Source organism: Pristis pectinata, chromosome 3 (assembly GCF_009764475.1).
Source record: "Pristis pectinata isolate sPriPec2 chromosome 3, sPriPec2.1.pri, whole genome shotgun sequence".
In the NCBI taxonomy this organism is placed as follows: Eukaryota; Metazoa; Chordata; class Chondrichthyes; order Rhinopristiformes; family Pristidae; genus Pristis; species Pristis pectinata.
In genome coordinates, this window is record NC_067407.1 from 15634904 (window position 1) to 15923261 (window position 288358).

The 288358-nt window shown below is 41.9% G+C and overlaps 3 protein-coding genes and 1 pseudogene across 3 annotated transcripts; 2 read left to right on the forward strand and 2 right to left on the reverse strand.

The window, feature by feature from the left end:
- The first annotated feature begins 882 nt into the window (after window positions 1–882).
- On the forward strand, window positions 883–70389 carry LOC127568413 (very-long-chain enoyl-CoA reductase-like). Its single transcript, XM_052012111.1, has 13 exons — window positions 883–1000; window positions 38525–38575; window positions 39096–39147; window positions 41741–41785; window positions 50079–50182; window positions 58573–58688; window positions 59632–59737; window positions 61825–61897; window positions 61995–62038; window positions 65462–65519; window positions 69268–69356; window positions 70103–70148; window positions 70262–70389. Exons 1-13 carry the CDS (start codon window positions 977–979, stop codon window positions 70387–70389), a joined length of 936 nt encoding a protein of 311 aa, XP_051868071.1. The 5' UTR covers window positions 883–976.
- A 3236-nt stretch (window positions 70390–73625) lies between these two features.
- Window positions 73626–201773, reverse strand: abca4b (ATP-binding cassette, sub-family A (ABC1), member 4b). The gene is made up of 50 exons (XM_052011178.1): window positions 201708–201773; window positions 199512–199605; window positions 198878–199019; window positions 197220–197359; window positions 195149–195276; window positions 184699–184896; window positions 183969–184058; window positions 181448–181688; window positions 179256–179395; window positions 175484–175600; window positions 174469–174666; window positions 171452–171657; window positions 167803–167979; window positions 166558–166780; window positions 164993–165214; window positions 161051–161255; window positions 158793–158879; window positions 157253–157606; window positions 156972–157167; window positions 153131–153262; window positions 150892–151031; window positions 149679–149816; window positions 137068–137261; window positions 136560–136647; window positions 133933–134138; window positions 127404–127443; window positions 126596–126676; window positions 115309–115598; window positions 111361–111485; window positions 110018–110116; window positions 109636–109825; window positions 105414–105508; window positions 105197–105229; window positions 101891–101996; window positions 100459–100533; window positions 99970–100139; window positions 99301–99478; window positions 96323–96438; window positions 96057–96204; window positions 95315–95438; window positions 90991–91120; window positions 89023–89140; window positions 88876–88938; window positions 88672–88778; window positions 88335–88476; window positions 85090–85224; window positions 83023–83126; window positions 82843–82935; window positions 82087–82336; window positions 73626–75283 (listed from the first exon to the last, which is right to left on the reverse strand). The coding sequence occupies exons 1-50, from the start codon at window positions 201771–201773 to the stop codon at window positions 75125–75127; spliced, it is 7293 nt and encodes a 2430-aa protein (XP_051867138.1). The 3' UTR covers window positions 73626–75124.
- Window positions 121174–121570, forward strand: LOC127567947 (40S ribosomal protein S24-like; annotated as a pseudogene).
- Window positions 201774–224776: 23003 nt separating the features above from the next.
- On the reverse strand, window positions 224777–282830 carry LOC127568561 (rho GTPase-activating protein 29-like). The gene is made up of 23 exons (XM_052012454.1): window positions 282653–282830; window positions 279393–279741; window positions 259652–259792; window positions 254238–254331; window positions 252526–252598; window positions 251364–251424; window positions 245833–245970; window positions 244377–244441; window positions 243626–243736; window positions 242914–242994; window positions 242607–242795; window positions 241951–242088; window positions 241132–241322; window positions 240241–240413; window positions 239085–239210; window positions 236946–237044; window positions 236028–236191; window positions 234085–234273; window positions 233013–233150; window positions 232693–232922; window positions 230807–231110; window positions 227297–227405; window positions 224777–227057 (listed from the first exon to the last, which is right to left on the reverse strand). Exons 2-23 carry the CDS (start codon window positions 279652–279654, stop codon window positions 226168–226170), a joined length of 3966 nt encoding a protein of 1321 aa, XP_051868414.1. The 5' UTR covers window positions 279655–279741; window positions 282653–282830; the 3' UTR covers window positions 224777–226167.
- Window positions 282831–288358: the final 5528 nt, after the last annotated feature.

Below are 288358 nucleotides of genomic sequence, written 5' to 3' on the forward strand. Positions count from 1 at the left end.
AGAATGCTTCGGGGGTGTTCTCATTATATTAAAGACAGCAACTAATATAGATTCACATGCACAACAACTCAGACCTCTGAATCCCTAGAATTCAATGAATTTCTCAGCTCACTGCTTGGTCTCCCAGAAAACTTGCTGGACATGTGTCCAAGTTCTTATAATGGTCCCTAAAATTAAAATAGACCTCTAATATCCAACCCAATAGTAAAGCCTTCTGGTTTTAACCAGCCACATAGGATATGGAAGGCTTTACATCAGATCCCAGTGGGACATGGCGGATGGGGCCATTTGATGCACCAGAAGTGTCGTAGGAGTTGTTCACAAGTAGTGTATTAGGAGTTCTCCAGAACTGTGGCGGCCCTCATCAAACCATGAACCACACTCTGTCCTCCGGACAAGGTTGATGGTGACATTGGAGTACACTTCTTCTCCTCAAGGGCATTCAACTGGTTAATTTTGCTGATGCTGGATTTACAGTTTTTGCTTCCTCAGCGGTATGGAAGGCAGGGAAAGAGGGAAGTAGTGCAGTGTCTAAACATCAGAGCTCAACTTCAAGGGACGACAGGGATTAAAACTGAAAATAAATTGACCTCTTGGAGTCAGATCCCCTCCCCCTTCTATTACACAGCTGGTTTTGCAACCAACCGAAGTAAATAAGAAGCAGTTCCAATTTTCCCTTGTGTAGAGCAACGGGAATTGAAGACCGCTAAATTCTCCTGGAGTCATTGAGCCGTGGATGTGAGTGATGCTCCCATTCCTGGCCTTAAGTCACATTTCGTCCTTGGCTCCACCCTGTATAGAGTTTCCCAGGGCCCAGAAGGGAGATGGTCCGTGCGCGGTCCACTGCCAGACTCATTCTGGCTCCGGCTTCTGCTCCGTTAACTCAATCGAGCTGTCAGCGAGCGCAAGGCATCGGAGTCACTTCTCAGATCACACAGGGGGGGCCGACGCCTAACGCCCGGCAACTCCTGCAATCATGAGCCGGGTGAGCTTCTTCGAGGTAAGAAGGAATCAATGTAAAATGTCAAAATAGTGGTGCTTTTCTGCATGGTATTAATGAAAGAGATCCGCATAGGGAGTGCAGGGCTAATTTTCCATGTAAGGGACTATGGCTAAAAGTAGTGTACGGTTTACTGCTACGCCGTTTATCTTGGTGTTCTAAGTAAGATGCACATTGTAATTGTTTGCAACTATATCGTACTAATTATTGTTTGGAAATGAAAACAGTTTGTAGCACGGCTCTGTATTTCTGCATAGTGGGTGTCATGATGTCTTGTGTTCATTCAGACAGGAGTGTTCGCCTTCTAGTCGTGTATTAGCGATTTTTGCATTGATATTAGGTGTATCAAAGCATGGACCAGTTTATTAAAAATATCCATTCTTTCACAGCAGCAAATCCTAAATAGCACGAGAAAATATCTTGAATTATATGGGAGGATGGAAACTTGATGATATGGGACAATCACAATCAGTGCATGAGTAGAATCCATTGATTTGATTAATGCAAAAGAGTCACTGCCTCTTTCAGTCAGTCAAAGGATTTTGACTACATTGGAGTTTGGGGAAATGAGGCAGGGACTAGTTTGTAAATGACAGAAAAACTTATGGGCATTTGGAGAAGCATAGTGCCAGATGATTGGAGGGTGGCAAATGTTGTTCCTTTGTTTAAGAAAGGGAGTATGGATAACCCTGGGAATTCTAGGCCAGTGAGTCTTACTTCAGTGGTGGGCAAATTACTGGAGAAGATTCTTAGAGACAGGATTTATGGGCATTGGGAGAAGCATAGGTTGATTAGGGACAGTCAGCATGGCTTTGTGAGGGGCAGGTCATGCCTCATGAGCCCGACTGAATCCTTTGAGGATGTGACAAAGCACATTGGTGAAGGTAGAGCAGTGGATGTGGTGTACATAGATTTAAGTAAGGTGTTTGATAAGGTTCCTCATGGAAGGCTCATTCAGAAAGTCAGGACGCATGGGATCCAGGGAAACTTGGCTGTGTGGATTCAGAATTGGCTTGCCCATAGAAGGCAGAGGGTGGTGGTAGATGGAATGTATTCTGCCTGGAGGTCGGTGACCAGTGGAGTTCTGCAGGGATCTATTCTGGGACCCTACTCTTTGTGATTTTTATAAATGACTTGGATGAGGATGTGAAGGGTGGGTTAGTAAGTTTGCTGATGATGTGAAGGTTGGTGGTGTTGTGGATAGTGTGGAAGGTTGCTATAGGTTACAACAGGACATTGATAGGATGCAGAGCTGGGCTGAGAAGTGTCAGATGGAGTTCAACCCGGAAAAGTATGAAGTGATACACCTTGGAAGATCAAATTTGAAGCCAGAATACAAGGTTAATGGCAGGACTCTTAGCAGTGTGGAGGAACAGAGCGATCTTGGGGTCAATGTCCATAGATCCCTCAAGGTTGCCGCACAGGTTGATAGGGTTTTCAGAAGGCATATGGTGTGTTGGCATTCATTAATTGAGTTCAAGAGCCACGAGGTAATGTTGCAGCTTAATAAAAGTCTGGTTAGACCACACTTGGAGTATGGTGTTCAGTTCTGGTCGCCTCATTATAGAAAGGATGTGGAAGCTTTAGAGAGGGTGCAGAGGAGATTTACCAGGATGCTGCCTGGATTGGAGAGCACATCTTATGAGGATAGGTTGAGTGATCTAGGGCTTTTCTCTTTGGAGAGAAGGAGGATGAGAGGTGACTTGATAGAGGTGTACAAGATGATGAAGCATAGAGCGAGTGGACAGTCAGAGAATTTTTCCCAGAGCGAAAATGGCTAACATGAGGGGGCATAATTTTAAGATGATTGGAGGCAGGTATAAGGGGTATGTCAGAGGCAAATTTTTTACGTAAGGAATGATGGGTGCATGGAACGCACTGTCGGCAGAGGTGGTGGGGGCAGATACATTAGGGACATTTAAGAAACTCTTAGATAGCCACATGAATGATAGAAGAATGGAGGGCTATGTGGGAGGGAAGGGTTAGATAGAGTAAGATAATCTTAGAGCAGGATAAAATGTCGGTACAACATCATGAGCCGAAGGGCCTGTACTGTGCTGTAGTGTTCTATGTTCTAACTTCAGGATTGAAATTGACTTTAACTCTAGTTTCCATGTCTCAGGCACAATACAGTGTGTTCTATTAATTCCAGCCACTAACACTCTCTATGATCCTATTTCCTTTGATACAGAAACACAGAACCATGCAGTACACAAAAAACATTAGGCCTTTATTCTTTGCTAGTTTGATAAAAGACCCAATACCCTGCCATCTCCATCAATTTTATCCCCTGTAAGTGCTCATTCAATTCCCTTCAGATAGTTGGTGTTAAAGTCCATTCCCTTCACTCTCTCAGGCAGCACATTTCCTATCATGGATGAGGATTACAATATAAGGTGCCATATAACACATTATGTTATTGCCATTGCTCAATTTTATCCCCACATCCGCTCAGCTGAAATCTCATGCATCAACCATTCCAGAATACTCTGGGCTGGTTTTTCTCCTACTACTCACTGTAAACCAGATGTCATTCAAAACTTTTCTGCCCATAACCTAATGTCTTGTCTCATGAATCCAGTACTGAATTAGTAAGTAACCCCTTGATTATAAAAAATTCAGTCTCATCTTTACAACCTTTCATCCAGCCCTTTGACCCTCCGAGAGATCTATACGTCTCCATTTTTTGAGCACATGCACATTTAGATCATCAACCAGAACCAAACAACTGAAATTGATGGAAATCTGAAATAGAAGCAGAAAATGCCAGAAATACTCAGCAGGGAGCAGTGGCACAGATAGGAGAGTTGCTGCCTCACAGTTCCAGAGACCCGGGTTCAATCCTGACTTCCAGTGCTGTCTGTGTGGAGTTTATATGTTCTGTCTGTGGCCAGGTGGGCTTCTTCCAGTGCTCCAGTTTCCTCTCACACACCAAAGCTGTGCAGGTTGGGAAGTTAATTGGACACTGTAAATTGCCCCTAGTGTGTAGATGAGTGATAGAATCTTGGGGGAGTTGATGAGAATGTGGGGATGATAAAATGGGTTAGGGTAGGATTAGTATAAGTGGGTGCTTGGTGGTCTGCGCAGACTTGGTGGGCTGGAGGGCCTGTTCTCTGCTGTATCTCGCTGTGACTTGATGATTCTAGTGTATGTGGAGAGAGAAAAAGAATTAACTTTTCAGGTTATTGACCATTTAAAAATCATTGACCTGAGGCATCAACTCTTCTTCTTTTTCCACATATGCTGCCTGACCTGCTGAGTATCCCCAGCATTTCGTGTTTTGTTTAATCAACCAACGATTGGCAGCCATTTCTTCAGCTGTCAAGGATCTGAAGCTGTGGGATTCTCTGAAACATATCTGGCTTTCTAACTCATTCCTCTTTTAAGATGTTTCTTAAAACCTATGATTTTCTGTGCATCTGGCCTAATGGGTGAGATTTGGCACCAGTTATTTGTTTGACCAGACTCCTGTGCAGCACCTTGGCAATTATTTTCTATATCAGAGATATTATTTGAATTGAAGATAAACAAAGGATTGCTGATGCTGGAATCTGGATGAAAAACACAATGATGCTGGAGGAACTCAGCAGGCCAGGCAGCATCTGTGGAGAAAAGCAGGTGGTCAACGTTTCGGGTCAGGACCCTTCTTCCGGATGAAGAGTCCTGAGGAAGGGTCCTGACCTGTAACATTGACCGCCTGCATTTCTCCACAGATGCTGCCTGGCCTGCTGAGTTCCTCCAGCATCATCGTGTTTTTATATGAATTGAAGTTCTTGTTATTAGGTAAAAAATATTTTCATCTCATCACTGGCTCTTTTGTGAATTATCTTGACTTGGGGCACTCTAGTTACTGACCATTCTGCCAGTGGAAACAGCATTGTATGATTAATTATAGTCCTTAACTCTCCCTGCAGATCTTGTACCACATTACAGATGAGGATTAACATAAGTTCTGCATTTATCCAGTTACACCTGTGTAACTGTGTTGATGCCTATGTGAAGTCTTGTATGGATGGCAGTCACAAGTAGTTTAATAAATTATAATAGATAATTGAAATATCTTATGAATATTTACTTACAGAAAGAAAGGTACAAATAATCAGCTCCAGGATCAGATGTGAACAGCACAACTGATCATTATGGTCAGAATGTTTATGTCCTCTGTAACTTCTTCTGATCATCGTTTCATCTTGTGTGTTGCCACCTGGAAATACCGTTCACTTCAGGTCTAAATCCTATCATTTCTAGATAATGCAGTTTTATTTTTGTTTTGTATAATTGTGTACTCAATTAATTATTTTAAGTGTCCACATCCATTGAACCACAAAAGAAACAAATACTGGAAATCAGAAAGTGGTGATTATAAAGAACAATGCCAGAAATCCCAGAACAGTGTGAATGCTGGATCTTTGAACATATTCAAAGCTGAGATAGATAGAGATTTTATCAGTAAGGGAATCAAGGGTTGATGGGAGAGAGCAGGAAAGTGGACGAGGAATTTTGGATCAGCCCATGATCTTATTAAGTGGCAGAACAGGCTGGAGAGGCTGAGAGAGCTTTTTCCTGCTTGTGTCTTAATATACAAAAGATCTATGAGCGACCCTGTAAGTTTCTGTAAATAGTCAAGTTAGGTCAAGGTTTAGGCTGTGGATGGTTTGTTAACTTTGAAAATGTGCCTGTGTCTCCTCCCTAGTCGACATTTGTCATGCAAGCAAATCCAAGGTATGTTCCCACCATTTTCTGTTCTTAATTAAGTGCTCAATAGGATTTGGAAATGTCTGCTGTAAAGAATAACAGCTTTGATGATATGCCTATCTTGTACAAGCATGGATAAGCATCTCTCTGGTGTTAGCAGCATCACAAATCAATTTCTGAACATTCCTGCTGATTTGTGTTTGCATTAGTATGTTAGCACCATTTTAACATAAATCAATGAAAGATCAGCACAAAAATTACCAGTATGCTGAGTAATGGATGCTGAGAAATGTGTAGTAAGGAGGGAATCTTTTGAAGATTTGGGGAATATATAATTTGACGGTAAAGCTCACAAGATTCAGATATCTGGTCAGAGAGATATTACTGCTTTGAAGACATACCCCATGTGCTTGTCATTATTATACATGCAATTTGGAATGGGAACTTTATTTTATTATGGGCAGTTCACCCTAAAGCTTGGAAGAAGGATGACGAAAAGAATGTTCTGCTTTATTTTGCAGAGATCAGAGAATATGTGGGGCAAGTATTGATGGGACTAATTGATTCAAAAAGAAACAGATTAATAAAGTATTTTGTGGGACTTATTGAGGTTTCAGACCAGTCAAATGGACCCCACTGAAATCTGTATATTACTGCTTTTTATTTAGTTGGAGTTGGTTTCTGTGTTGGTCTCTGATGACCAGTATGTGATGTGTGAAAGAGTGGTGAACTTGATCCGATCATGAGAAGTTCCATCAAGTAAGAATCTATGATTGAATCAGAGACAGGAAGAGACATTCAAATGCCATTCAAATGCCACTGATTCTGGGTAAATATAACTTTTGAAGGCTATGGTCATGATCAGGAAAAGATCTTCTAGTCTATCAAGCCTGTTCCATCACAATGTAATTCGATCTTCATGTGCCATTAACTCCCCTGTTGCACAGTCATGAAGTCTTCTGGAAAAGGGAATATGATAGAAAATGAACTCTAGGCTAACTTATTTAAAGATTCTGTTGAAGTCCTTGCTAACATTGCTCCTTCACCCCCAGTACCCCTCTTCCATCCCTTACATTATCCAGAATCCAGAAGACCATCCAGTCAACCACCCAACTATAACTAATCTACAACTCATGTGGACTCATTCAGTTCCATTACAAAAGCCTGCAGCAGATTCATTACCATCATATGTACTGACACTCAGAAGTCATTAACTGTGAAAATACTTTGTGACATCTCGCCTGTCCATGTACTTATTATTTGTATTGATATCTTTATAGTCCTTATTTTACCCTATCTAAAAATTTCCTCTTGGACAAAATATAATACTTTAAACAACTATTTCCCCTCCACCTCTGTGCTAATTCAGACAAAATATACCCAATTTTCTAATCCTGGTTATTATTAACTATTAAAAAAGATACCAACCAAATGGTCCTCTTCTGAATCCAGCCTTTTCAATATCCCTGCCAAAGGAGGGAACCAAAACTGGACAACAATCTGGATTTGGCCAAGCCACAGCCTTGTACAAAGTATGATTGCATTGCTAGTTTTCTATTTTTTTGTTATAGCTATCCATTTTAACTCTCTCCAGTTTTGCAGCAACCCTATGACAGTAGCCCTGGAACTTGAATGTTTTATGAAATATAATCCCCATGACACTACAGGAAGTCCATTGTTGGTTTGGGACAGAATTTATCCAAGGCCTTTTTATCTGCAGTTAGAGCAGTGACTGGGATCAATTTCTGGCTCAAGTGCCATCTGATATATAGACCTTTTAAATACTTCAGTTAAAGCACTGGTGAACTCTCATAACTTTTGTCAAGTTTAGTATACTGATACTAATATAATGCTAATGTTCAGTCTGCTGCAATTTATAATTGTTAGCCATTAGTGAATTGATGCTAAAACATTTTATAGGAACAGATTGAGATCACCTTTATATTCTTATTAACATGTCTGTTAATGCGCTGCATTAGTACATTTACATGAATCTATCATTCAAATCAGTCTCTCCTTTCTGAAATAAAAACAGACATCCCAACACCTGCAATTATTTGATTTTCCTTTCTTCTCCTTCCTCCTATTTCCATCAATTCTTCTCCCACCTTCCCATCCTGAGGAGTTTCAAAGCTCCAAAGATGTCACCTACCATTTTGCATCAGGTCTAAGTTTCAATTATTCTTTGCATGAGTGCAGACATTGAGAATCAACCTCCCACTGGGCGTCTCAGCAAATCTGGGTCCTGTCCTAGACCAATGTGCAAATTGCCCTTTCCCAGCAGGGGTCACAGGGCTGTGACCAGGATGAGGAACTCTGGAGAAAAGAGTCCTCTACGTAGAGTAGGGTGATGAGGATAATTGTGGTCCAACCATCACCACTGTGGTTAAACTCAGGTAACACAACGCAAAACACAGTGTAAGTTTCTGATCTTCCTATTCTGAATAACTGAACTGCAATTGAGTCATTGGGGACGTTTAACATTTGATGTTTTTGCTTTATATTGCACTGCCCTTGGTTCAGCAGGTAAGTGCTTCTGCATCATCAAGCGTAGACTTTTGTGCTAGTTGGTGCTGATATAAAGTTCAAGGTGCCCCATCTGGCCCCTGCATCCTGAAGTTGTCCATTTTGGCAAAAAGTACATAAATATATTTATAAATGAAGCATATTTATACGTAAATGGTGAGAAGCTGCAGAGCTCTGAGGTGAAGAGAGATCTGGGTGTTCTGATGCATTATTCATAAAAATCTACTCTGCAGGCACAGCAAATAATTAGGAGAGCTAACAGAATGAGTTAAATTGTGTTTCAGTTAAGGGAGCATTGGCAAGACCACATATAGAGTACCATGTAAGTTAAGGAATGATATTGATGTATAGGAAGCATTTGGGACTTGACTAATACCTGGAATGTGTGGGTTGTCTCCTGAGGAAATGTTGGACCAGGTAGGCTTGTATCCTCTGGAGTTTAGAAGAGTGAGCGGGGACTTGATTGAAACATATAAGATCCTGAGGGGTCTTGACAGGGTGAATGTAGAGAGAATGTTCCCACTTGTGGGAGAATCTAGAACTAAGGGGAACACTGTATAAAAGTAATGGTTAAAAAAAATGACAGGAAGAGCATGAATCTAGATTTTAATATAGATTTATTGCAGCAGAATTAATTCAACAAATACAGTACAGAAACCTGGAGAACTCAAGAGGTTCTTCTTGTGAGTGCTTCAGAGTGTCAAGAAGCCTATTCCCACAGCTAGGATGTTATTTCCTGGAACTGCTTGGAACAGAAACTAGACAAGCTGAAAGAATCTACTGACGCAGCTTTCACTGCATTGAGTGGCAGCTTATTCTATAAGTCAATAACCAGACATGATCTATAATAAGCAGAAGTATCAGTTCAGCAGTAACTCCTATCTCAGTCGGCTCAGTTGCCTTGGATCTGGTGTACCAAGATCACTTTTGCTTATAATCAAATTGATTTTAATGCTCTAACGTTTGTACAAAGCTCATTGATCACTAACTGCTTTATTGAGAAAGTTATTCTGAGTTACGGCAAACTTTTAAAAAGTTGAAATCCATTGATATTTTTAGATATTTTTTCTTGGTTAGAAAAGCCAATTGAAATGTTGACACTTCTTTTACGTGGTTCCCTCTCCCCTGCATGTTGCAATGAATTAAAGTTACTCTTGAGTAAACAGGAATGAAATTTACAGGATTGCTGTATCATCACCTTCTTACATTAGATTCCGAATCAGAATCAGAATGTTTATTATCACTGACGTATGTTGTGAGATTTGTTGTGGTAGCAGTACAGTGTAAGACATAAAGACATAAAATTTACTATAATTTACAAAAATAAATAAATAGTGCAAAAGAGGAATAATGAGGTAGTGTTCATGGGTTCATGGACCATTTAGAAATCTGATGGCGGAGGAGAAGAGCTGGTGTGCCTTCCTCATGATTGCATTAATGTGTTAGGAATGCTGGAATGGAATAGGCTGTTCATTCTTCAAGCCTATTCCTCCAGTTGGGTTGAGAAGCTGATTGGCCTCTCAAATCCATTCAGCAACCTTTACATTTATTCATTCATTTAGAATGTGTGGGCATTTTTGGAAGGCCAGAGTTTATTGTCTATTCTCAACTGCCTTTGAGAAGGTGGGGCTAGGTGAGCCACTTTGATGGGACTTAAAAAGGCCAATTTGCTGTTAGCTTTCATCTGCATTTGGCTGGGGTGGTGGGGAGGGGAGAGCAGGGAAGGGGAACTTTCATTGCCTCTATACAGGGATTGGGTAAGACCCCAATGGAGTAAAGCATTCAGTTCTGGGCAACACATTTCAGGAAGGATATATTGGCCTTGGAATGGTGTGACTCAGCTTCCTCAGCATGAAATTCGGACTAGAAAGTTAGTCAATGAAGATAATTTACAACAATGAGGACTGTATGCTCTTGATAATAGATTAAGAGGCGATCTACTTGGTGTTTTATTTTAATTAATTTTACGGGGTAGGAGCATTGCTGGTAAGGCCAGTATTTATTGACCCTAATTCTACCGTGGGCTATGTTTCCCTCAACTTGCACTGATGTTGTTATGTTATTTTAGTTTATTATGTCATGTAAGTTATGTATAATTTATGTTAATTTAAGTTTATGTAATTTATGTTTGTTACATTTGTAATATACTGTGCTGCTGCTGCAAAAAGCTAACTTTCCTGGCAGTTATACCCCAGGTATGTGTGCCCATGACAATAAACTTGAACTAGTCCTTGAGGATGTGATGGTGTGCCACCATCTTGAACATGACAGTCCTCTTCATGAGGCAGTCCCACAGTGATGATGAGTAGAGAGTTCTGGATTTAGACCCAGCAACAATGAAGGATGGGGGATGTATTTTCTATTCATAATAGTGTGCGACTAGGAGAGAGACCTGTAGATAGGGGTGTTCCGATGCCCTTGCTGCCACTGGTAGAGGGTTGTGGGTTTGTGAGGTGCTTTCAGAATAGCCTAGGTGAAATTCATTTTGTAAATGGTCACACTGTAACCACCATACACTGGTGGTGGAGGGAATGAATGCTTGGTTGAGAGGGGAGCCAATCAGATGGGCTGAATGTCCTGAATGTTAAGAGTTGCCGAGGTTGTATTCTTCCAGGCAAGTGCAGAGTATCCCATCAGACTCCTGCTCCCGACTAGTACCCTGTTGAAGGCATTAAAGTGTCATGACAATGATTCTCCCTCTGACCTGCTCTTGTAGTTATGGTATTTTTGTGGCTGGTCCAGTTGAGTTTCTGGTCTTTGGTGACCGAAGGGATGTTGATGGAGGGGGACTCAACAAATGGTAATGCCACTGAATGTCAAGGGTAGGTGTTTAGATTGTTGGAGATGGTCATTGCCTGACACTTCTGAGGCCTGAATGTTACTTTCCACTTGCCAGCCCCCGACTGAATATTGCCTAAGTCTTGTTGTATGCAGGCATGGGCTGCTTCATTTGCTCAGGAACTGAACATTGCAAAATCATCAGTGAACCTCTTCACTTCTGATCTCATGAAGGAAGGAAGGTCATGGATGAAACAACTGAAGATGGTTGAACCCAAGACACTATCCTGAGGAAGTCTTGCAGTGATGTCCTAGAACTGGGATGATTGACTTCCAACAACCACATGCATCTTACTTTGTGTGAGGTATGGCTCCAACCACTGGAATGTTTTCCTTTTAATGCCCATTGACTTCAGTTTTACCAGGGTGCCTTGATCCCACATTTGGTCATTGCCTTTAGTGTTAAGGGCAGTCCCTGTCACTTCACCTCTGGACTTCAGCTCAGTGCTGCATGCTTGAATGAGGTCTGTAATGAGGTCTGAAGGTGAGTGGTTCTGGTAAAATCCAAACTGGGCATCAATGAGGTTGTTATTGTTAAGTAAGTGCTGCTTGATAGTAATGTCGATGACAGCTTCCATCACTTTGCAGATGATTAAATGTTAACTTATTGAGCACTAATCAGAGAGATTGGATTTGTTCTGCTATTTGTGAATGCACCATACCTGGGCAATCTTCCATATTGTTGGGGAAATGCCAGTGTTATAACTGTACTGATAAAAATGTGTAATAGATTCTATATAGTAAACAGAGAGAAACTGGTGAGAGAGTTTAGAATGAGCGGGCATAACCTTCAACTCAGAGTGAGATTGTATAGGGCCGATGACAGAAAGCACCTTTCCTTTCACACGAAGAGTAGTAGAAGTCTGGAACTCTTTTCCCTAAAAAGCAGGGAACCTGTTGAAAATGTAAGCACTGAAATTGATGTATTTCAGTTAGCCAAGTGTAAGGGCTGTAGAACCAAGTCTAGTTAATGGGTTTAAGAAATAGATCAACTATGATCTAACTGAGTGGTGGAACTGTCTTTAGGTGCAGAGTGGTCTACTACCATACTTCCCTGATACCCTCACTGAATTAGAATCACAGTCTTAAATGCTTCAGTTGTCCCTGTATCTACTGTAAGCACCGAGTTCTGTTCTTTATTTACTGCCCCCACTTAACTCTCCATGGTGATGAATTTACTGTTCAGTTACAGTGAAACTTTCCACATTGTAGGTATTAACATAATTATAGCATTTTATACCTAATGCCATACCAAAAACTGATCGTGATGTTTGACAGACCATATTATGAATGTCCAACTTTACATAATGTTATGTTAAATATAATCAACAAGTTACTCATGTCCAGTAACCAAAATACTTCAGAGCAGAAAACTGTCCCCTATTGCCAACCCTAAGTGGTGGTATAATATTGGTTATGTTGCTTCTACATCACCCACCCACCCACACCACCCCACAATACTTTAACTCAAATATTACTTTGTGTGTTGCAATTGAAAATGATGGCAAAAGGGAGCTATACCAGAACAAAAACACGCAAAAAAGGGATGATATTAAACTACTTCATAGAAAATATATCGTTATCAAACACAAATTCTGCAAAATACAGAGATCTTCGGTGTGAGTACTGTATGAAGTACCATTTGCAATGGAGTAAGAAGAGGCTCTATGCCTTAGCTGAGTTATGATGGACTTCAGTCATGACCATGTTTCCATTGCTTGAACATGCTTCTATTGCAGTAGCTGGTTCAACAAACTACCTCATGCACAACTGACCCCAGCTGACGTGGTACAATTAACATCCGCATAGTTTGTAGATATTTTTAGTTGGTCATACTACTAATTAAGTTGGAGGCTCAGTTGTTAACAGTAAACATAGCTGTACACAAAGTCTAGCAGAAGTGCCAAAGGGTTCTGGAAAACTGAGCTGGTCCCAGAATTGCTACCTCAATAAAGCAGCATGTTGTTGGAAAATAGCCCTGAATAAAGGTTCCCATCAGGGCCACAGCTTCAAGGCAACATAATAATCTTGAGAGCTAGGGGGAGCTGGCACAGATCCACAGGTATTGTCTGATCCGCTGGACATTTCCTGCATTCCCCTTTATTTCATAGTTCCAGCGGCTGCAATGTTTTTTATCTCACAGTTGCAGCATGTTTTGTTTTCTGCCTCCCCCGTCCTCATTTATCTCCCTCTGTTATCATCTCCTTCAGACCAGCTGCGAGTAGCAAACCTTCACCACTCTCTCTCAGCCAGCACCACCACCACTGGTGTCATTCAGTCAGTCTCGGCGTCCACCATGTCACAGACATTCCTTCTGTTCTCTTTGCTCTTGCCCCATCTCTGCAACTTAAAACATAATGGTTTTCCAACATTTCCCAGTTCTGATGAAAAGTTATCGATCTGAAATGTTGACTTTATTTCTCTCTCCACTAATATTACCTGACCTGCTGTGTGTTTCCAGCATTTTCTGTCTTTTGTAATAAGCTAGATACATTTTTATCATTTTCCTTCAATTCATTTGTGGGATATGGTCGTCATTGGCAGGGACGGCATTTACTGCCCTGTTGAAGGTGAACTGCACTAGTGCTTGTATCAATGATTCTCCCATTGTTAGTTGAGGAATTTCAGGATGTTGATGGGACAGCGGTATATTTCCAAGTCAGGATTATAGATTTCACAATCACATATTGAGCGATTCAGCTACTTTTTACTGACACCCACTGAATTTATGAATGGCCCGTGAAAAAAGATAAGTCTTGACAAGCTGCAGCCAGTATCATTCATTATGTTATGGTGAAAAAAGGGACAAACATAAATGATTTCAGTGAGGTTTTATGCACAATGTCTCTATCCTAAAGGGTATGTGGGCGCACGCATGTGTGCATGTGTTATTGTTTATGAAAGCACATGTACAAGTGTGTGTGTGTGTGTGTGTGTGTGTGTGTGTGTGTGTGTGTGTGTGTGTGTGTGTGTGTGTGTGTCTGGGGTGGGGGAAATGGAAAACCTTGCTAGGGAATTTAATATTCTTTTATTTTGCTTTCTCTTTACCATATGTATTAACTAATTGCCTTGTGAGTTAGCACCTTCGCAAACACACTATTTCTGCCACTTGGATCGGTGGCTTAACTTTTACACCCACTTTTTCCCTCACGTCCCTGATATCTTTGGTCAACAGAATATGCAAATCTCACTTTTCAAACTAACAATGGGTCTACCATCAAATACAATTTTCAGCAAAGAGCTCCAAACCACTGTAACCCTTTGTATGAAATTTCTAAACTTTATTCTGGGAAGTTCTAGCTCCAATTTTTAGACCATGTTCCCTGGGTTCTAGAATCCTGAATCTGTGGCAGTAGTTTCTCTGCCATATCCATTCCACACTTCCTGAAGAAGTTTTACTAAATTGATCCTAAATCTTCCAAACTCCGGGGTGTATTACAGTTTCTGTAAGCTCTCCTTGTAATTAATCCTTGGTGTCCAGGTATCATTCAAATAAATCAATATTCCATTCCTTCCAAGGAAGTACATCATTCCTAAAGTTTGGTGTCTGGAAGTTAACATGGTGATCAGGCGTGGTCTTTGTATAGCTGCAACACGACTTCCAATTCTTCATAATCCAGCTCTGCAGATACAAAGACGAGCTTTGTTGATTTTTTTTAACCTTGTCATTTTAATAATCTAAGTAGTTGGGCTCCTAAGTCCCCAGTGCTTCTATCATTTCAACAATTAGAGAGTATGCTCTTTTATATTTTTCATATCCCAAGCAGATAACCTCACCCTCAATTACGTGAAAATCCATTTGTGAGAGTGTTGTATATATTCACTTAATTTATTAGCACTGCGCCAGAAATTCTGTCGGAAAATGAATGATTTTGCGCACTATGCAGTAGAATTTTTTCAAGAGCCTGACTCTGTTCACTTGATGCACACTTCCAGATTTTTGTTCCAGATCCTTTATGAAATGACATTTGCTAATATGGACACTGTTGGGAATGCCCAGTGACATTGTCAATCATTTAGATATGACCTATACAAATTTATTCTGTATAGACAAGGCCCACATTACAGTGTGGGCCTTGTGTAAAGAAGTAGCCCTGTTTATACATTAACATTGCTACCAACAATCAAGATCCATGGCAAAAACCTGGAAAAAGTGGTTCACTTTCTATATCCTGAGAATCACCTCTAGGCAATTTCTATTGTTAGAGGATTTGAGTGTGATAGTAAATGTGTCCTACTGCAATTATATAGGGATTTGATGAGGCCATACTTGGAGTATTGTGCACAATTTTGTCTTCCTTATTCTTTACAATATTTTTATTAAATCCATGAAAAAAATACAGAGTACATGCATCAAAAAAGAAAGTAAAAATACTACTGAGTACATTGTAATAAGTCGTACTTAGGATACTCTAAATCAATAATCACATATAGTAGTTAGTTAATAAGGAAAGAAAAAATTGAAATATTTTATTACAAGAAAAAATCTACCCCCACTACCAAAACCCGAAGCTGTTAGATAGAAGAAACAGCAAGGAAAAACCTTAAAAAACGTAAGTGTCAGCCAATATCTGCATTTTAGTCCCCAAATCAGAGATTTTGAAAATAATTCAAAAAGGGTCCCCACAGGGTTTGAAAGTCTAGGTTAGATTCAAAAACTGAACAGCGAATCTTCTCTAGATTCAAGTATGACATAACATCCCGTAACCATTGAGCATGAGTAGGCGGAGTAACTTCCTTCCACTTAAGCAACATAGCTCTCCTGGCTATAAGAGAAATAAAAGCCAGAATATGTAAATCAGAAGCCTTCAAAGTTATATCTTTTTCTCCAACGATCCCAAATAGTGCAGTCAAAGGATTAAGTTTAAAGTTTATTTTAAAAAGTACAGAAAAAGTATGAAAGACCTCTGTCCAATTTTTTTTAAGACTCTGACATGTCCAAAACAGTCTTCCTTATTTAAAAAGGATATATTTGTTATAGTCAGGGTGCAGCAAATTCATCAGACTGGTTCCTGGAATGGTGGATCCGTCATGCAAGGAGAGATTTTAAACTCTATTCTTTACAGTTTAAAAGAATGAGAGGTAACCTCACTGAAACACAAAACAAGGGGCTCGAGAGTGTAAATATGGGAAGGATACTTCCTCTGGTTGAGGAGACTAGAACTATCATTCCCGGTCTCAAAGTAAGGAGTACAGTACCTAGAAATGAAATGAGGAGAAATGCCTTCAGGGGGTGGTGAATCTTTGGAATTTTTTTGCACCAGAGGGCTGTGGAGGCTCAGTCACATTGCATTCAAAGATCAATAGATTTCCAGTTGTTAGAGGATTTGAAGGACATAGGGGAGTGTGGGAAAGTGGCATTGAGATAGATCAGTCATGATCTTGAATGGTGAAGTGAGCTCGAAGGACCAAATGGCCAACTCTTGTTCCTCCTATATTTTTAAAATTATCTGCTCTTTTTAAGATGGCCCTTAAAATATATCTCTTGGACAAAGTTTTTGTTCATCTCTCTTAGTAGTTCTTTCTTTAAGACATTTCACAATGCTAACAGCACGACAGAAATACAAATTGTCTTCAGGATCCCACTTTTGCTGTGTTTTAAGGCCTGTGTTGGCTGATCATTGCTGCAAACTCAGAAACTCTGGGAATCTGGTAATTTTGTCAAATTTGCTCTTGGCTCTTCCTGATTGATACTTGTTCTATAAAGCTTCTTAATTTGCTTCCTCCCCTCACTTGCAGACAAATTAAATATTCTGAAATGTGATTCAGAACCAGAAATTAAGGCATCACTTTTAAAACCTTCAGCTCCATCTGATTCGCTTTTTAGTCGAAACCTTAAATCAGTCTAATCACTGAGGTGGAGAATTAAAGATTCAGTAGCACTATTCAAAGAAGAGCAGGGCAGCACTCTTTGGGGTCTTGTCTAATACCAAGCCCTCAACCATCATCATAAAACAGAAAATGAAGTTCAAAAATACTGCAGATGCTGGAAATCTAAAGTAAATACAGAAAATTCTTGAAATACTTAGCAGGTCTGTCCATATCTGTGGGAAGAGAAACAGTTAACTTTTCAGGTCAAAGATCCTTTGTCAGAACTCAGGTTTCCAAATTCTATCCATAGGCCTTATTTTTATGGAAATTCATAGAGTTCTACAGCACAGAAACAGACCCTTTGGTTCAACTTGTCCTTGCTTAAACCTGTGCCCTCTAGTTTTAGACTCCCCAGCCCTGGGAAAAAGACTGTGACCTTATCTATGCACCTCACGATTTTATAAATCTCTGTAAGGTCACCCCTCAGCCTCCTTTGTTCCAGGGAAAAGAATCCCAGCCTATACAGTCTCTCCTTCTAACTAATCCAGGGTGGCACAGTAGTATAGATCTAGGGCAGCACGGTAGTGTAGCGGTTAGTGTAATGCTATTACAATGCCAGCGACCCGGGTTCAGTTCCACCGCTGTCTGTAAGGAGTTTGTATGTTCTCCCAGTGACTGTGTGGGTTTCCTCAGGATGATCCGGTTTCCTCCCACATTCCAAAGATGTACAGGTTAGGAGCTGTGGGCGTGCCATGTTGGCGCGCGGAAGAGTGGCGACACTTGCGGGCTGCCCCCAGCACATTATCAGTAACGCAAAAAGACGCATTTCACTGTGTGTTTCGACGTACAGGTGACTAATAAATAAATATCCATATCTTAACTCGAGCCCTCCGGTCCCGACAACATTCCTGTCGATCTTTTCTGCACCGTTTCTCATCACGTTCTTCCTGTAGTGTAGCGACCGGAATTGCAAATGATACTCCAGCTGCAGTCTTACCAATGAGTTGTGCAACTGTAACGTGACGTCCCAACTCCTATACTCAGTGGCTCGGCCGATGAAGGCAAGCGTACCACATCTCCTTCACCACTCTGTCCACCTGTGTCGCCTCTTGTAAGTAACACTCCCTGCCCTTCACTGCGTATATCCTTCCCTGGTTTAACTTCCCAAAATGCATGACTTCGCATTTGTCTGAGCTAAGATTCACCTGCCTCCTTTTTCCACCTTCCCAGTTGATCTAATTCCTGTTGTAACCTTAGACAACATTCTTCGCTGTCTACTGTATCACCAATTTTCAAACTTACTAATCATGTCATCTTCACTCGTTTCCAAATCATTAATATATATATATGTGACAAATAATGATGGACTCAGCACCAATCCCTGAGGTACACCACTGGTTATAGGTCTCCAATCTGAATAGCAACCCTCCACCACCACCCTCTGCCTCCTACCACCAAGCCAATTTTGTATCCAGTTTGCCAGCTCGTCCATAATTCATTCATTCATGTGATAAGGACATTGTCAGAAAGGTCAGCTTTTATTTCCTATCCCAAATTATTCTTTAATTCTGTGGCTTGTTGGGACATTTCAGAACACAGTAAAGAATCAACCAGATTGCTGTGGTCTGGAGTCACGTATAAACTACTTAGCACAGCTGGGCTGATCAAAGACAATTACGTCAAGCCGATGGTTTCGTGGTCAGCATTATGAGCATAAATAATTGTAGTTCCAGAATTAATTAGATGAATTTAAATGTCCAGCTGCTGTGGTGGGATTTGAATTCACATCCCATGATCATCGGCCCAGGCCTCCGATTATAAGTCTTGTATTTTAACCCACGTGCTTGTACCAGAGATTTTGGTGCACATTTTGACCGCTGCTTTCCTCTATTTTATTACATTCCAAAAAATATTTATCTGGCTGTATAATCCTTTGAGATTAAGGATGAGAAAAGCACCATATAAATGCAAATTTATTCCTTATTGATCAACACTTGTACATATGGCTTCTTCAGCAAGAACTGGCAACTCTAAGGGATTTGTTAATTCAGCTTTGATTGCAGATGCTAGCCAATGCCTGTATATCTGAGAAGCTTCTATTCTTATTTTTGCATTCCCAGGATTTATGGTTTTCTCTGCCATCCCAAAAATCAGGCAACTTGGCTTGACTCTTCCTCTGTGCTCAATAACATTTCATCACTGTTTACTTGATTCTGGTTCCTACCTTGTACAAATACAAATGGACACTCATCGGAGAAAATCTCTATTTATAGCTGCCTTCTCCTTATAAACACGTTCATAATTTTTCTGTGATATGCACATAGTGGGAATCTTTTCCTATCATCGCTGTTGCACTTAGTCCAATGATATTCATAGCCTGCCAAGAAAAGAAGTTGTATATGTTACAAGACTTAAGATGATCAAAGTTTCAGAAGATTATATAAACATAAGAGCCAAGCTTGCACTTTGTGCAAATCATTTGAACCCGGAGGTTATGTTACATTCAATAGCATGCCCCTGCTTAACTGCTATTTGATATAATAATTAACAGCGAGATTATTTCTGTCCATAGAAATATTTCCAGTCCTCTGTTGGCTATGGAGGTTGGCATTAGCTGCAAAAATATGTATGATTTTTGTTCCAAAGGCTTTTGAATAGGAAAAAAGATTAAAACAAAATCTTTGATTAAAACCAAGGTATTGGGCTATTTCAGGAAGAAAGGTATGCATCACTATGAAACAGTTCTGTTTAAGATTTAGCCAGGTATATTTCTATTTAATACATAAGGTCTTTGAAACAAGCTTCAATGTTTATTCTGTTATGATAAGTAAGTTTCCTTGATCCACAGATGTGCAGGGAAGGATGAAACATGCTGTTCAAATGCAACATTAATATTTAATTTATTCAAACATGCAATTGATTGACAGCTCTACCAGAATTGAACAAACAGTTATTTCAAATCTGTTTGGTTGAGGTGACTGAGGAATTTAACAGGCTTGTGCTGGGACCTCCCCACTGTCACAGTGGATGTCACAGCGTTCTTTGTCCGTATTCACACACTGGAATATTTTTTTCTTCAGAGTATAAAGTTAAATGGAAAGGAATTTATGGAATGATTTATAGTGGTAGTGATTTTTTTTGCCCTCTGAATTTACACCCACACCAAAACATCCCTTGTTGTTTCATTATATAAGTTTGTGGCAATGGACCATCTGAAAGTTTCTGTTCAATTATTGCAGAACAGTATATCAGTGCTGCTGAAAACATTCACTGTGGCAAAAATCAATCAATGGCATGAATCAAACACGATTCAGCTCACTACCCCTTCCCAGGACTCTCTCTTCGCCTGTACTAATTGGGTATGAATGCAAGGCCTCTGTTTTTACCCAATTTTTATCAATCCTCCATTGCCTGGTTAGAGCTGCAGAGACTCTACAACAACAAGAATAATATACACATGTGGCATGATGTCAAATGAGTGTGTGACAGGTCTTGGTGTGTTTTACTACATTATGGCAGCTATAAAAGCATACATTGTTGTTGTTTTCCATGCCTTAAGCAATAGAGTTCTATCCATAACCTCTGACCCTTGTCCTCCTCCCCTGCATAAAACTTACTGCTTTGGCTAAGCTTTTGGCTATCTTCCTCACTTTGCATTTATATGGCATGTTAACAATGTGTTATATAAATGCAACCTATCATTATAGCCAAAGTTGATCTAGGCCTTTGGAAATCAGGCTTTTAATTGGTTGGGAGTGCTGCAGTCTAAAACTTGTCTCCAGCTAACAAAAACCCTTTTATAAAACATTTAACAAGTATCCTAAATGGATTGTAGGAACAGTCAAGCTGGGAATAGGGATTGGTGAAAATTCTTAAGTTTAAAAAAATGTAGTTGAAGATTTTTGTTTAGTAAAATATTTTTTAGACTTTCTACCTTAAAAGAAAGTCTTACATTTATCTAGGTCCTTTTACAAATTCCTGCAGTCCTCAACCACTTTACAGGTGGTGAAGCATTTTGAAGGATTGTCACTGTTGTAGGAAACATTGGAACCAACTTGGAAGCAGTAAGGTCCCACCAACAGCAATGGGATAATAACCTGATAATCTGTTCCTAGGCATCTTGGTTGAGGATTTAATCTTGGTCAGGACATTAGGGAGATTTACCCTGTTTGACGAAACGTGTTGTTCTCAGTTGAAACACGGGAGCTGTACTATTCAGCATGTTTCAGTGACAAGCTCACAGCACCAATAAGAACAGTACTTTGGCTTCAATAAAGGGGAAGTAATTGACTCCTCCTGATGAGTAAGAGCAGTCATTGGGGAGGAATTGAAGAAGCAATAAAACTATCCTGCCGCTAGGGATTAAAAGTGCAGCAATAAACCTCTCGTAAGCACTTTCATCTCTGGGGGGGGGGGGGGGGAGGGAAAGTCATTGAAGCTCGTATTTCTTCCAAGTCAACGTGTAAGTTCAACATTGCACTCCAGCCAAAGTGTTCAATGATCCTGTGTCATTTATTTAGATTCTCTGCAAAAGATGCAGCTATTATACAAATGCTTAATAGACTTGCAGCAAATTCCTCTTACTGTTATTTCAGCAAGGGAATTATCTGTTCATTTTGAACTCCCTACTGAAGTAGCAAAGGGGAAAGTTTGACACGACCTGGTGATTGTACAGTAATAATGATGGCAGTCACTTCTACTTCTGTATCTTTCCAGCCAGCTTCCTCTGTACATCAACAGGACCGCCAGGCTCCTCTGTCCCCTTATAACGTACTCACATTGATCCATGATGTCCTTATCGTTTGCCTTCCTCAGAGAATAATAAACCAAACCTCTTTATTCAATCAAAATAGATGAGAGAGGTAATTTCTACAAAGTGCATTAGATCTTAAACTTCTCTCAATTGATCAAGGAATAAACATCAGCCTTAGTAATGCTGAACATCCATTTGCTATCACTTTAATTCTCTATCCCATTCCCTCTCTGAACTCTATGACTTTGTCTGCCGACAAAGCTTGACTTAAGGAACAGTACTCGACTAGACACACCACAGCCTTGAGAACTCAACATTAAATTCAACAATTCCAACATTTGTGGTCTTTCTCACCACCCTCTTCAGGAATCTCAGATTTCACTCATCTCCTTTTAAACCTCCGTGCAACATATTTTTAACGTCCTCTTTCAGTGGATACCATCTCTGGAGGAGGTATTAATGGGAGCAGAGAAATGAAATCTGCATCGGAAATGATTACTTGAATTTGTTGAAATTCATTGTTAAGCCCAGAAGGCCGATAAATACCCCCTCCCTCTCGCTCCCACACATTTACATACACCATCTCACTTACTTTCACACTCAACTTTAATATCACACACTCTCACAAACTTACCTACACCCACTTATTTACCCCATGCACACATAAACACAAATGCACTTGCATTTTCAAAAAATATACCTTATTTGCAAAAAAAGCATATACAAGAAATACAATGCAATCAGCACACATCTTTCATTACATTCATTGTGTCATCAGACCAATACATATTCTTACAGTGCAGCAACACCACTCATGTTTTCTCGTTAAACAATACATCCATGAAGTGTTTGAGAGGTTATTACACAGGAGCCAGCCACTCAGTGTCCAGTGGCAGCAGGACCTTAGACCGTGGTCTTTCCCCACAAAGCCTTTGTGGTGCTGCACCAAGCTTCAGCGCATCCCTCATGACGGACTCCTGGAATGTGCCAGTCAGCAACATTTGCTTGCAGGTAGCTTGTTACACTGGAAGAACAACAAGTTTCGGACAGACCAAAGTGCATCTTTCACCGAGTTGATGATTTTCCAGCAGCAATTAATGTTTGTCTTGGTATGCATCCTTGGGAACAGCCCATAGATCAAAGAGTCCCCTGTTTCGCAGTTGCTCAGGACATACCTCGACAAGAACCATTGCATCCTTTTTTCAGGCCTTCTTGGCAAGTGCACAGTCCACAAGGAAGTGGACGATTGCCTCATCGGCACTGCATCCATCTTGAGGGTAATGCACATTGGGAGTCAGATTCTAACTGTGCAGGAAGGATCTGATGGGGAAAGCCCCTCTCAGTGTCAGCCAAGCACACAAACACACACACACATTGACACATACTTTCACTCGTGCAATCTCACAATTACGCTCTCTCACATTTAATCCCTTACACATGTACACTTTGAGTGAAGGCCACTGGGCAATGATGAACCACAAATTAATTTTTTAGGACAGTGCTTCTATTGGATCATCTGTGCCTCTGTGACCTGTACAGCACCTGATTTTCACTTGCATTGGTATTGGTATCGGTTTATCACTGTCACTTGAAAAACTTGTCTTGCATACCGTTCGTACAGATCAATTCATGACACAGTGCACTGCAGTAGTACAGGTAGTAAAAACAATAACAGAATACAGAGTAAAGTGTCAAGCTACAGCAAAGTGCATTGCAGGTAGACAATAAGGTGCAAGATCATAACAAGGTAGATTGTGAGGTCGAGAGTCCATCTCATCATATAAGGGAACTGTTCAATAGTCTTATCACAGTAAGAGAGAAGCTGTCCTTGAGCCTGGTGGTATGTGCCCTCAGGCTCCTGTATCTTCACATTGATGACAGCTACTCCCATATTACCAAATCCAAGAGGAATCTTCACTCTCTTATCTCTAACTTGAAATCAACTGTAGCACACAAAATGCTGGAGGAACTTGGCAGGTCAGGCAGCACCTATGGACAGAAATGAACAGTCAATGTTTTGGGTCGAGACCCTCCATCAGGACTGGAAATAAAGAGGCAGAAGCCAGAATAAAAGGGTGGGGGGAGGGGGAGGAGCCCAAGCTAAGGGGTGATAGGTGTGTCCAGGTGAGGGGGAAAGGTAGGTAGGTGGGGGAGGGGAGTGAAGTGGGAACGATGTGAGAACCTGGGATGTAATAGGTGGAAGAGGCAAAGGGCTGAAGAAGATAGAAGCTGATAGGAGAGGACAGTAGACCATGGAATAAAAGGAAGGAGGTGGGGAACCAGAGGGAGGAAGAGCCAGTGGGTGATGGGCAGGTTGTGAGGGCTGGGGAGGGGAAAGAGAAGGGGTAAAAGGGACAGAAGATAAGGGAAGACAAAGGTGGGGGGGGGGGGGAACAGATGGGAGGGGTTACCAAAAGTTAGAGAAATCGATGTTGATGCCGTCAGGTTGGAGACTACCAAGACGGAATATGAGGAGTTGTCCCTCTAATCTGCATCTCGCCTCAGTTTGGCAGTAGAGGAGGCCGTGGATGGACATGTCAGTATGGGAATGGGAGGTAGAATTAAAATGGCTGACCACCAGGAGATCCGGGCTGTTATGGCAGACTAGCTCCTAGATGTTACTGCTTTTGGACAGAGCACTGAATCAATGTTTAATGTTCTACCTCACCAACAATGACCATAATTCAGGAGTGAATCACTGGCTGTGTTACAACACCCTAAGGCCATGGAATAAAATGCAAGTCCTTTTTGTTTCCCTAAACTGGGAATTTCATCCACTCACTGGTCTGATATTGAAACATTGCAGGGGTGGGTGGGGACATACAAACATGCAAATTAGGAGCAGGAGTTGGCCATTCAACATCTCCAGTTAATAAGGGCGCAGCTAATCTGATTGTAAATTCAACTTCACATTTTTGTTTTCCCACTATAACCTGAACCCCTTGCTTGTCAAGTACCTGTTAACTTTGCCTTAAAAATATTCAAAGAGACCTGCTTCCACCAACTTTCGAGGAAGAGTTTCAAAGACTCACGGGCCTTGGTGATGTAAAAAAAATTGCCTCATCTCTGTCTAAAATGAGCAACCCCTTATTTTTAAACATTGACCGCAAGATTGAGATTTTCCGACAGGGATGGGGACTTTAAAACTAGAGGACATAGATTTAAGGTGGGGAGGGTGTTAAAGATTTAAAGGATAAGATAAGATATCTTTATTAGTCACATGCACATCGAAACACACAGTGAGATGCATCTTTTGCATAGTGTTCTGGGGGCAGCCCACAAGTGTCGCCATGCTTCCGGCGCCAACATAGCATGCCCACAGCTCCTAACCAGTACGTGTTTCTTTGGAATGTGGGAGGAAACCGGAGCACCCGGAGGAAACCCACGCAGACACGGGGAGAACTCCTTACAGACAGCGGTGGAAATTGAACCCGGGTCGCTGGCGCTGTAATAGTGTTACGCTAACCACTACACTACTGTGTCTGAGAGGCAAGTTTTTCCATACAGAGAATGCTGGGTATGTGGAACAAACAGTCAGAGGAGGTGGTAGAGTTGGGTACAATCACAGCATTTACAAAGTATCTTGACAGATACATGGATAGGAAAGGAATAGAAGGATAGAGGCCGAATGCAGGAAAATGGGATCAACATAGATAGGCATCTTGGTTGGCATGGACAAGCTGGGCCGATTGGGCCTGTTTCTGTGCGGATTACTCTATTTCTATTTCTAAGAAAAAACTTCCTCTGCACATCCACCGTGTCAAGAACCTCCGACAGGAAGGATGGATCGTTGTGGGCGTGGGGGAGGAGGTGGGCTACGGTGCATGAAAGGCGCTACTTCAACACCGTCATAGGACCCCTTGACGTTTTCCCTTTCTTGCCTCTGTAGTGGCACTCTGAAGGACGTATTTAATATTTCTGAAGAGCTGCCAGTGGAGTGAGAGCAATCTTGTGGAACTAAAATGCCGACAGACAGTGACACGGGGAGCAGGGAGGCTGCGTGCCTCTTCTGAAATTGAGACAATAAAAATTGCTGAGGCAGGCAGATCGGTCAGATTAAAAATGTGAGGCACAAGCACTGAGGGGCAGTGATCAATTATAATGCAGCAACGGTTTTGTGTCCGGTTACTAGACTTAATTAGACATTATTTATTTTTCGAGTTTGTCTCTTTCTCGAGCAGTGTTGAGACGTACAACTATAGAGGGAGCTCCACCTGTTCTCAGCTGGGCTATGGGAGGGGGTGGGGCGTTGCCCTAGGGGCAAGTAAATAGTCTCACCATGGGGCAGCAGATCAAGTGTGTTTAATTGACTGCTTGAAAGGTGCCTGACAGGTTTTACACCAGAGCAGCTGACCCCATCAATGTTGACATCCATGGTCTTGTACAGGCTGGAGGTGGGAGGGAGGGAACCTGAGTAAAGACACAACAATCTCTCTCTCTCCCTCTGGCACATACACTTTCACACTTTACGCAGACACACACAGGGATATACACTTTCACGCAGAGACACACACACACACACACACACAGTCAGAGTTTTACAGCATGGAAACAAGTCCTTTGGCCTAACTTGTCCAAAAATGTCTTTCTGAGCGAGTCCTATTTGCCTGCATTTGGCCCATATACCTCCAAAACTTTTCTATCCATGTACGGTCTAAATGTCTTTTAAACACTGTAATTGTACCCGCCTCTACAGCTCCCTCTAGCAGCTAGATTCCATATACCCACTGCCCTCTGTGTAAAAAAGATCCCCCTCAGTTCCCTTTTAAATCTTTCCCCTCTCACTTTAAATCTATGTCCTCCTGTTTTAGACTCACGTACCACCAGACTTAAGGACAGCTTCTACCCCACTGTGATAAGACTATTGAATGGTTCCCTTATTCGATGAGATGGACTTTGACCTCATGATCTACCTTGTTGTGACCTTGCACTGCACTTTCTCTATCACTGTGACACTTTACTCTGTACTGTTATTGTTTTTACTTGTACTACATCAATGCACTCTGTACTAACTCAATGTAATTGCCCTGTGTAATGAATTGACCATTACGATCGGTATGCAAGACAAGTTTTTCACTGTACCTCGGTACAAGTGACAATAATAAACCAATATCAACACCCTGGGAAAAGGATTGTGACCATCCACCTTATCTATGCCCCTCATGACTTTATATACCTCTATGATGTCACCCCTCAGCCTCCTACGATTCCGAGAAGAAAGTCTCAGCTTATCCAGCCTCTCCTTATAACTCAGGTCCTCCAGTCCCGGTAACATCCTCGTGGATCTTTTCTGCACCCTTTCCACTCTTCTGTACCCTTCCTATTTGTGAATGAAATAAAATTTGGGCTGATTGAGTGGGGTAGAGAGTTAAACCGCAGAGAGAAAGTCAAACTAAAAAGGAAGGCGCTCTGAGCTTTGAACAAGTATGTATCCGTAAGAGTTAGAGAATGATGCCACATCTCCCAATCTTCCAGAAACAGACTGACTGTCACTGAGAGGTGTCAGGAACAGCCAGCCTCAATCCAATGTAAAATCTCTGGACACTTACACTCAGGTTAATGTTCTTTCTATTCACATGCAAGTGATCATTCAGTAATGTGGTGATGGTCCATCATAAATATCTTTGGACAGTCAGTCCATTGAGCTTGTGCCCAAAGAAGCAATGAGGCAGCAGGACTTGCATCTTGAGTGGCTTCATGTCAAGACTATTTTATTAATAACTGACAGAGGTCATGGGAATACCCCTTTGGTCCATCCGTCTATTTATACTCAGCAAAGAAATGAAATACGTGGGGGCTCTGAGACTAGTGATGATTGATCTCACTCTTTGGAACACACGTGTTGAAGGGGAACCCTCTATTTGCCATGACTCCGGCTCACCAGCTGCCAGCCAGCTGAAATGGTTCTAAGGGCAGCTCCACACAGAGGTGGTTTTCTGTTTGCAAGTCAGCGAATGTCCAGCAAGTGAAAAGCAGCATCTCCACAATAAATAACTCGGTGTGGAAAGGTCACTGCTGTTGGTGCCTGTCTGAGCCAATTACCTGTGGCTGGTAGGTCAGCACACCTGCAGTAGCAGGAGGTGCAGGTGTGTTGGAGGACAAGAACCCCACGTGTACTGATGAATCAGCATCAGAGAGAGAATTGAGAGAATCAGGGGTCATTTATCAGGAGTGCAAGGATCAGGAGGTGGGGTAGAACTGGATGCAGATTGGGTGGAGGGGGGGTGGAAGGGTAGCTCGGGGGGGGAATGCTTCCAGAAGTAAGAGGATGACAAGAGAGCTGGCAGTAATGGCAGTAGCCCATTTGAAAGGAAAGGAATGAATGGCAAGTGGGAGGCTTTGAAGAGGGTGATATCAAGAGTCCAGGAGCAGCATGTTCTTGTTAGGGTGAAGGGTAAACCTGGCAAGTTCAGGGAACCTTGGCTGATGAGAGATATTGAGGCTCTGGTCAAGAAAAAGAAGGAAGCATATATTGGGTTTAGGAGGTTGGGGACAAGTGAATCCCTTGATAACTATAAAAAGATTAAGAATACTCTTAAAAGGGAAATCAGGAGGGCAAAGAGAGGGTATGAGATGGATCTGGCAGGTAAGGTTAAGGAAAAGGAGGTTCTATAGCTATATTAAGAGTGAAAGGGTGGCCTGGGAGAGAATAGGTCCCCTTAGAGAACAGCAGGGCCGCCTATGTCTTGAGCCACAGGAGACGGGTGGGATATTTAACAAATTACAGAAAGTTACAGTTACATTGGAAAGACATCGGGGCAGAAGAACCAGTCACAGAAACTGGGAAACAGTTTCCCTCCCGACCTCCTGCTCCACTGTCTTTCTCATTCCTGATAGTCGCTTTAGATGTTGGCTGGGATTTTCCCAGTGGTACTGGTAATGGGCTTGTCTGTGGAATGTTATAGATAGCAGCCCATTTCCTAAACCGGTAGATGAGACCACGTGCTTAGACCAACTTTGGTCTTAATTTGCAGGGGTGGGATGGCTTTCTGCCCCAGACTGGATTGTGTCAATATCTGGGACAGGTGTTTGCATCAGTACAGCATGGCATCCTCAAGGGGCACTGCTGACCCTGTACGGTGTTCACTGGGTAGATCATAACACCTTCATCTTCTTCTCAGGCAGTCCCCTCGAGTCAAGAGTTATTTGCTTCCTCTCCAGTTCAGTGGATTCTGAGGTGGCAGATGAGGCTGTTGTGGACTTTGCAGACTCTGCCACATATGTGGGACAGGAGGTGCCAGTGGGGTAGTTTGAGAGGAGGTGCATTACATCCACCATTTACGGTGGGCTTCTGTGTGCTCCCCATGCATGGCCTTGAGGTTCTTGAATGCTCCTCCTTTGAGTGGTTATGGGCCAGGGTTTCCCATGCATTAGGAAGTTACCAGGGTACTGTCATATCACGAATATTGCAGGTTTAACCCTTTTGTACTGACTGTGCTGGCCACTTCTCTATCGGGGTGCTGTTTTCCACCACTGGATGTTACACCAATATATTGTAAACTGAAGTTTCCAAAACTTGTGCCACATAATTGAGTCTGTGCCCAAGATGCTGTTTTGGTACACAAATGCACCAATGGTGCACATACAATAGGTGCTCCTTATCCAAATTTCATATCAATTGGCAGTCAGTAATGTGCCGCACTTAGACAGGAGCAAAATTCAAGCAAAAGTCACTGTCATCGTGGATATGACATTGATTAAGAAAAAGAAAGTAGGCAGGGTTATTTTTCAGACTGGATGGATGAGTGTATATACTGATGTTCCTTAGGGGTCAGATTTAGGACCACTGCTCTTTTGGATGTATGCTAATGAGGTGGACTTGGGTATAGAGGTCTACATTTCAAAGATTGTAAATGACAAAATGCTTTGAAGTAGTGAGGAGTACACTGGCATTGACAAACAGGCGAACATGCACACCAAATTTGGTGCAGAGTGTTAGGAAGTGATGTATCTTGGCAGGAACAATGAAGAGAGGCATTGTACACTGGACTGTAGAATGGAGATAAAGGAACATTGGAGCTCACATACTTAAGTCTCCAAAGGTGACAGGATAGGTTGAGAAAGATATTAACAAAGTGCTCAGGATTCTTATCTTTATTAATAGAGGCACAGAGTTCAAATGTAAGGAAGTTAAGCCAAAGCTTTAGGCTTGGTTAGACCCTAACCGCAATATAATGTCCAATTCTTGGTGGCACACTTTGGAAGGATCTCAAAGCCTTGGAGAGGTGTATGTCAGGTTTCCTAGAATGATACCAAGGTTATTAGATCCCGTTAGTTGAAGGGATTATAGAAGCTTGGATTATTCTCTGAAAGCAAAATACTGCACATGCTGGAAATCTGAAATGAATAACTAAAATGCTGGAAATACCCAACTCAGGCAGCATGTGTGCAGAGAGATTTTCAAGGCTGATGACCCTCTGCAAGTTTTACCATTAATATTCCTTGCTCTAATGAAAGGTAATTGATCTGCAAGGTTTCTGATGCTGTTGGACTTGCTAAGTACTTCCAGCATCTTCAGTTTTTTTTGTTATCTGTAGGATCAAGGGAGACGCTAAGAACTGAGATGTTTTGATAAAGTCGACAGGGAGAAATGAATTGAATTGACAGGAAGGTCCGTGGTCAGGGGATATAGGTTTAAGATAACAATGGGCAAAACTGGGGGAGATGACGAACCTTTTATAATGCAGCAAATTGTCATGCTTTGGCTGTTCTGCTTGAAAGGTTGGAGACAGATCCAGTCGTAACTTTCATTGTGACATATGGTTAAAAAGGAAAATAATTACAGCGATGTGAAAAAGGAAAAGACTAATTAGAAACTTCTGCAGGGAGCTGACACTGGAAAAGTACACCTCATTGGGTGCAATCTGATTCTATGATTCCATGCACTTACTCTGCCTTGTTTTTGCTCTTTCTTCCCTCGCTGGAGGCTGGGGCTACGTTTGAATGGACAGGCTTATATCCCGGCTCAGGAGGTGCTCAGTGTTAACCACAATAAGCACATCCTACACCAGAGCTTCGAAAATGGCTGATGTTCATTTTATTGCATCATGTGCTTGAGATATTGCCAAATGTCATCAAGTCATGGAATCAGAGTCGTACTGCACAGAAACAGGCCCTTTGGCCCACCAAGCCCATGCCAACCTTTTTGTCCACCTACACTAGTCCCTTTTGCCTGCATTAAGACCCTATCCTTCTATGCCTTGAGTGTCCTCCTAAATGCTTCTTAACCGTGGTGACTGTATCTGATACCTCCTCCAGCAGTGCATTCCAGATATCAGTCATTCTCTATGTAAAAAAACTTCCTCCTCAAATCTCCTTTAAAGCTCCTCCCTCTCCCCTTAAACCTATGACCTCTTGTTTTTGATGCCCCTACCATCGGAAAAAGATTCTGACTAATGAGCCAATCTGTGTCTCTCTTAATTTTATGTACCTCACCCCTCAGTCTCCTTCGCTCCTGGGAAAACGAGCTCAGTGTATCCAAACTTTCCCCATCACTAAAATTCTCCAATCCAGGCAGCATCCTGATGAACCTCTGCGCTTGCTCCACTGAAACCCAAGATGGTTTACTTGGTACAGGGGAATATTGTATATATCCAAATGTTGCTTTATTTCTCTCTTTCTCTCCACAAAGTCAAAGTCACATTTATTGTCATGTGCACAAGTACATGTATGCACAGGTGCAATGAAAAACATAGCTGTAGCAGTATCACAGGCACATAGCATTAGAGACACAACATTCACAAGAAAAACATAAATTACAGATAAAGTATACAAGAAAGAACAAAATTAGAACAAAAAAAAGTCCATTGTAGAGCAAAGCGTTCAAAGTGGTCATAGTGTTGCTGTACTGAGGTAGTGATTAGGCTTGTGCAGGTTGGTTCAAGAACTGAAGGGAAGTAACTGTTCTTGAACCTGGTGGTGTGGGACTTCAGGCGTCTGTACCTCCTGCCCGATGTAGCTGCGAGAAGATGGCATGGCCCGGATGGTGGGGATCTTTGATGACAGACGTTGCCTTCTTGAGGCGGCGCCACATGTAGATATTTTCAATGGTGGGGAGGGATGCGCACGTGATACAATGGGCTGAGTCTCTGCAGCTTCTTACATTCCTGCGCAGACCATGTTACAGCCAGTCTATATATGTTCAACAGTACATCTGTAGGAGTTTGGAGAGTGTTCAGTGACATGCTGAACCTCCTTAACCTTCTAAGAAAGATGCTGGGCACCTTTCTTGTGATTGTATCTATGTGCTAGGCCCAGTACAGGTCAACTGATATGTTGATTCCCAAGAATGGAAAGCTGCTGTCCCTTTCCACTGCCGATCCACCAATTTGGACTGTGCATCTTCCCCCTCCTTCCCCTTCCTGAAGTCAGCAATCAGTACACACACTGTCTGTTCTGTTTTCCAATGGTTTCTACTTTTATTTCAGACTTCCAACATGTGCAGTAATTTACTTTTGTTGCTGTGTTTCAGCCTCAAAACCATATGACTCTTCATTCAGTATTTTACACTGAGAGCAGAGGTCTTTTCACCTACTTTTCCAAAGCCGCATAGCATTTCACCAGAAGTCATGGGATCATAGCACAGAAAGGAGGCCTTTCAGCCCACCTCGTCCATGCCGACTGTGAATGCTGGAAATGCCCAGCGGATCAGGCAGCAGCTGTGCTGGGAGAAGCAGAGTTAATGTTGCAGGTGGATGACCTTGCAATGGAACTGGCCAGTCCTTACAGCAGCTGTTGAATGTTTACAAATGCCAGAGACTAGGATTCAGGTTCAGCCTGGAGGCACAGATTAATTGGCTGTCAAAGCATTCCTGTGGGGTTTACAGCCGGACAGCCTGGCACTGATCAGGACTGAGCCGGCTTTCTTGAAGAATTTTGCGCTGGGGATCTGCTGAAGGGAAGAGTGGGTTTAGTGCGTTGCTTGGTGACGATCATGGATAGCAAATCACTCCAGGGAAATTCCAGATCTTTGTTCTGGACCAGTAAAGCTTAAGGTCAGAATGGAATTGTGAAAGTCCAGCAAGGAGTGACGTTTGCAGAGATTAATTGTGTTCATTTCTGGTTGATTGTGTTCAGTTCTGGTCACCTCATTATAGGAAGGATGTGGAACATTTAGAGAGGGTGCAGAGGAGGTTTACCAGGATGCTGCCTGTATTAGAGAGTATGTCTTACGAGGATAGGTTGAGTGAGCTAGGGCTTTTCTCCTTGGAGAGAAGGAGGATGAGAGATGACTTGATAGAGGTGTACAAGATGATAAGAGGCATAGATCGAGTGGACAGTCAGAGAATTTTTCCGAGGGCAAAAATGGCTAACACGAGGGGGCATAATTTTAAGATGATTGGAGGAAGGTATAAGGGGGGTGTCAGGGGTAAGTTTTTTTACACAGAGAGTGGTGGGTGCATGGAACGTACTGCCGGCAGAGGTTGTGGGGGCAGATACATTAGGGACGTTGAAGAGACTCTTAGATAGGCACATGAATGATAGAAAAATGGAGGGCTATGTGGGAGGGAAGGGTTAGATAGATCTTAGAGCAGGATAAAATGTCGGCACAACATTGTGGGCCGTAGGTCCTGTACTGTGCTGTAGTGTTCTATGTTCTAAATTCAGACAAAAATAAAGGAAGAGGCCATGGGGAGTGGGTGCAACCCAGGCTTGAGCTGTGAAAAGTATTGGAGGTGATGGGGGGAGGATGTGGAACTGAGGATCCGGGCAGTTGTGGAGTGAATTCACTTTGAAGGAGAAGGGTTCAGAGTGCATGTGGGGCATGTGGTGGATTACATCAAAATATGAAAGCAATGACCAGGCGAATATTCAATATCACAAAGCATCAATCATGACTGTCTCTGGAAGAAAAATATTAGCTGGAATCCATTTGTAACAAGTCAGCACTGGAAGCAGGTGCAGAGGAAAGACATACAGCCATGAAAGCTAATCTTGACCAAAGCATAATGCAAACGGGAAACGAATAGAAAATAATGAGAATGGGAACGCTGGAAGAGAATAATGTTCATGACAAGAGGAGCAAAACTGACGTAGTTCACAGCGCTATTCTGTGTCGCCACAGAGAAGTAAAGATCAACAGGAAATACTGGAGATGCACAGCAGGGAAGTCAGCAACTGGAAAGAGAAATGTTGGGTTAACACTTGTCTGTGTAAACTTTGTAAGAACTAGAGACTGGAAGGTAAGCTAACATTTGAAAGCTGGTTAACACCAAGCCTCTTCAGATGAATGTGCTTATTGAGAAGCATCCTGTTGCTCTTGTATCCTACTATATATGTGATTGTATTATTTAAGTTTCTAATATAGGCTCTCTTAATTCCTGCATCACTCACTGCAGTTAAAATTAAATCAGAATTAAATAGTACAGAAGCTGGGATATTTTTGCATGTCAAACCTTGATATCTGTTACATGCACATGTTCTTTCTGAACTAGTGGTTTAAGGAATGTTTGACAACAGGTCTGTAAAATGCCTTGGCTCATGTTACTATGTTCTAGGCACTACGTTGTTGCAAGCTGACGGCGTTGTCTGAAGATGATTGGTACTATCAACAGCCCTGGTAGATGTGAGGTCCATTGGGATTTTGTTGCAAATTCCTTGTACACAAGGAAAAAGATGAATTATTAATGACCTTGAGTTAAGCTATCTGCGTCAATACTGCGGAACTAACCTGGGGTGTATGCAGAATGGGAGCCAGGTCAGAAATGTATGTTGAGTTTGCTGGTGAGACAAACAATTTTAGCAGCCTGTATTTTATCCATTGCATAAAAATAACTACAAATGCAAAGCATATGTGTGTATTGGTAAAGGTGACAGTGAAATTACTGGATTGTCTTTAAAACAAATCCATTTCACTAAAGTCATCCAGGGAAGGAATTCTGCCCCCTTTACCTGGTTTAGTCTATGTATAATTCAAGACCCAACAACTAACTCACCTCTGAAATTGTCCAGTAAGCCACTCAGTTCATGAATGAGTAAATGCATGTGAATAAATAATCACTGTGCCATTGAAGCACAGGCACAACTTAAGACAAAGCAACAATAACATTGGGACTCACTGGCATCGTTGCTCACTTGTGTGGGAAACAGGTGTGCATTTTGATGAGAAGAGGGCAAACACATACCAGTCTGCATTGGCAGTGGGGAGGGTCAGCAGCTTTAAATTCCTGGGCGTTAACATATTCGATGACCTATCCTGGGCTCAGCGCATCGGTGCAATCATAATGAAGGCACACCAGCATCTTTACTTTCCTAGAAGGTTAAGGAGGTTCAGCATGTCACCAAACCCCCTTCTGTTCTACATGATGTGCTGCCTCAAGAAGGCAACATCTATCATCAAAGATCCCACCATCCAGGCCATGCCATCTTCTCGCAGCTACTATTGGGTAGGAGGTAGAGAAGCCTAAAGTCCCACACCGCCACGTTCAAGAACAGCTACTTCCCTTCAACCATTCAGTTCTTGAACCAACCGGCACAACCCTAATCACTACCTCAGTATAGCAACACTATGACCAATTTAACCACTTTGCACTATAATGGACTTTTTGTTTGTTCTAATTGTTTCTTTCTTGTAAACATTTTTGTATAATTTATGTTTAATTTATGTTTTTCTTGTGAATGTTGTGTATCTAATGCAATGTGCCTGTGATACTGCTGCAAGTAAGTTTTTCATTGCACCTGTGCATACATGCACTTGTATATGCGACAATAAACTCAACTTTGATTTTGACTACCTGGAAAATCGGCTGCAGGTTCCTCCTGGAATATCACCTGGATTTCTTTCAATTGCTGTTCCACCTCATTCCATTGCAACAAAACTCCAGGCCTTTAAGTAACTCAGAAACATCATAGCACAGGACAGCTCAATGACATAATCAATGTTAAAAACCAAAGGCAGCAATCACGACAAACAATGCAATTTGCTTTAACACTGCACTTAAAATTAGCAGTGCTATCAAAAAGCACTTAAGGAATTGCAATGTAATAGATCTCCCACAACTGTAAATCACTCTGCACGTCAGGTCAATTTTTAAGGGTGACTATTTATCCGTATTTCCAGAGGACAATCCTGAAATAGGAGACTTTGTAGAATATGAAATCTAAGCCAGAAAAGATTAGTTTTACAGACTTGTAATGAGTTGAAATACTGATCCACAAACCCTCTATGGAATGTCGAATGGATCAACTGAAATTTGATGCCCAAGCTGAAGATTCTTTCAGTGATATTGTTTAGCAGCTTGACTATTCCAACATACTTGTGGCTAGCCCCCCCCCCGTTCTACTCTCTGTAAACTTAAGGTCTTCCTAAGCTCTGCGACCTTTATCCTAGTTCACACTCAATTTCACTGCTGCACTATTGGTAGCTGTGCCATTAGCTGCCAAGGCACTAAACTCTGAAATTCTTTGTCAAATCAACTTTGGGACAATTTGGTTTGGATTTGAACTGAGGAAAAATCTGCTTCTCTTTTAGAATCATTTGGATTGATTACTTCACATCCTGATGTCTATATGAGATCCAACTCAGACACAACTTCATGGTTGAGTGGTTCACATCCAGACCTACCTCTGGCAGCAATCGTTTGCTCTGAGTTCAGCCTCAGGACTCAGTGCTGAGTCCAAAGGTGGAGGGACTTCCAGATGTATCTGACTTGTAATAGAATTGGATTCATTCTTGGCTTCTGTGTTGCAAAGCATAGACATGGAAGCCAGGATCGAGCTGACCAATACGCCACACTAGTTGGCAGCTCTCTACAGGGCAGGCATGGTAGTGTAGCAGTTAGCGTAATGCTTTACAGTGCCAACGACCTGGGTTCAATTCTGGCCACTGTTTGTAAGGAGTTTGTACGTTCTCCCTGGGTCTGCATGGGTTTCCGCTGGGTACTCCGGTTTCCTCCCACATTCCAAAGACATAAAGGTTAGGAAGTTGTGGGCATGCTATGTTGGCGCCGGAAGTGTGGCGACACTTGCAGGCTGCCCCCAGAACACTCTACGCAAAAGATTCATTTCACTGTGTGTTTCAATGTACATGTGACTAATAAAGATATCTTATCTTAAAAGCTGGCTAGTCAGCAGTGTGACCTGCTGCATCGTATTTGAAGTGGTTACATACTGCTATATTTTTGTCCACCTAAAACCGTAATTTTATTCTATCTCTGCTTCCATGGACTAAGAATTCACTATCATGCATGTGGCAGGTGATAATGTAAGCTTGACATAGTTATGTTTCTGTAATAGAATTGGATTCATGACTGAGCAGTGCGGTACGTTATACTAAAACTTATGATTGTGTGGTTATCTCAGACCATCTTTATGGGATTATTGACATTGTGTTGCATCATTCTATAGGCATCTTTATGCCTGTGCAGGAAATATATTTGGATCAGAAGAATGATCTTGTTTCAGAATAACAGTAGTTATCTCACATCAAAAGAGTTGCAGAATTTCAGTTTCCGTGAGTCTTGCCATTCTTGCTGTCAAGATGTTGGTGTTTGATATCAGGCCCTCCAGGTACTTGGTAGTGCTGTGAGTTATCACCTTCCTCAACTATTACCCAAGGTCCAAACTACCACTGCCCTCCTCCCGCCCCCCCCCCCCCCCCATGTTTGTAGAGACTGTAGTTTTCTCACTAATAGCTCCTTGCAAAAATATTTGTTGTCTTTATCAGGAAACGAGAAGATTCAGTGTAAGTCTTCATCTGGCTAGATCCTATGGTCTGGAATTCTGAGTCTGCCTACCTCTCACTATCACTCTCTCTTTCTCTCCCTTTCTTTAAGACGCTCTTTAAAATCTCCCTCTTGATTAATCTTTTCTTACTTATGTAATATCACCTTATTTGGCTTGGTGCCCAGTTTTGTTTGATTAAGCTCCTATGTGGGCTGTTTTACTGTGTTAGAGTTGCTATAAAAATTGTTATTGTGAGTATTAAATAGAGCTGTAGTCATAAAGTCACCCAATGTAGCACTGCAGTAAAGTCTGGGACACTAAGAGCGTATTGTACAGGGATCAGTATATTAGCAGGAGGTCAGTGTTTGATGTGTACACTACCCTCCAATCCACATTTCACATGCACATTCTGTAAAAGTCACCGCAAAACTCTTTACAATATGGATCTCAAATTCACCTAAAATGAGCATCCAATATTTTCATTTATAAATATCTGAAAACAAATATTTTCTTTTAAAATATCAAACTCTGGTTTCATTTTATTATCTGTTAACTTATCCTTAGACCCAAGGTCTCTAGATTTTTACTGTCCAGTTCGGTTATCAAACTTACGTAAAGCATTAGTTTGTTTATATAATGTGCAGAGAATTGTGTTGATATATATATGATATTCAGTCCCACAATGCTGGATATTTTGGAATGTGTGGTACACTATGTTTCAGTTGCTCCACATTCAGTTTTTGAAGTGAAAGAGCTTTACAGATGAATTTTCTTTTCTGATATTATAGTTTCCTGTGACTGTAACATAGCATTGGTTTGAAGGATGAATATTCAGGCAGTGAAACAGCTGGATGAGAAGAAAATGGATCTGCTTTACTACAACTGTGGCTGATGGAGTAAACTATCTGGATTATCAAATTACAAGGACATTTCCATCAGTTGGGTTCTTCTGTCATGCTGCTGTCATGATCCCTCTTTACAATTATTGTCATATGGAAATGTCAAGGACATGCGTAGTTGCCACTTTCTTCACATCCAGACTGTTGGTGCCTCTGTGCAACATTTAGGATCACCCGTGCGCCCACTGCAAAACAATGGCGTCACTGCAGACCATCGACTTAACAGCTGTATTCACTGCATCTAGTTTTAAAAAGAAAACGGTCACTACTAATGTCACACAGCAAGCAAGAGATTCCTCAACCTCAACTAAAAAAGTAAAATCGTTTGTTTTCTTTGAGGTGGAAATCCTTGATGCCAAGAACAAAGAGCAACTCTGCTTCCTGGACAAGGTGAGAGCCTAAATGCTTAAAATCATGCCCTAGGTATAACTGTAGCCTAAAGAACTCCTACACTATTAAGGCTTATTTTAAAAAAAATGCAGCTTTGCAACTTAAAGCATCTAACTCGCGCGGTCTTTAATAGCTGGCAGCATTTATTGAGGATCCAGCTAAACCTCTCACCTATTGCAAGATTCCTAATTGATTTGAAGGCTAGTTTTGAAGTGGCTTGGCTAATACGTGCAAGATGAATAAAGAATCATGTGCTTTTGTGAATAGTTGCTCTTGTAAAGGACTTGACTTTGTTGCAGGGCGGTGGAATTGACTTTCAGTGCTGTGATGCCACCTGGGATTAGAATGTCATATTCACAAATATTTATGTCCTTAGTGGCGAAGAGTGCATTCCTGGGTCATGTGCAGCTCAACTAGGTGCTTTCTCATAAAAGTACAATTGCAAAAGCCAGCATTCTTTCCTTCTCAGAGTCTCTGGTAAGCAGTATTACTGAACGTATTTCATTTGCCTCTCAATCAGGTCGAACCAAATGCGACAGTTGGAGAAATAAAATCTATGTTCCATAAATCATGTAAGTCAAACCTTTGTCAATAATTTTAGTGAACTTTAGTTTGAGTATACGTGTTGTTTTTGAAATTAATTTGACTCTTGCTTGCTTTTAGTTTATCTGTTGGTTTTCTTTCTTCTGTCAAGACTCATGTTTTTTTGCTACATCAGTCTTTTTAGAGCAGAAAGGTTTATTCGCTATATTAAAGCTAAACAATGGGACCCCTGGTTTGGTATGGGAACTTGTAAATCATTTCATGCAAATCCATTTTACACGGATGACAATTCCCAGATCTGTGTTATTTATTTCTCCACCAGCTGCCCTGAAGGATAAATTTAATAATAATTATAATGAGGATGTACACAGTGAAATCTTATACTCAGAAAAAGCATCAAGAAATGCAGGTAAACACAGAATGAGCAATGGGAGACATTTAAAGATGAGGTGGTTTAGGTACAGACTCATTCCTGAGAGGGCATCCAGAGTTAAAGCTCCATGGATGACTGGAGATTTGAAGATTAAGATGAACGAGAAAAAGGGGGTTAGGATGAATGTCAGGCTCACATTAAAGTGGAGAGCCAAGCATAAACATAGAATAGAATTGAAAGGGAAATATGACTTTCAAAGACTGAATGAGAATAGATTAGCCGGTAACTTGAAAGGGAGCACAGAAGTTTTCTATAGTTTTATATATTGTATAAGGGTAGTCAAATGAAGTGAAGACTAATTTGAGGGCCTAAAGGTGTCAGTTACCTTAAAATCTCCCAGGCACAGGCATTGGGAGATCTGCTCTTTTTGATAGGAATATTAATATTGGGAATGCAAGTCATGATTTCAAAGTTGCCCAAGTCAATGCATTTCCCTACCTCTCTCTCCTTTAAGGGAGTGGAGTTTGCATGTTCTCCCTGTGACTGTGTGGGTTCCTCCCTGGTGCCCCTGTTTCCTCTCACATCTGGAAGATGAATGGCTGCTGAAAATTGCCCTGGGTGTGGGTGGGTGGCAGGAGAAGCAGGCATTAATGGACATGTGAGAGAGAATAGGTTACAGGGAAGGAGGACTGATGGAAGTGCTCTGAGAGCCGGAATGGACTTAATGGGCCAAATGGTCTCTGATGTTGTGAGGAAATATAAAGATATGAAGACACTCTTTCAAACCTGCTTTTTTATTGTAGCTTTTGTTGATCTACCCTAATGTGTCTTCATGTGTCAAATTTTGTTTGAGGGCACAAAACTCGAAAATGGTGGTGAAATGGATGAGATTTTGTGCAGAGAAGTATAGAGCAATCTTTTTGGAAGGAAGAATAAGGAATGGGAAGAGGCAATGTATATTAAACGGTGCAATTTTAATGAGGGTACCTGAACAGAGAGAACTACTGGTACAGATAGACTGAATTTTGCAGTGGCAGAGGAGAGTCTGTACTGGGCGAAGGAGAGGGAAGGTTCAGCGACCTGGGTCCCCACACCCAATAGTTAATAAGAATGTTGAGGAAACCGATATATGCACAAATGTGTTCAATAGTTATGTACAGTTAATTGCCCCTCCAAAACTGGTCATATTTAAAGTTCTATGCATGCCCCTGGTGGCAGGTCACGTTGAGAAGTCTTTTAAAAGGATACAGGATCTTTGCTGCTATTAATAGTACACAAGCAAGGAAGTTATGCCAAGCATTTCTAAATGACTGGTTGACTGAAGCACTGTGTTGAATTCATACGACCACACTTGATGAAGGTTGTCAAATCCTTGGAGAGGGTACAGACAATACTTAGTATAATGGAAACAGGAGTGTGAGCCTTCAGTTGTTTGGAGAAACTTCAGAGTTAGAGTTGGTCCCTGATGACTAGATGACAGTAAAGGAATTTTTAACAGAGGACTTCAAAATTGATTGTGTGTGCAGGGAGAAAATGTCCCTAATGTTAGGTGTGCAAAAGCCATGGGCTACAGATCTAATTTAATTGGCAAGTGATTAGAGGGGGTTGAGTATAATATTTGTTATGAATGAAGTTGCATTTTCTGAAACTAGCTCCAGGAATATCTTTGGAAAGGGAATTTGTTAAGTATTTCCAAAGAGTGGTGAAAAAACCAAGAGGTGACACTAATTGGAAAACTCCTAGAAAGAGCCAGCACAGGCATGATGACATGAATTGCCTTATTTGGCACTGCCTCATTCTGATAAGACTGGGAGAGCAATATTATCATATTGGTGATACCAGGTCCTATTTCCTCGGATGGGCACATTGAAGGAATGACATCATTTGTCCTGTTTCCCGTCATTACCTCTTCAATTATGTCTAGAACAAAATGGGTAGCCAGTAATACTGGGCATCACAAAAAGACCCTTCCTCAATCTTTCAGGGCATGCTAATTCTAGTCTTCAGCTAGACCACCTCCACACAGAGAGCTCTTCACAACATTTACATGGATTATACTAACCATGGAAAATAAGGCAGATGAGCAGAAGTGAGTTTGGGTCAGCAGAATTCATTTGCATCATAGGAATAATGTTCTAGTGGGAAATTTAGTCTCCTCATTCCAGAACCTATCCATTAAAAGCTCTTTACTGCTATGTGACACTTTGCAATAACAGATGAATTCTATTTTTGCATCTCCTTTTTTTTAGACCCCAAGTGGTATCCAGCAAGACAATCCATCAGGTTAGATCCCAGTAAGTACCATGCAGCTATCAATGATCCTTTTTGGCTTTATTCCATCTGAAATCACCCAATTTGAACAATGTGAGATTAGACATGGTTAATTTACCAGCAAAAGACACCATTAAATCCCAGAAATAATTGGAGATTTGGTGTATACTGAGTACTACTAAACTTCTATGAAATGCAATTTTAATTGCAAAGGCAAGCTAAAATTGAATTAGGAAACCATAAAATAGTCTGGCATCTGTTTTTTACAATTTACCTACTTGTTTAAGGGTGTTTCAGAAGTATTATGCAGAGTTTTTTTGAAAGTTTCCACTTATTTCACACAAATGTGAAACCTCCATGCTGTATTGCTCTGTGATTCTGTGATTCTGCAAAGGTTTGCATTTATATAATGCCTTTCATGTTCCCGGGATGCCCCCTTGTGCTGCACAGCTAAACAATGATGCTTGTTTTGATGTGTGGATGCTGCTGTAATGCAGGAAACAGTGAGTGCACAGCAAGCTCCCATGCAAAGGGATAATGACTGGGAATTCAGGAGGAGAAATATTAATATCTGTGTTGGTTTAAACTTGGAATTTTCCAATGGGAATTTACATCATGTGAGTGACATAGGAACTGGACTGACTGACTGTATACACAGGTTGAGGAAATCCTTTACATCAGCATTTACAAAAGTACTTGTCTAGTCCAGTCTGTCAGTACCTTGAGATAGTTTCGGGAAACATTTAATATCAAATTTCAAAAGGGAAATGAGGATATGCTGAAGAGAAAAAACATTTATAGGGCAATGGAAAATGAAAGGAGAGTGGAACTACATGCATACCTCTTTAAAAAAAGCCAGCACAATCTCCATGGGCTGAATAGCCTTCTTCTGTGCTGTATAATTCTACTTGTTCCGTCGCTGGTGATTCTAATTGTAGGAGATGTGGGCGCAGTGATATTCTCCAACCTTTTTAGCTTATTTTTGTCTCTTTTATGTGAGCTGGTGCAGATACAAGCAAAACTTGAACATTAAAGCAAGTGCTGGAAACACTCATTTTCAGATTTCCAGTGCCCATAGTTTTCTGATTGTCCAACATGAAGATGATGCAACTTCACTGTCCCTTGCACTTGATTTACTTCACAGGGCTAGGACAAGAATTTGGTTTCCTTTTACAGATTCATGGAGGATGAAGGGATTGAATGTGGTGCCTTACTGACTTACAGATAACACGCACTGTTTATCTACCTTAATAGTTCTGGAATTTCAGAAATGCTCACTGCTGAAAGAATCTGCTTGTGATGGCATGTTCAGCGTCCAGTGGATGTGACAGGGAGATTCTGATTACGGGGCGAAAATTAATACTGATTGAGTGACAGTTCAATCCACCTTCCACTGTGCAGGGTCAAATCTTACTGGCTCTCCACTATGCTTTGGAGCACCTAGACAATGGCAAGGCATACGTCAGGCTGCTGTTTATCGATTACAGCTCAGCGTTCAACACCATCATCCCCTCAGTACTAATCAACAAGCTTCAAAACCTGAGCCTCTGTACCTCCCTCTGCAACTGGATCCTCGACTTCCTTATCGGGAGACCATAGTCAGTGCGGATCAGTAATAACATCTCCTCCTCCCTGACAATCAACAGAGGTGCACCTCAAGGATGTGTGCTTAACCCACTGCTCTACTCTCTCTACACTCACGACTGTGCAGCTAAGCATAGCTCAAGTGCCATCTATAAATTTGCCAATGACACTACTGTTGTTGGCAGAATCTCAGACAGTGACAATGAAGCATACAGGAGTGAGATAGATCGGCTGGTTGAGTGGTGTTGCAAAAACAACCTCACACTCAACATCAGCAAGACCAAGGAACTGATTGTGGACTTCAGGAAGGGGAAGTCGGGAGAACACACACCAGTCCCCATTGAGGATCAGCGGTGGAAAGGGTGAGCAGCTTCAAGTTCCTGGATGTCAACATCTCAGAGGGTCTATCCTGGGCCCAACATATTGAAACAATCATGAAGAAGGCACGCCAATGGCTCTACTTCGTTAGGAGTTTGAAGAGATTCAGTATGTCACTAAAGACTCTTATGATTTTCTATAGATGTATGGTGGAGAGCATTCTAACCGGTTGCATCACAACCTGATAGGATCGCAAGAGGCTGCAGAGGGTTATAGACTCAGCCAGCTCCATCACGGGCACAGCCCTCTCCACCATGGAAGACATCTTCAAGAGGAGGTGCTTTAAGAAGGTGGCATCCATCAGAATAAGAATCAGGTTTATTATCACTGACATATGTTGTGAAATTTGTTGTTTTGTGGCAGCAGTACAGTGCTAGACATAAAGACATAAAAATTACTAGTCCCCATGATGGATCATTAAGAACCGTCACACCTGGAATATGCCCTCTACTCGTTACTACCACTGGGGAGGAGGTACAAGAGCCTGAAGACCCACACTCAATGATTTAGGAACAGCTTCTTCCCGTTTGCCATCAGATTTCTGAACGGTCCATGAACCCATGAACACTACTTCATTATTCCTTTTTTATTTGCACTAATTATTTATTTTTATAATTTATAGATTTTTATGTCTTTGCACTGTACTGTTGCCACAAAACAAGAAATGTTTCATTACATGTCAGTGATAATAAACCTGATCTGATTCTGAATCACATCCTGCTCAGATGCTGTGCCAGTATAACAGCAGCCCACTAGCCCGTCAACCCAGCCAAATCCTTGATAGAAGTAGATCAATCTTTCGCAATCCCAGCTCATCCCGAAACTTTTTTCTGTAGTTTTTAGGATCTGGACATTGCTACAAGGGCAGCATTTATTGCCCATCCCTAATTGTCTTTGGGAAGGTGGTGGTGAGCTGCCTCCTTGAACTGCTGTCGTCCTTCTGGTGAAGGGTGGGAAGTTCCAGGTTTCAGACCCAGTGACGATAAAGGAACAGCTGATGCAGTACACTTGTGCTATGGTTGTGATGTTTGTTTTTATTCTTCTGTGGGATGTGGCCGTCATTGTCAAGGCCAGCATCTATTGGCTGTCATTAACCACCCTGGAGAAGGAGGTGATGAACCGTTTGCATGTTGAAGTGGTGTTAGGTAAGGAGTTGGATTTGACCCAGTGGCAGTGAAAGGACTTTGATATTTGTCCAAGTCAGGATAACGTTGACCTGGATGGGAGTTTACAGCTGGTGGTCTCATATATGCCTGTTTCCCTCTTCCTGGGTGGTAGAGTTTGCAGGTGAGGAAGGCTGTCAAAGAAGCCTGGTGAATTATGTTCCGCTCCTTGTAATCCCACTGCAACCACAGTGCGCTTGTGACAGAGAGAATGAAAACTCAGGGTGTCAAAGGAGGTGCCAGTCAAGCAGCTGCTTTACCCTGCTTGATATTGAGCTTGTTGACTGTTAGAGCCATAGAGCTGTACAGCATGGAAGCCGGCCATTCGACACACCACATCCATGCCAACCTTTTTGTCTATCTACACTAATCCCATTTGCCCAGACTTGGTCCATATCCTTCTGTGCCGTCAGAGCTAACTCATGTAGAAAGGAGTGTTTTGTCACACCAACATGTGACTGGTGGTGAATCACCCGACAAAGGTTGCCCAGTCACTAGGAGCGAGAGTGAGCCAGTGTAGGTCAGTACTCCATACCAGTAAGAAAGTGGCCAATGCAATGAGTACACATGGGTTAAAGTAGTAATGTTAGTAATACAACATTAATCACTCTAGGGGTGAACGCAACTTAAATTAAGTTACTTTCACCCTAAGAGTCATTGATCTGTTTTTGTAGCCACTGTGTCTGTTTGGCTGGCCCAGTTAAGGTTCTGTCACCGTTGAAGCCCTGGATGCTGGTGGAGGAGTCAGAGATGAGAGTGCTGTTGGAAGCCAATGGGATGATGTGAGACTCTGTTGGAGATGGTCCACGTCCAGCACTTGGGTGGCACAGGTGCTGCTTGCTGCATATCAGCCCAGGACTGAACGTCATCCAGATCTTGTGTGTACATGTGATTCTCCATTATCTGAGGAGTTGTAAATAAAGCCGACAGTTACATAAACATCAACAAACATCCCTACATCTGTGCTTGTGCTGGATGGCAGGGCACAGCTGAAGGCTGTGTCCCTGAAGAACTCTACAGTGATGCCTTGGAGTTGGGATGCAGCGTGCCGGAGCCTGAGGACACATTCCACAAGGCTCAAGGACAGTTTCTATCCCACTGTGATAAGACTATTGAATGGTTCCCTTATATGATAAGATGGACTCTTGACCTCACAATCTAACTTATTTGGCCTTGCACCTTATTGTCTACCTGCAATGTACTTCCCTGTAGCTGTGACATTTTACTCTGTACTCTGTTATTGTTTTTACCTTGTACTAATTCAATGCACTGTGTAATGAATTGGTCTGTAGGAACAGTATGCAAGAAAAGTTTTTCATTGTACCTCGGTACAAGTGACAATAATAAACCAATACCAATACCAATGATTGACTTTCAAAAACTACAACCATCTTCCTTCATAGAACCATAGAACACTACAGCACAGAAAACAGGCCATTCGGCCCTTCTAGTCTGTGCCAAAATGGTATTCCGCTCGTCCCATTTACCTGCACCCAGTCCATAACCCTCCAGACCTCTCCCGTCCATGTATCTATTCAATTTATACTTAAAACACAAGAGTGAGCCCACATTTACTACATCAGATGGCAGCCCGTTCCATACTCCCACCACTCTGAATGAAGAAGTTCCCCCTTATGTTCCCCCTAAACTTTTCCCCTTTCACCCTAAAGCCACGTCCTCTCGTACTTATCTCTCCTAATCTAGGTGGAAAGAGCCTACTCACATTAACTCTGTCTATACCCCTCATAATTTTGTAAACCTCTATCAAATCTCAATATCAATTATTGAGCTACAAAATCAAATATCAATATTATGTATAACTCCAGTAAGTGGAGAGATTGCCTCTTGATGCCCATTGAATTCAGTTTTACCAGGTCTCCTTGATGCCACATCCAGTCAAAGGCAGCCGTAGTGTCGAGGGCAGACGCTCTCACCTCACCTCTGGAATTCAGCTCGTTGCCTTGTGTTTGTACCAAGTCAGTAATTTTCTCTGGAGACTCATGGCTCTGGTGGAACTCAAACTAAGAACCTCTGAGCAGGTGCCACTTGTTAGCAGTTGGATGAAGATTGTAGATTGGGGTTGGGATGACTGACTTCCAACACCCATCTTTCTGGTGAATTACCCTGCTCTTGCAAATTAACCATACCTGGACAATTTCTGGGTCTACATTACTACAGCCAGAATATTGTTCGGTTCCGAAGCCTTTGCTGTATCCGGTGATCTCATCTACTTCTTGAAATGGATTGAACATGTGGAGAACTGGCCTTTGTGGTGGTGGTATCTCAGGAGGGAGCCTTCTCTTTGCATTCAGAGGTTGCTTCCACTTTCACCGAGGAATAAACTTCCTCCTCCCATAAGCTATTTCATTTCCCACTGCCATTTACCACTGGATGTGGCACAAGTGCTGAGCTCAGAGGATTAGGAAGATGGTCGCAGGAGGAAGATTCGACAGAGAGCAGTCTGACACTGACTGTGGATATATATCGGGCTAGGAGACTGACATGGGAGCCTGGGAGAACAGATGCAGCACCAGCCCCATCCTGTAGGGGGAGAGGCTATGTGATGAGCATCTGCCTAAGAGGCAGTCCTGTCCCAACGTGCATGGGGCAAGATCAAGAGGCTGTGCCTTGAACACTGACCACTGATCAAATCCCACCATGCACCCGGGACATTTAATGACATAAAACTGGAATGAGTGATAGTGACCATGGATTATTGTTAAAACCCATCTATTCCTATTGGTATTGGTATTGGTTTATTATTGTCACTTGTACCGAGATACAGTGAAAAACTTGCCTTGCATACTGATCGTACAGGTCAATTCATTACACAGTGCAGTTATATTGAGTTAGTACAGAGTGCATTGAGGTAGTACAGGTAAAAACAATAACAGTACAGAGTAAAGTGTCACAGCTACAGAGAAAGTGCAGTGCAATAAGGTGCAAGGTCACAACAAGGTAGATCGTGAGGTCAGAGTCCATCTCATTGTTGTCACGAACCAGCAACAAAAGAAACACACTGAGCATGATTTAGTGTTAAAAACTATTTTATTAATCACTACTTATGATAATATGTAAAATAAAAGTAAAAATGTTAGTATGTTAGAATTCAAAAATGTTAAACCTCGAACGTTAACCCCAAAACTAAACTCTTTGTGTGTGTGTGGGTGGCAAAGTCCAAAACTCCCAGTTCTGGAATGGTTCTTAAAGTTCAGTTCCGCAAGCCATAAGGTGAAACATGAGCAAGGGCTTCTTCAACAACCACTGTTGTCTGAAGATAAGACGTAGACGTAGAGAAATATAGAGAGAGTAAATACGAAATCCAAATGTTCCATGATGGAACCCAAACGACACTTCAGTGTTTACTCGGTAGTGACTTCCTCACCCCGAAAAGCATCCGAATCATGGTCGTCCACACACAAATACCTGTTTCCTTCTACAGGTCAGCAACAAAGTGAACTCCACCGGATTACTTCCAACTTCCATACATGGATTTCAGTGGCAAACACAGTTATTGTTTCTCATCCATCAATAGAGAAAACAAGCAGGCTGGTGTCTCTCTCCCTTCTCTCTCTCTCTCCTTCTTCTTCTGGCTTCTTCAACAACGTCATTACGTCCTTTATCTTCTATTGACATAAGCACGCCCCACACACACATACACACACACACTCTATCTTAAAGGGACTCGTAACATCGTATAAGGGAACCGTTCAATAGTCTTATCACAGTGGGGTAGAAGATGTCCTTAAGCCTGGTGGTATGTGCCCTCAGGCTCCTGTATCTTCTACCTGATGGAAGAGAAGAGAAGAGAGAATGGCCTGGGTGGGTGAGGTCTTTGATTATGCTGGCTGCTTCACCAAGACAGTGAGAGGTAAAGACAAGAGTCCAAGGAGGGGAGGCTGGTGTCTGTGATGTGCTGGGCTGTATCCACAACTCTCTGCAGTTTCTTGCAGTCCTGGGCAGAGCAGTTGCTGTACCAAGCCTTGATGCATCCAGATAGGATGCTTTCTATGGTGCATCGATAAAAGTTAGTGAGTGTCAAAGGGGACAAACCGAATTTCTTTAGCCTCCTGAGGAAGTAGAAGTGCTGGTGAGCTTTCTTGGCCGTGGCATCTTCGTGATTTGACCAGGACAGGCTGTTGGTGATGTTCACACAGGCTATTGGTGATGTTCACTCCCAGGAACATGAAGCACTCAATCCTCTCTCAACCATCTAATGCCCTTCATTGCAGGAAATCTGACATCCTTACTCACTCTGGTCTTTATGTGACTCCAGACCCACAAATGTGATTACCTCCTAACTGCTTTCTCAGTTCATGGACAAATAGGGATGGCCAATAAAGGTTGGCATCGGCAGTGACTTCCACCCCTTGGGACCAGCGGCCCTTAGGACCCAGAAGCCTCAAAGGGATAGGAGGAGGCGATCCCTTGGGCCCTGTGTCAGTCCCACCTGCAGTACACAGACCTTCTGAGTCTCGTAGGTGCCTGAATCCAGATTCTGGCCTGCCAACCAGCTCTTGGGATGGGATCTGACACTGATATGCCTGCTGGTAACCTGAGACTATACCAACAATAAAACCTACCATTATGTAATTCCCCCTGCTCCTCCCCTTTCTCCCAGAGGTGATGCATCCCACAGGAATACATCTAGTACAGCTAGGACCCTCTAGAGCAGATCAGCTCCTCAGGGGATTTGGAAACATACCTGAGCTAACCTATACCATCTATCTATTTTATTAATGCTTGGTTCTTGCGTACATATTAGTTACCTTGCAACGTCTCACGTTCTGTTCCCCAGTACAACATTAAAACACAGGATCATTACAAGGTATCCTTGGTGAAACACAACCACCTTCTGACACTCTCACCTTTATAACAAATGGAAATCAAAAACACAGCAGATGCTGGAAATCTGAAATAAAAATGGATTTTTAGCACCCACAGTAGTTTTTATTTCCAGGTGTCTCCAGATCTGCTGAGTGTTTCCGTGATTTTCTGCTTTTATAACCTTTACAATAAGTGTGTTGCCCTTGCGGGTGGGGGGGAGGGGTGGGGGAGAAGGGGGGGAGTTGGACTCTATGCTTTCTGCTCTGGAATTTAGGCTTAGCTTGGTCCCTTCTGAATGGATGCAGTTTGGACCCAAGTGCCAACATAACCAACTGTCTCTTGCTGCTGTTAATTTATTCTGCAGAGGGCAAATGTGTCAGGGATGAAGAAGTACTGCAGACCCTCCCGGTTGGCACCACCGCAACCTTCTACTTCAAAGATCTTGGCCCACAGGTCGGCTGGACTACGGTGAGTCTTCCTGCCATCTGGCAGTGATTAGAGCATTCCATGCTCAGCGGCATCTCAGTCTGAGGTAGAGCAGAAAGGCACAGAACCGTCAAATCTGGAAGGGAGGTGAGGAGACTTTTCACTCAGGGTTAATAAGGAAAGTTATGTTTATCGTAGGTCCCCTCTCAGAGAGCCCCGAACTGTTTTTAGCCAACATCGTTGTATAGAAGGCAACACGGCAGCCATTTTGTTCACAGCAAACTCCCACAAACAGCACTGTGATAAATAACCAACACCACTGGGATCCAAAACACTCTGCCTGAAGAGATGGTGGAAGATGACCTGAAAAATAGCAAGGGAGTTATTTAAGTTAACATGTCCTTGACAAAAAAAAATTGAGGACTTGGGATTGATCATAGAACATAGAACATTATAGCACAGTACAGGCCTTTTGGCCCACTATGTTGTGCTGACATTTTATCCTGCTCTAAGATCTATCTAACCCTTCTCTCCCACATAGCCCTCCATTTTTCTATCATTAATGTGGCTGTCTAAGGGTCTCTTAAATGTACCTAATGTATCCGCCTCCACCACCACTGCTGGCGGTGTGTTCCACGCACCCACCACTCTCTGTGTAAAAAAACTTGCCTCTGACAAAATTATGCCCTCTCGTGTGAGCCATTTTCGCCCTGGGAAAAAGTCTCTGACTGTCCACTCAATCTATGCCTCTTATCATCTTATAGACCTCTATCAAGTCACTTCTCATCCTCCTTCTCTCCAAAGAGAAAAGCCCTAGCTCACTCAACCTATCCTCATAAGATGTGCTCTCCAATCCAGACAGCATCCTGGTAAATCTCCTCTGCACCCTCTCCAAAGCTTCCACAACCTTCCTATAATGAGGCGACCAGAACTGGACACAATACTCCAAGTGTGGTCTAACCAGAGTTTTATAGAGCTGCAACATCACCTTGCGGCTCTTGAGCTCAGTATCCTGATGGATGAAGGCCAACACACCATACGCCTTCTTAACAACCCTATCAACCTGTGTGGCAACCTTGAGATATCATGAATGCTTTTTCAAAGAATTCATAGAGTCAGAGAGTTATGCAGTACAGGAACAGGCCCTTCAGCCCAACTCATCCATGCTGACCAAGGTGCCTACGTGAGTCAGTGCCATTTGCCTGCATCTGGGTCGTATCCTTCTAAACCTTCCCTATCCATGAACGTGTCCAAACGTCTTTTAAACATTGTAATTGTAACCATCTCTACCACCTCCTCCAGGCTGCTCGTTCTATTTACCCTCCACCCTCTCTGTGAAAAACTTGCCCGCTCAGGTCCTCTTTAAATCTAAAGCGGGCGCAGACATGATGGACTGAATGGTCTCCTTCTCTGCCACAAGCTTCTATTTTTTTGGTGGGAAGGAGTTTCATTTTCATTGACGACTTTTCATTTCACATCTCCTGCCCATTCACTGAGCCCTGTCCAGGCCTGACACCTCTGCATTTCACTCCAATCACCCACCTCAATTGCCTCCTTTCCCCGAGGAAAGGAGTAACCAGGGTGGAGGGTTAAGGGTGGCAAAGTGGTGCTGCTGCCTCTCAGCTCCAGCAAACCGGCCTCAATCCTGTCCGTGTGGAGTTCGCACGTTCTCCCTGCGACTGAGCGGATTTCCTCCGTCTGCTCCAGTTTCCTCCCACATCCCAAAGGTGTGCTGGTTGGTAATTAGTTGGCTGCTGTAAATAGTTCCCAGTGTGTAGGTGAGTGATAGAATCTGAGAGGGAGGTAATGGGAATGTGGGGTGAAGACGTCACAGGGAAAGTTAGTGGAGAATGTGATTGGTCCATGAGAAAGCACACACTGAATGGGCTGAATGGCCACCTTCTATATCATAAGGAGATACAGTTATGGTGTATGGTTACAGAAGAGGGTATTGATAGACCCAGCGTGGTGAGGGGGATGGTCTTGTTCTCCGTACATTGGGTCAGACTCTGCTTCCTCTTCCTACAATCTGCACCCCTCTGCCCCCTCCTCTATCCACCTCCCACCCTCTTCCTGGGGAGTCCAGAGGCTGTAATGAGTGAAGTGAGGGAGCACCTTTAGGAGGTCGGTTCTGGGCCGAGGAGGAGAAGGTACAGCATGGACACAGAGTAGGGGGAGACCACGTGTCTCTTGGGGTGAACCATAGGTAGACAGAGAATGGTGGAGACACGCTAGGATGGTGGGGGTGGTTAGAGGGAAGGGAGGGGGGAGTGTGGAAGTGGGGACTGGTGGGGGAGCTGCAGAGTGGGGGGCGAGAACAAAGGGCAGAAGGAGCAGAGGGCAGGGAGGCAGGAAGAACAGAAAGAGAAGGCAGGAGAGGGGAGAGGAGAGTGTGCAAGTGGGAGAGAGGAGGAAGAGGAGTAAGGGAGCAATGGGGTGGGGAGAGGAGGAAGAGGAGTTTGCGTTGGTGCTGTTTACCCTGGTGTCTCGAATGACAGGAACTTCTCTTTCCCTGTGGAAACAATATCAATTATCATTATTTAATGAATAAAATGCACAGGTCTTGATAAAAGAGATTGAACAGATCTAAATCGAAACCCAAACAATACGTATGAACTGTTTTGACTTTCAAAAATGTTATCAGGATGAGACTGCGACATGTCTGAAGACAAGTTACTCAAATACCTATCAACTACACTCAGATTGTGCCCTCGTGATGAGTTATTTACTACACAGACTATCGTCAGTGGTCTGACCTCTATTCTCCCCTCTTACAGAAAGCAGGGTGCTGTTTTGCATGAATTAAATAAGACTAACATCCCACCATATGAAAAATAATAAAGCAACATTCATGAATGGAAATATGAGCTCGAGGCCCATAGATCCCTCAAAGTTGTCACGCAAGTTGGTAGGGTGGTTAAGAAGGCGTATGGTGTGCTATCCTTCATTAGTCGGGTGATTGAGTTCAAGAGCCGTGAGATAACATTGCAATTCTATAAAACTCTGGTTAGACCACACTTAGAGTACTGTTCTGTTCTGGTCACCTCATTATAAGAAGGATGTGGAAGCTTTAGAGGTGCAGAGGAGATTTACCAGTTTGCTGCCTGGATTAGAGAGCATGTCTTATGAGGAAAGGGTGAGCAAGCTAGGGCTTTTCTCTTTGAAGCGAGAGAGACGACGATAGAGGCATATAAGATCATGAAGAGAATAGATCGAGTGGACAGCCAGCACCTATTCCCCAGGGTGGCAATGGCTAATACCAGAGGACATCCGTTTAAGGTGAGTGGAGGAAAGTTTAGGGGAGATGTCAGAGGTAGGTTATTTGCACAGAGAGTGGTGGGTGCCTGGAACACTGGTGGTAGAGGCTGATACAATAGAGACATTTAAAAGACTCCTAGATATGCACATGGATGTAAGAAAAATGGAGGATTATGGGCTGTGTAAGAGGGAAGGGTTAAATTGATCATGAAGTAGGTTTATATTGATCTGCACAACATTGTGGGCTGAAGGGCCTGCACTGTGGTCTGGTGAACCTTTGCTGAACACCCTCAATTGCAAGAGTATCCTTCCTTGGGGAGGGAGATAAAGTCCTGATGAAGGGGCTCGGCCCGAAACGTCGACTGTTTATTTCCCTCCATGGATGCTGCCTGACCTGCTGAGTTCCTCCAGCACTTCTTGTCTATTGCTCAATATTCCAGGTCTCAGCGGGATGATCTGCAGCAAGATGATTCTTCCCTTCTACTCAACTCCTCTTGCAATGTCGTCCATTTGGCTTCCTAGTTGTTTGCTCTACCTGGACATTAATCTGCAGTGAGTTGTGTACAAGGATATTCGGTTCTTAGAGTCATAGGGTAATACAGCACCAAAACGGGCCCTTCAGCCCAACTGGTCCATGCCAATCACAGCATCCTCCCTGCTAGTCCCGGTTGCCCATGCTCGGCCCCTAACCCTTTGAGCCCCTCCCCTCCGTGTACCTATCCAAATGCATCTTAACTGTTGCAACTGTACCCGCCTCGACCGCTTCCTCTGGCAGCTCATTCCAGGCACTCACTACCCTCTGCGTGAAGAAGTTATACCTCTCCAAGCTCTTCTAAATCTCTCTCCTCTTATCTTGTATCTGTGCCCTCTAGTTGTGGACTCCCCAACCCTGGGGAAAAGACTATGACCGTCCACCTTATCCATACCCCTCATGATCTTATAGACTTCTATGAGGTCACCCCTCATTCTCCTATGCTCCAAGGAATAAAGATCCAGCGTGGCCAACCTCTCCCTATAACTCAGGCCCTCCAGTCCAGGCAGCACCCTCGTAAGGCTCTTCTGCACCCTCTCCAGCTTGACAATGTCTTTCCTCATGAACACTAAATCCTTTCGATCTCTCACCATTTAGAAAGCACTCCAGTACAACCTCCAGGCCAGGCACAAGCACCTGTTAGATTTTGTCATCATCCCTGTGAGAGTTCACAAGGAGCTCTACATCGCCCATGTCATGGCAGATGCTGATGACCGCTGGGCTGGCCTATTCTGTTCTATTATCTCCTTCAGTCCATCTTCAAATCAATAGCAGCAACAGAAGTGCCACCACAAGAAAATTAATGTTGAGAATCCTGCAAGGAAAGCTCTTCAGACAACAGCACACAGGTAACCTGATCCCAATCAGCAGGAGCCACAGTGTGTTCACAATGCCCGCACTGCGCTGAAGTCCACCAGAACTAGAACCTGTGCAGAGATTCATTACCAAAAAACACTAGTGTTGGTTTACCGAGAGTGACCAAGGAAAAAAATAAAGAGGCAACTGAAGTCCGAGCCATAACAAAAATCCTGTGATTAAAGAATACAGGGTGGTGAAAAGAGTGAGCAGGTCTAGCAACTCGATGATAGCTATGAAGCGGGTAATTCTCAATCATACATAAAACACTGATGTGAGGCAAGTACAGAGGAGAGATTGTCAAGGACAGAGGCCGTCAGGGAGTATTTTGAAGTCCTCAATTGAGACCCTGTCCTTGACTCCATCCCACAGTAGACTACCTTCTCCAGCCTCACTGCCATATGTTGGCTGAGAAACCACAAGGCCTTGGGTGTGGATGGCATCTAAAACTTGGTGGAGAAAGATCCTCGGCCTCATCTCCTATGTTTGGGAAGTGGAGGACTTGCCAGGGGACCTCTCCTCCAATATCGTGAGGGCCACATCTCAGTGAAGACTGACATTGATGGTGAAATTCACCATTCCCCGGAGGACCCTGCCACAACCTTTGGCCAAGTGAGGAAAAGAGTGCTTGAAGATCAAGGCCTTAAACCTGGGGAAAGCTCATGGACTAATGGGCAGCAGTGGTCCCTGCCCTCTCGTACACTTCTCGCTGCCTCGGTAAAGCGGCCAACATAAACAAAGACCCCTCCCACCCCGGACATTCTCTCCCGTCCTCCCTCCCATCGGGCAGAAGGTGCAAAAACCTGAAAGCACATCCCACCAGGCTCAAGGGCAGCTTCTGTCCCGCTGTTATAAGACTCTTGAACGGACCGCTTGTACGATAAAATGGACTCTTGACCACACAATCAACCTCGTCATGGTCTTGCACCATAGTGTCTACCTGCACTGCATTTTCTCTGTAACTGTAACATTTTATTCTGCATTCTGTTATTGCTTTTCCCTTGTACTGCCTCGATGTACTGATGCTGTGAAATAATCTGTATGGATGGCATGCAAAACAAAGTTTTTCACTGTACCTTGGTACATGTGACCAAAATAAGCCAATTACTAGGCATGGATTATCAACAGAAGCCACCACAAAGCACTGGAGAGGTGATGTCTCTGCAAAATCCTCCCGATCCACTGGTAGGAAAAGCAAACCCGTGTCAGCAAACTCTCCCAGTCTAACATCCCCAGCACTGAGATCCTAATTACACTCATCCAGTTCTGAAGGGAAGGCCATGTCATTCACATGCCCAACACCAGGTTCCCTAAACAGAGACTCTGCTTCAAACTCCATCATGGGAAGAGATTACCAGGAGTACAGGGGATATTGTCAAAGCCTAATGTAGTAGCCCTCCTGGCTCGTAGCCCATGACCTCTCAAATGGATAGTGTTGGAAACTTGGAGCCCATTTGCTGGGAGCACACAGAAGCCCGGTGTAAACAGGAGAAGGGGCACATGGCTTCGTAACCAACACATCGCTGATCCTGTCAGATACGTCTTGCTCCACCTATGGCAGAGTCTGAAGATCCCACACCAGCTTCATCAGAACCCACAGAACAGTGGAAGCGAGTCATCCTGGATCCTGAGGGACTGACCGGGGAGAAGAGAACGATGGTGTGGACTGCACTACCACCTATTGGCTATGGACTGCAATTGCAACCAGCGAAAAAGTTCTCCCAAAAACTGGCGTTGCCCACTTGAAACAGGATGCAAACAATTTGTCTGAAAGGAATCCTAGAAGGGCTTGGACTGTTGTAGCACGTTGGTTCTCAGGAGGGGTGCTTTGTTCAGGGAAATCAGGATTAGGGGAGATTAAGAACTCGAATAGTTTCCTGTTCTTCCCCAATATTCCATAGAGCTGTACAAGCAGGGGAAAGGTGGAGGCAGATGGAATAGAACAGCAGGAATGGAAGACGAAGTGTGAGGAAATGTTGGGGGTTTGCGACGGAAGGAAGATGAAAAAGAATGAGGGAAGGGCAAGGAATGGAAGTGGAAAGAACGGAGAGGAGAAAAGGGGAGGGGGTTAAGGTGTGGAAAGGAAGAGGCGGGGAGAGAAGGTGGGGGTGGAGGAGAGGAGGGAGGGAGGATGGGGAGCAGGGATGTAACAGGTGATAGCTGGAAAGGAAGATGGAATGAGGAAAGGGAAAGTAAAAGGGAGAGAAGAATAAAGTCTCCAGGAGAGCAGGAAATGGGAAGGGGGTGGTGTAGGAGCAGGGAAAAGTGGGAACGAACAGGATGTGATCAGAGTAGGGAGAAGGATGACCCTGGAGATTCCAGTGTGAATCCGATCAATAATCCATGCTCTTGAGCACCAGGATGTTGAGAGCAGGAGGTGGGGAGGGGGCCAGAGGTCCGTGACATGGCAGGGGCTTCCAATCCATCTTTGGTGTGCTTAAATATGTCCACGCCTGTCATCTCCAAAACCTTACCCAGAAGGGTGGAGGGTATCCCCATTGGCCTTGGGACTATCTGACCGGGGGAACCATCTTGCTGGGAATTCCTGCTTTACTTCTATCTGATGGTCAGTGGACCCAGCGTCCAGCTGTCGGCCGTGGGTGAGGTCTGGGTGCGGCTACGATGCTCCACTTCAACAGGTTGCAGGACAGACAAGTAGAAGAAACTGGGACCCCGGCCCAATCTATGCATCCGCATCTCAGGGTGCAAGGCCAGGGGACACGGTGGGGGAAAGCAACTGAGACTTCGACTTGTGTTGGTGGCAAACGCTACGGGAGGTTATCCCATTTATCAGAAGCAGAATCAGGCTTATTATTACTGTCTCGGCATGAAATTTGTTGTTTTGAGGCAGCAGTGCAGTGCAAGACATAAAATTACAATAAATTACAAAATAAGTAAATAGTGCAAAAAAAAGGAACAACAAGGTAATGTTCATGGGTTCATGGACCATTCAGAAATCTGATGGCGGAGGGGAAGAAGCTGTTCCTGAATCGTTGAGTGTGGGTCTTCAGGCTCCTGTACCTCCTCCCTGATGGTAGTAACGTGAAGTCATGTCCCGGATGGTGAGGATCCTTGATGATGGATGTCGCCTTCCTGAGGAACTACCTCTTGAAGGCGTCCTCGATGGCGGGGAGGGTTGTGCCTGTGATGGAGCTGGCTGAATCTACAACCCTCTGCAGCGTCTTGTGATCCTGCACATTAGAGCCTCCATACCAGTCAGGATGCTCTCCACCGTACATCTGTAGAAATTTGTAAGAGTCTTTGGTGACATACCATATCTCCTCAAACTCCTAACGAGGTAGAGCCACTGGCTTCCTTCCCCTTAGTTCTTCAGCATCTGAATGGGGAGGTGGTTGCATGGTACAACAGTGACTATGGTTTAGGGCACGTGATCAAGAAATTTCTACCTTACATCATCCGCATTCCTTTTGGTCGCCATGTCCAGCTGCCCTCTTCAGATAAGATTTATTAGTCACATGTACATTGAAACACACAGTGAAATGCATCTTTTGCATAGAGTGTTCTGGGGGCAGCCCACAAGTGTTGCTACGCTTCCAGCGCCAACATAGCATCCCCACAATTTCCTAACCCGTATGTCTCTGGAATGTGGGAGGAAACCGGATCACCCAGAGGAAACCCATGCAGACACGGGGGGAACGTACAAACTCCTTACAGACAGTGGCCGGTATTGAACCCAGGTCACTGGCGCTGTAATAGCCTTACACTAACCGCTACACAACCATGCCTGTTTGCACATCAATGAATCCCATTTGTGCTTTGACTGCAGGTGTTCCTGACAGAGTACGCAGGTCCGCTCTTTATCTACCTGCTGTTCTATTCTCGCCTGCCTTTTATCTACGAGGAAGAGTATGAATTTACCACCAGCCCTCATACCGTGGTGCAGTAAGTACACAGGGTGTCTGGTGCTCACAGCGTTTCTACATCACAGTCTATGACAGGTATGGAGAGGGAGGAAGAGTTAGTAACCCTGATCTTGGGAGTTCTGAAGGGAGGTGAGGAAACCCAGTGTTCCAGCTTTCTCTGGGTCTGGCTGAGCCCCTGAAACAACTCTGCCTGACAGGTTTGGCTCTCCTTCAGGAGATGGGTTCATCCAGGTGCCCTTGGTGGGTCTGGGTTACTGATGGTGCTGGGGAGGGGATCCAGCATCGGGTGGCCTTCAGGTTGCCCGGAGCAGGTCTGACCCTGTAGGGCATTGGACCTGAACCCTGTGGGGAAGGCTGAGGGAGAAGGTCATAACTCTGTGGTGAGGTGGCATCTATGCTGAGTGAGGGGAGATGGGAGAGGCAGGAAATCTGGGAGGGGGAGCATCGCCGCTCTTCCAGAAACTGCACTGTAAGGCCATTTGGCTCTTTCCTCCTCCCCTTCCCCAGCCCGTCCCCACCCCACTGCCCCCCCCCCACCCGTCGGCTCTCTCAGTCCTCTGAACTCAGCAGCCAGATGAAGCCTCACTGTAATGTTTCAGCAGCCGCCCTGCTTCAGACGGCAGGTTAGTTTCCTGACACTCTCTCCCCCGCCACTGAAGTGACTGGATGTTGCCTTTGGGTTTGGGAACTTATAACCATCCCGCACCCTCTCCCACCCAACTGGCCCTCCTTTACCCAGTCCTCCCCAACCCCGTGCCCCCCCCCCCCAACCCCCACACCACCCAGTCTCCTGCTCCTTCCCCACTGGTTCAGGTTGTTGACCTATCATCAGAACTGGCGGTAGTTCAGAGCTTTACTAACCGGGCTCTTCAGCTCTCCACCAGGTGGAGGGCGTGAACATCAGCATTGCCGTAGGATTTCCCTGCCTGTGCCCATATTGCACTCTTCCTTGTCTCTTCCAGCTTGGCTGGTTTTTGCCATTCTTTCCACTACGTCAAAAGACTGATCGAAACACTGTTTGTGCATCGGTTTTCTCACGGCACAATGCCTCTTCGCAACACCATTAAGGTAAGCACTCCCAAGCTGTTGATCTGTAATAAACTCTCTTTCCAACCTGACTCCAAGTGTTACCCTGTGAACGGATGGATTTGGAAGTATTTTATGTGGTTGGCGCAGATCACTGAAGCAACGCCATCGAAGTGACAGAGTGTTGCTTACAATTAATTTGGTTTATTCGTGTTTAGAGGACAGCCAGCTGAAAATATATCATTAAGCTTTACGTAGAGGGAGCCAGTGTTGGGAACTGCAGGGGCTGCCCACTAATCCCTCTCTGCATGAGATTAGCACCATATCCTGTTTAAACAGTGAGAGACTTTCAGGGATCTGGAGAGAAAATGCTGCCATGGCAATCATTCTGAGAGAGTCCACTGTAAGTCGATGGTTATGCACACCTTTGATACAGGGAGAGAATCCTCCCTAGGGTTAAAGGAAGGTGAGAGTCTCTGCCTGTGGCTTTACTCACTTTGCACATGTCACTTCTTTTGATCTCATTACAATTGAAGGTACAGGAGGTGAGTCCAATCAGCCACCGATACTCCGGTGGCCAAAGGCAATCTTCTGTACACCACATAAACCATTCAGATAGAGTGATAAAGAATGTGTATGGCATGCTTGCCTTCATTGGTTGGAGCATTGAGTACAAGAGTAAGGAAGTCATGTTGCAGCTATAGAAAACTTTGGTTAGGCCACACTTAGGGTATTGTGTGCAGTTCTGGTTGGCTCCATTACAGGAAGGTTGTGGAGGCTTTGGAAAGGGTGTAGATAGGGTTTACCAGGACGCTGCTTGGATTAGAAGATATGAGCTATAAGGAGAGGTTGGACAAACAGAGACTGAGGGGAGATCTTCTAGAAGTTTATAAAATTATGAGAGGCATAGATAGGGTAGACAGTTAGAATCTTTTTCTCAGGATAGAAATGTCAAGTACTCGAGGATATTCATTTAAGGGGAAAGTTTAAAGGAGATATGCAGGGCCAGTTTTTTACACAGAGAGTGGTAGGTGCCCGGAATGGGCTGCTGGGGGGAGTGGTGGAAGCAGATACAATACTGGGATTTAAGAGGCTTTTAGATGGACACATGAACATACGGGGGAAGGAGGGATGGGGATCATGTGCAGGCAGAAGAGATTTAGTTTAATTTGGCATCATGTTTGGCCCAGACATTGTGGGTTGAAGACCCTAATCCCGTGCTGTGCTCTTCTGTGTTCTATGTAAGATGATCAGAGGAATTGGTCAGACAAATAGAGAGAAACTACCATCTTTGGAGGGGTTGGTATTGATTTATTATTGTCACTTGTACCGAGGTACAGTGAAAAACTTGTCTTGCATACCGTTCGTACAGATCAATTCATTACACAGTGCATTGAGGTAGTACAGGGTAAAAACAATAACAGAATATAGAGTAAAGTGTCACAGCTACAGAGAAAGTGCAGCGCAGGTAGACAATAAGGTGCAAGGTCATAACAAGGTAGATTGTTAGGCCAAGAGTCCATCTCATCATATAAAGGAACCGTTCAATAGTCTTATTCACAATGAGGAATGTAGCCTTACAGATGGAGCATTTAGGAACTCTGAGAGAGGAAATCTGGAAACCACTCCCCTAGAGTTGCTGGGGCCTGTGGGTCAATTGGAACTAAGATTGGTAGGCTTTAGTTAGGCAAAGGTGTGAAGAGTTATGGATACAAGGCAGGAGATAGAGTTGAAGCATGGATCCGTTAGGATCTAATTGGGCTTGTGGGGTGAATGACCTAGACCCATTGTATATCATGTGAGGACAGCCCTGAGAGACAGCTTTGGATGATTATTTCTAGCAGGCAAAAGATTTTTAACAACTCCTGTGTACATGATGGCGAACCACACCCATGAAAGCTAAAGAGGTCCATCCATGTCTACAGATCCCTCAAGGTTGCCGCGCAGGTCGATGGGGTTGTTAAGAAGGCGTATGGTGCGTTGGCCTTCATTAGTCAGGGTATTGAGTTCAAGAGCCGCAAAGTAATGTTGCAGCTCTATAGAGCTCTGGTTAGACCACACTTGGAGTCGAGTGCATTGAGTGGTAGTGGTGCTACCTGCTGTCTGAATGTCATCCTTTGCCTCCACAGAACTGTTTCTATTATTGGGGTTTCACTGCGTGGCTGGCTTATTTCATCAACCACCCCCTCTATACACCTCCCTGTAAGTAACAATATATTGTGCACTCCACATCCCAACAGCTGTCAATAGTCCATTTTAAGCTGCACTTGGTCCTAATTTGCTTTATTGTTTTTTACAGTATATGGTGACCAACAAGTCAATCTGGCTCTGGGCACTTTTCTGGTAGGTCACGCTATCCAGTAACACCTAATGTTTGCACTGCCTCCACTTCCATTCAAATTCGAGGCATGAAGTTATCAGTCTGTAGGATAAAGACATCTTTAGTGGTTAGAATTTACTTTATGCTGTCATAAAGGTAATCAATAATTACACCAACCAGATGTAAGGTGATGATAACAAAATAGATTAAACTCACTCCTGTGCAGCTTCTCTTACTCAGTTCCTTGGGATCAAGGATGACTTTCTTCCCTACAGTTCTGAGGCGGCTGATGAGGCCACTGTGGAACCCACATGACCTCTCCATTTTAAGCAGTCATGGACCAGGGATTCACAGAAGTCAGGGATGATGTGACTTAATTTTCAAGGAGAGTTTGAGATCATTCTTGAACTGGTTCCTCTGCACACCTGCTAATCCCTTGCTTGTGACAGTGCTCAGTTGGGCATGTAAATGATGTGTCCTACTTATTGGTCCCAGAGTAATTAGGGCCTCAGTGCTGGGGATGTTTGCCTGGGAGAGGATGCTAGTGTCGAATTCACTTATCCTTCCAGTGCATTTGGAGGATTTTGTGGGGACAGAATGGTTGGGATCTCTCCAGTACTTTGAGGTACTTGCTGTTGGAAGTGCACATCTCAGAAGAGTGTATGAGCACTGTTGCCTGTTGGACCAAGAGCTTTGTGCTGGGTTTGAGGTCTTAACCTTCACTCTTTCCCCCAGACAGCCAAAGGATGTACTGGCATACTGGAACCAGTGGGAAACTTTGTCATTAATGCCCGTCTTTGCTGAAGCTACAGAGAGACTGCATTATCTCTCATTCTTTATTGTCGAGCATATGGTGTTGTACAGTGAAGGCAAGCTGTAGATGTATTGTGTAAAGTTCACCATCTGATATACTTCAATGAATGAGTCAATGACAATTTAGGATTTGGTGTCTAAATATGCGCATACACAAATGTGGTCTACATACAGCACCTCAATGACTGAAGTTGGAGTAACCTTGGGGTGGAAGCAGCAAAGGCTGAACAGTTTGTTCTTGTCTTGTAGATTAGCTCCAATCCAGCTGGGAGACGGTTAAAGGTGACATGCAATATTGTGGCAAGAAGGATAGAGGGAAGTATTGGGGCAATGATGCACTCTTGCTGAACACCAGTCTGCACTGAGATTGGGACACTGTGGACCCATTGATTAAAATCATGGTTTACATGTCATCATGTAGCAGACATAAACTGGAGATGAATTTCTGAGGACAACAAATTTTGAGAAGAATATTCCACTGTCTCTCTTCTATGCTATAACACCTCTGGGGTCCCCCGACATGTCCTCCTCTTTCCAGATGAGGACAATCTGGTTGTGAATTTGTAACTGAAGTTTCTCTCTGTCATGTTTTAGAATTTCAGCAAGGACACCATCTGGTCCCAAGGCCCTGTTATTTTTCAGCTGGTGAATGGACACTTGGTTTCTTGTTGGTCTTGGGTGGCAGTGAGGCTGGACTGGATATTTTCTGTAGGATGGAGCCAAGGACACATGTATCAAACACAGAGTCATTGACTGCATCTGTGTTCTTGATAATCTCTCCTCCATTCTTGGCTGTCAGTGGCTGGGGCTGGAGGTGGTCTTAAGAACATAAGAACATAAGAAATAGGAGCAGGAGGAGGTCATCTGGCCCAACAAGCCTGCTCTGCCATTCAATAAGATCAAGGATGTTCTGGCCATGGACTCAGATCCACCAACCTGCTTTTTCCCTATAACCCTTAATTCCTCTACTAAAGCAAACATCTATCTAACTGTGTCTTAAATATATGTAATGAGGTAGCCTCTACTGCTTCCCTGGGCAGAGAATTCCACAGATTCACTAGTCTCTGGGAAAAGCAGTTTCTCCTCATCTCCGTCCTAAATCTATTTCCCCAAATCTTGAGGCCATGTCCCCTAGTTCTAATCTCACCTACCAGTGGAAACAACCTTCCTGCCTCTATCTTATCTATCCCTTTCGTGATGTTGTATGTTTCTATAAGATCCCCTCTCACTCTTCTGAATTCCAGCGTTGTCCAGCGTTGTCTTGACAGTGTTGTAAAATTTGTGCGTGTTGTGATTTTCAGTGAGTTTCTGGACCTCGTGCACCCTTTCCAACCACCACTTGTTCTTTGGGCCATGGGTTTCTGTGGGACCTCTAGTGTCTATATAGCTGTTTCTTCTCCCTTGAAGCACGGTGGAGCTTCCAGTCCAAAAACACCTTGCGTTCTGGATTTCCTGGCCATTTTTATGAAACCAGTCCTTGTTCTTTCTGGTGGAGAAGCCAAGAGCCTCTTCACGTTAAGGTGGACTTATGGCAGTGCAGGTGCTGTGGACACTCTGTTACTCTTGTTAGTTGGGAGTTGTCAGGTTGTCTCTGAGGTGAAATCTGAGAAGAGATTTCTTTGGGAGGGCCTTGGTAGCTTTGACATTGTCTTCTTTGTGGTAGTGTTGCTGTTGCTGGTGCTGTTTCGGGGCAAGATGATGGAGAGAGCAGAGCAGATAAGGCAGTGGTCAGTCCGACAGTCATCAGCACCTGTGAAATCCTTGTGGTCTTTCACTCAGGTGATGACGTAATCTACCAAGGGCAACGCCTGGACCAGTGGTGTCGTCATGAGTTCTTGTGTGGCGCTGGTGATGACCAGATGGTGTTGCAAACATTTCATCAGCCGAGGACATGTTGGGGTTAGCTTTCTCTACTCCCTCCATGCTTATCATACCTCCCCAGAGGATTGCATCCTTTCTATCCCTGGCACTACAACTGTCCAGGAGAATCAGTTTGTCTCCCTCTGGGACACAGGCCTGGAGTTTCTTGAGGTCAGTGCAGAAGTCCTCCTTGGCCAGAGTATGTTCGTTCCAGAGGGCAATGAGATGTTACTTCTCACACAGGGCTTGCTGCTGAGACACCAGATTAGCCTGTACTTGTCGACAAAACTTGTCCCATGAAGATGTGTTCCTCCAGTCTGCCCTTCTAAAAGGTGGGCTTGTTCCTTGAGCTGGCCATGTCCTGCACTTGATAATGGAAGCGGCACAGTGGCACAGGAAATAGAACTGCTGCCTCATAGTTCCAGTAATCTGAATTTGATTCTGACCTCAGACGCTGTCTATGTGGAATTGCATATTCTCCCTGTGACCGTGTGGGTTTCCCCTGGGTGCTCTGGTCTCCTCCTGCACCCCAAAGGCACATGAGTTGGTAGGTTGATTGGTGAGAGGGTCAGGATCAAGTTGATGGACAAGTGAGAGAGAGTAGGTGAGAAGTAAGATAAAGGGGCTTGTGATTGATGGGATTGCTCTCAGAGCCAGTATAGACTCAGTGGGCCAAATGGCCACCTAGTATGTTGTAAGGAAAGGTGAGAACAGTGCGCTGCAGACGATGAGCTGTCTATTACCATATCGTTGTGTTTTATGCATCATTGTAGGTGTGTGAAGTTGGGAATTTCTCGATCCACATCGCCCTGAGAAACCTGCGTTCAGAGGGTAAGCACCTGCCACACTGTCTGTGGCCTTTCCATTTGTCACCTACTTCTGTCCATGTGATTCCATGTAAGGAGCTCAAGTTAAAAAAAATTCAGCCTTGAAATTGGATTTTACCCATTTTTGATTTTGCCTCAGCACCAAATCAGGAGTCACTAAAAAATCTGTAAAATCAGGGCAACCCCATTTTAAGGAATCACTTTCGTGATTTTATCCCCCTTAGAACTGCTAGAACTTGGTAGACTGGTGTGTGTGTGTCTGTGTGTGTGTGTGTGTGTGTGTGTGTGTGTGTGTGTGTGTGTGTGTGTGTGTGTGTGTGTGTGTGTGTGTGTGTGTGTGTGTGTGTGTGTGTGTGAGTGAAAGGAGAATTAAACTGTCCCTGCTGGGACATCATTTGCAAGAACGACTTCCAACCTGCCGTGTGACTTGTACCTTCTTTCCTTCTTTTACGGCAACTGAAACATAAAGGGTACAAGTTGCAACCTTTCAATCCAATTTCCATCAAAAAGTGCGCTGTGCACATTACTGAAGTCATCATGTGCGGGAAATACAATGGGGAATGGACACCAGTGTGAGATCAGTGATGGGCTGGACTTCTTGAAACAGGGCAAACACTTCAAAATGTAAGAAAAATGCTTCTTGTGGGAGTATTAGGCATAAAATAAAATGATGCAGATGTTTTATTTTAATCCAATTTCTAGGCTCACTTTTTGAATCTGGTTTGAATCTGGCCCCACCTCATCCTACATGTACCTACTATTGGCATTCCCATATTCCTATTGGGAATCATTTTGTACATTCACCATTCAGTTGGAACAGAGGAGGCAGAAGAGATGTTCAGCAATTAAATGAAATTAACTCCCTTGTATGTATCACCCATCACAGCCTCAGAATGATCTGCTTCCCAGCTAATTTACTATATTAATCAACAAAGTGCACTCAGTAAGGTCTTGCAGACATGGATGGGAAAAAGAGATTGTGCTTTTGTGTAGTATAATGGTTAGTGTAACGCCATTACAGCAATAGGGTTCAATTCCACCGCTGTCTGTAAGGAGTTTGTACGTTCTCTCTGTGTCTCCGGGTGCTCCGGTTTCCTCCCACATTCCAAAAAAAGATGTACAGGGGTTAGGAGCTGTGAGCCTGCTGTGTTAGCGCTGGAAGATTGGCGACGCTTGCGGGCTGCCCCTAGCACATTCTCAGTAATGCAAAAAGATGCATTTCTCTGTGTGTTTTGATGCAAGTGTGACTAATAAATAAATATCTTATCTAATGTGGTGGTGGCCAGCACATTTAACAGAACTGTTTTGGTGTCTGAGAATCTTTCTGTCTATCCGAGAAGGCAGATGAGGATGTGGTTCATTCTCTCGTCCCACTGGGCAGAACAGAAATATCAGCCTGGGTTCTGGGTTCACACACTAGAGCAAGAGCTGAATCCAAATCCTCCTGACTCAGCTACCACCAAAACATGGCAGGCAGTGGGATTTCTGCTCCTCCATTTTCTTGTGTCTTCCCTTCTTCTTAGGGATTGAGGGTGACTGGCTTCCATTCCAGTTCTGTGGATATTGAGGTGACTGATGAGGCCAATGTGGGACACGCCGACTCTGCCATGAGTGGGCAGGAGGTGCTGACAAAGGTGGGTGGGTGGGTACTGTGGGTGGTGGGTTTAAACTGGGCTTCTGCATGCTCCTGGTGAACAGGCTTCAGGTTCCCAATGCCATTCCAAATGCTTCCTCTCCAGTTTGAGCAGTCATAGAGTTACACAGCATGGAAAACAGGCCCTTTGGCCCAACTTGTCCATGCGGACAAGTTCCCTAACTGAGCTGGTCCCATTTGCCCGTATTTGGCCCATATCCCTCTGGACCTTTCCTATCCACGTACCTGCCCAAGTGTCTTTTAAATATCGTAATTGTACCCGCCCCTACCACTTCCTCTGGTAGCTCGTTCCATATACCCAGCACCCTCTGTGTGAAGAAGTTGCCCCTCAGGTCCCTTTTAAATCTTTCCCCTCTCACTTCAAACCCATTCCCTCTAGCTTTGGATTCTTCTACACTGGGGAAAAAAATCCTTATCTATCCCCTTCATGATTTCATAAACCTCTATAAGGTTACCCCTCAGCCTCCTATGCTCCAGGGAGAAAAGTCGTAGCCCATCCAATTTCGCCCTGTCCGGTCCTGGTAACATCCTCGTGAATCTTTTGTGCACCCTTTCCAGCTTAGTGACATCCTTCCTGTAGCTGAGTGACTAGAGTTGTACACAGTCCTGGGATAGAGATTCCTAGGGGTTGTTGGGATTTACACCTTTTTAAGGAGAGCTTGAGAACATCCGTGAATCTTTTCCTCTGTCTGCCTGGTAATGTTTCCCTGTAGTGGAGTTCAGGATAGAGTGTCTGTTTCAGGAGTCTGGTGTGAGGTGTGCAAATGAAATGATCTACCCAACAGAACTGACCGAGTGTAATTGGAGCCTCAGTGCTGGGGAATGTTGGCCCAGGGGAGGATGCCAATACTGGATTTGTTTATTCTACCAGTGGATTTGGAGGACTTAGCAGAGGTAACGTTGGCCATATTTTTCCAGTGATTTGAGGTGCCTGTTCTAGTTTGTCCATGTCTCAGAAGGACACAGAAAGACAGGGATCATTTGATCTTCAAACTGTCTTTTGGCCGAAGACTGTGCTGGCACACTGCGGGTAATGGTGAATTTCTTGATTGATACCTGCCGTTGCTCTGATGTGGCTCCTGAGATATTGGAAGTGGCCCATATTTTTCAGGGTCCTTTCGTGGACATTTATTGTCAGAGAGCTGTGGTGGGCAGTTTGCGGTAGAGGACCTTTGTTCTGCAGATGTTTGTTGGAGGGCCCCTCCTCTCACACTTTCAGTGAGTGAGTTGACAATGATTTGGAGCTCAGCCCCTGACCATGTGCATCTGCAAGCAATCTCTACTTACTGCAGCCTGATAAGTGAATTTGGGCTGATCTTGATTCTGGACTGCAAGTTGAACAGCCTCTGACTTGATCTGTAAATTAGCTCTCACCAGTGGTAACTTATCGGAGATGAGGTGCAGGATTGCCGCAAGAAAGATACCTCTGTACATCTTCCATTATAAGCAAACAAATGGCACGTAACCATTTCCCACTGTGAACTCTACTCAGAAAACTAACCTATACTTTTTATGGAACATTGTAAGATTAAGCAACAAACAATGTGCTGGAGGAACTCAGCTGGTGGAGCAGCATCTGTGGCAGGAAAGAAATTGTCGACGTTTCAGGTCGAAACCCTGCATCAGATTGTAAGATTAAGCTTGCTAGAATGGAACACTTGCAAAAATAAAGCTGGTTTCTTTACCCTTACATGTGAGCTAACAGTAACTTGCTCTCATCCATTAATTTAGAGTCATAGAGTGACACAGAACAGAACTTTGGCCTGCCGAGTCTGCACTGATCATCAAACACCCATTTACACTAATCCTACACTAATCCCATGTTATTCTCCCCACAATTTATTGGGGGTTGTGAGCCCCTCGCTCCCACTGCTTGCTCTGCTGCTTAGGCTCTAGTGCTCAATGAGACTAGTTTGCTGCAATTAATACTTCAAGGGATTTCAAAAAAATGTTACTTAAACCAACAGGAAAGTCTTAATCTTAGCGTGAAATTGGGAAATACATCACACAGGAAACCTTTCTGGAGTCTCAGGGTGATCGGGCAGTCTGCTGTTGTTTGGAAGTACTCATGATCTATGTGCACCCATCTCCTCCCCAGGATCCAAGATGCGCAGGATTCCTCACCCGACGAAGAACCCTTTTACCTGGCTCTTCTTCTTTGTCTCCTGTCCCAATTACACTTATGAGGTACGTTCTGTGCCAGGAGCTCTCACACATTTGTTACGATTTGAACCCAGCAGAGATGCCACTTGTAATCAGTAGTGCAAATTGCCTTCATTGATGTGTTTCAATCAGAGTATGAGAAGTACTATTGCAGGGATGGTGATAAGGTTTGTGTTAACATGCTGGATGTAAAACATACCTCCCCCATTCAGTGCTGAACCTTATTGCCGGGTACTATCCATATCAAGGGCTGGCAGTATCAAGATCTCACTGCCAGAGCTCAAAGTGATCATAGTTTTAGCACTTAAAGCTCAGATCCTACATTTAAAGAAATACAAGTGATAGGCAAGAGACCCTCTCAGGTGTTAGAAGCTCAATTCCTAGAACACCACATGAACCTGGTGCCTCCATCTGACAGGAGCTGAGAACTGAGTTGGACAGGGTCACAGTGTGAGAGTTTGCATCCACTTTGTATCCAGTGAAGGGGGAAAATACTGTTATTTAATATTTTTTTATGTCATAATCCTGAGTCCTTTATTACAGATATTATTTCTTCTTTATTGTAAATGTAGTCTTTAATGCTTACTAAAGTATCAGTGAGTGGGTTAGTAATTTGCCTTTCATTATATCATTATCTCTAGCGTAACTTACATATGTGAATGTGTAACCTGCTGTGTTGCAGTTAAAAGTAACTACTGTGCTGTAGTTACTCAGATGGCCAGTGTTTCCAAATCAGTCTGTCATCATCTCAATCTGTTCGCCTTCTCTAGGTAGGATCTTGGATTGGTTTCACTATAATGACACAGTGTCTTCCAGGTAGGGTGGGTTTTGCATTCCTGATAAAAAATAGTCAATGTAAATGTAATAACAAAGTCTCCAAGAGCATCAACCTAATTCTCATTTAACACTTTCTTTCCGTTGTCTTTCAGTTGGACTGTTCACCCTAATAGGTTTCTTTCAGATGACTGTCTGGGCTAAAGGGAAGCATCACATGTATCTGAAGGAGTTTAAGGATTATCCCACCATGCGCATGCCAATAATTCCTTTCTTGCTATAACGTAGAAAACTGGATGCCACAAAGACAGAGTCCTCTTGGCAGAAGTTTTTATCTTTGTTGCTGGTCTTTCAGTGCATGCCATCTTTCAATATTGTTTTGCAGTTGAAACCCCATAAAATGATGTTATTGACTCAAATCTCTGGCTGCAGTGAACTGTCCCAAATCAAGAACATTATTGGCTGATTATTTTAGTACTCCTCTTCATTGCATTATAAATCAGGTTGATCCAAGCGTTGAGTCTCCCCTGTTCTCTCACACTAACTTGGTCTCACACTGGTGCTCGAATGCTCACTCTGTGCACTTGCACTGTTTGATATCTTACTGTCTGCTGAAGGCAGAGAGCTTTGCTGTTATAAAGATTTTGTTTCTAAATAAACACAAATGCGGACAGCAAATTGGCATCATGTGTGTTATTTTGCAGATCTTTATTAATGCAGTTTATTTCTGATCAAAATGTTTAGCTGAAATGTTTTCTGCTCTTTTAAGATTAAGAAGTTCCAAGAGAAGGATGCAGCTCTATAAAACTCTGGTTAGACCACACTTGGAGTACTGTGTCCAGTTCTGGTCGCCTCATTATAGGAAGGAAGTGGAAGCGTTGGAAAGGGTGCAGAGGAGATTTACCAGGATGCTGCCTGGTTTAGAGGGTATGCATTATGAGGAGAGACTAAGGGAGCTAGGGCTTTACTCTCTGGAGAGAAGGAGGATGAGGGGAGACATGATAGAGGTGTACAAAATATTAAGAGGAATAGATAGAGTAGACAGCCAGCGCCTCTTTCCCAGGGCACCAGTGCTCAATACAAGAGGGCATGGCTTTAAAGTAGTGGGTGGGAAGTTCAAGGGAGATATCAGAGGAAGGTTTTTTACCCAGAGAGTGGTTGGGGCATGGAATGCGCTGCCTGGGGCGGTGGTGGAGGCAGGTACATCGGTCAAATTCAAGAGATTACTAGATAAGCATATGGAGGAATTTAAAATACAGGGATATGTGGGAGGAAGGGGTTAGATAGTCTTAGGTGAGGTTTAAAGGTCGGCACAACATTGTGGGCTGAAGGGCCCGTATTGTGCTGTACTGTTCTATGTTCTAATGGGATGCTTTAGAACAGGGATGCCCAAACCTGCTGCTTATGGTGGGTGGGGGAATTACAACATACTAGAATTGTTGCAGACACTTCCACTCACTTGACATGCTAATGCATACAGATCACAGGACATGCAGAGTGACATCAAATAGCGTACAAGTCTCATTAGATATAACTCCCATTTAATTCTGCCAGGCACAAGACTGGAGCAAAAAATAAAAACTGTTGAAGGAACTCAGTGGGTCAAATAGCATCTGTGGAGGCAAAGGGATAGTCAACGTTTTGGGTTGAGACCCTGAATCGGTTTGTTTTTTGGCTCTGGATTCCAGCACCTGCAGTCTCCTGTGTCTCCAGGGTCACAGACTGTGTGTGCCTCAAACTCAGGAGCAAATCCTAAGCAAAGGGCAGAGTTTTGATTGGGAGTTACCATACCTGGGGCTCTGCTGGGCAGTCAGTGCTCCCCATCATCCTGGGGGTGGACATCTCCATTAACATTTCTTCCTTAGAGGTCACTACCAGCCGCCCTATCATTGCTGATGTTCCAGGTACCTCCCTACCAAATTGCCTGCCCGAGCCCCAACCCATCCATCCAATGTCCGTTCCTTCCATCTGCCTACTCCTCCCTCCCCTCAATCTTCTCCCCAATGCCCGCCCTGTCATCTGCCAACCTGCCAACCTTCTCTCCAACACTTTCCTTCACCCCTCGGCTGCAGGGGGATGTCCTGTGTGGTGGATGTCTGAGCCTGGGAGCCAAGTCAAGAGCTGCCCATGGGTCAAGGTCGGAGCACTGCTGGTCTATGGCTTCCCTTGAGTTAGGCGCTGGTGACAAACACATAGAAAATATCACTGACCTAACTGTGCACATAATGTAAGAAAGATTTGCATTTGTACAGTGCCCATCACATTCTTGGGACATCACCAAGCATTTTACAGTTCATGAAATACTTTTGAAAGAATCGCTGCTGTAATTCAGGAAATACAGCCGCAGCTTGGTTCTTAGGAAGCTCCCTCTAACAGTAGAGGGATAATAGTCAGATAATCCATCTAAGTGGTGATGGTTGAGGGATAGCTATTGACCAACATACCGAGGCTAACCTGTCTCCATGCCGTATGAAGTTACATTACACAATTCAGAGTGTGCGCTATTTTATGATCTATTTAATTCCATTTTAGACTTTGAGTTGTGCATGTTTCAGACCCTATATATGTAATTCAGAGTCTTGGCTGTATAATTCATACTGTGGGGTGTACAACATTCAGGTTTGTATTCCACTTGTCTCATGAGGTGATCCCAGGGTGAAGGGAACCTGAGGAACCTGAGGGTTATGATTTGCTCAACAGTAATTGCATCCACTACCAGTTCTTTGATCAGAAGTTTCAGACCCTGTCCCCCAGGGCTGCTGCAGCTAGTACTCATATAAAGAGCAAAGAGAAAACTATTATGTTCTACACGAGCTATTGCATTATGCTCATACTTGCTGTGGGGAGAAGCGATTAATGAAAGGACTGTCTCAGATGGCATTTGCTCTTCCTTTTCCCTGTAGCTTTGGAGCTGCTATCAAGCCACTGTTCGAAGGAACTTCACTACACTAAGAATTTATAAATTGCCGATCTGGGAGTAGAGGACAGCAGAGTCTGCAGTGTAATCAGCAACCAGTCATGGGTATTTGCACTGAATGCATCAGAAAGACTTGTAAGTTTTTCAAATGCCAGATGTCACTTTGGATAACACACAGCATTTACCACCATCATATCACCGCTGATGTTGCTGATTGTTCAGCATTTCTGGGCTCAAACTCTTTAAAGAATGACCTCATAAAAGCACTGACTTTGCATTTTCAGATGCTCAGGTATATAATAACTCTTACAGTTAATAAAAGGACATATTAGCAGTGACCTATTCCATGTCCAAGTAAATAGCACAATGTCTCAGCATTTCTCCAGAGTACTCAGCTTTGATTGCTTCATTTATCCTCACAAGGATCTCTCAAAGTGCAATGAGTTTGTCTGTCTCTGTGTGGCCATGTGGTCCTGTGTGTTTCTGTGTGTCTGGTTTTGTGTGAGTGTATGTGTGTATGTTTCTTTATTCCTCTGTGTGTGTGTGTGTGTGTGTGTGTGTGTGTCTCTGTCTGTCTGTGTCTGTGTGTGTGTGTGTGTGTGCGCGCGCCTGTCTCTGTAGTATGTGTGTCTGCTACCATGCATGTCTGCTTCTGTGTTTGTGTTTTTCCCTCTGTCCGTGTCTGTGTGAGTTTTGCTGCATTTGTCCATAAATGACTGTGTGTCTGTTTCTGTGTGTCTCTGTTTCTCTGCGTCCGTGTGACTGTTTCTGTCTATGTGTGTGGTGGTGGGGGAATGGTGGGACAAATGTTTGTATGTGGTAGAGGGATATTTCTGGGTCAGGAGCAGAGATCCTTGGTCCTATTCCTGTTAGCTAATTATAATTGACAATGTCGGGTAATCACCAGTGTGGTTGAAGTTGGAATTTTATTTGTAATCTTATGGCATCAAATCTATTATTTTTTGACTCATTCTAATGGTTACCACTAAAGACCTAAAATAGAACTTAAATCACTTTTTATTAGATAGTATGATCTTTGAAAATTCTCTTGGTGCCACAGGTTTATGGGACTAATGTTGGGCCATTGTCAGTCAGGGTCTAACAGTGCAGGATCTGGAGTACAAACACTCCCATATACATGTCAATTGTGGCACCACAAATTATGGGAACAAGCTTTAGTACTGAGAATCCTATCAAGGCAGAACTGTAGAGGAAGAATTCATCTAGCATGGCTGCAGCAAAGTCATAAACCTATTTTTTAATATAAAAGAAACAGACTTGCATTTGTATAGTGCCTTTTATGCCCCTTTTTACAACTAATGAAGTACTTTAAATGTGTTGCAACAAAGGAAATGGCAGCCAGTTAAAGGATTATAAACGAAAACAGAAAATGTTGTAAATACTCTGCAGGACAGGTAACATCTATTGAGACAGAAACAGTGTTAGCATTTTAGATGCTGCCTGACCTGCTGAATATCTCCAACATTTTCTGTCTGGGTTTCAGTTTTCCAGCATCTGTGGTTTTATGCATTTTGGGAGGGTTCACAATGTAGTGTGCAGAGGAAATCTAACTCCCTCCCACTAGTTATCTTTTATTTAGGTCCAGTCTGACAATGTGTGTTATTGCACACCATCAAGGTCTATTTTGAAGTATTAGATATCAAATGGGTACAGAAACACCCACTTTTAACAATGTTGAATAACATGGAATGTTGTTAACAGACTTTTAATATGTAAAGGTTTAATTACTATGTTCCTGCATTTTGCCTGCTGGGAGCAATGCACAGGCATCTACGTTATGACTGTGAAAAACGGTGACAGCCCTGTGCAAATTATAGCTATTGTACTCAGTCACAGATAGACCTTCCTTTAGAGTTAGACGTACATGATGTTGAGATTAGCAGCTCACTATCCAGCAAGTCACAAAACCTGGCTTCCAAGTTTTGCAACTCCTGTTAGTTGCAGCCACATTGATAATATAGAGTTATCACATGTGGGGTCTCTCTTTTTGAAACCACCAGAGGAGAGATGTCAGAGTCAGAACCTTTGCGATTCAGTCCACACGGTGCAATCTGATCACTGTGGCTTTGTTGGCACTTCCTCAAGATTTCTCCTTGTTCGACTCGTTGACAGTAGAGTTGGGAGTGGATTCCACCGGAGCTGGCGTTACTTTCACCTCCCACCGTGCCCCAGCAGCACGGGGATGGAGAGTGAGATTTTCATCTTCAGCTGTTTGCTGTTTGGCAAAGTTCACAAATACCTGGGCATAGGTAAATCAATCATGAATGGTCAGAGTGTGACAAACAACCAATGCCAACAAGTACAGGAGCCTGCAAGTAAGTGTATAACACTTTAACACTTATACCATCCTTGTTAGACAAAGCAACAATTTGTATTTATATATGTCAGCTTTGGTGGGGGGAGATTCATTGGCGCATTAAAGTAAAATGGATGCCGAACCACAGAGTTAAAAATGTAGTGAACTCAGTCAAAATGGTGGGCTTTAAATAGGGGCGAGGGGGAGGGGTGTCTGAAGGGAAGGGAGGGAAAAGTGGAGCAGGGCTCATGGAAAGAGCTCAGGAAACTGGTCTACACCACAGGCATAGAGAGAGGAAGAGCACAGGGAAAGCTCAGGAGTTATTGAGCTGGAGCAGGCTCTACAGATGCTGCATAATCTGAAATAAAAACAGAAAACACTGGAAGCACTCTGTGGAAAAAAGGAACTAAGTTAATGTCTCGGGTTGAAGATCTGAGTTTGGTGGATGCAAGGCAATCTGAGGCACTAGGCACACCAACGAGAATTTTAAATTGGAGGCGTAGCTGGGTAGGGAGCCAGTATTTATCAAGAAGGGCACAGCTGAGGGAGGAACAGGAGCTGGAGAAGAATGGATCCAGGGATTCTTGGATGAGCTAAAGTTCAGAAGGAGGAATTAGAAGGCTGAGCAGAAAAGCACGTGGCTCATCAAGTGTGGCAATGAATAAGGCCTGGGGTAAAAGTTTCAGCCACAGAGAAGCTGAACATGAGGCTGTGGTGTGTGATGCTTCTTCCTGGGCTATGACAGTGGATGCAGGATGGTGTTGTTATGGAGGGATATGACATTGGAAACAGCTCCACAGTTGGAAGGTTGTTAAAATGCTGCTTCATTCTGAGATGGTGCTGAGGAGGCAGCAGACTTTGGATTGAAGGGATGGAATTTATGGTTGGTTGGAAGATGCTGGCAGTGGTCTTTCTTACGTTCAGTTGGGGTAAACTATGGATTATCCAGGGGTGGAAATCAGGTAAGTAACCTGATTGCTTGGAAGTTGAGAACTATGCCACAGACATGCGGCAGGGTGTCACTGCAATACAGGAGGAAGCCTGCATGATCAACAAGTCACCAAGAAGCAGCATGTGGTTGAGGCAAAAGAAGAGCCAAAGATGCAGCTTTGGAAGATTTCAAAGTTTGCGAAAGAGAAGTGAGTCACAGAGAGTTATAAAGTCATACAGCATTGAAGCAGGCTCTTTGGCCCACCAAGTCCACACCCACCATAGACTATTGTTTATTGACTACAGATCTGCCTTCAATACAATAATTCCAAGCAAGCTTGTCACCAAACTCCGAGACCTAGGACTCAACACCTCCCTCGGTAACTGGATCCTTGACTTTCTAACAAACAGACCGCAATCAGTGAGAATAGGCAGCAATACCTCCGGCACGATTATTCTCAACACTGGTGCCCCCACAAGGCTATGTCCTCAGCCCTCTACTCTACTCCCTATACACTCACGACTGTGTGGCTAGATCCTGCTCTAACTCCACCTACAAGTTTGCAGATAGTACCACCGTTGTAGGCCGTATCTCAAACAGTGATGAGTCGGAGTACAGGAAGGAGATAGAGAGCTTAGTGGAATGGTGTCATGACAACAACCTTTCCCTCAATGTCAACAAAACAAAAGAGCTGGTCATTGACTTCAGGAAAGGGGGTGGTGTACATGCACCCGTCTACATCAATGGTGCTGAGGTCAAGCGGGTTGAGAGCTTCAAGTTCCTGGGAGTGAACATCACCAACAGCCTGTCCTGGTCAAATCACGTAGATGCCACGGCCAAGATAGCTCACCAGTGCCTCTACTTCCTCAGGAGGCTAAAGAAATTTGGTTTGTCCCCTTTGATTCTCACCAACTTTTACCGATGCACCATAGAAAGCATCCTATCTGGATGTATCACGGCTTGGTATGGCAACTGCTCTGCCCAGGACCGCAAGAAGCTGCAGAGAGTTGTGGACACAGCCCAGCGTATCACGGATACCAGCCTCCCCTCCTTGGACTCTTGTCTTTACCTCTCATTGTCTTGGTGTAGCAGCCAGCATAATCAAAGACCCCACCCATCCGGGACATTCTCTCTTCTCTCCTCTTCCATTGGGTAGAAGATACAGGTGCCTGAGGGCACATACCACCAGACTTAAGGACAGCTTCTACCCCACTGTGATAAGACTATTGAACAGTTCCCTTATACGATGAGATGGACTATGACCTCACAATCTACCTTGTTGTGACCTTGCACCTTATTGCACTGCACTTTCTCTATAGCTATGACACTTTACTCTGTGCTGTTACTGTTTTTACCTGCACTACATCAATGCACTTTGTACTAACTCAATGTAACTGCACTGTGTAATGAATTGACCTGTACGATCGGTTTATAAGACAAGTTTTTCACTGTACCTCGGTACAAGTGACAATAATAAACCAATACCAATACCAATACACTAATCCCGTATTTTATTCTCCTCACAGTCTGAACAACTTCCCCACCTACACCACCAGGGACAATTCACAGTGGCTATCTTTGGATGTGGGAGGAAATCTGAGTACCCGGAGCAAACCCATGTGGTCAGAGGGAGAACGTGCAAACTCCATGCGGACAGCATGCAGTCAGGATTAAAGCCGGGTCACTGGAGCGGGGAGGCACAGCCCTGCTATCTGTACCACTGTGCTGCCCAAATTGATCAGGAAATAGTTTGAAGAGATGACTAACAAGTACATTTAATTGGAAATTAATTCTTTTTTCATTTGGATAGATGTAGTGTTGCTGTTTGATGGAACAATTTACATAATGCTTTGTGGTCAGAGTGAAACCTGCTCTGCAATAAAGAAGTCATGGCAAATATCTCATGTGTCTGTGACTGTTTAACTGCAGGAAATTACCTTAAGGAAGCAGAATGAAGAGCCTAACCAAAATGATTTTGTGCCAAAAGAACAGAACCAACTGTTGGTTTGTAGCATCCCACCCCATCCAAGAACCTTAGCTTCATTTCCCAGTGAAAATAACCTAGATAAGAGCTGAAGACCATAAGACAAAGGAGCAGAAGTCGGCCATTCGGCCCATCAAGTCTGCTCCGCCATTCTATCGTGAGCTGATCCATTCTCCCATTTAGCCCCACTCCCCCGTCTTCTCACCATAACCTTTGATGCCCTGGCTACTCAGATACCTATCAATCTCTGCCTTAAATACACCCAATGACTTTGCCTGCATGGCTGCCTGTGGCAACAAATTCCACAGATTCACCACTCTCTGGCTAAAGAAATTTCTCCGCTTCTCTGTTCTGAATGGGCGCCCTTAAATCCTGAAGTTGTGCCCTCTTGTACTAGATTCCCCTACCATGGGAAACAACTTTACCACATCTACTCTGTCCAGGTCTTTTAACATTCGAAATGTTTCTATGAGGTCCCCCCTCATTCTTCTGAACTCCAAAGAGTACAGCCCAAGAACCAGCAAATGTTCCTCATATGTTAACCCTCTCATTCCTGGAATCATTCTAGTGAATCTTCTCTGAACCTTCTCCAACATCAGCACATCCTTTCTTAAATAAGGAGCCCAAAACTGCACACAGTACTCCAAGTGAGGTCTTACCAATGCCTTATAGAGTCTCAACATAACATCCCTGCTCTTATATTCTATTCCTCTAGAAATGATGCCAACATTGCATTCACCTTCTTCACCACTGGCTCAACCTGAAGGTTAACTTTTAGGGTATCCTGCATGAGGACTCCCAAGTCCCTTTGCATCTCTGAATTTTGAATTTTCTCCCCATTTAAGTAATACTCTGCCCATTTATGTCTTCTACCAAAGTGCATGACCATACACTTTCCAACATTGTATTTCATTTGCCACTTCTTTGCCCATTCTCCGAGTCTATCCAAGTCTCTCTGCAGACTTTCCATTTCCTCAACACAACCCACCTATCTTTGTATCATCAGCAAACTTAGCCACAAAACCATTTATTCCATAATCCAAATCATTGATATACAATGTAAAAAAGAAGCGGCCCCAACACAGACCCCTGCGGAACACCACTGGTAACCGGCAGCCAACCAGAATGGGATCCCTTTATTCCCACTCTCCTTTTCCTGCCAATCAGCCAATGCTCTATCCATGCTCGTAACTTTCCTGTAATTCCATGGGCTCTTATCTTGTTTAGCAGCCTCATGTGCGGCACCTTGTCAAAGGCCTTCTGAAAATCCAAATACACAACATCCACTGCATCTCCTTTGTCCAGCCTGCTTGTAATTTCCTCAAAGAATTGCAATAGGTTTGTCAGGCAGGATTTTCCTTTAAGGAAACCATGCTGAGTCTGGCCTATCTTGTCATGTGCCTCCAGGTACTCAGTAACCTCATCCTTGACAATCGACTCCAACGACTTCCCAACCACCGATGTCAGGCTAACAGGTCTATAACTTCCTTTTTGCTGCCTCGCACCCTTCTTAAAAAGCAGAGTGACATTTGCAATTTTCCAGTCCTCCGGAACCATGTCAGAATCTATTGATTCTTAAAAGATCGTTACTAAAGCCTCCGCAATCTCTACAGCTACTTCCTTCAGAACACGAGGATGCATCCCATCTGGTCCTGGAGATTTATCCACCCTTAGACCATTCAGCTTCCTGAGTACCTTCTCTGTTGTAATTGTGACTGAACACACTTCTCTTCCCTGACACCCTTGAGTATCCGGTATACTGCTGATGTCTTCCTCAGTGAAGACTGATGCAAAATACTCATTCAGTTCCTCTGCCATCTCCTTGTCTCCCATTACAATTTCTCCAGCATTGTTTACTATCGGTCCTATATCTACCCTCACCTGTCTTTTACTCTTTATATACTTGAGAAAGCTTTTAGTATCCTGTTTGATATTATTTGCCAGCTTCCTTTCATAGTTCAGCTTTTCCTTCCTAATGACCTTCTTAGTTGCCTTTTTAAAGTTTTTAAAAGCTTCCCAACCCTCTATCTTCCCACTAATTTTTGCTTCCTTGTATGCCCTCTCCTTTGCTTTGACTTCTTTTGTCAGCCAAGGTTGTGTCCTTTTTACATTCGAAAATTTCTTCTTGTTTGGAATATATCTGTCTTGCACTTACCTCACTTCTCGCAGAAACTCCAGCCATTTCTGCTCTGCCGTCCTTCCCACTAGTGTCCCTTTCCAGTCAACTTTGGCCAGTTCCTCTCTCATGCCACTGGAATTTCCTTTATTCCACTGAAATACCGACACATCAGATTTCGGCTTCTCCTTCTCAAATTTCAAAGTGAACTCAATCATGTTGTGATCACTGCCTCCTAAGGGTTTCTTCACCTTAAGCTCTCTAATCACCTCTGGTTCATTACACAATACCCAATCCAGTACAGCTGATCCCCTAGTGAGCTCAACAACAAGCTGTTCTAAAAAGCCATCTCGTAGACATTCTACAAATTCTCTCTCTTGAGATCCAGTACCAACCTGATTTTCCCAATCCACTCACATGTTAAAATCCTCCACGATTATCATAACATTGCCCTCCTGACAAGCCTTTTCTATTTTCTGTTGTAATTTGTAGTCCACATCACAGCAGCTGTTTGGAGGCCTGTATATAACTGCCGTCAGGGTCCTTTTACCCTTGCGATTTCTTAACTCATCCCATAAAGATTCTACACCTTCGGATCCTATGTCACCTCTTTCTAATGATTTAATATTATTTCTTACCAGCAAAGCCACGCCACCCCCTCTGCCTACCTGCCTATCCTTCCGATACACCGTGTATCCTTGGACGTTCAGCTCCCAAAGACATCCATCCTTTAGCCATGTCTCAGTGATGGCCACAACATCATACCTGCCAATCTGTAGCTGTATTTCAAGATCATCCACTTTATTTCTTATGCTGTGTGCATTTAAGTATAATACTTTAAGTCCAGTGTTTGGTACTTTTTGCTTTGATTGCACTGCAACTCTATTGCACTGCAACTCATCCCACTGGTTGCAAATTTGCCAAATCACCTGCCTGTCCTTCCTGTCCTCTTTACTGCGTACTATCTTTAATATATTACTGTTTTCCCCTTCCTCAGCCCTATCACTCCAGTTCCCATCTCCCTGCCAAATTAGTTTAAACCTTCCCTAACAGCTCTATTAAACCTGCCTGCTAGGATATTGGTCCCCTTCGGGTTCAGGTGTAACCCGTATCATAATATGCAGAAATGGGGACTGGTAATTCTGCTATTGTATCAAAGAAGCTGGTTTTAGTTGCAGCTAGCACTTGATTATTCCCAGCTAACTCCACATAAGAAGAGGGAGATCCAATATACCAACAGAGAAACCCAATTTCCACTCGTCAAATAGATAACACAGGATTTGCTGACATCATTTGCCTTAGACAAAATGCACTGCCCTTACTGTCCACTTGTAACTTCAGTTCACCGTAAGAAACTGTTCAATGTTGTTAATGTCATGAGACTGCACATGAGATCTGCTGGAAAGGATACAGGTTTAATTTGGTGGTGAATCTGTAGAATTCGTTGCCATGGAGGGCTGTGGAGGCCAAGTCATTGGGTGTATTTAAGGAAGAGATTGACAGGTTCTTGATTGGTTAAAGGGGTTAAGGGTCATGGGGAGAAGGTGGAAGAATGGAGTTGAAATAAAAATCAGTCATAATTGAGTGGTGGAGCAGACTCAATGGGCTGAATGGCCTAATTCTGTTCCTCGATCTTATGGAAGTCACAATATATCGGAGGGATACCAAGCACTAATTTACAAGAAGCTGAACAATTCACCCATGGAAATGATTACCTGGTCTAAAGTTGTTTGAGAGACTGAATATTCATCTATTCTCAGCTGCTCCTTGTTGGAGATGAGTAACTGGAAGATTTTGGCTAACGATGACGAAGATAGCTGGTACTGGATGGTGCTGTGATGCTTCTCTATTTGCAGACTGTCGGGGAAGTTGCTCTTGATAAATGTTTCCGCTGCATTCAGGTCGGGTGAAACTCCAGGCTGACTACCTTTAATCTTCAGAGTCACCACGTAGCCGTCTCCAAACCTATTAAACAGAAAATGAATCAGCAGTTTATAAAATTCTTTCCCATTGTACGGACTCACTCTTGATCAATGAGTGACATGTTACTCTTTAAGAAAATGTCATTGTGTAACCAATAGGTGGAATAAAACATAATAAGCAAACAGTCAATTTTCCTTGATCTAACTTTTCCCAGATTGATGAGTTAGGATGAACTGACTGAGCAAGTTATCCATAGTAACCTAGCGAGCCTGTGAAATGCATTACTGGAACGTCAGTCACTCTCTGCTCCAAATATTTACAAGTGCCGGACATCCGATTTACACCCTTGTCCTGCCAATACAGGGAAGAGTTGTACATCCATCATTTAAGATCACAGGTTTTACTCTCCAGGACGAAGATTTTAAGAATTTAAAGAATGGGGTACAAGTTCTCATCTTGTTAAAGAGCACTGAGATAACAGCCTGAATACTTATGGATTCAACCGGGTAGCAACACAGCTAGAGAAGATGACAGGAATTTGGACGTACTTATACTTCAGGTGCTGTATGGTGCCAAGACACTTGAACTGGCCATTCACCATGATAGCCAATCGCGTGCAGAGAGCTTCACATTCTTCCATGCTGTAAGTGAGCAGAGAATTCAGTCACTTCTAAGTATCCAGTGCAAAGGGATTTATTTAACAAATGGTTACCAAGCAGCTCCGTCACCTGTGTGAGGTCAACACCACAGCTCTTCCTTCTCGGATAACACCAAGGAGACAGTTCCAGAGGAATCGCCGAGTCTTTGGATCCATCCCAGTAGTTGGTTCATCCTAATGGCACATATAAATGTCTTAGACGTATGCACACTAACCATGATGCAGATACCATTTGATGATTACCTGACTGAGAAAGAATGGAAGAACAGCTGGACAATTGTTATAAACGTCATGTGCCAGAAGTGGTTGCTACCACAAAATTAACTTGGTTTTTGAAATTGAGGATTTTTTTATTCGAAGTCTTGATTAGAAACATTAGGTGGGCCCCACAGTACAGGCTGGCTGTTATATCCCCCTCCTGGAATTCAGTTCCACTGAAGTTTACAAACTTCTCCCCTTTGCTCTCAGCTTGTGGGGGATTCTGGCAAGTCCTCTTTTGTTGCTCACTCCTACTTACTAAACAAAGCTGTTGAGGTTGAACCTTCCCCTTGACCTACTGCCAAGGGTGGTGGTGGAGTCCCCAAAATAGTATCCAGCAAGGAATTTCAGAAGACTAACCCAATGACAATGTAGGAACAGCAATAATTGTCCCTGTGCTAAATGGAGTGGAACTTGTGCGTGTTCCCATGACATTGTACAACAGGTGTACAAGATGATAAGAGGCATAGATCGAGTAGACAGTCAGAGACTTCTTCCCAGGGCAACAATAGCTAACATGAGGGGACATAATTTTAAAGTGATTGGAGGAAGGTATAGGGGGGATGTCAGGGGTAAGTTTTTTACACAGAGAGTGGTGGGTGCGTGGAACGCACTGCCGGCAGAGGTTGTGGGGGCAAATATGTTAGGGACATTTAAGAGACTCTTGGATAGACACATGAATGGTAGAAAAATAAGGGGCTATGTGGGAGGGAAGGGTTAGATAGATCTTAGAGCAGGATAAAATGTCGGCACAACATCGTGGGCCGAAGGGCCTGTACTGTGCTGTAGTGTTCTATGTTCTACGTTCTATTGTTGCTCCAGTTCTTTGAAGAGACACAAGATTGTCTTAAGCACACCTGTACTTATCACAATAACAGCCTGATTGCTATCAGAACATTGCTTATTGGGAATATTTTATTTCTTTCTATAGGAGAGATTCCAAATGTCTTAAAACCCAACTTTGAAGGTGGTAAGGTTTTGTTATAATCTATTTGGATATTTTAACAGAGATGGAAAAATATATAGTGTAGTCCTGGTGTGGAGTCTTTAGTGCAGTAACATCTTTTTTTTAATGGTCCAATTCCCATCTTGCAACTTCACACACAGGACAGTTGATGCCATTATTGCCTCAGTTCAAGTAGTTTATCTCAGCCAGTTTGTGGCTGAAGGGCTGAGGTTTACTTCAATAGGTGTCCCCCTTATCTATTCCCTGGCCCACACCTGCCCCCCAGACTACTTCCAACCTGACACCACCCCCACCCCACTCCAAATAATACACCCACTCCACTTCACAGCCCACCCAACACCCACCTCACCCACCCCACTCCCCCATCTCCCACTCCACCCCCACATGCCCTAGTCCATGGCACCTATTTTCTTTCCACTTAATCAAATTTCCTTCATGCAAGTTACTGGAAGTTCAATTTCATACTTGGACACCCACAATTGAGGTTCGCTACTGACGGAGTGCTGCTCTGTTGGGATTGCATCTTTCAGATGAGATGTTAAACTAAGGCCCAGCCTGCCCTTCCAGATGAATGTAACAGATCCCACAGCACTCTTTTGAAGGCTCCTGGTGTCCTGGCTAACACTTCTCTCTTCATGAGCTCCAATAAATCAACTGATCATATGGTCATTATCAGATTTCTGCTTGTGGGAACTTGCTGTGCACAGCTTGGCAGAAGTGTTTCCTACATGAACATACTTCTCAAACGTACTTCTCAAGCTGTAGGGAGCATTGGGGCATCCTGAGATTGTGAAAGGCTCTACATAAATGGAAGTTTTTCTTCTTACTGAGCTGTCAGTCAAATAGTTTAATTCTGGTGCCAGTTCTGAGATGCTGAAATGTTGGAATGGAAAAAGACACAGAGTTTCCTACCAGCAGCACCACCGGAGGGCAGCCGATGAGGGCGATGGCTGTGGAGAGTTTGCGCTTGTTGCCTCCGCTGTACGTGCCAGCTGTCTGATCGGCGTACTCCGTGAGGTCCAGTTTCTCAATTGCCCAGTTGGCCACCTGGAAATGGATTGACAGAGACTGAGCACCTTATATTTCAGTGCTGCAGGCAGTGATCCTTCTCTGAGGAATGCAGGACTGCCCTCATTCAAGCCCATAGGCTTGTACCTACTATGGGATGGAAGTCACATTTTATTCACTGTAGTCTGCTGTTGTGCATGTGTGTGGTTGTGTGTACGTGTGTGTGTGTATGTGTGTGTGTGTGTGTGTGTATGTGTGTGTTTGTGTGTATGTGTGTGTACGTACATGTTTGTGTGTGTGTATGTACATGTGTTTGTGTGTGTGTGTACATGTGTGTGTGTGTGTGTGTGTGGGTGTGTGTGTGGGTGTGTGTGTGGGGGGTGCTGTGGGCGTATTCAGTCAGCATCGGTAGAGGTTTTACTTCATTAACACTGCTTATACAGATGTAACTTGTTCTAATTTAACATATAAAGTGGGTCTTAATCATTGTTGCTTTTGGAAGAGGCACATCAACAGGAGATCGCAGAGTGAGCAACAAATATACTGCTGGAGGAATTCAGAGGGTCGAGCAGCATCTGTGGGAGGGAGGGAATTGTCGACATTTCAGGTCGAAACCCTGCATCAGGACCCTACGAGCCCGAATGCAGGGCTTCAGCCTGAAAGGTTTCTGATTTGGGACCTTCATCAGAACTTCAGTTCTGGTGAAGGGTTCCTGGACCTGAAATGTTAACTGTTTCTCTTTCCACAGATGCTCCCTGACCTGCTGAGTTTTTCGTTTTTATTTCAACATATCTCACGCCTTCCTCTAATGAACAAGTAAATTGAAAGGACTAAAGCATTATTTCATTAATAAAGTTTCTGGACATTTGAATATTAATGCGGAATGGCCAGACTTTGTCAAAAATATTTGTAAAGCACACACTCATTTCTGGTTTGCACCCTCCATGGGCTCACACCTCTCCACTACTGTAAACCTCTTCAGGACTGTGACCTTCCAGATCAATTCTGCTTTCATGCAGAGACTTTAATTGCTGCACCACTGGTGGCTGCTCTTTCTGCCTGGATGTTAAAGTCTAGCGTTCCTTTCCTATAGCTCCACTCCATTGCTCTCTTTCTTCCTTTTACTATGTTTCTTGAAACGTATCTCTTCGGCCCGAGTCACCTAACCTAACATTTTTTATGTGATGGAAAAGCAAAAAAAAACTGCAGATGCTGAAAATCTGAAATGAAAACAGAAAATGCTGGAAATACTCTGCAGGTCAGGCAACATTTATAGAGAGAGAAACAAGAGTTAACCTTTCGGACTGATAACCTTTCATCATAGAACATTGAACAGTACAGCGCAGGAACAGGCCCTTCGGCCCACAATGTCTGTGCCGACCATGATGCCAAATTAAACTAAACCTATCTCCCTGCAAACGAGACACCAAAACTGGAAAAGTTAGAAATCAAAGATGTTTTAGGTTGTTGAGTAGGGGGAGTAGTAAGTAGAGAGAACAACGAGAATGTTTGTGATAGGTGGAGACACAAAAAGACTGAATGACCATAAGACATAGGAGCAGAATTAGGCCATTCGGCCCATCAAGTTTGCTCCGCCATTCAATCATGGCTGATTTATTTTTCCCTCCCAACCCCATTCTCCTGCCTTCTCCCCATAACCTTTGATGCCCTTACTAATCAAGAACCTATCAACCTCCGCTTTAAATGTACCCAATGACTTGGCCTCCACAGCCATCTGTGACAATGAATTCCACAGATTTACCATCCTCTGGTTATAGAAGTTCCTCCTCATCTAGTACTAATGGGACATCCTTTTATTCTGAGGCTGTGCCCTCTGGTCATAAGCTCTTCCACTACTGGATACATCACATCCACTCTATCCAGGCCTTTTAATATTCAATAGGTTTCAATGAGATCCCCCCTCATCCTTCTAAACTCCAGCGAGTACAGGCCCAGAGCCATTAAAATGCTCCTGTCTACATCAATGGTGCTGAGTTCAAGAGGGTTGAGAGCTTCAACTTCCTTAGAGTGAACATCACCAATAGCCTGTCCTGGTCCAACCACATAGATGCCACGGCCAGGAAAGCTCACCAGTGCCTTTGCTTCCTTAGGAGGCTAAAGAAATTTGGCATGTTCCCTTTGACATTCACCAACATTTATGGATGCTCCATAGAAAGCATCCTATCTGGATGCATCATGGCTTGGTATGGCAACTGCTTTGCCCAGGACCGCAAGAAACTGCAGAGTTGTGGACACAGCCCAGTACATCACGGAAACCAGCCTCCCCTCCATGGACTCTGTCTATACCTCTCACTGCCTTGGTGAAGCAACCAGCATAATCAAAGACCCCACCCACCCAGGTCATTCTCTCTTCTCCCCTCTCCCATAAGGCAGAAGATGCAGGAGCCTGAGGGCACATACCACCAAACTCAAGGACAGCTTCTATCCCACTGTGATAAGACTATTGAACGGTTCACTTATACGATGAGATGGACTCTTGACCTCACAATCTACCTTGTTATGACCTTGCACCTTATTGTCTACCTGCATTGCACTTTCTCTGTAGCTGTGACACATTACTCTGTATTCGGTTATTGTTTTTACCCTGTACTACCTCAATGCACTGTGTAATGAATTAATCTGTACGATCGGCATGCGAGACAAGTTTTTCACTGTACCTCGGTACAAGTGACAACAGTAAACCAATACCGATGCCAATACCCTTTCATCTCCAGGATCATTCTCGTAAACCTCCTCTGGACCCTCTCCAATGCCAGCACATCCTTCCTTAGATATGCAGCCCAAAATTGCTGACAATACTCCAAACGTGGTCTGACCAACGCCTCATAAAGCCTCAGCATTACATCCTTGCTTTTATATTTTAGTCCTCTCGAAATGAATGCTAACATTGCATTTGCCTTCCTGGCAAATGGCACAAATGATGTTGAGCTGAGGTTGGTGTTATCGTTTTTCATCCTTTCAATAGAGCTGACAAGTATTGAGCTTTATTTACAACCCCATACGCCTGTCCCATCCCCGCCCTCCTTCCCACTCCCCCACAGCCCAAAGTACATCAAGCTCTCTTTCCTGCAATGTCACCCTTCCACATCTGCCATAATCTGCACAATAATAATCATCGGGCAAATTACCTGCTCGATCTCATCTTCTGGAACTCCGCGCAGGCGTGCGTAGAGCAGGAGGTGTTCGCGGCCTGTGAGGAGGTCATCGACTGCATCAAACTGAGGGCAGTATCCCATGTTCTGGTGAACATCTTCAATGTGTGTGAGAATACTGGGGGCCAGGTTCACAAAACAGAGAGGGAGTGCGATGAAACAGCAAGGTTCAGGACAAAGCAAAATTATTAAAGGCAGCACATTTTTTCTTCTAAGTGCTCAGTTCCCAAGAAACAGCCTACATAATGAGGATTCAGTTGTAAAATACCAAGGTTTCATTTCCAACATCAGCTCGGAATGCACAGAGACGTACCTGTAGCCTGCTATTGAAGCTTCACCAGATGTGGGATGTATGTCACCAGTCAGTACTTTGAAGGTAGTTGTTTTTCCAGCACCATTGACACCCAGAAGCCCAAAGCACTGAAGTCCAGTGGAAAAGATAATGAACAAATGTAAAGAACAGTTTGTAAACCTGTGCAAATAGCTTTAACGTATTTATTTGGAGGATGAAACCTACCTCTCCAGGACGAACACCTACGCTGATCCTATCAACGGCAGGCTGGGTTTTCCCTGCGTAATACTGTGGGAACACAATTCAACCTTAGTTCAAGGGGTTACTGCCTCACATCCATCCCCACCAATAAGCAGACCGGGTTCCACTCACCTTGGTAAGTTCCTTTATTTTCAGAATGTCGTGCTTGCTTTTACCCTGAATTCTTTCACGCTCCTTTGTCACATCATCATCTTCTTCAATGGCAGGCAAGTTGCTGAAAGTTGTTGGCCTGTATCAAAACAGGAAGACATTCAACTGGAGCTAGTGACTGCAACCATTAAGAGCTGATGTACCTGGCCAAGGAGTGTCAGGAATGTGTGGAGGATTTCCTGATATGTATAGTGGGTGTGCATGAGTGAACTCCGGCCTCTGCTTAATGTCTCAGTAGTCATCAGTGAACCCATAGTGAAAGCAGTTGTGACAGTTTGCCAAACCGAGCATAGACAGGAATATCAACAGGTAGTAAACTAAAGGCTGGAAGGATGAGCTTGGGTAGTTTTCAGCTTAGCTGATAAGGCAGAGGAGACACAGAGGACTGAGGGGTCAATCATGTAAAATGGGCTGATTGCAAACCCTCAGCACATTTTGCATTAAAGCCTATTTTCTTTTCCTCTGTTGAAGCCACTTTTGTGTTACTGTGGTAAAGCAGTTTCTCCTTGCTAATGTCCACGTCCGAACGTACGTCGGCTTCTAGTTCCCCGGCACTTCCAAATTAAAATTCTCAAACATGCAATTAGATCCCACCCTGGCCCATCCCCTTCCTGGCCCTGTTATATCCTCTGGAACTACAACTCTTCCAGAGAACCGCATTTCTTCAAATCTGGAGTCTCCCTCACAACTTTGTTCCTCGACTGGCAGGTATCCCTCCAGCCGCCATGATCCTGTGCCTTGGAACCTCCCCCTAAAACCCTCCTCTCCTTCCTAAATCCCACCTCCAGCCCTCCTAAAATAGCCATGGTGGGCTTGGTGTCCATTATTTTTCAATATGATCCAGGAGGTTGCTCATTTTAAATGAGCAAACAAATCCATGATGCTATTATTGTTAAAGTGTTACAGTTTTCAGGGGTTTAAAATCCTTTGATCAATATTCCTCAGTTTCAGTAATCCCTCGCATAAGAAGGCTATAGAACAATTGTAAATGCCCAATGTAGATTCATGTGTCATCTTATGAATGAATGTTAGAATTGTGAATGGGGTTGTTAGCACCCTGCTCCCTGCTGTTGAGACTGTTATGGAATGATCTGATGAAGGCCCTTCAAAGTTCACTGGATTGACTACTTTTCATCTGGTGACAGATCATCAAACTGAAACATTCACTCTGTTTCTCTCTCCACAGCTGCTGCCTGACCTGCAAAGTATTTCCTGGAGGTTCTGTATTTTTTTCAGATTTTGGCTTTGAGTCTTACATTGACTCCAGGGATGAAGGGGTTGTCTAATGAGGGAGGGTTGAGCAGGTTAGGCCTATAGTCAATAGAATTTAGGAGAATGAGAGGTGATATTATTGAAAGGGTATATGCTGAGCGGGTGATTCCCCTTATGGAGGGATTTAGAACTAAAGGGATATAGTTCAGAACAATGGGGCGCCCAATTGGGATGGAGATGAGGAGGAATTTTTTCCCCAAGGGCTTTGTGAATGTTTGTGATTCTGTATCTGAGAGAGCTGTGGACGTGGAGTCATTAAATACATTCAAGGATGAGATGGACAGGTTTTTGGACTCTAAAGAATCAAAGGTTTTGGGGAACAAGCAGGAAAATGGAGTTGGGGTCAAGCTTGGATCAGCCATGATCTTACTGAAAGGCAAAGCATGCTTGAAGGACAGACTGACCTATACCTGCTCCTGCGGATAAAGTTGTTTTGTTGTTACAGATAATTTCTACACTGAGCAGTTGATTAATGCAATTCTCATCACTTAAGCTTTATTGAAACAAAATCCATAAATCCTTCCAAAAAGGAATCAGCTGCCTGAAGAAAAGAAATATTAAGGAATATGTGGAGTGAGTGCAGATAAATGCACTGCTTTTGGTGTGAGTAGCAGACAGAGGAAGGATTTTCTCAGCTGAGGAAAGCGATGTACGTACATGTGGCTGAGGAAGAAGCGGTGTTGGAAGAGGAGGTTCAGAGCGAAGTACGCAACGCCCTCGATTGCCAGGGCTGTTAGGTTCTTGCCGATGAACTCCCAATGGAATGGGTTAAAATAAAAATCTTCACCTGCAAGACAAGATTCAACATATTAACTAATTAGCTTATTAACATCAGTCCAATGAGAACAACTCTAAACCTGTATCCAGAAGTAAATATTGACTGACTCTTAACACTGATGAGTTGGGTCTAGGGGCCTGTTTCCCTGTTGTGTAACTCTATGACTCGATAATGCTTAACATTCTCATTTCCAAGCCCCATTGTACACTGAATTAGCTTAACTGTGTATGTCGAGAAAGGCACACGGTGAACCTCTAAATAGGGATAATCCAATCAAGATTTTTATTCTGGAATGTTCTCCGGCACAAGCACAACGAGTGAGTTGGGGGGGAGGGGGATGGGTTGGTGGTGACGAGGTGGGCAGCAAGGGTGCCATGGGGCTACAAACGTTTTCTGGCGATACCCAGGACTGTCCCAACTAGGAGCAGAGGTTGATCTCAAATTCTACCCCCCTCCCCCCCCATCTCCTGTTGCCTACCTAGGTCCCACCTGAAAATGGGCCTGGAGCCAGCTACTCAATGACCATATGGGACACCCATCCATGTCCAACTCTAGACAAGGCTATATAATACAGATGAACACGGGTCTGTTACTGTCACACTCGGGTAGAGTACCAGTAGGCAGGTGTATAAAACACTGGAATACACTGCTGGTGGGTACAGGTCCGTCACTGTAACAGTGGGGTAGAGGTATAAAACACTAACAGTAGTGGTGGCTACTTGTCAGTAACTATAACACTGAGGTACGATACTGGTGGGTACAGGTCTGTAACTATAACACTGGGGTAGATTACTGTTGGGTAGAGGTATAAAACACCAGGATACAGTGGATACAGATGGTGGGTACTGGTCTGTCAGTGTATAACACTGGGAGATGGTGTGGATGGACACAGGTCTCTCAATGTATAACGCCATGGTCAGTACTGCTGGGTACAGGTCTGTCAGTGTATAACACTGGGAGATGGTGCTGATGGATACACATCTGTCACTGAATAACGCCATGGTACAGTACTGCTGGGTACAGGTCTGTCAGTGTGTAACACTGGGCGATAGTGTTGATGGACACAAGTTGGTCACTGTATAACACCATGGTCAGTACTGCTGGGTACAGGCCTGTCAGTGTATAACACTGGGAGATGGTGCTGATGGACACACACCTGTCACTGTATAACACCATTATACAGTACTGCTGGGTACAAGTCTGTCACAGTGCATCATCGAGATACAGGGCCAGTATGCAGAGGTCTGTTAGACCAATGCCCATCAGTACTGTACCCTAGTGTTCTGATAACCAACCTGTGCAATACTGGATACAATATAAGGGTGGGGGTAATTTGTCACTGGGGTACACAGTGCTTTTGTGTACAGGTCTGTTGCTGTATAACACTGGGGTAAGAATACTGCTAAGTCCAGGTCTGTCATTATAAAAATTGGGTATAGTACTGCTAGGTAAAAGTATAACTGGTGTTACTGCATACTAATGGGAACAGGTCTGTCAATGTACATTGCTGAGGTACAATTGTTTACAACTGAGTTCTTAGGTTATTTGAAAGTTTATTAGTTATTATTTTAGCTTGGCTATAGCTTCACAATTCTATTCTATGTCTATCAGTGTTCCATGATATAATGATTAAGCACTTTACTGAAACTGCTATGTTTCAGTAAAGAGTAGGGTTAAAACACAGCTACTTTAACAGTAGGTACCTCGTGTAAAATTTGCCCACCCTGGCATAAGAAGCTAGCTCCACCAATGGGCTCCTGTGTCTCCTCTTTGAAAATCTCAGCAAGGACGTTTTCACAACACTTCAATGAAAAACTTCCTGACCCTCACTGCCAGGACTCACACCAAGAACCGGCCCAGCATTAAACAGCTGCCAGTGACTGCGCAATTGTATTCCAGCTTAAGACACACACTTCAGGGAACAACCCTATTAGTTCCCAAAGCTTCACTCTTTCCATAGAACCCCGCAATGGTTTTTATCTTCAGCTATTTATCCAATTTTCTTTTGAAGAGAAGCACTCAACTGATATGGGCTTATTTTCCTCCACTCTTGTCCTCAATATGTGCATTTCCCAGGGTAACAGACTGGAAAAGATTGGGAGTTACAAGGCTACACCCCTTCCCTTTACGTCGAATGCACCTTGTAATGGGCACCTGATCAAAATGGACATTTCAGACTGGAGGATCTTTAAGGTGGCTATCAATTATCTCCAGGGGCGTCAGGAAGCACGTTTTGGTTTGTAGAGTGAGATATGGCTGTACAGTGAGCATGGGTTGTCCAGCTGCCGCTCCTCAGCCCTGAATGTACTGTTGTGGATGTGAGAAATACATTGTCCCTTCTTCATTCCTGTGCTGGCACCCAATCATTGACCAGCACCGTACAATTATTAAGACTTATAAAGCAGGGTGGAATCAGGGCAGTTCCAGAGAGTGTGTGTGTAAAGCTGGGGGATGTATTTAACTGTACATTTTTTCTGGGATCCACCAACCAACAACTGGTAACAATGTGGAACCCGTTATCACAGTGACTGGTTGGATGATGACCACAGATACATTTAATGGGAAGCTGGTAACTTCATGAAGGACAAAGGAATAGATGGATGTGAGGTTGGTGCAATGAAGAGGAGTGGGAACAGCCTCACGTTGAACATAAACACTGGCACGCTGGGACAAGTGGCCCTCTCTGTGCTGCAGTCTGGATGTAAAACTGGCAAGACAACATTGTTTTGTCAGTCCCTGGTTGGGTGAAGTGATGGCAAATCTTGCTCTTGAACCACAGACACCTGCTCAGTCTACTTGTTCTTCCCAGTGTAAATTATAATCAGTCAAAACGCTGCTACCCATGTCCTACCATACACAAAGTTCTGTTCATCCATCATCTCTGACCTAAGATGGTTCCCATGCAACACTTGAATATTAAAATTCCCATCCTCATTTCCAAATTGCCTCATACTTTTATTCCTCTATATCTCTGTAATTTCTTCTAGCCTTGGAATCCTTTGAGATCTCCTTGCTCCAACAATTCTGGTCTCTTCAGTATCCCCAGCTCTAATCACTCCACCAATGATGGCTCTGCCTACAGCAACCAAACCCATAAGTCCTGAAACTCCCTAACTTTCAGATCATAAATCTCAGATGCAACTTTTCTTTTACTGAACATATTATTACAAGGTTTGCAGCAGAGTATGTGTGGAAAACAAAAACCCATGTCTATACACTGCAAAACAGAGAATGCAAGTATTTCTGATTCTGCAGTTCCCTGAATGGTTCACTTACAACTTCAAAACTTAATAACTATTGAAGATTTAGTTCTTTCACCCTGAGGTAGTTGTGAGCAGGCTTACTAAAACATTTTGGAAAGCTGCTCTGTAGGGAGTATTATGCCCTAATAATATGTTAACAAGTTGGATTCTGACAACAGGAAACCAGTGATGCAGGCAATAGTTGCTCTGCTCTTGCAGTAACCACGTAAACACGAGTCACTGAATATTTGTACTTTCAGTATGCGGTTAGCAGAGGAATCGGTGCACTACAGCAAGTTCCAAATTAGTAAAGCTAACCACAACCATCTCCTTTCCAGTAAAAGCACATTTCAACTCATTTCTTAAACCAAAAAGATTAGATGGGTTTTAGATATTTCTTCTTTATCATTAGATTATTTTCTGAAACTGCTATCAAGTGACAGCACTTATGACTTGCTGGTATCACAAATGTTAAACAGTTTGGTGTCCAGATATCTACTCGTCCAATGGGTGCTGACATTTGCTGCCACAAGTTGATGCAGTTTAACTGTGGCAGGTGAGGAATTACCTGATTGGTCACAAATACCCAGGATGGTAAGTCCGAATCTTCAGAAAACATCTGACTTAAGGACTCGAGCATTTTCCATGGACATTCACAATACTGCTTCATTGGGTGGATGGTAAAATAGAGAGAGTGCTAATGATTGTTACATTTATACCTTCTCACAGGTAAATCAAAAGTGAGGTTGATAATGAGTAATGAGTCCGTGGCTGCAGTTTCTCTATTGACAAATGGTGCATTGAGGGGACTTAAAATAAGGTGAAAATTTGTCTTAAAATGGTGATTTCATTTTCAGCATAATAATCACCCTCCACAATAATATCTTCAACATTTCACTTATGATCACTTAGAATAACAGAATCTGAGGACAGAGAAACTTTTACTATCGTGAGGACTTACCAAACCTTGCGTATACTTCGGTCACTGCCTGATTCATGGCCATGTCAATCAGACCTCGTCCCAAGCAGAAATGTGGAAATACTATCAGAACATTTTTTAACATTGAATTGAACATCTGTAGAAACTGGAATAGAAAAAAACAAACTGTACTGACCTCTGGCTGACAGCAAATAAGACACACCTGCGGAACCACCGCAGAACCTACAAGCTTACTGTGTATTTCCCTATCAGTTGTCACCCGACATCCTTATGAGCCATCCAATGCCCTACATCACTGGCACCTTTCATTACGTTATGCTCTTGCCAGTTATTTATCACCCTGCGTCCTTTCCAGCTACCCATTACTTTATCTCACTGCCAGCTATTTATCATACTGCATTATTCCCAATCATTTCTCTTCCTGTGTAACTACTGGCCATCAATCAGACTGTACCTTTGCTCATGATCTCTGTTGAATTCCTGTGGATTTTCACAGATACCCTTGTAGAACCAATAATATCTTTATAAAAATGTAACAGATTGTATATTTTTGTGAACAAAATGAATTAAAGACTCATTCATTTGATTTTAAATATCTAGTCTCTCATTCCACCAATAATTAACTTTAACAGAGAAATCACCAAAGCAGAAGTATCTCTACATCGCCAGGACTACCCCTCATCCCACTCCACCATCCTCCCAGAGAAAAGAATAAAAAGAAATGTCTAATTAGTAGGCACACAAAAGCTCAAAGAAAACCCACCCTGCTATTTTCAAACAAGTCGAGAACAAAGGTAACAGCACTGCCGTTGATGCCAATGAAGAGATTGATGCAGGACAGAGCCACATAGGCAGTGCTGGGAACACTGAACACAAACGATGCTGGGTACATCATGGGGGTCACAGCCCACCTGGAACAGAAGGGAACAAGTGTTTGACGCTTGATGCTAGTGTTAATTTTGGAGTCAAAAATGTAACTAATGGATACCTGAGAAAACAAATAATGGAGGCGCTGATTTTATGCCTTACCCATAGAGCAGTAACAGAGCTACAAATGCAGGCAGGTTTTGTGAAGAGGTGTATGCTTTCTTCTTGAAGCCGATGAAGATCAAGACCACCATTACTGTGGTCACTGAATAGTTACACTGAGGAATAGGGAAACAATCACATTTCATTGTCAGGTGAAATGTTACAAATGCTGCAAGATAACACATCAATTAAAAGTGACAATCACTCATTCTTAACTTTTTCACTTTAGTTTTGACCATCAATATACTAAGGATGACTCACCCAGTCCAGTAAGGCTTCAGATAATATGGTGTGATATTACATAAATAACATTACATTTTTAGACATTCATTACGCCTTTCCCTCCAGTCAGTCAACATGTACTGCTTCCGAGGGCTATTCACAGAGTAACGCTGACAGGCCATTTCTCATCGGGTCATAGAGAGATACAGCACAGAAACAGGCCCTTTGGTCCACTAAGTCCAACCATCCATTCACACGAATCCTACATTAATCCCATTCTCCCTGCATTCTCATCAACTGCCCCCAATTCTACCACTCATCTGCAAACCAAGGGCAATTTACAGTAGCTAATTAATCTACTGACTGGGAGGAAACTTGGAGCATCAGGAAGAAACCTACACAGTCACAGGGAGATCATTCAAATTCCACACAGACAACACTGGAGGTCAGGATCGAACCCAGGTCTCTGGCAATGTGAGGCAGCAGTTGTACTAGCTGAGCCACTGCCCCACCCACACTGGCCAACAAGCCCAGAACCAGAGTCATAGTTAATTTAGAATTGAGGCAAGAAAGAAATGTCTTCATTCAGAGGATTGTGAATGTGATTCCTTTCTCCATAGAATTTTGGTTTTTTTGGTCATCAAGTTCAAACTGGAGATTGATAGCATCTGGGGTTGTAGAAGAATAGATATTGGAATATCACAGAAAAGAATGAGCTGTCTTTATCAATGAGTCATTGTATTTATTCAAAAGTGGCATCCTCTCCCAGGTCAACAACCTCTCCCAGGTTAATAACCACAGCATTGAGGCTCTGGTCACACTTAACTAACTTTGATGGACAGGCCACATGGTCTACATTCCTGACACCATTCTGCTGAAAGCACTCTACTTCAGGCAGGAGATTTCCAGGAGATCAAAGGAAATGGTTCGAGGATGTTTGCATAACCTCTTCGAAAAAGTATAACTGACTCATGGAAATCCCTGACCAATGACTGATCAAAATGGAGAAGGAATATCCAGGAAGGTACTGAGCACCTTGAGTCTCAATGATGGGAAAACATGGGTACCGCACATAAACAGTGGACGGAGCGACCAACATCAGCGTCCTTCAAACACCAGCTGCTCCATCTGAGGCAGTATCTGCAGATTCCACATGGGACTCTTGAACTACCACAGAACCCACAGAACTGGAGTTGAAAAAACTCATCTTTGACCATGAGGGACAGCTTAAGAAAAGAAGATATCCAAGGCCAAAACAGCAAGATCTTTGGATTATAAGGGAGATTTTTGTCACAGGGAACAGGCAGGTAGATGGAGCTGGGGTCAAGGTTACATCAGCCATAACCTTTAAGAATTGTGAAGGAGGTCCGAGGGGCATATGGTTAACTCCTGCTGCTATTTCTTATTTCTTTTTGCTTTTTAGCAGGTTTGTGTCCCTCCCAAGATGTTCCAAAGCACTTTATGGCTAATGAAGTACTAATGTAGTGTAGTCATGATTGTAATATGGGAAACTACCATGCATCAAGCTTGGGTTGAAGGCATCTGGAGACAGCGGACACTGCATTGTAGTTGTCACAACAGAAATTTCCTATTTCTTTACAACATAAGGCTCAACAGTATATCATCTTAAGAAGTACTTAGAGAAGCAAGTGAATCACCAAGGTCATAGAAGGCTGTAGAAGAAGTGCTGGTGAATGGGATTAATATCGCAATCAAAGAGAGGGATTGCAAGAGAAGAAGGCACAACCTATATTAACAAAGGAGGTAAAGGGTAATGTAAAATTGAAAACTAGGGTGTACAAGGTGGCAAGGGCTAGTGGGAAGTTTTTAGGATCCAGCAGCAGAAGATTAAAAAAGCTCATAAGAAGGGAGAAAATGAAAAATAAGAATTTTGAGAGAGAACTTGCACATAGGTATAAAAACAAACAGTAAAAGTTTCTATGGATAGATAAATAGGAAGAAGGAAGCTAGGGTAAATGAGGGACCTCTAGGGAGGAGGGTGATGAATTAATAACAGCAAATAAATAAAGGGCAGACTTGTTGAATAAATATTTTGCATCAGTCTTCACCATGGAAGATATTGCTAATATCACAAAGATATCAGACGGGCTAATTCCAAATAAAATGGTGGAACTTACAAAAATCTCAATTACAAGGAATAAAATGTCGGAGAAACTCAGGGGGCTAAAGGCAGCAAGTCATCAGGACCTGATGGACTACACGCGAGGGGTTGAAAGGAAGTGGCTGCAGAGGTAGTGGGCCCATTGACTGAAATTTTTCATAACTCGCGAAAATCTGGGAAGGTGCCAGAAGATTGGAAAACAGCCAGTGCAAATCCCTTGTTCAAAAAAAGGAGAAAGGCAAAAGGCAGGAAAGTAAAGGTCAACTAGTTTAACAGCTATTATTGACAAGATACTAATCATTAATCAAAGGGGAAATTGCTAACCATTTAGGAAAGCTGAGTACTATTAAACTTGGTCAACATCGTTTTATGAAAGGTAAATCATGTTTGACTAATTTGCTTGAAGTCTTTGAGTTTGTAGGTTTCATATCATTTCCTCTGGAAATGCAAAATTATAAATAATTGTTTAAATTTTGGCATGTTGCAATTATCTCTTTCCATTGTGCTACTGAACTGTATTATATTTTGGACATTTCATCTGTATTGTAAGACGTCTTCAGGTGAAGAACATTGCTAACAGCTGTTACTGCCTACTTGCGCTTGCTTTTCCTTTGAACAGCGGGTTATGACATACCATATCCCAAAGAAAGTTGGACACCCAGTAGGTGGTTGAGCTCATTCCACTGACAAACTGCAGGTGCTTAGCATTCGAAACCCTCTCCTGTATCAGGTAGATCACAAAGCTGGCTGGGACAAATGACATGGCGAAGACCACACTGATCGCAATCACTGCATCCACTGAAGTAGTAAGGCTGAAATCACATATCCAATTGGACGTTAATGGCAGCAAGAAACATCAGTAAACCTGACACAGTTACAACAGGGAGGGAGAATCAAAGAGATGATTGTTGTATTGTTAACGCTTTCAGAGGTTACTTTCCAAATATCAAAACTACTAATTGGTTGCAAGCGTTAAATATTGATACTGTTTAAAAATAAGGGGTCAACCATTTAAAAATCAGATGAGGAAAATTTATTTTCTCTCGTGAGTGTTTGGAGAACTCTTCTTCAAATTGTGGTGGAAGCAGTGTCTTTGAATATTTTTAAAGCAGATTCTTGATAAGCAAGGAAGTGAAAGTTCACTGGGTGTCAGCGAGATTATGGAGTTAAGGTTATAACTGGATCATCCATGAACCTATGGAATAGCAGAGCAGGATCAGGGGGCTCAGTGGCCCACTCCTGTGACTAATGTCCGTGGTCATATGTCGTTCAATAAACGTGACCTCAGCTGTCACCAACTTACACAGTAACTTCTGAAAGTTGCTCCTTTGTGAGGTTGAGCGGATGATTAATGATGGTAATGCCATAGTCCTCTGTGTGATGCTGCTTGGGAAGGTTTGCCCGAAGAATTGCATTGTTGGCCACGTTCGTGAAGGCAACCATGGCGTGCCAGCCTTTGTTATTGAACCACACCTGGAATGGATTGTTACATTTATACGTTAACATCGGGAGGCAGACCTCTTGGCAGTAAACCAAGCATCAGTTTTGTGGTTTCACTTTAGCAGTGAAATCCTAAAAGAGGGCAGATGTTTTGATGTCGAGTACAGTTTTACATCAGATTCGTGTGGAACCCAGTTGATTTTATTCCCATATGGTGAACAATATGAGTCATACTACAGATCGGTGTGCACACATTACACAGAACAGTCAAAGCAAACTATTGCCATAACACCCAAACTATGAGCACAACAAAGAGAATTTTGTGGTCTTTATATCAGAATCCATGACTCACCTTAATATTTTCTTCAGTCTCCAAATACTTAAGGAAATCATTCAGATCGCTAAACACCATCTGTGCATTATTACCCTAGTGCAAAAAAAAGAATTAAGCAATACAACCAAGAATTCTACATGAACGTTACAAAAAGAATTGGATGGAAGAAGCAGTATTTTTTGTATCACTAGAGGGAGCAATGACCACATGGAATTAAATTATTCACTGACTGCTGCAAGATGGCCTTGCTGTTTGATCATGTCTATAAACTTATTCAACAGTGAATTACTTTTGTTTTTTTCTCTTCATTTGGAGATAATCAGTCTTCAGCTGTATGTGTGTGAAAAACCTTTACACCCTGTACGGTGGTGATACATTTCCCTGGGAATGGAATTCTGACCATCTGCAGACCAACTATGAGCTGGATCCACCCCCAAGGACAGACAATCCAGGAGAGACCAAATGCCATATCTTTGGATGGCAGTTCAGCACTTTTACATCCTTTGCAGCAACAACACTTCACCAGAGAAGGTAAGAGGAGAAAATAAGCTCAGGTGGCCTATAAGATGAGTCCTGGAGGATCAAAGAACTTCATTGTTAAAACTATGTGATCATCAACAAATAGTAGACTCCTTAGACTTGGTATTCAGAACTGTCAACTCAATCAGCCTTACAGAAAGCCTAACAGTGAACTAACATTGACAACTTTATACCTATCGTGCTCTTGGTGATGTTAAGCCCAAGTGATGCCACAACCAGTATCAAGACCAATACCAATACTTCCGTTGAATTTATTCATTCCATCAGCTAGTTACATCCGCCAAAGTACCTTGTTTACTTCTAACTTTTAGTACTAAAATGGTACTAGTTGTGTACTATATATGCTAATTAATAAATATGCTAATAAAAGTTCATGATTTTGCTATAATCTTTCTTTGATAATGTGGCTTGGTTATTTCATTCATTCAGAGTCTCTGGAATGGAGAGGACGAGTCAGGTTGGCTTCTCTGTTGAATGAGTTCATCAGGACTGAGCTAGGCATCTGGTAATGCCTAAACCCAGATGGAAGATTGTCTGACAGCTACACTATGAAACATTAAGAACCCATTGGGTTCCTTTTAATTAATTTTCCCTTATTGTTTCATTAACCAGAGTATTTCTCTTCCTGAGGATGGTAGAGTGTGAATAGTTAGCTGCAGTGAAGCGTTGAGTCGTGACAACTTCATCTGTCAAAGGGAAAATTGGATAAGTAGAGAAACATTCAGGCCCAGGGAAATAGTAGTGGATTAGCTTTTGCAATGAAACTGACTAAAACAAGAGTATTGTTCAGTTACAACTTCCTCACTTAGGTAAACCACATCACGTGAAGTGTAACACAATAAAACTACTGAATTAGGTGAAAGAAAAAACTACTTTGCAATGGTAGAAAACGGATGTTTGTGCAGCCTACCCCAGTGATATTCAGCATGCGGCCCAACTGAGTGAAAAAGCTCTTTATCTGTTTATGGTTGAGGGGTAGGCCTGGAAGTTTTCCTCCGATAGAAATCCCGCCGTACCTGGAATGATGAAACAGCAAAAAGATCAAGTTTGTATGTTGGAATGTACAAGCAATCGCAAGAAAGAGGCCAATCAGCTCAGCCTCAGGGCTTCCCTGCAGGAGTTGCTCAGGACAGCACCCTCAGCCCTACCAGATTCAGTGACCTGCTCTTATTCAAAAGGTCAGTGTGGGAATGTTCCACAAAGACTGCACAATGTTCAGTTCCATTTGCAACCCTCAGAAAATTAAGCAGAACATGTCAGCACATGGCAGCATCTGGATAACATTCAAGCCTGGGCTAACAGCGTAAGTAATAGTCACTCTACGCAAGACAATGACCATCTCCCCAGATAAGCCATTTGCCTCCCTAGTACGTTTAACAGCATCATTCACATGAAGAATCCTCTCACATGAAGATCCCAAGGTGCCCACAGATTCTGTGACTACCAGAGGTTGGCAATTCTGCTATGAATGTCTAACCTCCCGACTCCTAAAAACTTCTCTAGCATCTTCAAGGCACTTTAGGGGTGTGCTGAAATGCTATCCACAAGTGAAGTTGCACTATCAGTCAAGCAGCATGTTTGCCATTAAGCACAAAACAGACTGTTTGATTGACACAATTTCTAACCCCTAACGTTCACTCCGTCCACTACTAAATGTGGTGTGGTTGGGTGTGTAATACCTATACGATGTACTGCAGCAATTCACCAGGACTTCCCAACATCTCAGGAGCCTCTATTACCTATGTACCAAGTGCATGGAAACACCATTAACTCCAGATTCCCCTCCAAGTCATGTGGGATTAAGACCAGAAATACAATGTCTTTCTTTCGTTGACACCAGGCCAAAATCTGGGACTGACAGCCTAATTGTGGGACTACCTTCACCAGATGAGAGGCAGTGCTTCAAAGGGCAACTCACCATCTTCTAGTCAAGGGCAATTACGTGTAGGCAATCAATCCTGGCAATGTCTGAAGCTTAAGAACGAATTTTAAAATGATCCTTTTATTCACAGGAACACAAGAAAACAGAAGCAGGAACAGGCAACATGGCCCTTCACGCTCACCACACCATTCAATATGATCACAGCTGATCTACCCAAGGTGTCAACTCGTCCTCTAAGCCAGATCCCCAAAGATCTCATTTCACCAATGGCAGAGAGTCATAGGATAATACAGCATGGAAACAGGCCCTTCAGCCCAAATCATCCATGCCGACCAAGATACCCATCTAAGCTAGTCCCATTTGCCTGCATTTGGCCCATATGTCTCTATATCCCTCCCACGACCTATTTGTCCCACTGCCGTCTGGCAAGTGGTACCGGAGCATCTGGGCCAGAACTACTAGATTGCACAATAGTTTTTTCCCCCAGGCTGTCAGGCTCCTGAATACCCTGGTAGACAAATGCCACGTCAAAAGCTCTGGTTTGTACAACAGCGTATAAGAACTTTGGCTGCTGCTGAACATGTTTATACAATGAGTACAACACACTGAGCTTGTATTTCTCTTGTCCAACTCGGTTTTGCACTAACTCTGCACTACATTTGTATTTTGTATATACCGTGTTTTTGCACTATTTGTACTTGCACTATTTTATGTTTATTTTTTGTTTTTTGTTTGTGTTTATTGTATGTCTTCTGTTCTATGTATGTCCTCTGTTGTGTGAGTCTGGGGGAAACGACATTTCGTTCAAGTTCTTTAACTAATCCTTTCTTATCCATGTACCTGTCCAATGTATTCACCTCGACTTTAAATACTTCTAATGACCCAGCCTCCACAACTCTATGAGGCAGGGAATTCCAGAGATTTATTTCTTGTTATGCCACCTAAAATCCCATTGTCACAAGGACTACCTGACCCATTACTGAACAGTAGTGAGCTTGTTCTGTTTCAGGTTTCCAGATTCTGATGCTTCTGCGTTTGTTCTCTGTGTTTAATATTGAAGCTGATCTGGTTGCATTTTGCAAAATAAGCCTGGAACTTGTGCACTGACAATAAGGCAGGAATGGCCACAATGAAGTTTCAGAGAAACATAACCTAGACATTTTAAGTGAGATCATCTCACACAGGTTAATTTTTCAGCTATAATTATAAGACTTTAAAGCATTGTGAATTGTTTTAATCAACAAGGAGTGCTTCAACGGGACCAAATAGCTTACAAAACAGACAAAAAACTTTTATTATTTAAATAGGTTCACTTCTAGGTTGCCTTCAGTTCTGTGGCCTGGAGGAGGTTGTGTTCCACATCTACATGGCTGGCAAGAGATTGTAGATCATGTTTGGGTTCTTAAAGGGACTGCTTCTCATGCTTTTGTTGCACTTCAGTCTCAAGCTCCTGATCTTTGAGCACTTGATGCAGAGAGGGACGGGCTGGTCGAGGGACCTACTCATCAGACTGCTCCTGGGTCTGATTAAGGTGACCACCTACAGTTCCAGGCAACGGGGCCTTGGAAGTCTGTCCATTCTGACTGCCTGCCCGTCTTCCAAGGCGGAAGGCGGGTTTGTGCCTGGATGTCATGGAGACAGAGAACCCACTATCCAATGGTCTCCCATAACTGGTGGGCACTGCAGGGGCTGGAGTGCATCTTTGAGGGAAGGAACAATATCTTGATGTAATTTTTTTTACCTTACTTTGTGGAATAAAGTTATTTTGGAAAGAAAGCACACAAAGCACTCTTTGGAGAGAAGGAGGATGAGAGGTGACTTGATAGAGGAATGCAAGTTGATAAGAGGCGTAGATCGAGTGGACAGTCAGAGACATTTTCCCAGTGTGACAATGGCTAACACGTGGGGACATAATTTTAAGGTGACTGGAGGAAGGTATAAGGGGGATGTCAGGGGTAAGTTTTTTTACACAGAGAGTGGTGGGTGCGTGGAACGCACTGCCGGCAGAGGTTGTTGGGGCAGATATATTAGGGACATTTAAGAAACTCTTAGATAGCCACATGAATGATAGAGAAATGGGGGGCTATGTGGGAGGGAAGGGTTAGATAGATCTTAGAGCAGGATAAAATGTTGGCACAACACTGTGGGCCGAAGGGCCTGTACCGTGCTGTAATGTTCTATGCTCTATGTTCTAAAAACACCACTACCACTCTGATAACCCCTGGTTTTACAGAATATTGGATGTAGCACATTCACTTTGTGGTTCTCCTTCTCTCAGTTTCATACAAACACCTCAAACCCCTGGGATTTACATCAGTTAAAATGATTCCATACCTGCGTTCATTCACCCAGTACTTGCTCTGCATGCTGAAAACACACAAACAAAGGGAGAAAGGTTAAATCTTAGAAATGATTAGAGATCTTTTTGAGGTGACGACTAGACACTGTTTAGTTTGGCTAATAATATGTTACTTGGGCATGAAGGGATCCTATTTATGAATGCTGAGTTCTAAATGTGGAGATGCCTGACGGCATGTAGAATGAGCCCCACCTGCTCTTTATCAGTTTGGGGTACGTTTTAACCAGGAAATCCGTAATGTTCCTTTGGGTGAGATTCTGCAGGATGTCCGTCGAGCCCTGAACCCTCTGAAATGGAGAAAGCAACTTAATTTGTGTCAATGGCTAAAACTTGCACCAAATATTAACATTAAAATAGGTATAGCCACACAAAACAAAACTAGCAGCTAAATTAATCTTATTTTTGTTAGCAGAGTTAATCTCAAAGCAGTTTACAATAAGATATTGTTATAATGGATGAAATTCCCTTTCTCAGCTATATCTGATTCGAACAACAACAAATTCACACGCACAGATGCATATTCACTTGCAGACTAACACATAAGGTCATCTCGCACAGGTTACTTTTCCAGCTATAATTATAAGACTTCAATGCACCATGGGTTGTTTTAATCAGCAAGGAGTGCTTCATCAGGACCAAATAATAACATGACACAGACACAGACACAAAGACATAAACATGTAGGTTCAAGCAGAGACTGATACACACCCACATCCAAACATTTTCCTAGGCAGTCGCTTGAGGTTGAGGATGAAGGATGACTTGTTTCCGCTCCGGTTCTGTGGGTTCTGAGGCCAATATTGGACCCACAGACTCTGCAACCAATGGGGCAGGAGGTGCTAAAGGGGGCAAGTGGATGCACAGTTTGGGAGCTAGTGCTCACTTACTGCCTTTTATATCGGGCTTCTGTGTGCTCCTAACAAAGGAACTTAGGTTATTACTGCTGTTCCGAATGTTCCTCATCCAATTAAGGGGTCATGGGCCACGTGTCAATTGGGGTTTTGCACCCCAAAGGAGGCTTTGAAAACACCCTTGAATCTTTTTGTCTGTACATTTGGTAATCTCTTCCTGTGGTGGAACTTGGAATCGAGTGTCTGTTCAGAGAGTTTGTTGAGCAATGTAGCCTGCCAGCTGAGGGTAGTTAGCATCTCACTACTGGGGATGTTGGTTTAGGAGAGGACACTAATGTTGGTTCACTTATCCTGTTTGTGGATCTGGAAGATTTTGCAGAGACACCATTGGTGGTACCTGTCCAGAGGATTTTGCAGAGACAGCGTTGGTAGTATCTATCCAGTGTTTTGAGGCACTTTCTATAAGTAGATTGTGACTCATAAGAACATAAGCGATAGAATCAGACAGCCTGGGTTGCCTGCTCTGCATTCAGTAATACCTTGGCTAACCTTTTACAACGTTCCTGCATTAACCATATATCCCTGGATTTCCTTAATATCTAAAACCCATCAATGTTTGAACATACTCAGTGACTGACCCTCCACTGCCCCTTAGGTAGAGAATTCACAAGGTTTGCCACCTCTGGCTGAAGAAACGTCTTCTCATCCTCATCCTGAATGACTTGTCCTAGACAAACCAGCCAGAGCAGACATCATCCCTGAATCTGCCCTGTCAGGCCTTGTATGAATTTTCTGCACTTCAGTGGGATCATCTCACAGTTTTCCTTAACCCAGGGGAGCATAAGCCCACCTTATGGAGACATTCCTTAGACCTGCGTGCAAAATTTCAGATTTGATCTCACAACGTAAATTTCCTCATATCTTCTCACAATAAAGACCAACGTACCACCTGCCATCTTAATTGGTTATTGTACCTGAATGTTGACTTCTATTGATTCATGTTCAAGGCCACTTTAATTCCCCATCCCACTCCCAGTCTGACCTTCCTGTCTGCGACCTTCTGCACTGTTATAATGAGGCCCAATGTAAGTTTGAGAAACACCTCATCTTTCAGCTGGGCACATTGCAGCCATCCAGGTTCGATATTGAATTCTTCAATTTTAGGTAACTTACTCTTTTGGTCTGTCTCTGTCAGAACCAGCCATATCAGTTTTCCCTTTTCTACCAGTATAGTCTGGCCTGCTGGTCATGTCCCACAGACTTGCTATTAGCAACACAGACAAAGCAACATAACAGAGACACAAGAGATTCTGCAGATGTTGGAAGTCTGGAACAACATACATAAAATGCTGGAGGAACTCAGCAAGTCAGGCGGCATCTACGGAGGGAAACCATGATGAAAGGTCTTGGCCCGAAATGTCAACTGTTCATTTCCCTCCATATAGATGCTGCCTGACCTGCAGAGTTCTTCCAGAATTTTATGTGCATTGCTAAAGAAGCATAATGTTCCTAAATGGTACATTGACTTATTTGGTCTCACTCTATCAAAGATATTCTCTTTGTTCTCTCCATCCCTCCCCCACCTTCTCTGCTACTGAAAACTAACTTGTTCTTCTCTCTTTCCCAGTTCTGATGAAGGATCCCTGATCTGAGACATTAACTGTTTATCTTTCCACAGATACTGCCTGATCTGCTGTGTCTTTCCAATATTTTCTATTGTTATTTTTTTTGGATTTGTAGCAAATGCAATTTTTTGATTTTTAATTACAAGGATAGCCAGGTCCCCCTGTCTAACATCTTCCAAGTATTCAACCTTTAAAAAAATGTCTTGTCCTTCTATTTTCTCTCCCAAATTGGATGATCTCACTTTTTTCCACATTACGTTCCAACTGCCATGTCCTTGCTCATCCACGTAATCTGGCAATATCTCCCTAAAGCCTTTCAACATCCTTTTCACAGCCCACTCCACCTCTGAAGGGCAGGGATCACTGCTGCCTGACAGACCATGAGTTTTATGCTGGGTTTCTGGTTTTTATCAATTCTTCATCGATGTCTGCCTTGATATGAGAATGATCCACATAATTCAGGAGCTCTTCATGGACCTTCATTGTCAGGGGACAGTGCCGTATAATGCAGACAGATTGGTAACGGACCTTTCTTTGCAGACGTGGAGGAGCAGAGGGATCTTGGGGTCCACGTCCATAGATCCCTCAAGATTGCTGCGCAGGTTGATAGGGTTGTTAAGAAGGCGTATGGTGTGTTGGCCTTCATTAGTCTGGGTATTGAGTTCAAGAGCCGCGAGGTAATGTTGCAGCTCTATAAAACCCTGGTTAGACCACACTTGGAATATTGTGTTCAGTTCTGGTCGCCTCATTATAGAAGGGATGTGGAAGCTTTAGAGAGGGTGCAGAGGAGATTTACCAGGATGCTGCCTGGATTGGAGAGCATGTCTTATGAGGATAGGTTGAGTGAGCTCGGGCTTTTCTCTTTGGAGAGAAGGAGGATGAGAGGTGACCTGATGGAGGTGTACAAGATGATAAGAGGCATAGATCGAGTGGACAGTCAGAGACTTTTTCCCAGGGTGAAAATGGCTAACACGAGAGGGCATAATTTTAAGATGATTGGAGGAAGATATAAGGGGAATGTCAGAGGTAAGATTTTTACACGGAGAGTGGTGGGTGCGTGGAACGCACTGCCGGCAGAGGTGGTGGAGGCAGATACATTAGGGACATTTAAGAGACTCTTAGATAGCCATATGAATGATAGAGAAATGGGGGGCTATGTGGGAAGGAAGGGTTAGATAGATCTTACAGCAGGATAAAATGTCGGCACAACATTGTGGGCCAAAGGGCCTGTGCTGTTCTGTAATGTTCTATGTTCTATGTTGAGTGTAGGGCTGTTCTCTCACACAGCTCAGTGAAGGGTTGAAGCTGACTTGGAGCTTAGTGTCTGAATGCGTGCTGTGTAGTACAACTCAGTGACTGTGGTTAGAGTCTGTTTGGTCTTGTAGTGGAGGTTGACGCAGATTGGCTCCCCACAGAAACTTGCATTCATCTTACCTCTGCTACATGATGGCATACAAGCCGTGATCTTAACCACAACAGACCCAATCACAGTGCAGAGCAACTCAAGCAAGGCTGTGTCATTACCTCAACAACTCTGTTTTTTTATCTTGCTTGCCACAATGCTGCACCTCACCTCAAATAATCTAACAGCAGGAATGGAGCTAATCTACAGGTACTTGTATATAAACACACACACACACACACACACACACACACACACACACACACGTACACAGATGACGCACCCACATACAAACACATGCATGCAGAAACATACATGTGTGCGCGCACACAGATGCATAATGCACATGATCTCACATACACACACAACACACACACTAGACACACATATACACACACAGACTACACACACGCACTACACACACACACACACACACACACACACACACACACACACACACACACACACACACACACACACACTCACTTAGGTCTGTTTCATTCATTCGGAAGCATTCACATAGACATGGTTAATACCTGTGGTGGAGGAAGGCCACCAGCCGCTGGAGGGCAGTCGGGGAGCATAATGAGCCGGCTTCTTGTGCTGCATTGGCATGGCGGGGAAGGGTTGTTGTTGGTATAGAATGGGGATTTCAGCAGGTTGGCAACCGTGAGGTCAGGTCGCGGGATTTCCCAGTCAGTGGAGCGGTTACTGCAGGGGTAGCCCCTGTTTCAAAATAAGACATAAATCTTGTTGGAGGATGAACACTGAATGTTAAAGCAGGATTTTTCTTTCATGTACATGTGACTTGATATTGCACGCAGAACTGATTTTGAAGCAGGACATCAGAAAGGCAACACTAATCTCACTTAAATTGATCAAGTGGCAATGTGAATACAAGAAAATAATCAGTCTTACTCGATGGGGCTACCCTTCATACACCGGGTCCCAAATCCAGGCTTGTTCACCAGTACCTCTGTCATATGGCTCAGCTTCTTATCAGATGGGCGTTCATTGCTGTTGAGATGCAGGAAAAGAACATATTACCCAGTATTTAGGTCATGACAATCAGTTTGTTTGGAGCCTTCTCTCTATAGCTTCATCCCAAAATAATATAGACATATACTGTAACGTAAAATGTATATTGTGAACCAGGGGTACCCAGATGTGGTTTCTGTACCTGGTTTGTGCTTAATATTCACTGGTTTGTGTTTTACACAGCTGAAGGTTTATAAAGAACTGCTTCTGACACTCTTGTTTACTGATAAATTAATCCTTTGTCACAACAACATAGTACACTGTTGTCAGCCACTTGAGACATGCTGATCAATGGGAATGTGATGTAAACTTTGTATGTTGCGGCCATTTGCACCTGAATGAATTTTAGTCACTGCTGCAATAAAACGTGGAAGCTTTTCATTCACAGGATGTGGTTGTCACTTGGCAGGCAAGCATTGATTCCTTCAATATGTTGAAGTTCCAAATTATGTATCTGCATTATGTTGCAAAATCATAATATGAATAAAACACTTATTAATCACCAAAAGAGTGGATGTTGTGGAAATCCTGTTTGTATTTTATAAAATGTACTTCTAATTTAAAGATGGAACCAATTATTCCAATTATAAATGACAGTTTTTAAGGAATTAAAGATGATTTTGCAATTTTGGTATTTGAAATGGGCTGGAGGTGCTGCAGGAATATGACTTGCATTTATATAGCTTCTTCCACATCCTCAGGGTTTCCTGAGAGCTTCACAGGTCATTGAATGTGTTCTCAGCTATAGCTGTGGTGGTAATTCAAATGCACTATTTATACATGACAAGGTTCCACAAACTGCAGATGGTTGAAGATCCAGTTAATCTGTTTTGGAAGTGTTGAGCCTGTGGCGAATAATGGTCAGGAGTCTAAAAAGGCAGCTGGGACCATAGTTTACTGCTTCAACTGAAAGGTGGCACCTTGGACAACATAGAACTCCCTCAAGTCCTGCACCTTGTCAGTCTTCCTTAAGTACTGCATTCAAATCCTGGAAGGTCATAAATGTACCACCAGCTATCTCAGGCAAGGGAACTACTATCAAGACAAACTGCCAGATCTTTAGCTACTAGTCTAATTTATATAAATTAAACTGTGCACAATAATAATATAATATTTATACATAATGCTATATATTATGTAGTATAATGGGCAATACAATAAAATGTATTATATTCTAACAGAATAAAGATATAATATGAAATCGTCAAAAGCAGCTGACCTACCTGAAGAAGGTGTATTGTTTACCGTACATCCATGGGTGGATTGTTAAACTTTTATACTCTCCAAATGGAGGGATTATAAGTGAGAAGAAAAGAGCCAATAGCACAAAGTTCGCAGGGAGGAGAAACTGTTAAAAAGAAAGAAGTTTAATTTTGTACAGAATTGGTTCCAGACCTGGGAGATAACAAAATCATAGCATAAGTTTTACATCACTGAATCTGCCTTCACATCTCTTTGCAGGCTGTCAAGTAATGTTAAGATTTAAAAACTGACTATAATATGTGTGTATAATTATGTATACAGATGTTATTCAGATTTGAGTGTGGAAAGCACTATTCTTTGCTCACTTTCAGAGGCTCACTGTAGACCCTCCAAAAGCTACAGAGCCCACCACTGAAACAGCAGTGATCCACACATCTCTGAAGTATGGTGTCATGGCTTGGAGCAAATCTGAATGTTCCCTAATTGGTTTAAAATAAAACTTGCATTTATATAACCCTGACATTCTTAATGTAGGAAAGGTGGCAGTTTGCACAGTGTAATTCCACAAACAGTGTAACAATGACCACTTTTAATGATGTTAATTGAAAGGGACAAATATTGGCCAAGACACAGGATAATCACCCTGCCCTTCCTCAAACTTGCATCATCTGAAAGACAGCACTCCCTCAGTACTGCATTAGAGTGTCCGCATTGATTTTTGTGTTCAGAAGTAGGGGTTGAACCCAGAAAACCCTGGCCAAAATCACTTCAGAAAATACTTACTGCACTCAAACTAAAGCAGACAAATTGAAAAGAAACTTGGATACAGCAACTACCAGCTAATTTGGGGATCTGTGAGTTGATAGTGATTTAAGAGTAGAACAGTGATTTAAGACTGTAATAAACTTATATAAACAAACAATCTGCTGGAGGAACTCAGCAGGTCGAGCAGCGTCGAGGTTTCGACACTGAGCATTGATAATTCCTTTCCCCTTCCAGATGCTGCTCGAACCATTGAGTTCCTCCAACAATGTGTTTGTTTCTCCAGATTCCAGCATCTGCAGCCCCTTGGGTCTCCATAAAGAACTTACTTATGGTTTTCACAATCTCAGGATATCATAACACTTTATAGTCAATGACATGTTATTTCACAGTGCTGTAGGATTATCCTCCTGGAGATATGTGGTGAAATGGAGAAGTAAAACTTTGAGAGGAAATGTGCAGCTGTGGAAAGTTAACAGGCAAAACCCTTTAATTATGTAAATCAGAAAAACCCTGCAGATTCTGGAAATCTAAAATAAAAACAGAAATGCTGTAAATACTCAGCAGGTCAGGCCGTACCTATGGGAAGAGAAACAGAGATAATGTTTCAGGTCAATGATTCTTTACAAGAACTGAATTATGTGGGTCTCAGTTACAACAAGCAGTAGCTCAAAACTTCTGAAAGACAGTATAGGTTGATAAATTGGAGTCTCATAGATATATTAAAAGCAAAGCTTTTCACAGGAGCTGACAAACCAGGCCTACATAAGGAGAAAACAACAAAGATACAAGGTATAGATCGAATATCTGTAATCAAATTTTGGGAAGAGCAGGGCCTCGATGGTCAATCAGGTAGCTGATCTTACATCTCCAGCAGTGAATGATGAGGATAAAGAGCAGAACGTACGAACAATGAGGGCTGTGGTCAAAGGGGGAGTTGATTAAGTCAGTTAGCCTGAAGACCCACACTCAACGTGTCAGGAACAGCTTCTTCCCCCTCCGCCATCAGATTTCTGAATGGTCCGTGGACCCATGAACACTATCTCATTATTCCTCTTCTGCACTATTTATTCATTTTTGTAACTTATAGCAACTTTTATGTCTTGCACTGTACTGCTGCTGCAAAAGAACAAACTTCACGACATATGTCAGTGATAATAAACCTGATTCTGATTTTGATTCTGATTCTGATTCTGAAAGTCAATACATAGAACACTCAGACAGAACAGCTAACAGTTCACTTTGAGACCAGGGAGTTGATTGCAGCATGAGTGATTTGCGAGTAGAGGGGTAACATGATCTTGAAGTAGTTTAGTGTTTTGAGAAGAGGAGTGATGGTATCATTGAAAGGTATACCTCATGAACTCAATAACGCTATAAATTTAAAGCTCCGAGTCATTTGCCTTGTTAAGAATTGCAACCTCAAAGTCCTACCCGGGACAGAAGGATTGGGAAGAACTCGGCCTCTGCAGTGTTAGTTATTGTTGTAATGGAAGAACCTGGCAGTCAAGTTGCACAGAGGAGGATCCCACAAAGAGGAATGACAAAATCATCTATTTTAATGATGTTGGCCAGAGCAATGGGGAGATATTCAATGCTTCTCACCCTTCCCATCAACCCCCCACCCCCGAACCCCACCAAGGCCCTATAGGATGCCTTGTATCCACCTGAAAAGGCAGGTTGGTTTATCAGGAGCAGTACCTCAGTCCAAACCAAAGTGCTCTTGACTGCTTCCAGTCCACTGAGCTGCTTACAATCACAGTCCTTTGGGCTGCTTATGCTCTTACTGGGGTGTTCAGTCCGCTGGGCCACCCACTGTTCACTGGTAAAAGATCCCATGAATTACACAATTAAAAACTTGTTGTCAGCTCTCCCAGTACCCTGACCAGTACTTATTCCTCAACCTTGATCATAAAACAATCCACCGGGCTGCTTGCAGTCCACTGAAATAAAGAAAGATATGGAGTAAAGCTTCCTCTAATTTGTCTAAAGCAATGAGTCCCAGCTTCTGAAGAGCACGACTTATTTTCTACATTGGTCATCCTGTGGCCAATAGCATAAAATTCTTGGCTTATACTCCAGTACAATACTGAGATGGTGCTGCACCTCGACTCTGGATGAGATATTAAACTGCTCACTTATTGGGCATACTAGATCCCAGACCATGGTTCCAATGACCAGGACGGTTAATGCAAGCATCTGGAAAATATTTAACTCGCACTGACCTTGGTATTGTTATCACACTGCTGCTTACACTGTACAAATTGGGTGTCGTCACCACAGTGACTATACTTTCAAAATACTGTTTGTTGATTGTATAAGCACTTTGAGACATGCTGAAAGCAGAGAGAAAGGATCTATATAAATGCAAACCTTTCACTTTGAAAGTGAGACTATTAATTAGTGCTGAATTACGTTCACTTGGGTGATATTAGCCCATGTCCACCAAAAGCTGGATTGAGCAAGTCTTTCGAAACAGATTTAAATTCCTTTTAAAAGCTGGATCTGAATTGAGGTCCCAGAAACAGAAAATGCTGGACACATTCAACATCCGTGGGGGATACAAACCATGGCTACCTGGTTTGCTGGCATCAAGAAAACATGCAGAAGAAGCATTGTCCAAAGCAGTGGTTTTATTTGACAAGGTTTGTTCACAATTGAATTAGAGTTTGGAATTGTACTGATAAGATTAAAACTTGGTTATTTCTACCTCTGGTTTCATGTGGGATCATTGCACAGTGTGACATTGAAGCACACGCACAAGGAAACCAGTTGTGATATTTGCTCTGTAACCAGTGAGGTGACCTCTGGCAGATTGAGCTGGAGCTGGGGTGGTGGGAGAACCTTCTCACGTTGGGGTATAACCTAGCTATTCCTATGGACAGTGAACATGTTTGGACATCATCAGGAACAGCTTGTGTTGGTAGTGGGGGCAGGTTCAGGATAGACAGTGCGTTATATGTCATATGGTGCTTCAGATGAAATACTCTAATGCTCAGATTTGGGAAGGTTGTCTCAGGAGAGGTGGAGGAAAATTGGGACATTCAATAAAATAAACACTGACAAGCAACTTTACTGTGCATTTGGAAGCTCCTTCAGTGTTAGTTTGTTCAGTCCTAATCCTATGTTTGATGCTATGTCCAGGTATGGATAAACTATAATCAGAAAACAACTTAAGTCAGTCAGGCCTGATAGTTTCACTCTACCTGTGCCAGGAAATCCTTCTGACTACGGGTAGCATGGTTGAATCTTTTGATGAACAATGCTTTGAACTGCTGCTTTAGAAGACCTGTGCCTTTGATTTGCCTGGAGCCCTTGCCATCACTCCCCGGCACTGGCTGGTGGTCGGTGGGGTTGGATGGCACCTCAGCAGCGGCCGGATCCAAGCTCTCCACTGCCGGCTGTCCGTTTGGCTTCACCTCAGAAGCAGATGTTTTCCTTGTAATGTTTTGTGTGTTCTCCGCAGCTTGGCTGTTCCTGGAGCTCTCTTTGGCTGCTACGAACATTCAGAGTGAAGACAGTATTTAAACCTTTGCACAAAGCACTGAAAATAAGCTGGCTTTATTTATGAAAAGTGATCTTATTGAACAGTAGGCTTTCACTGATCTCAAAATCTTGTTACCGATCTATAAATCACTCAACCTGGCTGTACCCTGGCTCCAACACCACCCCGCTCTCTGCACAATTCCTTCACTTCTTAATTGGTAGGAGAGCTTTCCGTCTTTGTCTAGTCCAGTGAGACTCCTTCCCCTTTTTATCTTCATCTGCCTGCTGACTTTTAAACACACTTTGTAAACCTACTTGACCACTTCCCCCAGCTCCTTACTTGATGGACTTTTTACACTATGTAGAGTCATATAGTGGGCAGTATACAGGGCAGGCATGGTATATAGTGTAGCAGTTAGTGTGATGCTATTACAGTGCTAGCGACCTGGGTTCAATTCCGGCCACTGTCTGTAAGGAGTTTGTAAGTTCTCCCTATGTCTGTGTGGGTTTCCTCCGGGTGCTCTGGTTTCCTTCCACATTCCAAAGGTGTATGGGTTAGGAAGTTGTGGGCATGCTGTGTTGGCACCGGAAGTGTGGTGACACTTGCTGGCTGCCCCTAAAACACTCTACGCAAAAGATGAATTTCACTGTGTGTTTCGATGTACATGTGACTAATAAAGAAATCTTATCTTTTCTTATATAGTTATACAGCACAGAAACAGGCCCCTTTACCCAACTCATTCATATCGATGCCTCCTGTGCTCATCCCATTTGCCTGCATTTGGCCCATAACCTTCTAAACTGAAACACTTGCCCCTCAGGTCCCCTTTCAATCTTTCTCCTCTCGCCTTAACCCTATGCCCTCTAATGTTAGACTCCCATTCCCTGAGAAAAAGTCTGTGACCATCCACCTTATCTATGCCCTGCATGATGTTATATACCTCTACAATGTATTAACACCCCTCAGCCTCCTTCCTCCAGAGAACAATGTCCTAGCCTATTCAGTCTCTCTTTATAACTCAAGCCCTTCAGTTCCGGCAACATCCTTGTGAATCTTTTAATCACATCCTTCCTATAGTTGGGCGAACAGAATTGCACACAATACTCCATGTGTGGCCTCACCAATGTCTTGTACAGGTGTAACATGATGTCCCAACCCTTGTACTCAGTGCCCTGACTAATGAAGGCAAGCGTGCCACGTGTCTTCTTCACCACCCTATCCACCTGTGTCACCACTTTCAGGAAACTATGTACCTGTACTCTTAGGTCTCTCTGTTCTACGACACTCTCCAGGCCCCTACCATTCACTGTGTACGTCCCACCCTGGTTTAACTTCCCAAAATGCATCGCTCTGCACTTGTCTGAGGTAAATTCCATCTGCCATTCCCTTGCCCACTTTCCCAGTTGATCTAGATCCTGTTGTAACCACCTTCACTGTCCGCTACACCATCAATTTTGGCGTCATCCACAAATGTACTAATTATGCCACCTACGTTCTCATCCAAATCATTAATATATATGAGAAACAACAAGGGACCCAGCTCTGATTCCTGTGACACACTACTGGTCACAGGACTCCATTCTGAATAACAGCCCTCCACTATAACCCTCTGCATCCTACCACCAAACCAATTTTGTATCCAATTGGCTAGTTCGCCCTGGATCCCATGTGATCTCATCCTCTGGACCAGCCTATCAAGTGGGTCCTTGTCAAGGGCCTTGCTAAAGTCCACGTAGAAGACGTCTACTACCCTGCCCTCATCAATCCTCATGGTCATCTCTTCAAAAAACTCAATCAAAGTTGCAAGACATGATTTCCCATGCACCAAGCTGCACTGACTGTCCATAATCAGTTCAACGCTGGTAGATCCTGTTCCTCAGATTCCTCTCCTCACCTATCCATTCACCTATCTATGTGTCTCATGATTTTATAAACCTTTATTAAGTCACCCCTCAACCTTCTACATGCCAGGGAAAAAAGCTTATCCAGTTTTTCTTCATAAATAAAGCCTTCCAGTCCCGGTAACATCCTTGTGAGTCAGAAGTTATGGTCCACATCGGTACCAGAGCTGTAGTCATAGAGCTGTGCAGCACAGAAATAGGCCAATCAGTCCACCACATCCATGTAATCCCTTTTGCCCATCTTCACTAATCTCATTTGCCCACAATAGGACGGTATCCTTCTATGCCTTGCCCATTGAAATGTGGGTCTAAATGCCTCTTAAACATAGTGATTGCATCTGATACCACCACCTCCTCAGGCAGCATGTTCCAGATATCAACCACTCTCTACGTAAAAAGCTTTCCCCTCAGATCTCCTTGAAAGCTCCTTCCTCTCACCTTAAACCTATGTCCTCTTGTTTCTGATGCTCCCACCATGGGAAAAGGATTCTGACTATCTCCCCCATCTATGCCTCTCACAATTTTTTATACCTCTATCAGTTCACCCCTCAGCCTCCTTCACTCCAGGGAAAACAAGCCCAGCCTGTCCAATCTCTCCTCATAACTAAAGTCCTCCAATCCAGGTCACATTCTGGTGAATCTCCTCTGCACTCTCTCCAGTGCAATGCACGATCATATAACAGGATGTAGATGGAAGAATTTAGGGAGCTAGGAAGGAGGTTAAAAGCAGAAGCTCAGAGGCAGTAATCTCAGAACTGCTCCCAGTACCACATGCTAACAACTTCACAAACAGCCAATGAGTATGTGGCTGGAGAAATGCTGCCTGGAGGGAAGATTTTAGCGTGCTGAGACTTTGGGAACTTATCTGGGGCAGATGGGCCATGTACAAGTTGGACGGGCTGCACCTCAGCGGGACCAGGACCAATATCCTTGTGGAGTGGAACAGTGTGCTGGGGCTCGGGGGCAGGGATTTGCTGGTGCTTTTCGGGAGTGTTTAAGTTAGCTTGACAGGGAAATGAGAAGTGACAGGAGAGTCAGGAAGGAGTGAAACAAAACAGGAAGTTGGAGTTGGAAACGTGCTAAGCAAAATAAAGAGGCTGTGGAAACAAAGGGACGTAGGTCAGGGTAGGGAAAAATGATAGAATGCCAAATTTAAAGAGAGTACAAACTAAATGCATTCTGTACAAAGTGGATACAAAAATAGTTTAAATGAGTATGATCTAATTGCCACAACAGAACTTCTGTTGTTGCCTGGATTGGACAGCATATCCAATCCAGCATATATTGGACAGCGAGCTCGGGCTTTTCTCTTTGGAGAGAAGGAGGATGAGAGGGGACTTGATAGAGGTGTACAAGATGATAAGAGGCATAGATCGAGTGGACGATCAGAGACTTTTTCCCAGAGTGAAAGTGGCTAACACGAGGGGGCATAATTTTAAGGTGATTGGAGGAAGGTATAAGGGGGATGTCAGGGGTAATTTTTTTACACAGAGTGGTGGGTGCGTGGAACGCACTGCCTGCAGAGGTTGTGGGGACAGATACATTAAGGACGTTTAAGAGTCTATTAGATAGACACATGAATGATAGAAAAATAGGGGGCTATGTGAGAGGGAAGGATTAGATAGATCTTAGAGCAGGATAAAATGTTGGCACAACATTGTGGACTGAAGGGTCTGTACTGTGCTGTAATGTTCTATGTTCTATGTTCTATGTGCTGTTGCAGGCAACCAAAGATGGGAACTAAGTATCCAAGGTATTTGACATTTAGGGAGCGCAGGGAGAAAGGGAAAGGAGGAGAGGGTGGTGGTGGTGCAACTATTAGTAAGAGATGACATCAATTCACAGGGGTCTTGGCTCAGCAAATTGAGGTGTAGAATGGCTATCAATCTGGGTGGAGCTGAGAAGCTGTAGTCAGCAGGAAACATTGGTAAGGGTTGCTGACAGGTCTCTGAAGAGTAGCTGTGTTGTAGGACGTGGTACAAGTGAGATAGTCAGAGGTTCACGTCACAGAAATAATACAGAAATTTTAATCTACGTATAGACCGGACAAACCAAATTAGGAGATTTGAAGGAGGAATTCATGGAATGTATAAGAGATAGTTCTCTAAAAAGAGAAGTTGAGGAATCAGCAAGGGAACAGGCTGCTTTAGATCGAGTATGGTGTTCTGACAGAGCGTTAATTGGAGATCTGGTAGTTAAAGCCTTGTGGGGAACAGTTATCAAAAATAATGTTATTTCATATAAATATTGAAAGTAACTTAGTTCATTCTGAAACCAAGGACTTAAATCTAAGTAAAACAAAATACGAAAATATGAGGAGTGAGTTGGCTAGGGTAGAATGGGAAATGACATGAAAATGCTTGACAGTAAATAAACAATGACTAACATTTAAAGAGTTAGTGCATGGTTTACCAGTGATAAACATCTCTTTAAGGCCAAAAATCAGGCAGGAAAGGAGATTCAGCTATGGCTATCAAAAGAAGTTAAAAATAGTATTAGATCGAAGGAAAAGACATAAAGATGTCACAAACAGGAAACCCGAGTTTTGGAAACAGTTCTGCACCAAACACAAAACACCCAAGAAATCGGTAAGGGAAAATAAATTATATGAGGGAGAAACATAAGAATAGATTGTAAGAGCTTCATAAGTTAGTAAAAAGGAAAACACTAGTGAGGGCAAATGTTGGTCTTTTACAGATAGGTACAGGAGAATTTAAAATGGGAGGAGGGGCTCAGGAAATACCAGAGGGATTAAACAAATATTTTTTGTCTGCATTACAGAAGAAAATCCATGAAAAATCTCCCAGAAATACCAGTGATCCAAGGATTCGGTGCAAATGAGGAAATAAGAGAAATAAATATTAGTAAAGAAATAGAAGTTAATGAGCCTGAAAAGTGCTAAATTCCAAGGAGCTACACCCCAGACTTTTGAAAGAGCTGGTTGTGGAGATAGTGGATGCTGTGGATATCATCTTCCAAAATTCTATGGATTCTGGAATGGTTCCTGCAGGTTGGAGGGTAGGAAATGTAACTCCATTACTTAAGAAAGGAGGGGAAAACAGGGAACCATTGATATGTTAGACTGGTGTAGGTAGAAGGGAAAATGCTGACATCTATAATAAAGAGTGTTATATCAATGCACTTAAAAATAATAATACGATTGAGCAGAGTCAACATAGATTTACGAAAGGAAAGTCATATTTGCATGATCTATTGGAATTCTTGGAGGATCTATTTCGTAGAGTAATCAGGGAGAACCAGTCAATGCGATGTACTTGGATTTTCAGGCTTTTGGTAAGGTCCCACACAGAGTATAACATGTTTAATTTGTTTTCCTTGTGAATGTTTTGCCTCTAATGCTATGTGCCTAAATAACTTCTTCATCGCACCTGTGCATACATGCACTTGTGCATGTGACAATAAACTTGACTTTGACCTTGACAAGGTTAGGTCACGTAATATTGAGTAGCCTGGTGGATATTGAGCAGCCCATTGAAATAGTTAGCAGCCCAATGGACCATGATTAGCCGTGCAGAATGTAAGCAGACCAGTACACTGTGAGCAGAGCAGTGGACCATGAAAAGTCCAGTGGGCCAGAAGCAGTCCAGTGAACTGTGAAGAGCCCATTGGACTATGAGAAATCCAGTTGCTTTCCCAAGCCCAGGACCAAGGCGGCAGCAAAGATGTATGTTATTGTGACCATCAGAACCAGAAAGTTCATGACAAACTGCTTGCTCTAACACAAGCAAATGGTTGTTGATGTCCTCTACCTCAGCAAACCTACAGTTCCCAAAACAGAAATCAGGGAAAAGTTGGCAAAAATGTACAAAACAACACTGGATGTTGTGTTCGTTTTTGGCTTCAGGACACAGTTTGGTGGTGGCAAGACAACAGGATTCGCCATGGTCCACGATCCCTTGGATTACGCCAAGACGAATGAAACAAAGCACAGGTTAGCAGGGAATGGTCTGTTAGAGAGGAAGAAAGTTTTCCAGGGAACAGTGAAAGGAACAAAAGAACAGAATGAAGAAAGTTTGCGGTACGGCTAAAGCTAACGTTAGTGCTGGCAAGGAGAAATGAAGCACCAGTGGCAGTAATGCGGCAAAACACATGAAGGTCCATTGAAATGCTGAGTTAACCATGGATCACCACCTCTGATTATTTGTCCTCATGCTCAAATAAATGTTATAAAAAGTGAAAAAAAAGAGAAATCCATTGACTGCGTCATCCTATGGATAGTGAGCATCCCTGAACATCAAGCAGCCCATTGGATTATAAGCAGCCAATAAGACGGTGCACGATCCCCAGCGGACTGCTCACAGCCCAAAGGACCATGAGTAGGGGAGTGGTCTTTATACAGCATAGGGCATCAGTAGCCCTGGGATCTTTGCAGTGCTTAGAGCACAGCCCAGTTGACAGGGCTCAGGCGATCTATAGTGCTGCTCATGGTCCACTGGACTGCTTAGTCTACACTGGGTTATGCATTGCCCACCAGATTGCTTAGCCACTGGGCTACTGGCCTTCCACTGCACTGCTCCTGGCCCACTGGACTGTCCATCTTCCACTTAGTTCTACTCTGTCCAATTGGCTGCTTATTAGTCAATGGGCTGTGTGCTGTTCGATGGAATGCTTCTCATTCACAAGGCTGCTCACAATCCACTGGATTACTTACAGTCCACTGGATTTCCCAGAGTCCATTCAGATCTTCACATTTCACTGGACCACTGGACTGTCCATTTTCCACTGCTCTCCTCACAGCCTACTGGGCTGCTTGCAGTCTGCTGGGCTAAATATGGTCCATTGGGCTGCTAAGTATCTATTGCCCCCCAAAAAAATCACACATTTGGCAATAACTTAATATTAAAGTAAGGGGTTTCACAATGGAACTTGGGAATGAATGAGAAATTGTCCAGAAATTGAAGCAAATGATACTTATAGAACGGTACCAATCTGACTGCTTTTCATTCATATTAACCCTTGGGATTCAATCCCAATCTGAGCTGGTTGAATCCACAGCTGAAGCAGTGTGGAGACAAACAAGGGCACTGTCCAGTTGCATCAATAGACTGAGTTGGAAAAATTTGGGCCATTTGACCTTGAAACGAGGTCATTAAAAGGTATCCACCTAGTTAAAACAAAACAATCATGGGGCAGTGTTCCAAGCTAACCAACGATAAAGATTCAAATCAGTAATTTGGAACTGATCTCAGGAAGGTGGTCCAACAAAACAATTATAGATGAATAAAGATAAGGCCATTAAAATCATGCAAGAATTGTGATGGGGAACATTGTTCCTTCTGGATACTTGAGTTATCTCTTTATCCAAGACTCATTGTGAATTAATGGGAAAAAGATGGAGTAATTATATCACCAGAGCTGCCCTCACTCAAGAAAATGCGCTTCGTGAAATAAAGTTAACTATTTCTATTTAAAGTTATGTACTTTGAAGCAAAAGCATCTTTCCCAGTTGACAAGAAACCTTCCCCTTTAACGAGAAAATTAGAGTTTTGAATTTCAGTGTAATTATATTTGCAGGATGCAGAAAAGGTTATTTAGTGATTCCATGAGAGTACACACCTGGAGTCCTGGTAATTAGATCTAATTACACATCTGCACATCAATGAGACATCAGAGGTTCATAACCCATGTACCTTCTCTGTAACCTGTATATTATTTGAAAGTATCTTCTGCACCAGCCTTCTTAAATGATTACTTTCTGGATGATGATAAGAGGATGCTGTTGCTGCAGCAAAGAGCTGTGGATAATGACTGAGAAGCAAGCACTCTGACTGATGTTTCAGTGAATTTATTCAGAGGACATGAGCTAAATGGCGTAGGACATTCTGAACTAAGTCACCTCAGCCCAGAGAGGGTGTGTTGGTTTTTTTGGATCAATGCTGCATTGGGAGTGGGGGGATGGAAATTGTCCAGGACTTTCACTCTACATGACTGTACAAGTGAGTCTTGTGGTAATTGCATGCATCTGGACATCAGGCTTGTCTCCGCGATCCAATGCTCACTGCCAAGATTCAATACACAGATGCTGGCCTCTTGACTAAGACATAGTTGGATACTCAGCATGTGTCTAATTGCACCCAGCCTGATCTATAGGTTCAGTGAAGTAAGAAGAGGCTGATAAACGGCAGAGGGAAAAGGAGCAAGAGGACACTTCATTACATTTACAACAACAAATGCATCATCACATCAACTTGGCAGCTGCAGTCTATTCCAGAATCTCCTACATAGCCTGCTGTGATAGGCATAAAGAGGTTGTAGTTCAGTACCTAAATTAAACTCATGCAGAAACTCTTTAATTGGGAAACAGTTGCTCTGAAGCTTATGTAGTGATTCTATAATTTTTTTCAGACTCATTGGTTTATTAATTAGCATCCTTTATCTAATGCGTTGTATCATTTCTACTCTCTCCTGATAATATTAATGTACAATGGGGCTACATTTCTCACATGCCCAGCGTCAAACTCCCAAATAAGACAATCTATTCTGAGCTCAGTTTTTGGAGGGAATACCAGGTGGAGAGGGCACGGTAGTGTAGCGGTTAGCGTAACGTTATTACAGCGCCAGCGACCAAGGTTCAATTCCAGCCGCTGTCTGCAAGGAGTTTGTACGCTTTTCCCGTGTCTGCGTGTGTTTCCTCCTGGTGTTCCGGTTTCCTCCCACGTTCCAAAGACGTACGGGTTAGGAAGTTGTGGGCACGCTATGTTGGCGCCGGAAGCGTGGCGACACTTGTGGGCTGCCCCCACAACACTCTACGCAAAAGATGCATTTCACTGTGTGTTTCGATGTACATGTGACTAATAAAGCTATCTTATCTTATCTTATCCCCACTGAATCCAGGGAATCTCTGGCCCTTGACCCCTCAAAGTAGAGAAGGAGCATTTGGGGTGGTATTGAGGACTTCAAGGGCATGCATCAAATGCATATAGAAGACATGCGTAAGCAGTGAAAGAAGTCCACCACCTCACAAACTACACACCCACCCTGTCAGGTACTTCCTGCCCCATCTGAGAGACTAATAAAACCAGTTCCCACACTGGCTTTATTAGTCACTCAAAACCCACAAACCTGGAGTGGGAGCAAGTCTTCCTTGATCCCAAGAGACTCCCTATGAAGAAGAAGGGGATATAAAATACACAGAGCAGATTGCTAGCTGGGCCATGGGTACTGATGGCCCACACCTGCTCTTAGATTGTCTGTTCGTATTTTTAATGGGCATTCTTTGACATTCATGTACAATGTGAAAATCTATGAATTATCAACTCATATATGTGAATATTTTTGGTTCTGTTCACCATCTGGTTTCTTATGCAGATGGTGAACTATACTCCACTGTTTCTGGTCCATTTGTACAATTGGCAACCTTTTTTCCACTGGGTGTTGCTACAGTATGTGATATCCAGGGAATAGCATATTCCAGTTTTGATTTTTTTTATCCTTTAAGGTAAATGTTGATTTTTTTTTAACTTGAAGACCAAAATTATTAACTTGAAGCAGAGATTAGTTTCTGTGTTAATAATGTGGAAGTTATTAAATTTAATGTCTAATAATTACTATTTGTATTCTGTGGGCAGATTAGGTTTAAAGAACCTTTTCTGTGAGAAGGTAGAGAAGGGGAGAGGAAATCACACACATAATATGGTTTATTGTGAAGGTATTTATTTGACTTCTGTAGTCAATCCAGAGATTGTGGAACTGTAATATCGCAATGACTTTTGATCTCTCAATCTTTGTTCTATCAAAGGTAGGGCCAAGAACTAGTTAAAAGGCAAGATCAGCAATGTAAGTAACTGGAACTTCAAAAATATAAACTGTCTATTGAATCTGGAATACAGCCACTTACTTCAAGTTCAGTTGTGAAATATTAATTAACTATGAGGCTACAGGGGCTTTCTCAGTCTATGCAGTGGAACTGAAGGCATAAGGACTGGAATTTATAATAATGAAACAATGGGGGGGGGGGTCAACAAGCTGAGTGGAGCAACAGAAACTGACTGAAATTGCAGCAAAGTTGCTATGTGTCTGTAGTTATTCCCCAGGTATCAGATAGCAACATCCTGTGGAAGAAACATATCCAGTCATGTGAATGAACCAGAGATAAAAGAAACTTGCAAACACAAGGAACTAGATGGTAACAAGAACCAAAAATATTCTTATATATGAGCTAATTATTCAGAGATTTCCACGTAATGAATGAATGTCAAGGACTGCAAATTAAAAATATGAACTTATTAATTAGGAGAAAGAGTGGAACGTTTCACCTCTCAAGCCTGTTCTACCACATGGTTGATTTGACTGTAACCTCATCTCTACATTCCTGTATACCTGTGGTAACCTTTCACCCCTTTCAAACAAAACCTTTCCACATCCACCCTGTGAAGGCCCTTCAGGATCTTACATGTTTCAATCAAGTTCCCTCGCACTCTTCTAAGATCCACTGGATACAAACCTAGCCTATCCAACCTTTCCTCGTAAGACAACTGTCCCATTCCAGGTATTATTCTAGTAAACTCTTTCTGCACAGATTCCAATGCATCAACTTCCTCCCTTAAGTAGGAGAACAATAACTACACACAGTGGTGTAGAGGTAGTTTCATTAATGCCCGATATAACTGAAGCATAACCTCTCTACTTTTACATTCAATTCCTTAGCAATAAACAATAATACTTTGCTGGCTTCCCTGACTACTTGCAATGCCTGTATCATAGCCTTTTACCTATCTTTGTGTCATCAACAAAATTAATAAATACAATAAAATGGAATATCTGAGAAGGTTCTGATTGTACTGGTGGTTAAAGATTCATATCCACATCAGTTCTAGTGTCACAGAGGCTTCTGCTACAGTGATTTAGGGGTGCAATTTATTTTTGGTCTCCAATACTGAAAGTATGCAGGAGTGTTGGTTGAAGCTCCATATGTTCAGTTCCAATAAAATCAGTGGCTATAAATGTCGGGAGGGAACGCTACCCACAGCTGGTATTCTCACATCCAGTTGGCACCAAAGATCAGAGGGAGGTACTTCTCCTCCCAGGCTTTCTTTGGTCTGAATGTAGAATACAAGGATAGGGAGAATGTTCCCTCATGCTCACCATCCTTTGCTTCAATATCGACAACTGTTGCCTTCTGTTCCACTCCAAGGCCCGCTTCTGACTTTCTTGGGATCAGACGGCCTTGCAGAGATCATGATTAACAAAGGGAAAAAAAAACAAAAATAAAAATTTAGTAACTTAAAAAATATTTTGGCCCTGGTGAAGTTTATATGCTGGGACAGGTCTTTCTTGAGTGGGATATCTCACAGAAAACTTTATTAAAGAGTTTGCAGTACCCTTTACAATGTGACCCATGATAGTGTATCTAAGGCATTGGGAGATCAGTGAATGATAGGAACAACAATGTATCTCTTAACCAATGACAGAAGAGAAGGAAACACAGAACATATTGTAATGGAAGGTGAATTAAAATTACACACACAAAATGGTGGGAAAGAGAGTGATTTGGATTAAGACAGTAAGAAGAGTCCAAAGGGAAAAAAAATCAAGACTTTTACAAGAAATTAACATTTAAAGAATTTCTTCAGAACAATTCACTAGTGCTCTAGTCAGATTAAATTAATCAGGTTTCTATCGAAAAAGTTGTTTGGCATTATATTAACTGATACTAAGTTTTCAAAAAGCTACTTACTCTGTCAGTTACCAGACTTAAATTTCCATCCTTCCAAGTGTTACTTGCCTAAACTTTGCATAACCAAAAAAGCATCTATAATTTCTGAATTGGAAGAATATACATGTGTTGCAGATAATATTTCTACCCTATAAACCTCACCAAAATTACAATTCTGTAACCATAATGTTCCATGTGAATCATATTTTTCAGATTTTTTTGAGAATTCTGATTTACCTGATTTGAGAGCAGAATCTTCAGTAGCCTTTAGGAATATCTGCAGGTTAGAAAATAATTACATTGAATTACTGGCAGCAGATGAAATACAGGTAGTAGGTGAGATACAGGTGGCAGATGAAGTGCCATTGGTAAGGAATGGAGAATGGGTGAAGTACAATGAAGGTGACCTCCAGGAAGCAGGTAAAGTACAGGCAGTAGGTTAAGAAAGGAGAAAGGTGAAGCACATGAGGATAAAGTACAATGACAGGTGATCTACAGGCAGAAAGTAGATTACAGAGGGTAGGTGAAGCACAGTTGGCAGGTGAACTGAAGAGATTAGGTGAAGTACAAACAGATGAAGAACTACAGGTGGTACAGGCAGCGTGAAAAACAGGTGGCAAAGATATGGAGCATAAGGCCCAATAATTCCACAATCCAATGACTGAATTGCTTGCTCTTATCTGGTGAAGTAGTGAAACAGATACTGCAGAAATTAGTAGCCTTTCACAGCATTCTGTGCACTTGAATTAGTTATTTCTGCACTTTGATAGATTAACAACAGCAAATGATTATCCCGTATAAATGTAGCAGACTACCAAATAGTATTAATGCTATTAAATTTTGTTGCGTTTACCCACTTGCTGCCATAATCCCAGCAAGGATATGCGAGAACCTCAAGCAGGCAAGATAATTTTACTTCTATTGATGATGTAGTCCCACCCAATGGACTAGCAGAAGTGCTGAAAGCAAGTCTGGAGGGGTGTGGAACAGGTAACTGATTCATGAGCAGATATCCTACAATATTCACAATAATGAAAAATGATCCCTAAAACATTATGGGGATACAGAAGCGCAGCGGTTAAGTTACTAGGCAAGTACCCAGAGGGGTGGACTTATGGTTGTGAAGACATGAGTTCAAATCTTACCATTGTAGTTGGGGAACTTAAACTGAAGTAATTAAATAAATCTAGAATTAAAAAGTTGTCATCAGGAACAATAACCATGAACATGTTGGATCATTGCAAAAGTCCATCTGGTTCACAGGTATGTTCAGGGAAGGAATCTACTGTCCCTAACCAGTCTGCCTGATATGTGACTCCTATGGTATTGACTGTTATTCACCTCCTGAAGTCGGTCACTCAGTTCAGAGATCAATCAGAGAAGAGCGATAAATGTTGGCTGCATCTCATGAAGAAATAAAAAGAAATCTTTCATGTGGCCATGGTAGACTGGTGTGTGAACTCCCACTGAAATTTGTGTCCAACACAAAGATGATTCACTCAAGCCCACAGCTGCTGGTTGGAAATCCCAGGGCTCACAACTGAGCTGTCAAAACTCTATTTCTGAAAGTGTTTGAATCATTAGGAAACTCCTAGCATGGGTGTGAAGAGTTCAAAACAAGAAAATAGATGTAACATGCATAACTTATTCGCTTGTTTTGGAGTGTAGATTAGGCACTGTGGCTGAGGGTTTTGTCACAAGTATCTGGGGGGCTGGACAAATGATTCACTGATATGAGTTTGCATCCTGACGTGGCAGCTGGAGAATTTAAATTCATATAGCACAGAAAAGGCCATTTGGCCATTGAGTCTGCATCCACCATCAACATTAATTCTACCCTACTCCCATTTTAATCTCCCCTTATTCCCATTTCCTCCTCCCAGATTCTACTGCTCACCTACACACTAGGGGCAATCTACAGAATCCAATTAACCTAGTAATCTGCACATTTTTGACATGTGGGAAGAAACCGGAGGACCCAGAGGGAAACCACATGGTCACAGGAGAACATACAAACTCCACACTGGCAGCACCCAAGGTGAGGATTGAACTGGGGACGCTGGAGCTGTGAGGTGGCAGCTCTTCTGGCTGTGCCATTGTGCAGTCCAGCTAATCGAGAATAAAAACACTAGCACCAACAATGGTGACAGTTAAACCACTGGACGACTGTACCTAATACTATTTGGTAGTCTGCTACATTTGTACTGGATAATTATTTGCTGTTGTTAATCTATCAAAGTGCAGAAATAACTAGATCAAGAGCACAGAATGCTGTGAAAGGCAATTAATTTCTGCACTATCTGTTTCACTACTTCACTTCAGATAGGAGCAAGCAATTCAGTCATTGGTTTGTGGAACAACTGACCATCTGATTCTCTGATTTCCCTCAGGAAAGGAAGTGTGACATATTAACCATTCTGGCCCATGTGTCCCTCTAAATCCACTGCAGTGTGCTTGACTTTTAACTACCCTCTGGCATGGCTCAGCAAGGTCAAATACCCATGAATGAATTTTTAAAAATAACTTTGCAGATAATGACGGAAAAACACTGGCTGTAATGTTCAGTAGTTTTTAAAAAAAATTCAAAAACAACAATATCAGTTTAACGATAAAACGTTTGATGAGGAGGCATGGAATGAATGTTGGGATCAACTAGCGATGTAAGTGAAAAGCTTCTACTATTCCCCAATCACATCTAGGATATTCACAGGAGATCAGAAACAAATTAACAAGTCGGAAGTTCACCACTGCCTACAATCTCAATGCACACTTACATATAAGAGTTATCATTCCATAAATTACTTAAAATACCTTTAAAAGTAGTGAGGGATAGGAGGGAATGCAATTTCTTTCAAAGGCTGAGCTGCTTTAAAGCACAAGCTTCTTATGTTCAATAATCAGTGGTGAATACAATGTGAACAATTTAGTCCTGTTTCGATCTTTCATCTTGCTTTCCAAATCAAGTTATGCGGAGTTTTGGTGCTTGCTTCAGAATCTTTCAATACTTGCTTCAGAATCTTTCCACTAACAGACAAGGCAGTCCTACCTGCTGATGGCATGCACAAGAACATAAGAAAATAGGAGCAGGGGTAGGTCACCTGGGCCCTCAAGCCTGCTCCACCATTCAATATGACCTGTGTTAGTCTTGCTTCCTCTGCTGTGCCAGTTCCCCCACAACCCTCAGTTCTATGATCTGTCAAATACTTATTTATTTCCACCTTAAATATTTCTAATGGTCTGACCTCCACTACCCTCAGAGGCTGAGAATTCCAGAGATTCATCTCAGCTTTAAATGACTGTTGGGTGGTTGGTGGTCAGCTTGGACTTGGTGTGCTGAAGGTCCTGTTTCCATGCAATATCTCTCTATAGTTCTATGACTGGCCCCTTATTTTGTAGTTATGTCCCCTTGTTCATGATTTTTCCACTTGTGAGGACATCTCAGTATCGACCCTGTCAATTCCCTTTAGGATCTTATATGTTTGATAAGGTCACCCTTCATTCTTCTAGACTCCAAGGAATACAGGCCCACACTGCCTAGCCACTCTTGATAGGACAACCCTCACATTCCAAGAATTAGCCTGGTAAATCTCCTTTGGACAGCCTCCAATGCTATATTATCCTTTTTCGGGTAAGGGGACCAAAACTGGGCACAGTATTCCAGGTGCGACCTCACCAACACTCTGTGCGACGCTAACAAAACCTCCCTATCCTTAAATGCCAACCTCTTTGCAATAAAGGTCAAACGTTATTTGCCTTATTAACTACTTGTTGGACCTGCCTGCTAACTTTTTGTGATTCATGCACTAGAACATGAACTTCACTCATTAGCCATCAGTCTCCATTTAGATAATAATCTGCCTTTTGATTTCTCTTACTGGAGTACATGACCTCACACTTCCCCACATTAAACAGCATTTGCCACAGTTTTGCCCAATCACTCAGTCTATCTATATCCTGTCACAGAATCACAATGCCCTTGTCACAAAATGCCCTTTGACCTATTTACGTATCATTGGCAAACTTGGAAATCTTGCATTTCCCTCTTCCTCCAGGTCATTAATTGTAAACAATTGAGGGCCAAGAACTGATCCCTGGGGTAATCCACTAGTTACGTCCCTTCAGCCTGAAAAGGGCCCCTTTATTCCAAATCTTTCTTTTCTATGTGACAGCCGGTTTTCAATCCATGCTAGTTCACTTCCTCCATGATCGTGGATTTTAATTTATGCACCAGCCTCTTACGTGGCACCTTGTCAAATTCCTTTTGGAAATTTAAATACACAACATCCACAGTGTACCCTCTATCAACTCTCTCTGTCACATCCTCAAAGAGTTCGAGGAAATTTGTTGATTTACCTTCTATAAAATCACATTGACGTGGTGTGATTACATTCAACTTTCCTAAATGATTAGTTACTTCCTCTTTGATTATTGACTCCAACGTTTTGCCAACAATAGGCACCAATCTAGCTGGCCTGTAGTTCCCCAACTTCTGTTTCCCTTCTTTTTTGAACAAGAAGGTCGCATTAGCTATTCTCTAACCTTCCGCTACCCTCCCAGAATTTAGCGAGTTTTAAAAAATGTAAGCCAGTGGATCCACTATCCCTGTAGCCAGTTCCTTAAGACCCTTAAGTGTGGGCCATTGGGTCCCGGTGATTTGTCCATTTCTAGCCCTGTGACTTTATCTAATACTTTATCCCTTGTGACTGGGATTTGTACAAGTTCCTGCATGTTATTTGAAATTAGCCCATCTGTCATCTTTGCAGTATCCTCCATGGTGAAGATTGCTGCAAAGAATTGGTTTAACATATCTGCCATTTCTTTGCTTCCTGTTATTAATTCACCAGGCTGGTTCTCTAATGGTCCCATACTTACCTTCCTCTCCTTCTTCCTATTTACATACTTATGGAAACTCTTACTGTTTGTTTTGATATTCCATGCAAGTTTTCTCTCAAAATCATTGTTCTCCCTCCTTATGAACTCTTTAATCTTTCATTGCTGGATCCTAAAAACTTCCCAGTCCTCTGGCCTACCACCAGTCCTTGCCACTTTGTATGCCCTATTTTTCAGTGTAACCTTATCCTTGACCTCCTTTGTTAACCACAGACTGTGCCTCTTTCTCAGAGAATCCCTCCTTCTAATTGGGATAAATTCCTGATGGGTGTTATCCACCAGCTGATTAAATATTTGCCATTGTTCATCTACCGACCTGTCTCTTAGCTTAATATCCCAGTCCACCACTGCCCTCATACCTTTATAATTGCCCTTAAATAAGTTGAAGATTTATGGTGTGGTTTCACTCTCAAATTCCATGTGGAATTCTATCATATTGTGCTCACTGCCTCCTAGGGGATCTTTAGCCACAAGGTCTCTTATTAATCCTTCCTCATTTTTCATAATCTGAAATAGCCTGTTACCAGGAAGATTCCATAACATACTGCTCTAAGGTATATTCCTTGATGTACTCCACAAATTCTTCCATGAAACCCTTGCCAATTTGGTTTATCCAATCAATATGTTTATTAAAATCTCCCATTACAATTGCAGTTGGCTTCGAACATGCCCTAGATGTTTCTTCATTTATGTTCTGCCCTATCAAAAGGTCACATTTAGGGAGCCTACAGTCTACTCCCACCCATGTCTTCTCACCCCTGCTATTCATGATTTCAACCCAAACTAATTCCACATTGTGTTGGATGTCATTGTGCTCTTTTGCTCTTACATTCAATATTACAACCATTTCAATAAAACTATTTAGCTTAAGCTATTGATGGAAGCTCATGCATAGCACAGCTGTGAGATCACATGTTCCAGACTTTGTCACTGAAATCATTCGGTAACAATGCTACAAATGTCCACATAGAATTCCTTAAACCAATTTGCTTGCCACTGTCGAGACACACGACACTGCAGATACTGGAATCTGAAGCAACAAATAATCTGCTGGAGGAACACAGAGGGCTGAGCAGCATCTGTGGGAGGAAAGGAATTGTCAACAATTCTTTTCCCCCCACAGATGCTGCTTGACCCGCTGAGTTCCTCCAGCAGATTGTTTGTTGTTTGGAATTGTCCACATCTTTGTCGAAATTTTGAAAGAAACATTATTTGTATTGCCATCTGAGAATGCTAATATTCTCAGACAGTAATATGAACATGTAAATATACAAATAAGGGGCAGGAGTAGGCCACTCGGCCCCTCAAATCTGCTCCTCAATTTAATAAGGTCATGGCCGATCTGATCATAATCTCAGTTTGGCATTGCTGTCTACCTTTCACCTCCTTGCTTCTAAATTGTCCATCTATTTCTGTCATTGAAACATTTAAAGACTTTGCTTCCATTTCTGCTTGGGGAAGACATTTCCAAAGACCCATGATCTTCTGAGAGAAAAATCTTCGTCTGATCCCTGTCTTAAAGGTGCATCCCATTATTTTTAAAAGGCGACATCTCCTTCCCCATGTTAAATTAGTGATCTCCTAGTTCTAGGAGTTAGAGGCTTTGTATTTTGTTTGCAAGTAGCTTATCTAATGGTTAACCACATTTTTCTGCAGATACAACTCTGGGGAAAACTGTTTCAGTTCAGATGCCAAATAACTTGGTTTCAAGGGATATGGGCCAAATGCAGGCAAATGGGACTAGCTCAGGTAGGCAACTTGGTTGGCATGGACAAGTTGGGCTGAAGGGCCTGCTTCCATGCTGTACAATGCTATGACTCTATAAGTCTAGTTGCAAGTAACAACACTTCCTGGAATAAGTGATAATCAGCCTCACCTCCTCCAGCGAGGTATCAGACACACCAAAGCTGCTGAGGCCTAAATCTTGCAGCGTCTCTTCAATTTCTCGGAACAGGCTGGCGTAAGCCCGGTGCTTGATGTCTTTACTAGGCAGCAGGTAGTATAGCTCTTGACCAACATTCTCTATCAGCTCGGCCTCAGGGACATGGTGCTGAATGAGCTTTGTTAATGTGTTTACATCACCTGGAGAGAGACATCAACAAGAGGTACAGGAAGAGATTGCAGGCTGCCATTTGTTGCAAGTGTACAAAACACAGTAAATTTCCTTCCAACAGACCTAATCTATTGTCATTAGTGATTTACATTTAAAGGCCTCTGATTAAACTCAAAGGAGTTTAGAACAGTGAGAGATAATTTCATTGAGACTCAAGATGCTGAGAGTCTGTTTCTCCAGGCGGGAGAATCCAGAAATGGGGGCTGCTGTCTCAGGAATTCTCAGCCCATTCAGCTGAGGATGTGCAGTTGTTGAGGTGATACAAGGCTCATATTGATACGTTATCGGACATGGGGAAAATGAAGGGCCAAAGGGATTGGGCGGGAGAAGAATTTGAGTTAACATGATCGGCTGCGATCTTATCAAGCGATGGGGCAGGTTGGTGTGACCACTCGACCTTCCTCTACCTCTATTTCTTGTGTTCTAAGTGGAGCCAAGAAATATTAGCCTAGAAACACGTCGTGGAGGTGGTGGGTTGAGTGCCCTGTTTCCCTGCTGAATGACTCTTGAACTGCAATGTTAGCATTCACATGCTGATATGACATTCTGTAATGCATGCTATATTAACAAAATCATTCATCCTTAGTTTTTTAAAAATGTCAATGTCTGTTAAAGTAGCAAATGTTAGAATGCCATGTGAAAGGGAATGCATTGGTTTGGATGCTAATTTCTCACACAGTTATTTCTGGACGATACTCGTTATAGTGTGATAATCGATGATTGAAAATGGGTGCAAGTCCAATGAATGATAAACAATGCAAGGGACACTTTGGAGGGTTACTAAGAGATACGAAACCCTTTTCTACTGCAGCCTTATATAAAATGGTGTTGTGGTTGTCAACCTAATGTTGTTTCCTCTTGGCTAATCTCGCAAATTTAACCTTTCAAATGTTGAAAAAAATAGTCCTTTTCCTGTCAAAACAACAACAGCAAATGGAAATTCTTGTAATGGAGGCAAGGAACTAACAACGTTACAGTGAGGGATAAATCTGAAGCAGTACATTAAAAATGTCACTGGACTACTGCATGCATGCTTTGTGACATCATTTCCTTAGCAGTGCCCTCATTTGAGGATAAACAGACATAGAACATAGAACAGTACAGCACAGGAACAGACCCTTTGGCCCATGATGTCTGTGCCGACCATGATGCCAATCCAAACTAATCCCATCTGCCAGCACCTGGTCTATATCCCTTCATTCGCTGCCCGTTCATGTGCCTGTCTAAATGCCTCTTAAACATTTCCATTGTATCTGCTTCCACCACTTCCCCTGGCAGTGCGTTCCAGACACCTACCACTCTCTGTGTAAAAAATTTGCTTCGCAAACCTCCTTTAAATTTTCCTCCTCTCACCTTAAACCTATGCCCTTTGGTATTTGACATTTCCACCCTGGAAAAAAGACCCTGACTAGCTATGCTATCTATTTCTCTCAATTTTATATACTTTCGTCAGGTTGTCCCTCAGCCTCTGACTCTCCAGAGAAAATAATCCAAGTCTGTCCAACCTCTCATCATAGCTAATACTCTTAATCCAGGCAACATCCTTGTGAACCTCTTCTGTTCCCTCTCCAAAGCCTCCACATCCTTCTTGTGTGACCAGATCTGCACACAATACTTCAAATGTCACCTAACCAAAGTTTTATACAGCTGCAACATGACTTTCCAACCTTTCTTCTCAACACCCCAACCAATGAAAGCAAGTATGCCATACACCTTCTTTACCACCCTATCTACTTGTGTTGCCATTTTCAGGGAGCTATGGACTTGCACCCCAAGATCCCTCTGTACATTTGACTTCCCAAAGTGCAACACTCATATGTGTATAGATTAAACTCCATCCGCCATTTCCCTGCCCACACTCTCAACTGATCTACATCCTGCTGAATCTTTCAACAACATTCCTCATTATCCTCAACTTCATCAATTTTTGTGCCATTTGCAAACTTATTAATCAGCCCACCTACATTTTCATCCAAGTCATTTATATATATCACAGACAACAAGAGGTCCCAGCGCTGATCCTTGCAGAACACCACTGGTCACAGACTTCCAGCCAGAATAGCACACCTCCACCACTTCCCTCTGTCTTCCATGGCCGAGCCAGTTTTGAATCCAAGCTAATAAGTCTCCATGTATCCCATGTGCCTTAATCTCCTGGATCAGCCTGCCACAAAGGACCTTGTCAAATGCCTTACTAAAGATGTGGGAACACAAATGTTTGAGAATCTACAAGATTCTCAGAATTAACTAGCAGTCTGGACCTGTCGACCAGAGGTCTGAAATAGATTCAGGCAGCTGACAACACAGCAGAGAGAAATGATCCCACTCGCATACATAGATGGAATTATCTAACACTAACAAGGGGGGAGGAGGGGGAATGTAAACCGTACCATCCAGTTCTTCTTCTGGAAGGGTCTCATCAATGGGGAAGCAGTTGGAACAGGAACAGGAGCAGCCTGGTGGACAGGTGCAGGTCGGCTATGGTAGTTGGTGGGTAAAAGAACAGCAGACATCAGTCGAACTACAGAGCAGCAAACACAATTCACTATACAGGATGATCTTACATCTGTGTGAGAGAAACTCCTTGATCTGTTCCTATTTTAGCTTCACATTTCTGACCCATTTCCCTGAAGCCGGTTATATTGTTTCTGTGGCAATGTTTCCCTTGGGTAATTTCCTGCTTCATGTGAGGCTGCGTTACCAATAATGATCAGGAAAAGATTCAGGGAAATACCTTTCCATTGACATGTGCACTAAAGATGAAAGTACATTCTCAACAGTCTGCTCCTTAATGAAGTATGACCTAACCTGAGAAAATGAATGATCTTTAGAGCTGCTTTGCTGCCCTTCTAGAGTGCGTGATCTGTCCTGTTTGTACACAGTGGTCCACCAACTTACCGCTGCATCTTGTTTCCTTTGCTTTGCTTTCTTCATCCTGCGGACTAAGGTGAGATAGAACCCAGAGCCAAAGCTGTTCTTCAGAAATAAGGAGGAGCCACAGCACTGCAGTTTTCCCCGGGAAATGATTGCGATCCTGTCACCAAGAAGGTCTGCTTCATCCATGTGATGTGTGGAGAGGATGATGGTTCTTCCTGCGTGCAAGAGCATGGGAATTTTTTTATCTTTCTTGGGTTGTTACTGGAAGTCAACACTACCCACTAGAGGGAGCTTTCATTCCAGCCAGAGACTTGTGATGCTTGACTCATTGCTCTCTGCACCATTCCTCAGGTAGAATGAATCACACATTTTCTCAATAGTTTCACCATCCAAAGTGACTACAAGAAGTTCAATAATTTAGGGTATTGTTGAGCAAGTCTTCGGGTTGGTGTAAGTATAATTAAATATACACAAAATAAAGACATAACCCTATACAATATTACATCTTTCAAAGCCCTTTCAGAACATCCTTGAACATGCTAGAGCTGATTAAGTATTTACTTGAAGTGTAGTCCATGTTGTGATGTTGGAAATGTGCCCTCCAATTTTCCCACAGCAAGCTCAAACAAACAATGAGATACCCGATAATTTGCTTTAGTGATGTAGTTTGAGGGATGGATACTGGGCACCAAGCCCTCTTCCCTATCTCCTTTTCATTTCCACTTCACCCCAGTCCCCATCCAGTTGTTTTACTTGTTAGGACCAAAGCCACAAGCAAGACTTTGCGCATCAAGGTGCAGATCAAATCTGGCACGTGTTTGTGTTTGACTATCAGCAAATTAAGTTGTTTGAATTCCTTTGCTCTTTACAGAGTAAATATTAATCTGGTTACCTCCTCCTGTTACCTTCCAGTACACATAATGAAGGAAGAGTCACTCCTGAAACATTGCATATTGAATTCTGTTTCATGGTGTCGCGGGACTTTTGCAGTCACCTGAGAGAGCAGATGAGCCCTTGGTACAAGGAAACATTTCCAGCAGTGCAACACTAGAACGCAACATCTATCTGGAGTTTATTACACACACACAATCTTCAGATTCAGAGGTGAGAGAACTACCACTGAGTCACAAGAAGACTGGACAAACTATTTACTGGAAATATTGGGAATGTTTCAAGAATTCAAAAGCTTTGGTTAGTCATAAATTCCATACCTATCCAGTTTCATATAAAATATTTAATTATTCTTTGTTTATTAGTATAGGTGCAACTATGTACAATAAAACTGTGGGCAATTACCAGAAAAAAGGGTGGTTGGAAGATGTAGTATCGGTATATTCTGCCTTGTGGTTCTTTGGCCATATTTTGACTCCAGATGTCCTCATGCATGAAGTTACTAATCACAGCTGAATAATCTATGTTCCAGCTGAGAGGTTGTGCTGGCCAGACTCTGTACGTTTCGGCCCAAGAGTGGCATATAAAACAGCAAAGGCACAGAACTAATTTACAGCGAACTGCAGGGGAGAGGCCTTCTGAAAATGTGACATAATAGCATAGGCATCTCTACTCAGGAAGAGAACATATTTCACAAGAATATTACCACATGGATGCCTGTCACGTCTGTGTGGAATTCTTTGTCCACTCTATTTGCAAGAGGCCATAATTGAATTCATTTAAATGGCTAACACATCTGTCAAACTGGTATTATAAGGGATTGCATAAAGGCAATCTACATGTTTGTACACTGATATCCATGTACTGCAAACTTCGGAGCCTTGTATTTTTTTAACCTCTGGTGTAAACTATTTCAAGTCAGTGTCCAAGAAGTAGTGTCAAAGGAGAAGATTCCTTCCTTTTAAGCTCTCTTCTTCCACTGCCTCCCCCCACTTACCTCATCCCTTGTACATCACTACCCCTCTATCTCGTCAACCCACTCTGCCAAGCAAACCCACAATCTAGACTCTGCGCAACACGGCACAGATCAAGCCAAGCAGACTCCCCCAGGTTTGCTTTTGACTACCAGCAGCATTAAGTCACCTCATTTCCTCTGCTCCTTACAGCGTCAACATTAACCTCCAAACATTATGTTGTGAATTCTGTTTCATTCACTTGCCGGGGGCATCATTGAAGGGTGGATCTGCTCCTTGTTGAAATGCCTGATGATAGTGTGCCTATGAGCAACTCACAGCGAAACTGAAAATTTTTGCTGGAGTTTCCCTTCATTTTACCGTTAACAGGGGAACAGCAAAGCAACAAAAACAAATGGCTTCAGAACTTACAGTTAAAGGGTGACAAAGGTCACAGGCCTGAGCTGGAGTGAAACCTCAGAATCAGTCTGGTGAAATTTGTGATTTGAGAAGTTTTCAATTAAGTAACTCATCATTTCATCAACTGCGCTTGTCACTGTATTCCCACCCCATCACCCCCCCACCCCCATACAGAAACTCATGTTGTCAAAACTGGGCTCACAACAGACATGCAGCTGAGCTTGAGAAGATGCCCTTTCAGGAATTAGCATGGTGGGGATACTCTGATGAGGTTTCTTTAATGGATTCCATGAAGAACAAGAACATTGTTTGATGTAATCACAGTTAAAGATATCTAAAATTCCTTTTCCTGCCCAAATTATAGGTATGGGGCTGTACAAGTCACAATGTCAGTGACAGACACGGGTATTCAGGTCCCATAGGATTCATTCATGTTAACGGAGAGGGAGTCTTGTCAGCAGTGCTAACCACACTGCTCAATGGCCCCCAGTGTGTGCTGGGTGTGCAAAGTTCCATGTCAGCAGTGTGAATTATAGAGTCATATTCAGCATTCCTGAAATTCATCACTCCACCGCAGGCGGTTGTGCCTTCAGCTGCCGAGACACTAGGCTGTGGAATTCTACTGAACCTCTCCACCCCGACCTCTCTCTTTTTCTTTATGATTCTCCTTAAGACCAGCCCCTTTGACTATGATTGTTGACATCTGTCGTAACATTTACTCAAGGGGCTTGGGGTCAAATTTTGTTTAACAATGGTCCTATGAATGCTTCAGATGTTTTCATCTGTCAAAGAAGTAACATAAATGCTCTTTACCACAGCAGAATTTAACATGATGTACAAGTCCAATATATGTATAGCAGAATCCAAAGTGATATATAGTTGAGACATCATAGTGAATTTTAAGTATATCTATTAATGTGTGTCATTATATATATTGTAGCACCCAGTATTATTTATATACCAGCATTCTAGCATCCAATGTCATGTCGAGTCATAAAAGTAATAGAGTGGACAGCCAGCACCTCTTTCCCAGGGCACCTATGCTCAATACAAGAGGCCATGGCTTTAAAGTAATAGGTGGGAAGTTCAAGGGAGATATCAGAGGAAGGTTTTTTACCCAGAGAGTGGTTGGGGAATGGAATGCGCTGCCTGGGGTGGTGGTGGAGGCAGGTACATTGGTCAAATTCAAGAGATTGTTAGATAAGCATATGGAGGAATTTAAAATACAGGGATCAATGGGAGGAAGGGGTTAGATAGTCTTAGGTGAGGTTTAAAGGTCGGCACAACATTGTGGGCCGAAGGGCCTGTATTGTGCTGTACTGTTCTATGTTCTATGTTCTAACAGAGTAGAGTAATACAGCATGGAAATAGGCCTTTTGGCCCAACTTGTCCATGCCAAACAAGGTGCCCATCTAAGCTAGTCCTATTTGCCCGTGTTTGGCCCATATCCCTCTAAATCTTTCCTATCCAGGTCTAGTAAAGTCTATCATTATATATCTACAGTACAAATACAACATTGTATGTATTGTGTATTTAATGCTATGTATACTTTCAAAGAAGCTTATGAGAGGACGGGTCTTACACTCAACATCTGTATGGTAAAAGTCCGCTATTAAACACCACTGCTGTACAACACAGTAAAGAGTCAATGGCAAGACCTTGGAAAATGTGGGCCACTTCTCATATGTCAGGAGCCGCCTCTCAGCAAAGACAGGCGTCGATGGTGAAATTCACCGCTTCGCCCTTTGGTCGATTATGGGAAAGGACATTTGACAATCAAGATGTCAGACCTGGCACAAAACCTATGGTCTACTGGACAGCAGTGATCCCTGCCCTCCTGTATGTTTCTGGGACATGGACTACCTACAGCAGGCACCTCAAGATATCACCAAATCCTCCAAATTCACTGGAAGAATAAACAAGTTAATGTCCGTGTCCTCCCTCAGGTCAAGACCCCAGCATTGAGGCCCTAGTTACACTCTGTCGGCACTGTTGGGCCACATCGTTCACGTGTCCAATACAGAGATACAGGAGCCTGAGAGCACGTACTACCAGGCTCACGGACAGCTTCCATCTCACTGTGATAAGACTATTGAATGGTTCCCTTATACGATGAGATGGACTCTGACCTCACGATCTACCTTGTTGTGACTTTGCACCTTATTGCACTGCACTTTTCCTGTAGCTGTGACACTTTACTCAGTACTGTTATTGTTTTTACCTGTACTACCTCAATGCGCTCTGTACTAACTCAATGTAACTGCACTGTGTAATGAATTGACCTGTACGGTCGGTATGCAAGACATGTTTTTTACTATACCTCGGTACAAGTGACAATAATAAACCAATACCAATACATTCTACTCTGAGCTCTGTACTGGGAAGAGGTTACTAGACAGACAGAGGGAAAGACTCAAGAATGTGCTTAAAGCCTCCTTGAAAAAATTGCAATATCCCTACTGAATCCTGGCAATCTTTGGTCCATGACCACCCAAAGTTGAGAAGGACCATTCAGGATAGCATCAAGAACCTTGTGTAAAGAGTGGAAGAGGTGCACTAGCTCACAAGATACCAGCCTGTCCCATCAGGAACCTCCTGCCCCATCTATAGAAGAGTTTGCAGTTCCCACATCGGCCCCATCAGTCACCTCAAAACCTACGTATTCAGAGTCGAAGTCATCCTCAGTTCCAAGTTGGTGCAGGTGATGGGGGTGAAGTTGCTGGAGCTGGTAAAGGTAGAGGTGGTGAAGGTGAAGGTAATAAAAGTAATGGAGGTCATAGAGGTGAATGCAGTGGAGATGGTACAGGTGGAGGTGAATGCAGTGGAGATGGTGCAGGTGGAGGTGAATGCAGTGGAGGTGGTGCAGGTGGAGGTGAATGCAGTGGAGGTGGTACAGGTGGAGGTGAATGCAGTGGAGGTGGTGGGAGGTGGTGCAGGTGCAGGTGAATGCAGTGGAGGTGGTGGGAGGTGGAGGTGAATGCAGTGGAGGTGGTGCAGGTGGAGGTGAATGCAGTGGAGGGGGTGCAGTGGAGGTGAATGCAGTGGAGGTGGTGCAGGTGGAGGTGAATGCAGTGGAGGTGGTACAGGTGGAGGTGAATGCAGTGGAGGTGGTGGGAGGTGGTGCAGGTGCAGGTGAATGCAGTGGAGGTGGTGGGAGGTGGAGGTGAATGCAGTGGAGGTGGTGCAGGTGGAGGTGAATGCAGTGGAGGGGGTGCAGTGGAGGTGAATGCAGTGGAGGGGGTGCAGTGGAGGTGAATGCAGCGGAGGTGGTACAGGTGGAGGTGAATGCAGTGGAGGTGGTGCAGGTGGAGGTGAATGCAGTGGAGGTGGTGCAGGTGGAGGTGAATGCAGTGGAGGGGGTGCAGGTGGAGGTGAATGCAGTGGAGGTGGTGCAGGTGGTGCAGGTGGAGGTGAATGCAGTGGAGGTGGTGCAGGTGGAGGTGAATGCAGTGGAGGTGGTGCAGGTGGTGCAGGTGGAGGTGAATGCAGTGGAGGGGGTGCAGGTGGAGGTGAATGCAGTGGAGGTGAATGCAGTGGAGGGGGTGCAGGTGGAGGTGAATGCAGTGGAGGTGGTGCAGGTGGAGGTGAATGCAGTGGAGGTGGTGCAGGTGGAGGTGAATGCAGTGGAGGGGGTGCAGGTGGAGGTGAATGCAGTGGAGGTGGTGCAGGTGGAGGTGAATGCAGTGGAGGTGAATGCAGTGGAGGGGGTGCAGGTGGAGGTGAATGCAGTGGAGGTGGTGCAGGTGGAGGTGAATGCAGTGGAGGGGGTGCAGGTGGTGCAGGTGGAGGTGAATGCAGTGGAGGTGAATGCAGTGGAGGGGGTGCAGGTGGAGGTGAATGCAGTGGAGGTGGTGCAGGTGGAGGTGAATGCAGTGGAGGGGGTGCAGGTGGAGGTGAATGCAGTGGAGGTGGTGCAGGTGGAGGTGAATGCAGTGGAGGGGGTGCAGGTGGAGGTGAATGCAGTGGAGGTGGTGCAGGTGGAGGTGAATGCAGTGGAGGTGAATGCAGTGGAGGTGGTGCAGGTGGAGGTGAATGCAGTGGAGGGGGTGCAGGTGGAGGTGAATGCAGTGGAGGTGGTGCAGGTGGAGGTGAATGCAGTGGAGGTGGTACAGGTGGAGGTGAATGCAGTGGAGGTGGTACAGGTGGAGGTGGTGCAGGTGCAGGTGAATGCAGTGGAGGTGGTGGGAGGTGGAGGTGAATGCAGTGGAGGTGGTGCAGGTGGAGGTGAATGCAGTGGAGGGGGTGCAGTGGAGGTGAATGCAGTGGAGGTGGTGCAGGTGGAGGTGAATGCAGTGGAGGTGGTACAGGTGGAGGTGAATGCAGTGGAGGTGGTGGGAGGTGGTGCAGGTGGAGGTGAATGCAGTGGAGGTGGTGGGAGGTGGAGGTGAATGCAGTGGAGGTGGTGCAGGTGGAGGTGAATGCAGTGGAGGGGGTGCAGTGGAGGTGAATGCAGTGGAGGGGGTGCAGTGGAGGTGAATGCAGTGGAGGTGGTACAGGTGGAGGTGAATGCAGTGGAGGTGGTGCAGGTGGAGGTGAATGCAGTGGAGGGGGTGCAGGTGGAGGTGAATGCAGTGGAGGTGGTGCAGGTGGAGGTGAATGCAGTGGAGGTGGTGCAGGTGGAGGTGAATGCAGTGGAGGGGGTGCAGGTGGAGGTGAATGCAGTGGAGGTGGTGCAGGTGGTGCAGGTGGAGGTGAATGCAGTGGAGGGGGTGCAGGTGGAGGTGAATGCAGTGGAGGTGGTGCAGGTGGAGGTGAATGCAGTGGAGGTGGTGCAGGTGGTGCAGGTGGAGGTGAATGCAGTGGAGGGGGTGCAGGTGGAGGTGAATGCAGTGGAGGTGAATGCAGTGGAGGGGGTGCAGGTGGAGGTGAATGCAGTGGAGGTGGTGCAGGTGGAGGTGAATGCAGTGGAGGTGGTGCAGGTGGAGGTGAATGCAGTGGAGGGGGTGCAGGTGGAGGTGAATGCAGTGGAGGTGGTGCAGGTGGAGGTGAATGCAGTGGAGGGGGTGCAGGTGGAGGTGAATGCAGTGGAGGTGAATGCAGTGGAGGGGGTGCAGGTGGAGGTGAATGCAGTGGAGGTGGTGCAGGTGGAGGTGAATGCAGTGGAGGTGAATGCAGTGGAGGGGGTGCAGGTGGAGGTGAATGCAATGGAGGTGGTGCAGGTGGAGGTGAATGCAGTGGAGGGGGTGCAGGTGGAGGTGAATGCAGTGGAGGTGGTGCAGGTGGAGGTGAATGCAGTGGAGGTGAATGCAGTGGAGGTGGTGCAGGTGGAGGTGAATGCAGTGGAGGTGGTGCAGGTGGAGGTGAATGCAGTGGAGGTGAATGCAGTGGAGGTGGTGCAGGTGGAGGTGAATGCAGTGGAGGTGGTGCAGGTGGAGGTGAATGCAGTGGAGGTGGTGCAGGTGGAGGTGAATGCAGTGGAGGGGTGCAGGTGGAGGTGAATGCAGTGGAGGGGTGCAGGTGGAGGTGAATGCAGTGGAGGTGGTGCAGGTGGAGGTGAATGCAGTGGAGGTGAATGCAGTGGAGGTGGTGCAGGTGGAGGTGAATGCAGTGGAGGTGGTGCAGGTGGAGGTGAATGCAGTGGAGGTGAATGCAGTGGAGGTGGTGCAGGTGGAGGTGAATGCAGTGGAGGTGAATGCAGTGGAGGGGGTGCAGGTGGAGGTGAATGCAGTGGAGGTGGTGCAGGTGGAGGTGAATGCAGTGGAGGTGAATGCAGTGGAGGGGGTGCAGGTGGAGGTGAATGCAGTGGAGGTGGTGCAGGTGGAGGTGAATGCAGTGGAGGTGGTGGGAGGTGGTGCAGGTGGAGGTGAATGCAGTGGAGATGGTGCAGGTGAAGGTGAATGCAGTGGAGGTGGTGCAGGTGGAGGTGAATGCAGTGGAGGTGGTGCAGGTGGAGGTGAATGCAGTGGAGATGGTGCAGGTGGAGGTGAATGCAGTGGAGGTGGTGCAGGTGGAGGTGAATGCAGTGGAGGTGGTGCAGGTGGAGGTGAATGCAGTGGAGGTGAATGCAGTGGAGGGGGTGCAGGTGGAGGTGAATGCAGTGGAGGTGGTGCAGGTGGAGGTGAATGCAGTGGAGGTGGTGGGAGGTGGTGCAGGTGGAGGTGAATGCAGTGGAGGTGGTGCAGGTGGAGGTGAATGCAGTGGAGGTGGTGCAGGTGGAGGTGAATGCAGTGGAGATGGTGCAGGTGGAGGTGAATGCAGTGGAGGTGGTGCAGGTGGAGGTGAATGCAGTGGAGGTGGTGCAGGTGGAGGTGAATGCAGTGGAGGTGGTGGGAGGTGAATGCAGTGGAGGTGAATGCAGTGGAGGTGGTGCAGGTGGAGGTGAATGCAGTGGAGGTGGTGCAGGTGGAGGTGAATGCAGTGGAGATGGTGCAGGTGGAGGTGAATGCAGTGGAGGTGGTGCAGGTGGAGGTGAATGCAGTGGAGATGGTGCAGGTGGAGGTGAATGCAGTGGAGGTGGTGCAGGTGGAGGTGAATGCAGTGGAGGTGGTGCAGGTGGAGGTGAATGCAGTGGAGGGGGTGCAGGTGGTGCAGGTGGAGGTGAATGCAGTGGAGGTGAATGCAGTGGAGGGGGTGCAGGTGGAGGTGATTGCAGTGGAGGGGGTGCAGGTGGAGGTGGTGGAGCTGGTAAAGGTGGAGGTGAAGGTGGAGATGGTGAGGATGAAGCTGGTAAAGGGAAGGATGAAGGTAGAGGTGTTGAAGGTGGTGAAGGTGAAGGTGGTGGCGGAGGTGCTGGAGCTGGATGGAGGTAGTAAAGGTGAAAATGGCTGGAGTGAAGGTGAAGAAAAAGAAAAAGGAGCAGGAGTATATTTTTGAAGCAACACACAAGCTGCTGGAGGAACTCAGCGAGACAGGCAGCATCTGTGGAGGGAAGTGGACAGTCGACGGTTCGGGTCGAGACCCTTCACCTGATTCCAGCATCTGCAGTTTCTTGTGTCTCCATATATTTCGGAAGACTTAGTTTACAGTTTGCAGTCACTTTTCTGAATAGGTTACCAGCTCTGGTGCTGCACATGGCTGAGGAGGGGTGAGGAATGTTCCTAGGACTTTGGCTTTATCCGTGATGGAATGGTCTGACCTCGCTGCATAATGTGAAGTCAGCTCAATAACAACTTTACTGTGCTTGCACAGTGTAGGATCCACAGTTTACTCAAAAACACTATCAGCTGATCAGGCACGGTAGTGTAGCGGTTAGCATAATGCTTTACAGTGCCAGCGACCGGGGTTCAATTCTGGCCACTGTCTGTAATGAGTTTGTACGTTCTCCCCGTGTCTGCGTGGGTTTCCTCTGGGTGCTCCGGTTTCCTCCCACATTCCAAAGACGTACGGGTTAGGAAGTTGTGGGCATGCTATGTTGGTGCTGGAAGCGTGGCGACCTTGCGGGCTGCCCCCAGAACACTCTACGCAAAAGATGCATTTCACTGTGTGTTTCAATGTACATGTGACTAATAAAGATATCTTAAAAATTGCCCTCTTATGATCACCGTGTGGTCGGCTGCTCAGACCCATTTATAGAGAGATTGCCCCTGAGAAAAAAATGATAACCGTTTTACCGTTGCACTGGTTGGGCGGTGCTGAGGGACCGGAGTGTTGCCCTGGTGGTGTAGTTATAATGTGAGGGTTGCACCTCATTTAAGTGAAAGCATCTTGTGTGTGAGCTCAGGCTGTGAACCACAGTTATCACACTGTGACAGCAGCACCCAGCAACACTGCATGTCAACCCCTGATACACTCACCGCAGTGCAATACCCACTGGATGTCCCCTGTTTGGCCCCTTAGTCTACACCTGGTTCAGAGACACCCCAGGCAAACTCCTGCAACAATGACGCTCTTCTCTCAGAGCTGGGAAATCATCATCAAGCGTTGACTAATGCCAGAAGAGAATCAAATCATTGCAGATGCAGGAAATCTGAAATCAGATGTCATTGATCTGAGATGTTAACTCCTTCCTGTGGAAGATCTCTGGGCTGTTGCTGGATTTCTTCCAGCATTTGCTGTTTCAACCTTTGGATTCCCCTGTATAAAGCTCCCATTGTGGAAGAGGAGATTGACATCCAGCACAAGAACACTCTGTTGCTGAGACAAGTGGCATTGTGGATGAGATCGGAACAAGGAGCCAAGATCAGACGAGTCCATCGGTTGTTCCAATCGTTCGTGGAGCAGCTGCTGAGGCACTCTCCAGGTTTCATTCATCAGCTTCCAATCTCTGGACGTTTAACATGTGTGTGTGGGACAGTGGGAGGCTTTCACCTACCCAAGCAAAATAACCCTCGACTCTGTGCACCTTCCTTGGCAGTGACCCAGTGACATCCAGCCATGGAGGGGAGACAAGTCGGGTAAGTGGTCAGTGCAGTCTTGTATTCCTGATGCTTTGCTTAATGTCAAAGTCGATTTCAAAGATTCATAGGAATGTTTCCAGGACTGGAGAGTTTGAGTTATAGGGAGAGACTGGAGAGGCTGAGACTTTTTGCCCTTGAGCATAGGGGGCTGAGGTGTGACCTTATGGAGGTATATAGAACATAGAATGTTACAGTACAGTACAGGCCCTTCAGCCCACAATGTTGTGCTGACATTTTATCCTGCTCTAAAATCTATCTAACCCTTCCCTCCTACATAGCCCTCCATTTCTCTCATTCATGTGGCTATCTAAGAGAATTATGAGGGGCATGGATGATGTCAATGGTCACAGTCTTTTTCCCAGGGTAGGGGAGACTAAAACTAGAGGGCATCGATTTAAGATGACAGGGGAAAGATTTAAAGGGGACCTGATGGGCAACTTCTTCACATAGAGGGTGGTGGGTATGTGGAACAAGCTGCCAGAGGAAGTGGTTGAGGTGGGTACAATTACGACTTTTAAAAGACAGGTACATGAATAGGAAAGGTTTGGAGGAATCTGGGCCAAATGCAGGCAAATGGGACTAGCTCAGATAGAGACCTTGGTCAGCATGGATGAGTTGGGCCGAAGGGCCTGTCTTCATGCTGTACAACTCAATGACTCTAAAGCTACCTGTGATACCCCCAGAAAATTTTAATGCTCCAATTATACCTCTCCTTGCCCACCCCCAACCATTATGTTTAAACGAAAGTTGTTCTTGCTCTGAGACCACCATTATATCAACATTAACAACACCTCCTTCCATTTATATAGGATGTTTGAGGTAGTAAAATGTCTCAAGAGTACTGAAGCTGACTCATTCTTGGGACTTAGGAGGCAGATGACTGAAAGCCTAGTCAAAGACGTGCATTATAAGGAAATTTAAGGAAGGTCTTAAATGAGGTAAGAGGGGTCGATAGTGAATTTAAGGGAGGGAATTCCATTACTTTCAATGGCAGCAGTTCAACTCGGTGATGAGTAAAAGAGCAGAATTAAAGGAACACAGATATCTCAGATAATTATAAGGTTGGAGGAGGTGAGAGGGAATGGGAGGCGAAAGACTACAGAGGAATTTGAAAACAAAATGATAACTTTAAGAAGTAATTTTCAATGGGCAATAATATAGGTCAGTAAGCTCAGGGCTGAGCAAGACTTGGTGCAAGTTAGAGCATTAAGCGTTTAAGTTTACAGAGAATGGAGCAAGAGGCCTGACAGAACAGTTAAGTCCAGGAACTCAGCAGCAGATAAGCTGAGACAGGGTGGAATCAGTGACAAAATGATGGAACTGACTGATGGTTAATGTTGGCATGGAGTATGGTTAATGATGATACAGGTTATGGCCAATAATGGCATGGATTAAGATTAATGTGGGCGCCAACCATAACTGAAAGCCTAAATCGGGGCCAGGTGAAAACAATCTCTTTCACTTTTAGATGGCTGTTTAGAGAGAATCCATTCCGGATCCAATCAAACATCTGCTGAACAGCCTAATTTTTAGGTGTATTTCAGCTTTTACTAATCTTTACTTTCATGTATGCCTGCTTACTCTTTTACTGAAGACATTCATTCACCTGGTGTTACAGTTGCCTGGGTTCTCACAACTTTCAGACCTTCAGACAAAACTTCCAGTGTGATCCTGGATGGTGAATGTTGGGAGGAGATTTGGCGATTGGGAACATCACACAAACACACACACACACACACACACACACACACACACACACACACACACACACGAGCACACAGACAAGCACACAATACACACACACACGAACACAGACAAGCAGACACATAGACACACAGACGCACACAGACACACACACACACACACAAACATATACGGTAGAATTCTAATACATTTGTTGATTAAACAGTCTGAAGAAATACCTTTTCATACCCAGGATACAATACAGAAAGAAGTTTCACAGTAACTTCATCACATGCTTTACACTTCGTTTTCTTGCTGAAGTTATAGAAGGGGCAAAGGGGCACTGTACCTGAACGATATTTAAGAAGGAGATCCCAGATGGATCGCCTGGAATATGGATCTACTCCAGACGTTGGTTCATCCAAAATGATCACTTTAGCTCCTCCAATGAATGCTAAGGCGACTGATAATTTCCTCTGCATTCCACCTGTGGAAGGAAGGAGGAAACCTTTCATCAAGTTGATAACATGGCAACAAGTTATCAAGTCTTCATAATAGTTATCCTTGGATTTATAAAGGTAAACAGTGCACAACACATCCACTGGCCAATGGGTTAATAACTCAGCGTTAATATAATGCAAAATCCTACTGATATCCTAAAACAGGTAAGACTCACCCAATACCAACACTTGCTGCCTGCACCATAAGGAAATGGCAGAGAAATTAAACAAATATTTTGTGTCTACCTTTGTGGAGGATGATTTTGGTACAAGAGTAACGATATTCAACTGCAATAACATAAAGCCTCAGCGAGACTGCACCATGGATAGTGTGTACACGTTTGGTCTCTCCCTACACAGGGAAGGATATATTTGCAATAATAGGAACGCAATGATTTGACTAGTTCGGTGGGTTTGTCACATGAGGAGGGAGTAAGCAGACAAGGCCTATAACCTCCAGAGTTTAGAAGAATGAGCGGTGACCTCTCAGAAACCTACACAATTCTCATGGGGCTTGACAGGGCAGATGCAGGGATGATGTTTCCCCTGGTTGGAGTGGCTCAAGCCAGGGGTCACTGCCTCAAACTTGGGGGTCAGTCATTCAGGATGGAAGTGTGAAGAATTTTTTTCACCTAGAAGGTAGTGAATTTTTGGAATTCTCCAGTCAAGGGGGTTGTCAAGCTTCAGTGATTGATGGATTTTTGGATATGAAGGGAATCAAGGTTTAAATGGGCAAGTGACAATGAGGGAAAAAGATCACCTATCATCTTATTGGATTGTGTGAGCAGCCTTGCTTCTATTTCTTATGCTCTATTTCTTATTTCTTATGTCTTGAGAACATTCCAACATGCCTCACAGCCAATGAAATACTTTCTGAATTGCAGGTAGTCTTGTTTGGTCAGATGCATGCCAACCAAATTTGTGCTCTGCAAATCCCACAAACAGCAATACCAGATGACCCACTCAAAACAGACTGTTGGAGCAGGGCTAAGTAAACTACTACTAATATCGTCCACCAAGTCGCTTCATCTGAGTCTATTGAGGCAACATATGGGCTGTTACCTGATAAATTCTGAGCCAACTCATCTCTTTTGTGAATTAATCCAATTTCATCCAGCATTACTTCTGTCTGTTTTTCTGCCTCTTCAACTTCATGGCCTTTGAGTTGAGTGTAAAATAAAATGTGTTCTGCCACAGTTAGACTGCAAGAAAGATAAATGTAAAAATAAGATGATTCCGCTCACAGTGTCCTTCAAACTCTGGGCTCAGGAGTAATATTCCAGTCTTAACACGAGAGAGACACAAACGTCCCCAGGCCAACATACCAAGCATTCCCCAGTATTTATTGACCAGCTCGTGAGCTCACTCTGATGGTGGACCAGATTCCCTGACTGATACACTGGGCTTATCTTGATGGATATGCAGCCCTGCACAATGCAGAATCGTTCTACAGGACTGCTAAGTATTAAATGCTCCATGCATTGATTATCTTCCTGGACAGATTCCAGGTTTAAAGAAAGGTCTGCATTCTATAGCATACCAGTATTTTTGTCAGAAGAATTTAAGTGATGTTTTGTGGACAAGATCCTATCTTTGTAGCTTTGTCCAAGGTGCAGCCATATTCATTATTGCTTTCTTGTCTGTCAGTTGTTACAAGCAACTATGTTATCCTGCAAACCTTTCACAGCTAACAGAATGTTTGACCATTGTATAACATGATGGCTATCAACTTGAATGGGGGGAAGTAATTCACTGAGTGCAACTTATTGTCCAGCTGCACTTATTGACTCAATACCCATTATGGATGGGAATGAATTGCATCTATTTTATGTGCCTTACATCAATGATGAAAAGTAGGACATATTAGTGCGAACATTCATGCACAATGAAATCTAATTAGCAGGCATGGTAGTGTAGCATGGTAATGCTTTACAGCGCCAGCGACCCGGGTTCAAATCCGGCCACTGTCTGTAAGGAGTTTGTACGTTCTCCCCGTGCCTGCGTTGGTTTCCTCCAGGTGCTCTGGTTTCCTCCCACATTCCAAAGATGTACGGGTTAGGAAGTTGTGGGCATGCTATGTTGGCGCTGGAAGCGTGGTGACACTTGCAGGCTGCCCCCAGAACACTACACAAAAAAGATGTATTTCACTGTGTGTTTCTATTTACATGTGACTAATAAAGATATCTTATCTTATCTAGAAGCAGGTGTCTACAAAATGGATATCACACCCTTTTGGTGTGCTAAGTACAGTATGTGCAGGAAATAGCGCAAACACCCATTCAGATCTCTGAAGAAGATCTATGCCACTGGACAACAGTGCATTAAAAACAGCGCTGTAACGTTTAGCTCACAGGTGCATGCATTAAAACTGCATCACTGTGGCTCCTGCCAGGAGTCGTATCCAAAGCTTGTGGCCATGACTGCTCTGAACTCTGGGAAGTGAGTCCGAGCTCAAAGAGTGCTCCCCGTGACGGGTGTAGTACAGTGGATGAGGTTACTGTGGAAGTGAAGGGAAACACGGGAGCAGTGAGTTGTGGCGGGAGAATGGTATAGGCACTCCACATGCAATGTATTGGCATAATTAACTCTTATGCCACATATGACTCTTATCCCAGGCTTGGCCTGATCATGGGGCCAGTAATCACAGCATGCAGCTTGCAAGTGAAGAGTCCAATCACTAAAAGGAGAATCACTGATTAATTCTCCAGAATGCTGCTTATGGGTCATTAGTAATTGGTTTATTATTGCCATGTGTACTTTGGTACAGTGGAAAACTCTGTTTTGCATGCCATCCATACAGATCATTTCACAACATCAGTACGTCGAGGTAGTACAAGGGAAAAGCAGTAACAGACTGCACACTGAGGCTGGGAGATGCTCTCTGCAAAATATCATGTTTGATTGACTTTGATTGGCGTCTTATTCCCAAACCCCACACAAAGTGCTCCTAGTTTTATTTGTGAGAGAACAGCAAAGATTGTAGGTTTCTCCCGGTAACTCTGATTTCTGTTGGCAGTGGAGGAATCTTTAGCTGTGCTGCTGATATCTGCCGTGTTAGGGTGAATTGCTCATGGAAGCACCTAGCCCAATATCCCAATGAATGAAATTTCCCCTAGAAATGAGCAGTAGCTCAACCTAATGTCACATCTGTCCGTCTAGTAATAATGCCCACTTCCGCATTTGCTTTCTGTATGGCGTTGCTACCTGTGGTGCCACTTTTACTGATTGGTGTATTTGTACTCCAGGCTCTCTTTGATACTCTACACTAGCACCTTCTAAGTACTAAGTGACCTTTGCTTACTTATTGAACAAAATATTGTGCTGGGGGCATATGCCGATGTTCTGTCGAATTGCTTCAATTTCTGTGCGGATGTCCTTGCCATTGATGAACGCAGTACCAGATGTGGGTGGAAACAAACCAATCAGCATTGACCTGTTAAATATAAGGAGAAGTTCATTAAACCCAGCAGCAACACATCTTGTGGACATAATACCGTGCACTTTGAAAACTGAGTACCCATGAAAAAGGTGACACACATCTTAAGAGATAATTACACAACTTTGCTCAAATTCAATTGATATTAAAAGGAGTTTGATATCCATAACAAATTAAAACCACCATCAAGCATCCCCTTCCCTTCCCCTCCACTTCTTCCCCTCTGCCGTCAGATTTCTGAACAGTCCATGAACCCCATGAACACTACTTCATTATTCTTTCTTTATGCACGATTTATTTATTTTGTAATTTATTGTAATTTTTATGTCTTTGCACTGTACTGTTGCTGCAAAACAACAAATTTCACGATGTATGTCAGTGATAATAAACCTGATTCTGATTCTTGCATACAATGCTGTTTCCTCCTGTAGGAATTAAGTTGCATTGATAAGTTCCTTTTCTTTTCACAGTTCTTCACCCGCCCTGATTATGTTGACACTTTCCACTAGCACCGTCACTGTTGCCGAGGAAGCGTGGACTATGAATAACAAGTGTGGCCAGACTATTTCAATACGAGCGGCCCCACAGACAAACCACAACCAGACCTTGACGCAGCCTCTACAAATACTCATGTCCAGGACGGCAATGATCTGAGAAGAGAAGGAGGGTCAGGGGATGGGGATGGGGAGGGGGAGGCAAAGAGGGGAGAGTTGGAGGTGGGTAGGAGGAGGATAGTTTGTTCCAACACAGGGGGCCTGAGTAAATTATCTTTAACTACAGAAACCAGCTAACTCAGCACAGACATTAAGGGGTGGGGAGTGAGATTGCTAGTAAGCAAGGGTGGGGGGAGAAGGAGGTCGGAGTAATGTGCTGATACTTTTCCACTCTCTACTGCACTACATGTCACTCCATTGCATGAACTGGAATGGTAATTTGTTTTCATCCTCCAGCTGACTGCCTCAGCATCGGAACACTACAAACCACCCCGAACTACCATGGACTTGTTTCCAACTGTGGTTTTTTTTGCACTAAAGTCTTGTTTTGCACAGTCTGTTTTCTTCACTGCCTTGTGTAATTTATGTCTAATTTATGTTCTGTGTGTTGTCTGAATCTGCATGCTGCTGCAAGCAAGATTTTCAGTACCTGCGACGCTAGTGCCAGCAAGGTTTTCACTGCACCTGTACCTCACTGTACTTGTGCACGTGACTATAAACTTGACTCAACTTGACTTAACTTAGTTTTTGAGGAAAAAAAAGCTGAACTATGATACTGTTAGCAGTACCTTCCCTCAAAGTGCTAACTTGTTGGTTGGAGTTGGATCAGCAACTTAATGCTCTGATTAATGAATAGGTAGTTATTAACCTATGTACACTGTGCAAAGAAGAAAGAAGTGTCACTTGCTATGTGGAGAATGAATAGTAAGTTAGAAGCTGACTCCCTGCAAATCAAAACATGTTCAATTATTCCATTAAATTCACTTAAGTTTATGGCATTTTCTTAAAGACTGCTTTTTGATTCAATTCAATAATTTGAAAATAAGAGTTTAGGCTCCAGCAATAAACTTTAGCTAAGGGGTTTAGGGAAACGTATAATAAGTCTTAAAGGTGTTTGTGCACAGTTTTAACCATCATTGTGAATCCCTTCATTCATTGCCTATCTATGGCAGGTCAGTTCTTGAGAACCCATTTCATTTCCATAAGTTGATCATATTTCAACATTTAGATAAAGAAATGGTGTACCTATGTTTTCCTGTAACATTTATTCTGATTGTCTCTCATTCTGATTTATTCTGTCTCTCATTATTCATGCTTCCCCTCTGAAAGTGCTTTGGGATGTCCCAGGGGCACAGAGGGCGTTATGCTGTATAAATGCTTGTTATTCATTTTTTACTTTCCTTACTTGGACCTTTCAAGTTTTGGTAAACTTGCCGGAGTCTGAAATTGTTTGCTCCCAGTGATGAATTTCATTGTTATAGCAATTAAGGTTATTATAAACAGTTACTAAGCAGAGTGCTAAATTTCATTTCAGAGACAGGATTTCTGTTCACTTGGAAAGGCAGGGACTGATTAGACAGAGTCAGCATGGTATTGTGCAGGGGAAATGCTGTCTCACAAATCTGATTGAGTTTTTTGAGCAGGTAATGAAGAAAACCGATGAATGCAGGGCAGTAGATGTGGTATACACAGACCTTAGCAAGGCTTTTGACAAGGTGCCACGTGGTAGGCTGATCCAGAAGGTTAAGGCACAAGGGATCCAAGGCGCATTGGCAAACTGGATCCAAAGTTGGCATGGTGATAGAAGGCAGAATATAGTGGTGGAGTGTTGCTTTTCTGACTGGAAATCTATAACCAGTGGTGTACCACAGGGATTAGTGCTGGGCCCTTTGTTGTTTGTCATATGTATAAGTGACTTGGATAAGAACGTAGGTGGTCTGATTAGTAAGTTTGCTGAGGGGTGACCTTATCGAGGTTTGTAAGATTATGAGGGGCATAGATAGGGTAGATTGACAGAGTCTTTTTTCCCAGTGTAGGGAAGTCTAAAATTAGAGGGCATAGGTTTAAGGTGAGAGGAGAAAAAAATTAAATGAGATCTGAGGGGCAAGTCTTTCACACAGAGGGTGGTGATTATATGGAACAAGCTGCCAGAGGAGGTAGTGGAGGCAAATATAATTACAACATTTAAAAGACATTTGGACAGGTACATGGATAGGAAATGAATAGAGGGATATGAGCCTAATGCTGGGAAATTGGATTAGTATTGCTAATCATGGTTGGCATGGATGACTTGGGCCAAAGGGACCATTTCTGTCCTGTACATCTCTATGGCTCTATTATCTTATAACAGTTATTGAGCTAAATTTCTTGGAAAACTGAAAATGCTCAGCCAGTTTAATTGGTAGCTCTGCACTCTTGTTTATTTCTTTTATTATCTTTTAAGGAGCGGTCTAATCTGATACACGTGATCTAAGAAATTTTCCTGCTCCTGGTTTCTGAGGTCTGGCTCAAAACAGTTTGATTCAGAGGAGCTGGAGCCGGCCTTTGGTGCCTGTTTGATTGGAGCAGGCAAGTGAACCACTCAGATGGAACGTGTTTGCGGACTGCGTAATATGATTTTAACAGCAGCTATTATTCTAGTTCAGTGAATAGCCACGTGTGTTCCTTTGACAGGGAATGCCTAGCTTTCCAAGGTTTACATTGCACTGGGTGATTAGAGTGAATTAATAAATCATCTGCACTGAACTGTGAAAAGGCATAAGGCTGAAGTGAATTAAACTGAAATTCCTTCCAATAAAACACGTTGTACGTGTAGCAGCAAATATCTATCATTTTTTTAAATTTGCCTTTCTCTATTCCTTCTTACTTGTCATTGTTCTGTTCAGTACCCATCTTACAATCCCCTGTATTCTTTTGCTGTTGGTTTGGGTCTCAGGAACTCAAATGAAGTAACTTTACAGGTGGTCAGCAGCAAGTCATGTTCTAATGATGCTGCTCAGTAACATATGATTTAAATGACACTTCATTAGTTACAGAGGAGCCATTGTGCAGAGCAATTATTTTCGCTATGCAGATGGCCAAAAGCCTTTTATTCTACTGCCTTCAGCTTGAGCAGGGATGTAAACAGAACTGCATGAACCTGGCTTGTTTCCACACTTCAGCTGGGTAGTGATTATTTTCGTTCTTGCAAGAAATGGAACGCAAACTCTTACATTGTGGTGGTTTTTCCAGCTCCGTTGTGACCCAGAAAGGAAGTGATCTGCCCTTCAAAGAAGTTAATGCTCAGCCCGTCCACAGCTGGCTTCTGCCCCTCTCCAAAAGTCTTCACAAGGTTCTGAATGGACACTCCCAGAGTCAGACTAGAAGGCTCCAACTCATAGAGCGGGTTTCCTGCCATTGCTGCTGTCACTGCCAACAGATAAAAACAGACATAGTCAACATCTGGGAATGGATGCAAAGACAATTTTAAAGTGTGACTGATTTGAATTACTACCGGGGTTGATTTTTTCCTTCTCCTTCTCGAGTCTCTCCTTCTCCTGCCTCTCCTTTTCCTGCTTCTCCTTCTCGAGTCTCTCCTTCTCCTGCCTCTCCTTCTCCTGCTTTTCCTTCTCGAGTCTCTCCTTCTCCTGCCTTTCCTTCTCAAGCTTCTCCTTCACCTCTTTCTCCTTTAGTTTGCAGATTTTCTTGCCATCTTTCAGTTTGTCATCATCTCCCGGTTTGTCTGACGCTTCCTTTGGTTGCTCTGCTGAATTCTCTTTTGGTTTCTCTTCCTTTGCCTCTCCAGATTGCTCCACTTTCTCTTCCTTTACATCCTCTTCTTTTACAGCCTCTTTGATTTCCTTTTTGTCTTAGCAAAGATTAAAAGTAAATTTTGATTAATGTTCACTTTGGGTGCTGAATGGAATAAAATAGTTTACATTAAAAACGTTTAAAGTATCTCCCAAGTTAATTAGTCCATATTGTTAACATTTTACAAGGAGTTTCTTCACTCAAGAACATAACCTCAGGGCAGTTAGATAGTCTGAAAACACTGATAATGTGGCTGACTTTGTTAACTTTCCCCAGTTTTCTCCCCACTGGAAGGCAGTATTGAGTGTGTGCACAGAAGACTTCATCATTACAGTGGATGGCGACGAGGAATAGGATCCTGAAGGATTTTTTGGGTGGACACTGAAGGCTGGAGAATCTGGAATGTAGGGGGGCATAGACTCAGTATCAGAGGCTGTCAACTACATGGCCTAAATTCATTAATCCATTCACCTTAGCCTCAGGATAAGGTGTTGACCACTGTAGGGGTCCATACGGAAAATGCATAAATCCATTCGTCTTACCTCACCTGCAGTGAGGAGAGATGTTTTTACTCAGGGGATTGTAGATCTTGCTCTCGCCAGAAGTGATGGGGATACTCAGTTATTGGATGTATTTAAGGGATAAGAGAATCAGGTGGGAATGTATGCCTGAGGTGTAGGACTGATCTTACTGAATGGGTAATTCTACAGGCTCAAGGGGCTGTATGGCCAACTACTGCTTCCACTTTCTATGTTATGAAATTATTTATTTTGTATCCTTCATTACAATGAAGATGAATTGTACACAAGCTCATTCAAGTCACATTCAGTGTTGCCCTCTTAACACTGAGCTATTATACTGCCACCCATCAAAAGTTGGCAGTTTGCCATTGAAATGAAAACACCTTTGAAGCTGTGCATTGACAGAAATTTAAATGCAGTCAACACAAGCCTTTAATTTTAACAGGAGCATAGACAGCATGCCGAGTCTTTTTTAAGTCTCTGGTAATAATAGGAAAGAGCTGGCTAAGTCATCAGAGACTTATAAGTGTAGCTTTTAAGTGTATAACTCTGCCTTCATGAACCCAGATGTGATCAGGTTAAGTAATCACAGGGTGCCCACTCTGACTGTCTCAGACATACTCCAACATACTAAGTCACTGCCAATAAGGAGAAACGGAATTGGGAAAGATGGGAGAAATGCTGCTCTGTTGTCTTAGGTTCTTAACTTGTAAATTAACTCACCCTCTGTGGCGGCTTGTGGTTTATCAGCACCAAACCAGTAAGAAAACTGGAGTGGAAAATACCAGGGGGCTGGTACTCCATACTGACCTAACACATGGGAAAGAACCACACAGTGAATTAAAGAGGTGATGCAACACCATGGGGCACATTACCTCTAACTGGTAATTAACAATGCAACAGAAACACAGTGGTTCGACTGAACTGGTATCCAGAGGCAAGGACTATTGATCCAGAATTATGAGTTCCAATCCCACCACTGCAAACTGGGAATTTAAATTCAAGTAATTAAATACCTCTGGAGTTAAATGTTGGGAATGGGAATGGGAATGGTGAGGCAAGGTTCATATTTCCCACGGTCCTCAAATACAACATTATAAATATACAATTTTTTAAATGCAGAATTATTAAAAAAAACACTGGTTAAGCACAGATGAGGTAAACAATTCAACCCGTCTTGATCATCCTGCCACAGAATCTCCCTTTTGGAACACCATTACTGATTTGGAACATCATTACTGACGGCACGGTAGCGTAGCGGTTAGTGCGACGCTATTACAGCGCCAGCGATTGGGGTTCGATTCCTGTCGCTGTCTGTAAGGAATTTGTACGTTCTCCCGTGTCTGTGTGGGTTTCCTCCGGGTGCTCCGGTTTCCTCCCATGTTCTAAAAGATGTACGGGTAGGTTAATTTGGGTTTAAAATGGGCGGCGCGGACTCGTTGGGCCGGAAGGACCTGTTACCATGTTGTAAATAAAATTTTTTAAAAAATTAAACTTATCCTGATGTGATTTCAATGTGAGTGACCAGAGGAAATTGGCATCTTTAACTTGCTTCTCCTAAGGACATGAAGATTGGAGTGAAATAAAGTAACTTTTTCCACATAATGTGTAGAGTACACATTATGTAAAAAATGTGTAGACACATTTAGACATTACACATTAGAGTACACTCAATCAATGTAATCTCCCATTTCATATCTTCTTTACAGATAAATATAAATTCAAGCAGTCTTTAATCCTGCATTGGCTCACAGTTTCCCCAGGAATGCTGGCATTTCCATGAGGAACTGCCAGCACTTATTTCCATAACAGAGGGAAGTTTGGGACCCTGTTCAAGTGAGCATGCACACAGATGTTCTAAGCATCACACAATTGATTGCTGCTGGAAGTGTGGAACCCTGTTCAAGTGGACATGCATACATTGTTCTAAGCATCATACAATTGATTGCGGCTTCAAGGTCTCTGCTCTGATATGTGTTTCCTGGCAGTTAAGGCGAGAAATCTTCATGCTGACCTTGCACCAGGTTGGACCAGCATAGATTCAGTTCTTTTCTTTTAAAACCCAGCAGCATGAAAGGGGCTCATTGAGGTTTCTCATCAATGAGCTCCTTTGATTCAGAGAGGAGGGGTCATTGGAGGTTACTCATCTGAAATAAGATCCCAAAAAGTAAAAGTGTGTTTGTATTCAAATACCTTAGTTCTTGCCTTACAGCCTAGGGTGACACTGTGGCTGCCTCACAGTTCCAATGACCTGGGTTCGATCCTGACCTGGGGTGCTGTCTGTGTGGATTTTGCATATTCTCCCTCTGAAGTTATGGGATTCCTCCAGGTGCTCTGGTTTCCTTCCACATCCCAACGATGTGCCAGTTGGTAGGTTTGTCAGCTACTACAAACTACCCTTAATGTGTAGGTGGGTGATTGGAGAGAGTTAATCGCATGCATGAGAAGGGGACTGCTCTATTGCCACCATAAACTTAATGGCCTGAATGGTCCTACCATGTTATAAGGAAATAAGAGAAATCTCCTCACATCAGTGAAACCTGGTTGATGGCACCTATCACTCCTCTTTCCCCTAATAGTGGCTTCTTGTCTCCATACTATCTGACAGATTCTGTTATGAATCCCAGAACTGGCTGATAATTAACCATATTGTGCCCATTTGCATTTAATTTACTATAATAGAAAGCACACAAGAGGTTTAAAATGCAGGATGTTGAGGATGCACTTCTCAAAAAATGAACGCAATCACATTTGATAACCAAATATTACCCGCAGTGCTTCTGCAATCAAACAGTTGAACCCAGCAGTGACTGCGATCCTTTCTGTGATTTAGGCGTAATTTAGGGACAGGGAGAAACATTGTCGGAATAAAAGGTGCAATCAATAACAATTCTTTACAAATCATCACTGTAACAAAATCTTGAGACTTCTTGAAAAAAGTATCTCCTGTAAAATCTATATTTTCCACAATGTCAGCATACCTGGAAACACAGCATCAAGGTACCAGGCAAGAATTCCGTACAGAAAAGCATCAAACAGCATCATCTCGATGGAGAGCAGCAGACTATACTCATCTCCTTCAACAGGGCTGTCACGGATATTGCCCCACTGTAGACCAAGGCCCTGTTCCTCGTATCGAGAGAGGTACTCAGACCCAAAGCCGAAGGCCACTGGAGACAATAGGCTCTGAAACGTTAAGGAAGACACAGAAAATTCAGTTATGGTCACGTCACATCGCTCTTTAAGTTCCAGCTGGCAGCTTTTGACACAACTGGAGTGAAAGCTTTTACTGTTATGTTTCTGGGCTTTTAAATGACATTGCTGCAAATTGTGGCCTTAACGAAGAGGGTGTTCTCAAGTGTTCCAGCAAAGTCCAGAGTAAGATCAAGAAACAGCACCTCACCTTCTGTTCTGAGCTTTGCTATAGCTCTCGGGACTCTTTCTTATTACGACCCAGGGGGAGGCCATTTGGCCCATGCTGGCTCCCAACTGAGCAACTTTGCCTGACCCATTCCTCCACCATTATTCACCCTTATTTTCCCTGTAGCCATCTCTCTCTCTCTCTCTCTCCCTCTCTCTCTCCCTCCCTCTCTCCCTCTCTCTCTCCCTCTCTCTCTCCCTCTCCCTCTCTCTCTCATGCCTGTTAACTTTCCCTTGGTTCTCTAAGTATGCTAAGTACCCCTAAGTACACTAAGGGGTAATTTACAGAAGCCAGTTAAACTACCAGCACGTCTTTTGGAAGTGGGAGAAAACTAGGACATCCAGGGAAAAACCACACGGTCACAGGGAGAGTGTAGAAACTCCACACAGACAGCCTTGGAGGTCAGGATTAAACCTCAGTCCCTGGAGCTGTGGGGCAGTAGCCCTCACTGCTGCACCACTGAACAATGAATTCAACAATTTCAGACAACCTGCCTTTCCAGGTGATGCCATAACTGGCCTGTAGTAATGACATCGACCTCTAATGTTAACTCAGTTTTGCTCTCTCCACAGATGCTGTTTGACCTGCTGATATTGCTAGCATTCTCCCCTTTTTCCAGAATTCTAATAGCTGCTATGTTTTGTGTCTTACAGACCCAGCACTTTCTTCTCTTTTATTCTCATTCACTTCCCTCTTGTGTATACTTCCTCCAGACAGATGATCTGCCGTTATCAAGCCTTCACCGATCTCTCTTCAGCCAACACCAGCACTGTCTGTGTTGGTTCCCTTCCTGGCACAGACTCTCTTTTTTTCTCTCTATCCCCTCCCCCCTCCCCTTTCACTGTAATGTAGAAGATACCTGTTTTCCAAATTCTGATGAAGGATCATCAACTTGAAAAATACCTCTATTTCTCTCTCTACAGATGCTGCTGGACTCACTGAGTATTTTCAGCATTGTTGATTCTTATTCCATTTTCTCAAATGCCATTGTTCCATTTTCCTCTGCTGATCGGCACTGGAGGATGTTACCAGTTCACTCTTATAATTGGTCTATTTTCTGCTCTTTACACAACATTGTTTGGATTGAAAAGTTGAAAGTCAGGTTTTGTGGTTATCCCGAGATAGAAAGAGCTTGGATTTATATTGAACAGGACATCCCCCAAAGCAATTTACAGCTGGTGAAGCACCTTCCAACTATTGTTCCAGATAAAATATATCCAGTTTGTACAATCTGAGGTCTGATTTTAGTTTGTGCTTGGGATAAATCCATTACACTTTGTTGAAATAAGGGCATTTATAATCCAAATAAGAGAGTGAAGGAAACTGTGGTTTAAAATCTCAAGTGAAATAAGACCATATGACCATAAGACATAGGAGCAGAATTAGGCCATCTGACCCATTGAGTCTGCTCTGCCATTCAATCATGGCTGATTTTTTTTCTCAACCCCATTGAGGCACCCCGAATGAAGAAGAACTCCCTTATCGCTTTCTGCAGTGTCAGCCTAGGTTTTGTGCCGATGGAGAGATTGGACGATCTTGGATTGTTTTCTCTGGGGCGTTGGTGGCCAAGGGGTGATCTGATAGAAGTTTATAAAATTATGAGAGGCATATATGGAGGCATAGAGAGTCAGGGTCCTTTTCCCAGGGTGGAAATGTCAAATACTAGAGGGCATAGATTTAAGGTGAGAAGGGGAAAGTTTAAAAGAGATTTATGAGACAAGTTTTTTTTTTACGCAGAGAGTGGTAGGTACCAGGAGCGTGCTGCCAGGGGAAGTGGTGAAGGCAGATACAACAGCAACATTTAAAAGGCATTTAGACATGCATATGAACAGGCAGGGAATGGAGGGATATAGAGCATGTGCAAGCAGATGGTATTAGTTTAGGTTGGCATAATGGCTAGCACACACATCTTGAGCTAAAGGACTTGTTCCTGTGCTGCGCTGTCCTACGTTCTATGTCACTGTACTGGGGTATCAAGTTCAAGTTACTTTATTGTCATTCATCCGTGCTATAAAAACACATGGCGGAACAGAATGTCATTTCCCCCAGACTCACACAACAGAGGACATACATAGAACAGAAGACATACAATAAACACAAACGAAAAACAAAAAAATCAAAAAAAATAGTGCAAGTACAAATAGTGCAAAAAAACGGTATATACAAGATACAAATTTAGTGCAAAGTTAGTGCAAAACCGAGTTGGACAAGAGAAATACAAGCTCAGTGTGTTGTACTCATTGTATAAACATTTTCAACAGCAGCCAAAGTTCTTATACGCTGTTGTGCAAACCAGAGCTTTTGACGCGGCATTTGTCTACCAGTGTATTCAGGAGCCTGACAGCCTGGGGGAAAAAACTGTTGTGCAGTCTAGTAGTTCTGGCCCGGATGCTCCGGTACCGCTTGCCAGACGGCAGTGGGACGAATAGGTCGTGGGAGGGATGAGAAGGGTCGTCTATAATTCTATAAACCTTACGTGTGCATCGTGTATTGTAAGTATCTGAGATGGTATGAACTTGCAACCCATCTGAGATCAGAGGTTTGACACTGAGTCACATGAGAAGATATTGACGTCAATATCTGATAGCTTAAAAAAAGAGGAAGGCAAGGAGAACATAGAAATAGTTAAGTTTTCACTTAACATAAGGATGTAAGAAATAGAAGCAGTAGTAGGCATATTGGAAGATACTTCAGCACCATTTTCTTGCACTAACCCTCTGTTCCTTAATTTCCTTAATATCTGAATCGTAGTGGGTTTATCTGGAACTATGGGACAAGGGGATAAGGGGTGTCCATTTCATATGGAAATAAGAGGAATTTCATCTCTTTCTCTTATGTTCTCACATTCTATGAGAGAGAACCACTGGCTATGACTGATGGGAATATCTGTCAATAGAAGATAACATACCTATAATATTCATTATGCAATAATATTAATACCGGAATTTACAACACCAACTCTGGATTATGATGCAGGTTCACCTACTGCACTGAACTTTTCTTCTCTTATACGTGCAGAAATTTTTCAGAGTAATGTTGAGATTGTTTAGCCATCACCTTGTATCAGTGATAAACTGATAGTTGTCCTTCAGGACCTAGCTACTGAATGAAGAGATTGCTCAGAGATAATGAGCTCCATCATTTGTGATAGAGAATCATAAGTGTTTGCCTCATTTTCAACGTGAAGAGAGTGTGGCCACACGTCCCATGAGATGTTCTAAAGGGGCTGGTTGTTCCTCAAAGGGATGAACAATGAGATATTTCTTTCTAGTGGGCAAAACATTTCACAAGGACCTCCACTGTGACTCAGTGTCAAAGTTCAGTGTAAAAGTCCTGAGTTAGTTCTTGAAAGGGTTGCGAGATTGTTTCTTGTTTACCTTGATTAGAATATTGCATATTGTACTTTATAGTGATCTGTATCTTGAAAATCCTTGTATATTAGTTAATGTGAACCAGTGATGGCCTATTCAAAGAGGTAAGAATTTCACCCCATTAAACTTACCATTGCCAGCTTCATATTTCTGGTCATCCTGTCCTGCCAAGCATAGCAGAGAATGTGAGGCAGATAGAGGGTGAAGTAAATGATCCCACTGCAAGCAGCTGCCACGTTAGCCTTGGAGAAGAACACACTCAGCAGGAAACACTGCATAATGGTGGCTATGGTAAAGACCAGGAGGAAGACAAAGAGGAGGAAAGGGTTGCTATAGTGGAGCACATTTCCTCTCTGGAAACAAAAGCAAAAGAGATGCAAATAATTAAAATCATAAAGAATTATATGCAAGAAAGACAAACTTCTGGAGGACATGAGAAAGAGCTAATTACATCAGCAAATAGTCTGGCCAATGACAAGAACTCTGATAGTCTTTAATGATGATACACAATAAGCTTCATGGGCATCTTAAATAAAGGCATAAACAGTGGATTGATAGTACTAATGGTGTAATTAAAATCTGGAGCCTGGAAGTACTCAGCAGGATTGAGTATAGAGTACAGATCTATGGAGGTGGACTGAGAAAATTCTGATGGACCTGAAACATTAAATCTGCTTCTCTCTCCACAGATTCTCCCTGGCCTGCTGAGTATTTCCAGCATTGTCTGGTTTAATTTCAGATATCCAGCATCCGCAGTTACTTGTTTTTCTAACATATTCCATAATGTTATTTAATGAAGAAAAGTGAACCAACATATAATCCTCAAACAGAGCCACAAAAAATTGATTAACTAGTCACTTATTTAATTTCATTTTCATGGGACCATTTGTGTTGTGAGGTGCTTTAGTGCGTTGTGAATATTTTGAGCTTCAATATAAATACAACGTCTCGAAACATTACTTTAAGACATAAATAACTTTAATGCCCTGGGGTTTCCTGCAGTCCCGATGAACACAACAAAAAGTACTGGTGATAAACATCTGTCCAAATAAAGTGACTGTGCAATCCAGTCTCCTTCAGTGTCACAGCTGACCCAGCAACTAAAATATTCCCATGCCCTATCTTGACCTAATCCCATGTTTTGTCATTTTAAATGAGTATATTGCAAAAGAAAGGTAACCTTGAGTCTGCAGTCTCTTGTAATTAGGACAATGTGCAGTGCTTGTGATATTTGTCTGACTTGAATCACTTCTTGGCCAACCTCTCCTCCCCACTTCCAATGGAGCACCTGAAGTTTTTCCCCAAGAAGGTATCTCTGAACACTTCTTAACATGTTTACCACTAGATCACATTCCACAATCTGAAGTGATCCAGTGACACATTTCTTCTATTAAAGCATCAAAAAGATAAATTGATTTTCAGACACAGGAAGGTCCAGGAAGTGTAAGCATGAATAAAGATGACTCTCCAGTTGAGGTAGTTACTCATACACCCATTAATTGGTGAGAGTTTTTGTAGCAGACTAATTAAAATCAGGTTCCAAATCAAAGAACCCTTTGTGCAAACATTAAATTATGTGTAACATAGGGATGCAACTGGTTACCACTATATTTGATCACTGCCTGCATTCATGGTCATGCTGATTTCTGAGGGTGAATGCCAAATGCTGGGGTGGTGCTTATTTCTGAATTCTTACCATGATCACCACGGTCACCAGCACTGTACTGGCTGCCATCATGAAGAAGCTGTCGATGAACCATGTGACCCAATGCACCCAGTTAGTGACTCCCATGATTTTCAGGGTCTCCTTCAGCCTCATCTCCTTTTCAAGAACAATACTCTTCACAGTCATGGAGACAGAGTAGATCCAGGAGAGCACCGTGAACATTGGGAAGCAGCGAGTCAGTGCTAGCATGAAGCTTCGGGTGGGGAAAGAATCAACAGGCAGAAGGGGTGAGAAGGGGAATGGGCAGATACGGCAGATAAATTGCAGTAAAAATTTAAGGTATTAGAAGCAAAGAAATAACACAACATTTATGCTGATGTCAGATTGTAAACATTGCTGATTCACATCCCTTCCTCACCCTTTGATGTTGAAGCCCTGCTTTATTACTGCAAGAATTGAATTCTCAAATGCTCTCCTTATCAGCCTTTATACAATCCAGACTCAAGCAAGTCATTTCATTATCACACCAGTGTATATGCAATGTTTAGATGCAAGCTGTCACATTTATAATCAATTCAAACTAAATCTGATGAAAGTTTATCAACCTGAAAGCTTAACTTCATTTCTCTCTCTAAAGATGCTGCTTGACTTGTTATTTCCAGCATTTTCTGTCCTTATTTCAGATTTCCAGCATCTGCAGATTTTTGCTTTTCAAGCTAGATTACACATGAATTAAACCTTAAGAAAATGATCAATTTTTTTCTGGACTCAAAACACAAAACTGTAAATTGTGCCCATATTATCACAGGGAAATTCACCTTTGGTGGCTGGTAATAAATGTATGCACCAAGGATGAACCTTGAGCTTATTCACCTCCACACATTGGGCCCATTCACCTCAACACTGAGTGGAACTGGAAGCTGATATTCATGCATGAGTTTCATCTCTTTAACTCCTTAACTCTTAGTTAAGGTGTGTTTAAGGTTACTTTACATTTATTCTCTATATCCCAGGACATGTACTGCAGAATTTAAAGCCTCTCACAGCAAGGATGGTTTATTTGTGGTAACGATCAATGACTAATTTTGTGTTGTTTGTGGGGAACGACGTGTTGGAAATTTAGGCTCGAAAGTCTTAGAAAGCTTTCACCGAATTATCCAACATGTAATCCAATGTGTAAAATTTTCCATGAGCATCCCATTCCAAGTTGCTGAAGCTAAATCAGCTTTAAAAAAGATAAAGTTTTAAGAGAATATCAATTATTAAATCACTTACATGTCATCAACAAAACAGGGATATGGCATTTGCTGGACATAGATCCCAGATGGGACCTCTGTGTTGGTATGAGTCCTGATAATTCCATGTTCAATCATGTCTTGTAAGTAAGCAAAACCTCCCCAGATATAGCGCAAATCCTCTATTGGATCGGCTCTGGGTCCTGGGTCCCAGTACCTGTGGGAGAAGCACGTAATGAGTTTACACAAGATATTGGTATTTGGTAATTGGTTTATTATTGTCACATGTACCGAGATATAGTGAACAGCTTTTGTCTGCATGCTGTCCAGACAGATCATTCCATACATAAGTACATTGAGGTAGTACAAAAAGAAAAAAAACAGAATATGGAGTATATTGTTACAGTTAAAGAGAAAGTGCAGTGCAGGTAGACAAATAAAGTGCAAGGAAATAATTGATCCCAGTAATGATGTGAATAGGAAGCTCCATGCAGGCAAATTTTCAAAGTAATAAACTGAAAATGAAACAAGCTTCACCTGCAGCATCTACAGTCTCTTGTGTCTCCAACTGAAAATAAAAGATTGATGTCAGCTCTCCTTTACACAGTCGCTGACCAACACATGGATCAACAAAGGGACAGAAACAAAACAGAAATCACTACTAATTGAAGGAGGTTCAGAGGAATTGTAGGCAGTGCTTTTAATTGTTAATCATTGGAGGCTGTGCCTTCACCTGCTTCTGTCCTAAGCTCTGGAATTCCTTCCCTAACTTGCTCTTCCCACCTTTCTTTCCTCCCTCCTATAATGATATCATTAAGACTTCTTGCATCTTAGTTCTTTGAACTTTTGGAAAATGTCCCCTAATATTGCTCTAAGCTAGATAAGGTAACATTTCTTTATTAGTCACATGTACATCGAAACACACAGTGTTCATCTTTTGCGTAGTGTTCTGGGGGGCAGCCCGCAAGTGTCGCCACGCTTCCGGCGCCAACATAGCATGCCCACAACTTCCTAACCTGTACGTCTTTGGAATGTGGGAGGAAACCGGAGCACCCGGAGGAGACCCATGCAGACAGGGAGAATGTACAAACTCCTTACAGACAGCAGCGGGAATTGAACCCAGGTCGCTGGCACTGTAATAATGTTATGCTAACCACTACACTACCGTGCCTGATTCAATGGCAAACTTTGCTTGCTAACACTTGTGTGAAGCACCTTGGTACACTTACTACATTAAAGCTGATTTATAAATGCAACTTGTTATGAGTGTTCTACTTTGGCTGTGGAAGTTACATACAATTTAACCGAGAGCTTTCAGAGAGAAAAATAACAAGAAAAGTTCAATCAGTTCATGGATGCCTGAGATTGAAAAATAGACCTTGTGGTCATTTAAAGGGAACATAACTGGAAGTTTGCCCATTCTTTACATCACTGTGTTGAAAACCTGGGCTTACTGCTTGAGAATCAAACAACACTTCACCTATCTTGTTAATGGATTAACAGAGAGTAATATATTAAACAAATTAAGCATAGCTATCTTGACAAGTTAAGCAGATTTTCTTCCATTATCACTTACCATTGTGAAACAATAAACTAATTTTTAATGTTTTGTAGATAATTACCACCTGCCTATCGTTACAGAAGAGTTAGGGAGACACAATGCACCTTATGCATCTCAAGTGTCTGAATCAACAGTTACTACCACTGCTGGCCCATCAGAAGGTACAAACGGTCTTTAAGGCAGGGAGCAGTGCTGAAGTGCCCAAAGGCTCTCACTAATGATGGACTGGGGAGCATCGAGGAAGCAGGTACAGGACATGCAGGTCACAGATCAAAAGAGCACGGGTGGCAATAGAAGTGGACAAAGTTACATAGTAAAAGTGAATGGAACTGTGGAAGGATTTGTAGATAAAGGAAAGAGGTAAATTCAGGTTTAACAAGGTCATTAAACATGTGGCATGATGTTTGGGAATGGACCAATTTTGTGGGTATGGACAATCCTTTGGTACTTTCTCCAACTGACCAATTTGGACCAATTTCTCCATTTGCTGATGATGCATTCTGATGCCCATGAAAAGATCAGATTGTATAGCTCAGCAGCTTATTCCATCTTGGGTTCACTTCTATATGCAAGAGGCACTGTAACTTTGCTAGGCGCTGCTGGAGTGGCCTGGGGGATAGTAAGGGAGTGTAACATCCCATCGCAAGTGAAGACAGAGTTTCAATGAAGCGGAATGAAACTTAGGTTGCTCTTTAAAGAGTGGCCAAACCACACTGTTGGATTACTGCCCAGTCAATGTAGATGAAAGTACTCACAATTAGCCTTGTACAGGCCCTGGAACAGGGTGGGGTATGCACGAGGTAAAACAATCCGCAGTCAGACAGAGAGGAATGACAAGGAAATAGCTACACCAAAGCTCTGTGGAATGATGAGCAGTGGGAATCACTCAACATCTCCCATGGACACTGTGCTCCCACTGTGCAAAACAATCTCCCATTGTGTAAGTGTTACAGTTGTAGGAGAGAATGTGCACATTTAATTTCAATACCTCAAGCTCTTGTGGTTACACTTCATAGCACAGCCAAGTGAAACAATTGGAGAGATGCCTATTAATGAAACAAGCTCAACATCATTGCCAGCTATTTCTAAAATAATTGTTCAAGCAACCGAGGGGAGCACTCATTTGCATTGTGCAAGTGGTGTGGACGGTGAGGTAGACTCCATGGGGTCTTTGCCATTTCCACTTCAACTATAAAAGGCAATCTCTCTGCCAGCAATGTTTTTGTTGTTGTGTGTTTTAACTGAGAGTTGTATCCATTGCCATTTAACTCTCTCAGTATTGTGTGCTGGTTTCTGATGGCAGGTCATTGACTGAAACATTAGCTCTGAGTTTCCACAGAGGCTGCCTGCCCTGCTGAACATTTTCAGCATTTTCTGTCTTATTTCAGATATTTTCCTTCTGTGCACAATACAAAGCATTGATTTCAAGAGTGGTTGGGGAAATCAAACAACTTGTGCTACACCTACCTTCCCTCCTGGTCAAGCTATTGCAGACATGATTTCAAAATGGATCCCTGTAATTTGAAATACACACATACTTTGCCAATTCCATTCAGAGGAAGGTTGGAGGAGGGCAGGTCAGATGGACCGCGCTTGCAGCCTGAGTCCTGCCAGCAGGACACGCCACAAACATTTGGGAAGAAATTCCGTCAATGATATCTTTGAAACTTGCTGAGAGTTTGCAGTTGATAATGAGTTTTATTTTGGGAACTTATTATCCTCTTTCCTCTGGAGCGTCGGAGTCTGAGGGGAAACCTGATAGAAGTTTATAAAATTTGATAAGCATAGATAGGGTAGACAGTCAGAATCTATTTCCCAGTGTAGAACTACTGAATACTGGAGGACATGCATTTACAGTGAGAGGGGGAGAGTTTAATAGAGATATGTGGGGCAAGTTGGTTTTTACACAGGTGCCTGGAACGGGCTGCGAGGGGTAGTTGTGGAAGCAGATATGATAGTGGTGTTTAAAAGGCTGTTAGATAGACACACGAATATGCAGGGAATGGAGGGGCATGGATCAGGTACAGGCAGAAGAGATTTAGTTTAATTCGACATTGTGTTTGGTGCAGACACTGTGGGCCAAAGGGCCTGTTCCTGTATTATGCTATGTTCTATGATTGAAACTGACCTGTCTTTTATTTTATTTGTTCGCTCTACTGCATCAATGTCCATTCGGATTTTATACTTGACATGAGTTGGAAGCTTGTTTGACCACGGATGCAAGTCTGGAAACACAATCCCAGCCCAAAACTTGTTTTCTTCCAGAAGATAAAGTGCTCTGTGTGTGAGCTGCCCTTCATCAGAATGACCTTCAAATTTATCCAGGTTTAAACACTGCAAATAATCAAAGAGTTTACAACAAGAGAATGGCTTCGTAAATAGCAGGGTGAGAAGATAACAGCTTATGGTGTCTATAATTATTTGCTTGAAATGTAAACAGTAATTTATACTTTAGAGGACTCTTCAGCACCTGCAGTAAGCAACCGCAGATGTCCAGATAAAAATTGTCTTTTGTCGAGTTATTGTGTAATGAACAAAATACTTAAATGAAGATACAAAGTTCAGCAAAACAGCACCAGAACACAAGCAATCCTTAACCCTTGCCATCCCATCAGGCTTTCACTGATAAAACAGCCAACACAATTTGGAAAGCACTTTAAATATCAACTGGGAGAGAAGGAGAAAATGGCACAGGCTTCAAACTTGCAAAAGATTGGCCCTGGAAAATGATTCTCACAAAAATTGATCAACCCACGACACTTTTTACTTCTAAGGAAAAGAACAAAGGCCATAATCCCCAAAACTTTTAATAAACAGCTGGACTCTACACTGGCAACAATATGGGATTTGTTCAGATGAATAATCTAACGTGACTTTATTGGTCTATTTCACCCAGTCTCTGGGCATATCTTCTAGAAGTTAAAATACTGCAAGAAAATGAACATTTAAAAGTATAGCGAGGCCTAAAAACAATATCTGTTAGTTGTCAAATGTTGCATATTTGGAGTTAGGTAATGTTAGGTGTTTTCCTCAATGAACTATAAAGAAACACTAACTCTCAACGACTTTTCTTCAAAATCTTGATAATATTTTTAATCCCTTGTGTCAGACTGCTATAACAATGCCAAGACATCTTATCTCCTGAGTGGATGGATTCTGAAACAAATGTGGTTGCCAGGGAATGAAGTTAGATCACAGAGCTGATTCAATCTTTATTTTGAAAAATTCCCAAAGCTATTTAAACATGCTGATAACAGTGAAATGTGTTGGTAATGACCAGATTAGTGTTCCCTATAATGTTAACCAAACCAACAGCAGTAACAGGGAAGATGGAACCCAATGCATTCAAATCTCAGCATTCCACTAAATCTCCAGCTTCATGGCTAAACTAGTGTTGGTTATTGTAATGGTTTCACAAATACATTGAGGCATAGTGTATATTGGGACATGCCCATAGAGGTACTGGTTTATTTACAAGGCAAAACACAAAGACCCCACCCGCCTGAGTCATTTTCTCTTCTCCCCTCTCCCATCAGGCAGAAGATAAAAAGCTGAGAAAAATAGACGGCTATGGGTAAGCCTAGTAATTTCTAGGGTAGGGACATGTTCGGCACAGCTTCGTGGACTGAAGGGCCTGAATTGTGCTGTAGTTTTTCTATGTTTCTATGTTTCTAAGATACAGGAGCCTGAGGGCACACACCACCAGGCTCAAGGACAGCTTCTATCCCACTGTGATAAGACTATTGCATGATTCCCTTATATGATGAGATGGATTCTTGACCTCACAATCTACCTTGTTATGACCTTGCACCTTATTGTCTACCTGCAATGCACTTCTCTGTAGCTGTGACACTTTGCTCTGTACTTTTTTATTGTTTTTACCTGTACTACCCCGATGCACTCCGTACTAATTCAATGTATCTGCACTGTGTAATGAATTGATCTGTACAAACTGTATGCAAGACGTTTTTCACTGTACCTCGGTACAAGTGACAATAATAAACCAATACCAATACCAATATATATGTGGAGACTACAGGGTTCCTGTTGTAGATAGAATGTTTCTGTCAGTGTTACATTGTTACAAAGCAGACACATCACGTGATTCTTCTGTCCAATAGGATCACAGTACACCCATACATTTGGATACTCTCATTTATCAACTGAACTGCGATAGGAAGGAAACAATTGGTCACAACAACACCAACACGGCCTCCTAGATTGCCTTTAATACATTAAAACAGCCAAGACTCATTATGGGAGCTTTAGCAGATAAAAACTCACATGGGTGAGCAAATATTTGGTCAGAGATTGGCTATAGGCAGTATCTTAAAGGAGGAGATAGGGATGGAGAGGCATTGATGTTTGGAAATGGAACTACAAAGCATGGGACCGGGATAAAGCATGGCATCAACAGTGGGACAACAAAAGTGGCTGACCATTGGTAGAGGGAGGAAGACATTATAGAACTGGAGGAGATGACTGAGATTGGGAGAGGTGTGGCCAAGGAGGGGTTTGAACAAGAGGGCAAGATTTTTAAAATTGAGTGTGAAAGGGACCCAATGAGTGTGAATGGTTCTACCTGTCCCTGGTATTGGAAGAGAGGCCTGGCCCCGTTACCGCACAACGTCCCAGTCAGCTGGGTGTTGCCGCACTACCTGTCCTTTGTGGAAGAGTACCTCCAAGCAAACACCTTTGACCACAAGAAAGGTAGAAAATAAGAGCCCAGCCAGGAGATGGGGCCAGCTGGTGCATGGGGACACCAGAGCCTCGAAGTTCCAGACCAACCAGAAATACTTTGCTTTTCCTTCATTGTGACTGCGGCAATGTTGTGGGGCATACTCATTACAAGAGCTGCAGTTCAAAAAGGTGGCTCACAACCCACTCACCCCCACCACCCCATCTCCCTCTCATGAGCGATTTGGGATGGTGATATAAATGCTGGTCTAAAACATGAATAAATTGTCCTGAAAAATGAATAAATTAACAAATAGTTTCTGTACAATGCTGAGCTACCTAATTTGTCAAAATGTAATTGTGTACTTTACTGAGTCCAGCAATAATTGCAAACAGATGCAGAAAAACGTGAAGGATTTAACCTCTGCAACACAATCCGAGCCTGATTTAATTCTCCTGTTCTCTTACCTCCATATAGTCATTGAATGTGGTGAGGATCTGATCGGTTACATTATAAATATTCTGCCAGGAGAAGTTTGGCACTCCGTCTTCACTATCACTGAATGGTCTGTTGTTTAGGAAGTTTATGATGTCATTGGCTGTCAAGTCCATGTCTTCCAGTTGCTTGTTTATGAAATATGACACTGTGGGGTTTTTTATTGAATCCTGTGGGAAATAAAAGGCAAGGAATGTAGTGAATAAACATACTGAGGAATAAAACACTTTCCATTACAGGTTAGCTCCAAATATTCCCAGGCCTGGTAGACAGGGGCGCGGATGGAAATTTAGATTACTTTTGAAGGGGCACATATTGTATGCACATGTGCATATATGCACTTGTTTAACGGGCATGATGAGATAGAGTACGGTAATGTGAAGCAAAGCCAACTGAATCCCAACAATGTGCCTCAGCTGAAAGATCAGCAAATCACCCCCTTCTGCAATGTTTTAACTATTAGTCATTTCCCACACTAATTCTCCAATGACAACTCAGAGGAGTGTGCGAATTAATGCCATGTCAGGGGCAAGTTTGTACACTAGGTACATGGCCTCCTGGAAGTGGATTAAAGTTACCCAAATTCATATCATACATCACTCCACATAGTTAAACTTCCACGTGTCAATCCTCAGGAATGCAGAAAGTTCATTGAGAAGTATTAGGGCATCATAGGCATTGTACGAATCTTGCATTCCTTTGTAGACTATTAATTTTTAAAACAATCTCTGGTAAGTTTAAGATTATAATTTGACACTATGAAAGTGTGCATTATACACACTGAGAGAGGGAAAAATCCTCAATACCAGATAGAGAAGACAATGAAAGTATAAATGTGTTAAAAATCTACTGTAATCTGCTGTTATCACCGTCAGAGACAATTGGCCATTTCAGATAAACATGGTGACAAAAAGTTAATGAGCTGAGAGATAACTGCTTGGCATTGGGGAAACATTTCGTTCCCTTGTTCTTGTGGCCAACACTTACTCGTATTATGTTCATTTGGACACTGTTTTGGAAGAAGTTCCAAAGCTGAGACTTCACTTCCTCCCAGATCTTTCCGATCTGCTTAAGTCTGTGCAGTTCCTCAAAAGTGACATTAGCCTGTGAAGAAAATTCCATCAACATGTATCAGTGTGTGCTCCATTTAACTATTTCAAGGCCACATATCTGCAAGAGTGGCTTGGACAAATTCTCCTTTTAAATAACACAGGCTTGTCTTTGACAGGAGCTGCTAAACATTTGGTGATCAAATATAATGTATATATGAGTGATATTGTGAGAACATGGAGTCAGTAAAATAAATCTGGGGAATCAAAAACAGCCAGATGAAAATTTTCAGTAAAACCAAGGCATGATCCTGTATCTTCTAGTGCTTTGAAAGCATTTGAGCTGGTTGGGAGTTGTACTTTGAAACACAATACTGTATTGAGTGTTTAAGGAGATCCACTGAATGTTGGCTTGGAACCGGTGACCATAGACTGTGTTCCTCTATTTTCCAGTTTCTCTCTGTCTAATCGAGGACAACATCTTTGAAAGTTTGTGTAACATGTACAAGATGATTTTAATCACTCTTCAAAACCGAAAGCAGAATTTGACACACAATGCAAAATCTGGAATTTGAAAATTTATCTGACAAATATTCATCAGCATTTCCAAAGGTATTGCTTGTTTGGACAAGCATATGAGTTCAACTCTTTCATGTCCTCTGGAGAAGCAATAATTGGTTTGTGTTTAACAACGTAAGGCTGACTGCAGCCAGTAGGCTGTTGGGGGTAAATCTTGGCTTTCAGTTGACTTTCCAATCCTCAGTACACTGCAAAATCCAGGTTAATCCATCATTGCTGATTTATATCTTACCTTATCCAAAGTTAACATTCTCACTGGCAGAGTAAGACACCAGCAAATTAACACACTGTCCTCAAATGATTATATTATTGTGCAGTCTGAAATTAATAATGGTAACTGTGAAACGAGTGGGCTGTCTTGGAACCACATTTGGTTAATCAAAGGGAAGGGAATCTGCTGTTTCACCCAGTTTGGCCCAATCATGAGTCTGGATCCACAGCAATATGATTAACTCTTAAAGACCATCTGATGTGACCCAGCAGGTCACTCAATTCAAGAGCAATCAGGAATGGGCAATAAATGGGCAATAAAATAAGGTGGACTCTTGACCTCATAATCTACCTCATTGTGGCCTTGCACCTTCTGCACTTTCTCTGTAACTATAACACTTCATTCTGCATTCTTTTATTGCTCTTTCCCTGTACTACCTCAATGCACTGATGTGATGAAATGCCCTGCACGGACAGTATGCAAAACAAAGTTTCTCACTGTACCTCAGCACATGTGACAATAATAAACCAATTTACCAAATTTGAAAGCTAGTCTGGGCAGTGACATCTATTCCCTCTGTATGAATAAATTTTAAAAACTCACACAACTTATTTAGCCATAGGCAGCAAAGTAATGGTGCTCACTCTTCACCTCAAAGAGAGCTGCCTACATGACATTTGTTGTGTGGATTTCCCCTGTTCTGACATTAATGGTGTCCGGGATAGAGGATCTCTAGACTTCAGCAACAGTGATGTCATCAAGCAGGTTGAGCAACCAATCACATTGAAGAATTCCCACAGGCACAAACTCAGAAGTAACAAGTGGATGTTATCATTCTTGTTTTATAACTGAATAGAAATTAAGCTCAGACTTACATATCTACCATAGATTAAATTGAAGCTTAAGTACCATAGCCACACATCTTAATAAAAAAAGCATTTTTTACTGTGGATTGGAAAAATCCATAAATATAAAATTAGTTTTTCAGACTTAGAGAGTCTGGTCACAATAATAATGGTTTAATGTGCCATTAAAAATCTAGTTACAGTTTATTCAACAAAGCCTGGCTCTTTCAAGAGCTTTTAACCGTGAGAATAACACATTAAAAATTTGAGGCTTAAATCAATTCAATACTTTCAAATAATTTCCACATTTGAGAACCTCCAAACAGCACAAGCTGTGGAAGAGCAGACATCGTTGACAATAGTTTATGGATTTCTCCATTGAAATATCTAATGCATACTCCAGGAGTTGCAGTGGCTTTACAGTTTTGCCATATGACACACCAATTGCAAAATCCAGGCCAGTTGGTATCAGACAATTTTTCCTTACCCATCTCTATGTAGAGAATAGGATTTCATAATGTAATAATGCATCGAGTTATTTAGATTCAGTGTATGCAATGATTTGAATTAGAGGGCTCATCCTGTGAGGCCATGTGAATAGAGCTCAGGAATAAGAAAGGTGCAATCACTATGATGGGATTATACAATAGGCCTCCCATTGGCCATTGGGAGACAGAGGAACAGATATCCAGGGGTGGGTAGGTAGGGGGTGGTTTTAACTTCCTAAATATTGATGACATTCCCTTAATGCCAGGGACTTAGATGGGGCAGAATCTGTTAGGTGTATCCACGAGTGTTTCTTGAAATTATGCAGATAGTCCAGCTAGAGAAGGGGCCATACCAGACCTCATACTGGGCAATGAGCCTGACCAGGTGATTGAAATTTTTGTATTAGGCAGGAACTGAGGAAAGTTGATTGAGTGTGGCTGTTTGGGGGTAAATCCACATATGACATGTGGAAATCTTTGTAAGGCTGGCTCGTTAGAGCTTAGGACCAGCATGTTCCTGTGAAGACGAAAGATGAGGATGGCAAGGTTCAGGGATGACAAGAGATATTGTAAGGTTAGTCAAAAAGAATAAGGAAGCACATGTAAGATTTAGGAAGCTGAAATCGGACAAGGCCCTTGAGGAATACAAAGGAAGCAGGAAAGAACTTAAACAAGGAATTAGGAAGGCTAAAAGGGCCCATGAAATGACCTTGGCAAGTAGGATTAAGAATCCCAAGGCATTTTATATGTCTATTAAAAGCAAGAGAGTAGCTAGGAAAAGGGTAGGTCCACTCAAGGTCAAAGGAGGGAACCTATGCCTGGTGCAAGAGGAAGTTGGCGATGTAATAAATAACTACTTCACATCGGTATTCACCAAAGAGAAGGCAGTGGATGATGGTGACATCAGGGAGGGGTATGTTTATATTCTAGTGCATGTCGATATTGAGATGGAGGAGTTGTTGAGTATATTGAAAAACATTAAGATGGATGAGTCCCCAAGACTTAATGGAATCTACCCCAGGACTCTGAGGGAGGAAAGGAAGGACATTGCTGGGGCCTTGACCGAGATCTTTGTATCCTCTTTGGCTAAGGTGAGGTGCCAGAAGACAGAAAATAGCCAAAGTTGTTCCTGCGTTTAAGAAGGGTAACAAGGATAATCCAGGAAATTATAGGACAATACATCGGTGGTAGGGAAATAATTGGAGAAGGTTCCTGGATTTAGTAACATTTGGAAAAACATGGATTGTTAGGGAAAGTCAGCATGGCTTTGTGCAGGGGAGGTCCTGTCTCACAAATTTAGTTGAGTTTTTTGAGGAGGTGACAAAGATGATTGATGAGTGTAGGATAGTGGAGGTTACCTTTTAAAGAGGCATTTAGGCAGATACATGAACAGGCAGGGAATCGAGGGATATGGACCATGTGCAGGCAAATGGAATCAGTTTAGATTGGCATCATGGTCAGCATAGAAATGGTGGGCCGAAGGGCCTGTTCCTGTGCTGTACTGTTTTATGTTCTATGTTCAATGTTCTATGTTCTATGAATTGCTCAGATTTTAATGAAATTATCCTAACAATCCCGTGAACTCACATTTTTCATCAGCTGTCGTGTTGCGGGAGAATCTGGAGAAAACAGAACCTTCCCCATTAATAGCGGCTTCAGCACACTCCAGACTATCTTGGTTGCAGGGTTGGACTCCATGTTTTGATTAAGTGCATTACAGAATGGAGCTACAGAAAATGTTATCAAGCATTAGTAATTTGACCATCATAGACTGCTACTTATTCCGATAAAGATGACCACAATAAAACAAAATCCTCCCAAATATACTGTATATTTGATTGATACACACTCCCAGCACCTTGTCCCATTAATTCACAACGCATGGGCACTACTGTCCAGGGTGGGTACCCTGGACAGTAGTGCCCATGTGCTGCAAATTAATGGGACAAGTCCTTTATTCCACATTAAAGTTTCCACATTATTGTTCGGTAAGGAGTTCCAGGATTTAGACCCGATGATGAATGATGAAGTAGCAACTTTATAATTCCATGAGGGGCATAGATATGGTGAATGGTCACAGTCTTTTTGCAAGGGAGTCTAACACTAGAGGTTTAAGGTGATAAGGGAAAGATTTAAAGGGGACCTGAGGGGCAGGTTTTTCACATAGAGGGCGATGGGTAAATGGAATGAACTGCCAGAGAAAGTGGTAGAGGCATATGCAATTACAATATTTAAAAGAAGCTTGGACAGATTCATGGATAGGAACAGTTTAGAGAGATATGGGCCAAATGCAGGCAAGTGGGACTACCTGTGGTAGGCACCTTGGTCTGCATGGACAAGTTGGGCTGAAGAGCTTGTTTCAGTGCTGTATGACTCTATGACTCTAGTTCAGAATGGTGTGTTACTTGGAGTGGGATCTGCAGGTGGTAGTGCTCCCATATATTTGTTGCCCCTGTTTATCGTGATGATAGAGATCATGGATTGGAGAGGTGTGACTGAAGTAACCTAGGTGAGTATCTGCAGTGCATTTTGTAGGTGGTACTTCGAAGCATTAATATTCTCCCCTCACAATGACAGGTACTAGACTAACAGTTCTTACTCTCCAAATTGGCTGTTATTCATACTTGATACACAATTGAAAACATTGCAAGCGAGGGAAGAGGGGGAGAGCCGCAGGAATCACCTTCAAACCCAGTCTTGAATTCACTCAAAGTCTACACTTCTAATAGGGGCTGACTGACTAGAACAGATGATCCCAGCTGGTGTTTCCCTTCTCCTTGCCATGAGGATTTAACTCCACTCACCCCCACGTCAACCCAGCTAAAACTTGTGGTCAAACTGTTACCTTCTCTGACCCTTTGAATCAGTTATACATGACGTGATGAACTCATCAATTAAGTTAATCTTCACATTACTCGATATTAGACCTGCTTCCATTAGTCCAAGAATTTTCACATGGAAGATGTCAGAGGCTAGAAATCTTTTGCAAGAACAGTTGTAGCAGTTAATATATACATTTTCCCCATTGAACTTACAGATAACTCACTAGTTTTTGTTCATTATGGGGAAATACTGAATTATAAAGGCTGTATGTCCAACCTGCTATGGTTTGTTGGGTATATGGTATCTATTTTGTTTTGGCAATTTCTGTTGTATGGTTTGGGGAAAGGGGCAATTCAGGTTTGTGGTTGTCCAATGATCTACACACCCCAGTCAATGGCAACCCTCTGCCTGTCTGGGTTGGTGCTGGTGGGCACACCAGCCATGTAGACTTTAAACTTAAATTCAAATTATTCACATTTTGGTCTTTCTGAATCCAATGTCCAAATATTTATCCCAATCTAATGTTTCGTTAATTCCTTTTGTTTAAGGAGGATGTAAGCATCACTGGCAATACCAACATTTAATGAACATCCCTAATTGCCCTTGAAAAGGTGGTGGTGAGTTGCCTCTTGAATCATTGCAGTCCTTCTAATGAAGGTACTCCCATCATGCTTTATAAGATAAGATAAAGTACAGAGAGTTCCAGGATTTAGATGTAATAATGACGAAGGCAGGATAATGGAAGGGAACGTGTAGGTGGTCTTGTTTCCATCCAACGTTGCCCTTGAACCTCTTGGTGATAGAGGTTGTGGGCTTGGGTGGTGCTGTTAGAGTAGGCGGGTGAGTACATGCGATACATTTCACGATTGTACACACTGCAGCCACTGTGTACTGATGGTGGAATGAATGAATATTTATCTCTTTAGAAAATACAATGCTTTATGGAAAATACTTACTTGTCGCATAATCGTACGCATACTTAGTCTCTTTCTTTGTGTTATTAATTCCCAGGAAAGCCTTGTAATTGTTATCTTCATACCAGTTAAACGAGAAAACCCTGGAGCCTCCTTTCTCGGGATACCCACAGATTAGATTTGACAACAGGTCCGTCAGCTGACTGAATGAAGCTGGACCGCCCTCAGTAAACAATGGGTAAACCACCTGAAGAAGATCCCGAACGCTATCCTGTGCAGTGAACTGTGTGGAAACCATTTGAAAAGTATATGATTATATCAGTCAACTACGCACATGGTTTGATTAAATAAATAAAGCAATGAAAATAGAAAATTGTGAATCCTGGAAACTTGAAGCTGATCCATCAATACATGGAAGGGAAACCAGAGGTAATTTCGGGGAGGTCCTTCAGGAAGCAGTGAGGAGACCTACCAGCTCATTTTCAAACAGTGGCATGGGAAGATTCTGGTTCTTATTTCCATAGTAACACACAAGTTCTCATCATCACTGTTCTAATGGTAACAGCACATAGTGTTCAAACAAGTACAAGTAAATAAATAGATAGATATCTATTTATTTTAGTCACATGTACATTGAACCACACAGTGAAATGTGTCTTTTTGCGTTTACTGAGAATATGCTGGGGGCAGCCCACAAGAGTCAACAACATAGCATGCCCACAACTCCTAACCTGTACGTCTCTGGAATGTGGGAGGAAACCAGAGCACCCAGAGGAAATCCACGCAGACACTGGGAGAACGTACAAACTCCTTACAGACAGGGACGGGATTTGAACCCGGGTCGCTGGTGCTGTAATAACGTTATGCTAACCGCTACACTACTGTACTGCTACTACACTACCATGCAGGCAGGTATGACTTTAAGGTGAAAATGAGTATTCTAAATGGCATTGAGAATCTCAAGACTGTGCAATGGGAGCACACAGAGGCCTTGTGAAAGCAGCAGACCACCTTACAAACTACGCATCCACCCATGCACTCCATCATCTACCACCTGCCCCGTCTATACAAGAGTTTGTCATTCCCACATTGACTTCATCAGCCACCTCAGGACCCACAAAACAGGAGAGGAAGTAAATCATCCTCAACCCCACGGAAATGCCTGAAAAGAAGGCGGCAATACAAGGATTCAGTAGGGTAGAGAGAAATTATTTCTTTTTTTGGAATAAGGATTTTTCAAGTGCCTTCAGGAATTAAAAACTAATTTTTAGGAGGCTGCTCCAAACAACCCAGGAGATAAGTCATTGGCACTGAGCAAAAAGCTTTTACTTTTCCAATTTTTCTGGACATTTTTGCGTATTAAGTATAAAAGAAATATTTGCAGCGTGTAGGCAAGCTATTTGAATGGCCATCAAGGATCATCTGATCAGGAGGAGCTTGTATGTTTTCCTATTAGGGCAGGAAGAAACTGAAGGCTTGCCCTCATCAGCCAGGACATTGAGTACAGGACTTGGGACGTCAAGTTACAACTGTACAAGACTTTGGTGAGACCACACTTGGAGTACTGTGTGTAGTTCTCATCACCCAACTATGGGAAGGATGTTATTAAAGCTGGTGGACAAGTTGCAGAAAAGATTCACAAGGATGTAACTGGGACTGCAGGGCCTGAGTTATAAGGAGGGACTGGACAGGCTGGGACTTTTTTCCCTGGAGCATAAGAGGCTGAGGGGTGAGCCTATAGAGGTATATAAAATCATGTGGGGATAGATAAGGTGAATGGTCACAGTCTTTTTCCCGGGGCTGGGGAGTCTAAAACTAGAGGGCATAGATTTAAGGTGAGAGAGGAAAGATTTAAAAGGGACTTGAGGAGAAATTTTCACATGGAGGGTGGTGGGTATATGGAACAAGGTATCAGAGGCAGGTGCAGCTCAAAGACATTCAGACAGGTACAAGGATAGGAAAGGTCTGCTGGGATATGGGGCAAACACAGGCAAATGGGACTTGCTCAGGTAGATAACTTGGTCGGTATAGATGAGTTGAGCTGAAGGGCCTGTTTCCGTGCTGTATAACTCTGCGACTCTCTGAGCTTTGAAGACTGATGGGTTGGGTGACCAATAGTGGGAAGGATGGAGGTGGGGTGGAGGAGGGTTACCTGAGACAAAACCACCTGGACTGCATCCAGGCAGAGTCGGTAACCTGGCAATGACCTCCTACTTTAGTTTTAGTTGCCTAGAGAGGTTGAAAGGGTATTGGGAAAGATTGTTACATCCATCATGGCTAATGCCATAAAGTCAGTCTACAACAACTGCACTGCTGTAAGAAAAATTGAGTCCCAGTATAAAACCTGTGGATTTTCCAATACAAAATTAACGTTAACTAATTTTACTCAGTTTCAAATGAGTGGTGAACCATTTCACATACTTCAAGGCGTTCTGAAGTGAGCCTGACTATCCAGCTCAGTGCGAGACACATTTGGATAAGGGGAGCACAGATCCTTTCTTTTTATAGCAGTGATTGGATACTTTATACAGACGTTCTTGAACACAAACTCTTAATTCCTTACCTCTTCTAGGACTGATGATGCATCATTTAAAATTCTTATCCAAAAACGCAAGTCTATTCCATCTGCATGATTGTTTAGCACTTTTGGAAGCTGAAAAGAAAACAGAGCTTATTTTGGTTATTTTCATTCTTATACAAGAAATACAACTCAATATCAAACAGGGCACTAAGGTTACCAGCAGCTTGATTCAGTGTCATCCTGTTTCTGAGTTCCTGCTTAACCACCACCAGCTCTCTCCATTCCTCCAGATCTAGTCTCTTGTGTCTCGCATCCTCCCTTCAACTAGCCAGGTCTTCAGCCCTCCATGTTGCATGCTCTGGATTTTCAGCTTCTCCCAAACCCTCTCACCTCTCCCCTGCCCTCCCCTCCTTTAAGACGTTCCTTAAAACCCGATAACCATCCCCGACACCTACTTCTGCCTAATTCCATGAAGATGTTAACCTAGGCTGCCTCAAAAGTACTGTCAGTATTGGGATGAAGAAGACTAATGCATTTTCTCTCTATTTATTTTCCATTTACCTGCCGGGTAATATTCAAATCTAAGCTGTTCAGAAAATTCATAAAGAATGCATGGATTACTGAAAATCAACAAATGGGTGACTTAAAACAAGTAATTTCATCCTGAAGTTAATGTAAGTACGAAACCAGGCAAAAAATACATGTGATGAAGGTGTTTAGCAGCAAATAACTACATTCCAGCAATGATAAACAAGTAAAATAATGGACCTACTGCTTCAAAGAGTTTAAAGAAATCCACATTTGCATAAAGTGCATCCTCTACCCTCTGGAGCCGTTGCTGAGAGAGGACACACATTCCGTTCAGGACAGTGCGCAGTCCTCGCCAACTCGAGAAGATGATGAAGCGGTCAAGGAGGGCCTGGCTACATGCTATTTCTTTGAGGGATAGATCTGGAATTCCATAAGCAAACTGGGAGAAAGGAAAACAAGCAGTGTTACGTTTAACATTCCCAAGTGCTTCCCACAATCCATGAACAAACAATTGCATGAGAGCTCTCCTGTGTAAGTAAAAGGAGTTGGGAATGGAATAAAGTCAAATCCTTTGGAATATTCAAAATGTTTCACTTTTGGAAGCGTCATGTATATTTGTATAAAGAGCTTATAGATTTTATAGATTAGTACGAAAGGAGGCTATTCTAATGCTGCCCTGGATGGACTCCCACAATTCACTCTCTGAAAACCTGAGCTTATCCAAAACTGTACTGCCTATACCACATTAATTCATCCATCAACCTGCACTGAGTGGCCCATATTAGCTCCTTGATTGACACTGCCATTACTTTAATATTCTCACCCTTGTGTGCAAATCGCCCCAGGCCCATTGCCCTCCACACCTTTGTAGCCCTATTCAACGCAACAACCCTCCTGAAGAGATAAGGTATCTTTATTAGTCACATGTACATCGAAACACACAGTGAAATGCATCTTTTTCGTAGAGTGTTCTGGGGGCAGCCCGCAAGTGTTGCCATGCTTCGGGCACCAACTTAGCATGCCCACAACTTCCTAACCCGTACGTCTTTAGAATGTGGGAGGAAACTGGAGCACCCGGAGGAAACCCACGCAGACACTGGGAGAACGTACAAACTCCTTACAGATGGTCACCAGAATTGAACCTGGGTCGCTGGTGCTGTGATAGTGTTTTGCTAACCGCTACACCAGCGTTCCTGCCACTCTACACTCTATACTACTGTGCCTGCCAATCTCTAAAGTCTTCCATTTCTTGTATTTTGTACATCCCTGACTGGTTTGGGGATGTTAAATATAGAGCAATGTTGACGATAACTTGCAACTGAACCTCTGTATGGGGCTATAGCCAAGCGAGATCTGCAGAATGTGGCTCACCTCTTCATCTCAGGCAGTCCCTCAGAGTGAGGACGACTTGCTTCCACTTTGATTTTATACAATCGGAGGGGACTAATGAGGTAGCTGGTTCCAAGTAGAGTGGGCAGGTGAGTGGTTTGTGAGTTAGCATGTTAACCTTTTGCCTCTTCTACTTATCACCTCTCAGCTTATCTTCCCCCCTCACCTGGACTCACTTATCACCTGCCTGTGTGTACTCCTCCCACTCCCCCCACCTTCTTATTCTGGCTTCTGCCATCTTCCTTTCCAGTCCTGATGAAGGGTCTCGGCCCGAAACGTCGACTGTTTATTTCCCTCCATGGATGCTGCCTGACCTGCTGAGTTCCTCCAGCATTTGTTATGTATTGCTCCAGATTCCAGCATCAGCAGAACGTTTTGTGTCTGCAGCATGTTCCTTCTGCTGGCTACACAGGGCCTCTGGTTGAGCCACATTTGGAGTAATATTTGCAGTTCTGGTTGCCCCATTACAGGAAGGAGGTGGAGGCTGTGGAGAGGGTGCAGGGGAGGTTCACCAGGATGTTGCTTGGATAAGAGCATATTAGCTTTTTAAGAGAGGTTGAACAGACTTGGATTGTTTTCTCTGGACCATCGGAGGCTGAGGGGAGACCTTATGGAAGTTTATAAACTCATGAGGGGCATAGATAGAGTAGATAATCAGAGTCTCTATCCCAGGGTAAAAATGTCAAATACTAGAGGGCATAGCTTTAAGGTGAGAGGGTGAAATTTTAAAGGAGATTTATGAAGCAAATTATTTTACACAGAGGGTGGTGGGTGTCGGGATCGTGCAGCCATGGGTGGTGGTGGAAGCAGACATGATGGTGGTGTTTAAGAGGCTTTAGATGGGCATGTGAATATACAGGGAATGGAGGGACATGGACCATGTGCAGGCAGAAGGGATTAGTTTAACTTGGCATCATGGTCAGCAGAGACATTGTGGGCCAAAGGGCCTGTTCCTGTGCTGTACTGTTCTATGTTCTATGTATTCCCAACACATGGCTGTGAGGTTCTTAAGACCAACCCAAATGCTCCTTCTCGACTTTGAGTAGTCAAGGGCCAGAGATTCAAGGAGTCAGTGGATATGTTTCACTTCTTTGCGGAGGCTCTCAGTGCATTATTGAATCTTTTTCTCATGACCTCCTGGTAATCCCTTCCCATGACAGTGCTCAAAATAGAACATCTGTTTCAGGAGTCTGGTGTTGGACATGTCAACAATGTGGCCAGCCCAACATAGCTGACTGGGTGTAACTAGGACCTCAATGCTGGGATTGTTGGTCTGGGAGACAATGCTGACTTGGTTCACTCATGCTTCAAGTGAATCAGGAGGATTTTGCGAAGATATCGTTGATGGTATTTTCCAGTACCTTGAGGTGCCTATGGTAGGTGGTCTAGGTCTCAGGAGCAGAGATCATTGCTGTTCAGTAGATCATGAGTTTTGTTCCAGATCTGAGGTGATCTTCAAACACTCTTTTCCTTAATCAATCATAGGTTGTGATGGAGCATTGAAGGTTGTAATGAATTTCAGCATTACTGTCTGCCTTTGCCCAGACATAGCCCCCACTGCCTGCAGAGGTTGTCGGGGCAGATATATTAGGGACATATAAGAGACTCTTAGATAGACACATGAATGATAGAAAAATAGGGGGCTATGTGGGAGGGAAGGGTTAGATAGATCTTAAAGCAGGATAAAATGTTGGCACAACATCATGGGCCAAAGGGCCTGTACTGTGCTGTAGTGTTCTATGTTCTATAGCTCTCAAAGTGATTCACATTTTCCAGGCTCTTGCTATGAACCTTTAAACTTGGAGGACAGTGTGGTGCAGTGGGGTCAGGATGGTAGCGGACGTTTCTTCTGCAAGTGTTGCGTGTAAGGCCATCGTCTTCTACGCTTCAGTGAGCAACTCAGCTGACACTTGGAATTTGGCCTCCAAGCATGCACAATCTCAAGCATCATCTGCAGCTTGCCAATAGAGGTTCATGTGACCGTGGTTCAGGAGTTCAGTTGCAGTACATTGAAGATTTTCCCATTAGTTCTGAAGATTAGTTCCACTTTCATATGAAGTTTGTTGGAGGTGAGGTGCAAAACTGCAGTGGGAAAGTTTGAGAAGTGTTGGGGCAAAGACTTAGCCCAGTTTAATACCAGTCTTCAGTGAGATTGGCTATGTTGTAGACCAATTGGCTTGCGACATGGTTGCATGCCATAATGGAGCAAGCATAAGATGGAGATGAACTTCTGCGGGCTGCTGATTTTGAGGAGGGCATTCCGTTGTCCATCCTGAATCAAAGTCTTTAGTGAGGTTGAAAGAGGCCATGTATAGTGGCTGGTGGTTTTGCTCTCTGTAATTTTCTTGGAAGTGTCATGCTCTGAAGATCATGTCCACTGTGTTTCTAGGTGGATATGATTCAGGACGAAGTGGGTTGAGGAGGGCCCAAGTGACCACTTTCCCCATGGCATATGGCAGGGAGACCCCTCTGTAGTTACCACAGTCGTCGGACTTGCCTCCTTCCTTGAAGATGGTCGCTATTACAGCATTTCTGAGCGTGCTTGGTACATTTTGCTTGTCCCAGGTGTGGATTTGTGGATTTGTGGATTTGTGACAGCAACTCTTCACTGACAGATCTTCTGGTTTCTGCTGGGTGGCTCTCTGTTCCTGAGGCTTTGTTATTTTTGTAGAAGGATCTGACCTCTCTGACTTTTGTCAGTCCGGACTGAAGGCAAGTCTGGCCTGAATAGCTTGCCGTAGAATGTAGGCCAGGGAGCTCTCATCAAGAAGAGAGTTGCAGTAGGGAAGTAGGCACAAGAGACTGCAGATGCTGGAACCTGGAGCAACAAGCAAGATGCTGGAGGAACTCAGGAGGTCAGGCAGCATCTGTGGAGGGAAATGGACAGTTGACGTTTCTGTCCGAGACCCTTCACCTGGACTGGTTTTCAAAGTGTTCCTTTTAGTGGGTGTTAACTGCTTCTCAGTCCCTAATGAGTTTGCCCCATTCTTGGTTCTAGGTGGGGGAGGGCTTTAGGTGTTTGTTCTCTGGATGGCCTTGACAGTGTTGAAGAACCTGAGCACGCCGTGGATATCAGTGAGTTGCTGAGACTTCTGAGCCATCCACAATCTGTTCTTTAGGTCACGGGCTTTCTGCTGGACATCTGCCTTCAGGCAACTCTAGAGCTGCTCCTTGTCTCTCGAGGAATGGTGGTACTTCTGGTCCAGGAACTCTTTATGTTTGTGGTTAATAGGTCCTCAGTGTCTTGGTCGTTCTCACCAAACCTGCAACTTTTACCGATGCACCATAGAAAGCATCCTATCTGGATGTATCACAGCTTGGTACAGCAACTGCTCTGCCCAGGACCGCAAGAAACTGCAGAGAGTTGTGGACACAGCCCAGAGCATCACAGACACTCGCTTTCCCTCCTTGGACTCTGGCTTTACCTCTCGTTGTCGTGGTGTAGCAGTCAGCATAATCAAGGACCCCACCCACCGGGGACATTCTCTCTTCTCTCCTCTTCCATCGGGTAGAAGATACAGGAGCCTGAGGGCACGTACCACCAGACTTAAGGACAGCTTCTACCCCATTGTGATAAGACTATTGAACGGTTCCATTATACAATGAGATGGACTATGACCTCACGATCTACCTTGTTGTGACCTTACACTTTATTGCACTGCACTTTCTCTGTAGCTGTGACACTTTACTCTGTACTGTTATTGTTTTTACCTGTACTACATCAATGCACTCTGTACTAACTCAATGTAACTGCACTGTGTAATGAATTGACCTGTATGGTCGGTCTGTAAGACAAGCTTTTCACTGTACCTCAGTACAAGTGACAATGATAAACGAATACCAATACCAATGAGACCCCTGGCTGTTTGACTACTAGGGCTGGGGTAAGGTTGATTCTGGGGTGGAGACTGGGAGCTTGTTGGAGCTAAATAAGAATTTAGGGAACAGAGACTCACTAGTTAATCACAATGTGTAACCCATGTACATTAGATGATCAAGTTTTCTTCTGCTACACCCATCATTAACATCCAAACTGAGATCAGAAGTGTAACGACAAAGCAGCCCTGTGCTGGATCTATTGTAACACATTGCCACAATCTCAGCCATTACATTTTCCATCGATCTTAATCTATTAAATTGATGTCTCTCACAGAGTTGCTGTTTTCGGACAAAAGCAACTCAGGAAATTTACCAAGCTTACAACTCCTATCTAACTGAAGTTGACAAATACTTGGTAACTAAGCAACCAACATCAGAAGCTTGTGGATGCCATTGGTTTAATCAGAGAATCAAGGTTAGCTTTTCAAATATTATCAATGTATCATTCTTCAACCTGTCTGACTGCTGGCCTGAGATCCCTTTAATCTAATGAAGGCACATGGTTGTGCTGCTGCGGATTCACTGATAACTGAACTTCAACAAATATTTTGTGACTAATTATAATTCAGTGTCAGGGTAATTGGATTTCTGACTTGGCAAAAGACTAATTATATGAATGCCTGCAACAGGCTAGGCAAATACTTCCAAGATGTTGAAAGAGCAGGCTGAGAAGAGCCATGATCTTATTTGTTGAAATGTGTCCAGCTCATTTTTGTTTTGAATTCTTCTTGAATCGATGAATAACAAACCCCCTCCTCCCCAACCCACCCGACTGAAAGCAGATTACCAGAACCACAGGTCCTGTGGGACTGCTCTGCTCTGCGAAACAGCTGCCATGAAGCACACACCCACCCAAAGGGAGATGTGGGTTATGTGGTTACCTCCCTGTTTTTCCAAGCTACCCAGCCAACAGCACAGTAATGTTATACTGAACTCCCCAAGCAGGCTGCAGTCTTGGCTGTTCAAGCACTCCAACATGTCCCACTACAGCTGTATTCTTGTACGTCACCGAGTTTTAATGTTTACTTGCATTAAATGCATTTTTTAATATAATGAAACTTTTTTAATAGCTTACAGGTTGAATTTGTTGAAATGAATGCATTCTACTTTGAAATGTTTATTGGTTTGAAGAAGCTCATTTAAAAATCTCGTCTCTTCTTGCAGCTATTCAGCTATAATAATATATTCAAGTGGTAACAGCTGTGTGAAAGTAGTTTTGCACCAATTATTCTAATCAGGGAACAAATGCTGCAATTGGGAAAGGGGATAGATTGAACAATAACCTCAGCATCATCTGAACCTATGCAATTGTTTTACTTTAGAGGGGAAGAGGAAGTCAATGAAGAGTAGTTCTTCTAATTGCAGGCTGACATTGGGAATACTGAGAAACAGGACGTAAATAGCAGAGGAATGTTGTAAACAATGTTACAGGCGTCAGGAGTAGGTAAAGTGGTGGGAAAGGCAGTTGCCTTGGACTTGAAAGTTAGCAAAAGAAAGTGTGAACTGACAATTTGATAGGGAGAATGCGTGGAGACAATCCAACTAAATACTATTTTAAAGGGGAATGAGAGAAATTTGGGGATACATGTAGACATTTTTTGAAGGCAATAAAGCTGTTAAAAATCAAACAGAGCTACAGAATACAAAAGGAAGGAAGTTATGCTAACCCGTTAGAAAAAAACTTGATTCTCTGCTGAGATATTGTGTTCATTTCTGAGAACTGCACTTTAGGTAGGAGAAGTACTTGAATGGAAATAAAGTACAGGAGAGACTGGGGAGAATAGAGGATATCAGGACTCAATGGGCTGAATGGCTTCCTTCCATGCTGTGACATTACAGGGCTATGGGGAAAGAGCAGGAGAATGGGAGCACAACAGATTCAGTGGGATGAATGGTCTCTCTCCATGCTCCATCAGTCTATGATCCCATCATTCAAGATCTATTGTGATCCATCAAGAACATGAATATGTTTTTATAAGTACAATGTCTGCATTATAAGCAGCATTTGACACAGCAACCTAAGTAGGTGTGGTTTATAAGATTTTAATGAAAGTTCATTTTGTGAACGATTTTTCCCTGGTGGCCCGGAGGATGGAGGGTGTGTACAAGTTCAAATTATTCAGGAGTCAGTTTCCCTCCACCACCCCTGCCCTGCTGCCTGAGCTTTAGGGGATTGCAGATGATTCAAGTCCTAGAATCATCGAGTTATACAGCACAGAAACTTTGACCCAACTCATCCATACCAACCAAGTTGTCCACCTGAGCTTGTCCCACTTGCCTGCATTTTGCCCATATGCCTCTAAACCTTTACTATCCATGTACATGGCTAAATGTCTTTTGGACATTGTAATTGTACCTGTCTCTACAGTTTCCTCCAGCAGCTCCTTACATATACCCATCACCCTCCGTGTGAAAAAGTTGCTCCTCGGGTCCCTTTTAAATCTTTCTTCTCTCACCTTAAACCTATGCCCTCTAGTTTTAGACACCCCTACCCTGGGTAAAAGACATTCGTTCATCTTATCGGTGCCTCTCATGAATTTACATACCTCTATAAGATCAGTCTTCTACGCTCCAGAGAAAAATGTCCCAGCCTCTCCTTGTAACTCAAGCCCTCCAGTCTCAGCGACATTCGTGTTAATCTTTTCTGCACTTTATCCAGCTTAATGACTGGGTTACCAGGTCTCTCTGTTCTATAACACTCTCCAGGGCCCTACCATTTACTGTGTAAGTCCTACCCTGGTTTAACTTACCAAAGTGCAACACTTCACACTTGTCCGAGTTAAATTCCATCTGCCATTCTTTGGCCCATTTCCCCAGTTCATCTAGATCTCGTTGTAACCTTAGACAACCTTCTTCACTATCCACTATACCACCACTTTTGGTGTCATCCGCAAATTTACCAACTAATCCTCAGTGTGAGAAAATGAAAACAAATTAAGAAAAAAAATATCTAGAATCAGCCGTGGCTTCATGATATCTCAAAGTGCTTTACATCCAATGAAGAATCTTTGAATTGTGGTATAGGAAACACACCACTTAATCTGCATATAGCAAGATCTCTCAGATTGCTTCGAGATGAATGATCAGATAATGAGCCTTTTTAGAGGTGTTAGTTGACAGAACTATGCTGGCCACAGCATGGAGAGAACGCCTTCTTTTCTTCATACACTTCTACAGGATCTTTAACATTCACCTGAGAAGGCTGTGTGCTTGGTGGGTCATCACACCACGTTACAAAGTCTCATTGATAGCAGCTTTGCATTGCTCTTTGGGCACTGGCATCACAATCTGATAGCTTGACAGCAGAACTGCTTTAGTGCAATGCAGGTTACATTATGTCCTTTGACTTCAAAGGAAAGCTATGTTTGACATATATGTAGCAGCTCTCACTTCCCTTTCAGGATACACCAAAATGCTTTGCACCTAACTTAGATACCTTTGAAGTGTCGTTACTGCTGTAATATGGGAAACTGTTATACTTCAGCCTATCTACCAACAACAAACCCCCACCAACTACAACAGGATAAAGACCAAATAAACCAGGCAATTTTTTAGAAAATCTGATTGAGGGATAAAAGTCAGCTTGGACACTGAAATGGCTCCCCTGCTCTTCTTTGCAATATTAGGACCTGTATAAGTGGAAGGTTCCTTGGTTAACATCTCATCTCACAGAGTGCACAGTGTCAGCCTAAATTTTTGTGCTTAGGAGTGGGGCTTGAACCCAGAACCTTCTGATTCAATTACACCATAGCAGACAGTATCTCTTCAGTTTATTTATGTCAGCCATACACCCTTCCAGGTGATATCAATTTTTGGAACATATATTTTAATTTAATCACATGGTAAATAACCCACTTTATTCCTAAAATGTAAAGCTAAAACAAAAGAAACAAAAAGTCCAAGTTTATCCTTTGCAAACTTCTGCGAACCTTCAACGTTCTAGCAGACACACGTGAATCGAGAAGACATTGTGCTATTTGTTTGCTGGAATACTATTCAGGACTTAGCCATTTGTCATAACCACAAACACACAGCAATACACACTGGTCAAAGAACCATGTCACGAAAATACTGACAGTTCTTTAGGAAGTCTCTGTTTGAAGCTTTTAACGAAAGTTAAGATGGTTAAGTCTGGGTAATTTTGAATCAAGGCATACTTGGATGTTTTGTCATTGTTTTATTATTTGCATATGAAAAGGACTTTTAGCACTGTGTTCCAATGTTATTATTATCCTGGCACTGTCAGTCAACGTTGCTTCCCACACTAGTGCATTCCATCTGTTAAAGAATTTGAGGCCACACACCGAAACCAAAAGGAACATTCTGATGCAGATTGCAATTACTTCAACACTCAGATATTCAGTGGGTAAAGGGCTGCTCTGTGCCTTAATTTTTTTGGTTAAGGGCGTGTACTGCACTTGCAGATAAATCTGTTCTAACAGATTCTCTTCAATGTTGTTTCTAAACTTCATTTTTTTTAATTAAAAAGTGTTTTGATTTCAGTTATATAGTGCTTTTGTGTGGGTTTGTGTGAAGTATCTAGGGACTTCTTGCGATGTTAAAGGTGCCACATAAATGCACAACATTGTTGTTGTTAAACACAGAACATAGAACAGTACAGCACAGGAACAGGCCCTTCAGCCCACGATGTCTGTGCCGAACACAATACCAAACAAATAATTTTTTCTTCCCTGCTCTCAGACTTCCCAGTTTATGTAGCATTTACAAATGAAGCAGATGACCTCGGCGACCAGGCTGCTCCAAGCTCAATCTATTCCATTCCTCCAGGAGATCCATGGCTTAGGGATGAGGTTTTCTTTCATATTTCCCAGTACTGGGAGGAAGTGCAGAGGGACGGGGGAAGTAGGATGCCGGGGAAATGCACCAACCCTGCTCTGAACACCTGAGTGATGAAGCCCTTGGGGCTTGGATGCATCAAAGCCAAACACCAACAAATTGTCCCCACCACAAAAGGCAGGGTAGAAATTTGTATCGTGTGATGATGGATCAGTTGTCATTGCCAGCAGTGCTTGATATTTAATGCCTCTGCAGGAAATACCAGTAAATGACCTGGCATTGCCTAAGGTGAACCTCAACTCCTAGTTTTCTATTAAACACTGAACACACCCTCACATTCTGGATTTGGGATGTTATGAGTCAGATTAAGACAGTGATTGAATCAGCATTTTGTGCTTGCTCAAGAAAAAGTCTTCTGAAGTACATGTTATCTTTAAAAACCGAGCTCTTTATTGAGAAGGGAGTTTAAAATAACATATCTGTAAATAATTTGATTCATACTCGGCTGTATAGGATGAAAAAGCCTGAGGTATAGGTGAATAGAAGGAAACATAGGCACAGAGGGCCTTTTTGCATTCCCAGTTTTCTTATATTATTTTGAAGGGGGCAGTCCCAACAACACTTACCTGCTCAGGTCGCACTTGGGCATTGATCAACTGATGAACAACAGAGTCTGAGAGCTCAATTTCCTTGAGTAGAAATGAGGTAAGTATTTCATCATCCTTCAGAATATCTTTGATTCGAATACCTTTCCCTGAAAATGAAACAGGAAGTTCATGAAAGTAACAAATTAGAGAAGTTAAGGTCTTCTTCACCCTTCAACGTAGTGAGTTTCTAACTTTGTTATGTTAGTCAGAATGTAAGACTGGAGATCATAGGAAGTTCCTGACCAGGAGGCCACCTGAACCATTTGGCCTGTGCATATTCTTCAAGCTGCTCTAAAACATTTTGGTTATTCATTTTATTAAAACTCTTGGAATTTTGAAGACCCTCTTCCTTGACAACCATTCTTATTATTCCCCTCTGCACCTTCTCCATGGGTGTGACAGTGTGGTGCCCAGAACTGAACACAATTCTTCAGCTGAGGGAATTTATGAATTTTAACTCAACTGCCCTGCTTTTTTGGACCTTATGCCTCTGTTTGTGCTTGTCCCACCAAAAAGCAACATAAAATCAATACAGCAAATAGATTTTATTCACTATGTATTATGTTATATTCAAAAGGCTCTGCCAGCTACGTAAACACTGGGCATTGAATAAGGTAAAACTAAAGATGAAGTACTATAAAAGTTGGCAATACTTAAACTGGTTAAGTCACTTGGTCCAGATGGAATGCACCCTATGTTCATTGAAAGAAGGGTAGAAATTACAAGTGTGCTACCTGCTATCTTCCTTACCATGGTGGTGCCAGAGGAAAGGAGCATTGCAATGTTACATTTTTTAACCAAACCATGGCTTTCTGATGCATAAGCAAAATCACCTCCCACTGAGTCATGTTAACACTATACCTTGAAATTCCTCTCTGGACAGAGGGCTTGTCTGGTCATTAGTGATGGACCAGTATTTGTAGATGTGCTGTCACAACTCCACCTGTTCCATAAAATCTCACCTTTGCTGCCCTGCAGATTCGAGCATGTATATTCCCAAGCTTCTTTGTACTATCAATGCTTTGCATAAGAGGTTAAACCGAGGCCTTGGCAGTGTACTCTAGTGGGTATAAAACATAATAACTTGGACAAAATTTCTCCTGAGATCAATGGTATTGGTATTAGATTAAAATGCTATTTATCTGGTTTGTTAAGTGCATGACATTGGTATTTCTTTTGACTTTTTGACAACAGCAACTAAACTTCAACAGTGTTTAATGGATGTGATCCTTTTGGACATTCTGACAATGCATCACTGTGTAAAATAGATGCATGTCCTTTCTTGTTTTTATTGCAGTTAATGACACATTACTTGACCCCCTTATTCATTAACTCAGAGCTTTAGAGGTGCATTGTTTTATTCCACACTTCAAAGCAATGACTTCATCTAGTCATAATCCACTTTACATTCATAACTCATCCTGATCGCAATGGCTTAACCACTATCTACATCTCCTCTGTGCCCTTCAATGGAACAATTGTACAGTAGTGGATCCGCCCCACAGAGCTATGCCCTGGATTGTGCAGTGACAGTCCTAAGCCCTCGAGTGTGCCCTGAGGTATGCCCTGGGGTGCAGCACTGATGGGGGTGGACCTGTTGCTGTGTGGTGCTGGGGTGCAGTGCTGGTTTGGACAGTGACCACTGAGAAATGGTTTACTGTCCACACCAGCACTGCACCCCAACAGTCTGATAAATGTGAGGTGATGCACTTTTGGAGCACTAATGAGGCTAGGACTTACACCACAAATGGAACAGCCAAACAGAGGGACATTGGTGTGCAAGTCCAATGATCCTTGAAGATGGCAGGTGGATATCGTGCTTAAGAAGGCATATGGGATAATGGCCTTCATTAGTCAGGACTTTGAATGTCAGAGTTACAAGAAAATAAAAGAATAACACATGTTATCTGGTCTTTGTTGGACTTTGTTTACTGTCGTATATTCCAAATTACATCTGTGGCTTCACTTCAGAAGTACTTTGTTTACAAGGTGCTTGGAGATGTGCTGAGTTCACAAAAGGGTATTAATATATAAATGCATATCTTCTTGCCTGCAACTCTCCTGGGATTGGTTCTGAGTATATCCATGAAGTCAGATAAAAAGCGTACATCATCCCAGATTATGCGCAGTTTATGAATTTCAGGTTTATCAAACAGCATTTCCTGAGCATCTGTATATATTCGTGCAAGTCTAGGAAGAAGTCCAGAAGAACACAAACATGTTAGGTTTTCCACACAAGATCCAGACTGCACTAAGTATTTAACTGCCACCTTTTAACAACATGCATGGAAAGTACCAGTGCTCAAGCAGAAATATAGGTAACACCTGAGGTCCTTGGTTTACTCAGAGTTAGCCAGTCTCAGCCCTGCAAGCATTTGGAGGGCCATGCTTACCACATTAATAAAAATAATCAACTTTCCCAGTTCCTGTTGGAAAATATGGAGGTTTGGATATTTATTTCTCATATTTCCTTACAATATAGAAGTTCACCATTCAGATCAATGAGTCTATGTTGGCTTTCAGAGCAATGCCATCAACTCACTTCCCTCACTTTTTTCCCCTGTAACCCACACTCTCTCCCCTGATTCTACAACCATTCACTTGCACTAAAGTAATTTACAGCAGCCAATTAATCAACCAATCAGCATGTCTCTGGGATTTGGGAGGAAACCAGACAATCCAAGGGAAATCCATGCAGTTATAGGGAGAATGGGCAAACTCAACCACACAGCACCAGAGCTCAGGATCAGAGCCAGGTTGCTAGAGGTATGAGGGCAGGGGTGCATCAGCTACAATGTTCCTCATTGCTAAGTATCTGTCCTGATGCTCAGTAATGTGGGTCAAATATGGCCATAACAATGAGGAATTAGAAGGAACCGTACTCCTGAAGGAGTCAGAACTTTCAGAAGAGGAACATGAATGAACTATGATCAACTCTGCCCCTCATCCCATAAATATCTACATGAAAGTGCTGGCGGTAAGTTGTATAATGGAAGCATTAAAATATGATTCCTTAAGTGAACCTTGTGGCACAGGAGTATTTAATATGCATTAATGTATTAGTTAGCAATAAATCTTTTGAACCTGATACAAAGCTTAATGCATTTAAGCGGATCAATTTGACAATAAAGTAAAAATATTTATGGTTAAATCCACAATCAGACTTGCTCAGGGACCAGGTAACCAGTAATAACCCCAAACCTGGAGATTTGATTGGTGCCACTGTTGAAGTGACAACTAAACTTCATCTGGTCATTGGTTATAATAACAAACTTCATGGAGCCATTGGGAGGAGGAAAGCTAATCAGAGTGAAGTAATTGATGTACATCACCTCTTCACCCCTTCATGGTTTCCCCACACACATCTCCCTGTTGCCGGATGACATGGAATGACACAACACCACGAGTCACAACCAGTGGTTGACAGATCAAAATAGGGATTGGGGATGTGTCGAAAAATGGGAGAAAAGAGAGGAAAGGACATCTGAAATATCTCTAGCTTTAAGATGTTGAAATTTTAATACTATTTTTAATAATCTGTGCACAAATAGGTGATTTTTCTTCAATTATTTGATTGGCACACACACAGATGTTATTAAATTTAGAGTTAAAAATCTCAAAACTACCAGAATACAGTCCCTATCTAAGGTTTTGAGGGGATTTCAAATGAGTGGTTATTATTGTTATGAGTTCTTAAATTATACTTACATGGAATTTCTGTAGTTTGAAACCAGACCAGGAGATTCTCCGTAGGTAGGGTACTGGAAGCAGGGGTTGTTGAGGTTACAGAAAATTCCCTGTAACCATGGCAACATTCCCGCAGAGGGCATCGCTTTATTGGGAAAATGGCCTAAATAGGGAAAAAAATGCAAAGTAATTTCAAAAGACTGTTGTCTCTAAGTTTATTTAATGACTCTTTCTTAGAAACTTGTTTAAGTACTCTTTTAAAAACAAAGGTGGTGTATCCAAAGAAAGGAGCTCTGTTTTTCCCTCTGCTTCTTGCGATTGTACAAATACTTCAGTCAAACTAAGTGGTTTGGAACCATGTCAACTATTCAGCTTCAGCTGAAACACCAGAGAGCTGGTCCAGCCCCACTGTTGGTATTCTTTGTCCATGAAATCTGCACCACTTGGGGAAAGAGATTGATGAATTAGGGCAGCTTATGGGTCTGGAGGCAGGGACACCAGCCAACAATATTCATTTTATAAATTTTACTCTCAGCAGCTTATGGGTCTGGAGTTTCAAAAGCAATGACTCTATCTTTTCACCATTGAGGTGCATGTTGGTGATTCAGACATAGCAATAAAGCTAACAATGTACATAAGCTTTGCTATTACTCACATTCATGTTGTTGGTAGAGAGGATTTGATTTCCGCAGCCAAACCAAAACAAGGAAGAGAGAGAGAGGCCAGACAAGTTCCACCAGGAAGCGGAGCTGGTTAAAGATTAGAAATTGGTTGTCAGTAAACAGTAGCATTAAAATCTGATAGACTTGTGTTTGAAACAAAGCTTTAAGAAACAGCTTAGTACGTTGTTTAGAATCTGGACCTCATCCAGTTTACCCTATATTGAATTTAATTTGGTCATAAGGGTTGTCATTTCATTAACAATTGGGTGAGCAGTGATCACATCAACAATCAATTCACCACTCTGTAAACTACTGACCACCAGTGTTGTGTAATTTTATCAGTGTGCAGGATGATTGTGTTGGGAATGTATCAGGTTGGGTTTCCTGTTGGGAAAATCTCAGAACCTCCCCTCAAATACTGCAACAGATCCACAACCTTAGAACTCACTGTGGAAGTTGACCATGTACAACAAATTATGTTGTATTTCAGAACTGATAAGTGGATTGTTCATAATTACTCAAAGCTGCATCAAGTGTAATTAGAAGGATGACCCCCTCAACTATGATTAGTTTAACACCTAGAAGAAAAATAATAATCTTTGACTGATAAATGACAAACTCTAGATGAAGGGTCAGGATTAAATCCTGCTCCTTGTTTTAATTGACCTTCTGCAGCACTGACTGCAGCATTGTTCTTGCCAAGCTCAGGCAGTACAGAAGTAATAATAGATGGGTTATCAAACCAGCCATTTATCTGTCTAAGTCAATAATTACCATATTCCTTATCCTTTGTTGCTGTTATTAAGTTGCTCCTCTGCCTTAATTACTGGAAGCAGCATGTTAAAGATATGCCATGGTTAATGAATTCCCCTGTTTATGGGTGACTCTTCATTAAAATGTTTTGCCTCTATGTTAAAACTAACTTAAGGATAAATGAATATGACACTCACCATGAAAAACGAGACTGAGCTCATGGTGTTGATGCACCAAAGTTGACTCAACAAACAGCTAACTCCTTCAGTAAAAAACAGCTCAAGAATATATCATGTTGATCAGTAAGGCTGAAAGTTCAGCAAACCAAGAAAATTGTTTTTTCTCGAAACTCTGAGTAAGGTGCCCATCAACTGAACTTTGTAGTTGTGGATCAATTAAGCAGGAGAGGAGAGCAGATTTCCTTCCCCGTGGGACCTCCATGAACCAGAACGTAAGAAGTTTGTACGTTCTCCACGTGTCTGTGTGGGTTTCCTCTGGATGCTCCGGTTTCCTCCCACATTCCAAAGGTGTATGGGTTAGGAAGTTGTGGGCATGTTGTGTTGGCGCCGGAAGCGTGGCGATACTTGCAGGCTGCCCCCAGAACACTCTACGCAAAGATGCATTTCACTGTGTGTTTCGATGTACATGTGACTAATAAAGATCTTAATCTAATCTTAAACTTTATGGGAATCTGGTAGCTTGGTGGTTACGATTGCCAATACCAGCATTTTTTTTTTGGATTTATTTATTTCCTTGGACTTCAATTCCCAAACTGCCATGGTGGGATTTGAACTTGCATCTGTAGTCTAGTTTTCTGGTTGGAAGACTGGAAGCTTAATCACTATGTAAAGGCACCCTTAAACATACATTTAAACACATCAAAATCTCATTTTGCTCTCTCTTGACTTTAATTTCATCTCAGTCTTAGTTATATTGATTTTGGTTTGAAGGACCAGAGGAAAGCTAGAATGGTGTGAATACTTGCATTGCATTCACAATCCCCAGTCCAGTGTCCAATGTCCAGAAGAAACATAACTGCTAAACAAGATGACAAATGGGAGAGTTTTGTACTCTCGCAGTGGATAACTTGGCAATGCCAACTCTTGATCGTAGAGCAATGCCAAATTCCATCATTGGTGACTGACATCTGCCGCCAAAGAATGGAGTGGAGGCCATTTGCTATCATTTCCAGAACTGAACTCTGTACACAAGCTGGCTTGCAAATATACGAATGAAATAAAGCCCATGTCTACTGAAAGCACAAGGCACTGAAGTAAAAAAGGCAACCTGAACTTGGTGAATATCTGCAAGCTCAGTCCCTGAACTTGTTTATGTAACATTTGATCCCATATTAATAGCCTCCCTGTGCTATTTCCTTTCTACTGTTCAGTGGTGTGGGAATGAATGCAGACTGTTGGCTTTGTTCACTCACTGACCTTTTGTCTCTTCCTGAGAGTCCAGTTCTTCCACAGCAGGAGAGTGATTTGATTGGAGGAACTCATTCTTCTGCCTCTCTCCCACTACAATAATTTAACATGTGCAGTTCTAAAAAGTAAACAGCAATGCCTTGACATTAGACAATTGAATTATTTTTAAAAACAGGAAGGAACAGCAATTCAGGAGATGATGGTGTCTGACTCAGAGTTCCTTAGCTTCTTCAAATAGCTCAGTTTGTAAAGGCAGTGATTAGCTGAGCCATCCAGGCCAGGATAGTCCCCAAGCTTCTGGCTGGTGCTGTGATGGCTGATTTTAGTAACGATGTTATAATTAAAAATCAATGAAAATCTGAAGTAAAAGCAAATAATGCTGGAAGTACACAGCAGGTTGGTCAAAATATGTGAAATAGAAAGGCAAGGTGACATTTCAGAAGTGTATATTTCGTCCAAACCAGACAGAATGGTTTCTTGGTTCTGATTAAGGGCGCATACTCAAAATATCTGATCCAGCCCTTTACAGAGGCTGATCAACCTGCCTTCCATTTCCAAAATTGTGAGTTTTGCAGATTACAGACATAATAATTAGACCAATGGAGACACAAGCAACTGCAGATGCTGGAATCTGGAGCAACACACAGGATGCTGGAGGAACTCAGCCTGACCTGCTGAGTTCTTCCAGTATCTTGTTTGATGCTGATAGATAGACAACCCGGAGAAAAAGGGTAAAATCAATTCCTGATCAATTTCTGGTGATTGCAATTTGTGACAGTGATCCAGCGATATGATCTTAAGCCAGGCTAGGCTTGGTTGACATGTGCTGCCAGCAGAGGTTGTGGGGGCAGATACATTAAGGATATTTAAGAGACTCTTAGATAGACACATGAATGATAGAAAAATAAGGAGCTATGTGGGAGGGAAGGGTTAGATAGATCTTAGAGCGGGATAAAATGTCGGCACAACATTGTGGGCCAAAGGGCCTGTATTGTGCCATAGTGTTCTATGTTCTATGTGCTCCAGTTATGCAATAATCTCAGACATTCACTACTTAATGACAACTACTCACTTGTATATTGAGCAGGAGGTTGATGATATCTGCCTGCAGAACCACTTAATAATAATTCCCTAGCATCATTAGGAGAGGAGAAAGGATAAAGCAGATGCGTAAGTAACTGAGAAAGAACAGCCCTCCTCCTTTATGCAAGGGAAGTGCCTGTAAATACACTTCACTTTACACCAAACCTGAGCCCTTACCTGGAGTACCAGTCACAATGTCCTCTCAAGTAGTGCATTGCGGGGAATGCCCTCTCTTGCAAAGAAATTGTAATGCAAAAGGAGGCTGCTGCATCTGTGTAAGGACAAGATCACACTGGAGCCAGCCAGATCTCCTACTTTTAATCATTATTATGGATTCATAAAATGCAACTCACGAATGGGCCGTTCAGTTCATCATGGGTAGGGCTGTCCAATTAGCCCCACCATTCTGCTATTTCCCCAAGGCCCTCTATTGTTTCCCTTCATTTCCTTTTTGAAACTTGCTTTTGGATTCGATTCCACTGGCCCGTTTCAGGCATCACATTCCTGACCATGACTACTCTTTGGGTAAATGTTTCCTCGCGTACCTCTCTTTGCAGCTTACAATCACCTTTAAGTCTGCGAAGGCAAGGGGATAGTTGACATTTTGGGTCAAGATGGGCTACTGACTACTGTCAGGACTCACTACCACACAGAATCAGGACTCACTACTACAGCCATGTGTCTTTCTTGCCTTTGCCACCATCTTGTCCCATGTGGCTTCTACCTCTGTTCAGTCCTGATGCAGGGACTCAACCCAAAATGTCAACTATCCCTTTCTCTCCGCAGATGCTGCTTGACCCGCTGAGTTGCTCTAGCAGTTTTTGTTTTGCTTCAGATTCCACCATCTGCCATCTCTTGTGTTTCCACCTTTAAATCTGTGTCCCTTGGTTAACAATCATTTTGCCACTGTGAATACTTACTCTTATTTGATCTACCTAAACCCTTCAAGATTCTGAGGACCTTTTGCTCAGACTTGACTACTATACTTCATTTAAGCTTTAGCCAAGGTTTTATAATGGTTGGGCATAGCAGTCATAACTATACTTCAGTTAAGTTTTAACCAGTTGGTTGGCAAAATGGCATAATTAGTAGAACTGCTGCCTCAGAACGTCAGCAAACCTGGTTCAATCCTATCATTCAATGTGTACTCTGACCTCACGATCTAGCTTGTTGTGACCTTGCACCTTATTGCACTGGACTTTCTCTGTAGCTGTGACACTTTACTCTGTACTGTTATTGTTTTTACCTGTACTACATCAATGCACTCTGTACTGACTCAATGTAACTGCATTGTGTAATGGATTGACCTGTACGATCGGTATGCAAGACAAAATTTTCACTGTACTTCGGTACAAGTGACAATAATAAACCAATACCATCTGTGTGTCCTGTGACTGCGTGGGTTTCCTCCGTGTGCTGCAATAACCGCCACCCCACCCCTTATCCCAAAGGCATGCTGATTGGTAGATTAATTGCCACTAGTGTGTAATTAAGTGATAGAATCTTTGACGTAGGGGTGGGGTGGGATGTGATGGGAATGTAGGGAGAATAGGTTATATGGAGAATTAGTAGGGGAAATGGGAAGCCTCCTTCTATGTTGTAAGGAAGTATAGAAGCTTCTTAACTTTATTTCTCCACCCCCTTTTAATAAAGCCAATGGTCTCATATACAGTACATTTTAAAAGACATTTCAACATCAAAGATCAGTGTAAAAACACTTCCTGAACCTGCAGTCTCTTTAAAATTGCACTATTTATTTCATATTATTTCTCTTCATAATTCCGATAGAAATATATCACTTCACAGTACTCTGTGTTAAATTTCATCTGTACGTTTTACTAAACCTTTTCCTCCAAATTCTGACTTTTTCTTTCTTTCTTTTTCAATCTTTTTATTAGTTTTCAAATTAATACAGATTAATATATCAATGTTTATACATGTAATACAAAGAGATCAGGAGAACAATCATGACATGGACAATCATAAAGAACAATAGAGTATAAAAAAAATCTGTAGATCCAATGATCTGTTAGTGAATGAATATAATATAAAAGAAAAAGATTTATTATAAAATATAAAAAAAAGAAAAAAACCCAAAACAATAAGAAAAATTATAAACAATATATCAAACCAAACTAAGCAAAAGAAAAAAGAAATTTTTAAAAAACAGAAAAAAAACTGGACTAAAATTTCTCAATAGAAACAGAGCAATATTATGTCATCAACTCCGTTCCTCTAAATTGAAAGGTTATTACAAGGGGATCTATATCATGTGAAAATATTGAATAAATGGACTCCAAACTTCCTCAAATTTAAGTGAAGGATCAACAGTAGCACTCCTAATTTTTTCCAAGTTTAAACATGATATAGTTTGAGAGAACCATTGAAAAGTAGTAGGGGGTATTGGATCCTTCCATTTAAGCAAAATGGATCGTTTGGCCAGCCTTTTTGTTTCCTACATTTTTGAGGCTTTTTTTTAATCTTATGTAAACTTTCATAATGTGCCTCCTATACTTGAGTCAAAGTCATTAAATATATTAAAAAGAGCAGTGGGCCTAATAATGACCCTTGGGGAACACCACTGTATAGCTCCCTACAATGTAAATGACAACTGTTCACCATTTTCTGCCTTTCAGACAAATCTGTATCCCTGCCACTAGAATCCCTGTAATCCAAGGGGCTTTAATTTTGTTTGCACATCTATTACATGGTATATTGCGAAATGCCTTTTGAAAGTTCAAATCCATGTCAGCAACAGCACTCTCATCAGTCTGGTTGGTTATTTTATCAAAGAACTTGATCAAATTAGATTTTAATAAATGCAAGCTGTTTTTCATTTTTAGCTAATATTTATTGAAACTCCATTAACATTTTTCTCAGAAATTGTCTTTATAAATTTCTTCTGCACTGACATCTGGCTGACTGGCCAGCAGTTGCTGAGTTTATCTCTCTCCCATATTTTAAATCAGAGTGCAACTCTCTGATCCTCTGCTTGCACCACTCCCATCCCTAAGGAGGACTGAAAGTATGTTATAGAGTCATAGAGCAACACAGCACAGAAACTGCCCCAACATCTATGACGACCAAGATGCCCATCTTAGCTAGTCCCATTTGTCTGCAGTTGGCCCATATCCCTCTAAATCTTTCCTGTCTATGTACCTGTCCAAGTGTCTTTTAAATGTTGTTATTGTACCTGCCTCAACCACTTCCTCTGGCAGCTCATTCCATATATGCACTACCCTCTGTGTGAAGAAGTTGCCCCTCGGGTCCCTTTTAAATTCTTCCCCTCTCACCTTAAACCTATGCCCACTAGTTTTTGATTCTCTTTCCCTGGAAAAAAAAATTGTGTGCATTCACTCTATCTATGCCCCTCATGATTTTATACATCTCGATAGGGTCACCCCTCAGTCATGACCCTGTTAGTAGAGCTTCAACAATTTCCCCATTAAAAAACACCAACAAAATTGCTTTAATGTTGCAAAATATCTCAAGGTATGTTATCAAACAAAAATAGATATTGAGCATTATGGGGAGATATGTCGACTGTTTATTTCTCTCCATGGATGCTGCCTGACCTGCTGAGTTCCTCTAGCACTTTTTGTGTATTGCTCCAGATTCCAGCATCCGCAGAATTTCTTTTGTCTCTGGGAGATATTCGTGCAGGTCAAAACCTTGTTCAAGGAGAGAGATTTTAAGAAGCATCTTAAAGGCAGAAAGAGAAAGGCAGAGAAGTGTGGAGGGGAAAGCTTCAGCGCTTAGCTCTGCTGAAGGATTGCGCCCCTAACTGGAACAATTAATTCAAAGCAGAACAGGAGGCCAAAATTAGAGGAGTACAAGTATTGTGGAGGGTTATAGATCTGGAGATTATTGCAGAGATCAGGAGGGATGGGGGCTTGGATTGCTAGCTAAGAAATTTAAAATCAATGTGTTGTTTGACTGTGAGCCTGTGCAGCAAGCACAGGGTAATAGGTTAGCAAGACTTGCTATGAGTTAGGATATGTACAGCAGAGTTTTTTAAAATTAATTTCTGGGACATAGACATCACTGACCAGTGCTTTTTGTCCAATCCTATGTGCCCTTGAAGAGGTGGTGAAGAGCTATCTTCCTGAATTGTGCAGCCTTTCTGATGAAAGGCCTCTTCAAGATTTCCACCTTATCTCTTCAACTCACTTATTTTGTTCATGGTTGGAGCGAGGCTGGTATTGGTATTGGTTTATTATTGTCACTTGTACCGAGGTACAGTGAAAAACTTGTCTTGCATACCGTTCATACAGGTTAATTCATTACACAGTGCAGTTACATTGAGTTAGTACAGAGTGCATTGAGGTAGTACAGGTAAAAACAATAGTAGTACAGAGTAAAGTACTGAGGTCAGGAATGAAATAGTGTTGGAAAAACGCAGACTGAGTAGCAGTGAGCAGGTTATTAGAGTAACTGCTGTTTGATAACATTCTCGACAAAACTTCCCATCATTTTATTGATAACTGAGGGATGATGGGAGGAACAGTAATTAGTTGCATTGATTATTTTGTGGACAGGACTTACCCAAATGATTTTCATATTGTCAGGTAAATGCTAGTTTTGCAACTCTACTGGAATAGATTGGCTGGAAGAATGGCTAGTTTTGGAATGCAGTCTTCAGTGCAACAGCTAGGTTATGGTCTGGTTCCATAACCATTGCTGCATTCAATGCTTTTAGCTTAGAGTGAATTAAGTTGTTTGAAGGCAGGCTTCAGTGATGGCAGAGTCCACAGAAGGAGATAGATATGGATGTTAAGAAGCCAGGGTCCTGGATGAGTTTGTTAATGAAGAGCAAAATGGGGAAGAATGGTCAGAAAGGTGTTGAAATAGTCAAGTATCAAGGTAAAGCCAGCATGAATGAGAGTTTCAGCAGCACAAGGGCTTCTCTCAGTTACTTAAAAACCTGTATTCATACAGCACCCACAACACTCTCAGATTATCCCAAAGCATTCTAGAGCCAACACAATTCTGTTTAAGTTCTACTCCTACAGATGTACTGTTGAAAGAATCCTGACTGATTGCATCATGGTCTGGTATGGCAATTCGAATGCACAGGAACATAAGAAACTGCAGAGAGTAGTGGGCTCAGCCCAATACATCACTGGCACGTCCCTCCCCACCACTGGAAGTATCTACAGGAGAAGCTGCCTCAAGAAGAGAACATCTATCAACAAAAATCCCCACCATCTGGGCCGTGCCATCTCCTCGCAGCTACCATTGGGCAGGAGGTACAGAAGCCTGAAGTCCCACACCACCAGGTTCAAGAATAGATACTTCCCTTCAACCATCCGGTTCTTGAACCAACCTGCACAACCCTAATCACTACCTCAGTATAGCAACACTATCGCCACTTTGACCACTTTGCACTACAATGGACCTTTTTTTGTTCTAATTGCATTCTTTCTTGTCTATTTTTGTATAATTTATGTTTAATTTATGTTGTGAATGCTGCTTCTCTGATCCTATGTGCTTGTGATGGTGCTGCAAGTATGCACTTGTTTTATATGACAATAAACTCGACTTTGGTTCACTGTGGTACCATAGTAAACGTTACAGCCAATTGATACGCTGCACATTCTCACAAAGAGAAACGTTCTTGAGAGGTAAACATTGGGAATAATTCTGCCGCTCTCCTCTATACCAGTGCCATCTTGGGTTGCATCCCCTTGGATCAGATTAATTTTCTACCTTGAGGATTGGCAAGCTATTAAGTAATATTTTATCTATTTTTATATTAATTAATATTTCCACCATCTCACGATGGCAGTGCCCTCTCTTCTAATGAAGACAAATGTAAATTCCTCATTTAGAAACTCAGCCATGTCCACTCTCTGCAGAAGAATATCTCCTTTTTGCCCTGTTTAGACTCTTTTCTTTATTAATACTTATGAAATGAAAGATACTTGGATTTTCTATAGTGCTACCAGTTAATTATCCCCTTGTTATATTATTTTCCCATTCAATCCCATTTTCATTTCCTATGTACTTTCAACATTCAACTTGGATCTCTACTCTTAAAGAAAGGACATATTTGCCATAAGGCTCCTTTTACTCCTTTGGTCATCCAGAAAGCTATTGCATTGAAAGTCTTGGGTCCCTATCATGGATCCACATCTATCCTGTACCTGAACTTGCCCTCTCATTGTTTATTCTTCTGTTTAGGCACCCCTGTGGGGTTAAGATGATTTGTGTCCACTTTGAAGTAGCTAATGAGGCCGATGTGGGAACCACAGACTCTTCCGCAGATGGAGCAGGTTGTGGTCAACGGGACAGCTGAATGGATAGTTTGTGAGGAGGTGCACTCCTTTTGCTACTTACATGCAGGGCTTCTGTGTGCTCCCAATGTGTCTTGAGGTTCCCAATACCATCCTGAATGCTTCTTCCCCTCTGAGTATCATGGGCTGGAGATCACCAAGAGTCAGTGAGGATGTTACATTTCTTCAGGCAGGCTTTGAGCATATCCTTGAATCTTTTCCTCTGTAAACCTCGCAATGACTTCCGATGACAGAGCTCAGAATAGAATGTGTGTTTTGGCCAGGTCTCAGAAGTTTGTAGAAGGGAAGGGATAACAGCTGCCAAATAGATTATGGGTTTTGAGCCAGGTTTGGTCTTGATCTTCAAATCCTCTTTTCCTCAGTCAACCAAAGGCAGTGATAGTGCATTGAAAGCAGTGGTGAATATCATAATCAATGTCTGCCTTTGCCAAGTCGTTGCTCCCAAGATATGGGATATTGTTCATTGTTTTATTGCTATTCATTTTTTTTAATCTAATGTGCCAGGGCAACTCTCTTTTCACCTTACTGAAGTTAACTCTGTTCCATTTAAGCACTTAATTGAACCTTTATTCCATAACTGTTCTGAATCTCATGATATTATGATCACTGCTAAACAAATGGCCTCTCTTGGAAATATACTCTGCTCATTCTGCTCATCTCCAGAAGTTTGAGGTATCTATTTTCCAGTTAGCTGTTTTGTAATTTGCCTGCAAATCTGCTTCCCTATCACATTCCCATTAGTTGGAGGTCTGAAGTATATGTCCAGCAGCATAACAACTCCTTTATTGTTGTTTAATTCTAACCAAATGCATTCTGTCTTTGACCCTTAAATTTCAATTTCATTCTCCAGTACTATAAAAGACTTCTTAATCATTGGACCAACCCCTGATCTTCTCCCCCTCCCAAGCACCTTGAATTTAGGAATATTCATTTCTCAATCCTTCCCTTCTTTTATCATTTGATATTCTCTAAATTTTTGCCTGAATTCTTCTGAAACATGATGGGGATCACTTTGAATAACCACATATTGCAATAATTTGACATTAGGGAACATAAATTCTGCCTTTCTATTTCTAAAATTATACTGATTTCATAACCATTTGTTACTGATAGAAATAAACTTACAGTTTTTAATCATCTCTGAAATATTTAGATCTTTCAACACAGTAATTAATTCACGGCCTTCTTTGTTCCAGTGTTGTAAAACTATATTCTCTCATTGCTTGTAAATATGAATTATCATTAAAGACACCATAACCATTGCATTGAAAAGCAAAAAGACTGCAGATCCTGCAATTCTGAAATGAAAAACAAAAGGAGATTCTCAGCAGGTCAGGCAGCATCTGTGGAGAGAAAAGTAGAATTATCATTTCAGGTCAGTGACCTGAAGAAGAGTAATTTTCTGTTTTTATATTCATTGCGTTGCTCCCTGTGCCCTAGAACCACGATTCCAAATGTGTATTCAACAGTTTAAAGATCTACATATACACACATATTTTATATTGCACATTCAAACCCTCAGTCCTCCTTTACTTAACAGCAACTTATTAATTTCAGAAATAATTCAATGTCCTTTTCATTATCCAAAATGTATTAATTCAGTTACTTACATAGTAGGAACCACCTTTAATCACTTTAAGCTTTGCTCATTTAAGGAAGTCTCTTATATTATTAAATCTATTGCATTTGCTGCATTCCTTTTGTCTATACAGTAATTTCAATTAAGTTATTGAGATAGGGATTTTCCTTCACTTTTGATCCTGCCAGCCTGTTTTGACCCTGAAACTGATTGGACCTATTCCCAAAGGAGATGAGGCTAGAAGGAAAGCAGGTTTTGTAGTTATCACTCAACCTCAAACCATAAAAACAATTAAGTATTTATCATTCCTTAATTCAGATAAGGGAATGGTCACAGTCTTTTTTCCGGGGTAATGGAGTCTAAAACTAGAGGGCATAGATTTAAGGTGAGAGTGAAAAAATTCAAAGGGGACCTGAGGGGCAAGTTTTTCACACACAGGGGTGGGTGGGTATGTGGAACGAGCCACCACAGGAAGTGGTAGAAGCAGGCACAATTACAATGTTTAAAAGACATGTATACAGGTCCATGGATAGAAGAGACCTAAAGAAATATAGGCCAAACAAGGACAAGTGGGACTAGATCAGGTAGGTGACTTTGTCAGCATGGGCGAGTTGGGCCAAAGGGCCTGTTTCCATGCTATATAACTCTATGATTCTAGGACTCTAATCGCCAGCCAACATTCGTTGTCAATGGCCACACTATGAATACCCTGAGAGTAACTCATTCTGGAATCATAGGGGTAATTTTGGCATTGTGCAAAATTGCAAATCAGTCATGATTACTAGAGAGAAGGTGCTCGGGAAGCTAAATGGACTAAAGACAGATAAGTCTCCCGGACCAGATGAAGTGCACCCTCGGGTTCTAAAGGAGGTGGCTTTAGAGATTGTGGAGGCATTGGTGATAATTTTCCAGGTATCAATAGACTCTGGCATGGTTCCGGATGACTGGAGGGTCGCAAATGTAGTTCCACTGTATAAGAAAGGTGGGAGGCAGCATAAAGGAAATTACAGACCTATTAGTCTGACATCGGTGGTTGGAAAGTTATTGGAATTGATCCTCAAGGATGGGGTTATGGAATACCTAGAGGTGCAAGGCAAGATAGGTCCAAGCCAGCATGGTTTCATGAAGGGAAGATTCTGCCTGACCAACCTATTGGAGTTTTTTGAGGAAATCTCAGGTAGGGTGGATAGGGGAGAGGCTGTGGATGTTGTGTATTTAGACTTTCAAAAGGCCTTCGACAAGGTGCTGCACAAGACCCTGATTAATAAAATGAGAGCTCATGGGATTACAAGTAGGATATTAGAATGGGTGGACCATTGGCTGGTAGGCAGAAAGCAAAGGGTGAGAATAAAGGGATCCTGTTCTGGTTGGCTACCAGTTACTAGTGGTGTTCCGCAGGGGTCAGTGTAGGGGTCGCTTCTTTTTACATGGTACATCAATGATTTGGATGATGGAGTTAATGGTTTTGTGGCTAAATTTGCAGACGACACCAAGATAGGTGGAGGAGTAGGGAGTATTGAAGAAATAGGAAGGTTGCAGAGAGAATTAGATAGTTTAGGAGAATGGGCAAGGAAATGGCAGATGAGATTCAATGTTGAGAAATGTGCGGTTGTACACTTTGTAAAAAGAAATAAATGGGCAGATTATTATCTAGATGGGGAGAAAATTCAAAGTACAGAAGTGCAAAGGAACTTGGGGGTACTCGGGCAGGATACTCTAAAGGTTAACCACCAGGTCGGATCAGCGGTAAAAAAAAACGAATACTATGTTGGCATTCATTTCAAGAGGTATAACGTATAAAAGTAAGGAAGTGTTGATGAGGTTCTATGGGGCATTGGTGAGGCCTCATTTGGAATACTGTGTGCAGTTTTGGGCCCCTTAACTTAGGAAGGATGTACTGATGTTGGAGAGGGTTCAGAAAAGATTTACGAGGATGATTCCCGGAATGAAAGGGCTTACATATGATGAGCGTTTGTCGGCACTTGGACTGTACTCACTGGAGTACAGAAGGATGAGAGGGGACCTCATAGAAACATTTAGAATGTTGAAAGGACTGGACAGAGTAGATGTGGCTAAACTGTTTCCCTTGGTGGGTGAGTCCAGGACTAGAGGGCATAGTCTTAGAATTGGAGGGTACCAGATTAAAACAGAAGAGGAGAAATTTCTTTAGCCAGAGGGTAGTGAACTTATGGAATTCTTTGCCACATACAGCTGTGGAGGCCCGATCATTGGGGGCGTTTAAGGAGGAGATTGATAGGTATCTAATTAGTCAAGCTATCAAGGGATATGGGGATAAGGCCGGAAATTGGGGCTAGATAGGAATAGTTTAGCTCATGGAGCAGACTCGATGGGCCAAATGGCCTACTTCTGCTCCTTTGTCTTGTGATCTTGTTGTCTTGTGATCTTGTGAAGTGAAAGTGAATTAGCAGTTTGTATTACATCTTCCTAGATCTTATTTTCACAAAACTCAGGAGAAGGACACAGAGAAACTTGGTGAGAAATGTTTTGGTCCTTATTGATGCTGGTTCTTGGTATGGATGAGGAGTCGCTTTACTGACTAGTTTCCTTCCTACCATTCCTTTATCAATCACAGATAACCTAATGAAGAGACAGCTTGTGCCACTGGTCCAGGTTAACACTCAAGATTATGGTCATGCGAACCACAGAAATCACTTCATGCCTGGTGTAAATTTAAGGTATTTAGCTTTAAAAGACCCATGCACATATAAGTTAAAGTATGTGAATATAATTGAAATTCTATTCCCTCATGGGAATAGCTTTCTTATTATATCTATAATGTAAGTACTACAAACATTTTCACATACAATTCACTAATGAGGTTTACAATGGAACTTTAGTGCTAACATCAAAATCTAAGTTTATATTTTCAGTTTATATACACAATACTTGATTAATTCTGAATTGAAAAATCAAAACAAAAATGGCAGATGCTTGAAAACTAAAAATGTTGAAAATACTCAGGAGGTCAGGCAACATCCTTGGAGCAAGAAACATTGATATTTCATATCAATGACCAGTTCTAATGAAGAGTCATTGACCTGAAACGTTAACTCTGTTTCGCTCTTCACAGAAGCTGCCTCATCTGCTGAGTATTTCCTGAACTTTACAGTCATAGTTTATCAAAATCAAACTTTGTTTTGATTTGATTAATTCTACATTGTGTAATTCATGTAAGTGACTTTATGGAATATACATTCTAATTTTAAAATTTTTGTTAAATGCTGAAAAGTTATTTCTGTGCCTAATGACAACAATACCAGTTTTTTTTCTTTGGCAATACTAAAATTAATTAAAATTAGTTCATTATATTATCCAAGTTTCACATTTTATTATGTTAGTATTAGAACATTTGTAATTGCATTATCTGCCATAATGTTTATTCCACATCTACTACAAAGAATATACAATTCACAAAAATAGTTACTAATATCTAACATTACACCATTTTCCTATCTTATATTCTATAATCCAAATCTCATTAACTGGTTCAGAATTGAAATGGATCAACAGATCTAGTGCGCATGCTCTCATGCTTGCGCATGTCGAGCCATCATATTCATAAAACTGAAGCATTAGCAGTTTGTCCCTGCTCTATGATAATACTTAATCCAATTAATAAAAAGGATTTTAATTTGCTGACAGATCCAGAAATGTGGACTGACTAACATTAGATCCTGATAGAAAACTACTAATACCTCAAGGTGGCCAGACAACATTACACATCTCGTTGTCTTGGTGAAGCAGCCAGCGTAGTCAAGACCCCACACACCCCGGACATTCTCTTTTCCCCCTCCCCATCCCATTGGGCAGAAGATACAAAAGCCTGAAAGCACATACCACCAGGCTCAAGGACAGCTTCTATCCCACTGTTATAAGACTATTGAATGGTCCCCTAGTAAGATAAGGATGGACTCTTGACCTCACAGTCTACCTCGTTATGGCTTTGCACCTTATTGTCTGCCTGCACTGCACTTTCTCTGTAACTGTAACTTTCTGCATTCTGTTATTGTTTTTTCTTGTACTACCTCAATGCACTATTGTGATGGAATGATCTGTATTGATGGCATGCAAAACAAAGTGTTTCACTGTACCTCGGGACATGTGATAATAATAGACCAATTTACTATTTAAGAGATTGAGATTGTATTCAGGATTTTGCTAAATGCTGCTTCATAACCTTTACAAAATTCAGCCACATAAACGGACAAAATAGACAAAGTAAAATCATTTGTACTTCAGTTAAAAAAACTGCAACCAACAACCTTTGTGCTTTCACCGAGGTGGTCAAGAGATCTGCAGATTATTTGCTCGTACCAAATTATCAAAACGCAATGAAGTAAATTTTGGTATATTCATTGCTTCACCTCAAGTACTTCAAATAATGAAGATTTGTTATTTGCTCATTTACTAAATCGTGTGTAATATTTATCATCTTTTATGGAAAATCTTAGTTTGCATTGTAGTGGGCAACTTTAAAGTGAGAATAAGTAGCCTAGAAATTCGATCATGCTGTGCCCATTTCTAGGCATGGACATTGTGGGTGATGTGTGATCACCACACTGTTCCGGATTGCTCAGCAGCTGAGCTGGCCATGAACCTGAAACAATTGTTAGGCCAAATGCATACAAGTGGGAGTTTTAAACCCTAGTTTTAGGTCCCTTTGATAAACTTTTCTTTGAATAATCGCAGCAGATGCTCAGCAGCCAAATCAGTGATCCTTAAATTGACTACTAGAAACTGCCATCCAAACAATTGCTTTTAAGTTTGTTACTAGGATTTAGAACTACCTTTCTTGATGTATATTGATTTAACCTGGAGCATTATGATTTCCCACTCTCAGCTGTTAAAACAAATTGCATCCATGTTCCCACTAAACTAAGATGGTCTTTCCAGAAACTTAAAAGGCTTCATTTCTAAGTGTACGAACATGATAATTTTTACATTCCAACTGTTATTAGGTATGACTGGCACGATAATGATCGAGGCTCAGCAATAAGGCCTGAAACGGATTAACAAGAACCTTAAGGAGAAAGCAGAGCATACAAAAGAAGAACTACTTGTTGAATGTAAAAGCAGGAGAAAATACATTTTAGCTTACCTTAGACAGAGAACCGACATACGGAAGAAATATCGAAGGGAAACAAGCTCTTCTTTAGAGAATACATTTCTACATGAGATCCTAACGATGGTGCTGCTCCAAACTACACAGCTCAAATGTAATCTGCTTGTTTTAATCCCCTACTCAAAATGGAACATCTGAATTTGTGCAAGAAAGACTGGTTAATGTTGAATTGCTTTTCCCATCGACTTTGTTGAATTTAAATAATTTGATCAACTTACATTTTCACTAACTTCTGAATAAAAAATTGAAACAAAGCATGAAGTAAATTCACTAACAGGAGAATTCGTTAATACATGACCTACATTTCAGGGCCCTCTATGATGACATCCTTATTAAATTGTAGCAAATCATATGCAAGGCTGTCATTATTAATTAGTCCAAGATGCAGATCACTAAAACCTCTATTGACCGAGTAACAGAACAAATTGGATAAAAGCACAATACTTTTAAGCTAACTACCAAAATCATATCAACTTATCGAAATTGTGAATTTAATTACTCTTGTTTGATAAGCTGTTCTATATTTTAACTGTACAAAAATCAAAATATTTAATATGAAGTAGTAAATAACTTGAATTTCATGAGGATATTCTAATTGAATTTGCTGTTCCTTTTAACTAAACCATTGGGTTGTTAAATTAATAATTGAGTTCACAATATCAACAAGTTGATGTGATTTTGGAGTTAGGTCATTATTGTGCATCACTGCATGCATTGATATTGAGTAACAGTTACAAAGGCAGACTGTATTATATTCTCTTCCTATATGTGGCACGGTAGTGTAGCGATTAGCATAACGCTATTACAGAGCCAGCAACCCGGGTTTAATTCTGCCACTGTCTGTAAGGAGTCAGTATGTTCTCCTCGCGTCCACGTGGGTTTCCTCCGGATACTTCAGTTTCCTCCCACACTCCAAAGACGTACAGGTTAGGAGCTGTGGGCATGCTATGTTGGTCCCGGAAGAGTGGTGACACTTGCGGGCTGCCCCCAGCACATTCTCAGTAATGCAAAAAGACGCATTTCATTGTGTGTTTCGATGTGCATGTGACTGATAAATAAATACCTTATCTTATCTTATACCTTTCACTGCCAAGTGTCATTTCATTGCTGGTTATGTCACTGCAAAGCTCCTTAACTTGGTTTGGTCCAAGGGAATAGCTGAAAGAATTAGGAAATATAATTGAACTGGTAAGGTGTTCCAACAATTCAAACAAAATGGCTATTGTTTACATAAATATCTTTTAATTTTTGGATTTCTAGTATTTGTAATTATATCAGTAAAATTAAGATTTACTGTCTGGGCTCTGGATTAAATGAAACACATGCACATTTATGGGCCATCACTTGGGCTACTTATTTTCACTTTCACCACATTACTAGAGTCTGCCCACCTGATATCATCTGTGGTTGAAATCCTCAGGCATCCTCTTATTATCTCTGATTATCCCAATGCACTCCTATCTGGCCTTCCTTTCACTACTATGTAAACTCAAGTGGACTCAAAATTCTGCTGCCCATGTATTTGATGAGCTAAATTTGCATCCAGTTATACAATGCCTGAATTTTAATATTATCACTCTTGCCCTCAAATTTTTCCACAACCCCTCCTCTCCTTATCTGTAACGTCCTCCTTTAATTCCTTCCTCTGGTCTGAATTTAATTATTCCACCATTAGCACTTGTGCCTTTGGCTACCAAGGCCCAAAACTCTAGAACTGACTTCCTAAATCTCTACATCACCAAGTTTCTCTTTTTTGAATGATTTTGGGTCACTTTCCCTAATTTTTCCTAATATTCTTTGTGTCAGATTTTTGTGGTACAACTTCTGTGAAGCAACTTGAGTCATTTTAGAACATAGAACGTAGAACTTGGAACAGTACAGCACAGTACGGGCCCTTCGGCCCACGATGTTGTGCTGACCTATATTGACCTTATCCACATTCAATCTATCCCCCTCTCTACTTCACCTCCCATAACCCTCTATTTTTCTTTCATCCACATGCCTATCTAATAGTCTCTTAAATGACCCTATCGTATTGGCCCCTACCACTAGTGCATTCCAGGCACCCACCACTCTCTGTGTAAAAAACCTACATCTTCCCTGAACTTTCCTCCACGCACCTTAAACAGGAGACCTCCAGTATTGGCCATTGCCACCCTGGGGAAAAGATGCTGGCTGTCCACTCTGTCTATGTCTCTCATAATCTTAAACATCTCTATCAAGTCCCCTCTCATCCTCTGTTGCTCCAAAGAGAAGAGCCCTAACTTGCTCAACATCTCCTCATAAGACATGCTCTCCAACCCAGGTAGTAGTCTTGTAAATCTCCTCTGCATCCTCTCCAAAACTTCCATATCCTTCCTCTAATGTAGTGACCAGAACTGAACACAATATTCCAAGTGTGGTCTAACCAGAGTCTTATAGAGTTGCAACATTACCTCTTGGCCCTTGAACTCAATACCCCGACTAATGAAGGCCAGCACACCATACACCTTCTTAACTGCCCTATCCACTTGTGAGGCAACATTGAGGGATCTATGTACTTGGACCCCAAGATCTCTCTGTTCCTCCGCTGCTAAGAATCCTGCCATTAACCATGTACTCTGCCTTCAAGTTTGTTCTTCCAAAGTGTATCACTTCACACTTCGATGGATTGAACTCCATCTGCCACTTCTCTGCCCAGCTCTGCATCCTGTCTAAATCCCATTGCAACCTACGACAACCTTCTTCACTATCTACTCCACCACCGACCTTCGTGTCATCTGCAAAATTCCCAACCCATCCCTCCACTTCCTCATCCAAATCATTTATAAAAATCACAAAGAGCAGGGATCCCAGCACAGATCCCTGTGGACACCACTAGTCACCGACCTCCAGGTCGAATACTCCCCTTCTACAATCACCCTCTGTCTTCTGTGGGCATAACAATTTCAAATCCACACAACCAATTTTCTATGGATCCCATACCTCATGACTGTCAAATGAGCATACCATGGGGAACCTTGTCACATGCCTTGCTAAAATCCCTATATACCACATCACATCCACCACACTACCTTCATCAATTTGTCTTGTCACTTACTCGAAAAACTCTATTAGGCTTGTGAGGCACGACCTATCCTTCACAAAGCCATGTTGACTATGCTTCTCCAAATGTTCATAAATCCTGTCCCTAAAAATCCTCTCCAGTAGTTTGCCCACCACTGACATAAGACTCACTGGTCTATAATTCCCCGGATTATCCCTTTTACCTTTCTTGAACAACGAAACAATGTTTACCATCCTCCAATCCTCTGGTGGCCAGGGAGGACTCAAAGGTCATTGTTAACGCTCCAGCATTCTTTTCCCTCACTTCCCCATAGTAACCTGGGGTATATCCTGTCCGACCCCGAGCACTTATCTTTCCTAATGCTTTTTATTAGCTCCAACTCTGCTTCTTTCTTAACCTCAACATGCCCCAACACATTTGCCTGTTCTACACTAACCTCACATTTGTCTAATTCCCTCTCACTGCTGACCACTGAAGCAAAGTATTTACTCAGGACCTCCCCTACCTCCTTCGCCTCCAGACACATTTTTCCCTCCTCATCCCTGAGCAGTCATAGCCTCGCCCAAGTCATCTTCTTGTTCCTCACATATGTGTGGAATGCCTTACGGTCTTCTTTAAACCTACTTGCCAAGGCCTTCTCATGTCCCCTTCTAGTTCTCCTAAGTCCCATATTAAGCTCCTTCCTGGCTACCTTATATCTCTCAAGAGCCATCTGATTTTTGCTTCCTAATCCTTAAATATGCTTCCTTCTTCCTCTTGACTAAACCTTCCACCTCTCTTGTTAACCATGGTTCCTGCACCCTAACATGCTTTCCTTGTCTCAACGGGACAAACCTATCTAGAACCCCATGTAAGTGGTCCCTAAACAGCTCCACATTTGTGCAGTGCATTTACCAGAGAAGATCTGTTCCCAAGTTCTTGCCTAATACCATAATAATTTGCCCTCCCCCAATTAAATACTTTCCCATAATGTCTGCTCCTATCTTTGTCCATGGCTATGCTAGAGGTCAGGGAGTTGTAGTCACTATCCCTGAAATGCTCGCCCACCGAGAGGTCTTTCACCTGACCGGGTTCATTGCCTAATACCAGATCCAGCATGGCCTCTCCTCTAGTTGGCCGGTCTACAGACTGTGTCAGGAATCCTTCCTGTACACACCTAACAAATGCTGCCCCATCTAAACGTTTTGCACTACTTTTATCTTACTTTCTAAGTTTCCATATAAGTGGAGGTTGTATAACAAACAGGAAACAAAACTTTCACTATAATAGAAATATTTATAGACTATATGCAAACATTTAGAGGGTTCAGGAAAAGTTTGTCAATATTTGTTTAAAGGCAAATCTATACCACCCCGCCTTGAAATTCCTTCTGCTAAATATTAACATTTCTATGAAAAAAATCTTGCAAGAATGCCCCAGAGCACTTCATACCTAATTAATCACTTTTGTAATGTAACTACAGTTGCTGTATGGTCAACAGTCTTGTCGCAAGGTCTCGACCCAAAATGTCAACAGTTCCTTTCCTCCCACAAATGCTGCTCAACCTGCTGAGTTCCTCCAACAGTCAATAAGCTAATGCTTTAGTTGAAGTAATAGATAGAGGCATTTCAGGTCAATAGATGAACTGCTGAACTGGAAGGCACTCATTCACATAGGATACAGGTTTTACAACATTCTACTCCAGATATTGCTGGTCTAATTTCAAGCATTTTACTTTACTGCTCAGTATTACGTACCAGTCCAGGATGACACACACAGGGCTGCAGCCATTAGAGATTCTTGTTATATTTGTGAATTTGAGTTAATTTAATGAGATAAATTCTGGATTAAAAAAGCTCACATCAGTAACGGTAACCATGACAATATTGTTGAAGAAGAACATCTCTCCTTACCCTGTCTGACACATATGTGACCCACAGGCATGTGATGATTATAGTCTTTGAAAAGCCTCTTGGTTCAAGGTCAATTTGAGATGGGTATTAAACGCTGGCCTTGCCAGAAACACCATGTCTTGTGAATGAATAAATAAATAATACAGCAGCATTTAGTCACTGGGAGACGAGTGTGGCTGCATATTCTTATGCCACGGGAGGAGGTTGCATTCGCCATTATTACAGCAACCATTGCTGATGGATAGTGAAGCCAAAATGATGCATGATGTTATTGTCATACGTAATCCCACAATCTCTTCTGCTTCACAAGCTGCAGATTAGCATAAGCACATTTCTCTTACTTTCTCCATCCCTTGTTCACAATCCTACTCCTGTGTCTTCCTTGTTTCAGTCAACAATGTAACCTGTCCAAGTCAGGATGGTGGGAGGAGGGAAAACAACAAAAATGAAGGAATACTTTCACGTGATTTCAAGCTTATGGTCACCAGCTCAGATACTGGCACCACAGGTCATTTAGTTCATACTTAGTGGCTGGAGCTGCGAGTGTTGCGGCACTGGAATAAGGCAGGAGGCAAAGGGGAGTTTAGTCATAGGCCGAGAAAGATGAAGTTACATGAGTCATAGCATAGAAGACTTGGATGAGTCATGCAATTGGGCAAGCTATACGTTGTTGGGTGAGTACAATTAATTACTGACGAATTTGCAAGCCTGACAGGAAGCCTGCATGCAAAGTCAAGAACCGTGCAGTAGGCAGCACAAAGTCTGGATAGGACTTTCTGCATTGCTTGGAGACTAACTTTCCCAGCATGGAAGTAGTGGGCATATCATTAACATATCTGATGCAGCCATAATTCAGCTTCAATTGCAGCATGAGAGAATAGATTCTGGCTGCTACACTGGAAGTTTACACTCTTATCATGAAAGTTCAGGCTGTTGGCATTGTGGCTCTGGATGTTAGATGTCAAGAGCTGACTCTCTCCTATCTCAGGAGCCACCTTTTGGTGAAGGCAGACATCACTGATTAAATTCATCAATGCATTCAATTTGCCAGCACTATCTTTGGTCAATAGGAGGAAAAGGTATTTGAAGATCAACCCCTCAGACCTAGCATAACACTCATGGTCTACCTTTCAGCAGTGATCCCTGCACTGTGCTTTCTACAGCATCTCAAGGAACTGGTAAAAACAGTCTCCATGAAATCCTCCAAATTCATTGGGAGGACAAGTGAACTAAAATCAGTGTCCTCTCCCAGGCCAACATCCGCAGTATAGATGCCCTTTTTTAACCCAATCAGCTACGCTGGGCAGGCTTGGAGAGATTAACAGGTTAATGAGGGGAGGGGGCATATGTATTCAGAAACTTGCCCAAAAGCTCCTTGAAGAAAATCATCATCCCCGCCGACTCCCGCCTAGGACAGCTCAAAGTAGAAGAGCAGCATTTGGGATCATATTGAGGACCTTGAGGGCCTGTATAAGTGGTGGAAGCAGCAGCTCACCTCACTAAAAACCCATCCAGCCACCTTCTCCCTCCTCTGCTATTCCCACACTGGCCTTGTTAACTACTTCATAACCCATAAAATCAGAGTGGGGAGTCAGTTAACCATTGTCCCAAAAGATCACCCAATGACACTAGTGCTCAATAGTGCTAAAAGGGAGTCCAGGAATCCAGCAATCTGTTCTCCAACAATTAGATGGATTGCTGAGTATCTGTGGAGAGACAGAAGCCATCCTGAAGCCTTTGTTCTCACATCTCTACCCCCCGGTAATGTCAGTGACGGGATTTCTTTTTTATTTATTTACATGAATTGGCATCACTAACAAAGAGCAGTTTATATTTCCTATTTCCAATTACCCTTGGAAGAAAATGAGTGGTGAGCTGTCTCCTTGTACTGGTGCTCTTGGGTGGTTGGAATTCCAGGATATAGGTCCAACATAAATGAAGCAAAGACCTTCCATTTCAAAATCAAGGAGCATGTGTGACATTGAATGAGAACATGCAAGTCTAATGTTCGTATGTGCCTGCAGCTGTTAGACTACTTGGTGCTAAAGGAGTTGGACGGTGCAATGAGAAAAGAACTGCAACCTGGCCAGTAGAAACAAGTGAAAAAATTAGTCCACCAGCCAGCCACTAAACTGAAGCTGCCTAGAGGTAACTGCATCAGCCAATCATGCTGCTGGGAATACAATCCTGAGAAGTCGCAACAGCATGGATGTGGAGATGTTTCATCTTGAGGGAGAATTTAGAACTAGAGGTATAATTTTCTCTCAGGTCAGGGATCATTGGAACTCTCTTCCTCAGTGAATAATGAAAGCAGTCCTTGAATATTGAGAGATTTTTGATAAGCAAGGGGGTGAAAGGTACCAGTACAGGCAGGAATAGAGTGAATGTTATAATCAGATCTGCCTTGATCTTACTGAATGAGAACAGGCATACTGGGCCTACTCCTGCTCCTAATTCATATACAACATTGAAGTAATGGGGGCAAAGTAATACAGAAGGAAGGTAGAAAGAACTGCCCAAGGGTAATAAGGTGCATTTAATGGATCGCTCTACCACTTTTTGTGTGATAATGCTTCTTGCATTATGGCCACACATGCTTATGTAATGCATATCAATATGTACCACAATGTCTGTGGTAGTCTTAAGTCTTAAGCAGCTATTATTTGGCTTTGATGTGATGTTCATATGCACATTAGTTTAGTGTACTCCTACAGATTAAAGGCATCATGACTCTGGCCAATACCCTGACTGGAATGACTTGGCTCCCAAGGAATCTGAATGCCTTTCAATTACAGTACATTGGAGTTGTGTTTGGTGTTAGGTCTTTGAGTTGTGAACAGTGACCTTTTGCATGCAAGTGGACAACGCAATGTGAAAGGGAAAAGACAGGTGCATAAAAATTCTAGGCCTATATCACCTTGAGAGATGATGGTGAAGATGCAGTTTTTGCCTTCCTCTACAATAGCATTTGGATTCAGACTGCAATTATTCTTATGAAAGCACAGATTTTCTACACACGGTAGTAGGAAAAGTAGCCAAATTGCTTTTTGTACCTACTGGGTGAATAGATTCTCCTGCTAAGAACTCTTTCAATGCATAAAGCTTTACCTTCTCTCCAGACACCCCCCAGCACCAGTTATAATAGATTATCCTGCTATGCATGTCTTCTGCTCAGTCTGTCATGCTATGGGAGCAACTGGTTTGTTGCGGTGGAATCAAATATGTCTGCAGTCAACACATGCAAGAAAACTATATATTGACTCTAGAAAGTACCAAACATTTACACAATTATAACACCCTGTAGAAACCAGTCAGCAATTAACTTGCAAGTAGTCTAAAACCCTTTTTAATGTTCTAGAGACCTTGCTCCATCTGTGCAGGAAGAATTTGAGCTCCAAAATTTTGCTGACAGCAAATCAAAAATGATAAAATCTGCTTACCTTGTGCATTTTTGACAGGAGTTAGTTGCACTCATTAATGCTCCTACAATGTGGAATTTGCACTGCACATGTCAATTCCAAAATGGGAAAAACAGAACAGCTAGAAAAATAAAGACACAGGAGAATCTACTCCTGGATCTACCCAGTTCAACTTACACATCCAACAACCCCACAGCCCCTCCATCTATCATCCCTCACCTGAATCCACATATTGCTTGCTAGTTCTTGCTCCACCCCTTTCACTCCCTCTAAACTGGCCATCTCCCCTCTACTCTTTCAGTCCAGATGAATGGTCTTAACCCAAAATGTCGACTGTCTGTTTCCCTTCACTAATGCTCCTGACCTGCTAAGTTCCTCTAGCAGTTTGTTTACTGAGCTTGAAAAATAAATTTTCTTCATTAATACAATGTGAGACCAATCTCAGAAAAAACAATTAGTGTACACAAGCATCCAAAAAGGTAGCATCCAAATAAAATCATCTTCCTCCCTCCCCCCACACTCTGAAATTTGACTTTCTAATTGGATATAGCTGATAGAGATTGTGTGAAAGTGATTGAGCATATGGAATTTTCTAACAGAATTTTTTCAAACCAATAATCTAGAAAAACAAAGGAACATTTATTACAATCGAATGCCATACAAAGAGATGGTGGTTCAGAAATTCCAATATAGCAACATAGTAGAATGATAGGACACAACAAAAACAATTTGACTTAGTTCTGCAACATTACCAGCATTTCCATTATCCAAGGAAAAAGTCTCAACTGTAAACACAAGGCACATTTAACAAATGCATCATCCCAAATTTAAGTAATAATGTCCCATCCTTTCTACATTCATTTAAAGATCTTTATAACATTGGAGGTCTCCCACTCAAAGAGCCAACAACAGTGCATCACCAGTAAAAGTTCCTATAAAAATGCCTTAAGTACAAAGCAGAAAAACTCTGGCATTCTTGAAGTAACTATTTAAAACACTGATGAAAAATATTGCCCATTCACACCTCAGTCAAATTTCCCAAGGCTTATGTAATCCACCTAAAAGCATTGCAAGTATAAAATATCATAACTGATCTTATGCAGATGGATGCCCAGTTAGTTTACATAAATTCAACATTTATAAAATACACAAAACCTAAATTTTAATAAATTACATAAGGCAACTTTCCAAAGGTTAAGGCATTTCATGTAATTCATGACATTATATATAGGAATTAATATATTTGCTTTAAGAAACATAGCTTAGTGTCTTGTGTACAAAGTAATGTAAACAAAGCATACATGCAACAAAATGAACATAATATAAATAAACTTATGCACAATTTACAAAGGTAATTCACATTTTAAGACAGAACCCCCAATGAGTACATTGCCTGGTCATGGACCACATTACATACACCAATAAAAAATGACAAGTTATTCATTTTGAAAATCACTTGGCTTCCAAATGCAAACGATTAATATGGATATATTTGAGGGCTTTTGCACATTAAAGAACAAGGGCTCTGGCATTTCTGTGCAGTTTTTAAGACTCATAGAAAGCTTTGATTGCACAATTAAGAATGGCAGTTGAGAATATAAATTTTGCAAAACTTTGGATAACTGCAAAAAAAAATCTAGAAGTACTAACATATTACTATTGCCACAAAATAAATTTATGCTGTGCTGCATATTTAGCAGTTGTCTCTTTTTTTCTGGGAAAAGATACACTTAAGTTGCATGCTACCATAAGATTTTAAATTCAATTCATTTACAACTCAATAGTAACTACAGCTTTTGTTAGGAAGCTTGGGAAGTTTAAGAAATATGAAAATTGCAACATTCTACATTAATAATAGCGACTGAGAAAATTGAAGTTCACTTCAATCACCGTCAAAGTTTTGCATTTAGATTGTGTTATGGCTTCTCACGTGGAAAAATAGAACATTTTTAAATAATATTAAAAAGTAGCTTGGCAGATTAACACTTTTAAGAGTTCACTTAATTCTCATTTAAACAAAATGGGCTTCTCTGTATTCATAGTCTGGTGGAATTCGTTTTGATCGCAGTCTTTGAAATGCCAGTTTACGTTCTCCTTGGGTTTCTTTGGCTGCAGATGCTGAACCTTCCGATTCCTTAGCTCCATTATTCTCATTATCTTCAGAAGTAATTGTTCCATTGCTGTCTTGTACAGAATCCGAGTTATTAGCTAATGCTACAATAGGTTTGAGCAAATAACCTCCTGCATGTTTGACTGCATTAGTGGGAGGTTTGTAGAAAGTGCCAGGTGGAGGCTGCAGGGTTCGTGGAGATCGAAATGCATAAGGAAGTGCAGAATCTAATGAGTTTCCATTAATCTTAGTGGCCTTTACTTGTCTAACAGTTGCTGTGTTTGGTTTATTGGGAAGCAAGCTACTTGTAAAGCTATTGCCAGAACCTTGAGCATAGGGTGGAGAGAGAGAATTGTCAATGGTTTTATTTTCTGGAGCAACATTTGCCACAATCTTGGCTGTCTTTTGAGTTATATCATAACACTTATACTGCTTGTCCCAAGTCCGACGCAGAGACTGGGTATCGTAGTATGAATGTCTGCAGCACGTAGGGGAACGAGATGGAATTTGCATCTCTGGAACTTCTTCAACAATAGTACTCCTTTCATTGTTTGTTTTGCTACACACTTTCAAACTTTTGTCATTCAAAGAAAGCATTTCAGGAACAGGAAGGCTAGCAGGTCTTGGAATAATTGGCTTTGGCCTGGGAGGCCGCATATTAACTTTAACAAGCTGCTGACCAGCTTTTTCACTCGATGACAACTTGTTGGTCTTCTGTATTTCGGAAGCTTGCGTAGTTGGCAATTCCTTCAGCAGTTCAGATTTTTCTGGGTTGAGGGAAATATCTGGACCTGAAATATTGTACAATTCACACATTAGTATTCTCAACAGATTTTAAAATGTTAATCCCAAGAAAAACTTCAGTCATTTCAATGATGAATCATTTATTATTTGAGAAACAAAGCACTGCTCCCCTTGTTACTCTACACTGGCATCCCCAGTGCAGTAATGTGCAAAATTTGCTTTCACTCAATTCTTGAAATCTCCAAAACAAATCATTTCTTTTATAAATATACACCAAGATACAAACCTAATTCATCAATTTTTTTGCTCCATTTTAGATCCTTTCCTTCACTTATGGTCTTATTGGAAGATGCCTTCTGTGAAGATTCCTTTTCATGTCCAGACAACCCGAAGCCCTGCCAACATCAAGAATGTCCGTTATTTTTTTTAAATATACACACACACTTAGGCAGTAATAATACATTAAGTAATAACACTGCATCCCTATTTTACTTCAACTTTTGTTCAAAGGTTTTCTGTAACAGTTGGAATTTAACACAAAGGTATCAGTGCAAGCTATAGTACATTTACAACAGTCAGGGATTTCTGTAAGTATCATGCCAGCTTTAAAAGGTGGAATTATATTCACTTCATGTAACTGCACATATTAATGACATCAATATAGTAGCTAACAGGACATCTTTTTACTTTTTAGGAAAGTCAGCACCACTGGCAAGGCCATCATTTACTGCTTAACCCTAACTAAGAAAGATGTAGCTGGTCCAGTTGAGTTTCTGGTCAATGGTGATCCCCATGATGTTGCCAAGGTCATAACATAGAATGTCAAGGTTAGGTGACCATCTCTTATTGGAAAGACACTGCCAGGCATCTTTGTGGTATGAATGCTACTTGCCATATATTGACACAGACCTGAATATTATTGAAGACTTATTGCATGCAAATATAGACCGCTGAGGAGTTGTGAACAGAATTGAGTGTTGTGAAATCAGTGAAAATATCCAATTATGATGGCAAGAAGCTCATTGATGTAGTTGAAGATAGTTGGGCTAGGACACTCCTTAGAGAAACTCCTGCACTCACGTCTGGGGGCAGGTACGATTAGTCAACAACCACAGCAACCTTCCTTAGTATGTGGTATGACTGCAACCACTGGAGTATTTCCCCATGATGCCACTGACTTCAGTTTAACCAAAGCTCCTTAACGTTACACTTAGTCAAATGCTGCCTTGATTATCAACAGTAGTCACTCTCACTACTGGAGTTCAATTCTTTGGTTCACATCTGAAGCAAGGCTGTGATGAGGTCTAAAGTTGAGCAACCTTGGCAAAACCCAAAATAGGCACTGGTAAACAGGTTACTGAAGAGTAAGTCGTGATTGAAAACATTGTCAGTGACACCTTTATCCTTTTGCTGATGGTAGAGTGTAGGCTGATTGTGCAGTAATTAGCTGGATTGGAATTGTTATGCTTTTCACGAAAACAATGTACTTGGTCAATTTTCCATATTGTCCTGTGGATGCCACGGTTGTAACTGCACTGAAACAGCTTGGCTGGTGGCATAGCTAGTTCTGGAGAGCAAGTCTTCAGGAATTCAGTTGAGTATTCTGGGTTGCAAATGTTTCAGCTTCATCTTTTAACACTTACACTTGGGGATCTACTAACACTGAAGATGGGGATGATCTTGAAGCCACCTCCTCCCATTAGTTGTGAACTGTCCACCACTATTCACAACTATATTTGGCAGGACTGCAGAGCTTTGATCTGATCCAATGGTCGTGGAATTGCTTAGTTCTTTGATTTCTACTGTATATCTTGCAAATCCTGTGTTGCAGCTTCCACCAGGTTGCTACCTAATTTTTAGGTATGCATACAGTGGTAAAATGAAGGATGTTCTGAACCAAGAAGTCAAAGATTTCTGCTGCTGTTGGTGGTGTACAGAGCTTCATGAATACCCAGTTTTGAACTGGCAGATCTGTTCCAGGTTCATCCCATTTGGCATTATTGTAGTGCCATACAACACAGCTTGTACATCTAATTAATGATTTATACAGTTGCATTATAGCCTCCTTACCCTTACATTCTATGCCCTCTTGACAATCTTATCTGCCTTTACAGGATCCTTGGACATGCACACCAAGTCCCTGTTGTTCCACAGTACTTCTTAGGGCTCTATCATTCATTGCGTACATCTTGGTCCTCCCAAAATACATTATATCAGTTTTCAGAATTAAATACCATGTGCCATTGCTCTGCCATCTTACCAACTCATCAATATTGTTCAGTAGCCCAAGACTACCCCCATTACTAATAACATCACACATTTTTGCATCAGGACTTGAACTCATATCTCTGCAATGTGGAGCAGGAGTCTAGCATGTTTCTGTAAGATTCTGTGAGTGCAACTAAAAGTCAGGATATTGCTTCACTAGTCCAGTTTAGAAATCATTTAAGAGTAAATCACATAGCACTGGATCTATCACACACAGGCCAGATTGGTCAAGGATGGCAGAGATTCCTCCAGAATGATTTTAATAAACCAGATTGTCATGAGGGGAAAAAAAAACAAATCTGGTAGTTTAGTGATCTTTACTGAAACTAATTCCAGATTATGAATTGAACCAAAATTCCTTAGCTAGTAGGATTTGAACTATCATCTCTAGATTGTTGAGCTATATAACTTCTTTCTGTTCATATTTTCAAGTGTTGTGCAAGCTGCCATCAAGTCTCTAAGTAAATTAAAAAAGCTATTTCCTTCACACCTAACAAAGAGAATTAAATCTCCTGACTTGATTACAAGCTAAGCCTAAGGTAATTAAGGTTGAACCCACTTTGTTCCATGGTCTCATTTCATCCTACTTCATAGACTTCCCCCCACTATTTATCCATCTCACATAGCCAACATAACTGCCACTTAAGTAAACAACATTAAAGTAATGCCCCTATCATCAAAAATCTCTCCATGTTTCAATATCCAAAGTTTTCGTAAGCTTCCCTGCCTACCTTCTCTTCAACCTCGTCCTCATCCCCTACTCAGCTTCAACTCACCCACAGTGGGAGTGTTAAAAACTCCCCCCTTTACAGAAATTCAAATTGCAATGTATTTTTGTTTTCTCACCTGATGCTATGTGGATTTTATATAAATTAATTCTAGATTCAAGTTTGCAAATACACTTTGTCAAAAACAAAAAGTTTTTGGCACGGTACTGTAGCGGTTAGCGCGACGCTATTACAGCGCCAGCGATCGGGGTTCGATTCCCGTCGCTGTCTGTAAGGAGTTTGTACGTTCTCCCGTGCCCGCGTGGGTTTCCTCCGGATGCTCCGGTTTCCTCCCACATTCCAAAGACGTATGGGTAGGTTAATCTGGGTTTAAAATGGGCGGCGCGGACTCGTTGGGCCAGAAGGGCCTGTTACCACACTGTAAATAAAATTTAGAATATGGTCTTTTTTGTTATAGGGTTAATAATCATGAGCTTGGGGGAGAGAAATACAAACTGGCAAGAGCTTCAAAATAACCAAACTAAGAAACAAGAAAAAAACGTAGATTATGGAAATCTGAAATAAAAATGAAAGGGTCTTCAAATGGAAACGTTAACCCCATTTCTCTTTACCCCATCTACCTGACTTGCTGAGTGTTACCAACAACTTGTGTTTTTATTCCTAAATTGGGATCTTTGTTGAATCCAATGCAAAAGAGACATTTATTCCTGATTTTTGCTGGAAGTGCATTTCTAGAGAAGACAGAGAGAGAAGCAGCAAAATTCCTAAAAGTATTACAAAACAGTTTAACTAACACTTACTTCTTTGTTAGCTTTTGGATGACCTTTGTTTTTTGTGATACCTTCCTCGGGTGACAAAGAAATAGCCTTATCTTTCTCATCAAATGATGTCTTTCCAGTTTGTGAAGATGGAGTCAGTGAAAAAACAAATACATTTTCATAATGGTTAATGAGTAGTTCCACCATTTGAGCCTGATATGGATAATCAACAAGAGAAGATAATGAAGCAGTAGCATCAGTTTGTTTTGGTCGAATTAGAGTGGGTCCAAATATTATCCCAAGGTTGCTAGGTGACATTTTATTTTCTTCTTCTTTTTCTGCTACCCTGTTGAGGAAACATGCAAATGTGTGAATCTGTATCAGCAATGTTTTTAGTTGATAGCACTTTTGGCTTCTAACTCTGGAAGTTGTCTATCCAAGTATCAAGTGACACTATTATGCAGTACTGAGAAAATGTTACACTGTCAGAAGTGCTAATTTCAGATGAAACATTCAGCTTGTTTGCCTTCTTAAAGTGGATTATGGTACCATGTTGAAGAGAAGCGAGTCAGTTATCCTGGTGCACAAGCCAATATTTATCCTTTGGTTAAACGTTAATAAAAATAAGTAGGAGTTTGCTTTATGAAAATTGGCTGTCGTTACTATCAAGATTACAAGTAAAGTGCATCGAAATGCAAAAAGATACAGCTCAACTTGTACTGAAATAATGGAAATGACCAGTCTTGGGTGGCGAATTTCTGCAATTCTGTATCTCAGCAGATTGTGGAGGCTAGATTATTGGGAGGTATTTAAAGAGGAGGTAGATCATTTTATTTTTCAAGGTCAGGGAATTGAGGGCTATGGAGAACTGGCAAAAAAGAGTTGGGGGCTGGAGCAGATCAACCATGATAATACTGAAAGATGGAGCAGGCCTGAGGCACCAGGTAGCCTACTCCTGCTCCCATTTTCTTGTGTTCAACAAATAAGGCATAAAATAAATATGGAAACAAAGCTTTAAAAATAAAAGGTAAATTCAGAAGGTATTTTAAAAAAGCTTCATGAGTTATTGAATTCTGCATGTCAATTATGATTAGGACACAACTGTTTAATTTATAGTTACATCCAGTGGATAACATAATTGTCAAGTTGCCAGAGGTAAGCCATTTAAGTAATATAGTAATGATGTTGAACACAACACAGTCAAGATGTAGAACCTTATCAGGATTTATGACAGCACAGAAGGCAAATTCTTTTCAGATTTTATTTGATGCCCGTAATGCATCTTTGTGAAGGAGAATGCTCCAAAGAAAAATGTTCACAAAACTGCCAGTTGGATGAAACTTCTTTCTCAAAGACATCATAAGATCAAGAACAATGTCAGCTTTTGAAGCTGGTACATTGAAAGCCCATGCTGAAAAATTGCACAAACTTGACTGATAACTGACAAATTGCATCATAAAACTGAAAAGGCACAGAAAAATTAAGGGATTCTACAATCACAAACAATATCACTGTTTAAATGGCCTTTGGAAATCAATGCGAAACCTGGGTTGCATAGCACCGTGACATACTAATGTTGAGTGAGCAAGTAGGGAAATGAATGACAAATTAATTCCACCATTAACCTTCACTTTGAGGGACAAATGTGATTCTGGTTCTCAAGCTGTTCAGCGCCTAAATGGTACGTCTTTCAGCCAGGGACAAATCACATGTATAAAGCTCCTTGCAGCTGATAATAAAACTCATGGGACTGTGGAAGCACGCCATAAACCCAGTATCTTGATGCAATGTTTTAATCAGGTGCAAAAAGAAGCATCTTTTGGCAGGTTGGGTAAATGTGACACATGGAGATTTTGGTAAACAGCAATATTCAAGAGCTTCAATATATTACAACTGTAAAGTGCTCAAAAATGTTTACTTTTACGCACCTGCGAAGGTGGCTTATGAGGTACCGCACAGTGTTGTAATTTGGTTGTGGCAATTGCCCAAGTAGATCTTTGACTTTAGAAAGAATTTGTTTTCTTCCTATATTGGTTGACCACTTGCGTGCTGCCAGACCTTTTTGTTTTTCCTCATCTTCAGTGATAACATTATGGCATTCCTTGGCCAAGCCAATAAATTCATTATAAAGACGAAACAACATCAGTGGCTCTGGAAGCTATTGGACAAAAAAATAATGATGATTTCACTCCAATAAAAACTAGCTATTTTAAAGGACTGATGTGTGCTGTCTTATAGATGGACTTACCTGACGAAGGAACAGTTTTAACACATTGCTAATATCATGGGGATACAAATCTGAGAGTTCCACTAAGTCCTTTCCATTTTCAAAAGCTTGGCACAACTTTTCAACTCTAGATTTTGCTCCATTTACTCGATAAATACCCTTGAACAAAGAATAATCTAAGTGAATAAACATTGCTAATTCACTGTGTGCCAAGAATAAATAGAATATGGGTACTGATAAAAGGTGATAATGCATTATTAGAAAATTGTCAGAGTAGATTTGGAGACCAAGGCTTTAGGCAATTTTAAGTTTATACTTAAATTCTAGGAGCAAATAATGTACTTTTTCCGATTTAACCACAGCTGGATTTTCTCCACATTAACTAACATAGCCACTTGATCTGAACTTCACCCAGCTTTAAACCTACATTACATACTTGAATGCTAGCAGCACAATACTTCATTATATGATGATTCACCACTTTTAACAGGACAAAGTAGTAAATGTGGCCTTACCAGCATTACCCATATCCAAAAGAACCAAACAGAATGCTGCAAATTCCTTTTTAAACAGGAATTCTGGTTTTACTTGTGTTGGTAACGATGACTGCCATGCAGAGCAGGTATTAAATTCTTAATATTCTTAAATTACTATAAATGTTATTTTGAAGACAACATCTTGATTATTGAATGATATATTGCTATCATGTGCTTGTTTCTAAGAAGACATTTCCTTCATAGTAAAATCCTGAGCTAAACAGAGTAGTATATCAATTATTGCAGAATATCTTCCACAAACAGTAATTCTATCAGTGATCAACAATAAGTGCCAAGTGCAATTGTAACTGATAATACAAACAATTCTACCTAAGAGATTACTTGCTCATTATTGTACTTTTGACTTGAGTTGTACAATTTTTACCCCATTTTCTTATCTCAGATAATTGGAATAAAGGCATCGAACAGCCATGCTCTTAAATACATGCACTGACTTAAGAAAGTTGGTTGAATTTAAACAAGAATGAAGATGTCAGAGTACGATGGGCAACCAAACTGAAAAAGTTCGCAATTGCAGAACGCATGGCAAATCTTACCTTTATGCATAAAGCTCGGTTTTCAATCTCCGAAGTGCATTTTTTAATAATAAAGGGAATTCCATCAGAACAATCTTTTGCAGTTTGAATAAAGTCCACTCCAAACAGGTGCAATCGACCATGAAGTTTCTTATGACCGCACTGTATAGCTAGAGTCTCGAGGCACTTTTTGTGGCATGCCAAAGTACACTGCCAAGTGAAATTAATTGCAAGTATTAACTCACTACATTAATTTCAGTTCAAGACAAATTATAAGACTCAAACATATAGGGAGCAAATTTCCATTTCTTTAAACAGATAACAGTGGAATCAGCTAAACTAGTGTAAATGATTAGAGAGCTATAAAGTGTAAATTATGCTTCAAAATTACTTATGCTTGGGTTAAATTGTGCTGGTTGCACCTGGCTGTTCTCATGCAATTAAAGTCTCAGACTGACACAGGTCTTCTGTATATCTGTATGGAGCAGCAGATGTGGTCACAATTGTCATTTGGCTTGATTGCAGGACTCCACATATAATCCAGTAGCAGAGCCAAATCTTGCTGAGATTCTCAGCACTAAGATAGGGAATCCACCTCTCTGATGCGATGGCAAAAAAGACCTATGTTTTCCACAGGGGACAAATCTCCAGCTCACCCTCATTTCCTATTGAAGGCTCTTAGGGCAATCCAGCAGCAGGGATTTTCCTGCAAAAAGTCGAAACTGATGAAACCTCGTGACAACTCTCTGGAACAGAAAGATCAGCTAGTTCGGCCTACACATCCAAGTTAGCCATGTGCAGGCAGGCAGGGAGGAAATGGGGTGGGATTTTGACTTAGAAGTGTTCAGTCATAATCCCATGGATGGTAGCTTCATACCATTGGATCCTCAGCCAAGCACATACATCAAATATCTGAACCTGCAGTTCCTCTCATATTGAGCATTATGCAACAACACATCATCAGTAGCAAATGGGGCCAGCTGGCTAGGTCCAACTTGATTTGGCCACCCATGTTTTCTGCAATTTCTTTTTTTATTAAATTGAATCTTGAGCCTTAGTGAATAACAACCTACATCAATTGTATTTCCTTCTTTGCACGTCAACCTACCCGAGCCAGTTATGATCACCTGCAAGATGACAAATGCTGGTAACATTTTATCATCTGATGCTCTCAATCAAAAAACAGCCAATAGAATTACCCAGTTTGCAGTAAGTGAAGCGGCTGTTTCCCTTTTAACTCATAATTATTTAAAATTATGCTTTGATAGTTGATGAAATTTCAGTATTCAACATCATTATGCTGTGAAACTGCCAGCAATTTCTGGAATCCTCACATTCACAGAAAAATGCACACATCTGGAGATTTCTGTCAGCATTGTCGCTGCTGTGGGCTTTGATGGGTCAAGCCACAGAACAGAGTGAACTGATGTGAACTTTTATACCTTTTGTACACTATTATCATTGTAAAAGTTACATTAAAAAGTAGAGCTTTCTACTTTGGAGATAAGGGACTGCAGATGCTGGAATCTGAAGCAACAAAGAGCTTTCTACTTCTTGCTTAAAAGTGCTTAAACCTGAATGGCTGAACAACTAACTTCACAACATCCTTACTTCTGGACATTCCCTATAAAAGTTGCCTGACAGCATAGGCAAAGAGAAAATTCAGACCAAAATTTTGTGGAGAGGATTGTTTAACGCTACTAGTGTATATCTACCAAAAAAATTCAGAAAGTTATTAAACCAGAGATAAAAATTCTTACTTTGCCCCCACATACTTGCACTTTTAGCTATCATCTTTTTCTATGCACAATTAAATGTTAAAAGAATAGATGAATTAAAGGCAATACACAAAAAATTGCACTGATTTTCACAAATCAGTGCTTCTCTTCATTCATGAGAAAGAGAATCTTTCGCACATAAAATTTTAATATGGAAAAATAACCATCTAGTTACAGATACTTTACCTCCTCACATTCAGCACCATGAAACACCACAAGGCTGTCACATTCTCTACATTTTGATGGAGCTCGTAGTTTTCGCAGTTTGTGGGTTTGCGCTGCCTTTGACATTACAGTATTGCGGAAGGGCCCTGGAGAACTTGCCATCTCCACGACAATCTCATTTAGGCCTACGTTTCAAGAAAGTACAGCACAATTAAGCTTATTCTGAAATATCAATAATCTTATTTTCTGCCACATAGCACGTAGATATCAAACTCAAAGAACTGTGCATGTCAATCTTTGGACAATGTCAGCACCCGAATGATGTTGACCAAGGAATCTTAAAAATTGGATCTCAAATTTCATGAAAGCTGATTTGGCAGGAGCCAGACAGACAGATAAAACAGATTGGACGACTGCTAGGATTGCAGCCGCTCTCAAGAAAATGAAAGCTGGTTGGATGGGAACATTTCAGTGGCGAAAGGCAGTATTAGTGAGCAATTAGATGTCAGCTCTTGCATGGAACCTACAATCTACACAATGCTTTGGATCCTAAATAAACTTTCCTGCACCAAGCTCATCATCCTTATTGCATACTACCTGCCAGAAATGTGTTTTTCTTTCCTGGCTGACATACTTGGAAGCTGCCTAATGTCTGAAAATTGTGCAAGAGAATTCTGAAGTGGCTTCTTGTAAACAAATGTTATAAATCTAAAAATACTTCAGATTTTGAAGAATATGTTAATAAATTATATGTTAACAACACAACCTTATACCTCAACCTCTGCTGGTGCCCACTGGAAACAGTAAAATTAATAGAAAGAAAAATTAATTTACATAGCATATGATGACATAATTTACAATAGTAAACTAGAAAATATTACTTGCAATTAGAACCTCAAACACATCAGAACACAATGCACAGGGGAACTAAATACACACCATTGTCTGACAAAGATGGTGGTTCTCTTTCATCCAAGTCATCTGCTGAAGACATGGTGCCTGTTGAAGGTGTTCGGGGCAGCCTTCTTTTAAAATCACCTAGGTCAAACAAAGTAACATCTATAACTTCTTCATTCATGGCAACAAAACCTACTTAGATTGACACAATGAATCATGATTGGATTTCTAGATTTCTTGGATTGGTCGTTATTTGAATGCAAGTGTGGCTTCTACACACTCTTCCCCTATTTCCATCTCTTCACTTGGAGAATATTGGCTTCCATACCCTAATAGCAGAATTTCTAATTTTTTTGTAGAAAGGCTGCATAACCTAAAATGAAACTAATGTTTTTAAGGGTAGATAAATAACAGCAAGTTTAGAAATCTTTCCCTTAAATGGGCTAAATAACAAGCAGAGACAAAGGTGTCTATGAACTTCATTGATTTCACGAGGGACAAATGGAAAGATAATTTGAATGTGATTGGCTAAAGCAACAACTGTGAACATGGATCATTTCCATGAATATGAACTTTTCAAAATAAAGTAGATTTCTTGATGTTCAGGGAAGAGGAGATCATTAAACTAGCCTAAATTTTATGTGAAAATCAGGCAAATTACCTCTTGGGGAGAGAATTCCAAAGATTCATCACCCTCAGAGAAGAAATTCTTCCTCCTCTGAATTAAATAGGAACTCCTTATTTTGAAACAATAGAGCATGGAACAGCATAGCACAGGAAAAGCCCTTCGGCCCACCATGATGCCAATCTAACTAATACTATCTGCCTGCACAGGGTCCATATCCCTATATCCCTTGTGAGTTCACGTGTCTGTCTAAATACCTCTTAAACGTTGCTACTGTATCTGCGTCTATCACCTCCCTGTCAGCATGTTCCAGGTACCTACAACTCTGTGTAACACAAAATTTGCCTCGCACATCTACTTTAAACTTTCTCCCTCTGACCGTAAAACTATGCCCTATGTATTTGACATTTCCAACCTGGGAAAAAGACTATCCACCCCATCAATGCCCCTTACAATTGTATGTATTTCTATCAGATCCCACCCACCCCCCCCCCCCCCCCCCCCCCCAACCTCTGATGCTCCCAAGAAAACAGTCCAAGTTTGTTCAAACTCTCCTTATAGCTAATACACTCCAATCCTGATGAATCACATCTGCACCCTCTCCAAAGCCTACACATCCTTCCTATAGTGTGGCAACCTGAACTGCATACGATACTCCAAATGTGGCTGAACCAGAGTTTTATACAACTGCAACATGATTTACTGACTTTTCTATTCAGTGCTCTGACTGATGAAGGCAAGTATGGGGTATGCCTTCTTTACCAGTCTACCCACTTGTATTGCCACTTTCAGGGGACTATGGACTTGCACCTCAACTTCCCTCTGTACGTCAATGTTCTTAAGGGTCCTGCTGTTTACTGTATACTTTACTCTTGCATTCGACCTCCCAAAAGGCATCATCTCAGAATCTTGTTTCAATAGGATTATCTCACATTCTTCTAAGCTCCAATACATGTAGGCCCATCTGCTTTTCACTTATTCTATACTGCCCATTCTCCAAAAACTCCAGGAGTGATCATAAGCATAATACTAGACAAAATTATTTTTTTTATAAAATCTTCTCAACCTAAAGGACACTGATACCAAGACCAGTATCCCTACTATGCCCTGGATGGATCAAGTAAATGAGCATAGATGGAAATTAAATCTATGTCTCTTCCACTACTCGGTTTTATTTTAAGCAGTGCACTAACTGAATATCGAGCAAGCACTCCTTCAAATTCCTTTGAGTCTAATATGCACAAAAATGATCCATGTCCACAGGTACAATGTTAATGGTGTTTCCCCCTTTCTACCAACAACCATTGACATGATCACCTTCTCTTTTCAGAAATTTTTTTTGTGGTAGGGTGTAGCAAATAACTTTGTAACATCTAATGTTCATGTTCCTACCATATGAAACAAAATGGTGATTTGAAATAATTTTTAGTGATAGCAAATTGCCTTTACTAGTGAATGAGCACCAGTAAAGCAATCAAAATAATGAGCTTAAAGAATTACATTACCACAAGTATCTCAGAATACAGTAATCATCACTAAAAGTTTTGTTTCCATACCTGGGCTAGCAGAAGGAGAATCCATGGACCGTGACTCACTGCTTCCGCCTCCACTTTCTGAATCACTGCACATACCGTTCCCTTGTGTTCCTAAGGGCCAAGCTCTAAATGGCCCATGACTCTGGACTGTTGCAAAAAAAAAGGAAACCGGAAATACTGGTTAGACTGTAAAAAATGTCAGAAGCATTTACCTATTGACAACAAACCACCTAAACCACAGGATGAAATCATAGAATGATGCAGGACTGAATTAGGATTATGGCACTCAAGGGGGTGGCTCTCTGCACAAACAATCTCATATTTTCTTTCAACACAAATGGCGGCCATTTGGCCCAGTAAGTCTATGCTGGTGCTCAGAGCAACCCCATCAGTCTCATTCTCCCACTTATTTTCCTCTAACATATCGTCTTTCACATGCTAATCAATCAACTCCCTCCATCCTCAAACTCCAGACAATCAGAGGGAGAGCTTGCAAATTCCAGAGTTAGTACCAAAGATAGCTCTAACCTAGGATGCTGGAACAGCACTACTATACCACCTTACTAGTCAATTTTTATTTTGCCAATTAAAACAAAAAATGTCATGTATACAGTAAAAAGCATGAACATAAAAAAAAAGTGATGGGTCTGCACTGGTGCAAGATATAAAATGATGACAAAAATTTCTTAGAAATAGGCATCCTACTACTTTTGTAGTAATGTTTCAAATTATCATCTTTTGGAGAGCAAGGATGAAATTATTTAAATAATTGGTAACGATCCCCAGTAGCAACATATGATTGGCAGTCTCTGAACTTCTGAATATCACAAGTTTTTCTCTTAAATTTAACCATTTTTTGCTTCCTACACCTTGTGACTTCCTTCAGCAACAATAGCCCAGATACACAGATACTCAATATTTAATTTGATAACATGTACTGGTAGAAAGTTAGTATGCAAACTATTTTCTACATAGTTCCAAGTGTTTAATCTGGCAATGAAATATGGAAATCATAGCACATCATTAAAACTGGATAAAAGCAATTATTGTTCAAAACAATCCATTCACCACAGTTTATAGGAAGCTGCAAGATCCAATGTACAATAATTAAATAACAATTTTTTAAGATGTTGAACACAGTGCCTGAGAAAGAAAATATTGTATTCCTTTTAAATACCTTGAAGGTCAATGCTATTCAACGGCTTCTCTTCCAAGTTATTTGACTTGATATGAAGGGGACTTTCCACATCAGGTGACTGAAGTGGAATATCCCCTGAGGTACCAGAGGTCTGTGACAAATTTCCTTGCGATGAATGTGGACTATTTGTTGCTTTTTTAGTAACTGGAAGCCTGCAGGGGGAATATAAAAAAAGGAATTATTTTAAGAAATTATTTCAAATTAACAACACAGTCAAACTCTTAATCCAGCATAATTGGTACTTTGGTGCTGCCAGACTAGATTTTCTGGACTACTGGATGTTATTTAATTAATACTCCAACACATCTTTTTATTAAAAAAAAGGTGAATTAAAGGTGTTACACAGAAACATTTCAGTGAACCCAGCAAGTTTCAAGGGAGCATGGGGAGCCAGGGCTCCAGCAAGTGGTGGGGGAAATGCAACAAATGTTACCCGGTGAGCTTGATGCTGAACCATCGGGATTACTGAATGGTCAAATAATGGGAGTTTTACTACATTAGGTGGGGTGGACAAGAGGAGGGGAAAAAGATTACTGGAAGATAGCCTTATCCCCTTGTGAATGAGAATTTAGTACTGGAGAGATAATCCATGAGCCTTAATCTATATTATGCATCTCAAAATCCTTACAGATTTAGGTAAGCATTGTGTTTCAAGAAAATAATGTTAATAACTGCTATATTGTAAAGTCCAGGCAAAATGCATTAGTGCATTCTTATGGAGTGAGAGTGAATGTTTCTTGTTATAACAAAAATTCATCAATAGTATGTTCATAAATAAAGTATACACACCAAGCTATTGTATCACTGCCTTCATCCTTTTATATAGGCACACAAAGGAAAATACTTCAAGGCCAACAGTCAAATACATACCCTCCACTGGACGAAACTGAAAATGGCAAGAAGTATGGCTCCATTGGAACTTCCTCCTTTGGTAAACTTTTGACAAATTCTGAATACTGTTGTCCTGGCTCATACAACTTGGTATTTTCACAAAGAGATTGATAATTAACAGGAAGGGAGACCACTTGTGCATGCTGCATCTGAAACAAGTTGACCGTCACCTGAAAAAGTCGCATTTTAAATCGATGGAGTACATGCAGAGAAAGTCAATGGTTGCTAAGTTAAATTCCACTTTTTTTTAAAAAAATGTAAAGTATAGAGATATTCTCAGTACTTACTAATTCTGGGGAAAAGAATGTTAAACATAGGAGGAAAGATATTGTCATGCTGCAAATAATTATAATATTTAATTCAATGCCTGAAAGTGTGGAAACAGATTCAATCACGTTTTTCAAATACGTAGCATTTGAAGGAAAACAATTTTCAGAACTACAGGATAATACACAAGGAAACTAAATGAATTTTTCCTATAGAAAGCTGGCAAAGGCCCAATAAGTCAAATGAACGACTTCTCTGCTGTAACAACTCCATGACTATGTTTCAAATTTTCCTTTGGTAGCTAGTGTTAAATGTGGGAAAGAAAATTAGTCCCTGGTCTCACTTTAACACATTTAGTCCCACTAAGGTCAAAAGAACAGATGTGCAGAGAAAACAGTCAATATTCTTGGGAAACACCACAATCAAAGACAAACTCTTCCATACCACCATGCCCAACCCAGTCCTTTAAGTTGAAAGGAATTTCATAGAAGTTTTAACTATGCAAGCATGATTTGCAGAAAAAAGTCTTACTGATTTTAAGGTGAGATCACATTGGTAGACAAGTTCACGTAGTTGTGTCAGTATTTCACTCTTGATGCTTTCCATATTGCTTCTTTTTTCATTGGCATCTGATATAGAGGCTTTAAAATTCTCTCCAGCTTCTTCTGCCTACAAAAGAAATTTCAAAATTTTAATTAGCCTATGTGAATTCTAATTTCAGTAATTCTCCCAAATGTAAAATAAGCAAACAAATCAAAAATCACTCCATAGGCAACTTAAATACTGTGGTACTACAACACTTTAAAATAAGGAAATTTGGAAGACAGCCATACAGTATTAATTAACTGAGTTTAAAAAATAATTGATACAATTCATTATTGCCAATCAAACAGCAACTTTCACTTCCAAGAAAATGTTTCATGTATGCAATTACAACAAGCAATGATTGCAATTGAAGTACCAGAAATCAATCATCAAGATTGCGACTACAGAATAGAGAGAAAATCAATTTATTTTTATTAACAGCGTTTAGCATAATTTCATGCACCAGATGAGTCAAATTTTGAAGTGTTCAAATTAGTTCATGACTTTGAGTTAAAAATTGTAGCACTCAACACTGATAGCAAAAAGATGACACTTCAATGGAAGACTACATCTTAAAGATTTCAAAATGACTTAAAAATTACTTTTTGTAAAGCATCTTCTTCCAGTTTTCGTTTTTTCTCAAGATGCTTGCTGTGATTTCCAGTTAGTCCACTACTTGAAGTTACATGTTCTTCCTCAGCTCGAATTGTAGAAGATTTTGCTTTTTCATATTCTTCCTGGCGCTGAATGTACAACAGATTTGCCTTCCTGTAGGTTGCTTCTGCCTCATGCTGTCAAATATATAAAAGATTGTTACAACATTGATAGATTGGGCTTTATATCAAAAGCATGAATGATGAGCAAGTCCAAATTTTTTTTTATTTTTAAAAAGAGCATGAAAAACGGTACCATTTTTCTTTGCTCTCTTTGCCACTGTTCTTTAATTTCTTTACGCTGCTTATCCAGCTCGTTTCTTCGTAGCAGAAGTGGCTGTAAAATATTTAAATCAAAATGTCATTTTATACCATTACCTCACTTGCTACTAAAATTAACTTGTATTTATGGATTCAAATCAAATTAAACAAGTAAAACAGCAATTTCAAATACTGCATCTGAAATAATCCCATGTTCAAGTTTGCACAGGAAGATAATCTTGCATATCTAATTCTATATAATGTGCGTAATCTAAATTGCGCAGAAATGATGAATAAAGGGAACATAAAGAGTAGTCAGTTCTTGTTTATGTATATCTAGCAGAACTCTCCTGTCCACCCAAGGAGTAAGATCATGAATACTAAAAAGCAGAGGAAGAAAAATCTGAGACAAATGAGAATCACATTCTCAGAAGCACAAAATACAGGCAATATTTTGATAAACCAAGGAGGAACCAAAAGAATTCTATTTGTGGGAAATAAATGCAAACAAAAAGTCACAATTCAATTACTGTCATCTATAAACTGGAATTTGTGCTTCAATGAGGGAACTGTTGTCGTGAAATACAAGTGAATATTATAGGTTAGTTTTTGAATTTGTGAAAGTGATGCAATAACATCTCTCTACAATGATTCGTGCAAAAAAAGGATTTTTGTCAGGAAAAGAAAAAAAATTGTAAAGAACTCACCTGAATAAATTTATTTGACTGGAGGCCTGCTCCAGTTTGAAGGACGGCCTGACAGTACTCCATATCACATTCAAAAGCAGACATATACACTGAATGAAATGGCATGTGTACCTGTTGGAAAATACTAAAATAAGAACATAGCTCTTCTACTTATTGAATTAATTTTCTTTTCTAAGGGTTGCTTTACCATTCATAGAATGTAATAGTGGTAAATTTGAATGTATTAACTGTTCATATCCTTTGACACCTTACAAGTTCCCATTTGCCTGCCTACTCTTAAAATTTCTCATGTGTTGATACATTTGCTCAACAAATCTGATTCTTGTATTTTTTTAAAAAAACCTACCTTGTCCTGAATTTAAGCCCTACCCCAATCGTCTGCACGTGGCAGGAACAGCAAGAAAAAAAGCTTTGACTTCCCAAACATTCTATTTTGTAGTAATATTTGCAATAATACATTCCCTTAATAGAAGCCATTGTGGCGACTCACCGTCTAGTCGGGCCGCGCGGCGTCGGAGCGACGAGGCCCAAGATGGCGGCGGGCCTCGTCTTTCCGAGCGACGGGGAGAACCCGCGCGCGGGAAAGTCCTGATGACGTAGGACTTACGTCATTGCCGGTTTTTTTGGGCGGGAGTTTTTCTCCCTTAAAGGGCCCGCACAAGGCGGGAAAATAAACCAGTTCTGTTTGGCAATCCTCCGAGTAGAGTCTTGTTTTATTCCGCGGTAGCCACCGCTACACCATCATATTTACCTGTTGGCCAATAAATGTCTTAGCTGACTCTGCCAATTTTGAAAAACTTCTTGCATATTCCATATCTGCATAAGTTTAAAAAAAATTGTTAGAAATATACACTCTATAAAGGATGGTAAAAGGATAATCAAATGAGAGTGTCGGGTGGGGTCGCAGAGTTAGGGACCAAAATGGAGATTTCATAAAGTCAGGGGGTATAACTGGGGCATTAAATGAGTTCTTTTCACCCATCTCCAGTGTGGAAGAAGATGGCATAGAAAAAGTGACAAGGCTGGCAGCATTAATAGAAATCTACCTTATTTGGATGGGATGCAAACTAAGTTGCAGAGGGAAACAAGTGAAATAATTGAAAACTTGACCAGAATCATTCAGTCCATTATCAGATATGGAAGCAATACCAGAGGATTAATGACTTGCAAATGTTATACCATGTTCAAAAAAAAGGTATTATAAACCTGATAATTACAGGCCTGTCAACCTAACATTTATGGTGGGGGCAACTTTCAGACAGAGCAATCCAGGACAAAATTAACCAGCACTTGGAAAAATAATGCACTATTGGAAAAGCGTGCAAGGTATTGGTATATCATTGTCATTTGTACTGAAGTACAGTGAAAAACTTGTCTTGCATACCGATCGTACAGGTCAATTCATTACACAGTGCAGTTACATTGAGTAAGTACAGAGTGCATTTAAAAATCAAATTGTGATTGCCTATGAGTTGAGCTCTTTGGTAAAGAAACAGAGTTTACGATGCCATGTGTATGGACTTAAAAGAAGCCTGAAATTTTAAATCCATATTATGCAACTTTAAACCCATGAAATTAAAGGGATTGTGGTTGCATAAATAGAAAATTGGTGAAGGGAAAGAAAGAAGGGCATCAGTGAACAGCAGTTTTACATATTGGAGGAATGTGCACTGCAAGGTCCCAAAAGGGGTGAATGTCAGCTTTCTGGGATATCTCTTAATAAGATGAACTTATGTATAGTTGCAAAGTTACTGGATGACCTGAAATTCAAATCTAGTCAACAATTAAAATAGTATCAAATTTCACACAATTTGGGATGGGCAATAAATATAGCCCGAGCCTGCGATGCCAACATCCCATGAACAAATGAGACAAATGGATAGCTCCTTCAGAGAAGTGGCACTGACACAATGGGAGCAATGTCTTCCCTTGAACTGTTTTGACTCTAGAACTAGGAAAAAAAGTGATTAACCAAATGAATATGTCTGCAGAAGTTCAAATAATATTTTAAATTCAATGGAGAATTTAATACAACTAGCCACTAACAGGATACAAAACAAAAATTCATAAACAAGCAGGCACAAGTTAGACAAAATGTTATTTACATATGCAAATCAAAAATGTAACATAGATACTGCAGCACCTTTCAGCCAACTGATTAAAACGACTTTGGCTAAAAAGGTAAAACGGTTGCCTGAAGAACTCACCCAGATTGAGCCGCTTTTCCAACCAGGCCAGAATATCTTTGGTATATTTTGACCAATTTTTTGCATACATTAAAGCTGACTCTATCCCACTGTCATTTTTAAGTAGCATGTTATCAACTTCCTCTGCTCGGAGAGCCCCTGAAAACAGGAAATGAAACACAAGAATAAAAATGAAACATAAATCAAGTCCAAACAACAAACTGAAACCTATAAAGTTGTAACCTTGTAATATGGGTTAATGCAGGTTGATGTCAAATAACATGGTGGTCCTGTAGTGATGGAGACTATGGACCCAGAACAATTAAAAAAAACTTGTAGGTGAGTTGATGCTTTCCAAATCACTGACAAGTCTAATAGTTTCTTTACAGCTATTGGCTGCTCAACTTGAAAATACGAGATAAAGTTGTTAGGTGATTGTATACAAATTCTGCATTTCATTAAGATGGCAACACATTATTCATGCATTATAACAGCATTCTCTTAGAATTAGGTGTACAGTTTTTTTTAAATCTGTCATCAATTGTGAAATATTTGATCTTTTCCATTCCATTATTCTCCAGCAAAAATGTCTGATTTTTAATAGGCTCGAAATAATGTGTTTGTGATTTGGTGATCAAACTCACTTATTAATTTAACCAAGCAAATCCAGCCAACTTTGTTTTTAGCCAAGAGAAAACTAAAACAGTTGCATAATGGCTGACACCTGGTGGTGGTATGGAGGATGAAACATTCAGCATACCTTGTCACTGGTAATGTACTTCAGTATTCAGTATGTATTTTAAAAAGAAAACCTGAACTTAAGGGTGCCTTTCATAACACCAAAATCTCCCAATACATTTCACAGCCAACAAATTACTTAATGAAATTTAGGCTTCTGATGTACTGTAGGGAAAAGGTGCCACCAATTTACATGCTGCAAGATCATTAAAACAGGATACCACATGAGCTCCTCTATTCTTCAAACAAAATTATGAGATCTTTACATCTATTCAAGGATACTTGTAGAACTCCTACCCAACTAAAAGCAGCACTACTTACAGTGCACTATGTACTAGAGCAACAACTGAACTCACATGCCGAAGTCTTTGGAGTGGTGCCCAAATTCACAAAGGAAAGTGTGCTACCGCTGAATCAAAACAGCCATTTGAATTTTAACCAAAATCTGATCTTATAATGTGCATTTTTCATTTTAGACCTTGCACGAGCTATCACTACTTGCGGTATCTTCCACTTGATCTGGAGGTCATTTTCAAATGATTATGCAGATCTCAACTACAAAGTCTGATGCAGCCTACAAGCTAAACAAAACTGGAAAATATTATTTATTGATATTTCAAATCTAGATCTATTAAAATGGCAACTATAACCTATTATAGGAAGAATTCCCATAAATTCCAAGGTGGCTTTGGTTATTTTTACTATTAATTCTTTTTGAATAAAGTACATTTTTTCCTTGAATTCAAGTAAACAACATTCCTGAAATTTTAGACCATAAGACCTAAGAGCAGAATTAGGCCATTTGGCCCATTGAGTCTGTGCCTCCTGTTTCTAAAAAAAAGGTGAAAAATGTAGTCAAGATGCACACTGCATCCACCTCAGAACACATACTGAAAGAGAATTATTACAACAATGATCATGGAAACCTCAATAATACCACTTTTGAAAATGCCAGAGATCTATGAAAGTTGCATTTACTCAGTTTGCAAAACATTAATAATCACCATTTAGCTTAACTATTGCTCTGGTGGTCTGTTTGCTTGTTTTAATGAGGTTTTAAATGCAAGCTGATTCTTTCAAAGTTACCCTAGTCTCATCTCTGGACAAGATATGCGACTTTCTGATGTCCAAGTGTTTTACTCACTGGCTCAAAGCACAGTATATGCTCTCAATCAATCTCAATAATCGGTAAATAAATGCTTATCTCAATCTATTACTCCCTTTATTGTTCATCCTATTTATACAAAGAAACGAATAGTCATTCTCTCTGCAATCATCAAATTATTGCTTGGCAGCTGATGAGCACAGTGAAATGAAATCACTGGGTAGCAGCGAATTTCCTCTGAGTTTTTGCTCCCCTAATCCTTAAATAATATATTTCGTACCCTGATGAAACTACCTGAAGGATAACATTTCCATCAGTGTTCCCCTGAAATCCAAAGCTGGGCATTGACTTTGGTGGGGGCAAATATCAACACATGAAATGTTTTAATGGTGATGTGAGTAAATTAAAGATGCTCCTTTGGTATTTTCTTTGTTGTCTTCTGATTGTCTTCTGACAGGATGAGGAACGCCCTTGAGATTCCAAGCCACATGAATCAACACCTGGGTGGTTGACCTCACATTAGAGTCATGAGCTATACAGTACAGAAACAGACCCTTCGGCCCAACTCTTCCATGCCAATCGAGTTGTTTACTTGAGCTACTCCCATTTCCCTGCATTTGGCCCATATCCCTCTAAACCTTTCCTATCCACGTACCTGTTTAAATGTCTTTTAAATAGTGTAATTGTACCCACCTCTACGCTTCCTCTGGAAGCTTGTTCAATATGCCCACCACCCCGTGTAGGAAAAAAAACTGCCCCTCAGATCCTTTTAACTCTTTCCTCTCATTTTAAATGTATGCCCTCTAGTTTGAGATTCGCCAGCAAAAAGACCATGACATTAGTCTTTATTAGACATTAGTCTTCAAAGATTATGGTAGATAATGAAAATTGCGTTCTACCTTATCACACTACATGCTTTCCATCAAAAATTATGCAGTGAGAAAACAGATTTGGATGAACTGTAAACAAATTAATCCTAAAATCCAATAGGAAACAATCCACATCTAGAATGGGCTTGTGTTTACAAACTCCTGATCCAAGGATTGATCTAAGAATTTAAGCCTAGACTCCCTGATATTCCAGGCAGATACAAGGCAATTTCATTGCAGTATGTATTTGTTACACTTGTAATTAAACCATCAGCAGAATGTAGTTAAGTGGGCCACATCTGATCACTCTGTATTGAGCATGGTACAAACCTTCTGGATGACATCGCTGTGGGTTTTCACACAAGAGCTTATCCTGTATGATATTGTCTGCTGTTCACACAGTGGGAAAATAATAGGCGACAGGCTAGAATAGTAAAATCTTTGTAGATGGAAAGATCCATTTACATTCAGGATTCAATTCACATTCTGGGCTGCAACCACTTGACAGGGTGAGACATGGGACACAGTGGAATAGAAAGATGTACATGCTGCCCCAGGCATTCCTCTCACACAATGATGCAAGACAATGAAGAGCTGTTGAAAATAGGCCAAGCCTATATTTGTCATCATTTGGGTGAGTTTTACATTGGAACCATGTTTTTAATACTAACGAAAATTCCTGAATTGAGAGATTAAATTTTGTAGTGGATTCTAAGATGTCTGAAAATGGGCTCAGTTTTTGTTCTATTCCCATTTCCCAGTCTCAGAATCCAGAGGGAAATTTAATCCCCTAATCTTCAAGTGGGATTTTTGTTAACACAAGTATTTTTTCCATCGTAAAATTCCACAATTGTCATCAATAATAATATGATGCCCAAAATTCCTCTCTAGTGTGAATTGCCTATTGCTGAAGTCAGCTTTTATTAACCCTGATTTAAAAAGGGACCATGTTCACACTATATTCTTTGCCAAGCTGCTCTACCACACTGCAATTTTCCTACTTACACCTCATTCTTACAACAGAATCTTCCTTGTACCTTCAAGTTTTCTTCACTTAAACCTGACCCAAGGATCTGTCTGCACAATACTTCCCTTGTTGGATAGAATGGAAATGGGCCATAGATGTCAAAATATTACTGATGGTCACAGGAACCATGTGGGAGAAAACGCTGATGAGCTCTTGACCCAAGACATTATCAATCCAGAGCTTACAGGGACCTTTGCTCATAGCAAAATGTATCCAAGCCAAGCTTCACCAAGGCAGTCCTCACCAAGTCTGGTAAACTCCTGCCCCCTTAAATCCAGTATTGCACACATGCCTGTAGTGGAAAGTCACAATTAACATCACTGTCAATGTTGCACTCAGCCTTCAAGCTGCTGATGCATTTCACAGTATATTTCACATTGCTGTACAGAAGTCACCCAAGGACAGAAGAGTTCATCCACTTTCGCTTCAGCCCACTGAGGCAGGCAGTGGCAATAGAAATTTGCCACTATTGCTGAATGTGCCAAAATACAGCCATAGACTGTACTCCTTATGTCCTACTGACACCTCCCTGGCAATCTCTTTACAGAAGCACCTGGCTGTATCCCTGGAGGTTCACTATGACTCCCTTGCACAAGAATGTGCCTCTTGAGTGTAATGTTCTTCACAAGCTGCCCCCACCTCATCAATGCATCAGGCATTTTGAAGCAGCAGTGCTCTTGTAGATGATAGCACACTGCTTGTACTGTGTGCAAGGGCTCCCTGGGTTATGGAAGACTTCACGGAAATCTGACTGCGCAAATTCTCTCACAGAACTCTAAATATGTACAAACAAACGATGTCTTGGTGAAAACAAACCTGTCAATTGTACGACAAATATCATGATCAAATAGATTAAAGTTTAAAATAACATTGGGTAATTTTGCTAAAAGTGTCCATATGGGCAAATATCCAAGTGTTTAAACTGTTGCTTGATTAAAAAGAAATGTCTTTTTGGAATTTTGTTGCCTCTACTGGCGCTCTGACTCTTATGACCCTATCTGTGACAACTGGCTGCAAATGAGTGTAATTTCTGTCACCCACTTGTTCTCCCTTACTGAGAAATTGTTAGTTTCCGACTTATAGATAAATCGGTTTACAGACAGTTCTCAGGAACAGAACTCTTACGCAACCCAGATGTGCCTGTATGTGTCCTTTTAGCATCTGCTACCACTGTAAAGGGAAACTCAACAACACTGCTGTGGGAACTTCTCATTAGAAGATTGTGACATAAGGAACTTTTTAAGAAAACAAAATGACATTAGCATGTCACATATACCTTCGACAAGGGCTAGTACACAAGAAACTTCTAGCCTATTTAATCCATCCTTTTCTCAGAATAAAGTAGCTAGCCATAGACAATGCTCAAGCAGGCAGAGGAATCTTGGGTCACAATGAGGAAAACTAGAACACAAAACAGTTGCAAGAAGACAAACTTAGCAGTTCTCTAACCATAGATGAGCATGTGTGACTGCAATATAAAGCTCATCTTATTGAGCCAGATCCTGTACAGGTTGGAGGAAGGGAATAAGAGGGAAAAATATTGGAATCTAGCCTAGGCACCAAGAACTTGGTAGGCACCAAACGCATTGATAAGTTTATCCAAGGATCACAAAACTGTCAAAGTTTCTGATCTATCTGGAAAAACATTATTTCTTACAAAAAGAAAAAGGACACCCCAAGATAGGTAGGTCAAAAGCTGTTTGGAATAAGTACTTTGCCAAGTGTATTTACTAATGTAAAACAGGAAATTTGGCAGTCAATAACATTTCTCAGGTCATTAAATTTTAAAACAATTTCAACAACTCATTTATACCTTGCAGGTCATTCTTTTCCTGAATAGATCCTCTTGATCCCAATGACAGGTTTTCATAGGACTTAAATGAATAAAAAGACAAATTAATAATTACTAATTGCACAGAACCAGAGAAATATTAAATGAAGAATGCTTCATATTTGAACTATAAAACTCCAAATCATTGGAAACAACAAACAGCAGGAGATTGCTGAAGCTTGCTTTCTTTTAATAGCTATAATTTATTTCTCAATAAATAAGCCTAGAACACACATACATTTAAAGTATTTTGCAAGAACAGCACCAAACCAACAAAAACAAATCTAGTTTTAGTTTATAAAGAAGTGTGATATAAACAAGAGCATGCCCCATCTTATTAAATGCTCAGGCATCAATTCTGTATTCAACAAATTACACATGGTACGTAGATTCCTAAAAGCATTCACAGCAAGCAAGCTGGTATACAGAACTGTGCAACAAACTAATGTTTGAAAATGCTTCCTGATCATCACACTAAGCATGCTCCAATCAATACTGATGTGTTGCATACAAAAGCTGGAGCTATTTTCCTCAGAAGATTAAAAGGAGACTTGAGGAATAATGAACAATGAAGGGCTTTGATAGAGTAGAAAACTGGCAAACTGTTTCTAATAATATGTAACCAGAGATAAAAGATAATTCTCAAAAGACCAAGAGGTAAGATGAGAATTTAAATAAACATATAAAGCAAGTTATTGTGTGGAATAAAAATTTTAAAATTGTAGAAATACTCAACAGGTTAGGCAGCTTTGGTGGAGAGAGAAATGGGAAGGACATTTTACATTGATGACTTGGAACGTAACTGGGAAAAGTTGGAAATGAAACAAGTTTCAAGTTACAGAGAAAGGGGAGAGGCAGAGAGAAAACACTGAAGATCTGTGATAGGGTGGAGACTAGTGGAGATTGAATGACATACATTTAATGTAAGAGACACATGGGGAAAGGAAGGAGGAATTTTTTTAAAAAACGCAGAGGCTAAGAGTGACCCTACTGCATGGAAAGGACAGCAAAACTAGACTAATTACTTTCAAAAAGCTGCACAGTCAGCCAGGCATCTCTTTCTGTTCCGCAGGAGTCTTTATTATAAATATGCTATTCTGGAATATAACTGCTTCTAAATAAGATGAATTTTCCATGGACTTACGCGGCTTCTTCCACTGATTGGGAGTCCCACAGATGAACTATAGTCCACGTCTCCCATAAGAAAGTCTGAAATGCTGCAAGTCAAAAATCGGTTGGTTTAAAATTACAATTACCTTTTCATTAAGTTGACTTGCATTCCCCTTGATTTACTTTCTGCTTTTAAAATTCTTGCCAAGAAAAAAAAAGTGGAGATTCTAAATCTTATCCCTTAAAAACTCCCTTTTATAATTTCAGCCACATTACTCCTCACCAATTTTGGACACCCCATATTCCCAGATATATGGTGTAAATTAGAGAAAGTCAAAAGTTTAAACACAAAACACAATGGGAGTTGGGGGCATGATGCAAATTTTCTATCACACCTACTTAAACTGTAGATTCAGTATGAATATGGTTCTAGTCACTGCAAACACAGGTCGTCACAAGAGCAATCTGAACAATGTAATACGGATACAATACTCAGCAGTTATTTCACTGGTAGACATCACTAGAAGCAATTTCAAATTTTGAATTGGAATATTAGGCAATGAACAAAGCTCCAATGCTTAATGGAAATCAAGAGGGAGTATTAGCAATCTAGATACTACATTAGAAACAAAATATATTTACAAAAATAAGGTACTTTTATTAGTAACTTGAATTTTATTTGAAAAAAAATGTTTACTGCTAAGGCTCTGGCTGGTTTAACCACACTAAAAGTTGCAGAAGGGCCCAATGATTTTACTTTTGCGGATATATACAGGACAAGATTAAGGAACAGTCTGATTAGCCATTTACAAAAGGCACACATGAAATAACAATGGAAGAGGGCATTCTTACAGAGAAAAAAAAGTTTCTTCACCCTAAAGAGCTGATTTGCTTTACTTTAAATTTGCTTTACTATCAAACAAGCAATTTGTGGTAATCATAATCCAATAAACTCAAATAATTTTCATTTAATTCATATAATAGCTCATACATTTTTAAAACAAATGGCATTGGTAGGCTGAAACACACACACACAAAAGGCAACCTTTAGCACTGAAGCAAAGATTTCATTAGGTACCACTTTTCAGTTTCTAAACCCAAGCACACTTGCAGATGCACATTAAATTCAAGTGCAATTGCCCTAACGGTAGTACAGATAGAAGCACCAAATGAGGCACTAAGGCTCAGACCAGAGGTAGTGGTTCATTTTGCAATTTTACATTTCAATAGCAATTGAGGCACTATAACTAGTTAGATACAAAGCAGGTTTTTGGGTTGGGGGGGGGGGGGGGCGGGTGGTGGTTAGTGAAGGTTCACACCCCTGGCTGCTGAACAATGACCAGCATTAAGATTGTCAAATACAGATTTAGATTTAGAACAGGTTTGAGCTTGGCTGCAACTGCTGAAAACACCGCCGGCTTTCATTGTGTAAACTCACATTAGACTTGTAAGAACTACTGGAAGGATATTAATGCTGGTATAACTATATTCCAGCAAGAATTAGAAAATTCTTGAAATACTTGGGGGGGGGGTGGAGGAGAGAGCTGGAAAATCTGAGGGAATAGAAAGGAGTAGGAAAAAAAGCACCACAGCTAAAATTTAAGAGTTAATGAATAAAGCAATCCAATACAATTTTTAATTGAATTAGTTTTAAAGGCATACTTAAGCTACTACATTAATTCAGTTTTGATAATATTTTAGCTAAAATTCCCATAAGAGGTACAGCAGATTAGTTGTATTACTTACACATTACCAAATGTGAATGCCAATGTGTCAATAGAAGCAAATATTTCACTGAAATGCTCTCTTTTCTCTTCATTTACTTCATTGTAGTTGGCACCTAAGAGGAAATTATACTTCAGTACAACAGTACAATGTAGGTATTCACTCCACAAATATGAAGTAAATCATGTGCATCTCAATTAATGTAAACCAACTGAACAAGCCCAAGGATTTCCAGTAGTAAATATGCACATACCAAGCTGATTTAATATAATTTTAAAAATAACTACCTCAAATAGCACAGCCCAACAACAGATGTAACTGCTGAACAGAATCTACCGACACAGCTATTACAAATTCCACAGGCAAAATGCACCAAATCATTCTTTGTCCAAGCATAAACAAAATGCTCAGACCCACTTGGAACTTCTGTCATACTGAAATTCAAACTGAAATCTTGTCAAGACATCAATTTCCTGTGCTGTTAAACACACTAATGGGGTGAACATACTGTAAATAAGCCATAACAAAGTACGTTTTAATTAACTTCTTTTGAAGAAACTATAACATAATCTTCTCAGAACAATCGTTCCAAAAAAAAGCAAAATTGTGCGAATAAAAAAAGTTTCTCGTGGTTCAATAAACCTGCATAAAATTTCTCTGCAAAGACCTCACTCCCCCAGGAGTTGGCAACTACAATCCAACGTTTCAGTTCCTTCCCCTCCTTCCCCCACAAAGAGAAAACTCTGAAGTTTGGAATAAACCTCAAAAGTATACCACAAATTACCTAAATAATTGTCTTCATTACCAACTCAGACCCAAAATGCACAAAATGAACTTAAATACTCAAAATTTTATCACTGCAGTGAATTATACAATTATTAAAGAACCCTGAAGAATTACAAAAGCCTTTATCAAAATCCTGATTTAGTACTTCAGTAATGTTAACATTAGCTTTTCTGTGCAAACTAAGTAAACTGGGAAATATTTTCCTGTTGCAGGAAGGCTTCTGTTAAAAGATTTTGCTTTTAGTCTTTTGATCTCATCAAGTTTTAAGGAAACAAACTTCCTGCAGTTTTTGTTCACATCAAGTCACAAACATTAGTAGTAAGTTTGGACAATAACTTCAGCAAGAATTTTAAAGACAACGGCAATTTGAGGTGGATACTTCGTCACATCTTTACAACTAGGAAACTTAAGATTAAAGGAAGTTCCAGTAACTCCTTCCAAATCTTTCTGTAACTTCGAATAGCAGACTATCAATAGCAAACTTCATAATAAAAAAAATGGGTGTGGTTACAAGATATATTTACACTGCATAAAAGTTTACCACTTACAAGAACACCTTTCTCCAAGTCTACCCTTTTCTTAGCTTATCCCCCTCCTTTCCTGTTTTCTGGTGTGAACAGCACATCAAAGGATTACAGCAATATATTAAGACCAACAGGTCTTGAAATAAATAGGAAAGGCTTAAAAGAGAATCTAACTTCTAATGACATACAATGCAAAAAGTCTTGCACCGAATGCTTTATTAACTGCATCAGTTTGTAAATGCTTCAAACATGAAAATGTGATTCCAGAAACTTCACAATAGTTACACTGAGAGATATTTTATCTGGCAAGCTTTGCCTGAAAAGCAGAACACTTGATTGACTCAAATAACAAGTTTTATAATAGGCAATAGCAGACAAGCCTGTTAAGTAGAGCAAATCAAAAGTACAATAAAACTACTACTGAGAAATGAACAGTATGCCGAAAACTGTTCAAACCCCTCAGCTTTCCCTCAGACTAATAAAATGGCTCATTTACTAGGTGGAAGACAATTATGAACTTTTCACCCAAAATGAGAGAATAGAGCAACAACACTTCAAACATAGTAAAACATCGCAGCACCCTGGGATCAGAGGAAGAATTTTTATGACCTGGAAGGTAGCTAGAATCTGGAACGTGCTGCTTGAGTGGGTGATAGAGACAGGTACTTTTACAACATTTAAGTATTTAAATCAGCACTTAAATCTCTAAGAAATAGAAGATTATGGACCAAGTGCTGGTAAATGGGATTAGTATAGATGGGGTTATTGATGGTCAGCATGGATATGGTGGACTGAGGTGTTTCTTTCTGTGCTGTAAGACTCAAAAAATTCTCACCAGCACTTTCAAGTTTCACCAGATAGATATGATTATACCAAAGGCACAAGCTTAACATTTTTGGCAGGTGGGGAAAATAAAAAAAAGAGGGGGAAGAACAAAAAGGTGGTGCAGTGAGGTGGGGGAGGGGGAGTAACATCAGAGGGGGCAGGAAGACATCAGCAGGCATGGAGGGTAGTCTAACTGAACATTGCTGTGTCTGCACGACTCTGGCAAGCTGAGGCATTTAACTATATAGCCCCTACACAGCAGCTAAGCCAGAGGTGAGGAGGAGCAGGTGGCTCAGCAGATCTTGTTTCTGTCTTACGGCTCCAATGAGCTGGGTTCAGTCATGATCTTGGGTGGTGTTTGCATGTTCTCCTTGTGACCATACAGTTTCCTCCCACATTTAAAAGATGTGCTGGTTGATAAATTAACTGGCTATGTAAATGAACTCTAGCATAGGCAGGTGGGAGGAAAATCAGGTTGGAGTTGAAAAGCATGTGAGAGTCAATAGGTCACAGAGAAGCAAGTGGGGATGTGGGATTGATCTAAATGCTGGTATAGGTTTGATACACTGAAAGGTCTCCTAAATTGGGAAAAATATGAGCAAGTATGCTATTATCGCAAGAACAACATGGAGCTTGCCCATGAAACAATTACTACTGTTGTGCACTCATGTCTACATTTCCAGTGATCAATACAAACAGAGAACGAGGCAGTGCAGTGATGTCCTGCAAGCCATCTTTGAATCATAGATTGAAAGAAAAAGTGAAAAAATGCTAAACTCTGGATTATGACAGCATTAGCCCGAGTTCCCAACATAGCAATTATTGGGTAACTCATAGCAACTCATCTTTCCACAGCAATGAGCAATGCATTTTGTTGGTGGTTGGCTGCATGGTCTGAACAATCCCACACAAACCGGACCTGGATTCCTCCACGTTCTATCTATTCATTACGGTAGGTTGCCCAATACACTTAAAAAAACATTCGATGAGTTCCAATGTATGCTATGCCCTCGCACTCTTAATCTGTGGCACTCATAAAATGCAGTCACTTTAACCAGCTGGTCTCTGTCAAAGATCTTTATTGTAATACAACATGGAAAAACATCCTTTGGCCCAACTTGTCCATGCCATCAAAGATGCCCATCTAAGCTAGCCCCATTTGCCCACATATGGCCCATAATCTGTCAAAACCTTTCCTATTCATGCACTTGGCCAAATGTCTTTTAAGTGTCATATATGTAACTGCCTCTACCACTTCCTCTGGCAGCTCATTCCATACATACGCATCACCCTCTGCATGAAGAAGTTGCCCCTCAGGTCCCCTTTAAATCTTTCTCCTCTCATCTTAAATCTATGCCGTCCAGTTTTAGACTCCCCTATCCAGAGAACAGGACTGATTATTCACCTTATCTATGCCCCTCATGATTTTATATACCTCTGAGGTCACCCACCAGCCACTCCAGGAAAAAGGTCCCAGCTTATCCAGTCCCTCCTTATAACCCAAGCTGCCCAGTTCCAGTAACATCCTCAAATCTTTTGTGCACCCTTTCTAGCTTAATGACATCCTTCCAATAGCTAGGTGAACAGAACTGCACACAATACTCCAAATGTGGTCTTATCAACGTGTTGTACAGTTGTAACTTGACATCCCAACTCTTGAACTCAATGCCCTGACCGATGAAGCAAGTGTACCAAATGCCTTCTTCACCACCCTGTCCACTGTGTTGCCTCTTTCAGGGAACTGTGTTCTTGTACCCCTAAGGCCTTTCTGTTCTACAACACTCTCCAGGGCCCTGCCATTTAGTGTGCAAGTCCTTTCTCAGTGGCCCACTTTCCCAGTTGATCTGGATCCTGTTGTAACCTTAGACAAACCTTCTTCACCGTCAATTATACCACTAATTTTGGTGTCATCCACAAACTTACTAACCAGCCCAACTACACTCTCATTCAAATCATTAATATAATGAACAGTGGACCCAACACTGATCCCTATGGCACACCACTAGTCATAGTTATCGAATCTGGAAAAAAAAAGGCAGTATCGCCTTCTGACTCCTCCTACCAAGTCGATTGGCTAGCTCACTCCAGATCCCATATGATCTAACCTTCCCAATCAGCCTACCATGTGGGACTTTGTCATAGACCTTGCTAATAAATCCACATAGACAACATCTACTGCCCTGTCTTCATCAATCCTCTTGGTCACCTCTTCAATAAACTCAATCAAATTTGAGAGACATGATTTTCCATGAGTAAGCTGACTATTCCTATTCAGTCCTCACCTTTCCAATTACAGGTAGACCCTGTCTCTTCAGGATTCCTTCCAGTAATTTTACCACCAGCTAACCAGCACATAGTTCCCTGGATTCTTAAATACAGGCACAACATTAACCACCCTCCAAGTTCCCAGTACCTCACCCATGGTTAGTACATGGTTATACAAACATCTCTGCCAGGGCCTGAGCAATTTCTTCCCTACCTTCCCAAAATATCCTAGAATACACCCGGTCAGGCCTCAGTAATTTATCCACCTTCATGTGCTTTTAAGACTGCCTGCACCTCTTTTGTAATGCAGATATGTTCCAAGAAATTATTCTCTTCCCTGAATTTCCTAGCTTCCATGACCTTCTCCACAGTAAATACCCCATCTCCTGTGGCTCTACACATAGATGACCACTTGTTTGCCATTATCCCTTGTGTTAGTGATATAGTAGTAAAATGTGTTAAGAATACTCAAGGTTAAATTGTGTAAGGGGAGCAGAGATGAAAGGAGGTTAAGGCATTATACAGGAAAGTTAAATATTTTGTCAACATATCCAACATTTATAATTCCACATTTCATGATTTGGATTCAAATCCACCAGGTGGTGCTATTTTAATTCAGGAATGCTTCTATTACCTATATTTCACTGTACAAAATTTCTCTTTCTATCAACTATATATTTTATTTGAATTGTCAAGCTACAACTTCAGCCACCCTTCAATGTAGTGTGACATTCACAAACATAAATATAGACACTAGAATTTATAATGAAAAACATGAGCATAACATTTAATTTAATAATAGGTATCAAATTCATGTGCTAATTATTACAGCATCTTATTCCACTTAATCTAAGAAATGGGAGAAAATAAGAGCACAGGAGACCAAGTAGTAAGAAATATATGTATCCTGTTAAATAAAGCTTTTGTTCACATACAGTATATTTTAATATATATATTTCAAACACAGCTCAGTCACATTAAATATTTTTCTAAATAATTCCACATATTGTTATGCAATTGAATGTTCAATCTTACCTTTTACTTTAGAAATCACTGTCCCCGTCGCACTTAGAATATCCACAGAATTTAACGACTGATGTTTGCTAATCACCAACTTTAAAACTCTTAACAGCTCTCCTAGACGTTCATGGGCCATTTGATGTAAACTTTTATTTTCTGGGGAAAAAAAAAATTACGTTAACAGACAAGAACTTTCCTTAAAAAAAAGCAAAGCCATGCCCAATAATGTTTAAAGCATTTATAAGCACTACTCAGGGCATCACCAACAATTTTACAAATTAACTCTGAAAAATGAAACTTTAAAGTTGAAAAAACTAAAAATCAAATACATGTAAAATTAAAAATTGGATACAAAAAATATGTACATGTTTACAAACACCCAGGTTAGAAGTGAGGGGTCCCTTGGGCAGCAAATAGAATGCAACTTTTGTTTTTGTTTACAAAACAGAGGATCCCAAATGCGTAAGTAACCACACTCTCAACATGCCCTACCACTTTCAAAAATTATGTGCATATACACCCCATGTTCCCACACACCCTTCAGAACTGTCTCATTTAACCTGTTTACCTAGAAAGTGAACTTTAGGCAAACATAGCACACTACATGGTGATGAGTTGGTGTACAGAGGTGAGATAGATCGGCTGGTTGTGTGGTGACGCAACAACAACCTCACACTCAACATCAGCAAGAACAAGGAATTGTTTGTGGACTTCAGGAAGGAGAAGTGGGGAGAACACACACCAGTCCTCATTGAAAGGTCAGCAGTGGAAAGGGTGAGCAGCTTCAAGTTCCTGGGCGCCAACAACTCAGGATCTATCCTGGGCCCCAACACATTGACGCAATCACAAAGGCGGCACACCAGCAGCTCTACTTCATTAGGAGTTTGAGGAGATTTGGTATGTCACAAAAGACTCTTGCAAATTTCTACAGACGTACAGTGGAAAGCATTCTGACTGGTTGCATCGCTGCCTGGTATGGAGGCTCCAATGTGCAAGATTGAAAGAGGCTGCAGAGGGTTGTAGACTCAGCCAGCTCCATCACAAGCACAACCCTTCCCACCATTGGGGACATCTTCAAGCGGTGGTGCCTCAAGAAGGCAGCAGCCATCATTAAGGACCCTCACCATTCAGGACATGCCCTCTTCTCATTACTACCATCAGGGAGGAGGTACAGGAGCCTGAAGACCCACACTCAATGTTTCAGTAACAGCTACTTCCCCTCCGCCATCAGATTTCTGAACGGTCCATGAACTCTACCCCATTATTCCTCTTTCGCGCTAATTATTTTTTCATATAACTTGTAGTAATTTTAATGTCTTGCACTGTATTGCTGCTGCAAAACAGCAAATTTCATGACATACGTCAGTGATATAAACCTGATTCTAAATGGTGCTGCATATTGCATTAGTCCAAAAAAGTCCAAAATTTGGCAAACACTTTCTGGAAGAAACTGTTATAATACTGTGGTTAAATCCCCTTAAGGACATTTAAAAAAAACCTGCACATTTTACAGATGGCAGCTGCCTGTTAGGTTTGCAGCTACATGTCATTTCTGCAGATCTGAGGGAAAGGAATGGAGGTGGGAGAAATTGTGGAAAATAGGGTAGAAGAGAAAAATGGGGGTCGGAGGTAGGGAGTGATAATACGTCAGTGATATAAACCTGATTCTAAATGGTGCTGCATATTGCATTAGTCCAAAAAAGTCCAAAATTTGGCAAACACTTTCTGGAAGAAACTGTTATAATACTGTGGTTAAATCCCCTTAAGGACATTTAAAAAAAACCTGCACATTTTACAGATGGCAGCTGCCTGTTAGGTTTGCAGCTACATGTCATTTCTGCAGATCTGAGGGAAAGGAATGGAGGTGGGAGAAATTGTGGAAAATAGGGTAGAAGAGAAAAATGGGGGTCGGAGGTAGGGAGTGATAGCACAATAGGGGAGACTTCCTAATAGCTGGAACAGGCTAAATGTGCCCTGCCCTTGGGTGAATCAGGCTCAGAGATGGAGGGATTTGAGAGCTGCAGTTAGCAATTTAGATCACCCTCTACCTAAAGAGGGCTGCTGGTACCAATTTTGTTTTTAAATAAAAATTACAAGGAATGCATATTTACATCTTAAAATTATGTCTGGTGAATGAGGATAAGGTGGGAGGGGGCAGAGGAGTGATAAATTAATTTACACATAGTATATTTTCATCATTTGTGACTTTGTAAATAACTCACAATAAATCAATCTTTTGATCCAAACTTTGTCATTAATTAAAATGAGCCACACACATCCAAGAACTACAACAGGGAAATAAAGCTTGTGTTAAGCTGAACCACAACAAGAGTGTTGGTCAAATATCTCCACTGCAGGGCTTCAACAGGAAATAGGCACAAACAATCATGACAGGCACAAATGCGTCTTTTTTTTTAGGCAATTGTTGTTCCTCTGCTTCTGCCGAAATGTATGTCTTTATAACTCTCTGCATTAAGTATCATCTGCCTAGCCTATATACCCATGTAAGCTGTGATGCCCCTCACTATTTTCCATTTGCACAATTGCAAATTTGGTGCTATCCATAAATTTAGAACTCTTAACCCCTTCAAAAATATTCAAAATATTTTTAGATATATAGTCCTAGCATTGACCTTTGGGAAATACTATTGTTTGCCATCCTCTATTTTGAAAAACGACCATTTGACCATTTAGTATGTCAATCAAATACAGTTCTGATGAAGAGTCTTTCACCAGAAACACAGTTTCTCTTTCCCAGAGGCTGCTTGACCTGCTGAGATTTTCCAGCATTTTGTTTTTAATTCATTCTGTATAACGTTATTTTCTGTTCTTAAGCCACTTGGATATCCACAGTACCACTCATTCCTTTATTCTATGGGTCTCACTTTGACCTTTCACATGGAACTTTATCAAAGGCTTGGAAAAAAAACTGCTAAAAGGTGATAGCTACTTCATTTCTTTCATCAAAAAAAAATCAGCTTAGTCAAATACTATTTGCCTTTAGTAAATCCACGTCGATTCTACATTTACTTAAACCTCCCAAGGCACCCAAAACTCCCACCCATCCCCCATTGTTTCTGAAAGCTTTCCAGGTAGTAGAGGTTAAACTAAACAGCTGAGTTGCTTGGGATGCCCTTGTATCACTTTTTGAACGATGATGCCAGATTTCCCTTTCTCCAGTTCTCTAGCATCTCCTGTGTTTTAGAAGGGATTGGAAGATCCCAGTGAGTCCTTCAATTACATTTCCCTCAAGATGCATCCTATCAAAACTTAAAGCATATCCAGCCTTCCAAGTGCTTCTCCCCATCAGTTTCCCCTCTTCCACCATCTCTACTACTGCCACATTTACTGAAAGATTGATAGCAGTACTTTCCTTAGGAAAGTGATCCTGAGATCTTTTCTATCTGCCAGCAGTCAACAATCAAGTAAACACAGACCTACAAGAAGAGAACATGAAGGATTTATAGCCCTCCATGTGAAAAAGTTTCTTCTCATCTCAATCTTAAATAACCAACCTCATTCCCTAAGACTATGACCCCTTGTTCCAAACCCTCCAGGATGGCGTTGAAGTTCTTGAATGTTACAGCTACATATATCCAGGGAAGTGGAAATTATTCCATCACATGCTGATAATACAAGAAAGGTAATGGGAAGTCAGGTGCCAAACTACATCATTAATAATAATGTTATTTAATGGCAAAGAGTTTGTCAAGGTACTCTTGGCAAAAGAGGTAGTTAATAGCTGGCACTACCAGTATGAATATTGCTTGCAATTCAGCTCATTTAGATGTATTTCATGTCCTGTTGCTTGTAACCACAGATTGTGTTTCCTTTATTTAAAAAGACAACTTGAGGCTATGTCAGACTGTTTGCAAAGATTACTGAAGCAACTAGTTTTAACTAGGCCTAAAGAGGATGAGATGAGGCAGTTTATTCCCTCAATGGTTTTCTCAGTATCTGCCACTAGTTTAGTCTTGGAGAGTTATGTATTAACCATCGCTAGTGCCAATTGGTTTTTGTGACCATGTCAATAATTTGGGTTTAAAAACAGGATCCATGATTAAGAAGTTTGAATATGATACAGACATGGTGATGTGGCTGCCAGGGAGGAATAAGGTTGTATGTTTCTGGAACATATTGATGGACCAGTCAGGTAGGCAAAATAATGGCAAGTGGAAGTAAATTTAGAGAAGTGTAATGTAGTGCATTAGGGAATGACAAAAAGGAATACACAATAAATAGGATACTGAAAAGTGCATTGGAACAGAGGGACTTCCATTGTAACAATATGGGTCAGTATTTATCATTCTTGCCACCGTTGACTAAGGCATTAAATAAATAGCAGGAAGTTCACAATAACATTGTTTAAGCTACTTGTTATCCTTTAGCTGCAGTAGAGTGTACAAGTTCTAGCCATTCTATTACAGGAACAGAGTAATAAGGGAGATTCCAGAACGTTGCAAGGGTTGGACAATTTTAATTGTGACAGGGATCCACCATGCTGTGAAAATTAAAACAAAACTGCAGATGCTGGAAATCTAAAACAAAGACAGAAAATCCTAGAAATACTCAGCAGGTCTGACCATAGGAAGAGGAACAGTTAACATTTCAGGTTGAAGACCCTTTTTTATTTGTTTTTTGCCTTCAACCATATTGGTTATTTCTGCAATTCTATGGTGGTTATACCAAATCATACATTTTGATTTACAGGTCTGCAAACCAGAGTACATTCTATACCTCAATCTTCGGTCTCTCTTCAAGTAGTGTCCAATATAAAAAAATACTGATTCATCAGGCTTGGAAAGCAGTAGGTGATAAACAGAAGTTTCCTTGCTCATATTAAGTCTGAAGCTGAGATTTCTGGGGAACTGAATTCTAAAGACAATTTCCACCGGATAATGGATCCGTCCCACGAGTGAGTCAGGGCACATTCATGTGGGGATGGAAGAGTCTAAGATGTTAAGTACTAGGCGTGATTCTAACTAGATTGAGTTTCTTGCATAGTCCCTTGGAATTAAGGATGACTCATCTCCATACCAGTCTTAAAGGTTTTAAGGTGACTAATCAGACCACTGTGGGAAAACAGAATCTTCCACAGATGTGGCAGCTGGATGCGTAGTTTGCAAGGTGGTTCACTTTCTTCCATCTCTTACACAGGGCTTCTCTGTGCTCCCAGCACACGGCTGCAAGGTTCAATTCCATCCCAAATGCTCCTTCTCCATTTTGAGCTGTCATAGGCCAGTTTTCCAGGAGTCAGTGGGGAAGTTGCATTTCAAGTAGGGTTTATGAACACGTCATGTGCACACCCAACACTGGACTCCCGAAACAGATAGTCCATTCCCATGACATAACTCGGAAGAGAATGCCAGGTGGACAGGAGGAAAAGATTCAAGGATATCAAAATCAGGTTTATTATCACTGACTTATTTGATGTGAAATTTGTTGTTTTGCTGCAGCAGTACAGTGCAGAGACATAAAAATTACTAAATAGTGCAAAAAAAAGGAATAATGAGGTAGTGTTCATGGACCACTCAGAAATCTGATGGCAGAGGGGAAGAAGCTGTTCAGAAATTGTTGAGTGTGCGTCTTCAGGCTCCTGTACCTCCTCCCTGATGGTAGTAACGAGAAGAGGGTATGTCCCAGATGGCGAGGGTCCTTAGTGATGGATGCTGTCTTCTTGAGCCACTACTTGAGGGTGTCCTCGATGGTGGGGAGCCAGTTTAACTCACTTGGCACATCTCTCTCAACTTTGGCATTAATACTTGCATGTTATTGAGGACTGCACAAATTCTGAATGTGTGTCCAAATTCAGAGTTAGCTGTTGAGTGGTCCATTCTTTGTAATGCTTTTACACAACCAAGTGACTGAGGTTGGAACATAAGGGTGTTTCTTATTCCTTCAATCCTTATGCTGTGTAAAAACAAATCATAATGTAGTGTCAGTCTCTTTAGTAGTAAAAACTGGTGAAATTTCTAGAGGTCCTGATTTGAAATGGTTACTACAGAACACCAGAATCAACAGCTGCCCTATCATTATGAACTCTAACAGTTCCCTTTTAGAAAGATTGGCCTGTAGTATTTGCCTCCCACCACTAATTCCGAACCTCTACCACCATATCCATCTCATTTTTCTGGCCACAAAGTTCTACTTCAAAGTTGGTCACAACCTCTGACTCAATTAACTAATTTAAGTTTGAAACCTGCATGTTCTCCATCTCAAAGATCAGTTTCATCTTCATAACATCACCCATTTGTGGTCCTAATCCAACACATCTCCTACTGAAATCTTCTGCTGAAGACTCTGCCTTCACCTGTAGACTCCTTTAATCTTAATCACATCTAAATCTCAGCTGGCCAAATCATTTCTTGCATCAATGATAATTACTCATTCCTCTATTTCCTAGATAAATATGATCTACTTTTGGTTAAATTAGTTCATGACCTACCACTCCCCTTCTTTAACACCCATCAATCCTATAAATCTATTCCACATTCTTTCCATTCAGCTCTCTTCAACACAAGCTCAATCTGCTCCATTTGCCTCACTACTGAAAGCTGAGCTATCAGCCCTAATTAAACCTCTCTCCCACCTTATCACCGCTCTTTTAAGGTTATTAAACTCCACTCTGACCAAGCCTATAGTTATCCCTTCACACATCAATTTTTGCTCAGTATTCATTTTACATTACGACTTCATGAGGCCTCTTGGAATACTTCTCATAAATGTAGGTTATGCCTGTTTGCTGTGCCATTTAATGAGTTTTCCCATACAATTCATTTTAATTTAATGCAAGGACAAATGAGGTGGAGAAAAGGAGCAATCGTTGCACAGAAACAAAAGTAGAAATCTGGATTAGATTTGAACTTACTACAGGAAACAAAAGTTCTCTGAATGGATGTGTGTGGTTTAAGGTGCAGGCAATTTTAGTGCAATGATCATTTTTGATGTGTGCCACGATGTTATTCTATCCTTTTGCTTGAGGCTCAAAGCATCTTTCCTCAACAGTCAGTGTATGCAGTGATCCAATATGCCTACATCCACTGAAAGAACAGAGAATATTACAGCACAGTACAGCCCCTTTGGCCCACAATGTTGTGCCAACCTTTTAACCTACTCTAAGATCAATCTAACCATTCCCTCATACGTACCCTTCCATTTATAATAGGTTCCACGCACCCACCACTCTCTGTGAAAAAAACTTACCTCTAATATCCCTTCTGTACTTTCCTCCAATCACCTTAAAATTATGCCCCCTTGTGTTAGCCATTTCCATCCTGGGAAAAAGTCTCTGACTGTCCACTCGATCTGTGCCTCTCATCATCTTGTACACCTCCATCAGGTTACCTCTCATCCTCCTCCACTCCGAAGAGAAAAGCCCTAGCTCGCTCAACCTATCCTCATGAGACATGCTCTCCAATCCAGGTAGCATCCTGGTAAATCTCCAAGGAGAGCCAAAGATAGTTGTGTTTTTTCAAACTCATGCTGTGCAGCTACCTTATCATACTAAATCAATTCATCACTGTATTTTGTAGTAACCTCTACATTAATGAAACAGGACCTTTCAAGTCATATGCCATGCCACAGCAGCATTCTAATTAGTCTCCATCAGTTGTCAGCAAACATAGTTACAAGTCAATCACCTGTTGTTTTCCAATTAAAAATCAGCTTCATTTCAATAAGGAACATACAAGAATCGGCAGTAACATCAGCAACTATAATTAATAGTCTAAATTTGATATTTTAGAAATATGCATGACTTCAGCTAAAATCTTAGTTTTGCTCATGAGAGAATGTATAAGCAGAGCTCACACTGATGCAAAACTGGTTGTGTGGAATTATTCAGTTAATAGATTTGCAGACTACTTAACTTAAAAACTTCAAAATGACTGATTCCAGAACTATATTGCTTTTCTACAGAAAATGATGCGTGTTTAGCTGGAGGATATGCCAATTTAAAGCCAGTCTTCATCTTGTTAGAGGTGTTAAACAGTTTTAAGACTACATAATGCACTAAGTGATATTAGTAATTAAACTGCCACAGCCAAAAAATGACATGTACCACATTGCTCCAAACATGAAAATGAATCTGATAGGGTAAGTGGATAGGATAGAAAGAAATTAAAGGTTTGGGTTTAAACAGTGATGGAGAGGACACAAGAAAATAGGAGTAGGCACTCAGCCCAAGTCTGCCCTGCCATTCAATATGATCATGGCTCATCTGCCCCAATCCTCAACTCCCCTTCTGTACCAATTCCCCATAATCCTCAATTCCCTGATCTTTCAAAATTATCTCCTTCTCTTTATATAATGATCTAGCCTCCAGAACCCTCAACATCACAGAACTCCAGAGATTCACCAGTCTCTGCAAGAAATTTACTTTGCACCTACATTTTAAATGACAACCCCCAATTTTGCAACCATTTCCCCTCATTTGAGATTCTCTCACTAGTAGACAGGCACAAAGGAGTAGTTTTCATGATGGATTTGTTTGGCATGTGATGCAGTTCATATTTGAATTAACCATGTCTGTTGCACATATCTTGGCTGCCCCTTGCCTATTATCCAGTAGTTAGCATTTACTGATATTATGTAGGTGTATTTCAAGACTGCAAAGATCTACAAGACATCAAATGACACTTAGTCACATTCATCCCTGCAAATGGCAATAGATAAATTAGTAAGAGAAGGAAGAAATATAGATCTGCACTGATTTAGTGCCTTTCACAACCTCAGGATTTAACAAAATAGATCACAGTCGATAAAGTACTTCTGCAGTGTAGTTATTTTGTTTGCTTGCTCAGAGCTCATCAAGGAGAGGAGGCAGGCAGCCAACTGCGAGAACATCCACCCCTCTAATGACAGAACCTAAGTGACCTCCAAAGCATAAGCATTCAAAACTACCTCAGCAGTCACATGCCAATGATCAATTTTTGCTTCCACCAGTGGTCCTTTTAATCACAGAAACCAGTCTTTAATTTGTTTGTTTACTACCACGTGATATCAACAAAAGGCTGAGAACACTAGACACAAACTGGAACCCAATCACTTTCTGACTACTGTGCTGAAAACTTGCGTTCCAGAATAAGCTGCATTTCTAGTACAGCTGTAATCCTAACATTTGCCTTTGGAAAACTGTCCAAACTTTCCTGCTCACAAACAAACAGGTCAAATTCAATCTAGGATCTGGACATAAATGCAAGACCAGCATTTATTCCCCATCCCTTTGAGGAAGTGTGGGTGAGCTGTCTTGAAATGCTGCAGTCCTTCTGGAGAAGGCACTCACATAGTGCTGCTGGGGAAAGAGTTAAGGATTCCAATGCAGCTGCTGCATTTAGTGGTAAAGGACTGCATCTTGCAAATGTGGGAGGAAAGCCCTAAGGTCACAAGGAGAAAATGCAAACTCCACACAGACTGCACTGAGAGCTGCAATCGAACTGCCTAAGTAACTGTCATGCATTTTATGACTGGTACAAACAGAATCCATGGTCTGCCAGTGGTGGAGGGAATAAATGTGTAGGGTGTTGGATAGGTTACCAATTAAGCTGATTTTTGTCCTGGATGGTGTGGAGCTTCGAGTTGGAGGAGCTGCACTCAACCAGGTAAGCAGACGGTATTCAATCACACTCTTCACTCATGTCTTGTAGATGGTGAAAAGGTTTTGGGAAGTCAGAAAGCAAGTGACTCATAGGATATTGAGCCTTGACCATTGCCAAATTCCCCAGCATCAACTTCCTGGGAGTCACCATTAACAAGATGCCCAAGTTGACTAGCTATATAAATACCACAGCTATGAGAGCAGGTTAATGCAATTCAACATCAAAGGTACGTTGTTAGATTTGCCCATACCTAAATTCTGTCCAAGTCTTGTGGTACGATGGCACAAACTGGGATTTAGCCAAGGATTTACAAATGGAATTAATGTTATGCAGTTATCAATAAATGTACCCATTTCTGACCTTGTGATGGAAGGTAGGTCATTGATGCAGTAGCTGAAGATGCTTGGGCCCAATACCCTCCCATAAGCAAAATCTGGAGTGATATCTAGGTCGGCACAGTGGCGAAATTGGCAGTGCCAAACCCAGGTTCAACGATGACCCTCAGTGTGGTCTGTGTGGAGTTCACATGTTCTCCTTGTGACCTTATGGCTTTCCTCCCACATTCGAAAGATGTGGGAGTTATTAGCATTTATTGGCTACGGTAAATTACTCCCAGTGGGCAGGCAAGTGCTAGAATCCAGGGGAAATTATTGAATGTTGAAAGATTAGGTTATAGGGAATAGCAGTGGGGGAGTGGAATTGCTCTGAGAGCCAGAATAGACTCAGTGGGCCAAGTAGCCTCCTCCTGTGTTATAAGGAGAATATAGAAAAAAATTATGGATAATTAATCAAAGTGATGGAAAGTGATACTTGGGTGTTATCAGTAACCTCCTCTTTGATACTGTTTGCATAACCCTAGGATTATTCAGCTCATTGCAGTCATGGTGCAAAATGATCAAAAAGGTTGTATACTGGGGTGAAGTAAGAAAATGTCAAGATAGCATTTAACCAAGTATAGCATGAAGAAACCTTAGTAAAATTGAAGTCAATGGAATCAAAAGGAAAATCCCCCACTGATCATAGCACAAAAGGAAGACAGTTGTGGTTCTTGCTTGTCAGAGGCCAATCATAGCCCAAGGATATTGCTCTAAGATCTTCAGCTGCCTCAAATGACTATTATAGCCTGGATGCTCATTCTATCTACAATTCCTCAGATAATGACAGTCTAGGCCTACACGCAACTTTCAAGCTAGGTCTGATAAGTAACAGATTTTGCCTGATATATCTGTAGTGTAAATATCTCCAACAAGGCACACGTGTACAAACAATCCCTCTGACATTCAGCAGCATACCCATTGCTGAATCTCTACTGTCAACATCCTAGGGTACAAAGCCAACTAGAAACTTAATCTGATTGTCCATATTAATTCTATAGCTGTAAACGTAAAAACTAAAATCTTAATGGAATATTCCATCTGCCTGATGAGTTCAGTTCCAAGAATTGATAGATTGCACCCCTAACATTTTAAACATTCACTCCCCTCACCATTGGTGGACTGTACTGACGTCCCATGCCACAGACAAAGTACAAAGCAGCAACTCATCACAGCTTCAAAAGCACCTGCCAAACCTGTGATGTTTAGCACCCAGGACAAGAAAAGCAAGTTCATTGGAATGCCACCACCTCTAGGTTTCCCTCCCAAGTTAACACTGTGATTTAAAAAAATACAATCACCATTCTTTCTTCACTGGGTTGAAACACTCAAACTGCTTAGACTGGGAATAGCTTAGGTGAGAGGAGTTCCCCAACAACTCCACATTGTATGAAAGAATATATAAAATAGTTCAACTTAAGAACCAACTGGTGAAAACATTCTTGAGATAAAAATTGAAAAGTGGAAGACAATTTAATTGTTAAACATTTTTCGTAGTTCATTTCAGTATGAAAATGTTTTGGGTTTTAAAATCATAGAAAACTTAAGATGAAAGTGATGAAGTTAGATGCACAGAATATATTTCATTGTTTGCAAAGGAGGATATTCAGTTCATTGAGTCCATGTTTGCAATGCTGTCCGATTCATTCCTCACAGCTCCACAAATTATGCATTAGTCTGCTCGTTTTGCTGTAATTCCTAAAGTCTTAAGGCCTAAGTTTTATGGGAAGGAGGAGAAGGAGAAAGCAATGTACATTAGGCTGGAAGCCAGGCATGGACAAGTAGCTGAAAGACTGCATTGTGGTTGGTTGAGGTGGTATGATTTGGCCTATTATGTTTACAGAATTAACTATTTGATAGAAACTTAAGATTATCTAAAATATACAACTGCTTGTTAACATTTTAGGCACTATCATGTGCAACATTACTGGTGTGTGATGAATATGAAAGATACAACAAAATGGACAAATGTAATACTATGAATTCCATGAATTTTGCCACATGAAACAAAATTAACAAACTGTCAAATGAAAGTACAATGTTGAAATATTGTGCAATTAAATTAATACAGCTAGGGTCTAGGGTCCTTCCTCAATTGCAATATCAACTTCAAACCACTGTGACCGAGTTGCAGACAAAGCTACAGAAAGGTAATAGTTGTGTTATTATGTATGGCAGCTTGCAGAAGTCAGTTGGCTTATTCAGGAAAACATTAAACATGGGTAAAAAAAACTCCATAAATACTGATTTAAATAAATAATTTTAGCTATGTAACTATAGTTTTGTTTACTTATAAACACTCCTCAGTGCAGAGTAGATCATTGCTCCACTCCAGGGATACAGGTTGAGCTTGTGGGATCTGACACAGGAAAAAAGATTGTCTGAGATATGGGATTGGATGGCAGAAGCCAAACCCCAGGAATAGTGGAGAGGGAAACAAAGCACTGGGAGCAAGAACTCATTAGACAATCCAGCCAATTGCTGTTGAGGTCTGATATTGTGGGATCAGGTTTGGAGTGCAGACCCTTCATTGTCCCCAAGTCAAAATCCTGGAATTCCCTTTCCAAAAGCATTGTGGGGGACCCTTGACAATATATTGCAAAAGTCCCCACTACCTTCTACAAATTAATAACAAATGGCTATTAAGTGAACTTCTTGCCTGTGTTACCCAAAGCATAAGCTCCAAGGTGGAAACCATGCAAGTGAAAGACCCGGATGCTGCAAAGCACCACAAAATCAAATACTTGCAAATTTAAGTGACATCTGCACAGGCAAAGGTAGTAGCACAGCAAGGTCTCACCAAGTGATTATAAAATGTCAAAATGCATGGTTCAGTGATACTGCTTGAGGAATATTTGTTTTTCAAAAGGCTGGGAGTTTGCACATTCTCACTGTGACCACATGGGTTTTCCCAGGATGCTCTAGTTTCCTCTCACATTCCAGAGAGACGTTGGTAAATGAATGAGCTACTGTTACATTAACCCAGGTGTATGTAGATAGTGCAGAATCAGGAAGGTCGTAGGGAAGTAAGTGGGGAAAATGGACTGGTGGGATTGTTCTATGACCCAGCAAAGATTCAATGGGCTGAATGGAATATAGCAATACAAAATAAAACACTACATATTTTGTATTATATGAACCCAGAAACCACAACTTCACATATCATCTAAAAAACAGAACATCCTGCACTGCAGCAATCTTTCAGTGCTACCGTGGAGTGTCAGCTAATGTAATGTGGTCAAGTCTCTGAAATGGGGTTTATAAATGAGAATGCCAGAGAGCTAAAGCTATTAAACCATGCCTAGGCATATTTAAATGCAGATATGCACTCATAAAACATTCCAATATTGAAGTAATATAAAGATAATTAATATTACCAAAGATATGCTGAGAACACCCTGATGACAGTGAAGAACCAACACAGCAGGCAGGAATGAATCAGTGGCAAAGAAATTATAAAAACATTTCCTTTGGGATTCCAATTGTGTAACATGGAGAGCAAATGGAGTGCAAAGATTTGGCTGGTATGCTCTAAAGGGGAATGCAATTTTACAGATCTAGATACTAAAATGATTGCTGAAACAATTCTGAAATGAAGAACTCCCCAACAGGAGATATCATAAGAGTCACACAACATTGGCCTACCAAGGCCACACCAAGCACCCATTTGCACTAATCCTATACCAATTCCATTTTATTCCCCCCACATTCTATCAAACACCTACACACTAGGGCTATTTACAGTGGCATGTCTTTGGAATGTAGAAAGCAATCAAAGTACTTATAGGAAACCCAAGTGGTCACAGGAAGAACATGCAAACTTCACACAGACTGTAGACTTCAAGACTGCAGCTGCAAGGCAATAGCTCTACTAACTGCACCACTGTGGCATCCTGACATTTGTAGCCAACATTTGTTGTGAATCCTACTACATGGGGAGAAGTATAACCATCCTCACGTTCTTCGTCAGTAAGTTAAAAAAGCAGAACATACTTTCAACCAGGAAATGCAGTGTCAGAGATCAAGAGAAATAAAAAATGGGTTTAAATTTTGCATGAACATAACAGAATTATCTATGAACAGGTTTCTGATGTATATTTTGCTTAAAATGAGAGCAGCCAATCTGTTAGAATAACATCCATAATCCTTTATTTTGTTTCAGTCCTTCTATGGCCTCCCATCTCTATCTCTGATCTCAAGCCTTTTAATCTGCTAAGATATCTAGGCTCTTCCTTTCTCAATGTTCCCAAGGCTCTGGAATTACCTCCTTCAACCTTTTCTTTTTTAAGATCCATCTTTCTTTCCATCTCAGTATCAAATTTTCTTAGGTAAATGCTCCTGTGTAGTACCACGTGAATTTGACTGCAATGAAGCTGCTACACAAATAATTGATATTACAACCCCACTGTGATAAGACTATTGAACGGTTCCCTTATACAATGAGATGGACTATGACCTCACGACCTACCTTGTGACCTTGCACCTTATTGCACTGCACTCTCTCTGTAGCTGTGACACTTTACTCTGTACTGTTATTGATTTTACCTGCACTACATCAATGCACTCTGTACTAACTCAATGTAACTGCACTGTGTAATGAATTGACCTGTATGATCGGTTTGTAAGACAAGCTTTTCACTGTACCTCAGTACAAGTGACAATAATAAACCAATACCAAATACTTGTAGTCTCCTGCCATCAGTACATCAAAACATGTTACATAATTCACATCAGACATTATCCCACTGATGTTTTATGAGTTGACAGCTGAAATATTGGAGAAGCACATACCATCCAAACAATCCATTTAATTAGTACCCTAACCACCATTTGAAAACATTCATTCCCTTCACCAAAAACAGAGCAAGGCTGCAAGACATTTTCTACAAGGACTGTAGCACCTTACCAAAATGTCTTAATAGCCAAACTCACACATTCCACCACGAATTATAAGATCAAGTATGGAAGAACTTCAGTGCAATAATTTGATAGAAATAAATGAGGAAAGACTAAATTGCACAATCTAAAGATTGTGTAAGGAACCTGGGGGTATGTGTGCAAAAGTCTTTGAAAGTGATAGGACATGTTGAGAGAATAGTTAGTAAAGGATATGGGACATAGGTGTTAATAAATAGAGGCACAGGATACAAAACCAGAGAAGTTACGTTGAATCTTCATAAAAACAATTTACATCAGAAATGGAGTACATAGAACATAACAGCACAGTACAGGCCCTTCGGCCCATGATGTTGTGACGACCTTTTAACCTACTCTACTATTCCCTCCCACATATCCCTCCATTTTTCTCTCATCCATGTGCCTACCTAAGAGTCTCTTAAATGTCCCTAACGTGCCTGCCTCAACCAGCACCCCGGTAGCGTGTTCCACGCACCCACCACTCTCTGTGGGAAAAAAACTTACCTCTGATATCCCTTCTGTACTTTCCTCTAATCACCTTAAAATTATGCCCCCTTGTGTTAGCCATTTCCATCCTGGGAAAAGGTCTCTGTCCACTTGATCTATGCCTCTCATCATCTTGTACACCTCTATCAGGTCACCTATCATCCTCCTTCGCTCCGAAGACAAAAGCCCTAGCTTGTTCAACCTATAAGACATGCTCTCCAATCCAGGTAGCATTCTGGTAAATCTCCTCTGCACCCTTTCTAAAGCTTCCACATCTTCCTTATAGTGAGGCAACCAGAACTGAACACAGAGTATTTCGAGTTTCGGAATTACGTGAATGCCTTAAGGGGTGAAAAAAAGGATTTACTAGAAATGGTACCAGGGATGAGATATTTTGGATATAAAGTCAAACTGGAGAAACCTGGATTGCTTCCCTTTAAGCAAACAAGGTTGAGAGGTTATTTGGTGGTGCCATACAAGATCATGAGAGGCATAGACAGGGAAAATGCAGTTGTCGTTAGCTGGGAATTCAAGGATCGGGAAGGAAATAAAAAAATACACAGAGAGGATGTGAGAAAAAACACTTTTTAAAAGTGCAGAGAAACAGTGATGATCTAAAACTCAATGATTAAGGTGGTGGCAATATTGCCAATCAGTATTTTTCAAATGGGAGCTGGATAGACATGGGGGAAAACAATTAAGGGTTATAATAGCAAGGAATGTCTCTGAACAGACTGCTCTAAATGGAGTGAAATGGACCTGATGACCAAATAGCACCATTGTGTCACAACAATTCAATGTTAAGTCACACATAATCTTCTGAATATTTTATGGAATCATTGTTAATTTCTGAAGAGGTGAGCAAACTCATTAAATACACAAAGGGTGAAATTTGTATTCCTACTCTGCTGAAATACAGAAAATTAAACATCCACAGCTGAGATTATACATCCAAATTTCTGCTTTTGTGCACTGAACCAGTGCCAGAGCAGAGGCAAAAATATATATATTTAAATTCATAGAGTCAAGAACCAGTATTGGGAAAAGAATAGTGGAAGAACCTAGGTATGCAGAAGGCATTCTGAACAGTTCAGGAGAGGTAGCTCATTGTTGGAAAGCTTGCTGAAAAGTGCAAAATGATAGCAAAAAGTAAGATTAATTTCTCCCAGACTCGATAAATGAACACTATGATCAATTTTCCACAAGAAAGGTACTGTCCAATCTCAGTTACTAGCTTAGCTTCCTAATTAAGCTATTATGTTTAAGAGGAAGAATTAGGGAATCAAAAACTGCAGATGGTGGAAATCAGAAATAAAAACAGAATACAGGTATATGGGAAGCAATCAGGCAGCCCAGCATTTGTGGAAAGAGAAATTGTTAAATACGTTAACAAATTCTGGACACTTCACGAGAACAGAGAAAGAAAGAGGAAAAGCTAGCTAGTTATCAGTAGCAACAAAGTTTGGGGGGGGGGGGTAGAGGGAGGAGGGAATGCAATCATTTGATTTTCTGCTTTGGCCAGACTGCTTAATAAAGCAGTAATAAAATGATGACAGATATTATCCAGAAACCATCTTAAACATGGGATCCTGCTTAGATAAGTACCCTGCTTCATATTGTTAAGATGAAGGTTTTCAACTTCATACACAGCAACTTTCAGGTTCAAAGTTCACTTTTCAAAAAGGAATAAAGTAAGGCTGAAGTTCACGAGTAATGAGTATACTACTATGCCAATGCGCGCACATGCATGTGTGTGCTCAATAGAAGAATCAAACAGACACAGCTAGTATGGTATATATTAACAATTTTGTCACAAATGCACCTAACATTTTGTTCATACACATTGTAGTTGTAATTTTCCTGTCCACAAACAGCTAATAATAAAAGTTACATTTCCACGGTACATCAATTGACAATCTCCATCATAAATTTGAACATTAAAAAAGCAATGTGAGGAAAAAACTCCCTTTCCATTTTATTCTAATAGATACATGACGAAAAAAATCCAGCCCATTGATTTCCAAGGCTACCTTTAGTACACTTTCTCCCAATTTCCAGCAAGGGCACCATTTCATTCTCCCTGTTTTATCTGCTCTAAAGATACATCTTTGATAACCATGCTTCTGCTAAGTCTTCGTTTTCCTTCAGCTGGGAAGTCTTCTCCATCAAGAGCTGACCATGTCCTTTCCAACCCCCACACTTCCCAGTCTCACCTCTTCCTTCCAGAACCAGGATATTTTTTCTTTGCTCTTCTGTTTCATCATGCTGGCCTACACATTCATATTATCCTCTGCCATTTTTGACACCAAACACATCTTCCTTTCCTAGAACTTCAACGAGACCACTGCAGCTGGGATGTTGTTGTGCAATCTTTCATCTCCACCAAAGCTTGTACTACACCTTATCTCCTGTTCACTTGACAAATATGGCCCCCCTGAATAATGGGGAGAACACATACTGGATAGCTGTTTTGCAGATTTTTCTGTTCAGTCCTTATGTGTGATTCAAGCTTGCCGTCACCTCTCGGTTTAATGCCCCACTTCATTTCCAATCTGAACCCAGTCCTTGGCCTCTTATGTGATGAAATTCAACAGCCACTGATTGATTCTTTATTTACAGTAAAGTTATGGTATTTGGTATTACTATTACCTGCCCATTTTTAATAGGTACAGGAGTTTTAATTTTAAGAACCATAACACTAAACTCAAACCTTAAAACCAGGAACAAAAACAGAACTTTGGAAGAACTCAGCAGCTCAAGCAACATCCAAGGAGGCAAAAGGTGCAAGTTGACAGCTCAGGTCAAAACTCTGCACCAGGACTGAGAGGGAAGAGGAAAGATGGCCAGTATACCAGCACAAAGGGCTGGGGTGGAATAGAGGTTGGTAGGTGGAACCTAACAGGGGAAGGGCAGATGGGCTGATGGTACCAGGTGGGTGGAAGGGATGGGAAAGGTGTACAAGGAGAGAAGAAAATTAACTGGATAACTGTGGGAAGAGAACACAGGGGGTGTTTCAGCTAATTATTAAGCTACCCAAGTAGAATGCAAGATGTTGTTCTTCCCATCCTCAGACTCTCTACAGCAAAGGACAAACAGGTTGGTGTGGGAGTGGGAGAGAGTGTTAAAACGACATGCAACTGGAAGCTCAAGATGGCTATTGCAGACAATACAGGTGCTTCGCAAAATGGTTGCCTAGTTTACAGTTGGTTTCACCAATGTAGAGGAGGTACGGGCATAGTGGTACAAATGAGAGGCCTCTGCTGAGCACTGGCTGCTCAGCATCAGAGAAGTGCAGGGATGATAAAGAAACCAGAGGGGTCAGAGCTGAGGTGAGGCATTGGGTCAGAGAGGGGGAGTGAAGAGAGGTGGTGAGAAGAGAGAGGGGAAGGAGAAAGGTCAGGGGTAGTATTGGGGCTGCAGTGGGATATAGGACCAGAGGAGGCTTGGGGTTGGAGAGATGGGTGGGAGAGAGACACCTCCATCAAGAATCAGCGGGCCTGGAACTAGGTGGGAGAAAGAGGCAGCCCTCATCAAGTTTATACTAGGAATATGGTAAAAGTAGGTTTCATGAGTTAAGAAGTGACTTAAGGGACAGTAAGGAATTGATACTGGATGCCCAAAATGGAAAAGCGATTTCAACTATTTAACCAATTTGTGCACACAACTATGTAAATATGATTTCCATTACCCAACTGAATGCGATCAAGAATTGACATAGAAGGCAAACTTTAAAATCACCAAAAATATACCAAAATGCTGTTCAGTTCACCCGTTTTCTTTTGTGCTCTTTCACCCACATTGGTGAATTAAAATACACTGCATAAAATCCCAATGGGTTCAACAGGCAGCACTGATCAAATCCACAACATCCATTACACAGCAAAACATGTGCAAATGGTGTATTGGCTTCAGCATTGGCTCCAAACCCCATACCAATTAGATTTGGTCACTTAATCAGCATATTTCAATCACTGCTGAACAAAAGACCTCAAAACTCCTTAGTAACAATATAGTGGGAGCCACCTCCACCTCTCAAAGACTACTGTAATTCCACATGGCCCTGCTTCTCAAGGCAACTAGGAATGTCACTCTTTCAGTAAAGCCCATATCCAGGGATTGAAAAATCAACACTAGGAGGTAATTTTATGAATGGTGACACAAGATGAAGGATCAAGGCACATACATGACCTAAAGCACGTTTTGCTTTTAAAGAGAAAGGTTCCGCTATACAAGAACATAAGCAATAACACCAAAACTATATTGTTGTTGGTCAAGTTGCTACTTGCAAAAGTTGTCACTATCTCTCTATGCTGTTTGTTTCAAGTTACTAAATCAAGCTTATCCATAGGAAGTTCAGAGATGAATGTTAAGTAAATAACCCACCTTCTGAAAGAAAGGCTTCTTTCAAATGCTCCAGTACATCTGCAAATTTCCTGACATCATTCACCAACTGCATTATGTATTCTGGGTCCACAACTGGATTGTCATAACAATCTGAGTTAGAGCTGATGCTGCTGACGGAACCACTTTTGACACTTCGGCCCATACTCCAGTTTCCTGAGCTGGGCAATGCAAAGAAATTTGAATTGGATAAACGGGAGAAACCCAAACCACGTTTATTACTTCCAACAGTCTGTCGCAACATCCCAACTGTTGCAATGCTTGCAAATTTTTCGGGATGATCTGAAGACAAGGCTAAAAGATCATTTGCAGAAGTTTAGGATGACAGATCCTAGAAAGATAATAGAAAAGCATTTAGTTAACGTGCTCAAGATAACCTCAAAACATTTCACTGGAAAGTTGGTTTCATTAAATCTCAACATGACCCCAACAATACCTTGCAGTCATATAGTACTATATTTGTTGCAAAACATGCCCAAAACACTGAAATAAAGGTTATTAACTGGGAGTTGAAAAATTATTTTCCCTCACCCACAACAATAAGTTTGCTTCATTAAAGAATTATTCATAAATCTTTAATTGCCTTTCAGTACAATAACCCACTAACTTGTTGCTTAAATTAATGACTCAAGTCATTTGCTTATTATACTATCAGCCATTCACTGGATGCTCTGAGAGATGTCCAGTATCTCAACCTGTTAGATCTTGCTTTGCAACAGGCAACAAAGCTTCAAGTCCCAGTTGACCCAAATACCCACTATTATCTATTTTGTCCTCAATGGCAAAATACTGTTACAGCCACGAGAATTAAGATTAAGGTTCATTAAATTATTAGCTGAAATATTTACATACAAGTGAGGGTATACAAGCTTATTTACAATTCTGTAGCACAGAAAGAATGGATGGAAATCAAAGCAGATTGCAAAAGCAATGTTAAGAGAACAGATGAAAATTCATTTAAATTAATGCACAAAATATCTCATAGAAACAACACAACTCTCAAATATTTCTGAAGTGGTAACCCACATCAACATAATCTGTCGCAAGAGACTTTCCTGTTTTGTGCTGAGAATAGTACATGAGTAAACTTCAGCTTTTACAGAGCACATTTTACCAGTATTGCATCAGAAATTTAATGTATAATAAAACCCTGTACTATTCATTAAAAACAGGTGATCAATTGCATTTCAGAAAAAGAAAGCCACCTTAGAAATCAAATGTTTGTGACAGTCATATAAACCATTTTCTTTGCTGTATGCAACAGAACACAAACTGGGTCAAAATGGCATTCAACAGAAACAAGTGCAGAAGAAGTTTTTTTTTAAAAAAGCACCTAGTGAAAAAAAAACCAGATCCATGGTTGATAACCCTACTTATGATGTATGGCATCTTTATCTTGCAGTGAATACTTGCATTCCTTGATTAAATAACCCACACCCAATCCATCCAACTACTGCTACTGACACAACTTGAGGATAGTTTGACAGAAAGCACTATGCATGGCCCAAGCAGCAGAAGCCCCATTGCATTCTTAGATCCAATGTGGAAGATAAAGACACAAGGGGTGTCGGAGATGAAGGGGACAATGGGTTCAGAAGAAAAAGTGTGCGAGAGATCCACTTGATACTAGAAGGGGCAAAGAGTTCAGTGCGATAGATGCAGAGAGTTTGGGGGGGGCAACTGATGCAGAGAGTTTGGTGGGCGGGGTTGGGGGAGGTGGCTGAGGGAGATGGTATGATGGGCGCCGAGAGTTTTGGGTGGAGAGTGGAAGAGATGGTGCAGCGGGTGCCTACAAGGGTGGAGCATGGAACAAGGCAGGGAGTTGGGGGTGTTGGAGGCGCTGATGCACTGAGTTGGGGGAGGGGTGTTGGCGGCACTGGTGCACCGAGTTGGGGGAGGGGAAGGGTGTTGGATTCGCAGGTGCATAGTATTTGTTGGGGGGGGGGGGGGGGAAGAAGGATTGTTGGAGACACCAGTGCACAGAGTGGGTGGTGTACTGGGAAGCACTGGTGCACCGAGTTGGGGAAGGGGAGGAGTGTTGGGAGCACCCATGCACAGTTTGGGGGAGGGGGGATTGTTGGACGCGCCGGTACACAGAGTTGGGAAAGGGAAGGGAAGGAAAGGAAAGGGAAGGGGGGGGGGGGTGTTGGACGCGCCAGTGCACGGAGTTGGGACGGGGGGTGGAGTTGGGACGTTGGACCCGCCGGTGCACGGAGTTGGGACAGGGGGAGGGGGGGGGTGTTGGAGCTGCCAGTGCACGGAGTTGGGATTGGGGGGTGGGTGTTGCAGGCGCCGGTGCACGGAGTTGGGACGGGGGGGTGGGAGTGGTGTTGGACCCACCGGTGCACGGAGTTGGGACGGGGGGGTGGGGGTAGGTGTTGAACCCGCCGATGCACTGAGTGGGGGGGGGGGGTTGTTGCAGGCGCTGGCGCACGGAGTTGGGACGGGGGGGGGGGGGGAATGTGGCAGGCGCCGGTGCACGGAGTTGGGACGGGGGGGGGGGGGGGGGGAATGTGGCAGGCGCCGGTGCACGGAGTTGGGACGGGGGGGGGGGGGGGGAATGTGGCAGGCGCCGGTGCACGGAGTTGGGACTGGGGGGGGGGAATGTGGCAGGCGCCGGTGCACGGAATTGGGACGGGGGGGGGGTAGGTGTTGCAGGCGCCGGTGCACGGAGTTGGGACGGGGAGGGGGGGGTGGGTGTTGCAGGCGCCGGTGCACGGAGTTGGGACGGGGGGGTGGGGGTGGTGTTGGACCCACCGGTGCACGGAGTTGGGACGGGGGAGGGGTAGGTGTTGAACCCGCCGATGCACTGAGTGGGGGGAGGGTTGTTGTTGCAGGCGCCGGTGCACAGAGTTGGGACGGGGGGGGGGGGGGAATGTGGCAGGCGCCGGTGCACGGAGTTGGGACGGGGGGGGGGGGGTAGGTGTTGCAGGCGCCGGTGCACGGAGGTGGGACGGGGGGGGGGTGTTGCAGGCGCCGCCGCCGCGAGCCGGCCGGAAGGAGCGCGCGCCGCCCGCCCGCCGGGCTCCGCTCCTCGCTCCACGAGCCCGAGTAACGGTCACTTTCTTTTCTTTAGGAAAGAGGGAGAGAGAAGCAAACGGGGTGAAGCGGACCAGCACCGAGACCCTCTCAGGGCTCCGGAGACTTGCAGACGGTAAGTCCGAACCTCCAGAAGCGTTCCCAGCCGGCGGGCACGAAAAACAACCCCGCAGTGGGGTCGGCAGCAGAAAATCAGCACTCACCCGCTTCACCGAGCTGGGCGTCGATCCCGCTGATGTTTTGGCTGCCATTGCTTTTATTTCTCTCTCTTTTTCTCTTCCACAGCTGCGAAAGGCAGCGCTTTGACGTCTCGCCTCTCCGTCGCTGAGGAAGGAGGGGGGGGAGAGAAAAAAAACCTCATCCGCCGCCGTTTACCTTCACAACTTGTCCGGCGCCCTCCCCGCCCCCACGTGACCACAGCCCGGGCAGGCGATTGGCCGAGCGCCGCTCCCTCCTCCCGCCCCCTTACCCCCGGGGCAAAAATCTGGTGCAGCCGCAACAGGTGAAGGGAGAGGCGTCGGGTTGCATTGGCATCTGAGAGGTGGGCTGCCGAAGTTTTTTTTCCCCTCCCCCAGGAAAGTTCTGAGTGCGTCAACGTCCGAGGGAAGAAATCCAATGGAAATGCAAGCATTTGGGGAAAACTGCACTGGCGGAGCAATTCAGTGGAAATAAATGAGCTGTTTTATCATCTGCCAGCACTTTTGCTTGCATGCATGGATTTAAACACTTATATATCCTAATATCCACGGAAGTACTGCCGTGATCCAGGTCTTGCAAATAACACGAATGATAAATAAGATCCTGCCACGTTTACTCCCAAGGTTTGCAATTCAGGATGGTTTAGCTTCTCTTTGAAACCAGAAGTCTAGGATTTGTACATTTAGACGTCTGTGAGAGCAGCACAGTAATATTATCACTGACTGACGCGTGGACTTGTGGCTCGGAAGCTCACGCTGTTGGGGAAGAGGGCAATAGTAAAACTAAGCTGGAAATAATCACTGGATATTTCTTGTTAACCGACGCTCCGGCATTGAGGAAAGTCTACCTACAATTCCTAATAGCCTTTGCCCCTGAGTGGGAGATAGAGGTGAGAGAGAGAAAAGAATGATAATAGGTGGAACATCTTAGTATGGAAGATAAATAGTTTTTTGGAAGAACTATTGAGAGCTTTCCCCCTGATACTTGGTGATAAAATATTCCAACTTTTTTCCTATGACAATTAGATCACAAACATTCAGTAACTTTCTCTTTACCTGCGTCAACTGTTTAGGTTTCTGAAATGAAAGATTAGCTTTAGCTTTTTTATTGGTCTAGTCGAGTATTCAAAATATCCTGAAACGCAAATACAGATAAACATGTGTGAAATCCACATACCTGAGGTAACCAACTGAGTCTACGGAACACTAATATACTGTTCTGCAAGATGACAGGAAACTAAAGGCCTTTTGATACGTTTCTGGTTCTAGTAGTAAGAAAAAAGACGATGTTTGCACTCTTTTAATAGCATTTATCAATAGTTTATTTACATGTTACGTTTAAAAAATATTCATCGACATAAGGTAATTGGGGAATCGCTCTGCAGGCAATATTCCCATAAGTAACAACATATTTGCGTGAACTTGCGATTTAGAAAGAAAAAAAGCAAAAATACAATCTGGCTCAAAGTCTAGAAAGAGGGTTATTATAAAAGTTTGCAGTAATTGAGAGTATGGTGCAACCTGTAACACGTCCAAAGAGCAGGTTATAAATAGCAGGAACAGATTTCAAAAGTGATTAAATTTAAGAATATGTTTCAGAACTGACTCCAAATATTGTGTTAAAGTGCATTTAATAAGAAACATTGAAATTTTCAATGTTTTCATTGAGTAGATGCTGTTGTCTTTTAAATAGTTTTAAATATTTCTTTTCCCCACAATTCTCTGCAGATTCACAGAATCACACACATAACTAGAAATATGAATATTGTTCAGCAAGAAAGAGGAGTTCTTGAGAACTGGATAGCTGATTAAAAGCCAATGTTCAAGATGTTTGAACCAGGTTGAAATCCAGCCCAGACTGATGGGATGAATAGAACTTTTGGAAACTACATTTGGGTCATCTCAATCCAGTCTCAGTTCCAGCATTTGCTGTCTCTTGTGTCTCAATCCAGTCCCTGTTAGGTCCCAGCAGAGAAGACCATTAATGCCACCAATTTGCAATAACAGTCATAGACTGTAGGTGTAGAAAATGGAAACTGTCAACATACTAGTTCATTTTGTGGTGTTTGGAGGTTGAGACATGGCTTTGAGTTAGGAAACCACCATTCCAAATTGAAAACTATTACACAGAACTGTGAGTGAATTATGCTGAATCTGGCATGCTAAATTAGAAATCTTCCACTGCAAGCAGTCACCTCACTCACTTTGATAAGCACAAAAACAAAATTGAATATAAAATGTACATAATATATTTTAATGAGCTGAGAATATTTTGTAGTCATGTCCCAGTTTTTCAAACTCTCAGCATGTTTGCTCTTTTCCCTGTCAGACAGCATCCTACTAATTCTGTGCTAAACTCCCTATTGCCTTCACAGGACATGGAGCCCAATACTACACAAGTTTATCTAAATTTTTATATAGATTTACCATTATATCACATTATATCTTTTGCCTCGAAACCTAGTATTCTATTAGTCTGTGTTATGAACTTAACTGGATGTTGTGATGCAAAAACTCAACCAAATCATTTATCTTATAATGGCGCAGGAAACAAGAGATGACTTGCATTGATATGTAATCACATTAAAAATATTTGATTAAAATGTTGTGTTCTAAATATTTTATCCTTTTATATTGAAAAATCATACATCTGCATGAACACCCAGCCTTCAAAACCCAGCAAAAAGAGTCAATGATGGTAAAAAGAGGTAATAGCTTTTAAAAAATGTAACTTGAATGGAAAAAAGTTAGTGAATCATTAAATAAGAGAAAATATTTAGCTCAGAGTAACAATATATTTAAAGCAATACCTCAAACAGCCCGTAACATATGCTTATGAATCAAAGGCCATGAATACAAAAGTTGACAAATAATGGGACATAATATGGAGGATGCTAAGGAATAGAGAGCATTGCATTAGAATTAATAGGACGGTATAGAGGAGAGCAAATATGAAGAATGGGTTAAAAAACTGGGACATAAGTACAATGTTGATTACAAGATATTCAGGGCAGAGAGCAGGAGAAACATTGTTGTGAAGAGAGCTGAGGCTTTAAAATTTATTGCATCTGGTGCTCCCAATGCAGCCTCTTCTACATCGGTGAGACCTGATGCAGATTGGGGGAAATCACTTCGTTGAGCACCTTCGCTCTGCCGTAACAGCCGGGATCTCCTGGTGGCTAGCCATTTTAATTCCACTTCCCATTCCCACACCTACATGTCTGTCCACAGCCTCTTCTACTGCCAAGTTGAGACTAGATGTAAATTATAGGAACAGCACCTCATATTCTGCCTTGGTAGCCTCCAACCCGATGGCATAAACATCGATTTCTCTAACTTCTGATAACCACTCCCTTCTGTCCTCTCTTTGTTTTCCCCTATCCCACTGGCTCCATCACCCCTTCTCTCCCCCCCCCCCTCAATCTGCCCATCACCCACACATTCCTCTTTCAGGTTCCCCTGCTCCCATCTTTCCCTTTATTCTATGGTCCACTGTCCATTAGATTCCATCTTCTTCAGCCCTTTATCACTTCCACCTATCACCTCCCAGCTTCTGACATCATTTCCACTCTCCCCCTCCCTATCATCCCCCTCACCTGAATCCACCTATCACCCACCAGCTCTTGCTCCACCCCCCCCCCCCCATCCTCTTATACTGGCTATCTCCCCTCTTTCTGTCCAGTCCTGATGAAGGGTCTCGACCTGAAACGTCCACTGTCCATTTCCCTCCATAGATGCTGCCTGACCCACTGAGTTTCTCCAGCATTTTGTGTGTTGCTTGAGACTTTAAAATGCACAGTTAGTGAATGAAGCAAGAGCCTACAAGAAACTTTTAGAGTGAGATATATAGGTGATTGGAGTAAATGTAGAATTGTTATACTAGGAAACAAATGATAATGGATTGTAACTACTACTCATTAAGGACTCTCACCACCCAGGACATGCCCTCTTCACGTTACTACCATCGGGGAGGAGGTACAGGAGCCTGAAGACCCCCACTCAACGTTTCAGGAACAGCTTCTTCCCCTCCACCATCAGATTTCTGAATTGTCCATGAACACTACCTCATTATTCCTCTTTTGCACTATTTATTTATTTTTTGTAACTTATAGTAATTTTTATGTCTTGCACTACTCCTGTGGCAAAACAACAAATTTCACGACATATATCCATGATAATACACCTGACTGATTCTACTTGTGGAGTGCATAAATAAACATTGGTTCTTTGAGCCAAATATACTGTTTCCCACTTGTAATTTCTAAGTGTGTAAAAATCTCTGTGCTGAAACCAGCTATGCTTCCTAAATTTCCATTAAGGCTTTCTATGTAACTGTAATAAAAGGTATATTTTATTTAATATATTATAATATATATGTAACTATTATCAAAAATTGTGTGAGATTTTTTCCATTGCAAGTTTCTATGAATTTATAACAGTAACTGCTTTAATTGCAGCTTCTCCATGGTGTTGATGGGCTGCAGCGCCATCCCTTGTCAGAGGGTTTAATTACACCAGGACAAACAGTTTTCATATACGTGGCCGTAATCCCAGAGAAATAGAAAGGAAACGTTAAAATAAAAACAGAATGTATGAACTTAAAATTGTTTGGATATATATTGTCACTCTACAAGAAGATTGTACTTACCTTTAACTCCATTACCATAGGATATTGACTGCTTCTGTAATATAAAACAAGCAAAATTCTGAGTTGTGGTAGGTAAAACGGCATTTACTGTTGATTATATTTTCCTATCTCTGCAAAATAATCTAAATTCACTGGCAGGATAAGTGAACTTAGGTCTCCAAGGCCAAAATCTCCAGTATTGAGGCCCTGATAAAAGTTAGTCAGCTCTGATGTGCAGGCCACATCGTTCACATGTCAAACACCAGATTCCCAAAAAGGACACTCTATTCCGAGCTCTGTCATGGCATGATATTACGAGGTAAACAGAGGAAGATGTTCAAAGATGAACCCAAAGCTGCCTTGAAAAGTTTGATATCTGCGCTGACTCATGGGAACCCCTAGCCTATCACCATTCAAAATGGAGAAGGAGCATTCAGGGCAGCATTGACAATCCCAACCGCAGTGCAAACAGCAGAAGGAATACATCACACCTCCAAACCACCCTCCAGCCCTCTCCATCAAGCGCCTTCTGTCCCATCTATGGCAGAGTCTGCAGGATCCAGCTGTCTTCATTGGAGCCCACAGAACTGGACTAGAAACCACCCAACACTGATTACAAAGGACTACCTAAGAAGATGTTAATTGATAAATTAGTAAGTCAAATTTCAGGACTGTGACATCACATAGCAATGTACAAAAAGGACCAATGTACATATACAAAATAACAATGTACAAAAAAAATAAAAGTTCTGTGCAAGTGCACTGTGGCACCTAGCCTGCAAACTGTATAACTGCTGCACAATATTCACTGGAGACATCAGCATTTTCCACGAATTGCTTCCATCAAATTTTTGATCTGCTTCATTATAATTAGGTTACTGTATAATTTATTCAAGGATAAATTAGCCAGGTAACTACAACAAATTTTTATTGGATCATATTTGTTGGCCAAAGTAAGGTAGTCTGGCTTTGGAGACCTGGCTGTTTCCTTTGTACAAATAGTGTTTCTAGATGAAGGAGTGACAGCTATATATTTTTCCTCTCAGAAGTATTGGCTTTATTTGAAGGAACAAATATATCTACTT

Coding starts and splice junctions, on each gene's coding strand:
- LOC127568413 (XM_052012111.1), top strand. CDS start 977: ATGAGCCGGGTGAGCTTCTTCGAG. Junction 41,786..50,078: donor ATCCATCAGGTTAGATCCCA/GTAAGTACCATG, acceptor TTTATTCTGCAG/AGGGCAAATGTGTCAGGGAT. Junction 70,149..70,261: donor AATGACACAGTGTCTTCCAG/GTAGGGTGGGTT, acceptor GTTGTCTTTCAG/TTGGACTGTTCACCCTAATA.
- abca4b (XM_052011178.1), bottom strand. CDS start 201,773: ATGAGTTCCTCCAATCAAATCACTCTCCTGCTGTGGAAGAACTGGACT. Junction 174,667..175,483: donor TCCAAATGAACATAATACGA/GTAAGTGTTGGC, acceptor TATTTCCCACAG/GATTCAATAAAAAACCCCAC. Junction 91,121..95,314: donor CGAAGTATACGCAAGGTTTG/GTAAGTCCTCAC, acceptor CTTGTCTTGCAG/GTGAAGATTTTTATTTTAAC.
- LOC127568561 (XM_052012454.1), bottom strand. CDS start 279,654: ATGTTGCGACAGACTGTTGGAAGTAATAAACGTGGTTTGGGTTTCTCC. Junction 254,332..259,651: donor AGTGATTTCTAAAGTAAAAG/GTAAGATTGAAC, acceptor ATTTCCTCTTAG/GTGCCAACTACAATGAAGTA. Junction 239,211..240,240: donor GAATAGCATTGACCTTCAAG/GTATTTAAAAGG, acceptor TTTTTGCAACAG/TCCAGAGTCATGGGCCATTT.